We start from the raw sequence: 221,490 nt of genomic DNA, 5'->3' as shown, positions 1-221,490 counted from the left end.
AAGGCACTAATAAGTATTTGGAAAGACATGGCCAAAGTGCTTGAGTCGATACGCTCCAAGCTGGTGGGGGATGCTGTTTCTCATTGTTTTTTTTTAACCGAATGGTTGGAATCACATAACACATCACATTTATTATTTTTTTTAATTTTTCTTAATAAAACCAATCAACATACAACCCGAACATTCTTAATGTATCACACCACATTTATTAATCTTAAGCAACATTATTTCACACAGCTGTTTAAATGGTGTCTGTTAGCTAAAGGCTGTCTTACTCTGCTCATTGTCTTAAATACTTAGGGTTAAATAGGCTTTATATAATTCCTCTCTTCATAGCTGAGTTTGATCCTGCGCTTAAGTGGTTTTTCTTTATTGGGTTTTACATTACTATTTGAATGCCATGGAGGAATTAGAATAGGGTATTAATGAAAGACATCCTTGTAATCACAAACCTGCATTTGCACATTTTTCATTACGTGTGAAAAGGGTTTTTCCTCTAACGTGAAATTTGAAAACTATTAAAACTATTATTTCTTTTTCCTTTTATTGATAAAGCAATCTAAACCTGGAACATTTTAGCATGAAGTTAACAGTGAATACCACCAGATGATTTTGTATTGGAGAAAAGTAATAACTAAATTCTGAACTATAGTGCTTTAAAAATAAGGTGACTTTAGAGTCAACTTTTGCATTATAGGGGCTTGTTACAGTCCAGCTAAAATGACCACGTACAGTTTATACAGAACTCATATATATAAATTGATATTCTTAGGATATTATATATCCTTTGAATAAACCCCTGTGGAGTTTTCCTCCCCCTTAAAATGGTGCATAATATAAACATGGGATGTATAGTATGCAGACACCACTTATTAGGTCATTTGTAGTATATGAATTTAGAACATTTCTTTTTGGCAAGAGAAGAGCTGAATGCTAATTTACCATTTTATTTTATCAGGTACAGGCAAAACAAATTCTTATGTTGGATGGACGCAAAGCCATTTGATCTTAAGGCTGAAGTTAGGAATAATATAAATTGCTGTTGCAACCTTGACCAACAAAAAATATCTAAAAGTTAAATGAATTTTTGCACCTACCAATTTGAGACTCCAACGTTAACATGATATTTCTAGTGAGAACTTCCTGTTATAAGAAACTTGGGAGTGAAATAGCGTGCAATGTTCTTGAAAGCTTCTATCAGATTATTGTAGATACTTGGACTGGTATAAACTTTATTCCCTTTCATAATCTTGTTTAAGAACTGTTAAAATATTGCTGTTGGGGTGCAAGGGTAGTTCAGTGGTAGAATGCTCGCCTGCCATGCGGGAGACCCGGGTTTGATTCCCAGTCCCTGAACTTCCAAAAAAAAAATTACTGTTAAAAATAGAATACCCTTTTTTTGTTTCATGTAATGAGAAAAGAGCCAAATTCACTTTAAAGTTTCTCAACTATTTATGAAGAGCTCTCCTGTTTTTCTTGAAATTCACTAGAGTTGATTGTGGTATGAAACCACTTAGACTATGCCTTGGACAAAAATTTCAGTATCATGATAAAATTCCATTTAAGAGAAGGAGGCCTTTTAAAAAATCTTTTATTTTCAGTTAGGTTTAAGAAATATGTTATACAGGGAGGCAGATCACCTGAATGTGTTGTAGCAAACAAAATTTTAAACAGCACTAGACTTGAATTCATCCAGTTCTGTTTAAGTGAGCATGGGTAGACAGAAGCATAATAAAATTACTGTTAGTTTTTCTTTCTTTAAGGAAAAAGATGTGAATTCCAGATTTATTTCAGGGAAGCCTTTGAAACTATGATGGGCATAAATCTAAATTTATTATGTGTTTCATTATATTGCTCTTAAGACTACTGAGGTGGGAGTTTAATTCTTAAAAATGATAAAGTGGAAGCATAAATACTAAACACACATACACACACACAGGAAGACTGAATTATTTTTCTATTCTCTGTAAGAAAATATTTTCCCCTAAGTTACAAAATCTTTGTCCTAGGTACAGACCATCACATTCATCAGCCAGAAAATGTAGAGGAAAAAACTGTTACAGAAATGTCACCAAAACCATTATTTTTCTGGATTTTGTTTTATAGTATTTGTCAACTTTTTAAAATTTGTAAATTGTCTGATTTCTTTTCTCATTTTTATTCACCTGTTTCTATTTACGAATTCATAATCTTATATCCTTTTTCTACAAGGGGGACTGTACGACTGTGTAGGCCTCAGGCCCACTCAGTCTGGCTCTCCTGTGGAGAAGGAAGGGGCTCAGCCTTCACTCCACTGCCAGGGTCCTTGGAGCAAGGGTCGTCCAGGCTCCAGAGCATGTGGAGGCCTCCACAAGGATGGAGGCAGCTAGCTAGGGCTGTCTGCCTCGATCCAGGCTGGGGCTGCTGGACCTGGGCACGGTGAGGGGGGCTTGGGCAGGAGCCAAGCGCCCAGGGAGTGTTCACTTTTGGAGACTCAGTACATGACTCTCTGGGGGATTACCCTGAAGGGCCTGGGAAGAAAACCTGAGACAGCTGCATTTTGGTGACAGAACTGTTCTAGTTTGCTGGTGGCTAGAAGGCAATATACCTGAAACAGAATGGCTTTTAAAAAGGGGAATTTAATAAGTTGCTAGTTTACAGTTCTAAGGCTGAGAAAATGTCCCAACTAAAACAAGTCTATAGAAATGTCCGATCTAAGGCATCCATCCAGGGAAAGATACCTTGGTTTAAGAAGGCCGAAGAAGTTCAGGATTTCTCTCTCAAGTGAGAAGGCACATGGTGAACATAGTCAGGGCTTCTTTCTCAGCTGGAAGGGCACATGGCAAACACAGCGTCATCTGCTAGCTTTCTCTCCTGGCTGCCGGTTTCATGAAGCTCCCAGGAGGTGTTTTCCTTCTTCATCTCCAAAGGTCACTGGCTGGTGGACTCTCTGCTTTGTGGTGCTGCAGCATTCACTGCTCTCTCTGAATCTCTCATTCTCCAAAATATTTCCTCTTTTATAGGACTCCAATAAACCAATCAAGACCCACCCAGATGGGTGGAGACATGTCGTCCCCTAATCTAGTTTAACAACCACTCTTGACTAAATCACATCATCCAGGGAGAGGATATGATTACAGTTTCAAACATACAGTACTGAATAGAGATTATTCTACCTTTATGAAATGGGATTTTGATTAAAACATGGCTTTTCTAGGGGGCTTACATCCTTTCAAACCAGTACAAGAACCAAAGCTATAAAGACAGCTCCCGTGGCAGGCTCCCCAAGGTGGTGTTGGGGGTGGGTAAAGCAAAGGAGCTGGTGTGACCCCACAGTGTCTGGAGACCCAGGGCTGTCAGTTCACCATCAGGCACCACGGGTATGGTTTGACCCCCCTGTTGCCCCCTACTATCCTTAGCTAACCAGGTCCTGTCCTGGCTCCCCCTGCCCGTTAGAGAAACCCAACCCCTTGTCTGAGCCCTTTCATGACTGGGGGCTGCCCACCTCGCCCAAGTGCATAGAGAACCAAACCCAGCGCATGGCTGTGCTCAGACTGCAGCCTGTCTGGGGTACCCTGCCCCACTCACTCTTCTTCAGAACTCAGTAGTTACTTCCTCCAGGCAGCTTTTCCTGGACCACCCAAGTCTGTCCTGATGGTCACATCTTCTCACACCAGGTGCCAGTCAGGCTAGAGGAGCAGTTGTGACTGTTTGTGGGTGGTATCCTTAGTGAGGAGGGATCGGTTAATGGGGCGACGGAGCAGTATGACCCATCCTGGGCACCAAGGCCCAGTTCCTCATGCATACCTCAAAATGTCTGGTGGATGTGGCCTCTCTCCCTAAGCCAATTCAGCAGGTGAACTCACAGCCCTCCCCGCTATGTGGGACATGACTCCTAGGGTATAAATCTTCCTGGCAACATGGGACTTCACTTCTGGGGATGAGCCGGCATCCGGTATCATGGGATTGAGAAAGACTTCTTGTCCAAAGGAAGGAAGAGAGAAATGAGACAAAATAAAGTTTCAGTGACTGAGAGATTTCAGAGTCGAGAGGTTACTCTGGAGGTTATTCTTATGCGTTAAATAATTAGCCTCTTTTAGTTTATGCTGTATTGGAGTGGCTAGAGGGAAGTACCTGAAACAGTTAAACTGTGTTCCAGTAGCCTAGATTCTTGAAGATAATTGTATAAAGATACAACTTTTATAATGTGAACATGTGATTGGAAAAACCTTGTGGCTGATGTTCCCTTTATCCAGGGTGTGGACAGAGGAGTGAAAAAAATAAGGACAAAATATAAATAAATAACAGGGGTAGGATAAGGGGTAAAAAAAAATTGGGGTAGATTGCAATATTAGTGGTCAAAGAGAGGGAAGGTTAAAGGATATGGGATGTATGAGTTTTTTATTTTTCTTTCTTTTTCTGGAGTGATGCAAAAATCTTCGAAAAATTTTCATGGTAATGCATACACAACTAGGTGATGATATTGTGAGCCATTGACTGTATATACCTTGGTTATATTGTATGGTACATGAAGATGTCCCAATAAAAATATTTAGGAAAAAAAGAGTCTGCTGGTTGTAAGACAGGACCAGCAGACACAGGTTCTACACAGGCCTGTAAAGAACAGATACGGTGACCAGAGCCCTGGCCTGGGGCCTCAGGCCATTCCCACCCCAGCTGGCCATCAGTCAAAGAGAGGCACGGATTGGGTCACCCGCTCTGGGTGGGAGTTCCCTTTATTTGATGCTGGGTGGCTAGACGCTGCAGGTGGCTCTCAATATGGACCAAGAGGGCATCCAGCATGTGCAGGACCCCGAGGAGTAGGGCGCGGTCTGAGATCGGGTTCCGCCGCTTCCAGGGTCTACAGGGGTCAGTGGCCATCTGCAGATGCTGAGGACAGAATCAAGAGGAAGGAGTGAAAAGGAATGCAGGGATGGGAGGGGGAGCGCAGCTGTAATAAGATAGCAAAGGAGCTAGGGAGGAGGGGTTGAGGATGGGAGTAGTGCCTGATGGAGATGGGAACAGGGACTCAGGGCAATGGAGGGTCACCAAGGGTCTGTTTTAGGCTGGGGCTGGTCTTGAAGCCCATGAGTTCTGGATGGGGAGCAGAGGTACCAATAGGCAACAGATGGGTGCAGGGTACTGGCCATGGTGTAGGATCAGGGGTTGATGGATTGATAGACGTGGGCTCCATGTAGATGTGTGAATAGATATATAGGGAACTGGAATGGGGTGGGGTGGGGTGGGGGGTCCAGGAGGCCCACAAGACATGGGGTGGGGGAATGGGAAAGAGAGTTGGGGAGGAAGAAATGGTCCATTGTATATGAGTGGAGGTAGAGGCCTGTGGGGGACAGACCAGTGCTGTGCTCACCTCATTCTTGGTGGCCAGGGAACGCCGCCGCTGCAGCATCGCGCGGCTGATCACCAGCATCATGGTGGTGGTGAGTGTGACTCCAGCCACAGGGTAGATGCGGTCCCTCCCGCCCAGGCCCATCCAATAGTTAGGGCAGCCCAGGGCACTCCTGCAACCCTCCAGGCCATCTGGCTGGCACCCCCAAGGCTGCAAATCCAGCCCCACCTGGTACCAGAGGGGCCGCAACCAGGTTTGGGCAAGGGCAGGAACCGCCAGGAGGAGCAACAACAGCAGGAAGGATGGTGTCTGCAGCATGGCTGCGACTAGCACTAGGGGCCGGAACCTGGGTGCCTAGCAACGGGCAAACGCCCCTCCCCCAGGGGCAACCTTAGCTCTGAGGCAGTAGGTTCTAGCCGGGTATGTGGCTCTCACAGAGTGATATGGCCAGAAAATAGTAGTGGGAAGGAGCCAAGGGAAGCTGGGTTTCAGGCAAGGGGCGGGGGGCCAGACTTAGGGCCCTCCTTTCCCTCCTTCCCCCACATCTAGTATCTACCCGCTAAAGTCCATACACTGAAAGTGCTGTTCTCCACCGATGGCAGCAACACTGAAGGCCAAGTGCCACCAAGCTGCTCACCAGTCCCCTACCTCCAAGCCTCACCCTACTTGCGGCAGAGTGAGTGCTCAAAACTGGGGATCAAATCGTGTCAGGACCTTGTTCAAAACTCACCAGCAATCCTCAACAAATCCAACAGTATACTAAAAAGACAATACACCATCACCAAGTGGGATTTATTTCAGGAATACAAGGATGGCTCAACATTAAAATAATCAATGTAGTACATCACCTTAATTTATGCAGACAGGCATTTGACAAAATCAAACATCCTTTCATGATGAAAAAAATTTTTCAGAAAACTAGGAATAGAAGGGAGCTTTCCTAACATAATAAAGGTCATTTATGAAAGATCCACAGCAAATATCATACTCAATGGTGAAAGACTGAAAGCGTTTACCCTAAGATCAGGAACAAGACAAGGATGTCTGCTGTCATTACTGGTAATTCAACATTGTACTGGAAGTTCTAGCCAGCGCTATCAGGCAAAAGAAAGAAAGAAAAGGTATCCAAATTATAAGTAAGTCTATTCATAAATGACCTGATCCTACAAATAGAAAATCCCAAAAAAATTCACTTAAGAAAGATACTGAAACAAATAAACCAATTTGGCAAAGTTGTAGGATACAAGATAAACACACAGAAGGTAGCTGGGTTTCTATATACCACTAATGAACAATCTGAAAAGGAAATTTAAAAAAAAGATTCCATTTACAATCACATTTAAAATAACAAAACACCTAGGAATAAATTTAACCAAGGAGGTGAAAGATATACACTGAAAACTATAAAACACTTCTGAAAGAAATTAAAGACCTAAGTAAATGGAAAGGTTTGTGGATTGAAAGACTTAATGTTAAAACATCAATACAGCCTAAAGCTATTTACAAATTCAATGCAATCTCTATCAAAATTCCAGTAGCTGCAGCCGGGTCACATCCACCCCCAGCCCATGAAAGCATAACACCTACCCGCTGCCAGAGCTCTGCGCATGTGCACAAAGGGCCCCACGCCCTAGACCAATGCACTCCAGTGGTATGCCCCCCAGACATGTGCACCCACACAGCTACATCCTCCCTAGCTGCTGGGTGTTCACGTTCACAAGCACCAGCGTAACATCCCCAACCTGCACCTCTACCTGCGCTGCAACGCATCACCACACTGTTGTGCCCCATCCTGTACCCTGCATCCTGCTACACATCCACCCTGCAAACACAAGGCTTTAGACTACTGAAGGAAATCCACTCCCAAAGTAAATCAATCAAGATATTTACATGCAACAAAAACAACAGATGATCACCAAGCATATCACAATGCAGATAGATACAGCCCAGCCTAATGATCAAATTAAAACACCAGAGGAGACCCAGACGTTGGAATAAGTAATCAAAGATGTTCATATAACTCCACTTAATAAAGTAAGTGGGATGGCTAATGACATAAAGGAGATCAAGAAGACAGCAGAAGAGCATAAAGAGGAATGCGAAAGAATAAATAGAAAAATAGCAGATTATCACAGAGATTAAAGACTCTGTTGACCAAATAAAAAACATACTAGAGGCACACAACAGCAGATTTGAAGAGACAGAAGAAAGAATAAGCAATATAGAGGACAGGACAACTGCTTTCAAACACTCAAAACAGCAAATGGCAAAAAAAAAAATGTAAAAATTTGAATTGGATGTCAGAGAAATGATGGACAAAACAAAGTGCACAAATGTAGGAATCACTGGTGTCCCAGAAGGAGAAGAGAGGAGTAAAGGGTTAGAAAGAGAAGTTGAGGATATAATGGAGAGAAATTTCCAACCCTTATAAAGGATATAAACATACAACTCAAAGAAGCCCAACGAACTCCAAACAGAATAAATCCAATAGGCCTTCCCAAAGACACATACTAATTAGTCTGTCAAATATTGAAGAGAAGCAGAAAATTCTGAAAGCAGCAAGAGAAAATCCATCCACTACGTACAAGGGAAACCACATAAGACTGAGTTCAGACTACTTAACTGGCACCATGGAGGCAAGAAGGCAGTGGTATGATATATTTAAGATCCTGAAAGTGAAAGACTTCCAGCCAAGAATTCTGTACCCAGCCAAATTGTCCTTCAAAACTGAGGGGGAGATTAAAATTTTCACAGACAAACAAATCCTGAAAGAATGTGTCAACAAGAGACCAGCCCTACAAGAAATATTAAAGGGAGTTCTGCCAGTTAAAAAAAAAAGGAGAGAGAGGTCTGGAGGAGGGCACAGAGCTGAAGAGTACCAGTAAGGGTAACTCAAAGGATAAAAGGAGAAAGAGGGAAAAGAATATATAGATCTGACAAATAAAATAAAAAAGATAAGATGCTGGATTCAAGAAATGCCTTTTCAGTAATAACTTTGAATGTTAACGGACTAAACTTATCAATTAAAAGATACAGATTGGCAGAATGGATTGAGAAATAAAATCCAGCTATATGCTGCTTACAAGAGACTCATTTTAGATACAAGGATACAAATAGATTGAAAGTGAAAGGATGGAAAAAGATTTTCCATGCAAGTTGTAACCAAAAGAAATCAGGAGTAGCTATACTGATATCAGACAAAATAGACTTTAAATGTAAAGACATCATAAGAGACAAAGAAAGAAACTATCTATTAATAAAAGGGACAATTCACCAAGAAGAAATCACAATCATAAATGTTTATGCTCCCAATCAAGGAGCTCCAAAGTACATGAGGCAGACATTGGCAAAACTGAAGGGAGCAATAGATGTTTCAACAATAATAGTAGGAGCCTTCAATACACCACTCTCCTCTATAGATAGAACAACCAAACAGAAGATCAACAAGGAAATAGAGAAGTTATGCAACTTGATAAATGAATTAGACCATTTATTAATGGGTTATATAATTAAATGAATAACAGATATATATGGGTTATTGCACCCCAAGACACAAGGATATACATTCTTCTCTAGTGCAGATGGAACATTCTCCCGGATAGATCATATGCTGGGGCACAAAACAGGTATTTAGAGATGGCAGCTTAGCGAGGAGTGGGATTTAGTTCGTCCTCCAAAGCAGCAAGTAAACAGCCAGGAACAATACAGAACAACTGCTGGGGCCACGTCAGTGACCAGACACACAGCGTACTCCAGTCTGGACAAGCTGGGCCAGCTGTGAGCCCACCCAGAACCGTGAGTTCCCCAAGTAGTGGTGGCCGGCAACCCTCACTCACAGGCTGCTTCCCAAAGGGGATAGGAAAGAGACTTTGCTAGCAGCAGGGGCTGAGCTCAACCAAGCTCCAACTGTGGAATTAATTAACAACTTTTGATGACTAAAAATAGTCCCCGAGCTCAGCTGAACCTTGAGTAAAAGCTGAGATTGCTGGGTTTTGCCCCAGGGTAGAGGGTGCAGGGCTGACAGAAAAAGGAAAAACAAAAACAAAAACAGAGGTATTTTGGATCAGACAGCACAAAATACTTGAAAGGGTCTGGGCCCTGAAGGAAAGGAGGGGGTACACAGGACCTGGAGATACACAGAACAACGTACCAACTTAAGTTCTTGATTGGCAAACCCAAGGAATGGGGGTCCTGCTCCGAAAAGGATTTTTTTTTGTCTTTTCTTTTTTGTGGCTGTGTTGCTATGGCTTGACTGCTCTTTGGATACAGATGCATGGCTTCTCAGGCTCCAACTGCCCCAAGCATAGGCAGAATTAAGCTTGTTTGAGAGTTTGTCTGGGCTGTGCCTTCCCCAGGAGAGAAGGGGTGGGCCCAGCTCAGGTGGATTCCCTCCTTAAGGAATTCAGACCCCAGGGTCTGGAAAACTGAAGCAGTTAAAGCCAGCCTACAACCTCTCCTCTATCTCAATCACGCCCCCCCACAGGGAGAGTCTGCTGAAGTTAAAGGTACCATATCACTTTATGCTGGTGGGACCCGCAGGCAGAAAAGTGCTACATACCAGGCAGGATAGGAAAATACAGAGTACAGAGGTTTCATAGGAAAATCTTTCAACCTGCTGGGTCTCAACCTCAGGGAAAACTGACGCCAATGACTCTTTCCTCCTGAGAGGAAGCCAGTTTGGTTTGGGAAAATCTGACTGGGCTTAGGAATAAATTTAACTAAAGAGACAAAAGACCTATACAAAGAAAACTAGAAAAAACTGTTAAAAGAAATCACAGAAGACCTAAATAGATGGAAGGGCATACTGTGTTCATGGATTGGAAGACTAAATATAGTTAAGATGTCAATCCTACCTAAATTGATTTACAGATTCAATGCAATACCAATCAAAATCCCAACAACTTATTTTTCAGAAATAGAAAAACCAATAAGCAAATTTATCTGGAAGGGCAGGGTGCCCCGAATTGCTAAAAACATCTTGAGGAAAAAAAACGAAGCTGGAGGTCTCGCACTACCTGACTTTAAGGCATATTATGAAGCCATGCATGTCAAAACAGCATGGTATTGGCCTAAAGATAGATATATCGACCAATGGAATCGAATAGAGTGCTCAGATATAGATCTTCTCATCTATGGACATTTAATCTTTGATAAGGCAGTCAAGCCAACTCACCTGGGATAGAACAGTCTCTTCAATAAATGGTGCCTAGAGAACTGGATATCCATATGCAAAAGAATGAAAGAGGACCCGTATCTCACACCCTATACAAAAGTTAACTCAAAATGGATCAAAGATCTAAACATTAGGTCTAAGACCATAAAACAGTTAAAGGAAAATGTAGGGAGATATCTTATGAAACTTACAATTGGAGGCGGTTTTATGGACCTTAAACCTAAAGCAAGAGCACTGAAGAAAGAAAGAAATAAATGGGAACTCCTCAAGATTAAACACTTTTGTGCATCAAAGAACTTCATCAAGAAAGACAGCCTACACAATGGGAGACAATATTTGGAAATGACATATCAGATAAAGGTCTAGTATCCAGAATTTATAAAGAGATTGTTCAACTCAACAACAAAAAGACAGCCAACCCAATTACAAAATGGGAAAAAGACTTGAACAGACACCTACCAGAAGAGGAAATACAAATGGCCAAAAGGCACATGAAGAGATGCTCAATGTCCCTGGCCATTAGAGAAATGCAAATCAAAACCACAATGAGATATCATCTCACACCCACCAGAATGGCCATTTTCAACAAAACAGAAAATGACAAGTGCTGAAGAGGATGCGGAGAAAGAGGCACACTTATCCACTGTTGGTGGGAATGTCAAATGGTGCAACCACTGTGGAAGGCAGTTTGGCAGTTCCTCAAAAAACTGAATATAGAATTGCCATACAACCCAGCAATACCATTGCTAGGTATCTACTCAAAGGACTTAAGGGCAAAGACACAAACGGACATTTGCACACCAATGTTTATAGCAGCGTTATTTACAATTGCAAAGAGATGGAAACAGCCAAAATGTCCATCAACAGACGAGTGGCTAAACACACTGTGGTATATACATACAATGGAATATTATGCAGCTTTACAACAGAATAAACTTATGAAGCATGTAATAACATGGATGGACCTAGAGAACATTATGCTGAGTAAGACTAGCCAAAAACTAAAGGACAAATACTGTATGGTCCCACTGATGTGAAATGACATTAGAGAATAAACTTGGAATATGTCATTGGTAACACAGACCATCAGGAGTTAGAAACAGGGTAAGATAATGGGTAATTGGAGCTGAAGGGATACAGACTGTGCAACAGGACTAGATATAAAAACTCAAAAATGGACAGCACAATACTACCTAATTGTAACGTAATTATGTTAAAACACTGAATGAAGCTGCATCTGAGCTATAGTTTTTTGTTTGTTTGTTTGTTTTATATATATACATATTTTTTCTCTATATTATCATTTTATTTCTTTTTCTGTTGTCTTGCTATTTCTTTTTCTAAATCGATGCAAATGTACTAAGAAATGATGATCATACATCTATGTGATGATATTAAGAATTACTGATTGCATATGTAGAATGGAATGATTTCTAAATGTTGTGTTAGTTAATTTTTTTTTAATTAATAAAAAAAAATCTGACTGGGGTCTATAATACCTAAGAAGACCCTCCTAAGGTGGGGGTGGGGGGAAAGGCACCATCCAGGCAGGGCAAGAAACAAGAAAGCAAGAACTGAAAAATTCTGATCTGTTAAACAAAACCTAAGCTAGAGGGCTAGAATAAATTGAACTGAATGTCAAAGAACAGATAGAGAACAAAGTCATTCAGCAAGAAAATCCTAGTTAAAAAAAAAATGAAAGCAATCTCCAGAATAAACTATTTAAGGAAATCAAATGCCTAGATGCCAGAAAAAAATAAATCATACTAGGAAAATTGAAGATATGGCCCAGTCGAAAGAACAAACCACCAATTCAAATGAGATAAAGGAGTTGAAACAATTAATTCAGAATGTTCAAACAGACGTGGAAAACCTTATCAAGAAGCAAATCATGAACTGAGGGAGGATATAAAGAAGGCAAGGAACGAACAAAAAGAAGAAATTGAAAGTCTGAAAAAACAAATCACAGAACTTATGGGAATGAAAAGGGCAGTAGAAGAGACAAAAAAAAAAAAATGGAAATCTACAATGTTAGAGTTCAAGAGGCAGAAGATAGGATTAGTGAACTGGAGGACAGGACATCCAAAAGCCGACAAGCAAAAGAAAATATAGGGGAAAGAATGGGGAAAACATGAGGAGGGACTCAGGGAATTTAATGACAACATGAAGCACACGAATATACATGTTGTGGGTGTCCAAGAAGGAGAAGAGAAGGGAAAAGGAGGAGAAAAACTAATGGAGGAAATTATCACTGAAAAATTTCCCAACTTTAATGAAAGGACTTAAAATTACAGATCCAAGAAGTGCAGCGTACCCCAAACAGAATAGATCCAAATGGACATACTCCAAGACACTTACTAATGAGAATGTCAGATATCAAAGGGAAAGAGAAAATCTTGAAAACAACAACAGAAAAACAATCCATCACATACAAGGGAAGCCCAATAAGATTATGTGTAGATTTCTCAGCAGAAACCATGGAGGTGAGAAGACAGTGGGATGATAAATTTAAGATAATAAAAGAGAAAACCGGCCAACTAAGAATTCTATATCCAGCAAAATTGTCTTCCAAAAATGTGGGGGAAATTAAAACATTTTCAGACAAAAAATTACTGAGAGAATTTATGACCAAGAGACTGGCTCTGCAAGAAATATTAAATGGAGCACTACAGACAGACAAGAAAAGACAGGAGAGAGAGGTGTGGAGAAGAGTGTAGAAATGAAGACTACCAGTAAAAGGAAAAAGAAGAAAAATTAGATATGACATATAAAATCTAAAAGGTAAAATGGTAGAAGAAAGTACTGCTCTTACAGTAACACTAAATGTTAATGGATTAAACTCCCCAATCAAAAGACATAGGCTGGACCTTTTAAATGGGGTTAATAATAATAATAATGTTAAAAAATAAATGTAACAATATTTATAAAAAAAAAAAAGACATAGGCTGGCAGAATGGATTAAAAACAGGACCCATCTATATGCTGTCTACATGAGATGCATCTTAGACCCAAGGATAAACATAGGTTGAAAGCGAGGGGTTGGGAAAAGATATTTCATGCAAACAACAATCAGAAAAGAGCATAGGATATTAGTAGCTATACTAATACCCAACAAATTAGACTTCAAATGTAAAACAACTAAAAAAGACAAAGAAGGACACTCTGCATTAATAAAAGAAACAATTCAACAAGAAGACATAACAATCATAAATATTTACGCATCAAGCCAGAGCACTCCAAAATACATGAGGCAAACAATGAAAAGAGAAATAGACACATCTACCATGATAGTTGGAGACTTCAATTCTCCACTCTCATCAATGGACAGAATATCTAGACAGAGGATCAATTAAAAAAAAACAGAGAATTTGAATAATACAATAAATGAGTTAGACTTAACAGACACTTATAGACAATTACACCCCACAACAGCAGGATACACCTTTTTCTCAAGTGCTCATGGATCATTCTCAAGGATAAACCATAAACTGGGTCACAAAGCAAGCCTCAATAAACTTAAAAAAAGATTGAAATCATACAAAACACTTTCTCAGATCATAAAGTAAAGAAGTTGGAAATCAATAATAGGCAGAGGGTCAGAAAATTCACACATATATGGAGGCTCAACAACATACTCTTAAACAATCAGTGGGTCAAGGAAGAAATCACAAGAGAATTAAGTAAATATCTCAAGGCAAAAGAAAATGAAAACACAACATATCAAAATTTATGGGATGCAGCAAAGGCAGGGCTAAGAGGGAAATTTATTGCCCTAAATGCCTTCAAAAAAGAAGAATGAGCAAAAATCGAGGAATTAACTGTCCACTTGAAAGAACTAGAGAAGGAACAGCAAACTAACCCAAAGCAAGCAAAAGGAAAGAAATAATGAAGATTAGGGCAGAAATAAATGAAATTGAGAACATGAAAACAATCAAGAAAATCAACAAAACTTTGGTTCTATGAGAAAATCAATAAGATTGATGGACCCTTAGTGAGGCTGACAAAAAGAAGAAGAGAGAGGATGCAAATAAATGAGATCAGAAATGGAAGAGGAGACATAACCATTGACCCCGCAGAAATAAAGGAAGTAATGAGAGGATACTATGAACAACTTTATGCTAATAAACTCGACAATGTAGATGAAATGGACAACTTCCTAGAAAGGCATGGACAACCAACATTGACTCGAGAAGAAATAGATGTCCTCAACAAACCAATCACAAGTAAAGAAGAAATTGAATCAGTCATTAAGAAGCTCCCCAAAAAGAAAACTCCAGGACCAGATGGCTTCACATGTGAATTCTACCAAACATTCAAGAAAAAATTAGTACCAGCCCTGCTCAAACTCTTCAAAAATATTGAAGAGGAGGGAAGGCTACCTAACTCATTCTATGACACCAACATCATCCTCATAACAAAGCCAAAGATACTACAAGAAAAGAAAACTACAGACCAATCTCTCTAATGAATATAGATGCAAAAATCCTCAAAAACATTGCAAATTTAATCCAGCACACATTAAAAGAATCATACACCATGACCAAACAGAATTCATTCCAGGTATGCAAGGATGGTTCAACATAAGAAAATCAACTTAATACACCATATCAACAAATCAAAGCAGAAAAACCACATGATCATCTTGATTGATGCAGAAAATGCATTTGACCAAATTCAACATCCCTTCTTGTTGAAAACACTTCAAAGGACAGGAAAAAATAGAAGGGAATTTCTTCACCATGATAAAGGGAATATATGAAAACCCACAGCTAACATCATCCTCAATAGGGAAAACTTTCCCCCTAAGATCAGGAACAAGACAAGGATGTCCACTATCACCATTGTTATTCAACACTGTGTTGGAAGTTCTAGCCAGAGCAATTAGACAAGAAAAAGAAATACAAGGCATCAGAATTGGAAAGGAAGAAATAAAACTCTCACTGCTTGCAGATGATATGATACTATATGTCGAAAACCCTGAAAAATCCACAGCAAAACTACTAGAGCTAATAAATGAGTACAGCAAAGTATCAGGTTACAAGAGTAACACTCAAAAATCTGTAGTGTTATCCACTGTTGGTGGGAATGTCAAAGGGTGCAACCACTGTGGAAGGCAGTTTGGCGGTTCCTCAAAAAGCTGAATATAGAATTGCCATACGACCCAGCAATACCATTGCTAGGTATCTACTCAAAGGACTTAAGGGCAAAGACACAAACGGACATTTGCACACCAATGTTTATAGCAGCATTATTTACAATTGCAAAGAGATGGAAACAGCCAAAATCTCCATCAACAGAAGAGTGGCTAAACAAACTGTGGTATATACATACGATGGAATATTATGCAGCTTTAAGACAAGATAAACTTATGAACCATGTAATAACATGGATGGACCTAGAGAATATTATGCTGAGTGAGTCCAGCCAAAAACTAAAGGACAAATACTGTATGGTCCCACTGATGTGAACGGACATTCGAGAATAAACTTGAAATATGTCATTGGTAACAGAGTTCAGCAGGAGTTAGAAACAGGGTAAGACAATGGGTAATTGAAGCTGAAGGGATACAGACTGTGCAACAGGACTAGATACAAAAACTCAAAAATGGACAGCACAATAATACCTAATTGTAAAGTAATCATGTTAAAACACTGAATGAAGCTGCATCTGAGCTATAGGTTTTTGTTTTGTTTTGTTTTGTTTTGTTTTGATTTTACTATTATTACTTTTATTTTTTTCTCTATATTAACATTCTATATCTTTTTCGGTTATGTTGCTAGTTCTTCTAAACCAATGCAAATGTACTAAGAAATGATGATCATGCATCTATGTGATGATGTTAAGAATTAATGATTGCATGTGTAGAATGGTATGATCTCTAAATGTTGGGTTAATTTCTTTTTTTCCGTTAATTAAAAAAAAAAAAAAGAGAAGGGATAATTGGAGATGAAGGGATACAGACTGTACAACGGGACTGGATATAAAAACTCAGAAATGGACAGCACAATACTACCCAATTGTAATGCAATTATGTTAAAACACTGAATGAAGCTGCATGTGAGGTATAGGTTTTTTGTTTTTGTTTTTTTTGTTTTTTTTTCTTTCTATTATTGTTTTAATTCTTATTCTGTTGTCTTTTTATTTCTTTTTCTAAATCGATACAAATGTACTAAGAAATGATGAATATGCAACTATGTGATGTTATTAAGAATTACTGATTGTACATGTAGATTGGAATGATTTCTAATTGTTTTGTTAATTCTTTTTTTAATTAATAAAAAAAAAATCTGTAGTGTTTCTATACATTAGTAATGAACAATCAGAGGGGGAAATCAAGAAAAAAAATCCATTTACAATTGCAACCAAAAGAATAAAATATTTAGAAATAAATTTGACTATGGATACAAAAGACCTATACAAAGAAAACTACAAGAAATTGCTAAAAGAAATCACAGAAGACCCAAATAAATGGAGGGGTATACCATGTTCATGGATTAGAAGACTAAATATAGTTAAGATGATAATTCTACCTGAAGTGATTTACAGATTCAATGCAATACCAATTAAAATCCCAACAACTTACTTTGCAGAAATAGAAAAACCCATAACTAAATTTATCTGGAAGGGCAGGGTGCCCCAAATAGGTAAAAATATTATGAGAAAGAAAAATGAAGTCGGAGGTCTCACACTACCTGACTTTAAGGAATATTACAAAGCTACAGTGGTCAAAACAGCATGGTGCTGGCATAAAGATAGATATACTGACCAATGGAATCAAACAGATTGTTCAGATGTAGACCCTCTCATCTATGGACAATTGATCTTTGATAAGGCAGTCAAGCCAACCCACCTGGGACAGAACAGTCTCTTCAATAAATGGTGCCTAGAGAACTGGATATCCACATGCAGAAGAATGAGAGAGGATCCATATCTCACACCCTATATAAAAATTAACTCACAATGGTTATTGATTACATATCAGAATGGAATGATCATATGGTAAAAATGTTTGTGCTTGTATGTTGTTATGTTGAATAAATAAATAAATAAATAGCAAAAGAAAAAAAAATTAACTCACAATGTATCGAAGACCTAAACATTAGATCTAAGACCATAAAACTTTTAGAAGACAACATAGGGAAATATCTTATAAATCTTATGATAGGAGGCGGTTTCCGAGATCTTACACCTAAAGTACAAGCATTGGATAAAGAAATAGATAAATGGGAACTCCTCAGAATTAAACACTTTCATGTATCAAAGAATTCTGTCAAGAAATTAAAAAGACAGCCTACACAATGGGAGACAATATTTGGAAACAATATATCAGATAAAGGTCTAGTATCCAGAATATATAAAGAGATTGTTCAACTCAACAATAAAAGACAAACAACCCAATTACAAAATGGGCAAAAGACTTGAACAGACACTTCTCAGAAGAGGAAATACAAATGTCTAAAAGGTACATGAAAAGAGTCTCAACTTTCCTGGCTATTAGGGAAATGCAAATCAAAACCACAATGAGATATCGTCTCACACCCACCAGAATGGCCATTATCAATAAAACAGAAAACGACAAGTGCTGGAGAGGATGTGGAGAAAGAGGCACAATTAACCACTGTTGGTGGGAATGTAAAATGGTACAACCACCATGGAAGGCAGTTTGGCAGATCCTCAGGAATTGCCATATGATCCGGCAATACCATATTGCTAGGTATCTTCTTAGAGGACATGAGGGCAAGGACACAGACATTTGCACACCAATGTTTATATCAGCATTATTTACAATTGCCAAGAGATGGAAACAGCCCATATGTCCATCAATAGATGAGTGGCTGAACAAGTTGTGGTATATACATATGATGGAATATTATGCAGCTGTAAGACAGAATAAAGTTATAAAGTATGTAACAACATGGATGAATCTTGAGGACATTACGCTGAGTGAGATTAGCCAGAAACAAAAGGACAAATACTGTATGGTCTTACTGATGTGAACTAACAATTGTGAATGACTTGGAGAATTTCAGTTAAGAAAAGGGACCTAAAGACTGAGATGGCATAATCTAGGAATGCCTAGAGTGTATAATAATAGTGACTAAATGTACAAGTTTAAAAATGTTTTTTCATGAGGAAGAACAAAGGAATATCAATATTGCAGGGTGTTGAAAATAGATGGTAATTAATATTTTAAAATTTTAACTTATGTGTGAGAAATGTTTATTTGGTACAAAATTTATATTTTGACTAGTGCAGTTCCTAATATAACTTATGTAAGTAGCTTAATTGAATACCATACATACATGGAACGTTGAATAGGGCATGAGATTTTGTAGGTTTGTCCAGAGTGATGCCCAGATAAATCCCAGAGTGATCTGAACAGTGAATAAAAAAGTATTTGCAAAGTCCCCTTGGGGGAATGGTGAGAAAGGGGGAAAATTTAACTTCCCCATGTGGAGAATTCCTGATATTCTCACAAGCAGTAGGGACAACCAAAGCAATAGACTGAGCCCTCAATCTTGAGGTTTGTTCATATGAAATTTATTACTGCAAAGGATAGACTAAGCCTACTTAAAATTAGGCCTAAGAGTCACCCCCAAGAGACCCTCTTCAAGAAACATGTTCAGATGTGGCCTCTCTTTCTTGGCCAACACAATAAGCAAACTCACTACCCTCTCCCTCTCTACATGGGACATGACTCCCAGGGGTGTGGACCTTCCTGGCAATGTGGGACTAGAAATTCTAGAAATTCTAGAATGAGCTGAAACTCAGCATTAAGAGAATGAGAAAACGTTCTAGACCAAAAGGGGGAAGAGAGAAATGAGACAAAATAAATAGTCAATGGCTGAGAGATTTCAAACAGAGTCGAAAGGTTATCCTGCAGGTTATTCTTATGCATTATATAGACATCACCTTTTTATTTAAGGTATATTGGAGAGGCTGGAGGGAACTGCCTGAAAATGTAGAGCTGTGTTCCAGTAGCCATGTTTCTTGAAGATGACTGTATAATGACATAGGTTTTGCAATGTGACGGTGTGATTGTGAAAATCTTATGTCTGATGCTCCTTTTATCTACGATATGGACAGATGAGTAAAACATATGGATTAAAAATAAATAAATAATAGGGGGAACAAATGTTAAAATAGATTTAGTAGATTGAAACGCTAGTTATCAATAAAAGGGAATGATAAGTGGTATAGAAAAAAATAGGGGAAACAAAGGCTAAAATATATTGGGTAGATGGAAATACTAGCAATCATTAAGGGGGGGCAAGGAGTATTATGGTATGTATGAGTTTTTTTCTTTTTATTTCGTTTTCTGAATTGATGCAATTATTCTAAGATATGATCATGGTGATGAATATACAACTATGTGATGATATTGTGAGTTATTCATTATATACCAAGAATGGAATGATCATATGGTAATAATGTTCATATTTGTATATTGTTCTATTTTGTTTTAATTAAAAACATCAGGTATTTATAAATTTAAAAACATTGAAATTATTCAAAGCACTTTCTCTGATCACAATGGGATGAAGCTGGATCTCAATAACCACCAAAGAATGAGAACATTCACAAATGTATGGAGATTAAATAACACACTCTTAAACAACCAGTGGGTCGAAGAAGAAATTGCTAGAGAAATCAATAGCTATCTGGGGACGAATGAAAATGAGAATACAACTTATCAGAACTTGTGGGATGTGGCAAAGGGTGTGCTGAGAGGGAAATTTATTACCCTAAACGTTTATATTAAAAAACAAGAGAAAGCAAAAATCGAAGACTTAACTGCTCACCTGGAAGAACTTGAGAAAGAACAGCAACCAACCCTAAAACTCCAGCAGCCTTTTTTTTTTTTTTGTAAAACTGGAAAAGCTGATCCTCAAATTCATACAGAATTCCAAGAGGCTCTGAAGAGCAAAAACAATCTTGAAAAAGAACAAAAAATTGGAGGACATAGACTTCCTGCTTTTCCTGATTTCAAAACTTACTACAAAGCTACAATAATTAAAACAGTGGTGTACTTGCATAAGGATAGACATATAGACCAATGGAATAGAACTGAAAGTCAAGAGTAAATTCATACAGCTATGGTCAATTAATTTTTGACAAGGTAATTCAATGAGAAGAGAATAATCTCTTCAACAAATGATGCTGGGGAACTGGAAATCCACATGCAAAAGAATGAATTTACATCCCTTTCTTTCACCATGTACAAAAATTAATTCTAAATGGATTAATGACTTAAATATAAGAGCTAATACTATAAAACGCTTACAAGAAAACACAGGGGAATATCTTCAGGATTTTGTAGTAGGCAATGGATTTTTTAGATTTTACACCGAAAGCACAAGCAACAAAAGAAACAGATAAAATGGACTTCCTCAAAATTAAAAACTTTTGTGCATCAAAGGACACTATCAAGGAAGTAAAAACACAACCTACAAAAGAATGGGAGAAAATATTTGAAACCATATATTTAAAAAGGGTTAAATATCTAGGATATATAGAGAACTCCCACAACTCAACCACAAAAAAGACAAACAACCCAATTTAAAAATGGGCCCAGGATCTAAATAGTCATTTCTCCAAAGAGATACAAATACAATACAATAAGTGCATGAAAATATGCTCAACATCATTAGCCATTAGAGAAATGTAAACTAAAACTAAAGTGAGTTACTTCTTTATACCCACTAGCATGGCTATTGTTTAAAACAAACAAACAAAAACAGCAGAAATTAAGTGTTGAGATATGGAGATATAGGAACCTTGGTACATGGTTGGTGCGAATGTAAAATGGTGCAGCCGCTGTGGAAAGCAAAGTTATAAACATAGCATTACTATATGATCCAACAATTCCATTTCTAGGTGCATACCAAAAAGAACTGAAAGCAGGTTCTCGAACAGATATTTGTAGATCAACGTTTGCTTCGGCATTATTCACAACAGCCAAAAGTGAAAGCATCCCAGATGTCCATCAAGAGATGAATGGATAAACAAAACGTGATCTCGCCATATAAAAGAGTATTATTCAACCACAAATAGAAGTGGGTGCTCAATGTGGCTTTGTGATTGTGAAAACCTTGTGTCTGATGCTCCTTTTATCTACCTTGTCAAGAGATGAGTAGAACACATGGAATAAAAATAAATAATAGGGGGAACAAATGTTAAAATAAATTTAGTTTGAAATGCTAATGATCAATGAAAGGGAGGGGTAGGGAGTATGGTGTGTATAATTTTTTTTTGTTTTCATTTTATTTCTTTTTCTGAATAGATGCAAATGTTCCAAGAAATGATCATGATTATGAATATGCAACTATGTGATATTGTGAATTACTGATTATATATGTAGAGCGGAATGATCAAAATAGGAATGTTTGCGTTTGTTACATGTTTTTTGGTGTTTAAAGAAAATAAAATAAATTAAAAAAAAAAAAGAAGTGGGTGCTGGCACATGCTAATAGATGGATGAGCCTTGAAGACATCACGTTAAGTGAAATATGCCAGACATGAAAGAACAAATATTATATGCTTTCTCTTACAAGAAACACTCAGAATAAGCAAATTCATGAAGATAGTAGGACAATGGTGACCAGGGCTGGTGCGGGGACAGAGGTAGGGGAGTGTTGCTCAATAGATGAGTTTTTGTTTGCACTGGTGAGATAGTCTGGAAATAGTGGTAAAACTTACACAATATCGTCAACGTACTGAACACCATGGAACTGTCCACTTAAGTACAGTTAAAATAAATGTTACGTATATTTTACTGTAAGTTTAAAAGAAACCAAACTCACTAGCAGCGTTGGTAATAGTAGCATATTGTGAACGTAATCAATATCGCTGAATTGTACGTATGAAAGTGGTTAAGTTGGGAAATTTTGGGGATGAATGTAACCATAATAATTTAAGGGTGTGGAAATGGATAGAGGATAATTACACTCGTTATTGTGAGTGTAATTAACAGTGGTGAACGGCGTGTGAATGTGATCGCAAGGGGAAGTTGGAGTTAAGTATGTCACCAGAAGGAAACCAGAGGTTAAAAGATGGGGCTACGTAACTCAGTAAATCTTGTGGTGGACAAGGACTGTGATTAACTGCACAAATATAAAAAAATGCCTCCCAGGAACTAGAACAGATATACCACACTATTGCAAATAATAGAGGCATATGGGGAAAACTGCACCTATTGCAACTATGGACTATAATTAGCAATATCTTAATAGTCTTCTATCATCAGTAACAGATATACCACACCAATGCTAGGGATCAATGATAGGGGGAGATAAGGGCTACAGAATGTTTTGGGTTTTCCCTCTTTTTTTCCTTGGGGTATAAAATTGATTGTGGTGATAGATGGAGAACTATGTGACGACAGTGAGCCACTGACTGTACCCTTTAGATGGGTTGTATGGTGTGTGAATATATTTCAATAAAATTGTATTAAAAGGAAAAGAACACCAGCGGCTCCCCACATTGTGGAATAAATTCCAAGGGCCTCAGTCTGGCGTGTGAAGCCCTGCATGATTTGGTCTTTCTCTCCTGCAACTGGTGTTCTAGCAGCTCAGGGCAGGCAGGTTTTCCTAACGTGCCCTGAAGACACCTGCTGTTCCCTATGCCAAGACACTGTTCCCCACTCTCAGAAACACCTCCTCATTTTAGAGTTTCAGTTCAGCAGTCACCGCTTCCATGAGGCTCTACCCTGGGACCCCTTGGGTAACACAATCTTGTTGCTCTCATGTGACCGTTTTATTCTCTTCAAAGCATTTCTAACCACCTCTAACCAATTTCTCGTTAGAGGTGTGTTTCCTACTCTAGCATATATGCATCATTCAACCAATATTTACTGAGCATATACCACGTGCTCCAGTGCAAGGACACGGCTGAATCACGACAGACAAAAGCCCTGCCTTCCTGGGCTGAGGTTCTGGGCCAGGGGGAGGGGCTGATGATTCATAAATAAAGTGTCAGGCACTGCCACAGCCATGATAAAAATGGAGCTGGGCAAGGGGTACCTGAGCACTTTAGAGGGAGGGGAGCCTCTAGCCACTCTCAGGTCTGTGCCCAGGGCCTAGTTGAGACCTGATAGATGGCAAAACACACGTCGTCAGAGGAAGTGATGCAAGCCCAATGCTGTTCCAAGCTCTTTGTGGCACTGACTCATTTAATACTCCTCTAGCAGCCCCATGAAGCAGTTACTGCCATCCCACTCTCCTGACCAGGATACTGAAGTGCAGAAAGACTGTAGTGCCTCCCACAGGAAGTGGGTCAAGGCCTTGCTGCCCACTGTGCCCCGCGCTCACTTGTTAGCACTTCATGCCTGTGGCAGAAATTAGCACAGGCTTCTTGGCCAACAGTGATTTCAAAGCCAAGGTGATCTAGCTATACAAAGGACATTTTTCCCCAAGTAAATTGTGTTTATTTTTAAATGCAGAGAAGCAGCCCCTGTGAGCACCCGGGTGGCCTGAGCTGGTTGCTCAGGCGTTCATTCTGGACCCTTTAGTAGAACCTGCCCTGCCCCTCACCTTATCAAGTGTCCCTGAGGATGGACAATGCTCTGAGAAGCACCTCAGACTGCAACTATTTTACAGCTGAGAACACAGGCTCTGAGGGCTGGGCATGGCTGGGATGGGGCACTTGAACCTGGGATGCCTCTGCTTTGGGCCCGGCCCCACACTCTCCCTGTTGCTTTGTCGTCTCCCCAACTGAAACTGCCTTCCCTAAATATGCACCCCAATCTCTGACCTCAGTCCCCATTTTGGGGCAGAAGGGCCAAGAGCCAAGACAGAGGAACCCCAAACAGCCAAGCCCCCAGATTAAGCCATGGCAGAGCTTGGAACTGGGCAGATGAATCTTTATTACTGAGGTTGAAAACCTACATCAGCCCCTTCCTCTACCCAGTCAGTGCTGACCTGACCCCAGTAGCCCATCCCAGGGCTGAACTTGGAGTCCAAGGACCTCCAACTCTGAGTTGTGCTCAGGGGACTCCTGGGTGACACCTGGAAGAGACTCAGGGCTGGAGGGCATTTCAAGGGTCCCCAGGTCACACCCTCTAGAGGTAGGTAGTGTCAGGCAGGGTGGCAGCATGATCAGAGTTTGGTGTCCTGAGAAGGCAGAGAAGGGGAGGCTGCCATCAGTTTCCAAAGAATTCTTTCCCCACACATACCAATTCCCTCCCCAAGGAGAGCAACCCCTGCCCCCAGGGGCAGAAGGGAAGAGCTATGCTCACCGGGATGGGGTTCCTGGAGCCAGGGTCAGGGTGGGGACAAAGCAATAAGTAAAAAAGGGCTCAGCAGGTCAGCTCACCGAAACAGGATTGATGCTGCTGGCCCTCGAGGACTGGAGGGCAAAGATGACAGCATCATGGACAGAGGCGAAGAGATGTTGCTTAGTGATGGATGCATCGAAGAAGTGCCCAGCTTCCAGCTGGGTGATCACAGGGCCTGTAAGCAAGGAGTGGGTCTCCTCTGACTTTCGGAACCACCAGGAATACCCCAACCCCAGACACCAGCAGAAGGTCCTGACCCCAACCCGAGGCCATGGCTAACCCCCAGTAACTCCTGACCCCTTGACACCTGCCTCCCATGACACCTCTGACCTCCAGTTTCAGAGACTTTATCCTTATGCTGCCTGGCAGACCTGCTGCCTAGCAGAACCCCAGCCCCCTTTCCGACCAATGCTGCGGCGCCTACTCCACGCACTGTGGCAAGCGGCCATGTACACTTCCACCTCGATCTCCCGGAAGTCATGGAAAATCTGCAGCAGAAAAGCGGGGGGAGGCAGACTCAGAAGATGGCTCAGGGGGCTTGGAGAGTGGAGCTCATGCAGTCTTGGGGAAAAGGGTTGTGAGAAGGAGGTCGGGGGTCTTGGGGAATCGGATAACTCAAAGGATGCAGGCTTGAGAGGCCTTGTCCCGACCCCCTGGGCTCTTCTTCTGAAAAATCTGAGCGGCTCACATTCTTCAGTTTCTTGAGGCATACGGTGTCCACAAAGGAGAGGGCACTCATGTCCAGTATGAGGCTGTGGAAGTCCGGCTGAGGCAGACCCAGGGCGTTCAACGTGGCCATGACTGGGGCCTCAGCATCTTCCTGGTCGCTGGCCACTGTACCTTCCAGCTCATCATCCCCTGTGCTTTCCTGCTGGGAGACCAGATACGCTGCGAGTTCGAGGGCAGAGATCATGCACAAACAGGCAGGAAGACATAGGGTCAGACATGGGAGCATGAACACACCCACACAGACAGGGCCATGCAGGGCATGAAGACAGCCATGGGGGACCCACCTGCATGCACAGCCAGGAGGGACACACGGGGACATGCAGGAGAAGAGGCACAGGCACAGACACACACATGCTTCTCTGTTATCTCTCAGGCTTAACAGGGACACTTAGTAAGGGACGGTGCGGTCCCATCCTCAGCTGGTCAGGGTCTGGGGGCCCAGGAATAGACGAGAAGAGGCAGAGAGCTGAGCCCTACCCAGAGGCACATGCATACCCATACGGGTACACACAACACACACATACCTCAGCACCCCACCTGGGGCTCTAGTGGAGAGTGGCATCTCTTTGGCCCCCTAGATTTTTTTCCCACATACCCAATCCCTTCCCTCTACATGTGAGCACAAACTGTGGGGTCTTCTAGGCTGCAGATAGCAGAGTACCATAGCACATCACTAGAGATCTCCCTGCAGAGGGAGTCTGGTCATCACCCCATTCCTCTTGCCACTGGCAAAACAGCCCTGAACCCAGAGCTGGTGGGTCCACATGGGTACCTACAACTCTGCAGCTCATGATTGGCCCCTCCTCTCGCACCTCCAGCCTTACCTTGGCCTTGGCGCCCTCCACGTTGTTGATATCGACGTCCCTGAGGCTGGTATTGACACTGACAGAGACAGAGGTGTCCTTGGAGAAGGCAACCTAGGGCAGGGATTAGGAGGGACAGGTAAAAGCTGCCCCAGCTGCCACATGACAGCTATGCTGGACAGGACTGTTGCCACCCTCTGGCCTTGGGCTAGGATCCAAAGCTGTGGGACCCCAGGGTCTGCAGAACTGGCAGCCAAGCGGAAGGATGCAGGGTGCTGACCAGCTCCAGGAACAGCCACAGACATGGAAAAGGACTGAGGTGGTTCACACTGTCACTGGCTCAGGAGGTGGAGGTGAAAAACAAAAGACTACAGGAGGCCTGACCTGCTAGAGGAGTGGGATGGGGCCCCTGGGGGCACTGGGGAGAAAGGAAGGATGATGAATCAGGGTGAGAAGTCAGGAGCCCAGGAGCCTGAAGGAAAAGCTGGTGTGGGGTCAGTAGCAGGGCAGAGGTCAATAACAGGTCAGGGGATAGGGGTCAGGGAAAAGGTTAGGTGGACTTACAGTAAGGCAGAGGGTAGAGGCCAATAGTAGGTCAGGGGTCAGGGAAAAGGTTGGGTGAGGTCAGCAGCAGGGCAGGGGTCAGGAGTCACTGGCTGAAAGGGGCCCCTGCCTGTTTCTGGAGTTGCTTCTCTTTCTGCAGCCGCTTCAGCTTTAGCTCCTGCTTCTTGAGCAACTTCTTTTTCTGGGAGATTAGGTGGTCAACATCCACACCGCACTAGAGACAAATGTCAGAAAGGGGCCTGGTGCTGGTACTCTGTAGGGGCAGGGAACCCTCTGACACCCATCCTGGGAATCTGTGTCTCACCCTCTGCTTCAGAGTGTCGCTGTAGAGCTCAGCATTGGCAAAATACATGGTGGCTGAGGAGCGGAAGATCTTCACACCGGGGACCTCTCTGGCCTGGGGACAGGACAGGGTTGGGGGTGGCTTAGCCCTGCTTCTCTTGGCTACACCTTGTTCTCCCATCTTTCTTCTCCTAGAATGCCCCAGTGCCTGCCACCCACCAACCCTGGTCTGCTCCCTGGTCAACCTAGGCCTTCCCTCTGGCTCCAGGTTCTTGGGCCAGAGGCTTGATGAGGTCACCCTGATGGCCCATCTTGCTCCCTTCAGGGCACCTCTTGCACCTCTCCCACTTTTCTGCCACTCCCCAGGCCAGGCTTCAGCAGCTCTTACACCTCCTCTTGGAGGTATTGTGGTCTGTTCTGTGCACGAAGACTAAGAGACCTTCTAAGCTGCCATCTCAACCAGGCCTTCCCCAGCTCTCCACCCCATTCAGGACACAGTGCAGATCTCTGCGTGACATTCGAGCCCACTCAATGGGCCTTTCCCATTTCCCTCTCCCTCCAGTGGGGCTGTTCCCCTCATGTTGTCCCCGTATCTCTGGCCTCTTGGTTTATCTACTTGCTCTGCCCCATCACTGGGTGCCCAGCCTTCAAGGCTGCATGTCAGGAGGAATAGGCTTGTTTTATTGCAGAGCTGCCTACCCATGTCCCCAGCAGCTGGCATGTTATAGCAGATACCAAACGTGGGAAAACAACAACTCCACTGACCAGGTCAGCAGACAGTTCCCCTCACACCCCAGTGCCTCAGGATCCTTCTGTCTAGCATTCCTGATCCGGCCGCTTACATGGCTGGCTCTAAGGCTGTCCCCCCTCCATGGACCACTAGACCCACCTCTGCCCACTCTTCCTCTGTCCTCTCCTACCCCCTCATGCCCCAGGAGGAGGTCAGAGACCTACAGGACCAAAGCCAAGGTGCCCTCAACTCTCAGTTTTGCTGCCAGGTATGCAGGGGAATGACAAAGACCCATCCAGCCTCTGTCTCACCCACTCATGCCACCCTCTGGCTTAGCCCCTGCCATTCACCTCTGAGTACTCGGCCACATCTCTGTAAATATCCGTGTCTGGAACCTGCCCTAGGATAGAGTAGTGGGGCCTGCAGAGGAGAGAATAAGTTTAAGACAAAAGGGCATGAGAAAAGGGATCTGAGAAAGGAGGCAACGAAAGGGTACTTGGGAGCCTGTGTCCCCAAGAAATGTGGGAAAACAAGGGGGAGCCAGTGTGACCCTCACTTCCTCCATGAAATAAGAGGGAGCCAAAAAGGGTTGACTCAACTCACTGCCCTCCCCCTCTCTACGTGGGACATGACTCCCAGGGGTGTGGACCTTCCTGGCAACGTGGGACAAAAATCCTAGAATGAGCCGGGACTCAGCAGCAAGGGATTGAGAAAACCTTCTTGACCAATAGTGGGAAGAGAGAAATGAGACAAAATAAAGTGTCAATGGCTGAGAGAATGCAAACAGAGTCGAGAGGTTATCCTGGAGGTTATTCTTATGTATTAAATAGGTATAACCTTTTCAGTTAAGGCATAACAGAGAGGCTGGAGGGAACTGCCTGAAAATGTAGAGCTGTATTCCAGTGGCCATGTTTCTTGAAGATGATTGTGTAATGACATAGTTTTGACAATGACACTGTGTGACTGTGAAGACCTTGTGTCTGATGCTCCTTTTACCTACCTTTTCGACAGACAAGTAAAACATATGGATTAAAAATAAATAGGGGGAACAAACGTTGAAATAAATTTAGTAGACTGAAATGCTGTGATCAATGAAAGGGAGGGGTAAGGGGTATGGTATGTATGAATTTTTTTGTTTTCTTTTTATTTCTTTTTCTGAATTGATGCAAATGTTCTAAGAAATGATCATGATGAATATTCAACTATGTGATAAAAAAAGAATGTTCATATTGTATGTTGATTGGTTTTATTAATAAAAATTAAAAAAAAAAAAGGGTTGACTCACAGCTGCGTGCGGATCACCACCAGCAGCAATGAGAAGACCACCGCGACTGCCAGGCCCAGGTCCAGGTTTAACAGGATGGTGGCCACAAAGGTCACCAGCCAGATGAGCTGAGAACAGAAAGGCAGTGGTCCACCGGGCCCAGAGGGGCCTCTGGAACTGAAGACCCCCCTGCTCCCGGACCCACCTCTGGGCTCCCACGCCTCCTACCAGATCCACTCGATTCGCCTTCCAGAGGGAGCATATGTCGGTGAACTGCATCAACATGCCCTTCAGGTTCACGATAATGGTGGCTGCCAAGACTGCCTGCACGTGGGGGGTGTCACCAGGGGCTGCTGAGGTCACCCAGATGACGACACACCCAACCACTGGGGCCTGACCCAGGTTGATCCCAAGCACCTGGGCACAACAACCACCGCCTCCCCAACCCTAAACAACTTGAATCTAACTCTGAAAGCTTCTAACCTTTGAAGGTTGACACCAAGCCTCACTTCAGAAGGGCATGACCCTGTATCCTAACCCCTTACCGGGGGCTTGACTTGACTTGACTGATCTGAGTCCATGGTCAGACCAGGGCCCCAAAGCTTGGCTGGTTGGGGATGGGTAGGGGTGGAAGAAGGGACTCACCTTGGGCAGTTCTCGGAAGAGTCCCCCAAGTTTGAGAATGATGATGAGGATGAAGAAGGCGGAGATGGCTCCAGCAACCTGCAGGGTGGTGGGCGGGGGTGAGAGTGAGAATGGGCCAGGCCATGTTCAGGGGGGGACGGGAAGGGAGAATGAGCAGGGGAGGGGGTGGGCGGGAGAGCGGTAAGCAGGGGTGAGTGGGGGTGAGTCAGGGCAGTGTGCATGCACACTCACTGTCTACCTGTGTGTGGCTGCCGGCACTCTCCTGTACTAGGCTCCGTGACATGGAACAGCTCACAGGGAAGCACTGGAAGAGGCCTCCGATGAGGTTACTGAGGCCGAGGGCCACCAACTCCTGGAGGGGAGGGAATACAGGCATGAGGAGACTTCCCTCTTAGGGCCACTACCCCACAGTGTCTGGGATTATGCAATCCCTACCTCTACCCCCACCTGATGGCCCCAAGACTTGGGTATTGTTCCCCTTCATCCTGCTCCCCCTCCCTCAGCCTCCCTCCTGGCCCTGACACACCCCCTGGCCATTTCCCCATGTCCCACCTGGTCCTCGATCCCTGCCATCCCTGTAGCCCCCACAGAACCGCCTGCCCCCAACATGCTTCTCATGTCCCCCGGACCTGGTTGCTGTCCACCCGGTAGCCATGCCTCAGGGCGAAGATCTTTCCCAGCGAGATGGCAATGGCAAATCCAACCACAGCGATGGTGAAGGCATTTCCCATGAGCTCTGTGAACCGCTCGGGGCTGGGCGCCACGGGGGGCACCAGCCTGTGGGGAACATCTGTGAGGTCAAAGGTAGGGCCCTGCTGCCCCGACCCACCCTGCCCTGACAGGGGTCCAGAGCTCACCCTGCAGGGATGTTGCCCACAATGTCCACCCTAAATCTGTGCTTCAGGTCCAGGCTGTAGGAGATGCCTGTGGCCCCGATGAGCTGGGGGGAGAGGGCAGTCAGGGAGGGAGGCACTGACATCGCTGTCAGGAGGGTAGACCAACCACTTTGGGGGTGAGGAGAGAGACAAGACAAAAACTCCTTTAGAGGGGTGGGGAGAAGCCATTGAGAGGGTGAGAAACAGACCTGACTGTTTTGGGAAGGGGGACACGCTGTCAGAGGAGAGGGCCTTTCTGCTATGGTCCCCTCCTAGGAATCCTCCCCAGCGCACATTCCGTGTCCCTCAAATACCTGGGGGTTGCGCCCCAGCAGGGAAGTACTGTCACTTGCCCTTCTCCCCCTCTGCCACCCCCAGCCGACTCCCTGCCCCCCCCCAACCGAACCGTGATGAGTTCCCCGGGCAGAGGGAGGGGCAGGCGCCGCTGCAACTTGTCATTCAACAGCTTCACCGCCACCAGCACTGCCCCTGCCACGGCGGCAGTGACCATGGTGCCGACTGTGCTCTCAGGCAGCTTCCGGCAGACTTCTAGCACTGTCTGATGGGAGCCAGGGGTCACAGCCCACACTCAAGACCGCGGGGGGTGCACCCACCCATCCCGCCTTCTGCCCTCACTCACATAGATGAGAGACAGCGGCCCAGAGTGGCTGCTCAGGTGGAGGCCAAACACGTACTTAAGCTGCGACACGAAGACATGCACAGCGGCGGCCGTGGTGTAGCCGCGGACCAGCGGCTCAGACAGGTAGGTGACCACAAAGCCGAAGCGGACCAGGCCCAGCCCCACCTGCCGGGGGCGGGGGCCAGTCAGGGGAAGCGGGGGCGGGTGTGGGGGTGCTAGAGAAGGCTGGGGTAGAGCTCAGAACAGGTGGGATCAGGAGGGGAAGAGTGATGGTAAGGAAGATGGTGATGGTCAGACACTTGAGAGAACTGGCAGATGGGGCAGAGGGACAGAAAACATGGGTGGGCCCATTGCAGGGCATATATTCTCACACTCCAGGCTGCCCTATACCTGGAAGAGGCCGACCAGGACACTGAGCGTGGAGGCCAGCTGCACCCGGATGTCGGTGGTGTTCGAGGCCTGCAGGAAGGCCTCATCAGGAGCCAGGGATTCTGTTACACTGCCCACCATCACAGACATGACAGCAAAGGTTCCTGCAGGAACAGGACAGGGGATGTCTGAAGAAGAGGAGACACTGCCTATTCTGGACCCCTGGTCTTAAGGGAGAGACCAGGAGACAGGAAGGTTCTAGGACAAATACCCTCAGACTATGGCTGAGCAGATAGGAGCAGCGCTGACAGTCAGGCATAGCCAGAGCTGGGAGTGGATTCTGAGGACCAGGGCACTTGAGATTAGCAGGAATGCTGGCCCCACATTATCTGCCCATTTGTGCCCACTAGCCCTGGGCCCGTTTCCCTTGTGAAGGGAGGCAAGGGAAAGGGGATGTGGCATGCTTCAAGCTAGTCAGGCCTCTGCCAGGGTCCAGACCCCTCAAGTTGTCCCATCTGTCCACATCCTTCAAGAGCCAGGGCCTTGAGGTATAGCCTGAACCTGTGGCCCCACGGTCAGTGATACAGCCCTGCCTGGGGATGGACCAACCTCCCAGCACTGATACCACTCATTTCCCTAAGCTCCCTCACCCTGCTCAGTCCTCCCTCACCCTGTCCCCCAGGGTGGACAATCTCCTGCAGAGTCAGACCTGGCTCCACTCACCCACTGAGATGTGTCGGGAAGTGCCAAACAGGAAGTAGACAAAGACTGGGTAGACGGAGCTGTAGAGGCCAAACACGGGTGGCAGTCCAGCCAGGAGGGCATAGGCCAGGCCTGAAGGTCGAATGGTGGCAATGCAGGCCCTGAGGTCAGGGCCTCAAAAGATTGGGGGATCCCATCCCTGGGTCAGGGCCATAATTCTAGAAGCAAGGGTCACGGGGGTTCACAGACCACAAGGCTTCCAGGATAGAGTTCAAGGGTTGAGACTTATAGCCTCTAGGTCAGGGGTGGCTCACCCTGTGGGAGCTGCATGATGGCCACACTCAGACCAGAGAGCAGGTCACCCAGGAGCCAGTCACGCACAGGATACCGAGGCAGCCAGGCCAAAACCGGGAGGTGCTGGATGAGAAGGGTGCGAACCCGGGCACGGGAGCACCTGGGGACAGGAGGGGTAGGTATCAGGGACAGGAACTACCTGGGTCCTTTTTGTCAGTGCCCCCAGACTCCCACTCTCAGCCTTACTGCAACCAACTCCGCCACCGGTAGGTCCTCGGCACTGAGCCCAAGTGCCCCAGCTCCTCTAGCTGCTCCTGGTTCAACACAGGCCGCTCCATGTAGTAGTCTCTCCTCCGTCGCTCCATTGCCTGCGTCGTGGATAGCAGTGCCTGCGTGTTCTTCGGGCTGAGGGGCAGCAAGACCACAGAGACTCAGCAAAGACACCCCGGGCCCAAGCTCTCCACATACCTCCAGCCTGGGGCCAGGGAAGGGCCCAACGACTTCTGGAGGCCCTGGATTCTAAGCAGGTTCAGCCACAAGTGGGCCCTGGCAGGCATTGTGCCCATGCCCAGGCAGGGGCAGTGCCTGGACTTTGGCTGCTGAAAGCTTTTGCTGGGCCAAAGTCCCCTACGAAAAGGCAGTAGGATAAGCATGATCCACACCTCCAGCCGAGGGTGGGAGACCCAGCCCAGGCCAAAGTCAATCCTTATCCAGCAGCCCAACGAGCCCAGTGCTAGCTGTCTAAGAGCATGCACTCAGCGAAGGGATCTAGCACCCCTTGGGTTCAGTTCCTTAGGCAACCCCCTCTCCAAGTCTCAGACCTACAGATGAGAAGGGAAGAAAAGTGCTGGGGCCACAACCGACCATGGGCCTCTAGCTGGACAAGCTCAGGCCTAGTCAGGAAAAGCCAGGGAATGGTTCTCACCTTGGGGAGCTTTGAGGCAGGGAGGGGTCTCATCTAGGAGAGACCCCCATGTGGAGAGGGAGGAGATCTTACCCAAGAGGAAGACCTCATCTTCCTAGAAGGCTTTCACTTGCTAGGGAGGCTCCCTTCTGAAGCGGGAGAGAGTGAACTTATTAGGGGAGAAGTTCTCATCTGCCAGGAACGCGTTCACTTGCCAGGAAAATTCTGATCTGGGGGAAACTCTGACCTGGAGGGGAGGCTCCCAAGTGGGGGGGAAACTCTGACCTGGAGGGGAGGCTCCCAAGTGGGGGGGAAGGTGAGGGGCCCTACTTTGAGGGGGGAGGGAGTAGTTCTCGTCTGGAGTGAGGGAAATATCTCACCTAAGAATACAGAATCCTTAACTGGGAGGAAGCTCTCACAGGCTGGGAAAGCTCTGAGCGGAGGGGAGGCTACTACCTGAGGGACAGGGACTCACCTGGAAAGAACCTCTAATCTGAGGGTCCTGGTTAGAGGAGGGAATGGAAAGGGTGCAAGATCTTCAGAGACTCTAGACACGGCAATCTCACTGAGACCTTTGAGCTCCCTCGCCCCTCAAAGACTCAGGTCTTCTTAAAGTGCTCTCTCCCCCCACAGCAGGACCCAAGCTTGGAGAGCAGGGGTCTATATCCCTGGCCACACCCCCTGGGAGGGCACAAAGGCCAGAGCGGCCGGCGCATTTAGTCAATCGTACCGCTGGACGAAATCGGGCCACTGCACAAGGCAGTGAATTCGCTGGCCCCCAGGGGAACTCTGGCAGCGACCTCCTGGCCCCAGCCGCCACACCTTCCCGGCCGGGCCTCCTTCCCCAGCAGAAGCCTTCCTTCGGCCCCGCGCCAGCCCGTGGGCGGCGCTCGAATGGTTTTCCGCACAGCCTGCGGGAGCTGGGATCGCACCGGCTACCGCCCCATCCCTCGCCAAGGAGGGGCAGCCGCCCGCGGTGAGTCGACACAGCTGTAAACCGAGCTGCTGCAGAGGGAACGCCTGCTTCAGGGACTTGGCGGTCTCCTTTCCGAGCTGGCCCAAGCCGGATGCCCGCGCCTGGCGGACGCTTCAGACAGCCCCATGGCTGGCGAGAGTCCCGCGGGGTACACTCCCACGGCTAGATCAAGAGGCCGCTACAGGCCGGAAGGAGGGCCGGGGACGCGGCTGAGGCAAGCAGCGCGCTCCCGGCGGCCAATCCCCGGGGAGAACGGAAGAGACTTGGTCCAATAAACCTGCTGGGGCGGGGCCAAGTGACGCTTTCCAAGGGAGCTGTGCGGTCCGAAGAGGAAGGTTTAACCCTTTCTTCACCTGAAGCCTGCCTTGCGCTTCCCTCGCGCCTGGCGGAGTGGTGCGCCTCGAGCCCGGTAGGACCTCAGAGCTGGGACCGCGCCCCAGGCTTCTGAGTGGGACAAAGCTGATCATCAGCTTCTTCCTGAGGGTCTCCACGTGGTGGAGAGCAGAAACTCCCGAGTAGCCAGAAGACGTGGGGGACATGGCTGGTGACACGCGGCCATTGACCCGAGCCTGAGCTAACAGTGGGGGAATCTGGGTCCGTTCGTTGGGGGGGGTTGTCTCTCATGCCTCCAAATGAAGGCTTCACATCAGGCTTTCGCTCTGGGACCAAGCAAGTCTCTGAGTCTCTGAGACCCAACAAGAAGGATCCCTAAAGGCCTCCTAACTCTTGGCCACTCAGGCCAGATGAGGCTGTGATGTCCTGTCCTTGCATCTAGCACAGCCCAGGCATTGCACCTTGAAGGTTCCTGGCAGAGTCACCAGAGAAACATCTAGGTAGTGGGGACATCCCGCAACTCCAAGTCGGAAAGAATGGTGGGGTCAGTGCTGTCAGTGGGCATGTGCGCTGGTTTGAAAGGATGTATGTCCCCTAGAAAAGGCATGTTTTAATCAAACTCCCATTTCATAAAGGTAAAATAACCCCTATTCAATACTGTATGTTTGAAACTGTAACCAGAGGGTTTTTTTTAGTGTTTAGTGTTTAATCGAGAGTGGTTGTTAAACTGGATTAGGTGATGACATGTCTCCACCCATTTGGGTGGGTCTTGATAAGTTTCTGGAGTCATATAAAAGAGGAAGCATTTTGAAGAATGAAGGAGTTTCAGAGAGAGCAGAGAATGCTGTAGTGCCAAGAAGCAGAGTCTACAAACCAGTGACCTTTGGAGATAAAGAAGGAAAATGCTTCCCGGAAAGCTTCATGAAACAGGAAGCCAAGAGAAGCTAGCAGGTGATGCCGTGTTCACCAGGTGCCTTTCTAGATGAGAGAGAAACCCTGACTATGTTCGCCATGTGCCTTCTCACTTGAGAGAGAAACCCTGAACTTCATTGGCCTTCTTGATCCAAGGTATCTCTCCCTGGATGCCTTAGATTGGACATTTCTATAGAGTTGTTTTAATTGGGACATTTTCACGGCCTTAGAACTGTAAACTAGCAACTTATTAAATTCCCCTTGTTAAAAGCCGTTATGTTTCTGGTATATTGCATTCCGACAGCTAGCAAACTAGAACAGCATGTAATAGAGAAGTTAAGATTTAAGTAATGATTGTGATTACTGAATCATATTCCTTTTTGCTTTCTGGTATGGTAGACAAAGGGAAATACTTGAAATCTCTGAACAGTAATCCAGCTGCCTTGATCTCTGATAATGATTGTAGAGCCTTTATCTTGTGCCCTTGTGATCGTAAAACCTTGTAACTGACTGTGGTACTTAGATTCAGGTGTCAACTTGGCTAGGTGAAGGTGCCTAGTTCTGTTGCTGTGGACATGAGCCAGTGGCATGTGAACCTCATCTGTTCCTGATTACATCTGCAGTCATCTGGGAGGTGTGCCTGCTGCAGTGAATGATGTTTGATTTAATTGGCTGATGCTTAAATGAGAGAACTCAACATAGCACAGCCCAAGCAGCTCAGCATACCTCATCTTAGCACTCGCAGCTCAGCCCAGGCCTTTGGAGATGCAGAAAGGAATCACCCCAGGGAAAGTTGTTGGAACCCAGAGGCCTGGAGAGAAGACCAGCAGAGATAGCCCCGAGCCTTCCCACTGTAAGAAAGAACCACAGATGAAAGTTAGCTGCTGTGCTGGTTTGAAATGATGTATGTACCCCAGAAAAGCCATGTTTTAATCCTAATCCCATTTTGTAAAGGCAGCCGTTTCATCTAATCTCTATTTAGTATTGAATGTTTGAAACTAATCAGATCATCTCCCTGGAGATGTGATTTAATCAAGAGTGGTTGTTTAGTTGGATTAGCTGGAGGCATGTCTCTACCCATTTGGGTGGGTCTTGATTAGTTTCTGGAGTCCTGTAAAAGAGGAAACATTTTGGAGAAAGAAAAGGATTCAGAGAGAGCAGAGCAGAATGACATAGCCACGAGAAGCAGAGTCCACCAGCCAGCAAACTTTGGAGATGAAGAAGAAAAATGCCTTCCGGGGAGTGTCATGAAACAGGAAGCCAGGAGAAGAAGCTAGCAGATGACGCTGTGTTCGCCACGTGCCCTTCCACTTGAGAGAGAAACCCTGAACTTCATTGACCTTCTTGAATCAAGGTATCTTTCCCTGGATGCCTTAGATTGGACATTTGTATAGACTTGCTTTAACTGGGACTTTTCTCAGCCTTAGAACTGTAAACTAGCATCTGATTAAATTCCCCCTTTTAAAAGCCATTCCGTTTCCAGTATATTGCATTCCGGCAGTTAGCAAACTAGAACAGCTGCCTTTCCTCTAAAGAACTATATGTTAACTAAATAAATCCCCTTTTATTGAAAGCCAATCTGTCTCTGGTGTGTTGCTGTGGCAGCTAGCAAAGGAGAACACTGACCTTCACTTGTATCCATTTTATCTTGTTTTTCGACTTCAGAGTCTTGTGATCACTAAAGACAACCCCCAATGTTTATTTATAAAAGGCCTTGGGTCGGCTCAGGACTAACCCATCCCAATTCTAAAGTTACCTTGATAACCAAAGCTGGATCTAACCAAAATGGACCTGGCTGTCATGTGCAGTAGCTTATACTTTAACCTATAAGTGACTTATACCTCATAATGGTACTAAAAATCACACCCACCATCATATTAAGGCTGCCATTATCTTACATATGTTCTGTGACTAAGCATGTAATCAGTCTGCACATGATCAATAATTAGATCACTTCTAATTACATTATCTGGGACCACTGTGCTCATTTTTCTAAAACCTGCCCAACTTTTGATACTATAAAATTATCAGAATTACTGAAAGACCAATCTGCTTTGTGCCTAGCAATAAACTCTTTCTCTTTGAAATCCTGGTGTCTCAGGAATTGGTCATTTGAGCACATCGGACAGAAAACTCACCACTCTTGATTGGTATCAGGCTGAGGGTCAGCAGGGTAGTACCCAGGGTATTACTCCTGGCAAAGCAAATGTCAGGCCAGTGCTGCAGCTCTGAATGCAGAAAATTCTCATGCTTCTGCCTGGACCAGAGAGGGGGGGGGTTTCCCTTGGCACCCACCTCCCAGCACCTGTACTCATACTTCAGGCCCCATTACAAGGCAAGGGGCCAGAATTCAGTGTCAGCGAGAGGGAAAAAGGTCCAAATCTCCAAGGAAACGGACTAAAAATAGCTGGATATACTTGAGGAAAGGGGGCTCAGTTTCTTTCCAAAGGTCAGTCTGGTATGAATCATTACAGCCACCACCACCACCCCTTCCCCAAACAGAAAGAGGCAGTAACCATTTTCTATAGAAGTTTATTCCCAAAACAGAGCGCGGCTTCACGGAACAATTTACACAGACAGGGAAGGGAGCCACTGGGCTGGAGTGGGGGTGGGGAGACCCCAAGAGAGGGGCATCTATAAAACCTAGGACATAGCAAGGACACCCCACTCCCCACCCCCAGCAAGTCCTCAGCCCTTGGGCTGAGGTCATTCTGAGTAAGGAGAGCTGGGGTCATGGCTGGTGGGATTTGGCACCAGTCAGTGAAGTGGAATTTCTAATCTCCTTTGAAACTGCCTCCCAAGAGTATGCACAGAGCCTCCAACTCTGCACAACCCTTTCCAGAAGTAAGAGGACCCCCACTCTTGAGGCCTTCTAAGTCTGGTGTTCAAACAAGCAACTCAGGGCTGTCTTTTGGCCTGGGAGAGTTGGGGGTTAGAAAACCCCTTGAGATGACCAGTCCCAGGGTCCTCACAGGTGGCTCCCCCAAGTCCCTCTTCCACTTTCCCTACCTTTCACTTGTAGACAAAGGAAAAGAACATTCTCAACTGTAAACAAAGTACAAAAGTTCAAAGTTTTAAGTTGTAAACAAAGTAAAAAAAAAAAAAAACACTTTAATCTTGACCTGTAAACAACTTAACAGAATTTAAAAGTCCAAGTTCTGGCATCAAAGTAAAAAATGTGAGAATTTTGCAAACAGGGTGCTAACAGTCATTTCCCCCCTTTTAAGGAAATAAAAGAGGAGTGAAACTGAGTCACTTCCACCAGCCCAGGTGCCTGGGGCCAGGGAGGTTCCTGTAAACACGGGAGGCAGTGGCACCTACATTCTGGGTCTTGAATTCCCTTGTTTCTGCTCCCTTTGCTCATTCTCCTACCTCACCTCACAGAATAAATTCCAACAAGGGGGCAGTGTCAGGGAATCAAATGGCACCACTGATAATTTTTGCTCACGGCAGGGGCAGGAGTGGGAGAATGACCCCCTCCACCCACCAACTGCAGGAATGTCTGAATAGCGGCCTGAGCCCCTCCCCAGGGGAGGAAGGGAAGCCTTGCTCTGTAAACAAGACATCTGCTGCTCCACCAATGGCCCACAGCATCAGTCCTAGGTCATAAGGCAGTAAGTGGCAGGGACTCCACGTAATAAACATACAAATCCACTAGGAGGGGCAGCACAAATTAAGCCCCCTGAGGAGGTCAGGGAACCCCTGTCTCTAAGACCAACCCCCAATCCCAAAGTTTGACCCTTGGGACATTGGAGAAAAAGCAAAGATCAGTTCTGCACTTTGGACCCCAACAATATTTGGGTCGACCAGGGGTAGGGTAGGCATCTTCCCCTCCTGTCTGGCCCCATCCTAGAAAGATGAGAATAAAAGGGCTTTTGATGTTCCAGGGACCCAAATGGGTTCAAATTCTGTAACTTTTCCCCTCCGTCACTCTCCCCCACCCTAACCTCCCTCACCAGCCCAGCCTCAGACCCCTGGGAGACAGAAATGCTGAAAAATAACATAAACATATCTCTCTGGTTACAAAGGTACAAAATGTATAAAAGCCCTCCCTTCAGTTTCCCCGCCCCACACCCATCACACGCATGCTCACAGACGCGCAAGGACCCTCAGCACAGGCGCCATAGGGAGAGCTGAAGGGGCAAGAGACTGCCTTGGCATCGGCCCCTGACTCCTGAAGTTTCTCTGTTAGCCCAAATCCTCCATCGCCCGTGGCTCTTCCTTGTCTGCACCGTCGTCCCCTCAGGAGTGACCCTCACTTCTGGGAACTCTGCAGAGTTGAATGTAGAGATCAAAGGTCCTTGCTGAAAAAAACCCTGACTCGGATGCCTCTGGACCCCCTCCCAGGACCCGGCCTGGTCTGCCTCCCCTCACCACCCTCATCACCCTTGCCTCTGTCTCAGGGTGCCCCCATAACCCTTACGGCCATGCTTGGGTTCTCAGAGCCCCTCAACATTTTGGACCTTCAGACTCATCAGCAAGGCCCCTCAGCTGCCTAGGTCTTTTCTCTAAGCACTTAGCAAATACCTACTACATAGAGACACTATGTTAAACATTTGACATATATTGTCTCATAAATCTTCTCCATATCTCAAATGGGTCTTGTACTACAGACCCATTTTACAGATGAGAGAACTGAGGCCCAGAGAAGTAAAGAAATCTACCCAAGGACACACTGCTAGTATGGTGAGTGGCAGAACTCAAATTCAGACCTGTGTGATTCCAGAGCCTGAACCCCCGCTCAGAAAGCCCTCAGCCTTACATAGACCTCAAGGCAAGGCTGCAGGGAAACCCAGGGGGTGGGTCAGCTCCCTATTATCTCCACCCCCAGCATCCCTCCAGAGTCCTGGGCATCAGGCCCCAAAAGCCTCCTGTCCCTCCATCCTTTGTCTTTCCCCAATTCATGGTCCTGCTCTGGTTCTTTGGCACCCTGTTTCATCCTCTAGGGCCCCTTCTTCACAAAGCCTTCTCTCAACTTTACAGACCCCCACAGAGCCTGATCCAGCTGTCCCTCCTTCATGAAACTCAGCTCTGCTTCTGGCTTATCAAGGCCTGGCAACTCTTGGTTCCTCTCCCTTCTCCCACCACTTCTGTGACTTTTTCATGGGTCTCGCTCCCCAAACTCTTAAATTCCTGGCCTCCTTGGGGTGCTCTTGAAGACACTCTTTCCTGTACTCATGCCTGTGCATCCTGCTGCTTCCCAGGAATGTCTTCCACTTCCTATCCAACAGATGTCCTATAGGCACCTGAGTTGCACCAGGGTCCCAAATCAACTCCTGTGCACCCCACTCCACAGTACCCATAGGCAGAAAGAACTTAACATTGACTGAAAAAGCAAATGAATGAAGGATTTACTCTCTGAGAAAGTTGAGCTCTTCAGTCTCCATACAGGGCACCCATATCCTGGCAACTACCCTGGTTCCTCTCTGTCCTGTACTATCTGCCCCACCCCCCAAGGAAAGCATCTCAAACCAAAAACCAAGACTCCACCTCTGCTCCCTGTCCCTTGCACTTACCAGGCTACTTTTTACTTCTGGGCCTTGGCTCCTAACCTCCTCTGCAAGCCTTATGGAAAGTACCCATCTGTCCTTCTTAGTGAGGGACCAGGGTCTGCCCCCATATGTATAGTCAGTAAGTCCCTGCTAGCCATGTCCCCATTCTCTATCCGATTTCTACCCCCAGCCTCTGGCCCCCTGGCTGTGCTGAGCCTGGGATAGCCCTCACCAATCTGTTAACCCCCACCCTATTCTTGGACTTAGAGCAGAGTACACAGTGGAACTTAGGGCAGGCTACACGGGAGGTTGCCCTAAGCTGATAAGGGTGTGAGCAGGTAGCTGGACCCTGCTTACTCTGAGTCCGGTGACAGCTCCGAGATGCTATGGGATGTGGCAGAGCGTGGCGTGGAGGGTCCAAGCGCAGAGGCTGTGGCGGAAAGCGTGGCAGTGGTATGGGGGCCCGAGGGCGTGCTTGAGGACTGCACAGAGGAGAGGGCTGAGGAATTGAAGGAGGCAAGGATGGAAGAGAGGATGTCCAGCTGCTCTTCGGAGGGGCCATGACTGGGACCAGTGACTGGGTCTTCCCTGGCCCTGAGCAGCTGCGGAGGTGGCCCAAGGCCTTCCCGTGAAGGGTGCTGGCTAGGTGCCTGGTCCAGCTGCTCCCGTGAGTTCGATCTCCTGGACAGAGAGTCCAGGGGCCGGGATGGCAAGAGGGGGTCCCTTGAGAGTTGTCGCTGGGGAGAAAGGGGCAGAGGCAGGGGCTGTGAGTCAGGGTCCCGGGTACCACGGGGTTGGGGCAGTGTGCACAACCACTCACGGGGCGCCCCTAGGTCCAGTGCATCCCGTGACCTGAAGTGGCCAACCACGTCACCAGGGTAGTCCCGGGGTGGCTGCCTCCGTGGCAGGGTGCTGCCCCGATCCCTAGGCTCCAGGCAGCCTGGCGTGGTGTCCAGGCGTTCCTGGGAACCTGGCCGGCTCGTGGGATGCAAAATGGGGGCAGGGGCCTCCTCCAGTCGCTCCCGACTCAGCTGCCGCCGGAGGAGCAGGTCCAGCTGTTCTCGGGATGAGTAGCGGCTGGCTGGCTGTGAAAGGCTGCCTGTTCCCCCACCAGCATAGATGCGACCATAGGAAGCAGCTGGCACAGCACGGTGGCCCAAGGTAGCTGCACGGCACCAGGACAGCTCGGAGGCGCCTCGAGTCTGTGGCACTAGTGGGTACTGCAGCCGGTTCTTCAGAATGCCTGTGAAAAGAATAAGTTGGGACAGTGTGCTTGTGTCTGTGTGTAGGGAAGAGGGGACAAGAATTCCTTGACTCTAGGGAGCTGGCAGCCCCTGGGATCCTTGGGATAGAAGAGTGGGAGCAGAAACTTCTTGGACCCCCAGGGGTTCCAGAGAGGCAGCAGGACAGGCATTAGAATAGGAGGCAGGAACCCCTCAGGAGGAGAGACGGACACTCCCAGTAGTGCAGGGTAGAGGCAAACCTCCCCACTGAGGTTATAGCAGAGGCAGCCCCCAGGTCCCAGGAATGCAGACTGGGGTCACGAGGGGTACAAATTCTCTGGATCAGGGAGGTTGCAGTCCCTGGGGTCCTTGTGATGCAGGGGTGGAGGCAGAAACTCCTTGAGTTGAGGTAGGAACAACCCTTGGGGTCCCCATAAAGCAGCACAGGTGTACAGAAACCTTCCAGATCAGAGAAGGGGCTGTGGGGTCTGGGAAGAAGCAGCTCCCACGGTCTCTGGAAGCAGACTAGGGTCAGGATGGAGGTAGGAATCTCCTGGGTGGGGGAAGAAGCTGTCTCTAGAGTCCCCATGGTACAAGCCAGGTTAGGCCAGGGGCAGGCCCCAGGAACCTGTGCAGCAGGGTAGGGGAGGAGGACACACCTACCCACTCCTGCCCCAGATCGAAGCAGGAGCTGCTCCTGCTGGATGAGGAGACAGAAATTCCCTAGGTCAAGGCATGGGCTATCCCTAAGGTCCCTGTAGTGAGAGGCCCAAGGTCAGGGATCATACCTTTCCTTTGGCGCTGGGCCCGGCCCAGGGAGGTTTCATCCCCACTGGTCAGGGCCAGGTCCGGCTGGTTGTTGTTGGCTGCATCCTTGCTGGTGTCCAGTCCCAGGCGCCTCTCAGAGCCCCAGGTCTGCAGGGCACAGGGGGCTGCCTCACATTCCCCCAGAGCTGGCCAGTAGGACAGGAGGTCATTGCCATCCACATCTGGGGAACCAGAGCAGGTTACAGGAGCCTCTGTGATCATCCCAGTGAACCATGGTCCCTGTGGCCCAGGGTCAGTGATCCCTGACCCCAATGACCCCTGAAACCTGGGCTGTTCTCACTGCATAGAGGTGGAGATGGGAGAGGATCTCCTCAAAGATCAGTGGAATCAGCCAAGGAGGGAGTTACTGATAAGCCTCCCACCATGGACTAGAAAGGGACAGACACTGGGAGCGGAAGAACCTGTTGGCTGAGGGGTCAAGAAGACCAAGCTGATCCCCAACCCTCAGAACAGATGAGAGGCTGGAAGGATGACATGTCACTCAATAATATTCCTGGCCTCATTACTCTCTTGTCCAGGTAGTTCCTGGCTCTCTAGCCAGCAGAGTGCTGCTGGAAGACTGGATGGGAGAGAGGAGTGGGGGACCCAACAATGACCCTAGGATAGGAGCACCAGAGGATCCTAATGGGTCACTACCAGGCATCTTCACGGGTCCAGGAAGGTTCTTGGGTCACATCTAAGTGGACAATGAGGTGGCCCTTGGTCACTAATAGGGTCAGAGGGCCCCCATCACCTTTAGGGTGGGTGAGGAGCCGTTCACTCTGGGCTGCACGGCAGAGTGGACGCTGGAAATGCCCCCGCATCCGACCGTTGTCCTCGCTCTCTGAAGATGGGATAGACAGACTCCTTTCCTCCTCCAAGGACAGGTCACTGTCTGAGTCGGAGTCAGCACCTGAGGTTAGGAAGGGCAGAGGGATGAGGGCCCAGTAGTGGCTTGGGGAGGAGAGGCACTGGGGGAGGAAGAGCTTGGGGTTGAAGGGCCTTGGGGCTGGGGACCTGGGAAGAGTTTGGGCTGAGGCAGGAACAGAAGGATTGGGACTTAGGGAGTGAGCTGGGTTAGGAACGGATCTGGGAAACCAGGGTTGGGTGGGGGTTGGCTCCTGGGGCAATGACCTGGGGGCAGCTTGTCCTACCACAGTCAGCTGCTACTCCCAGACTAGGGCAGAAAAAAGGGGGATCAGAAATCGATCCCCTGCCTCCCTCATCCTCAGCCCAGGTCCCCACCTCCGCCAGCATCTCGATGGAACATGGCCACATCCAGGTCAGTGGGGCCAGTGTGGGCCTGGAGGCTGTGGTCGATGTGGTCAGCAGCCGAGCCATGTCGAGCCAGGATATTGTCCCTGGAAATGCAGGAGACCCCATCAGAGAGGGGGCCAGGGCGTCTGTGGGTGCACAGCCAGCTGCATGTGGAGTGGCTCTGAGGACATCACTGGGTGTGTGGCAGAAGGCATCTGGGGCCCAGGCCAGATGGGTGGTGCTACCACTCCTGAGACTTTGTGATGCCAGTCCCTCTAAAAGCAGGACTGGTGTGACGTGAGGGGGACAACCTGAGCCCAGGGCTGGCTAGTGGGTTCAGGCTTGACCTCCCCAGAGGAGAAAATGACCATGTCCTGGCCGAAAGGCTTGTCTCCCTTTGGAGTGGAAGCAACACAGTCATCAGGATAAAGCAGGAAACAATGCGCTAGCTTCATGAGGCTTCTCTATCCACACCCCATCCAGTCCTAGTCCAAACTTCAGCATTTTGCTGTCCTAGATGTGCCTCTCCCAAACACTGGGAGCTCCCAGCACAGCCCCTCAGACTCAAGTCCACCTGCCTCAAACCTCCTCCTTCTATATTCACTGCCTCAACAAGGGCTACTTCTACTCCCATCCTAGACCTACCCACCCCACTCTTAGCCCCATGGTCATCAATTCCCATTGGCCAGAGAGACGGCCCCATAAAGCCCTTCCCATTGCCCCATCCACTCTGCCCTGGTCCAGCATCCCCCTCACAAGAAGGCTCTCCTGCCCACCTGAGGTAGCCGCGGCCCTGCTGGCTGTCCTGGTCTTGGGCCCGGCCAGAGCGGGCACTGCTTACTGAGGAGACGGTGGAGGCACCGAGAGTGATGCGGATGAGGCCGCTCTCCTCGAAGAGGGCCGTATTGTTGTAGGCCCCAGGCCCCTAAGGGAGAGGGGTGGAAAAAGGAGTGTAAGTCAGCCCTGGAAAGACCTCCAACCCTGGCATCCCATGGCCCCCAGCCTATCCCCCAGCCCTGGCTGCCTCACCGTCCCAGGTGCTGGCCTCGCCTCCTCAGGCACTGCCTTCCTGCCCAGACAGGCTGGTGTCCAGGCAGCCCGAGCATCTGCATTCAGGACACAGAAAAGCAGCAGCACCACCAGGCCCTATGTGTCACCAAGGGGCAATGTGAAGTCAATGAGAGACCAGTGAAGGTCAGTGAGAGATCAGAAAAGGGTCAGAGAAGGTCGGGGTAGGGCCTCCTGGAGGGTCAGTTAGGGGTTGGCATAAGTTACTGTGAGACTACACTACAAAGAGGGCTCAAATGGAATCAGGGAAAGTCAGTAAGAGAGATCAGTGTGACATAGGTGACTGGAGTAGAGAAGATCAGTATAGAGGGGCAAAGAGCTCCAGTATTGCTGAAGGTCAATCCAGGGTCAGTGCCCAGCCTGGGGTCAATGGTCAGTTTAGGTCTGGGGTCAGCCCCAGCCTGACATCAGTCATCCAGTAGGGTTCTGCTCCAGACCTGGGGTCACTGCCCCAGCTAGGGTTAGACCCAGACTGCTAAAGCTCCATTTGGGTCTAGGGTGAGGGAGGAGTGCCAGAATTACCTGGAGGCCACAGAGTCCAGCGTGGAGGTAGTGAAAAGCCAGGATGCTGTGGTTGACTGCCAGAAGGCCAAAAAGCCAGGAGGCACTGACCAGCAGAAGGAGTAGAAAGGAGCTTCGAAGATTCCTGCTGTGGGTACAATGTAGGGGGGACATGGTAGGACACATAGGGGTCAAGCAGGGGACATGCAAGGAACATAGGAGAAGATGTGGGGGACACACAGGGGGCATGAACAAAAAGGAATTCACAAAGAAACATGGAGGGTCTCAGGAGGACTCTAGGAGAGATGGGAGGTAAGACAAGGAACCAGGAGAGCCTCTCCAAGGAGCCATGAGGAGACAGACATGGGGAAAATACATAGGAGTTTGGGGTTCATGAGAGATAACATGGAAGATAAATAGGAACACAAGGGACAGGGACAAGCTGAGCCTCCCAGGACATGGGAGACACTGGAAGGACTCAGGGACGAGGAGAGACAACAGGACAGAAGCACATTTGGGGGTCACAAAGTAGGATGAAGATGCCACAGAGGGACCACAGGCCAGATAAGTGTGACTTCACCCCCTACCCGGAATTTGGTTCAGTCTGCACCAAGTTTGCTCTGGGGACCCCAGGCCCCACCCAGGAAAGAGCCGCTATCCCGAGAATCCCATCAGCCAACTCACAGCACAGAGGTCTTCTTGGCCTCCCTCTGGCCAGTGGAACAGGATGTGCGGGCAGCAAGGAGAGACATAGTCCCATTCATCTGGATCCACGGCCGGATGTGTGGGGCCGAGGCAGGGTAGAGAGAGACAGAGACAGAGACACAGAGAGAGAGTGAGAGACAGAGACAGTGATGGGGACAGAGAGAGACCAAAATGCACAGAGAAAGAGAGAGCCAGTGAGAAACACACAGAAATGCACACACACACACACATACGCAAAGAGAGAGATTAGAAACAAAGAGACAGAGGGGCTTAGGGTCACAGAAAGAATCAGAAAGGGAACTCTGAGAGGATCTGATATACAGATTGATAGTGTCAGAGAAAAAGACCCAGAGAGACAGAGGTTTTCAAGTCTCTGACCCCATGCGGCCCATCTCCAGGCCATTTGAATTGGGAGCGGTTGCTCAGTGACCAGAAAACAGAAATGGAGGCTGAGCCCAGGAAGCCTGCAGACTGCCACCTGGCACTGCTCAGCCAGCACCACACAGCTACAGCAGGATGTGTGGGGGCAGCACGCAGGCAGTGCCGAGCGCAGGCTACTCACCAAGATAACGAGGACCATGGGGCCAGCGAAGCTCCAGACAAGGGGCTCATGGACTGATATCCAGCAGAAATCAGGGTTCCCGTAGCCCTCAGGATCCAGGCCAACAGCAAGGCCTGAGGGGGATGAGAAAGGGGAGGGCCAAGGGAGTATGTTCTAGAGCTGCTGTCATTCCCATTGCTGGGGGGAAGATGGAGGTGAGGATGGAGCAGGCTCCTACCCCGAGCAGATGGCGCAGGGGGTGGAGGTTGGGGGTCATGATCAGGACTGGGGGATGGGATCAGGGGTCTGCCCCATGGGTTGGATCGAGGTAGGGAGTCACAGCCATGGGTGATCCAGTGGGTGGGGCCCTCACCCAGCAGCACAGCAGGAACACCCCAGCCCAGGGCATGGTAGAAACGCATGGCGCCGCGGTCCACATTGCGTGGCTCAACCTGCATGCGGTAGAGGTGCAGCCCCTGCACAAGGAGCCACGCAAAGGTGCTGAGGAAGAAGTAGTGCAGGAGGATGGCGACGGCAGTGCACACCAGCTGGGGGTGGGGTTGGGTGGGAGGGCATCAGGACCTCTCCTTCCTGGCCCCACCTCTGACACCCCACCACCCCAACCACTTGCTTCCCACCTCTGACCCCTAAACCACAGCATCCTGCCCCCAACCTTGATCCCAATTTGAGCATCCCTGAATGTTGCCCCTGAGGCCAGGTGATTCATCAGGGCACAGGTCCCCGGCCCTGACCCTGCACCTGGTTGTGAGTCCTGTTGATCCCCAGCAGGAAGAGCAGCTCTGCCACCCCCAGGGCAGCCGCCACATTGGCATGGATCCCACGCATGTTGGATTTGAGGCTGCGCAGACTCAGCAGGATGGCTGCCGTCAGCAGCAGCGCAGCCACAGACACTGCCACCATCACGTGGGTGAACACAGCCAGTAGCTCCAGGTCACCCTCCAGCCGCTGTAGGGGCAGTGAGGGTCACTGGGACGCTAGGCAGAGTTCCCCTGCCCCCTGGGATTCCCACTCCCATGTAACTCTGAATATAGTCCTACCTCACGGGGAGAGGCATCCATGAGGATCCCGAAGGTGCCTGTTCGGCTACAGCGACACCGTGCGTGGGACCCATTCCTGTGCACCAGCTCGCAGTCCCGCGCTGTCCACATGCCATGTGCGTCCGCCCTGAGGACAAAGCAGTTAGACCTCCCAGCTCCTCTGGGGAGTGGCCCACTGCCAGCGGGGATTTGTGAGAGATTGTGGGAGGGGTTGAAGGTGCCTAAGGTAGGGACCAGCAGGGGCCTGGTTGTACAGGGGTACTGGAGGGAGCCCCAGGAGTGGGCTGGGACTATCAGCTGGCCTCCCAGGAGCTAACAGAGGAAACCGGGATTTCCAGAGTGGGGGTCCTCACGGGCCAGGTGGGTCCCACTGCACGCAGATCGCCTTGCTCCGATTCGTAGTCTGTAGCAGGCGGAACTCGAGGCTAATAGGGGACTCCAGGAGACCACTCAGGAAGTTCTGTCCATGGAACACAGCCACGCTCACGACCGGGGAGTTCATGACGGGGTTCTGGGGGAGCCTGAGGAGATACCCCACCCTGGCTGGAATCCTGCTAACTTCTCTAAGCTTCTGCCTTGTCCTTGCCATAACCACTTGTTATGTCTGACCCTGAGTCTAGGTTGCTCTCAGATTCACTTCTGAGAATCCCTTCAGTTTTTGCTGGATGAGGCTGCTCCAAGACCAAGGGCCCAGGGGCTAGAGTCCTACGGAAATGGTGGGTTTCCTGCCGGCAGCTGAGGGGCTCCTGGACCCACCATCCAGACAGATGGTCTGTGACTGTTTACCTTTCCCGCCCATCCCTATCAATTGGCCTATCTTTATCTGTCTCTATCAGTCCGTTTGCTTGTCTTTTCCTATACCTCTCTGCATTGACCATGCCTGGCTATGCCTCCATGTCTGTGTCACTTTACACAATTCAAGGGAACATGAATCATATGAGACCCTGGAACTTGGCACAGGAGCATCTCTGTATGTTTGTGCCCCTGCTCACCTGCCTACCAAAAGAGGGGGCGCTGGGCTGCGTAGAAGCTTGCAGGAAGCTCAGGGATGAGGGGTCTGGGGGTTGCCCCACTCTCATCGTACCTGGCATCCCGGCGTTCAGCCTGGAACTGGGCAGGGAGGAGCCCCCCCAAGGTACGGTAAACAAAGAGGATGACAATGGAGATCCCAGGCTCAGGCTCCAGGGGGGCTGATGAGGGGATCACACTTGAGGCTGTGGAATTCTCCAGGTTGCTGCTGCTCGTGGGCAGAACTGCCAGGGGATGGGGAGGAGCCACTGTCAGTGACCTCTGACCCCAACCACCCACCAATCCTGTCTCTGAACCCATCCTAGTATCAAGTCTCTTTCCTGAATGACCAGAACTGGGGAAGGGAAGGGAACAGGAGCTCCGAGAAGGGGCACGAGCTTCCCAGGGCTGGGCTTTGAATATTCAAGCCTTGGAAGGGGTCATCTGTGGTAATTGAAGAGGATGTGGCAAGGGGAGGCCTGTGAGAAGAGGTGCAGGGTAGAGTTGATGGAGGAGGGTCTCACATAGAGAATCTGATGGAGGAGGAGGTATGGCAAGGGAAGAGTTGTCAGGAGGACAATGTGGTGTCTGGCTTAAAGGGGCCAGAGCCTAGCCCAGGGGTCATCTCAGGACTCACCTTCAGGAGGGGATGGTCGAGGAGACTGGGAAGGCAACAGTACATGGGTGTGAGGGTCCCAAGCATCCTGGCCCCGGAAGAGGTTGCTGTGGTAGCGGGGGTAGCGACGGGATCCCCTGGCTGGACTGGGGTGCTCCATGCGGTCGATACTGAGCACTGCCAGAGGTGGATAAAGGATGAGACCCCTCAAGGATCCTCCTCCCTGTGTAAAGGTCACAATCACTCCCCCCTCTTGCAGTCAAAGTCCTACAACCCACAGGCTCCTTGCTATCAGTACTGAAAGTGGTGGCACAGCCTCCTGCCCACCCTGCCCATCAGGCACTAATGTTGGCATCAACAGCACCCAGCCCCTTGGCCCTTCAGGTCCCTGTCTTTCCACAGCCCCCTGCCCTCCCCACCCCACCTGCTACGCACTGATATTGGGTGTCACCAGCCCCACAGGATTCAGGTATGTGAGCTCCATGTTTCTTGCAAGCGTGGCCGCATACTCCTCCAGATGCTGAACCAACCCTGCGCTGCCTGAGGAGCCCCCAGGGGCACGATGACCCAGTGCCGCCCACAAGTCCCCGGTCTCTGGAGCAAGCAGTGCAGAGCCGGCCCACAACAGATTCTGATAAGAGGGAAACGGAGTTGGGCTCAGCCAGGGCACAGGGTTGGGGAATGGAGGAGGGAAAGCCCAGTGGCCCCCAGAGGCCAGCAGGGGGCTAAGCTGGGGACCAGGGCTGGAGGAGGGGTGGGTCCAGGGGGGCTGGGCCCAGGGGCTGGGGCTAGGTATCCACAGCTGGGGAAACGGATCAAAGGGCCTGGTGCACAGGGTGCAGCCCCACCTCGTTGAAGTGGGCGTCCTGCGTGGCTGTCAGCCCAAAGCCCTGCTGATGGCTCTCGAAGGCCAGCAGGTGGGCCAGTAGGTGAGCAGTGACTCGGACATCTTGGCTAAAGTAGTGCTCGGTATGGCCAGTCACCTCCCGCAGCCGCTGAGCCAGCTTCTTGGCCTCCACAGTATCCAGTACTGTTTTGTTTAGCTCTAGGCCATCCAGCTACCAAACAAAGGATGAGGTGGTCACCCTGTGGTCCCTCAGGCCATTCTTTTGAAGCCTCACAGGAGGAAGGGGTTGGACAGATTCAAGGGTAACTAGGAACAGCCTAGGAAGTCAAGGCTAGGGACAGGAAAGGTCTTGGGTGCAGGGGAAGTTCTGGGCGAGTCTCACCAGTAGGCTGAGTTCTCGGAAGGCAGGGGAGGTACAGTTGAAGAGGTCAGGCTCCAACCAGCCCTGGTCCTCGTCACACAGCCTCATGGCAGCACCTGGAGGCAGGCAACCCCGGTCAGGGCTGGGGTCTCCTTATCTTCACTGAGGAGGGGACCACAGTGCCCACCCTTGCACCAGGGGCAGCTGGGCAGAGGCCAGAGTAGTAGCATTTGTGGCTGGACCCTCGAATGTAGCAGTCCCAGCCCCTAGTCCAGGCAGTCCCCACCTGCTCGTCAGTTGATTTCTGAGGGGCCTGTAGACTATCTTGAACCACCAAACATATGAAGAGCACAAGGACAGGCCACAGATCACCCCCCACCCCACCCCACCCACACATGTGGCTCTGGGCCAAGCGTACAGGCACATGACTAACTCATACCTATACAGGCACAAATACATGAGCCAGGACAAACACACAGACACACAATGCTCTTTCACCCACACACATACACAGCAACATAGACAATATCTTCCATGAGTATTCTGGAACCAAAATGAGATAGCATTGGGGGGAGGGTTGGCTCACACAAGTTTTAACTGCCCCAGTGGTAAATATGCAACAATCTCTCTCCTTGTCTGGGGGATTGGGATGGAGGATTGAATAATAATTGACCTGGGTTTCAAGGGAGCTCATGGCCACCAGCAAGAAGAAGAACCCTGACTTGAACATAGAACCCTCCTCCCAAGAGAGACAGATGCGTGCAAAGGCACAGATAGACACACGTGAGCATGCATACACAGACAGTCTCTGTTCGGCCACATCAGGGACCTCAAGCAACACAGAGCATTCTGCAGGGAAGTCAAGCAATGGAGAAGGACGCTCAGCATGTGATATGACCTCAGGTTGTAGGGAAAGGCTTGTGGGGATCTCAGGAAGTAGGGAGAGATCTGTACATAACCCAGGAACTGGGAAGGACTCTGCAAGGATCTCAAGTAATAAGAAAGGGTTTGCGGGGTCCCAAGACAATGAGGAGGCATCTGTGAGAACCTCAAGTACCAGAGAAGGGCCTCTGGAGACCTCAGTTAACAGGAAGGGTCTCCAGGGACTTCAGGCAGTTAGTAGCTTGTAGAGACCTTGGGCTGCAGGGAGGGATTTGCAGGGACCTCAGGCAGCAGAAAAGGACATAGACACCTCAAGCAGTGGGAAGGGTCTGCAAAAGCTCTGGTAGTGGGAGGGGGCAGTGCACCTGGCAAACACGTACCCCTTACCTGTACCCCGCAATCCTGCCCAGAAGCCAAGAGAAACAGATGGAGGCTCAATGAGGGCATGGGGAGGGACCCAGATCTCCTAAGAAGTCAGAAAGGGCAAGGAACCCACATGGACTCCCACCCTACACCTGTCTCCTGGCCACCCAGCTCAGGAGAAGTGGTGGCTCCAGTAGTCAAAGGACAGGCCTACCCCACCCTTGGTGATGCCTCTGTCTCCCAAATACTTACCCAGAGCCCCCCGGGGACAGGGTACTGTGGCCAAGATGCCAAACTTGGTCTGGGGCCACCAAACACCAGCTCTCAGGGACTTGGGGCAGGCATCATAGAGCACTGGAGAGAGAAGAGGCACTGGGCCAGGTGGCCAGGGCAAACAGCAGCCAAACCCACAGCCCTCCATTACCCACCCTACCCTGCTGTCCATGGTTCCCCTGCTGGCCTTCTGCTAGGAGGTGAGGCCAGCCTAGATTCTGTGACAGGTAAAAGTATTGGGAGAAAATGTAGGGCTCCCTGGGCATAAGTGTTCTCCCTCAGAAGAAGCCTCCCCAAGTCCCTACCCAAGGAGCCAAGCACACCACTAATACTTGGTGGCAGCAGGCCAGAGCCAGCCCTCTATGTGTGGAACTTGGGGGACACTGCTCACCCCGGCAGCCACTGGCTGTCACTTCTGCAAAGGGACTGTCACAGCTGTTGCACTGGCGACCAAGGGCTCCTGGGCGACAGGGGCACTGCCCACTGTGGGGTGCACATGTGCGCGAGGTGGAGCCCACAGGGTAGCAATCACATGGAAGGCATGAGTCGCTGCCCCGCGGTCGGTAGTGAAACTCCTGTTTGAGGATGGGTCAGGAGCCTGAGGTCAGAAGTCAAGTCTTAAAGTAGGGGGTCTCAGGTTTGGGCTTGGGGAAAGAGTGGAGTCAAGGGAAAGGGTCAAAAAATAGTACTCACAGGCTAGAAGGAAGATTTGGGCCTTAAATAAAAGACAAGGGGAGGGTCAGCGATCGAGGGTGAGAGATTACACTTAGGTCACAGGACAGGGCTGAGTGGTCAGGGCCCAACTCATGTGGCAGAGGTCAGCAGGCTGGATAAGAATCACAGATCACTTCCAGGGAAGGGTTAAAAGGTCAGAGGTCATGAGCCAGGTGTACCTTGCAGCGACACTGCCCGTTTGTCTTGTTACAGTTGGGATCAAAGCCCTTGTGAATGTCACAGTTGCAGGGGCCACAGGTTGGGCTCCCCCACCAGCCCCGTGGGCACTGCTGGTCCATCCTGGGGGTGATAGCCAGTGAAATGTCTCCATGACATCTCAGTGACCCCCAAATCAGATCTCCCCATCATCTTCATACCCTCATACCCAGCCCTCACCTGTGCTCACAGTGATGCCCAAAATAGCCACCTACACAATCGCAGATATAGCCGTGGGGAGCTCCTTGGAGGTGCCGGCACGACCCCTGGTTCTGACAGGGGTTCAAGAGGCAGGCATCCACACAGCCTGGACCATAATAACCTGTGGGTGTGTTGGGTTATGTAATTCAGTACACTGGCCACAAAGCATGGAGAGCAGGAACCTGCTCTTCTCAGTCCTGAGACTGAGAAGACTCCCATGAGCTCTCCAGGTCCCCCAGTCCTCACCACAGACCTCTAGTTCTTGCCTGAACCACCCTTCCCCCAACTCTCTCAAGCCCCACCTGGCTGGCAGGTACAGGAGAAGGTCTGCCAGAGGTCTTGGCAATCGGCATGGGGTGGGCAGGGTCCAGATGCACAGGCATTGGTCACAACACAGCCAGGCTCCGCATTCACTCGGTGGCTGGGAGGAAGCAGAGCTGGAGAGCCCAAAGGTGTGGAGCCAATCCATACCCCCTATGGGCACAGCCAGCAAGGGGTGAGACTCATAGCAAGGCACCTCAGCCCCAAGTCCCAAAGAACTAGCCACTAGGTCTGATGACCCCTGACATAGTCTCTCCAGACCTCTCCCCCAAACACATAAAAAATCACCCCCAGGCCCTGATCCTGACAGCTCCAATTCAATCCTTCCATGGGACCCCTAATTATTCTATTCCTACACAGACCCTTAGTGACCCTTGATTGAGGGTCAACCTAGACTCTGACTGCTGACACCACAGAAAGATTTCAAACACCACATGAGCGCCAGGTCACCCTGCCTCGTGCCAATATCTCCCTGAATACAGGTTTTCAGTTCCAAAAAAGTTTTTGACGTCTAACCTCTGACTCTAATGCCCCCATAACAAGCACCCATGCTGACCCCTACCTGAATACAGCCAATCAGACCCTGAGGAACTTCCTCCTCACTGCTGGGGGGCAGTCCTCCCACAAGGAGTCGCTTTACCTTCAGGCCCTGCAGCTCACTTCCCACAGCCATGGTGTCCTAAAGGAGGACAGGTCGGCCTTAGAGGTGGGGAGAACTCTGAGTTCCCTCCCCTACCCCAGGGTCAATCTGGGCCTTGTCCTAGCCCTGTACAACCAGGCTCCATCCCCCTGCACCAGGGGAATGGTCTGGGAATGAGATGCTCCCAAGCATGGAGGACCTGCTGGGCATGGGATTGAGTGGCAGGACAGCGTCAGTCCAGAGATAGGCTCAGACAGGTACTCCCCTCCTGGACCAAGAATGACCTTGAAATTCTATGATTCTGACCTGGGGAGCAGAGATCAGAAGGGGCTTCCAGAAGTTGGGCAAAGTGACAGTGGTAGAGGTACCCCAAGACTAGATCAGAAATCTGGGTGACCTCCTTGATATAAGGGGGCCTAATGGTAGATGAGCTTGGTTGACACGTTAGGCTCAGTACAGGGATATGAGGAGGTGGCCTGAGGGAAGACCATCAGACTGGGTGCTGTGGAGGGAGCTGAAAGGAGCTGCGCTAGAGGTGGAGTCAACTGAGGTAAGCCTGGTTGGGAGCCTGAGAATGAGTCAGGGGTCAGACCTGGAAGAGGCTAAAGTCCAGTGAGACCACGAGGACATTGTGGCCTCGTCGGCCACCTGGCTCTTCCTGCAACTCCAGACGCAGATCATGCCACCGGCCATCACTGACAGTCACCTGGTCCAGCAGGAGGTGGGCAGCATGGCCCGAGCCCCTGGTCACCGTCACAGATAGCAACCCCTGATCCAGCTGTGGGTGCAGAAGCATAGCCCCAGGGTCAGAGCCCCAAGTTGGACTGGGGCTGGAAGTGTTAGGAGATGAGGCAGGGGTGCTCAGAGGTCAGGAATATCAGTGCTCAGACCAATGGAGCTGTGACTATACCCAGCAAGGAGAGCATTATGCCAGGGGACAGCATGCTGCTAATAACGCAGTAAGGGAACAGAGGTCAGGACAGGTGTTGTGAGTTGGTGCAGCTGGCACAGACGGAGATGTGCTGGTGCCCTGCACCTGCTGAAGATATCATGGTGGGGAAGAAGATCGAGGAATAGGTCCAGGATTGAGAATAAGGACAGGTGGGGTCAGCACACCTGGGAGAAAAAGTAGGCGAACAGGCCTGAACCCACAGGGATGCTGTTGGTGGGGTGAGAGACCAAGAGCTGAGGGCCCAGGGAGAGGTCCAGAAGGTAGACATACCTGGCAGAGAAGCATGCTGTGCGGCCCAGCCTGCACTTGCATCAGGACCCCCTGTGTCACCCGTGTCCGAAATGCCAGCCCCAGGTACCACGGCACAGACACAGTCATGTCACTTCCAAAGTCCCAGCTCAGCATGCCATTGCCACGGAAATGATGGGGATAGGCCATGGCTGAGGGGATAAGAGAAGCAAGGTCACAGTTCCCACCCAAAGAATATACCTTACGCTGTAGGCCCCTCCTGCCCCATGCTGCCCACTCACTGAGCCGACAGTCTTTGCCACCAAAGCCCACAGGGCAGTCACAGCTGAAGCCATCCCAGCGCTCTGAGCAGAAGCCATTGTTCTTGCAGGGGCCTGAGTCACAGAAGTGCATCTTGGCCTGGCAGCCTAGAGAGAAAGATGCATGGGTGATGTGAGACCAAGGGGATGGGGTGGGGGCAGGCATGAACATTGGACAGGCTGTAGGGATTCAGAGGGACTGAAAAAGGCCATGGTCTCAGCCCTGTATTCTCTGTGGGTGGAATAGGGCTGGTAGGAGTTGAGTCCTAAAGGCTGAGCTATGGCATACTTGTCATCAAATGAGACAAGGCTGCGATCAGATCTGAGGTCATGCCACGTGGCCTCCCAACCCTTCCCCAGGATGGGGACATGTCATGGGTGGGGCTAGTGAGAATGACAGGCCTACCTGCTGTGGTGCCATTGTTTGCGACGAAGGCCGCCATGTCCACCTGGCGGCCATCGATGTACAGGTCCCGCATGCAGCCGACAAAGTCCTTGTGGGACACGGGGAAGTTCTCGGGGAGATTGGGGACACCCCCCAGAAGCAGGGGACCAGTCAGGTCCAGGGACCTGGGGGTCAGGGGTCTGGGTCATTGGTAGGATTGGGGCTGGGGTGGGGCTGCTCCTGGGGGCCGTAGGAAGTGGGGGATAGGACTCAGAGAGTAGGGTGATTAGGTGGGTGAGGCCAAGCTCGGGAAGGGGTTGGGGGCATTACTTCATTCAATTTGAGAGCTGTTAGAGGATCTTATGATAGAAAGCTGCTCTGGAGAAAGGGAGGGGAGCCGAGGTTGAAGATTAGGATAAAGAAGTGGGGCATGGCAAGGTCTGGGTTAGGGGATGGAGAAATAGAGAGCCAGAGAATGGAGAAGTAGAGAGTCTGGGGATGTGGATGGGAATAAGCAGCTGGATGGGGTTATGGGACATCAGAGAGACTGGAGTAGGAATGGAGACTTTGGGGGACTGGAGTCCTGGGGAATGTGGACAGGAAAGGGGAATTTGGGGTAGACTACAGGGTTGGGGCTAAGATGAGGTTGATTGTGAAAGTATTAGAGAGAAGACGGAAATCTGGTGGTTTAGGGGAAAGGATGGGAAAATTTTCAGGCTAAGGTGAGGAGCAAGGTATGTGAAGGCTTGGAGTGGGCTTTGGCAGGCAGAGGGCATGGGGACCAGGGGTTGGGGGCCTCACTTCTTAGAGCTCGTCTGCATGCCAGCAGCTGCACAAGAGTAGTTGCCAATCTCAGCCCCAAACTGTAGGGCCACAGTCACGTCACAGTCATCCACGCTGAGCACAGCCACCTTGTCCTTGGAGGGGCCCTGAGCACCACCTAGGGCATCTGTCCAGGGCTAGGGACCCAGACACAGGAGTCAATAAGGTCCCCAGCGTGACCACTGAGGGGTAGAATTTGGCATCCCAGTGCCCCCTAAATTCCCATGCCAGTGGCAGTGCCTACCTTGTTGTAGTATCTCAGATGCACCGTGTGCCACTGTCCATCACTTAAGCCCGCTGGAACTGTGGGGCTGACCACTGTATTGGACTCACCTGTGGGGGAGATGTGCATAGAGGGTTTTCTGGATCTTCTGAGTCAGATCACCCCCAGTCATGTAGGCTCAGCCGCTCTCAGCATCAACCAGTCAGATCATTCCCTACCACTGGTCACCACAGTGGCAGGACCAGAGTGCTTTGGAAAGATAGAAGTAGCACACCCTTCTTGGAGAGATGACCCTTCTCACAGAGTGACTCAAGCCTCACTGTTGTTTGGCATAGAGGTATGCTCGGCTGTGCAATGAGGCAAATATGCAGGAATACAGGGCTTCCACCCCTCCTCCCAACCACACCACATACACATCCACCCACTGCCCACCCCCATACGTCCCGCGGGGGCACCCACCCGTGGAATACGTGAGCCGCACTTGCCCGGCCACAAGCTCCAGGGCCAGGAAGTCGTGCTTCTCGTTCAGGCGTCCGTTGTAGAAAAGCAGCCCGCTAGTCTGCACCGTCGCAAACCTGGGTGGGAAAGGCGGAAGGTGTCAGTAGCTGGGCACTTATTCACACCCACCATCCCAGCAACAGGAAGATTCACAGGGTGCCCGCCCCAGTTGGAGTGGGAATGAAAAGTGGAGCACGGGGTCGATGGGTTGACGCCAGAGCAGTGCAGTGACATCAGGGACGATGACGACATCGAGGCAGGGCGTCAGAAAAGGGGGTGGTGTCCTGTGGTGACGTCAGGAAGGGGCAGTTGGGAATTGGAGTCAGGGACTTTTACGTAGGAATAGTGTGGCGTCAGGATTAGGACGTGCAGAGATGCGGGGCCGGCACCTACGAGAGGGACAGTGTGAGGTGGAAGCGCTGCCGCAGGCCGCGGAACATGACAAAGGAACTGGGCGGGAAGAAGCGCGAAGCCACTTCGCAGCGTGGACCCTCGAAGGCGCCGCCCGCCGGGCACTGGCAGCGGAAGCCGCCGTCGGGTGCGTCGGTGCAGGTGCCCCCGTTGCGGCAGACACCCGGCACGCAGTGTCCGGCCTCCGTGTCCAGCTCGCAGTCTTCTCCTGGGGACAAAACCGTGTCAGAAACGGACTCGACCACGCCCCGCCCCTGCAAGAGCAGGCCCTGCATCTCCTAAAGCTGCCTCCTCCAAGGGCTAGCTCCAAGACCTCCAAGAGGCAGAACTCCCGGTGGACGCGCCCCCATAGGCCGGACGCCGCCACACCCTCCAGGCCCGGCTCTGGCCACGCCCTCCGTGGTTCCACCCTGTCCGAGATCGCGTACACAGTCCACAGTCGCGCCTCTTCGTAGCGTTCCGACTGCCCAAGGCCACTATTCTCGGTGGCTCTCGGCTCCCTCCAGCCAGGCTCTAACGCCTGCGGTCTAACCGCGTCCCACACCAGCCCCTCTTTACTCGCCTCCACCCTCCTGCTTTGGCTTAGGTATACCCAGCTCTGGCCCCGCGCCCAGCCCGCGCCCCGCCCCCAGCCCCGCGCCTGGCTCACCTGTGAAGCGCGGACGGCAGACGCAAGTATAGCCGCCCTCGCGCCGTGCGCAGGCGCCGCCGTTACGGCACGGGTTCGAGTAGCAGAGATCGAGCTCTGTCTCACAGAAGTCTCCCGTAAAGCCCGGTGGGCAGCGGCACCGCAAGCCGGCGATGGGCTGGATAGGTCGGAAGAGCGTGGAGGCCGAAGCCAGAAAGGGCGCGGACGAATCGAAGCGCAGCACGGACACGCATTTCATGTAGTTCTCACAGGGCTCGCGCAGGCACACGTTGTCGTCGAAGGGCAGCACTTCGAGCAATGAGCGGGCGGCGAGCGCGGCGCGGCGCACGTACAGCTGTTCCTGCAGCTCCTCGGAGCTGAACCAGGGTCCTGCCACACCCGCCCCGGCGCCACGCGGCGCCAGCGCTGAGAAACTCACGTTGAGCACGGCGCCCCCCACGTCCGTGTCGTTTTGGATGTTGAAGATGAAGACGTCCTCAGCAGGTGTGGCGAGTACTGCGGCCACACCTTCGAGGAAGTGGCCCAGCAGCGGCGACAAGAAGCGTTCCTGCCACATGTTCTCGAGGCGCACGGTCAGACTGTTGGCCAGCAGCTCCTCCGTGATGATGACCACACGCAGCACGCACTGCGCTGTCACGCTGTGCAGGCCATCTGTGGGAGGAACAGTGGCAGCAGTCAGCCTAGGATCGGTGGCAGTCTTTCCCTGGGACACAAGGGGGCTGGGGCTAGTGACTGACCAGTCCCCCAACACCTCTGAGTCAGTTGCTCACCCTACCCGGACACGAGAAGGAGTGACCACCAGCTTCCTCAGCATCAAGGTGTCAACAAGCTGTTGCTTCCACCCACACAAAGAGGGGTCTAGGCCAGGGATCAAGAAACCCCCACAGCACCCATGCCTCAGTTGGTTGCTACTCAGATAGTTGCTACCCCCGGCAGCACACAAGAGGGCTCCTTCCCCAAGTTATCATGGTCAACAGGCCACCCTCACTCACGATACAAAGAGGAGCCAGGGACACTGACCACTCATTCCCCACTCCCCAGCTAAACAACCAGCAAAACATCTCCACCAGGGACCTCTTTTATTGTTCAGATGTGGCCTCACTGTCTCTAAGCCCAACTCTGTAAGTGAAATCATTGCCCTCCCCCCTACATGGTACATGACATCCAGGGGTGAAAGTCTCCCTGGCAGTGTGGGAGATGACTCCCAGGGATGAGTCTAGCCCTGGCACTGTGGGATCACCAATTTCATCCTGCCCCAAAGGGGGGAAAGATGTGTAACAAAGTATCAGTGGCAGAGAGAGTTCAAATACAGTCTAGAGGCCACTCTGGAGTTCACTCTTACGCAAGCTTGGGTTAGACATTGCTACCTATCATGACTTGCTAAACCCCAAACAAAACCATTCCAGCCAGTCCTAAAGAACACCTAGGGCAATATATAAGATTCTACAAATGTTCCATGCACTAGGACAACTTTCCAGAAACCTAAAACCTCCAGATGGGTCCCTGGACCAGAAATGTCCCGAAACCTAGAGGGTCCAGCCTCTCCAGAACATCAGCTAGTTCCATCTCCCTACCCCGTACTATTGACAGCCCCTTCCAACATGAAAAAGTTAGAATGGCCATAGCCCAAATACCCCTAGAAAGTGGGACAGAAAGATTAAAGGTGATGATGGAGTTATAGAGAGAAGGTAGGGTTTAACAGGCGAATGATTGCTGAATCATTAAATTGATGTTTCTTTGAGTCTCCAGTATCTTAGAGCAGTTAGAAGTAAAAACCTAAAATTATGAAATTGTAACCCATACCAAAATCTGTTATACAACTAATTGTTGTGCTGTGCTTTGAAATTTTTTCTTTTGTATATATATGTTATTTTTCATACAAAAAAAGAAAAAGTCAATTGTGATGATAAAATATTTATTCCTTCTAGCTTCCTATATTCTGGAGCAGCTAGAAGGAAAAATCTGAGATGATGGTATGGTAGCCCATGACAAACTCTGGAATCTGTTCTGAAACTACTTGTTGAAGAGTGCTTTGAAAACTATTGCTTTTTTCTTTCTTTGCTTTGTATATGTTATATTATACAATATAAAAAGTTAAAAAAATGAAAATGGAAGAACTGAAATTTTACCACTTGAATCTTCCCTCAGTTAGTAGACTATAAATAATTTGTCTTTTTTAAAGTGTGGTTCTCATATGACTAGTTGTAACAGGATGATTTTAACTGATACATGATCAAAGATTTTTTAACGATTTTTTTATGATTAATTTAATGTGGATTAGAAAAAAATAAACATAACCAGAACATTAAAAGAATCCCCTCCAGGAAACAAGGAGGATCCAGGTCAGGGATCGCCCACCCTCTATCTCTCATGAGTCAGTAAATTACTCTCCCATTGCACTAGAGGGACATTGACTAGAGGGTTGAGGGACCACTCAACCCCTAGTGCCCAGAACCAGAACCCTGAGATGAGAACACAGGAGGGTCTTGCCTCACTGACTCTCTATGCCAGCATCATGGGTCAGTGAGTTGTCCTGGGATCTTAGTGGCCACCCCCAGGAATGCCTTATTCATCTTGTCCCCAGACCCTAGCACATAGTGAATGATCAGTAAGGGTCAGTTATTGGAGGAATTGAGGGACAAATGAAGGTTGTGCCTTCTCTGGCAATACCAATAGTTCCTGCTCCAGACTAAGGGAATGAGCACCAGTGAAATCTGCCCCCCCCCACCAACCTCTGCAGTCTGTAGTAGGCAGGACAGTAAGAGCCTCTCCCACCTTTATTCTCCCATTAGGGAGCGGCTTGTGAAAGCCTGGGGCAGTGAAGACAGGAAGGAGGCAGATGGACCTTTGGTTATTTTTCTGATCTACAGCCTTAGTCAGACCCTTGGAGAGCACCCAGGCCAATGTGGACCCACTGTCTGCTAGAAGCTGTCCGAGGAAGCTATGCTTTCTGACCACTAACCTATTGGCCTCTCCCTCCTGCACAGGTGGAGGTGAGGTTAGAGTGTAAGGGCGAGAATAGCCCCAGAGTGAGCCTTCATCTGAACAGGGGTATGGCGTGATTGACCCATGCTGGTTTTGTCTGAGACCTCCAAAGTATTACTCCAGGATTCCAGGGCTTTCTGGGGGTGGGCAGAGCCTGTCCTCAGGGTAGCAGATCTTTGCAGTCTTTATAGGGTCTGCTGGATATCCTGGAATCCTTGGGGTTCTATGGAGACTCACAAGAACCTATGCGGAGTCCCTGTGAGGTCTATGGAAGATCCTGTGGGAGACCCAGAGCTTGAGGGATTCTTGGAAGGACTGGAAATCCCTCTTTGGTTTGGGGTGCCTTGTAGAGCCTCTGCGGGAGGCCCTGACAAGATGGGGTCACTGGATCCCTTGGCTTTCTATTGCCTCTCACCTGTGACAGTGACCAACATGGAGGCCACCAGTGGGCGGTTGTTGTCCAACTTGCGGCTAAGTCGCAGCTCCCCACTGGTCTGGTTAACCACCAGCAGCTGCAGCTCATTGCCACGTTCAAAGGAGTAGAAGAGGTGATCAGAGACATCAGGGTCATAAGCCGGGATGCGCCCGATGATGCCCAAGGGGAAGGTGTCTGAGCGGTTAGATACATAGTTGTTGAAGAGGATCTGGAAGTTGTTGAGCACAGGACTATTGTCATTCTGGTCAATTAGGCGAACATGCACAGTGGCCCGGCTGACCAGAGGGGCAGATGTGGCCTGCACCACAATCACATATTCCTGGCGAGCCTCGTAGTCCAGGTCAATGAGTGCAGTCAGCTCTCCAGAGAAGATGTCCATTTGGAACAGCTCAGGAATGTTCCCCTCCACAATCTGGTACATGATATGGGCGTTGGGGCCTTCATCGGGGTCTATGGCGGTAATCTGGGCCACTACTGACCCCACAACGCTGTTCTCCTTCACCCGCACCTCAAACTCTTCAGCTGGGAAGACAGGTGCATTATCATTCACATCCTGTACTGTTACCTGGATGCTGACTGGAGTCCGCAGCGGGGGTACACCACGGTCCACTGCGTAGGCAGTCAGCTCATACACTGGCACTGCCTCCCGGTCCAGTCGCCGCACTGTGCGGACAATGCCAGATGTGGGCTCGATGGTAAAATCTCCATCTCCATCTTCCCCATTCTGAAAAGTGTACTGGACGCGGCCATTGGCATGAGCATCCCGGTCAGTGGCTGAGATCTGCAGGACACTGGTGAAAGGGGGGGCATCCTCAGAGACCAGCCCTGGGTAGTGGGAGGCCACAAACTGTGGAGCATTGTCATTTACATCATTGACCATCACCTCCACATAAGTGGTGTCTGCCTTCTGTGGGATGCCATTGTCCCGAGCTGTAATAGCCAGTGTGTAGGTCACCTGGTCCTCATAGTCCAGAGGGGCCTGTAGCGTAATGGCTCCCGAGTCTGCATCAATCCGGAACTGGGGCAGATTGTCTTCCAGGAGATAGGTGATACGTGCGTTCTCACCCACATCATCGTCAGAGGCACTGATGACCACCACAGTGCTACCCACTGGCCGATCCTCATTCACACTTACTGAGTAGTGGGCACTTTGAAAGACAGGTCTATGAGTGTTGGCATCTGTGATGTTGATGTGCACATAGCAGTGATCATGAAGGGCACGGTCTGATGCAGTTAGCACCAGCTTGAAGTAGCGTTCTTGCTTGTAGTCCAGTGGCAGAGCCAGTGTCACCAGACCCACACCCCCCTGCGTACTGATGGCAAAGCGGTTCCTAGTGTTGCCACCTGTGATTTGGTAGCTGATGGCACTATTGGCATCACGGTCTATGGCAGTCACACTGACTACACTGGTGCCCACAATCGCATCCTCATTCAACCGTAGGTGGTATTCCTTCATTGTGAACTCAGGCCGGTTGTCATTAACATCCAGCACAGTCACTGTGACGCTGGCTGAGGCAGAAAGTGGGGGTGAACCATGGTCTCGGGCCTCCACACCAAAGAAATAATGCTCCACAGACTCACGATCCAAAGGGCCACTCACAGAGACCCATCCAGTGGCACTGTTTATCACAAAAGGCGTATCAGCTGCCACACCAGTTAGGGAGTACTCCAATCGGGCGTTCTCTCCGTGGTCGGCATCCACTGCCTGAATGTGAATGACAGAGTGGCCCAGGGGTGCATTCTCCAGGACAGAGACTTGGAAGGGCGTGCTAACAAAGATAGGTGTATGGTCATTGATGTCCACCACCTGGATGCTGGCCAGACCCGTGTTGTTGGACAGTGGTGGCCGGCCAGCATCCTGCGCCCGGATGCGCAAGGCATACTCTCGCTCTGCCTCGAAGTCCAGAGGCGCCACCACTTGGATCTCTCCCGTGAGGCTGTCGATGGCGAAGTGACCACGGCTGTTGCCACTGATAATGTTATAGTGCACCAGTGCGTTGGCATCCTTGTCCCGGTCGGTGGCGGTGACGCGAAGCACCACCGTGTGAGGGCGCACATCCTCGCGCACCTGCGCCACGTAGCGTTTCTCGCTGAACTGGGGCGCGTTGTCGTTCTCGTCCAGCACGGTTATGTGCACGCGCACGGTAGCCGAGCGCGGACCAGGCTCCTGGCCCTGGTCGCTGGCTTCCACCACCAGCTCGTAGTTGTCCATATGTTCGCGGTCCACGCTCCCGCTGGTGCTGATGAGGCCTGAGCGCGGGTCGATCTCGAAAGCAGCAGCAGCGGCGGCGCGCGCGGCCGGCGACCCCACGAAGCGGTAGCGAAGGTTAGCGTTGGGGGGCGCGTCGCCATCCGTGGCACGCAACTGCAGGATGGGGTAGCCCTCCTCCACGTTCTCGCGAAGCGTCTCCCGGTACTGCGCCTGCTCAAACACTGGCGCGTGGTCGTTGCGGTCGGCCACAGTCACGGCCACCATGGTGGTGGCTGAGAGGCGCGGCGAGCCGTGGTCTTGCGCCGTTACGCGCAGATAGTGGCGCTCCATGCTCTCGCGGTCCAGCGCCGCAGCCGTGCGGATAAGGCCGCTTTGCGAGTCGATACTGAACAGCTCCAGTGAGCGACTGTTCATAAGCGCCGCCAGCGAGTAGACTAGTCGCCCGGCCTCGCCCGCGTCCGGGTCCTGCGCCACTACGCGTAGCACCGAGGTGCCCGCCGCCTCGTTCTCGGGCACCAACGCCTGGTAGTTATACTGTGGAAACTGCGGGTGGCGGTTCGCGGCGCGACGGGGGCGGGACCGAGTTGCTGGGGGGATTCTCCACGTCCCCGGCCCCGTGGGCACTCCCGGGGGGCGCGGCCCGGGGCGCTGCGGAAGGAAGCGGCGGCTTAGGAGACCCGGAGGACGCATGCGCTCCAGAGCCGGCTCAGGAGCTGTCCGAGACTTGAGCGGTGCTGAATCCGGAGTGGAAGCTGTCCTCGCTGTGCCCGGTGCTGAATCCAACCTGGGACTTGACCCCACAGCCTGAGGAGGACAGTCTGGACGGCGGGCTCTCCTCTCCCCCCGGGATATCGCAGTTCTCTCGCCCTGACCCTGGCGCCCCGGCACCCATAATTCTCCGAAGCAGCGCGTGGTTTCCACCCTTTTGTGGGAACCTCTCCTAGCATTCCTCTGGGAGTTCGCCAGCCTGGGGCCACGGGGTCGAGCCAGAAGGTCCGAAGGGAGGGGCAAATTGTCCCCAGGGCCTAAGAATCCTGGGAACAGAGCCTCTGGCGACAGCTCACCTCTCCGCAAGGGTCCCGTCCGCCCACAGGAAGAGACCTCCGGGCGCCAGCATAATAGAAACCCTGGTCCGGGTCCTGTCTCTTGCCCATGGCTGTTCAAAGTCTGAGCCCGCTGCTCAGCCCCCATCTCCTCATCTGGTTGCTCAGGGATGGCTTGGACGCTCTGGGCGCTTTGCCTTTCCCCTTGTAGCTCCAAGTAGACCGGCTTCCTGACTTCCAGGTCAGGCTCCCCATTCTCCCGGACACTGGGCGGTTCGGGACAAAGGACTAAGTCTCCGCCGCCGCTTCGGGTCCCCATAGCGGCAGCTGCCCCCCGGCCCCCGCCCTGGCCCCCGCCGCCCCCCAGCTCCTCCCGGCTGAGGGGGAACAAAGAGAGGAGGAGGAGGAGTGGGAGGACTGAGGTCGGCGGCCTCCAGAGACCCCGCCACAGCGGCCGCCTCGCCATCACCCCCTGCCTCTCGGCACGGCCTCCGCCGCCCCCCGCCCAGGCCCAGGCCTTAGGCCCGCCCAGCCGCTCGGGCCCCTTCCTGGGCCCCTGCCGCCGCCCTGGCCCTCCTCCCCTCGGCTTCTCGCTCCGCGCCGCCTCCACCCTCTGGGCACCATCTACTCCGCGGCCAGAGCCTCTTTGGCGTGCGGCCCCGGCTCCTGCCACCCCCACCACAGCATCCCTGCCGCTGCCGCCGCCTCCCGCCGCTCCAACATGGCTCCCGGCCGCCCCAATGGTTCAATCCACCTCCGCCCGGACACCCCAAACCCGGTGGTACAACCCGTAGCGCATGGCAGCTTTGTAAACTGAAGCTGTTACCGCCATATTTACTGAGGGTAGAGGTGCTGCCCACGGTGCTGAATAGAGTGCGGAGGTTCGCCGCCTCTGGGTCCGCCCTCCCGGTTCTGGGTCACCGCCCTTAACTCCCTCCCTCACCCTCTGGCGCTGTACCTTCGTCGTCTCCCAGCCTTCCTTCTGCTTGCGGGTCTCTTGTTCCCTCTTCCTGAGACCTAGTCCCGAACCCTGTCCTGAATTTTGGTCTGAAAACTTGGTGTCCAAGACGTGCAGAGAGAGAGTTCTCATGACCCTGGGCAGGTGAACCATGTGGGGACGGCGGGGACGATGGACGGGGACCTGGAGCGGTAGCAGCCCCAAAATAACTTTAACTGTTGGATCAGCGAGTTTTAACTAATTAAACATGTTGGGATCATTTACTCGTTTGGAGCGCCTCTGCGGAGCAGAGATGGGAGGTGACCAGCCTGAGACTTTGAGAGCAGGGACCAGACTCTTCCCTGCCCTGGGGGCCCTCAGCGAATTCCCGGGCTAGAGGTTCCTCCATTGAAGGCTACACCCCTCACCAGGCCTCAGGTCCCAAGCCTCTGGGACACCACGTGGAGCCCGACGTGGTCGCATGGCTGCGGGCCCAGCTACGCGGATCTCCACCCTTCGCCCGACAAGACCACGTCCCTTAACTCCTCGAAGGGACTAACGGAGTCCTCTTCCAGTGGTTCGGTCCAGCTCTCCCCGTGCGGTGCAGCTCCTGGTACACTCCGACCCTGGCTGACCAATCGTCGAGGCTGGCAGCGCACATTTTGCAGAAGATGAGCTGGGTGGGAGGAGGAGGGCGAAGCGTTCCAATCAGAGTCGTTGTTTCTATTGGCACAATGGGAGGCCCCGCCCCCCCTCTACGGCAGACTCATTGTTTAGAGGCCGGGGGCTCTGCTAGTTCCAGGCTAACTCGGAGATATATCCCAGGAGGCGCTCTACGGGCTGGTCCGTAGAGGGCCGCAGCGAAAACAGGCTGCAGCGCCACATGCAGGGGATGCGGGCGTCCCGGGACCGAAAAACAAAGCAGGGCCAAGACCCAGAACGCTCCATGGGGCGCAGCCCCCGGATGGGGCGGATCCTGCTCCAAACTAGCTGGAACTCCTGATCTAGGACTTTGGACCTCCCGGAACTACCTATGACATCATCACCAGCCAATCAAGAAGTAGATTCTCCGCCCCTCCCCGCCTTCGCTTCCTGGAGACACGGTTCCTGTGGGTCCCTCCTCCCGAGCGCTCCACGTGGCTGCGGGAGCTGTCCAGTGGGCACTGCTGCAGTTGTGCCCTTCGGCGTCTCTGAATCTAAAGAGTAGACCCACGCTCCGCCCGGGGTCGCAATCCTGCACCCGATACATGTTCTGGGTTGCTGCTGGTTTATGCGTGAGAGTGTGCCATCTGCAGAGACGCTAAAGGTGGCAACTCCGTTTGATGGTCCACTCAATGCCGGAACCGCGGGAACCCGACGAGAGAGGCCCTGAGAGTGGTTTTGATAGGACCTCTGCCTTCCGAATCTTGCGAATGGAAGGCACAGAACCTGACACCAACGACAGGGGGAGACCCATGCAGCGCTCCGGGGAGGGGAGGGTGGCTGAGAGCCCAAAGTAGGTGCCTGACCCAACTTCACGATCTGGAAAGGCTTCCTGGATTTGGAGAGGCCTGAGCAGAGCCTTGAATGACCAAAAGGAGCTCAGCCATCCACAAAGGCATAAAGAGCCATCCCAGGCTTTAGAGGCTGCACATTTGCCAAATGTGCAGAGGCATAAAGGAACAGTGGCTGAGAGAAATACAACCCCTGCCCCTTTTCCCCACCGTTAGGGTTAGCATTCGCCTCAGCTGCTACTCCCTCTGCAGAGCAGAGCTCCTCAACATGCCTGGGATACAATGTCAACTGCAGACAGCTCTCCATGATTCCCCTGCTGTACCAACTTCCACTGTTGTCCCTTCTTTGCTGCTGTTGTCCCATGGAACTCTCCCCCTCCCCACCTATATCTCCAAATTCCCCCCTTGGTGGCAGTTCCTAATGTCCTCTGTTAATAAAAACCAACTGTTGTTGATGGTTTCCCACTCTTCCTCAAAGTCCAGCCTAGGAATACAGCAAGACTTCCCACATGGTTCATCTTCATGTATTTCTCAACAGCTCCAAACTAAAGGGCCCACTTGGGGCTGGGAGTGTCCAAAGACCTGGATCTGATGCTGCCATGAGGCAGGTGGAGAGCAGGCCACAAGATCAGAGGGCAAAGGCCTGGGCAAATACCGCCCTCTGAGTATCTCAGCCTCTCACCTTCTGCCTTTTCCTCCACACCCCTTGTTTGCCCCCCTCTCCCTTCCCAGCCAGAGGTACCTTGAAGGAAAAGTAGACAAGAGCACCTGTCCAGCCTGGCTAGCTCAATTATATAACACCTCCAATCCACTGCCCACCAACCCTTTAGCTCTTCACTTTTACCACTAGCCATATGGAATTCAGTACTAAACTCCCCTATCCTACTTTCATTAGACAAACTTGCTGGACTAAATCTAACCCCACTTAGACTATAATCAGCTCCTTCTAGGACAGGGTGGTCAGAGCCCTGATGACCCTCCCTGCCTTGAGCACCCCAATGAGAAGTTGTGACTGGAAGTCAGTGTCAATGATTCTGGATATGTGGAACCATCTGATAGTCATCTCAGGTAAAAAATAAAAGGAACTGATGAAACCCCTTATGACTGGTGTCAAACTGTGGGTTCCTGATTCTCCTCCCCATTTATAGTTAGAACCTCTTTGTTAATTTCGGAGCCCACAAAAAGAAGTTTCTGCCAAACTTTGGCCTCTAACTGCTCTAAAACCGTAGGACAAATTTAACCCTACCATAATTACCAAATCCCTGCTGAAGTAGCAAAATGAGAGGATCTTGCTGGATCCAATGACACATTAGGAAAAGAACCAGTGCTGGTTAAGGCCCAGGCATTCAGGGAGACCAGGGCTGAATGTACAGCCTGCTTCATTTGAAAATAGCTATGAAAGATAGTTGTATCTCAACAGGGGATACAGGGGTAGCAATCAGGCAAAGAGAAAGATGTAAGTAAAGCCTGGAGGAGGAGCAGATTCCTGTAAATGGACTATAGGGCGCTCATTGGCTAAGGCCTGGAAGAAGAGGGAGATTAGGGAATAGAGGCTGGAACAGAGCTCAAAGGGCCTTGAAGTCCAGGCCTGTTAGTGGGTCATTGCCTCCTCAGGCTGAAGAGGTCAGAACAGCTACAGTGACAGGGTCCCAAAGCCATGCCTACCCTCCACGTCCTCTCCCACCCCCAACCAGGATCACGTGGAGAAGCCAACTTCCAGATGCCTACATTTATTTCCAAAGGTGAGCTGTAGCACATAGGAAAATACACATGGCTTTTCAATCTACATTTTTATAAAGAAAATAGAGTCTGTCATTGACTTTCTCAGGGCCATTACTCCATCTCATGAGGCTCCAGATGGATGGCCTATCCCCAAGATCTGGCTTTCAAAGTAGCAGGTTGGCCAAGGCCCTGGGGGTGGGAGTGAGAGGCAACAACCCCCAAGGTGGGGGGTGCAGAGCACATGAGCATCACTCACTGCAAAGCTAAGGCAAAGAAAAGAGTTGGTGGGAGATGCCTCCCCTCACCCCAAGGACATGGCTTGCTGAGGCCTAAGAAACAGACCAGGTGGGGTGGGGGTGTGGTGAGGGCTCTGGCCCAGCCTGGAGCAGCAGCAGGACTCTGAGTGTGCAGGTGTATACGGTGTGTGGGGGGGGCATGCTGAAGAGGCAGCCTATCAGGGGAAAGAGGGGCTTCAGCTTGCATACCCTCCCATGCCCCAACATAGCTTCCTGACTGTGGTTCCCAATCCAACATTTGGCCCCTTTAAATATTAGCTCTACTTTGGGTGGGGTGGGGGAGCCTCTTCAGGGACCTCCCACCATCTTCTCCCCTCGCAATATCAGTGCAAAACATTCTTGAGACCAAGCTCCAGAGTCCCCTGCACCCTACCCAGGGCTGCAGGGAAGGAAAGCAGGGAGGTGCTAGCTGGGGGCCTCACCCAGCACTGGGAATTCCTTGCACATCTCTCGTACAATCATGCGGTCCATCTGGCACTGGGGTGAGGCCTCCTCCTCAGTCAGGATGCGTCGCAGAGTAGCCTGCAGGTCAGGCAGCCGGTGGCGGTGCTGCAGGTAGGGTGTGGAGCGGACCACAGCATGCATCAGGGAGAGATATTCCATGCGCAGCTGTGGGAAGAGCAGGCCAGCTCAGGGACCCTAGGCAGGCACTGCACCTGCCACCAGATGGGGACAGGTCATCACTGCCACATGAACCCCAGGGCTGTGGACCAGGTCTCAATTGAACATCAGGGCTACATTCCCAGAATGTACCTGGTGCAGAACTGGCCTTCAATAGTTGTTGAATAAGTGAATGAATGAATGATCTTATCCACTGACAGTGCCAGAATGTGGCCAGTTCAGGGAAATCCTGACTCAGAGAAGTGGAAAGGGAAGCAGCAAGCCCCCTGACCATCCTTTAATGCTGGGGCCCTTAAGGTGCCACTGTCTGCCAGTCAGAGCTCTCAACTTCTCACTCTATCCTCTCATTCTGGGAGATCACATTCATATCCACACCTTCAAACACTGACCCACATTCAGACCTGTGGCTTAGAAGTCTCCTGGAGCTTTAGATGAGAAGATCCATCTGCCCACGAGTTATCTCCTGCGTATCTCAAAGAAACCTCAATCCCATATGTTCACCAACTCATGATGTTCTCCACCCTCCAAACCTGAGAGCAAGGTTTTCCATGCTCTCTCTTTATCTTAATAAAGAACACTCCTGTCCAAACAAATGCACAGGCCAGAAACACAGGTGTCCTCTTAGATTCCTCTCTTCCTCATATCCCATATCCAATCCATCTCTAAGATCTGGCTATTTCCTTTCTACACATACCTGGAATCCATCTCCAATACGACCTACCACGCAAACCCCAGCACCTCTGGCTTGAGCAGCTCCAATAGCTGTCCCTCATTTTTCTCTTTACCTTCAATTATAGGAACCAATATCAAAACCATTTTGAGGCGGCTGTTCGTCTAACCCAATCCTAGCCAGATAAAGACAACTGTGCATAAATGCCAGTGTCAAAGCAGTAGACAATGACAGAGCCATGCCACAGGCTTGAACTTCACTCACTGTCATGAACTTCAAATGGATACTCAGTGGTGCTTGGGACTCCCATGACATTTCTCTTCCTTAAAGGACCACTGCATACCTTGTCCCCATTTTCCAATCCTAAACTTCCTGGTTAACGGGCCTCCTGCTTGAAGAAGAAAACAGATGTAATGTCTCAGAAACACCCCCATCTTCTCTTCTCAGCACCCACATTTTACCTGTCCTCTCTGGCATGAACTGCCCCAGCTTCTGGCTGGGACCATCCTTCCTGACTTGCCTCCTGTAGCAGCCCACTCTCCCAACACAGTGTCCAGTTCTCCATGCCACTGGACCATTCCCACTGGCCCAGAGACAGGCATCAGTGTCTCCTACCTTTGAAACACTCTCTTTGATACCATGTCCCCTCCAGCAAGCCCCTGTTTTTCTGTTCCCCTTCACAGGAAAACTCCTCACAAGAGTTAAATTCACTTAATGCATCCACTCCCGACTCACTGCTACCCCCCATTTAAAAATTATTCTTAAGCTTTCCAATCAGACTCTCCTCCCTTCACTCCAGGACACAGCTTGTGAGTCACCACTAACCTCCATGGGGCCAATTCTCAGCTCTTGTCTTACTCAGACTCTTAACACAACAGCACAGAGACGGCTGTTCTCCCTCCTCCTCCAAGCACTTGGCCTTTGGGTTCCTGCCCTCTTTGCTTTCCTCCTGGGTCTCTCACTATTCATCCCCACTGTGCCCTAGACTCAGGTCCGAGTTTCCTGCTGACTGTTTTTCTTACTCCCTAAGCAAGGGCACCACCACAGACTTCCCATCATATCTACACACAGACAACCCCAAGATGTCCCTCTCCAGCCCCAATTCACGTCACACTGCCTCCCTGATGTCCCCCATACCTGAATATCTGACAGGCATCTTCTCAATCTTGACACATTCATAACAGAACACTTTCTCTCTCCCCGTATCCTTCCTCATCAGTAATCAGTAACTCGTCCATCCAGTTGTTCAAGACAAATGTTCTGTGTCCTCATTTCTCCCTTTCCCTCACCCCACAGCCTTGCGTCTGATCCAGCAGCAGCCCCTGTGGATCCATTTCCAATAAACCCAACATTTGATCTCTTCTCCCCTCTGGCATGGCCTCTCCCTGCCACACCCATGCCACCTGGACAGCTGCAGTAGCTTCCTCACTGGCCTCCTGGCTTCCACTCTGCTCTCATACAGTCTAAATTCCATTTGGGATGTAAATCAGGTCATGTCATACAGACACTTCCCCTCCTCTGAGAAGAGAATACAACTCCCTGTCCAGCCTCCAAGGTTTTGTGTAATTCCACTTACTCTTTCCTCTTCTCCACTCAAGCCACATCTGATTTCTGAAGACACCTGACCTCCAGATCACTTCACAGCCGGCTCCTACAGGTTCTCATACACCCATCATGATTTTTGAGCAGATTCCCACACCTACCCGGCTTGAGCAGTACCTCTGCGCCCTTCTCTGATCACTGCCACTGTCCCCTCATTTAATTTCATTTTCCATACGACTCCTATCCCCACTACAGCCATCTCCAGGCACCTTGTCTCCAGGGGACAGGTCTGCGATGTGCCGCACAGTGATGTCAATGAGTGCCATCATGTCTGTGTGGTAGAAGATGGCAGCCGTGGCAGGGCTGGCGAATACATCCTGCAGGAACTTGAGGATGGAGTGCGGAGGCTGTGGCTCATGTCTGAAGATTCGCACAGGGTCATCTAGGAGGTAGGGGTCACAGGGGTCAGGGCAGTCCTTGCAGGGGTCCTAGAGTCACCCCAGAGGATCATGGGGGTCAAGGAGTCACAGGACATCACAGTAGCACCCATGCAGGTTCCCAGGCCCCTCACCTCCTCTGTTCAGGAGCAACAGCAGCTTCTCGGAGAAGATCTTGACATTGGCATGTTTGCTCAGGGCAGCCATGATGACATTCTGGTCAGGGGCTGAGGAAGGAAATTGGTGTAGATAAGGGCACAGATGAGGAGCCTGGAGAGCCCTACAGCCGCCCCCCACCTCTACCTGGAAGGTGCAGGTTGAGAGCTAGAAGCAGGTTCACGCAGAGGTCTGGCAGCTGCTCTGTGGTGTCCAAGGGCAGACCATCCTCGACAATGTTCAGCAGGAACTGGGCAAAGGGTGTGCCCAGGTGCTCTGGGAGAGGGGCACACAGAGACCTGTAGGCCTGCCCCTCCTCCCCCAAACCACCCAGCCTCCCTGGCTTGCTGTGAGCCCTGGGGACTCCACATTTCTGTCAGGTTGTGGTCATTGAGTCCCCAGGCCATGGATCCTGGCTCCAACTGCTTGTCAGCGCCCTGTGGGCAGCTGGTCAGCAACCTGCCTTCTTACCATAGTGTGCGTAGGGCACTGCCTCTCCCATGGAGAAGACCATGGTCAGGATGAGGGCGGAGTAGCAGAGTTTCTGGTGGTCTGGCAGAGGAGTGAGGCAGGCAGTCAGAGTCCCTGCAGGTGGCAGGAACCTCCCGCAGGTGGTGGGAGAAACCCCCAGGCCTCACCCTGTGTGTCCGTCTGCATGTCCCGTGCCAGCTCCACAGGCAGCACAGACAGCACGAGCGTGGAGATGATGGCTGCATCTAGGGTGCACATGGCGCCAAAGCACTTGAGGAGCATCAGCCGCAGTGACACCCGGTGCTCCTGGTAGGGGACCTTGCATGCTCAGTGCCTGGTACCCCTATGCCCTCCCAGGTCCCTCCGTGACCTTCCCTCAATCTCATACACACCATTTGGTAATAGGCCACCAAGGCCAGTACAGATTCGAACCCATTTCTCTTGCACATTTTCTTGCAAACTTCAGGGTCTGCATCAGTCTGTGGAGAGGAGGAAGTGAGCACTGAGCAGCCACATTGACCGAGCCAAGCATGTAGGGGAGACTGCTGAGCATTGGAGAGGGATGGTACAGAGTGGAGGGTTACTGCCTCCCATGCTGGGGGATACATGTGGGCCCCCATGTCCCATTCCAAACCAGAATGTGCAGCAGCTCCTCCAGGTAGCAGCGGATGACGCCCTCGTCCTCATACAGGGCCCAGCTGCGCTGTTGGGCATCATCTTTCCTCCGAGCCAGGTCTGCAAAGATCACCTCCAGCCGCTGCTCGTCGTGGCAGACCTGCCCTGAGGGCAGGGCTGTGCTCAAGTCCTAGGGCAGGGGAAGATAGGGATCAGCACATTCCCTGCCCATCAACAGTTCCACGAGCCCCCAAGTGCTAGAGCATTCATCCCTGGGTCTATACCCTAGAGCTCAAATCCCTCACGGCTCAAAGCTGGGAGGGGGCTTGACCCAACCCCCACGGTCATGAACATGAGCTCCAGTCTGGTATCAGGCAAGGAAGAGGGGCTGGCCTCACCTACTGAGCTGTCCCTGGTCAGTGTCCTACACCTGTGAGGAGATAGACCCCAGTTCTCTTCCCTCTTCTCCACTGCACCCCCCTCCATTACACACATAAGAGCTACTCCCATGGCTCATCTCTCAACACCAGGACTCCCTGATCTTGATGACCTCCTGGGACAGTATCTTGCATGAGATGAACCTGGAATGTTTTCCAACAACTCACTTCCCACCCCAAACCTGGATAAACAACCCCAACGAGGATGACCATGAACTCGCCAACTTTGTCAACTGGTTGTGACTCTGAGACCCTACCCTTTGATTCTATACACAGTGGCCACCAGGCCTGCCGCCCCACCCTTACCCCCATACTTCCCTTGAACCCTGGTGGCTACCTGCCATGCCCAGCACAGGTGAGCCCACTGATCCACTGCCCCAAACCAGAGTTGTGGAAGAGGAGCTGTGGGAGGAGGAGCTGTGGGGCCCGGCCCTCAAGGAGAGCTCTGGCCCATGTGGCCCCATCAGTAGAATGGGCTCATTTTCCCCCAACCTCAGCAAAGGATCCCACCCACCCCATGACATCCCCACATCTTTTCCTCATGGCCAAGTCAGCACCGAGGCTTGCATTATAGCTCTCAAAGCATCCTTTTCTCTCCACTGCCAAGGCCAGTGGACACTACTCTCACCCTATGTCCATTCCTTCCCTACAGCCAGAGAGAACTTATGGCCAGCTGCATCTGGTCTCATCTGTCCCAGGTCTCACTTCTTCCTACACCACTTGCTCCCTCACTCTGCGCTCCAGCCATGCTGGCCTCATTCTACTTCCTCCATGAGCCAAACTCAGTCTTGCCCCCTAGCCCTTGTCTAAGCTGAGCCTTAGCCTGGAATGCCCTTCCTCCCTTTCCCCTCTAGGGAGGAGCTGAAAAGTCCCATCGCCCAGCACAATGAGGGCCCAGAACTAGAGCTCAATGAATACCTTTCAGGTAAAGGTTGGACAAATGGTGAGGGTGGCAAGGGCAGCCCGAGAGTGGGGAGGCTCCTGGCTGTGCTGCCCACCCTCACCTTGCCCTCTACCAGCGAGAGGAGGACCTGTTCCATAACAGGTGAGCTGGCTGGCACGGAGGCCTGGATGTGACCCACCACGATGCCGATGGCCACACGGCATAGTTCATGGCTCAGGCCAGTGTTTCTCCTCACGAGCTCCATCAGCTCTGCCCCAATGGTCTTTGGCACAGCTATCTCAGGCACCGTCTTCTCCTCCGGAGTCTCTAGGCTCAGTGCACCCAGGGTTTCCAGCTCATCAGGGGCTGAGGTTGGTCCAACTGCTGTATCCTCTGCAGGGGGTTGGATAACGGGTGCCTTGGAGGGAGGGGGCTGGGTTTGGGATATGGTGGTGTGGGTGCCGCGGCGGGGCACAGGTGGGGGTGTAGGTGAGCAGCTAGGGCCAGGCTCGGATGGGTTGGAGCCAGTATAGAGCGTGTCCAGTGAAGTGCTACTGATCAACGAGCCACTGGACACAGAACTGCCTCCAGAGGGAGTGGTGTTGTGGTTGCCTGTGGACAGAGAATAGACGCTGTGTTGGGGCAGCAACCCAGGGGCCTCTACCTCTCCAAGCCCAGAAAACCTGTTCTCCAATGCAGAGCCCAGATTCTCTGCTGGGTCCTGACTACCCACCAAGCCCAGAGCCCTTAATCACCCCAACATGAGGGCCCTGTTCTCCCCTGAAGCCTAGATCCCCCATTTCCCTAACACTGAGAGAAGAAATACTCCAAACACAGGTTCCCCCGATATCCCCTTCCCCTCCCCATCCCTGCCTCCTCACCACTCCCTGAGGCCACTAGGGCCTCGCGGTCTCGGCACTTCACAGGTGGGGGTGGTGTGGTGGGTGCAGCTCGGCGAGGCTGTGGTGGGATCTGAGAAGACAGAAGAGGGTCTGGGGTGACAGGCTCTGAGTTCTGAGTTTGGGCAGGGTTCTGGTTCTGGACCACATCACTGATCTGAGTGGACCCCTTGAGCCTCTGGATGAAGCCTTAAGCCCCATCCACCCCCCTTCCTCACCATGTACCTGATAGAGGCCTCCATCTGCCCCAAGATGCTCAGAACTGGGCAGGCTGTGCTGCCGCTCAAACCCAGCTCGATACAACCCACTGGGCTGCCTGGTGGCTGCAGCATCCAGGTAATGGTCACTGGTGGATGGGGTCATAGCTGTAGGGCTGAGGGTTGATAGGCCTCTGTGGGACAGGGTTTCTTTCCGGTGGTGGATTAGCTTCCTGTTGGAAGAAGGCAGAGAAACTTTGGAGGGTGGTACCTCACAACTCCCAAGGTTCCCACATGCATCCTGTGGTATATTTGAGGACCCCCCCACAGTCCCTGCAGTACCATGCACCACCCCAGTCATGCTCTCCACATATCCCCAGGATTCGCTGAAGGACATTAATTCCCCACCCCATGCTGTCTGGGAGGTGCCACCCCCCATCTCACCCCTGCACTCACTGGAGGACTCCACGCTGTTCCAGGCTGTACTTGCCACCCTCACGCATGGCTGCATTGTGCACAGCCTCAATGGCCCGGTCAATGGCCTGGAGGACATCCTGCTCCACACCCTGGAGGGTTGGGGGTGGGCAGTTAGACCTGGGTGCCAACTGAGGTACACAGCCCACATCCATTCTAGGATGGAACACTACAGCCAGCCACAACCTCGAAGGCTGGACATGAGCATGAAAAGTTGAACTACAGTAAGGAATAGGGCTCTCAAACCACTTCGCTCAGGGATAGGGTATCCTCCATGCTGCTGCTTTACATATTAGGGCCCTACTCAGGAATTTACACCACAGAAGACTCTCAGTGTCTCTGAAAACCTGGGGTCTAGAACAAAGCCGTAGTCCAGGGACTCCCAGCTCGGGGCCAGGAAGACATATCCCAGCTACCTCTGGACTTGGCTCAGCGCCCAGGTTGAGATGCCAAGCAGGATGCCTCCAGTGTGTGGAACCCTTAATCATTATCACTCTGAATCTTTCAGAAGGTCATACTCCAGAGAAGACCTACCTGCATGGAGCCCTCTGCAGACCCTGGGCGCCACGGATGGGCCAAAGGGACCTCACCTCCCCAACCCTGCTACAGGCCCTTATCTCCTCAAGTTGTCCCAGGTATCTTTCAGACCTTCCCTAGGAAGCAGCAGTTCTGTGTCTGTGGCAAAAGACATAAGAGGGACCTAATCCCTGTCCCAGGCTCTGTGCTGCCATGCTCCAGGATCCAGGGGTCCAATCTACCCAGCCTAGCTGGCTGGCATGGAGTGACAGAGTGTTAGCTGTGGAGTGTCAGCCACCTCCATCCCTCCCCCCATCCTTGGCACGTGCATGAGGCTACAGAGCTTGGGTAACCTCACTCCAGGGTTGGTATGAGAAACTCTTCTGATGGGGTCAGACAGATGGAAGAAGAAGTCAGCAAAGTCCTCCAAGTGTTATGGGGCATGCTGAGCTGCATGGTGACAGGACACAGAGAGATGGGGGAAAAAAGAGAGAGACCCACCTAAATATAGTCAGAAAGACAGAGTGAGCTCAGACAAACAGGGAAACTGAGGCAGAGGGAGACATGAAGAAAGAAATACACAGAGGAAGAGGGTCAGAAGACGAAAGATACACACACAGACAGAAAGTCAGAATGACACAGAAAGAGACAGGCAGAGACTAAGACAGTGGGAGATACACAGAAAGAAACTGAGAGACAGAAGATAGTAGCCTCTCTGCCCGCCCCACTGGCCCTGGCCAGGCATGGTCCTCACAGGCCCTTGCCCTTTGCCCAGAGGAGGAAGAGACAGGACAATCGTCAGAGACCTCTAACAAGTCTCTAGTCCCCAGAGAGGATGGGGCTGCTACTCAACCCAGATCCATCAGCCCTGGTGTCCAGGACCCCTACTCTCACCCCAGACACAACAAGATGGGAAAGGATGGAGGATCCATGAGTAAGCCCCCAGGGTCCGGGGCCTGCTCCCTTGCTCTGGTAAGACCAGATGACTTATCTCCAAATTTAACCTGTTATTTCTGTCCTGAACCCCTGGGCTAGGGCAGGATGTTTCCTAAAGGCTAGGGACAAGCACAGGACAGGAGGTGTTTGGGACAGGCCAAGTCTGGAGCCTCAAGATCCTCCTTCTCCCTGTCACCAGAATAGACAAGCTAGAGATATCTCATCCCATTTCTTGCAGCAGGGCTACTCTTGAGGAAACAGGAACCAGAGCTACAGCCTCTGCTGGAAGGAAATGGGACTGTGGCCAGACTAGGGGAAGCTGTGGAGAGACTCTCACTTCCTTAAAATGGAAGAAGCCCCCATTCCAGACGGGGAACAGGGATGGATGAAAGCCCCACATTCAGAGGAAATCAGTCTGAGAAGTTAAGGCATGAGGCTTGATGGTTGGAGTAGTGTCAGGAAGTGTCAGCAGTGGCTAGGGTCTTTGGTTCAAAGGAGTATGTGTGTGTGTGTGTGTATGTGTTGTTTTGGGAAGAGCTTAGGGGGTAGCTGAGTGCAGGGTAGTGAAAGTGCCCACAGTGGCCCAGGTCCCAGGGTGGAATAGGTGGCTCCAGTTGGGGGCCTGAAGGTGGAAGACAACAGCATGGGCTCCTGGGTAATCTAGTAAAGGGCATCTTAAGGGTCTGGGGAAATTGGGGAACTGGCTAGAATTAGGTTCCTTGGAGTCCTGGGGTTTGGCTCTTGAGTCCTATTGAGATGGGGGTTCGGATACTGGGTCCAATGGGTCTGAGGTCCCTCCCTAGGAGTCACAGAGTTAGGTTTTTGGTAGATCTGGAGTCCTCAGAATGGGCTGTCGAGGGCCTGGTATTTTGTGAGGTTCTTGCTCTTGGGGTCCCAGCCTCCAACTGTTTGGGGTCTCAGGGTCAAATTCTCAAACTCCCTGTCTGCTGAAAGTCCCGGTCACGGGTTCCGGTGAGCCTGGGGTTCTGCGGTCCTGTCATGAGGCCCAGTCCCATGGGCCGCAGAGGTCGGGCCGGGGAGGGGCACACTCACCTGCAAGCGGTGCAGGTAGGCAGGCGGCACGTATCCCGTCTCGCCACTGCGTGCTCGCGCCGCCAGCCACCAGTGCACGCTGCTGCGCTCCAGCACCAGGAAGGTTTCCCCCGCGGCAAACTCCAGCGCATTGGGCTCTGCCGAGCGGAACGCATACAACGCACGGTACATGGAGCCGGGCTAGGGTGAGCAGCAGCGGGTCTGATATCGAGACACCAGGCCAAGAGCGCCGCGTCGCGCTCGCCCCGCCCCGCCAAACCAAGCGTGCGCGCGCGCATCTGCGCCCGCCCGCCGCAGCCCCGCCCCAAGAGTGTGTCAGTCTACGCGCGTGGGTGCAGCACCCCCTGTCGGCCGCGAGCAGTGCGGCGGGGCGGGGCTCGAGAGTCCACCGCCCTTTTCCTCCCAGCCCCCCGGGATCCCAGGGTTCCGCCCTTCCCTCGCCCCAGCATCCGCCCCCGGAACCCTGACCTCGGCTTTTCCCAGACCCGCCCTAGTTCTACTCCTTTCTTCTGTTCTTTCCCGGGCGCTGTTGCCCGTCCCACCTTCCGGTAAAGGAGAATTTCGCATTCCCAACTTCGAGCCTGTGTCCTCGTCTGGTAGCCCTGCGCGCCCCGCCGCCTCGGGAAGCGGGTCCGACCCAATACCAGTTAAGATGGCTACCCTGAGAGGATGCCCCATTTTTGGATCCCGATGAATCGACCCTCAGGCCTTCCTCGTCCATAGCGGGCCGTGGGGAGCAAACGTGGGGAGGGTTGGCCGTAAAAACAGAAACCAGGGCCATTTCCCTATCCATAGTCTTCCAGGGCCACCGCCCTGCCCTCGAAGTCCTCTCCTCTCACTCTTCAGCCTTTGGCTTCTTTCTCTCCCTCTCCATCCTGGGGCCTTTCCACTTCACCCCCCTCTGCCTATACTGTCCCCTTCCTTCCTTCCCTCCCTCCCTCTCTGCGTTAAGGTCGTCCATTCTCCACTCCTATGAGTCATCATCACACTGCTGTTTTATTCTTTATAGGACTTAATACTCTATATTATCTTATCTGATGCCCCCTTCTAAAGGCAGACAGGAGGGCAGGTGGAGGGTGGGTGCGACGTTGGCGGGAGGACCATGTTTGACAGACCCACCTTTCTAGTCCAGTCTGATCTCAAGGTCTTTGGAGTCCTGGGAACAAGAGGGTCCCTGCTGGGCTGAGGGTCTTGGGGCTAGTCCAGCCACACACTCTCCACTGGAAGCCTGGGCCCAGGTACTTGGAGGTGCAGGCATGCCAGTTCTGTGTATGCAGTTGGCTTGTTTTGGGGCATAGAGGGCCTTAGGCAGGACACTGGAGGTTATGGGAGAGCAAGGACAGGAGGGGGATGAAGGTGCTAGAACCAGACTCCACTACCTTTGCACTGGGTTTGTGCTCCTCTCCCAAGGATGCTGGCTTTACAGTTCAAGAACTTCCTGCCACCCCTTCTCCTTCTGGAGACTTTCCTGGCCAGTCAAGGTAGCTCTCTTGGAGATTGCCTGGACTCAAACTGCATGAAAGTTGAGACTGGTATGGCTGCTGCTGGGCCTAGGACTGTATAGGAGTGGGGACAGGTAGTGTGGCCAAATGGGCACCCTTCCTAGAATGACTTCCTTCACCTTGAACCCCACCCTTGTGGGCCCCTCCACCACAGAGCCCAGGGCTGCCAATGGACAGGAGCTTTACAGGTACTTGAGACCCCAACATTGACTCCATGACATCTGATGTCACAATGTAGAGCTAATTAGCTGCTGCCAAGAAGCCATCAGTTTAGAGCACCCACTGCTACTGCTCAGCTCAGTGGGATTCTTTGGGATGGGGTGCTAGGACACTATGCCAGCAAAGAATCCAGAGGGGCCTGGCGATCGTTCATTTGTGTGTATATCCTTTTTGAGTGACTTTTGGGGGTTGGGTTGGGTAGGTGAGAACCAAGCCAAGAGGCTGTGGAGCCTTTGGGATCTGGGGGTGGGGTGGAGTGGCACAGAATAGCCAGAAGACTGTTGCTCTCAGCTGGGCAAGGATGGAGGTCACAGCAGGTGGTGAGGCTTCAGAGTTCTGGGGGTATGGGGGGAGTTTCCTGCCCCTATTAAGAATGACATCAGGACTGTGTACAATTAACAAAAAGATTTGTATTGGAACATTTACACTCAAGGAGGAAAGAGGTATCTGCATCATCAAATGTGGAATGTTGAAGAAATAGTTAAAATAAATAAAGACTCCGAGGGCAGATGGGGCTGGTTCAGGCCGGGGCTCACAGAGGCCTCTGCGGGTCAGCTCCAGGCTGCAGGGGCAACCTCCTGGCCATGCCAGCCTCCTCCCGGACACAGCACAACTGTGCCTGGGACAGAGAGTCTCTCAGGTGATGGTGCAGGCAGCAAGCTCACTCCCCACTTTCCTCGCTTATCTCTGTGATAATGTCTATTAGGCTCTGAAGCCCAAAGATATAGCCAGCATCCTGGCCCTCGTGCACCACGCTGTCCTCACCATACAGCCTGCATGTGGTATGTGCAAAGTCAATCATGCGCACATCCACTGAGCTGGTGCCGATGGGCTTGTAGGCATAGGCGCCAGCAGACTCATCAGCTGATTCCTCTGACAGGTCTTCCAAGTCCTCAGCATCTGAGTCCAGGGCCACCTCAGGCCACTCCTTCCCATCATAGATGACCAGCAGGGAGCTTGAGTAGAAGCGGTAGGATTCCTGTTGCTCCAATACCGCCTTGAGATCAGCCAGCTTCTTGAGCACAGGACCCAGGAGCTCACGGCGCAGATATCGCCCATTGTGGAAGAACTGGAAAAGTGCCTCCTTGAAGCCCTGCACTGACAGCTTCCGCCCATGATACTTGTTCATGAACATAAGCTGCCCACTGCCTGCCTGGTACACCTGTGGGAGGTAGGCCAGTAGGTCAGGGGCTGAGGTTGGTCTCAGAGCCTGGACCCGAGAGCGGTGGAGAGAGAGAGAGGGCAGTGAGGTAGACCTGGATCAAACCCTTTGTCAAGCACACCAGTCACACATGAGCCACTGTCCTTGCTAATCATTACCCACCCAATATGCGGCCCCCTCCCTCTTGCCCCCAACCAGGTCTCAACCACCGTGCTTCCATCTGGGTTGGTAGAGAGGGCCTAACACTTCAGCCTTCCTGTCTACTGCTGCTACAGACTGTGGACTCAGCCAGCCTGTGTAGCCCCAGATGGCATCACCCAGGAATGTGTGCTTTCTTTTCAAACCAGAAAATGAGAGACTCACAGAGGATCAAACCTGGAATCTTCTGAGAAAACAGGATTATGCCTAGAGTGAGGGAGTGGCAGCCACAGGTTGCCTGGCCAACCCACACCATGTGCCACCATGCCCCTCACCTGCATGCCACACACGCGAACCCCGATGACCGCAGATGTGCTCTGCTGGCACTTGCGGATCTGATTGGCTGCCTTCTCCTCTGAAGCATCGTCACCATGCTGACGGGTACCCATCTTGAGGTCCAGGACACAAGGCACCTCGTAGCGGGAGGTCAGGTTCTCCAATAAGATAAATTCTGAATGGTTAAGGACAACCCTCCCACAAGAGGTACCGCTGCACAGCACCTCATACCAGCCAGCCAGAGAGAGCCCCATCATTCCTGCTGTCTCCCATGTAGAGCTCAAGGTACCTTCATCTCTCATCATGGAACTGGCCTGAGAATAGCCTGGATGACACACCATTCCCTGAATTCAGCCAGGGGTGGAACCAGGGTCTTATAGCATACTGTTTCTCAATTACAAACAGAACATCAAATAAGTTCAGTAAATCCTGTAATCCAAAAATGTGAGCTGGAAATACCATCAGTATGAATTCATGAAAATATTTTTCTGCTCTATTTTGTATACTTCCCAGCCTTGTCCACTGAAAAGGCCTAGAAACAATGGCCAAAAGCAATGAGTATCCCAAGTCCCATATTATGGTCTCAACACTTCCCTTTAAAAAGCAAGGTTCCTAAGAATAGGGGTTGGCAAATCCACCACCTGTTGTTGTATAGCCTCATAAGCTAGGATTGGTTTTAACATTTTTAAATGATCGAAAATAATCATAAGAAAATATTCCACTACACATGAAAATTATGTGAAATTCAAGTTTTGGTGAGCATAAATAAGCTTATACTGAACACAGCCACACTTAGTCATTCACATTATTGTCTATGGCTGCTTTCACAATACCTGGCAGAGTTGTGACAGAGATTCAATGGCCTGTAAAGGCTAAAATATTAACTATTTGGCCCTTTACCAAAAAGGTTTGCCCACCATGCCTTAGAGCATTGGTTGAATCTACAAGTGGGATGGGACATGTACATGACCCTAGACTATCTTTTCATATCCTAGAAAGCAAGATAACCATCACAGACTACCATGATTATATAAAAATGACTCAAGTCTATTTGAAGAGGCTCCCTCTGGCTAAATATAGGACAATTTGAGGATAAGTAAAAATAACAACTGCAATGAACTGAAACACAGCAAATATACCTAAATCCCTGCATTTATAATAGTGCTTAAAAAACTCATCGATCATCTTTGGAGGGCGTAAGGGAACCTACTCGTTATTCTTAAGATTTAATAAAAATAAACATTTAACCTGTCTTTTCTATATAAAGTACACTAGGGTAACTACAGAGTTGATAAGGGAAAGATTGTCCATTTGAAGATTCCTGCTAATGAATGAAGAAATGGCAAAATAGATCACCTAATGAAAAATGGATCTAAGGCAATAATGATCCAAAAGAGAGAGATATCTATCTAAACACTGCTTCTTGAAGATGGACATGCACACTACCTTCTAAAGGGATTTTTGCCCCACCTCCTAAAAACTGAACCCGAATCTGGTCAAGCCTTTAGATCCAATATCAATGAATTAGAAACACAGGGACAGAATAACTTGTAAAAGGGATATAGCCATCAGCAAAATCCTGACTGTGGGAAACTCCAGAAGACCTAGTTTCTTTGATAAGACGTTTTCAAGGAGAAAAAACGGGAAGGAATATTTTAAAACACAAACATTTCAACCAAACACCACTTTTGGATCCCCATTCAAACAAGCTATCAATAAAAACATATTTATGGGACATTAAAAAATGGAGACACAAAAACCAGATACTTGATATTCAGGAATTACTGTTCATTTTTAAAGGAATGATAATGGTATTAATGTTTTAAAATACTTTATCTTTTAAAGATACATGCTGAGGTACATACAGATGAAATCATGTATCTGAGACTTACTTCAAAAATACAGTGGGACACTAGGTCTAAGGAAGGTGCTAGGATAGGAATAGGAATGACACAAGACTGACATGAGTAGGTTAAACTGCTGAAACTGCGTGATGGGTTAGGGATTCAACATGTCATTCTATTTTTAGCATTTAAAAAATTTCTAATAAAAAGTTTAAAAATATATATATAAAGCACCCTCAGTTCTATTTGAGAAAATTTTCTCCTATAAGGTAATTATCCAAAACAAAAAACCTATACTGATTAAGTATAGTTTAATATGTTAGAAGGAAAAAAGAAGGACCCTAGTGCTTTCCCCATGTATAGCTCCTGTCCCAGACTTGTGAATCTGGTGAACCAGGTTTGGAAGGTCGATCCCCAGCCCTGGTCCCTAGCCCTTGAGCACTGTGCAGGTCCTCTGCAGTAGTCTGAAAACAAGAACCAGCCCCTTACCCTCTTCCTCTAGACTTTCTCAGGTTAAAGCCCACCTGATGCAGGCACCTCTCACCCTCAGGTACCCATCACCCACCTGTATTCATACCATTGCCTGTATTCCCAAGCCAGCTCTCAGCCCTAAAGGAGGTGAGATTTGCCGACAGTTTTCCACAGGGTGTTCCGGCACAATTCTAGTAGAGGAGGAAAATTCAACCATGACTAAAAAATCCAACCTCTCTGTACACCCAAAGGCACTCCTTACTTATTCCCTCTCTCCCCACAGGAGAGATACCCTGTGAACAAAGGATACTGTACTGGTTCCGATGCTTCACATTCTCCTTCATTCGCTGTAACTGTTGCTGGTGACACTTCATACTCCAAGGGTTATAGTGTTTAAGCTGGGAACTCACATTCCCCTTTTTCTCTACACTGTAGTATAAAACTTCAGATTTCTTTAGCCACTCAAATTCTTCTTCCAACTTATGGCTACAAAGAGATAAGGATCCAATAATTTAGTGATTTGTTTAAGCATGAAGGAACTTTCTGGAGTGATGGGAAGTTTGGCATCTTGATGTTATGGTGGTGGTAGTTATAATGTATATATCCATCAAAGCTCATTGAACTGAACACTTCAAATGGATGTATTTTATTGATAAATTATACCTCAATAAAGTTGATTAAAAAAAAAAAGGAACCAGCCCACTGTTTTCCACAGCAAGGAGAACCTAGAATGCAAGAACAGCCTATGCCTCCCTTATCCCCTCAACCCACAATGAGCAGGCAGTCCCCACTGCTCTCTACTAACTAGCCAGCACCACATCAGTTTCTGGTATATCTAGGCTCCTCTGATTTTGAATGCTGGAGGATAGGGCAATGTGAATTGAAATTCTATGGGAATGAGTCAACCTGCTTAGCTACATCACATATACTTCAATTTAATTATTATTTCTATTTTTACAAGCTCTGCCAAGTATAGTACTTGGAAAGCCCTGCCTCGGTAGATCCCTGAGTTCAGGAATGCCCAACTGACCATTCCGTTCCTCACTATCTGTGAGCAACTTGTGGTGCAAGGATGGCTCCTGTCTTGGTCACTGCTACGTCCCCAGGATGCAGCACAGGGCCTGGCACAGAGCATACACAGAAGGAATGAGTGACAAAATTTTTTTTATTTCTGCTTTTTCATCTGTTACCCCAAAGGGCATAATCTAACCCAGGGTCAGAGTAGAAGACCTGGGCAGGCATGCCATGCAGAAACTAGCCACTGAGTGATGAGGCACCTGCTTAGGTCCATCACGTGAATCCTGAGTTTCAGGGGACCAGGCCCTGACCAGGATTCCTCCCACCCCATCCAACTTTCTCTCCCACACAGCCTAGGGTTCCTGTCTTAGTCTATACCCACCTCTTCATCTTCTCCTCTTTCCGATGCTGGCGCACCCAGTCCTTGGGAATCTTTTCTGTTTCTAGGACGTGATGTTTTTTGTTTGTCCACCTTAGGAGCTTACTTTTTGGTTCACAGTCTGAATTGTCTATACTGTCCACAGTTCCATGGTCCCCTTTCAATGGATACGCTATTAAACACAAATTCCTGTCTTCATCTTCTTCAAAGCACACGGACACCACACCTGGAAAGGGGTTGAGGAGCAGAGAGGACTTTTAATTCCACGGTAAGATGCATTCCAAGTAACATGATTGTAACATTTGTTTTTTTCTTACCCCGTTCCTTAGTCTCTATGTTGCCAGAGGCCCCAAACTCATCTGCAAACCTAACAAATATCAAAACAGCTAGAAAAGATGACACCATACAAGACAAGCAATTAGGGAGCAAACATGGCTGAGAGTCTTCCCCTCTGATGCACTCAACAAGGCAAGAGCCAAAGAATTACAAGACACATTTTTCCATCATTGAAAATGTTTATTAAGTTTTATGTAACTCTTCTAATCCTAACAGAGATGTAAAAACATTTGCGTTTTATATCTTGTAGAAATTTGTAATGCCTTAGACAGAAACAGCAAGGGCCTCAAAGCTTGCTTTAAAGCAGAGCCTGAAGCCCCCATGGGGAAACAGGTCTGCCTGAGGGATAAGAAGTGTCCAAGGATAAGGGAAGACGGGGCAAGCAAAGCAAAATAAAGGGGCAAACAAAACAAACCACACAGCACAACAGATACCCTACCAAAGGCTTCCCACCGTGCCCCGACATGGGCAGACACCCCCAAGCCTTTTGTCCTTCTCAAATGTTACTTTATTGGTTTTTGCAGTCTCATGTCACAAAAATACAAAATGAACACAGGTAGATAGGGTTAGGCGGGAAACACAGATGTGTGGTAGCCTCGAAAGCAGTTCTCCCCTGGAATCTCTAGAACCTGCCATGTATATATTAGACAGTCTTTGAGGAGGGGGCTGTCAGGTGGGAGCGTTTCAATTGGTGCTGAGGAGCGCCTGGTGAGCGCTTTACAAACGACTGGCTGAACGCCTTTCCTCCCAGGCCATTTGCCCTGGGTTCACTCAATCTGCTCAGTCCTTGCTGCCCACCCGCTCGCTGCAGGGGAATGTGTTCTCAGAAAGAGATGATACTTCTGAGGTGGTCCCCAATTCTGGGCACAGAGGAGCCAGTCTGGGGAACTCAGGGGACCACACTTCCCTGCGGCCACAGGGGTGTGGCATGGGAGAGGACGGGGTAAAAGGGGAGTAGGGTCGCCAGTTAACAAAAGGGACTTTGGCTTTGTCCTGGAAAAAATAACAGAGAAGGACCAAGTGAAGGCCCCCAACTCCCCACCCCCACCACAAACATATGCATATTCAGAGTACAGAGAGAGGTAACCAAAACATTCTGGCTTTAAAAAGCAATGTTTTAAAAGTCACAGAAGAAACCTAAGTTGTTCCAGAGTCTTTTGTAAAACTACTCATTGCAAATTTAAAATTAATATCCTTAATGGGTCTTTCTTGATTTACAAAGGATCCTCTCCCCCACCCCCCACCCCCGGAAAAACCATGGTGGCTGCTAATGTCTCCCAGAAAAATGTACTATGAAAAGGAAGAAAAAAAGAAGAAAAAGTCACCCTATGTAAATCAAAGGGCTGCCTTCAGATAGCAATTGCAGGGACATTCTGTAATAGCAAATGGTTTTAGCTAATCAGAACAAGCCTCCCACTCCTGCATTCCATCTGACAGCCCTGCTCCCAGCCTACCTAATCACCAGAGCTTCTGGCTTCCTGGAGGTCAAAAAGCAGGCGGCAAGTTTTCCAGGTAATATCCTCCCAAAGTCTTCCCCACTGTGCACCCTACCCCCTCCATGGGGGACTATGAGTTACTGTGATGGAGACATCAGAAAATAAAACACAACTGCACTTCCACCAAAAATAAACTAAAAACAAACCCATAAAACAAAACAATTGCACAGTCTTACCAGGGCTTGAAAACTGAGGGTGTGAGGTGCTGGGCTGAGGGCCAAGAGGAGGAGGAGGAGGAGCAGGGAAAACACCAAGTGAGTGGGAGGGGCAGGGCTCCCGGATGGCTGCTGGGACCCACAACCCATCGCATCTCCCCAGCATGGCACTGTGTGCCCTACTGCTGCTGGGGGCTCACCTTTGTATTGAGGAGTGAATTTGCGCATCTCTGCTGGGAGAGTTTCGTAGAATTGGTGCTCCCTTGGGACCAGGGGCTTGCACAGGGTTGTCTCATTGAAGTGGAGCACGCAGGAGTGCCCCCCAACCTGATGGACAAAGGGTTCCAGCAGGACGCCCTTGGCACGGGGCTCCACGTCCATGGCCCTGAAAGCTGGGCTCATCCTCTGGGAGCAGGCAGCACGGGGAAAATGAAGTCGGCGGGGTCCAGTGGCCAGTGCGTCCTCTGCCTGTCGTCTGTGCGTCAGTCTGTTTGGCCTTGGATCCTCAGCTTCTGTGGGCCAGGATGCTCTGCAAAAAACAAACACAATAACAAGGGGATGGTTGAAAGTCTGGGAACTGCCTTAGAGCTGCTGGCCCTCCCCCTCAGGCAGGAAATCAGTCTGAGCTCACGTGGGGCTGCACTCCGCCTCCTCCAGCAGAGAGACTAGCAGCGTGAGCTCACATGGGGCGGGGTCAGACTGAGATAGGTAGGGCCTGGGTTCCAGGGGACCCAAAACAGTCAGTGCCCCACCACGAAAGCTTTAGAAAGCTACCCTCCCTAGCAGGCAAATCACAAAGCAGCATCAAGTACAAATCACAATTTTAAACTTAATACTCAATTATTATCTTACCATTTCCTAATAAGACTGTCGTGCTTAACGTAAACGATGCCCAAGTCTCTCCCTTATGCTTAAAAAAAATGCATTTAAACATAGGAAAAATCTGTTTACCCATCATCTAGGGTATCTAAGGCCAAAGAAAAGCACCATTAACCTTATTAGCAATGGAGCTTGGGCCCAGCTTTAATGATTAACATCTGTATCTAAAAACTGATCGAGGCTGGCTAACAGTTTTAAAAGATACACCATGTTCTAGGTCACTGACTATTTTTAATCGGTTCTATCCTGATCTCCAAAAGCTGGGGAGATCAGCTTTAAAACCAAAGTTATGCTCCTGGGGTAATCAGGGTTCACTGACTCCCAGGTCTTAGATCTGATTGCCCATCATATTAGAGTCCCAAGTTGGACCTTGGCAAAGCAAACCTCTGCCCGCACATCTGTTAATCATTTCAAGACATGTTAAAGCTAATTCTATTTTCTGCTTATAATTTATAGGAATGGTTAGGTTACATAGTCTCTACTAACACTACTACAGGGCTTGTGCTACATTTTAATGGATTTACACAAGGTTCTTACTGAGGACTCCTCTAGTTTCCAAGACACCAACTGAGACAATGATGGTGATGGGTCTAGAGGCTGGAGATGCATTCACTGCCCTCTACTGTAGGAAAAGCATCTATTTAGGTGCCAGACTCCTTACAGGAATTTATCTCACTTGGTCCTCACCACACTTTCTATGAGGCAGACACTACTCTCCCTCCTGCAAACAATGAAGCTGAGATTTAAGGAAGTGAGGAAACTCGTCAGGGCAGAAACAATATGCTAACACCCCAGATCCCAAGTCACCCCAGTCTGTAAATGTCAAGCCCCCGCCCTGCTCCTGATCCTAGGGCCCCAACGTCTCTGGCACCTTGACCTTCTACAGCACACCTACTCTGCACACGGGACCAGTTAGCTTGTCCCACGAAAGTACTTTCATCACATACTTATGCTTCCTATTTAAAAGGTAGCCTCTTTTTTAAAGAGTTTAAACTGGTGTTAATCTCTTCTTTTCAAAGAGAATCTGATTAGGAGTCATTAAGTTTTCCTACATGCAAAGAACTGAGAGGACTAAAAGTCCTGATTACTTGCCTGGCACCATGTTCTCATCACCACAGAGGTCCTCAGGAGGGCATGTGCTGAGGAGACACCTCAAGACACAACACAGGCAATTAACTGGCTGTACGGACTACATTCCAGTCATTCTAGACCCTATCCAGAAGGTGGAGCTCCGAGATACTTAGCCACATTAGTCACTTCTGTAGCTCTATAGAGAAGAGTTGATTCTAGCCTACAGAAAAGACCTCCTGAGTAAGAGAAATACCAAAGAAAAGCTACCGATTCAGTCTGCCTACCAGTACCAAAGCACAAGTCAGGTAGAACAATTATTAAATTGTGAAAGCGCAAGAAGTTCCCCATGGGCCAGGTTTTAGAAACATATTCCAAAGCTTTCATAAAAGTATAAAACTGCTTTTGCTATCACAGCAATGCTAACAAAGATGTACATCCTTTTCCAATTTTGCTCAAGATTCCTCAAATGTATTCAAATTAAATGGAAAAATACCTCTCCAGGAATCTTTCTTATCGGTCCCCACAGCCAATGAAAACATCTAAAACAGAACAAAAACTAGTCCTTTATACCTAAATGGCAGCTCTCTTAAGTGTAGTTCATGGATTTGACTGGAGGCTGAATTGCCCCACAAGGGTTTCTGCCTCCTATTCCCAGGTCCCCACCTGTATTCATTAGATGCTTGGGTGTGTTGTGGCATCTTGCCATCCCAGCACCCAACTGTGGTAGTCCATAGGATGTTGCTCCCCAGGGAAGAACAATCATCTTGGGCATATGGATAGGAAAAATAAGGTTCATTCTTACCTGTGTCAAGACTGATGACAGAGGAAAACCCTCAAAGTGAGGAGAAATTAGAGAGACAACTGATTAGCCTGTAGTTAAGTGTAACAGGCAAGATGAATCAGATTCTAGCCCTAGTTCTGCTAGTTTTCTGTTTTTTAATATGGGAAAAGAGGCTTGGAGCAGACCTTTACTCTTTGGGTTGTATAACCAGATTAGCAAATGATAAGCAATAAGTCATTTTTAACCAACTAAGACAAAATAGAAAATCAGTGCACTGCACGTAAGTAAGGTAATATCTTGTTTTTTGATCTTTTTTGTTTAATTATGCTCAATCTCTCAGTATGAAGAAAAATATGACTTTACCATATAATATACTTCTCAGTTTTTAGGGTTGCAGGCAAAATACTGTGAAAGATTGTTCTAGGGTTTCTTTCAGACCCCATCCTTGTAGGAAAATGAAACATCACCTTCCCTAGGATTAAACAGCAGATCAGTTTACTCCCCAGGGGCCTTAACAAGAGCAGGAGGAAAAAAAGTCCAACCCCAAGGCACCTGCTGCCTCTGTTCTACCTGCCACTCTCTTTCTCTCTGTGGCACATGTATGCAGTGGGATTTCGGAATGACAGAGGTCTAAGGCCCAGTTCCTTAGGAATCCAGGAATATTAATGACTACTGTGGAGCCCATGCAATTTGCTGACCATGAACAGGGAGACAGGGAATAACTACAAAATAATGACTTCCGACTTATCATTTATTTTACCCTTCCACTTTGCCTCACATTTCTTCAAGAAACTGAGAACAACTGCTAAGAAATGTAGAACTTATATAGATCATCCATCCCAGGCCATAGCTTTCTTTAATAATTCATCCCCCCATATCAATTAAATTGGGTTAAGGATTTGCTGGAAACAAGGCTTCAGCATTCTTAACCTTTTAGGTACTACAATAAAACAGCCATGGCTCATGATAACCCCTGGACTTTTTAGCCTCGTTACTGAGAATTTAGTTGAGCCTTTAAGTTAGGCTACAAATTGGATCCCCTGGGGCCACTTACTCTGTCACAGGGGATGAGGCACACTAACCTGATGGTAGAAAAACAACTCCCACCACCTGTACCTCCTGAGAGCCACCACTCAGCACCTGAACACTTCTATACCTATGACCTATGGCCACACCACTGGGGTCAATCACCCAAGTTGTCAGGGCTCCTGTGGCCATCCACACAACTTCTCTGAGCAAGCTTTTCTTTCCAGTGAAATGCCCACACGCTTTCCTCTCCAGGGAGCTCTTCTGCCAGCACTGCCAATGGAGAAAGTGGCTAGCAACACCTCTGGCTTAGGAAGGGACAGATATGTGAGGAGAAGGGTGCATGCCGTGCCTGTTCTAGTTCTGGGTACCATAACGTTTCTCACCAACCAACAAAAGAAAAAACTTATGTGTACAAAAAGCCCTCATCTGGAAAACGCCTAAATGTCCAAAACTGGAGAAAAAAATAAATATAATATAGTACCTCTAGCTGATACAATTGTAAAGTGAAATTAAAGAAAAAATAAAAACATTTATAACACCAAAAATATTAAATACTTAGGGAAAAATTTAGCAAAATAAGTGCAAACCCACAAAACATTGCTGAGAGACATTACAGAAGACCTAAATAAATGGAGCAATAAGATAGACTGTGTTCACATATCAGAAGACTTAATATTAAGATGTCAATTCTCCCAAAACTAATCTATAAATCAAAATCCTAGCAGGTTTTTGGCACAAATTGACAAGCTGATTCTAAAATATATATAGAAATGCAAAGGACCCATCAGAACAATCAACCCAATTTTTTAAAAGAAGAACAAAAGTTGGAGGAGGCACCCTACTGATTCCAAGACTTAACAATGCTAAGTAATTAAGACAGTGCAGCTTAGCACAAGAATAGACAGATAATGAAGCAAAACAGAGTTCAAAAATAAACCCACACCTATTTGATCAATTAATTTTGGGGGTGGTGGTGGTGCAGAGTCTGGGAATGATCATTTATTTTTTGACTAAGGCTTTTAGTGGGTTGAACAGTGCCACCCAAAATTCATTTCTACTGGGAATCTAAGAATAAAGTCTTTGCAGATATAATCATCCTGGATTTATGGGAGGTCCTAAATCCAATGACTATACAAGAAGAGAGGACACAGAAAGAAGGCCATGTATAAATGCAAGCAGAGACGGGAGTTACGCTGCTTCCAGCCAAGGAACACAGGGCTACCACAAGCTGGAAGAGGTAAGGAGGAATTCTTCCTTAAGCCTTCAGAGGGAGTATGGCCCTATGACACTTCAATTTCAGACTTCTAGCCTCCAGAAATTTAAGACGATAAACTTCTGTTGTTTTAAGCCACCTAGTTTATAGTAATTTGTTCTCGCAGCCCTAATAAATTAATACAGGTGCCAAGGCAATTCAATGAGGAAACAGTTCTTTTTAACAAATGATATTGGAACAATTTATATCCATATAACAACAACAAAAGTTAATGCCGACTCTCACTTCATACCTGCTAGTAAAAGTAACTTGAATTGTAAGACCTAAATGTAAAAGTTCAAACTATAAAAAGCTTCTAAAAGAAAACAGAAAAAAAGTTTTATAACCCTGGTTTAGGCAAAGATTTCTTAAGACACAAAAAACAAAATCCATAAAAGATGGATTTCATCAAAAGTAAAGACTTGGCTCTTCAAAAGAAAATGTTAAAAAAAGGAAAATGTACACCAGAGACTGGGAGAAAATATTTGTTAAAATATCTGAGTGCCTGCCATGCAAAAAAAAAAAAATCTGACTGAGGGCTTGTATTAAGAGTATATAAAAATTCAACTCAATAAGAAGACAATCAAATCAACTCAATAAAAAAAAAATGGGCAAAAAACACACACAGACATCCGACCAAAGAAGGTATTTCAATGACCATGAAAAAGTAAAAAAGCAAATGAAAAGATGCTTAACACATTAGTCACTAGGGAACTGCAAATTAAAAGCATTTAAAATACCACTAAACACCCAGCAGGATAGATAAATTAAAAAGACTCACAATAGCAAGTGCTGATATGGAGAAACTGGAACACTCATTCACTGCTAGTAGAAAAACAAAAATGGATTCAGTCACTTTGGAAAACAGTTGGGAAATTTCTTACAAAGTTAAACATACATTTACTAATATGATCCAGTGTGCTAGATTGAAAGGATGTATGGACCCTACAAAAGCCATGTTTTAATCAAAATTCCATTTCATAAAGGCAGAATAATCCCTGTTCAATACTGTATGTTTGAAACTGTAATCAGATCATCTCCCTGGAGATGTGATTTAATCAAGAGTGGTCATTAAACTGGATTAGTTGATGACATGTCTCCACCCATTTGGGTAGGTCTTGATAAGTTTCTGGGGTCCAATAAAAGAAGAAACATTTTGCAGAATGAAGGAGATTCGGAAAGAGAATGCTGCAGTACCACAAAGCAGAGAGTCCAATCAGCCAGCGCTTTGGAGATGAAGACGAAAACACGTACCGAGGTGCTTCATGAAACAGGAAGCCAGGAGAGAAAGCTAGCAGATGATGCTGTGCTCGCCATGTGTCCTTCCAGCTGAGGGAGAAACCATGACTGTGTTCACCATGTGCCTTCTCAGATGAGAGAGAAACCCTGAACTTCATCAGCCTTCTTGAACCAAGGTATCTTTCCCTGGATGCCTTTGATTGGACACTTCTATAGACTTGTTTTTTTTTTAATTTTTTTAAATACAAAAAAACCACCATTAAATGCAAACATTCCTATTTTGATCATTCCGTTCTACATATATAATCAGCAATTCACAATATCATCATACAGTTGCATATTCATCATTATGATCATTTCTTAGAACATTTGCATCAATTCAGAAAAAGAAATAAAAAGACAACAGAAAAAGAAATAAAAAGAAAACAGAAAAAAAAATCATACATATCAACCCCTTACCCTTCCCCTTCACTGATCACGAGCATTTCAAACTAAATTTATTTTAACATTTGTTCCCCCTATTATCCATTTTTATTCCATATGTTCTACTCATCTGTTGACAAGGCACACAAAAGGAGCATCAGACACAAGGTTTTCACAATCACACAGTCACATTGTGAAAGCTGCATCATCATTCAATCATCAAGAAACATGGCTATGGAATACAGCTCTACATTTGCAGGCAGTTCCCTCCAGCCTCTCCATTACATCTTGAATAATAAGATATCTACTTAATGTGTAAGAATAACCTCCAGGACAACCTCCCGACTCTGGAATCTCTCAGCCATCGACACTTTGTCTCATTTCACTCTTTCCCCTTTTGGTCGAGAAGGTTTTCTCAATCCCTTGATGCTAAATCTCAGCCCATTCTAGGGTTTTTCTCAATCCCTTGATGCTGAGTCTCAGCTCATTCTAGGATTTCTGTCCCACGTTGCCAGGAAGGTCCACACCCCTGGAAGTCATATCCCACGCAGACGGAGGTAGGGAGGGTTTGTTTGTCGTGTTGGCTGGAGAGAGAGGCCACAACTGAACAACAAAAGAGACTCTCTTGGGGGTGACTCTTAGGTCTAAATTTTAAGTAGGCTTGACCTATCCTCTGTGGGGTTAAGTTTCATATGAACAAACCCCAAGACTGGGGGCTCAGCCTACAGCTTTGGTTGTCCACACTGCTTATGAGAATATCAAGAATTCAACTTGGAGAAGTTGAATTTCTCCCCGTTCTCACCATTCCCCGAAGGGGACTTTGCAAATACTTTTCCACTCACTGACCAAATCACTCTGGGATTCATCGGGGCATCACTCTGGACAAACCAACAAAATCTCATGTCCTACCCAAGATTCCAAGTACTTATGGTGTTCAATCAAGCTATCTACATAAGTTATATTAGGTCAAAATATAAATTTTGTACCAAATTAACATTTTTTGCTTTAGTCTCACACATAAGGTGAAATTTTAAAATATTAATTACCATCTGTTTTCAGCACCCTGCAGTAATGACATTCCTTTGTTCTTTCTCATGCAAAAACATTTTTCAAATTTGTACATTTAATCACTATCATTATACACTCTAGGCATTCCTAGATTATACCATCTCAATCTTTATCGTCTATTTTTCTTCCTGATTTCATTTATGCCCCCAGCCCTCCTCTCTCTATCATTCTCACATGCAGCTTCATTCAATGTTTTAACATAATTGTATTACAGTTAGGTAGTATTGTGCTGTCCATTTCTGAGTTTTTATATTCAGTCCTGTTGCACAATCTGTATCCCTTCAGCTCCAATTACCCAATATCTTACTCTATTTCTATCTCCTGATGGTCTTCTGTTACCAATGAAATATTCCAAGTTTATTCACTAATGTCAGTTCATATCAGTGAGACCATACAGTATTTGTCCTTTTGTTTTTGGCTAATCTCACTCAGCATAATGTCCTCAAGGTCCATTCATGTTGTTACATAGTTCATAACTATTCTGTCTTAAAGCTGCATAATATTCCATTGTATGTATATACCACAGTTTGTTTAGCCATTCATCTGTTGATGGACATTTTGGCTATTTCCATCTCTTAGCAATTGTAAATAATGCTGCTATAAACATTGGCGTGCAAATGTCTGTTTGTGTCTTTGCCCTTATGTCCTCTGAGTAGATACCTAGTAATGGTATTGCCGGGTCATATGGCAATTCTATATTCTGCTTTTTGAGGAACCGCCAAACTGCCTTCCACAGTGGTTGCACCATTTGACATTCCCACCAACAGTGGATAAGTGTGCCTCTTTCTCCACATCCTCTCCAGCACTTGTCATTTTCTGCTTTGTTGATCATGGCCATTCTGGTGGATGTGAGATGATATCTCATTGTAGTTTTGATTTGCATTTCTCTAATGGAACCTCATTTTTTGAGTGTGAAACTATGGTTGAGAAAGCCCTCTGGCGCTGGAGCAGCCCAAACTGAAAGCGGAACTCAGGGTTCGAAGCAAGGAACCGTGGTGGTGGACTCCTTTAACAGGAGGGGTTAAGGTAGAACAAGGCAGCTCAAGAGACTGGGGACACAGCATCCTAGGGCAAGCCTGAACAAGGCAGCAGCAGCCCACAAACCCAAACCTTTAAGAGTAAGCCCAGAAACCGAGTGGGCACATTCTTACAAATTATGTTTAGACACACCAACACTACAGCTTCCTGGTGTTCTGCTTCCTGGTCTTTAATGCATTCACTGAAAGAAAATTTTTACTCTTCCTGAGGCTTGGGATTGGACAACAAATTTTAAAAACACGTATAGTGTCCTAAGCAAGAGAATATGGAAAAAACAAATGACACTAAATGATCTTCCATTTTGACTAATTATGAATCTCAGTTAAGAACATTCGCAAGAAGACAAGAAAAACCCACGGTGCAAAGAAAGCTTTGAGTTCTCCAAGACAGACATAAGGGGCTCAGGCTGATTCTGGCTGCCCAGAGGGGCTTTTGACAGCAGGTACTAGGGCTCTGAACCTAGGTCACAGGGTTTCAAGAAAACCCAAAACCTTTCTTCTTCAGTCCAGAGTAGAATGAGATACTTTTGATCAACTCACAGAGCAGCTAGCAATGAAAAAGAAAACACAGGTGAAGGGCACAGGATTCCATGAACCACAGCTGTAGGTAATACCATTTTTACTTTTTGTGGGTAGGACACTGTAGGGGAGACCATATCACTTCCACAATAGCTACGTTTCACTAACATTTAAAATGAAGGCACTACATTTCTGTTGTGACCACATGTTATTCTCCTACCTGTTCTGACCCGAAGATCACATTCAGGAGGAACCTCTCTAGCATTCTGGCCTGAAGTAAGTGGCATTTTAGAAACATAAAAAATAAAAACTCTTGTTACTAGAATGCAACTTTTGGTCATCATATTCTGATAATGCTAGTAAAGTCAATGGGAGAGGTGTTATCTACTTGCCTTCTGTAGTTAATTCTTATAAGACCAAATTAACCTAACTTCAGTTAAAAGAGAATTTTATTAATGAAAATTTACATTAAAAAAAAATCTTGGAAAAGAGTAGAAAAAATATCTGAAAACAGAAACCTGAATCCAAGGTGCACCTAAGCAGGATGTGGGCCTTGGTCCAGGGTCCAGAAATTTGCTGAATTAGCAGACCCACTCCCCAACTGCCCATGTGGAAAATGGCAATCTCCTGTGGTCTCCCTGGCCACAGTGCAACCACCTGCAGAGTGTACCTCCACAAATGACAGCAGGGTCAGTTGGGCAGCACTGGCCTGCTCCCTTTCTCCACCCTGGGGGTTGGGTAACAGGGGGACTGGTTCCAAGTGGAAGCCATGTGTCTTGGTCCCCAGGCTCTGCTTTAAAACCTCTAACAGGGTGTGGTGGTATCCTTTAAAACATGCCAGGATGAAAGGACTTTTAGAAAGACCGATGAGGTAGTGTAGAGAGGGATAAAATGGGGACAGGAGGACCCTAGAAGCAGAGAGCAGTCAGAAGGATCGGGCATGAGGCAACAGCAAGACAGTGGTGATACAGTCCATATATTTAGAAAAGAGCCTCACTGATAATGCTAAACCCAATTGTTAAACCTTAAAACTTTGACAATTTGTAGCTACCTGGACATCTGCTGAATTAATATTTGTGCTTTTCCCTATATTTGAAAGATTAAAAATTACAAGGTAATAAAAATTAAAGGAACAAAAGTAGAAGGTTTTAAGGCATAGGGTAGCCTTCCCCTTGGCCACTACTGGGGATTGAATCATGCCCTCTACTAAAGGCATGTTCAGGTCCAGAATCCCCAGTTTGTGGGAGTGAACCCATTTGTATGTAGGATCATTAAAGATGTTATTAGTTAAGGTGTACCCAAAGTTATTGAGTGTGGGCCTTAATCTAATATGTCTGAAGTCCTTATGGGAAAAGGAAATGGACCCAGGAGAAGACACCATGGGGAGCAAGAACCTGAAAGTTAACGTGACCTGGAAGAGAAAGGAGAAAATGGGACCATGTGAAAGAAAAGCCAAGGACCAAGGACTGCCAGCACCTACCCCCCAAAACACCAGTCTTTGCAGAAAAGGCATCGCCCTACTGACACCTTGATTTTGGACTTCTCCTAGATTAAAAACTGGGAGCCAATAAATTCCTACTGTTTAAACCAATTTACTACATGGTACTTACTTTAGCAGCTAAGAAAATAAAATAGCCATCAACCTCCTCTTCAAAAAAAGAATTCATAAACATGAATCCCAAAAGAACAGTGGTAATGGCTCCTATTAAAGGTCAGGAAGATGTCAAACAAAGACCTTCAGCAAATACTGGGGCTGCCATCAAAGGAAAAGCAGCAACAGGAGCTTTTTTTTGTTTTGTTTTGTGTCAAATTCACCCCTCAGAACAAATGGAGGAACAGCTTAATGCGGACATTTACAAAATCTCTGATGTTTTTGGGGTACTCTTAATGACTTCATTGTGAACAGCAAAATAGACTCAGAGACACACCCAAGAGCCTATGACTAGTTTCAAGGCTAGTTTAAGATAGTCACAGTGATCACTTGATGAATCAGGTGTAGATAAGGAAATATTACACAGATTCTGAAATTATTCCTGGAAATACGACCGAACAACTTCAAATGAAGATGACTTCAAAAAGTAATGCAATTACAATAGCAACTAAAAGAATAAACTATCCAGGAATAAATATAACCATGAATGTAAGGAATTGCACACAGAAAACTAAAATATTGCTAGAAGAAATCAAAGAAGACCTAAATAAATGGAAGGACATCCTGTATTCACTGACTGGACCAAGGACTGCCAGCACCTACCTAATGGTAGTTCATCAGTGGGATTCGTGGTAGATGGGAAAAACTACCTTTATTCCTCCTCCTAAAAACACCTCCCTCCTGCCTTGTTTTGAACTTTAAAAAAAAATGAATCATACCATTAAAAAAAAGAAAGTAGATCCCTACCTTACGACATATACAGAAATTAATAAAAATGGACCAAAGACCTAAATATAAGAACTAAAACTATAAAAATCCTAGAAGAAAACATAAGGGAACATCTTTAGGTCCATGTATTAAACAATGGTTTCTTAGACTTCACACAGAAAAGCATAAGTAACAAAACAGAAAAACAGAAAAATAGGACTTCATCCAATTAAAAAGTTTTGTGTGTCAAAGAACATTGTCAAGAAAGTGAAAGAACAACCTAAACAATGGAACAAAATATCTGGAAACCACACAACTGATAAGGGTTTAATATTCAGAACTTCTATAATCCAACAATAAAAATACAAACAACTCAATTTAAAAATGGGCACCAATTATAAAATAGCAAAAGATATGAATAGACATTTTTCAAAAGAGGAAATACAAATGGCTAAAAAGCACATGAAAAGAGTTCATCTTCACGCAAATCAAAACCACAATGAAATCACATCTCATACCTATACAAACAGCTGTCATTAAACAAACAGGAAACTACAAATATTGGAGTGGATGTGGAGAAACTGGAACACTTATCCACTGCTGGTGGGAATGTATAATGGTATTGCCACTATGGAAGACAGTTTGGTAGCTCCTTACAAAACTAAATATTGAGCTGCTCCATGACCTGGCAATTTCATTACTCAGTATATACTCAGATCTAAACGCAATGACATGAACAGACATATGCACACTGATGTTCACAGTGGCATTATTTATAACTGCCAAAAGATGTAAACAATCCAAGTGTCCATCAACAGATGAGTGAATAAAAAAATGTGGTTTTTGGCTAGGTTGTTTCCACGGAGATGTGACCTTGCCCATTCAAGATGGGTCTTAATCCACTTACTGGACTCCTTTAAGAAGGAGACATTTTGGAGAAAGCAGAGATGCTTGGAGAAGGAGGACACCCCAGAAGATGCTAACCTCAGAGATGAAATCTGGAATTTGCCCTGAAAAAGCTAAAAGAGGACTCACAGACACTTAAAGAGAAAAATCCCTCAGAGATGTTATGAGAAGACCTGCAGGACACACAGAGCAAGCCACTGGAATCAGAAGCTGAAAACAATGAACCAGAAGCAAGGACCAGCAGATGTCAGCCATGTGCCTTTTCAGCTGCTGATGATGTTTCAGATGCTGGCAGCCTTTCCTCAGAGTCCAGGGATCATCTTGCTGATGTCTTAATTCAGATAGTTTTCTGGCCTTAAAGAACTATAAATTTGTAATCCAATAAATCCCATTTGTTTTAGCTCATCTGTTTCTTGTATATTGCATTCTGGGAGTTTTAGCAAACCAAAACACATGTTCCTTATCATCATATATATAAATATGATTCATTTTTGTTAGTTGTCTTTGTATCTTGTGACCTTGCTAAACTCATTTCTTAGTACTAGGAGACTTTTTCATAGATTATTTTTAGATCCTATGTAGACATTCATGCCATCTGCAAATAAAGATAGTTGAATTTATTCCTTTCCATTAAAAAAAAATGTGGTATATACATACAATGGAATATTATGCAGCAGTAAGAAGGAATGAAGTCCTGAAGCAACATGACAATATGTTTGAACCTTGAGGACACAATGCTGAGTGAGGTAAGCCAGATACAAAAGGATAGACACTGTATGACTTCACTAATACAAATCCCCTAGAAAATGTAAACTCAAGAGTCTTAAAATGTTGAATACAGGGGACCTAGAGATAGAAGCTAGAGAAGGGGGAGCAGTTACCTAATATGTGCAGACTTGTAAACCAGTTGAACTTAAGTCTACGGGAATGGGTAAAGGTGATGGTAGTTCAATAGCAGGATTATAAGAAATAGTGCCATATTGAAGGTGAATATGATTGAAAGGGGTTGCTTAAAATCTTGTATCTCACCAATTAGTGCCACAAATATTAAAAAGTTTTTGCATGAACTACTTCAAAGGTGTGACATTTGTACAAAAAGTTAATAGAGCGGTAGATGGGAAAAACTACCTATTGCATGCTATGGACTATATTTAACAAGAACACCTCACTAGTACCACAATACTAAGGGTAAACAACTGGGGTAAGGGGTAAGAGTTATGGGGTGTTTTGGGTTTTCTTTTGTGTGGGTGTGTCTGTTACTTTCCTCTTCGGAGCAATGAAAATAGTCTAAAATTGAGAGTGATGGTGATTGTACAATTAAGTGAAGATACCGTAAAACACTGTTTATTTTGGATAGAATGGATGTTATGTGAATGTATCTCAACAAAATCTTCAGATTCAAAATAAATAAATATATTTTTTTAAATGGGTAAAGGACTTCAGTAGACATTTCTCTGAAAAAGATACACAAATAGCTAATACGCACCTGAAAAGAAGCTCAACATCATTAGCCATTAGGGAAATGCAAATTAAAACTACAATGAAATACCACTTCACACCCAGTAGGATGGTTAATTTAAAAAATTAAAAATAAGTGATAAAAACCAAAAATACACACTCAATAATAATAATAAGTTTGGTGAAAATGTGAAGAAATAGGAACCTTTGTACATCACCAGTGGGTATGCAAAAAAGATGCAGTTGCTGTGGAAAACAGTTTGGTGGTTCCTCAGAAGGTTAAGTATATAATTATATGTCCCAACAATCCTATTTCTAGGCAGGGATTTGAACAGATATTTGCACACCAATGTTCACAGCAGCATTATTCACAATAGTCAAAAGGCAGAAGCAACTCAAGTGTCTAGCCACAGATGAATGAATAAACAAAATGTGATATATACATAAAATAGAATAATATTCACTCATAAAAAGAAAGGTCTAATACATGCAACAACATGGATAAACCTTGAAAACATTAGGCAGAGTGAAATAAGCCATACACAAGAAGACAGATATTGTATGATCTCACTTATATTAAGTAATTTGAATATGCAAATTCATAATGAGAAATTATAATACAGGTTATGAGGGGTAGGGGTAGGAGTGGGGAAAGGGCACTTAATGCTTAACTTGGTACAGAATTTCTGTTTGGGGTGTTGGAAAAGTCTTGATAAAAATGGCATTGTTGGTAGCACAACACTGTGAATGTAATTAAAACCACTGAAGTGTATATTTGAAAGTAGTTAAAATGGAAAATTTTAGGTTGTATGCATGTCAACACAATACAATTTTTTAAAAAGACTTATTAAACTGTACAACACATTGAAGGCAAGATGGCAGCTTAGCGAGGTGTAGGATTTAGCTCGTCCTCCAGAGCAGCTAGTAAATAGCCAGGAACAGTACAGAACAACTGTTGGGGCCACTTCAGTGACTGGACACACAACATACCCCAGTCTGGACTAGCTGGACCAGCTGCAAGCCTCCCCAGAACCGTGAGTTCCCCAAGCCATGGTGGCCGATGCCCCTCCTCCACAGGCTGCTTGCCAGAGAGGAAAGGAAAGGGACTTTACTAGCAGCAGGGGCTAAGCACAACAAAACTCCAAATGTGGGGCGGGCCACGGTGGCTCAGCAGGCAAGAATGCTCGCCTGCCATGCCAGAGGACCCCCCCGGTGCCTGCCCATGTAAAATAAAATAAAATAAAATAAAAAATGAAAAAAAAAAAAACAAAAAACTCCAAATGTGGAATTAATTAACAAATTCTGACTACTAAAAATAGGCCCCCAGCTCAGGTGAACCTCAAGTAGAAGCAGAGGTTGTTGGTTTTTGTCCCAGCGCCGAGGGTGTAGGGCTGACAGAAAAAGAAAAAAGAGGAGAAATAGAAAAATCAAAATAGACCTACAACAAATAAAAGAGATTGAGTTAGTAAAGCAAACACACACACACACACACACACACACACACAAAAGCCCAGGCCTGAATGGCTTCACTGGTAAATTCTATTGCATATTAAAAGAAGAATGAATACCAGTTCTTCACAAAGACTTCCGAAAAATAGAACAGGAAAGAATACTTCCTAATTCATTTATATGAGGGCAGTATTACCCTGATACCAAAACCAGTCAAAGGCATCATAAGAAAACTATAAATGGATATCCCTCCCAAACATGCAAAAATCCTTAAGAAAATATGAGGAAAGTGAATCCAGGTATTTCAAAAGGAATATATACCATGACAAATGGATTTATTGCAAGAATGCAAGGATGGTTTAACATCTGAAAATTGTTTAACACAATATACTACATGTGGTGGTTTAGAATTATGTATCCTCTAACCCAGAAAAAAACATGTTCTTAAATGTAATCCATTCCTGGGCATGTGGACCCTTGTAAATAGGACTTTTTGATGAGGTTACTAGTGCAACCCAGGATGGGTCTTTACCATTACTGAAGGCTTTATAAGGAAGGTAATAGAAAAAAGCCATAGAGGGAGCAGCCAAAAGCTGAAAAGTCAACAGAACCCAGAAGAGAAGCCAAGGACTAGGGGTCACTGGCAGCTAGTGCCAGAATGCCAGTCTTTGAGAAGAAAGTATTGCCTTGAGGACAATATTTTCTTCTCAAAGTATTCTCCTAGCCTTAAAAGCATGAGCCAATAAACTCCCATTGTTTAAGCTAACCCACTGCATTGTATTTGCTTCAACAATGAGGAAACTAAAACACCATATCAACAGAATAAAGGACAAAACCACAGGATCATCAATAGAGGCAGTTAAAACATTTTGACAAATTCAACACTCCTTCATGATAAAAAACACTCAACAAATTAAGAATAGAAAGGAACTTCCTCAACCTGATAAAGGCTATCTACCAAAAAGCATTACACTTAAAGATGAAAGACTGAATGGTTTCCCCCCACCATCAGGAACAAGGATGTGCATTTTCACCACCAATATTTAACACTGCAGGGTCTAGCCAGGGAAATTAGGCAGGAAAATGAAATAAAAGACAACCAGACTGGGAAGAAAGAAGTAAACTATCTCCACAGATAATATCTTGAATACAGGAAATCCTTAGGACTCCAATGTCCTAAAGTAGCTAGAAGGAAAAACTTGAAATTGTAGAACAGTAACCCATACCTAACTGTGAAATCTGTACTATAAGTACTTGTTACAATGTACTTTGAAATTTATTGTTTTTTTGTATATATGTTATATTTTGCAGTAAAAAATGCTTTAAAAAATAAAAAAAATAATACACATCTAACCTGAATCTGGTGTCAGGGAAGATCTGATTTGTGTTCCTCTGTTAGGATGCACTCTCCCTAAAGACTTCATGTTTACAGTATTTCTGCCTCAGTGAACTTAAGCGTAAAGAAAAAGTTAATATTAACTGGTGGAAAACCACTGTGGGAGTTGTCTTCAGCCTGGAGGATAAAACACAAAATCTCTACACAGTAGTATATTTATGTAAATGTAGTAAGAATAAAAGTGATGTTCAAGCAGAAAAATTAGGAAAATTATTAGAACTAAGAAACAAGTTCAGAAAGACTGCCACATACAATATCAATACAGAAAAACCAACTGTGTTTCTATACACATGTAATGAACAACCCAAAAATGAAATGAAGAAAAACAGTTCCATTTACAATAACATCAAAAAATGATAAAATACTTAGGACTAAATTTAACAACGTAAGTAAAGAGCTTATACTCTGAAAACTATAAAACACTTCTGAAAGAAATTAAAGAAGCCCTGAATAAATGCAGCCATCCCATCCATGTTCGTGGATCAGAATACTAAATATTGTTAAGATTGCAATACTCCCCAAATGGACTTAAAATTCAACACTATCCCTTATAAGAATACTAGCTTGACTTCTTTATTGAAATTAACTAGCTTGGAAAATAACAAATTTGGAGGACTCACACTTCCCAATTTCAAAACTTACTCAAAGCAGTAGTGTTCGAGATAGTATGGTCCTGGAATAAATACAGCCATGTAATTCAATGGAGCAGAATTGAGAATCCAGAAATAAATTCTCACATTTATGATCTATTGATTTTCAAAAAGAGAATCAAGTCAATATAATAGAGAAAGAAGAGTTTTTTCCAACAAATAGTGCTGGGACAACTTCACTGAAAGAAGCCAGCCACAAAGACTATACGATTCCATTTATATGAAGTGCCCAAAATAGGCAAATCTATAGAGAAAAAAAAAGTAAATTAGTGGTTGTTTAGAGCTGAAATTAACTAGCTTGGAAAAGAACAAATTTGGAGGGCTCACACATCCCAATTTCAAAACTTACTCAAAGCAGTAGTGTTCAAGATAGTATGGTCCTGGCATAAATACAGACATGTAATTCACCAAGGGGATCAAGGAGTGGGGAAAAATAATTACTAAAGCAGTAATGGGTTTCTTCTTGAGGTGATGAAATGTTTTCAAATTGTGATGGTGGTTGCACAAATCTGTAAATATATTTAAAAACCACTGGTATGGTTTAAATGGGTAAATTGTAATGGTATGTGAATTATAGCTCAATAAAGGTGTTAAATCAACAGAAAGACAACCCAGTTTAAAAATATTGGAATATTTAAATATTTAAAAGTATTTTTCCAAAGACAATATATAAATGGCCAATAAGCAAAGGAAAAGATGCTCAACATCATCAGTTGTCAGTGAAATGCAAATCAAAAACACAAGAGATTCTATTTCATACCCACTTGGATTGCTAGAATAAAAAAGATAAGCAATAAGGGTTAAGAGAATGTGGAGAAACCGGAATCCTCATACGCTTCTGGTGGGAATGTGAAGTGGTGCAGCTGCTTTGGAATAGTCTTCAGGCAGTTCCTCAGATGATTAATCATAGAATTACCAAACGACCCTGCAATTCCACTCCAAGACATATATTCCCCCAAATTAAAATATGTCCTTATAAAAACTTGTATATGAATCTTTATATCAACATTATTCATAACAGCCTAAAAGTGGAAACGACTCAAATGTCCACCAACTGACGTTTAAGTAAAATGTGGTAAATCCACACAATGGAATATTATTCAGCAATGAAAAAGAAAAGAATCACTGATACATGCTACAACATGAATAAACCTGAAACATTATACTAAATGAAAGAAGCCAGTCACAAAAGACTATATATTATGTGATTCCATTTATATGAAATGTCCATAATAGACAAAGAAGTGGTTGCCTTGGAGAGGGGGTACAGAAACTGATTGCTAATGGCTACAGGATTTGTTTTGGAGATAAAAATTTTTAAATTTAAAATTTTTGGTGATGGCTACATAACTTTGTGCATATGTTAAAAATCACTGAACTGTATAGTATGTGAATTATATCTCAATGAAGTCGTTACAGAAAAAAATTCAACATAGTAAAAGGATTACACTGCAGAATTCACCAACCAGCTTAAGGTAAGGGTCCAGTAACAGTATCACAGTTCCAATACTGTGAGGTAAGGATGATACACTCAAAAGAGTATCAGATGCCTCCAAATGTGGCTGCTATGGGGACAGCAAAGACACATGCAGGCAAGTTAGAATAAAACTAATTTGTGAAACATGGGAAAAAGCATAATTTTTAAGGAATACATTATTTTAGATAATATTTAAAGACAGTCAATCCTCATTATTCCCAGATTCTACATTTGCAAATTTGCCTACTTCCTAAAGTTTATTTGTAACCCCAAATTCTATACTTGCGGCTTCTTCGTAGCCATTTGTAATCTTGCGCAAAAATGGGAAAAAATTTGAGACACCCTATGCAGCAAGTTCCCAGATGAGTTAGAACAAAGTGACACTCTGTCTTCTTGTTTCAGCTCTTATACTTTTCATGGTATATTTAGTGCTGCATTTTTTTACATTTTTGTGCTTTTGTGTGTGTGTGTGTATGTGATCTCACCGTTGAAGATGGCTCCCAAGCATAGTGCTGAAATGCTGTGTAGTGTTAAGTGAAAGCAGGCAGAGATGTGCCTTATGAAAAATATACACAAACCAACTATATATAGGAAATAGTGTCTTTAAATAGAAAAACACAGCTATGTAAAGATTGGCTGATAAAAATGTTGTGACAAGAGGTTCTTAGGAACCTAATCCTGCAGTTTCCATAAGGGCTAATTCAGTATTATCTAACATAAAACCTAACCACCATGAATAACAAGAACTTACTATATGTATGTGCAATTAAAAATAATAAATATTATGAGAAATCTGACTTTCATCTATATCCCTTTTATTACTCAAGTTATAAAAAAAAATTTTTAAATCTTCTCCTTAGGAAACTGGGGACTGCCTTATTTTGGGCATAAATGGTACTTTACCTATGCTCAGTGCCTTTGTCTTCATCTGTAGATACAGAACAGTGTCATAGAGCTGCCATGACATAGAAACAAGATTAAATACTTAGCCTACTCCCTGGTTCACCTGCTAAGTATTCCCCAAATGTGAGCTGTCCTCCTCAGTCTGTTTCTCAGTTCTTCCAAGGAATCCAATAGGAGACAGGTCAGAGAGTAGACTTGACTGTATAAGGTGGGTCCCAGGGAGGAGGGCCTATTAAGCTTGTTCTTGTGGAAGAAGGATAAGGAAAAGACACTTCAATGCCAGGCAGAGGAAAGAAGTGCCATGGGATATGCTGCTTAGCCCTTAAAATTTGCGATTTTTTTTTTAATGATTACAAGTGTGATAAAATGGCCACCATTATTAATTTGAGGTCTCTTTAATCCTCCAGATTTTCTTCCATGCACTTTCCATGCTTTACATAAACAGGACTGGCCTGTAGATGTTGTTTTACCATTTTTCCAGTAAACTATATGTCTTGGACATCCTTCCACATCCTAAATATAATTCTTTTTAAAGTTTGCATAATATTCACACATAAACATAATGTATTTATCATGTTCCCTATTGACAGTCACTTGTGCTATTTGTCTTGCACAATTGCAGAAGTGTTTCTAAAAGAACAGTTTCTAGAATTGCTGGGACAAAACATATATGTATTAAAAAGGCCGTACCCATGTTCACTTTAACCTGTAATATATGTAAAGCCATTGAAGATTCTGAAGCAGGATGGTGATGTTTTATGTTAGGAAAATTAACCAGACACAAAGAAAAGAAAAAACCTGGTTTCATGAAGGTCCAGCAGGTCACTGCTGTAGTGACCTGGTGTAGGGACAGTGGAGGCTTCTGTGCCTGATTACTTTATATAAGGAGAAAACGAAGAAATATAATTCCTGCCCATATTAGAAGAACCTAACTTTACATTAGGTGAAAAAGGGAGCTGTGAGATATGACCATTTTTTTTAACTTTTTAAGAAAAACTGCAAGTGCTCTAGAAAGCTAACAAGCTTCTTTGTTGGTTTCATGCCCTAGAAATGTTTCAGGTAACTTAACTGGCTCATTAATTTATAATATAGGTTATTTGAAGATGTCAAAAACAAAGATGGAAGGGGAGAAGGCAACACTGTCCTCACTGCGAAGGAAGATGATCACAGGGGTGGGGATGTGTGCTCTTTGACAGTTGGCCTTCTAGTCCCAGAGCCAAGACACGGGGGCTACTGTTTCCAGATGTTTTTCCCATCTGCAATGACCTCTTTAACGTCAACTCCCCCACTAACTGGCACATCTGGCAGGATGCAGGGCTTCCTGCATTCTCCTCTGAGTTCAACCCACTGGGGGTACTCGTCCACACATGGAATTAAAGAAGGAAAAGGAGGAGGGCAGAGAAATAGGACTTGGTAGATGTCTAGATACAGGGCACTGTTCTTAACCTTTGAAGGGGAGTGACACTGACCCACTGGAGAATGTGAGACAGCTGTGGACCATTCCAGAAAAATATACATCCCAAAGGAACTCTGCATACTTCTCAAGTCACAACAAAAGTGTTTTGTTTGTAAAGTCATGAATAGCTTAGAAGAAGAGAGACTGAGTTGAGCTGAAGACAACAGGATGGTCAAGCACTCAAGAAGAAATGTTCAGCAAGACAGCAGGGAGCAGTGGGGCTGGGAGCAGTGGGACTGGAACTTGAGAGAACAGAAAATGAAAACAGATCTGGCAATCACCTACAAAAAAAAGACAAAAGACACCCCAAGAATAATGTCAAAGAATTCACAATTTGGGGCTCATGTCTGAATAAGCCTTGACAGTTCCTTTTCCACATTATCACTTAAAAGACAAAGAACACAGGATAGATCCCTTCAAATTTGACCACTGAAATCAAAAGGTCTCAAGCACAGGGAGTAATTAACAAAAGAAAAGAGATGGGAAACTACAGGACTGCCCTTCCCAAATGACCCGGAGAAATACGATCCCACAAAGACCGGAGAAATACGATCCCACAAAGACAAATAAATTACAAGAAAACAGAGTAAGCGAGCACATACAAATTGAAAAAGATAAAAGAGTGCAATGTGCACCACCTTATTTGGATCTTGATTTGAACATACTAACTGTTAAAAAAAATTATGATTAGACAATCAGGGACATTTGAAAATGCTTTAAGAAATTAAGGAATTATCATTGTTTTGTAGATAGAATAATAGTAATGCAGATATTGTCGTTAGCCTAGCTCCTTGTCTTTTACAGACATACACTGAAATATTTAGGATAAAATCACATTTCTGGAATATGCTTCAAAAAATAATACAACTTCTTTGGTTTTGATTTTGTTGTAAAGGGGGACTGGCCGGGAGTTAGTAACTGCTGATGCTGGTGACAGCGACCAGATGCAAACCAACTGTGCATCACCTTGGGAGACTATCTTTTCCTTCAAACCCTGAGGTGGAAACTAAATTTCAATTTGGGGGGAAAGTACTTTCCCTTGTCACAAGTATACTATAAAGTACTACTACTACTTGTTATTTTTATTACATGTGCATATAAGCAAAACATAATTTTTAAAAACAAAATCATTCTATAAAATATAATGACATAAGTCACCATCTGCTTACTTCCTACTACGCAAAAATGAGTTTGATTCGCTTCCTAGGATAAAATAAGTTCACTCAAAGGGAAAAATTATTCCCCAGTGTATCCTCTTTATGAGCCAAACAATGGAAAATTTTCACCTCAGCAAGCTGGCCTCAGGGAGGCTCAGGCTCATCCAGGTTGCCTGGATACCAGTGACATCTCCGGTGCATACAGAAGGCTCTAGCACCCCTTCTGTGAGAGACTGGCTGAGGTGCATCAGTCAGCGGTTGCTCCTTCCTGGCATATTCCACTGCTCAGACAGACACTGGGCTGGTATGTACCGTGTACCTGTCTGTCACCTATAAAGCCCCAAAGCACAAAAGAAATCTATTACATCTGCTAAACTGGTTTCTACAATTATTCTAGTCCTAGTTCTCATTCAATTGATTTCTATGTATTCTACTCTAAGACCACAAAGGAGATAAACCAATCAGAAAGAGAGCTAACAGTTCAACTAGCTTTATCTCCAAAGAAAAAGTTAACAAGCGATCACCTGGCTTACGTCAAATATGATAAAATATTCAATTTCTTCAGTTCATAATTCTGACTGTCGCTAAAGTTAAAACATTAACAACATCCGAAAAATTTTCAAAAATACTTAACACTAAGTTACAGGATGCAATTATGCAGAAGCCCACAACAACTTGCGTAAATAAGCATCTCAGATCACCTAAAATGTTAGCTAAAATTGTGCTAAAAATGCAAACGCAGCAAATATTTTAAATAATAAAACTCATCAAAATTACTGTAATCATGGGTCATTTAAAAAAATCATAGAACTGGTGATGTGCAACATTTTTGTTACCGCTCTTCAAAAGCTTCTGCATTTTTTCTTAAAACTTTATTATTCCAAATTATTTCATTTTATTCGTGTTCTACGTATCAAAGTATTTTTTCAGGCAGCGACCAGTTCTATTTCCACTGGTATTTAAGAGCACTAAATTTCACTGGTCTCTACATTTTATTTTCCCAACACTTTGACTCAATTTTCCGTAAGGGCAGCTTTTTAAATATATGAGACCGAATAAAATCTTAAAACGAAATAAAATTAGGATGCAAAAGATAAAAGTAGCCTGTAATCAGCTGTGAAAGAAACTAAAGTTCCAATCACGGTTGAAAACAGCACTATAAGGAAAGGATGCTCTGATCCATTTTAAGACGTCCTTTTCACAACAAGGCTTAGTGTGCGGATTTCCCCACCAAACATCAGCTGACTGGTCCAACTGGCGTTCAACATCCAAAATGGCTGCACACCTGCCGACTACCAGGTAACAGTGCCTGAGGCGCTGGGCCGACTCCACCACCTGAAGACCCACAGAGATATCCCTCTCGATAACCCGGAGATCGTGCCTGCCGATGACCTGGGAAGGCTCTCCAATGATCTAGGAGATCCTGCCCTCCCAAAACCGGGAGAGACCTCTTCAATGACTGGGGAAGACCCAGCCCCCCAAACCCGAAAGACCATTCCCAATGACCCAGAAAGTTTCTGTCCTTCAAAACCAGGGAAGATCACTTCTCTCCATTGACCTGAAGATATACTGCCCCTCCCAAATGACCCGGAGAAATACGATCCCACAAAGACCCGCGGAAACCCTCTTTCCCAAAAGACCTAGGGAGAGTCCCTACTGCCTAGAGACCCCGCCCCACCAACGGCCCGGAAAGACCTTCCCCCAAAGCCTCCGGGGCGGCAAGGCCAGTTAGCCCAGCGAGGCGGGCGTTACCTGCGGACCCTGCCCGGTCCCGCGGCGCTTCCGTCCTATTGTTTCTCTCTCACCAAGATGGCGGCGGCTGCGCCGAGTCCCGCCCCCCGCGCCTCGCTCCCAGCGCCCCTCTCTATTGGTTCGCAGCGGGAGCCGCGCTCGCGGACTGGTCGGCCCGAAAGGCGCTGTTGCTAGGGCGCCGAGATTCGCCGATGTTGCTTCCGGAAAGGGCGGGGTAAGGAGGCGGGGAAAAGGGGCCGGGAGGAGCCACCCCTCCCGCCCCACCCTAAAGTGCCCCGGGACAGGTGAGGGAGGCCCGGAGGTGAGATGTATATTACCAAATTACAAATTCCAGATGTACTGCGGGATTCCTGGTGGACAAATGGACCAACCAACCAACTGTCTCGGTTTACTTGGGAATAAGGTGTTTCATGGATGCGGAACTTTTAGTGCTAGTATCAAGACAGTCCTGGGCAAACCGTTGGTCACCCTAGCACATGGATGAACAGAGGCTTAGATGTGGATGGGAGGGAAGATGGACAGAAGCGGTTGTAGAGGGGTGGACAAAGGAGTGATTATACAGACAAGAGAACAGATGACTGGACGGAAACGGATGGATAGAGTGACTATAGATGAGTGGACATGTGACTGGATGAAGAGGGAGTGGACAAAGAAGTGGTTGTAAACTCCTCAGTCAATGAGTGGATGGCCCAGTGTCCTACTGGGGTCCCACCAAGCTCCAAACCATGTGACTTGATGAAGAGCCCATGTTCATTTGACATGGGGTCTGTGTTTGTCAGAAAGGCTCCCACCTGAGGGAATGTCAATGTGACCAGGAAAAGCAAAGGAGAGATGCCACAGAGAGTAAGGAGAGACTCCTACCTGATCTCCACTTTCTCTGCAAAGGAAGCCAACGTTTTAGCCTTGTGTTGGAGGTTTGCTTAGGTGTAGATTCACTCATGCACTCATTCATTCAACAAATATTTATTGAATACTTACACTCTGCTGGAAATACAGCAGCGAACAAAAACAGAAAGAAAAAAAACCCTGCCCTTATGGGGATTATGTTGGCAGGTGGAAGCTGATCTCTCCTTTTCTGGAAGCACCTTTTTGTGGTTTCCAGGGCTCCATGGTCCCCTGATTTCCTGAGATGTCACTCTGTCTTTTTCCTCTCTGTCGACATTCATCTCATGCAGACAGTGGCTTCAAATGCCACCTACAGGCCCATCACTCCCAAAGGTGTTTTGTCATTCAGACTCCTCTGGAATGCTAGGCTCAACATCCAGTCATCCTAAGCATCTCTACTTTGGTATCCAGTCAGTGTTTCAAACTAAACTTGTGCCATCTCAGCTCTGGCTCATCCCCTAAAGCTACTCCAGCCCCCTACCTCCTTCACCCCACTTTGAATGATGGCAATTCGGTCCTTTCTGTTGCTTAGACCAAACACTTCAAAGTACCCCTTAACTTCTTTCTTTCACACCCACATCCATTGCTCCCGGAAATCCTATCATTGGTGTCATCAGAGATAACTTCTTGCCATGAGACCACTTCTTACTACGCCCACAAATTCCACTCACCCAGGTCAAGCTGCCAGCATCTTTCCCTAGGGCTCATACTGCTGCCCTTGCATTTTCAATTTATTCTTCACACATTAGCCTGTGAATACGTAAGTCAATACTATCACTCCCTACACAGAACCCTGTGGTTTTCCCTCTCCAGGGAAAAGCAAGAGCTGGCATCGTCCTGTTATTTCCCATTACCTCTCTGCATCTTCTCTGCTTGTGGTTCATTTCTCTATAGCCCTATTGCTAGGCATCCTGGAAGTTTCATGACAAATAGTATATGGGTATACCACAAATAGTTGATCCATTCCACCTTTGGTGGTTATCTAGGTTGATTTCAGATTTTGGCTACCATAAATATAGCTGTTATGAATGTACTTTTACATGCCTCTCGTTGGACACAAACACTCATTTCTATTGGGGATAGCCCAGCTGTGGAATTACTGATCCATGCTCTTTGGACTTTTCTGCCACCATCCTTAGCATGTTAGCTTTTGTGTTAGTTAGATTCAGTTGTTAACTTGGCCAGGTGAGCATACCTCGTTCTGTTCCTGCGGACACAAGCCAATGAATGGTACTTGAACCTCATCTGTTGCTAATTACATCTGCAGTCAGCTAGGAAGTGTGTCTGCTGCAATGAGTGACGTTTGATTTAATTGGCTGGTGCTTAAATGAGAGAACGCAATGTAGCACAGTCTAGCAGCTCAGCATTCCTCATCTCAGCACTAGCAGCTCAGCCCAGGCCTTTGGAGATGCAGAAAGAAGTCACCCCGAGGAAAGTTGTTGGAACTCAGGGGCCTGGAGAGAAGACCAGCAGAGACCATCTTGTGCCTTCCACATAAGAAAGAACCTCAGTGGAAAGTTAGCTACCTTTCCTCTGAAGAACCAACAAAATAAATCCCCTTTTATTAAAAGCCAATCCATCTCTGGTGTGTTGCGTTCTGGCAGCTAGCAAACTAGAACAGCTTTATTCTCATGCTGTGGTCTAGCATTGCAAGATGGCTGCAGCCTCTCCAGACATCACATCAGTATTCAAAGCAAGAAGAAGTGGAAGCTCAGCACCAGCCACATTTACCCTTTTTTTTTTGTATGATAAACAAAAGCCTCTGCAGAACCCTCAGTAGATTTTACCTTATGTCTCCTTGACCAAAACTGGATCACCTGTGGCTCTCCCTAGGTACAAGAAGGCTGAGAAATTAAGAAATGGGCACTTACTACAGTGTACAAGATCAGTGTTTGTTAGCAAAGAAAAATATAAGGAGGTAATGAACAGAGCCTCACAACATGTAAAGATGTTCAAACTCCTCAGAAGACAAAGAATAAAAATGAAACCCTGGACTTCCTCACAACATTGTGACTAGGTTCCAAGGATGACTGTCCCAAGACAGAACAAGCCAGGTGGCAGATGTATCACCTTTTCTAATCTGTATTCAGAAGTCACACAGTGTCATTTCTGTTGCATTCTGTTCTTTAAAAGTAAGTTACTAAGTCTAGCCCATATTCAAAGAGAGGAATTAGATTCCACCTTTTTTGAGGAGGAGTATCAAAACATTTATTTGTGTACAGGTTTTATGCTACCATCAAAAAGAATGAGTTAACAGAATACCAGTTGGCCTGGAGGGCCTGCCTTGAAGTTGTGTTGAGTGAGAAAAGCAAGATGAAGAAAATTAAGTACAAAATTATCTAAATTCATACCACTCTGTGTGAATCTGTATATGTACTTATGTGATTAATACAAGCATGGAGAAAAGTAGGGAATATTTTGCTTATAAGCATGAATTATAAAAGAGTGAAGGTGATAGAGGAGAGAGGCAGAGGTAAACAAAAGAGGAAAAGAAAAAAGACCACTTAAAAATACCATGATGGTTTGCCCCTTGTGTATTTATTTTAATTATAGGTGTATATTAAGCGTATGAAAAGTTTTTAGAGAGGCATGCTTAGGTTATAAAACAATCAAGTCAAGGAAGTGATGTTCAGGATAGCACAGGGTGGGGTGACTGGTGGGCCATAAGGAGGTAGGTTTGAGGTGCTCTGGAAACGTTCTTCATAAGAATGGGTTTTTCTGGGATTTTGGGGTTATGATAAATTGTTGAGTTGAAATATTTGTTTTGTGCGCTTTTTTTGTATTTATGTTATATCCCACACTTTAAGAATAATTAAATTAAAAACAAACAAACAATAAGGTACATTTTTGTAGACAGTCCCAGTGGTTGGGGTGAAGGGATGGGGACTCAGCCCAGACCACCTGGCCTTTATAGGTCTGGGATGAGCTTGCAATAAGAAGCTAGCTACCTGAGGGTTTGACTTGGTAATAGGTAAGATTTATCACCTGCCTGGGCATTCTTGCTCAGTTCTCTGGCTGTTGATGGGAAGGGCAGAGGATTAAGGTTGGGGGAAGGGGAGAGCAGCAGATGGACTGCAAAGAAGAGCTGATGGGACTTGCTGGTGGACTGGATAGGGTTTGTAGGGGTGGTAGTGGGGAAGCTGGAGATACTCCTAAGGCAGGAAAGATTATGTAGTTGGGAGGATACTGACGGGAAACAAGAATACTCGCTTCAGCTTCTGGGCAGCCTAGTGGAAATGTCAGCTTAAGGGACAGTGCTCCATCCAGTTGGAGATACAAATCCTGAGTGGGCAGCATAGGGATGGCACCCCAACCACAACCACACTATTCTGGGAAAGTTCCCAAGGGAGGGAGAATATTTAACAGTACCCTCAGCAACAGGAGTGAGAATGACCACTACAGGCAAGAAGAACAGGAGACCTCCTCCTGAGAAGAAAGTCCTGGGAGGAGGAGGGAGTCAACCATGGTGAATTCTGAGACTAGAGAGAGCTAGCACATACGTGCGTTCTTTCCATGGAAGTTACTAGGGACTGGAGAGCCAGATTACTCTAGAATGAGAGGAACAGAAGCGGCATAACATCCACAGGCAAATCAGAGCTTTTCCCATGAAGGGAGCAGAACAATGATGTGACAGAAGCTAGAGGGAGAACAGGAGGTCATTGAGGCAGCCTGGGAGTTCCTACCCATTGCTTCTTTTTTCTCTTTTAAGTACAAGCTGAGGACTTTACTGAGGGTGTGGGTGCTAGACAGAGCCGAGGACAAGACGAATATAGGGCCGAAGGTTAGGCGGGAAGCACTGTCAGGGGCTTAGAGGTAACCAAAGGTGAAGAGAGGGAGTCCAACCAGAAGGTGGTCAAGAGGGATCTTTGGAGCTGGAAATGTTAGATGGAAGCCAGGGACGTGGGGAGAGGGGATAGCTGGTGCTTCCAACCCCTCAATCTGCCTCTCCACCTAGGCTGGCCCAGGATTGAGAGCAGCAGCTGTGCTCCTTTCCTCCAGGGCCTGGGTCTTGGGAGGGGAGTTGTTCTGGAATCAGATTTCGGTCCAAATCTCCTTCCCCCCTTGTTTCTTAAATTTAACTAGTCGGCCCCCTGGGGGGTTCTTGCTTAACCCCCCTACTCCACTCCAGCCTGGAGTCAGCTCCAGGCCCCAGAGGCCCAAGGGCTGTTGTGGAACCTAACAGAGGACATGGTTCATAAACCGAGGTGGGTGGGGCTGGTGCCGCATCCCCGACGACCCCGCCCCCCCCCCCCCCCCCCCCCCCCCCCGTCCTGGAACGTGCGCCCTGTAGGGAAGGGCAAATCGTTCGTAGGATTTTCTTCCAACTCTAAAGGCAGGGAAATTACTAAGAAAAGAATTCCGCAGGGACGGGGCGGAGGCGACTCCCAGCACGTCCTGGACATGCACACCCTGTCCCCTGCACATCCAGGTTGCAAAGAGGCTGGAGGGGCTGGTGGAGAAATTTCCCTTGTACTCGAAGCTCGCCTAGTCTCAGCCGGCCCCAGCCAGATTTTCCAAAATTTGTTTTTTCATTTTTATTGTAGTAACATACATACAACTCAACATTTTCCGTGTTAACCACTTTCAGGTGTACAATTCAGTGGTATTGATCACAGTCACAATCTTGTGCTACAATCACCAATATACATTACCTTAACTTTTCATCACCCCAAAGAGAAACTCTGCACTCATTAAGCAATAACACTCCCACCAAAAACTATAATCTACTATCGGTCTCTATGATATTGCTTTTTCTAGATATTTTATATATCAGCGAGATCAATGTTTTTTTCTGTCTGGTTTATTTCACTAAACATGTTGTCTTCATGGTTCATCCATGTTGTAGCATGTAGGACTACATTCCTTTTTATAGCTTAAAAATATTCTATTGTGCGAATACATTTTGTTCATCCATTCTTCTGTTGCCAGACATGGGTTATTTCCACCTTTTGGCTAGTGTGAATAGTGCTGCTATATACTTTGGTGTACAAATATGTGTTCAAGTCTCTGCTTTCAATTTTTTTGGGTATACACCTAGAAGTGGGATTGTTGGGTCAAAAGGGAATTCTATTTTCAACTTTCTGAGGAACCACCAAACAGCTTTCCACGGTGGCTTTACATTCCCACCAGCAATGGATAAGGGTTCCTGTTTGTCCACATCCTTACCAACATTTATTATTTTCTGTTTTCTTAACTGCCATGCTAGTGGGCATGAAGTGGTATCTCAATGTGTCTTTTTTTGTTTTGTTTTTACAATCCTCAAGTATTTTATTTTTTATATTTCTTATGCCATGAATTCATAAGGAATTGGCTCCAGAAGCTCGGGCTCCTTTCCATTGTTCTCACAAAGCGCGCATCTCTGGGTGCAGCAGGCTGCCGCTTCAGTTGAACCCAGGCACCTTTCTCTTTGGCTTCCTTTTTTACCCTGATCATTCTCCTTTTCACGCTTCAGGAAGCTATTTTGGCTCTTAGAGTGCATTCAATATGCACATTAATCCTCTTAGCAAGAATCTTGTCCTTCACTTGTTTGTTTACAACAATACCACAGCATGTTGGGTAACATTATAAACCCTTCCAATATTGCCATGGTAACATTTGTGGGGCATTCCTTTTTGAACAGTGCCTGTGCTGTTTTAAACCTGTTGTGTACCCCAGAAAAGCCAAGTTATTTAATCCTCATTCAGCGTTCCTGGGTGGGAGCTTTTTGATTGTTTCCATGGAGGTGTGATCCACCCAACTGTGGGTGGTAGCATTTGATTAGATGTTTTCCATGCAGATGTGTCTCCACCCATTCAAGGTGGGGTTTGCTTACTGGAGCCCTTTAAGAGGAAACCACTTTGGAAAAAGCTTTAGCGTCCAAGCAGCCAGGAAGGAAAATGCCCCAGGGGGAGCTTCATGAAACAAGAAGCCCTAAAAGAAAGCTAGCAGACTTCGCAGTATACCCTTCCAGGTGAAGGTGAAACCCCAAACTTCAATGGCATTTCTTGAGTAAAGGTAACCTCTTGTTGGTGCCTTAATTTGGCCATTTTCATGGCCTTAGAACTGTAAACTTGCAACTTAATAAACTCCCTTTTTAAAAAGCCATTCTGTTTCTGGTATATCGCATTCTGGCAGCTTGCAAACTAGAACCGTACCCATTCCCTTAATGTCTAAAATATTGCCTTTTTTTGTAGATTCGCATGTATGTGGCCAGAGGAACAACTCAAGTTTTCTGAAAGGCCTAGAAAACAGATAGTGGGTTATTCTCCTTTCTCTTTGTGGTCATCATTTTGGCAAATAACTGCACAATGGCGGTTCCGTTGAAACTCCCAAAAGGCCTCAGGGTGGTCTCAATTTGCATTTTCCTGATGACCAGTGATGTTGAGCATCTGTTCTTGAGCTTATTAGCTATTTGTGTATCTTTTGAGAAATGTCTATTATAATCTTTGGCTCATTTTTTTTTTTTTAACATGGGCAGGGACCGGGAATCGAACCCGGGTTCTCTGGCATGGCAGGCAAACATTCTTGCCTGCTGAGCCACCGTGGCCTGCCCATCTTTGGCCCATTTTTAAATTGGGTAGTTGAGTTGTAGGGGGTCTTTATATATTCTGGGTATTAAACCCTTATCAGATATACGCCTAGCAATTATTTTCTCCCATTCTATGGCTTGTCTTTTCACTTTCTTGATGGTGTTCTTAAACATACAAAAGTTTTTTAATTTTGATGAAGTAATTTTACTTATTATTATTATCATTTTACTTATTATTGTTATTTGCTCAGCTTTTGGTGTCATATCTAAGAAATCCCTGCCAAATCCAAGATTATGATGTTTTCTTCTAGAGATTTTTATGGTTTTAGCTTTTATTTTTTATTTTTTTATTTTTTTTATTAACGGAAAGAAAGAAAAAGAGAAAAAAAAAATAAAAAAGAAATTAACACAACATTTAGAAATCATACCGTTCTACATATGCACTCAGTAATTCTTAACATCATCACATAGATGCATGATCATCGTTTCTTAGTACATTTGCATCGGTTTAGAGGAACTAGCAACACAACAGAAAAAGATATAAAATGTTAATATAGAGAAAAGAAATAAAAGTAGTAATGATAGTAAAAAACAACAACAAAAAAACCCTATAGCTCAGATGCAGCTTCATTCAGTGTTTTAACATGATTACTTTACAATTAGGTATTATTGTGCTGTCCATTTTTGAGTTTTTGTATCTAGTCCTGTTGCACAGTCTGTATCCCTTCCACTCCAATTACCCATTATCTTACCCTGTTTCTAACTCCTGCTGGACTCTGTTACCAATGACATATTTCAAGTTTATTCTCAAATGTCCGTTCACATCAGTGGGACCATACAGTATTTGTCCTTTAGTTTTTGGCTAGTCTCACTCAGCATAATGTTCTCTAGGTCCATCCATGTTATTACATGCCTCATAAGTTTATCTTGTCTTAAAGCTGCATAATATTCCATCGTACGTATATACCACAGTTTATTTAGCCATTCTTCTGTTGATGGACATTTTGGCTGTTTCCATCTCTTTGCAATTGTAAATAACGCTGCTATAAACATTGGTGTGCAAATGTCCGTTTGTGTCTTTGCCCTTAAGTCCTTTGAGTAGATACCCAGCAATGGTATTGCTGGTCGTATGGCAATTCTATATTCAGCTTTTTGAGGAACCGCCAAACTGCCTTCCACAGTGGTTGCACCATTTGACATTCCCACCAACAGTGGATAAGTGTGCCTCTTTCTCCGCATCCTCTCCAGCACTTGTCATTTTCTGTTTTGTTGAAAATGGCCATTCTGGTGGGTGTGAGATGATATCTCATTGTGGTTTTGATTTGCATTTCTCTAATGGCCAGGGACATTGAGCATTTCTTCATGTGCCTCTTGGACATCCATATTTCCTCTTCTGGTAGGTGTCTGTTCAAGTCTTTTTCCCATTTTGTAATTGGGTTGGCTGTCTTTTTGTTGTTGAGTTGAACAATCTCTTTATATATTCTGGATACTAGACCTTTATCTGATATGTCATTTCCAAATATTGTCTTCCATTGTGTAGGCTGTCTTTCTACTTTCTTGATGAAGTTCTTTGATGCACAAAAGTGTTTAATTTTGAGGAGCTCCCATTTCTTTCTTTCTTTCTTCAGTGCTCTTGCTTTAGGTTTAAGGTCCATAAAACCACCTCCAGTTGTAAGATTCATAAGATATCTCCCTACATTTTCCTCTAACTGTTTTATGGTCTTAGATCTAATGTTTAGATCTTTGATCCATTTTGAGTTAACTTTTGTATAAGGTGTGAGATGCGGGTCTTCTTTCATTCTTTTACATATGGATATCCAGTTCTCTAGGCACCATTTATTGAAGAGACTGTTCTGTCCCAGGTGAGTTGGCTTGACTGCCTTATCAAAGATCAAATGTCCATAGATGAGAGGGTCTATATCTGAGCACTCTATTCGATTCCATTGGTCGATATATCTATCTTTATGCCAATACCATGCTGTTTTGACCACTGTGGCTTCATAATATGCCTTAAAGTCAGGCAGTGCGAGACCTCCAGCTTCATTTTTTTTCCTCAAGATGTTTTTAGCAATTCGGGGCACCCTGCCCTTCCAGATAAATTTGCTTATTGGTTTTTCTATTTCTGAAAAATAAGTTGTTGGGATTTTGATTGGTATTGCATTGAATCTGTAAATCAATTTAGGTAGGATTGACATCTTAATTATATTTAGTCTTCCAATCCATGAACACGGTATGCCCTTCCATCTATTTAGGTCTTCTGTGATTTCTTTTAACAGTTTTTTGTAGTTTTCTTTATATAGGTTTTTTGTCTCTTTAGTTAAATTTATTCCTAGGTATTTTATTCTTTTAGTTGCGATTGTAAATGGGATTCGTTTCTTGATTTCCCCCTCAGCTTGTTCATTACTAGTGTATAGAAATGCTACAGATTTTTGAATGTTGATCTTGTAACCTGCTACTTTGCTGTACTCATTTATTAGCTCTAGTAGTTTTGTTGTGGATTTTTCCGGATTTTCGACGTATAGTATCATATCGTCTGCAAACAGTAATAGTTTTACTTCTTCCTTTCCAATTTTGATGCCTTGTATTTCTTTTTCTTGTCTAATTGCTTTGGCTAGAACTTCTAACACAATGTTGAATAATAGTGGTGATAGTGGACATCCTTGTCTTGTTCCTGATCTTAGGGGGAAAGTTTTCAATTTTTCCCCATTGAGGATGATATTAGCTGTGGGTTTTTCATATATTCCCCCTATCATTTTAAGGAAGTTCCCTTGTATTCCTATCTTTTGAAGTGTTTTCAACAGGAAAGGATGTTGAATCTTGTCAAATGCCTTCTCTGCATCAATTGAGATGATCATGTGATTTTTCTGCTTTGATTTGTTGATGTGGTGTATTACATTAATTGATTTTCTTATGTTGAACCATCCTTGCATACCTGGGATGAATCCTACTTGGTCATGATGTATAATTCTTTTAATGTGTTGTTGGATACGATTTGCTAGAATTTTATTGAGGATTTTTGCATCTATATTCATTAGAGAGATTGGTCTGTAGTTTTCTTTTTTTGTAATATCTTTGCCTGGTTTTGGTATGAGGGTGATGTTGGCTTCATAGAATGAATTAGGTAGTTTTCCCTCCACTTCAATTATTTTGAAGAGTTTAAGGAGAGTTGGTACTAATTCCTTCTGGAATGTTTGATAGAATTCACATGTGAAGCCGTCTGTTCCTGGACTTTTCTTTTTGGGAAGCTTTTGAATGACTAATTCAATCTCTTTACTTGTGATTGGTTTGTTGAGGTCATCTATTTCTTCTTGAGTCAAAGTTGGTTGTTCATGTCTTTCCAGGAACCCGTCCATTTCCTCTAAATTGTTGTATTTATTAGCGTAAAGTTGTTCATAGTATCCTGTTATTACCTCCTTTATTTCTGTGAGGTCAGTAGTTATGTCTCCTCTTCCATTTCTGATCTTATTTATTTGCATCCTCTCTCTTCTTCTTTTTGTCAATCTTGCTAAGGGCCCATCAATCTTATTGATTTTCTCATAGAACCAACTTCTGGTCTTATTGATTTTCTCTATTGTTTTCATGTTTTCAATTTCATTTATTTCTGCTCTAATCTTTGTTATTTCTTTCCTTTTGCTTGCTTTGGAATTAGTTTACTGTTCTTTCTCCAGTTCTTCCAAGTGGACAGTTAATTCCTCAATTTTTGCCTTTTCTTATTTTCTGATAAAGGCATTTAGGGCAATAAATTTCCCTCTTAGCACTGCCTTTGCTGCGTCCCATAAGTTTTGATATGTTGTGTTTTCATTTTCATTCGCCTCTAGGTATTTACTAATTTCTCTTGCAATTTCTTCTTTGACCCACTTGTTGTTTAAGAGTGTGTTGTTGAGCCTCCATGTATTTGTGAATTTTCTGGCACTCCGCCTATTATTGATTTCCAACTTCATTCCTTTATGATCCGAGAAAGTGTTGTGTATGATTTCAATCTTTTTAAATTTGTTAAGACTTGCTTTGTGACCCAGCATATGGTCTATCTTTGAGAATGAACCATGAGCACTTGAAAAAAAGGTGTACCCTGCTGTTGTGGGATGTAATGTCCTATAGATGTCTGTTAAGTCTAGCTCATTTATAGTAATATTCAGATTCTCTATTTCTTTATTGATCCTCTGTCTAGATGTCCTGTCCATTGATGAGAGTGGTGAATTGAAGTCTCCAACTATTATGGTATATGTGTCTATTTCCCTTTTCAGTGTTTGCAGTGTATTCCTCACATATTTTGGGGCATTCTGGTTCGATGCATAAATATTTATGATTGTTATGTCTTCTTGTTTAATTGTTCCTTTTATTAGTATATAGTGTCCTTCTTTGTCTCTTTTAACTGTTTTACATTTGAAGTGCAATTTGTTGGATATTAGTATAGCCACTCCTGCTCTTTTCTGGTTGTTATTTGCATGAAATATCTTTTCCCAACCTCTCACTTTCAACCTATATTTATCTTTGGGTCTAAGATGCGTTTCCTGTAGACAGCATATGGAAGGATCCTGTTTTTTAATCCATTCTGCCAGTCTATGTCTTTTGATTGGGGAATTCAGTCCATTAACATTTAGAGTTATTACTGTTTGGATAATATTTTCCTCTACCATTTTGTCTTTTGTATTATATATATCATATCTGACTTTCCTTCTTTCTACACTCTTCTCCATATCTCTCTCTTCTGTCTTTTTGTATCTGACTCTAGTGCTCCCTTTAGTATTTCTTGCAGAGCTGGTCTCTTGGTCACAAATTCTCTCAGTGACTTTTTGTCTAAGAATGTTTTAATTTCTCCCTCATTTTTGAAGGACAATTTTGCTGGATATAGGAGTCTTGGTTGGCAGTTTTTCTCTTTTAGTAACTTAAATATATCATCCCACTGTCTTCTAGCTTCCATGGTTTCTGCTGAGAAATCTACACATAGTCTTATTGGGTTTCCCTTGTATGTGATGGATTGCTTCTCTCTCGCTGCTTTCAAGATCCTCTCTTTCTCTTTGACCTCTGACATTCTAACTAATAAGTGTCTTGGGGAATGCCTATTTGGGTCTAATCTCTTTGGGGTGCGCTGCACTTCTTGGATCTGTAATTTTAGGTTTTTCATAAGAGTTGGGAAATTTTCAGTGATAATTTCTTCCGTTAGTTTTTCTCCTCCTTTTCCCTTCTCTTCTCCTTCTGGGACACCCACAACACATATATTTGTGCGATTCATATTGTCCTTGAGTTCCCTGATACCCTCTTCGAATTTTTCCATTCTTTTCCGGATAGTTTCTGTTTCTTTTTGGAATTCAGATGTTGTATCCTCCAAATCACTAATTCTATCTTCTTTCTCTTTAAATCTATCATTGTAGGTATCCATTGTTTTTTTCCATCTTTTCTACTTTATCCTTCACTTTCATAAGCTCTGTGATTTGCTTTTTCAGTTTTTCTATTTCTTCTTTTTGTTCAGCCCATGTCTTCTTCATGTCCTCCCTCAATTTATCGATTTCATTTTTGAAGAGGTTTTCCATTTCTGTTCGTATATTCAGCATTAGTTGTTTCAGCTCCTGTATCTCATTTGAACTATTGGTTTGTTCTTTTGACTGGGCCATATTTTCAATTTTCTGAGCGTGATCCGTTATCTTCTGCTGGCGTCTGGGCATTTAGTCAGATTTCCCTGAGTGTTGGACCTCACAGGTTGTAAGATTTTTCTGTGAAATCTCTGGGTTCTGTTTTTCTTATCCTGCCCAGTAGGTGGTGCTCGTGGCACACGTTTGTCTACAGGATCCACCAGTAAAAGTTGCTGTGGGTCCTTTAACTCTGGAAAACTCTCGCCGTAGGGGAGGTTTGGCCGCTGAAGCATCTTGGAAGAGTGCCAGCCGGCCCAGGGGTCCGAACGCGGGGAGGGTCGCCGGCCGCCGCAGCACGTGAGAGCGCCCGACCAAATTTCCTAGTCGGCCCGGGGCGCCAAGCGTGGCGGAAGGGCGCCAGCTGTCGCAGCCCAGGAGAGTGCTCTGTTCCCAGGCGGACCGGGGAGTCACGTGTTTGGAGGGGACCCCCTGGTCACCGTTCTCCGCAGTCTGGGGATTTCTGACCCAACTCTTTCAGTTGGTCCAGGGGGCCTCGTGTGGTGGGGACGCCAGCCGCCACGGCCTGAGGGGACCGCCTGCCTAATTCTGCCAGCTGTCCTGGGAAGGAGGAAGGGAGGGACTCCGGCCGCTTGCCATCCCTCCCAGGAAAGCCCGCGTCCCTTGGTGTTCTCACCGGAGCTGGTTCTCCCAGACAGTCAGCCGTTCCAGGATGGGGTACGCCGTCCCTTTGATCTACGTCGTGGCTCCGGGAGCTGCTCTGTATTGTCTCCACTCCCCCAGTAGCTGTTCTGGAGGAGGAAAGGTGAGGGTGGCAAGGCTGTCAAGGCTGGTGGCGGAGGAGCCGGTGAAGGTGGGGGAAGAGGGCACCGTGAGAGAGGGGAGAAGGAGGGCGGGCAGGTCGGCTGCTGCGGGGCATGGGCGCCGCGCGGCGGGCTGGCGGAGAAAGAGAGGGGAGCTGGTTTTAGCTTTTATGTTTAGGTCCTGGATCCATTTAAAGTTAATTCTTGTATATGCTGTGAGGTTTGTCAAACTTCATTATTTTGCAAATGGTATCTATTTTCTCAAAACCGTTTATTACAGAGATTATTTCCCTAGTTAATGTACTTGATACCCTTGTCAAAATTCAGTTGGCTATAGATGTGTGAGTTTATTTCTGAATTCTCAATTGTATTCCATTAGCCTATCCTTATGTTATCTTTATGACAGTAACATGCTGTTTTGATTACTGTGGCTTTGTAGTAAATTTTGAAATCAAGAAGTGTGAATCCTCCAACTTTGTTCTTCCTTTGCAATTTTGATTTCACCAGAGCCCTGTGTGATTTCATATGAATTTGAGGATCAGCTTTTCATTTCTGTAAAAAAGACTGTTGGGATTTGATAGGCATTGTATTGAACATGTACATCATTTTGGGTAGTAGTAACATCTTAACAATATTGTCTTCTTATCCATGAACATGAGATGTCTTGCCGATTATTTAGGTCTTCTTCAATTTCTTTCAGCAATGTTTTGTAGTTTTCAGTGCACAAGGTCTTTACCTCCTTGGGTAACTTATTCCTGGGTATTTTATTCTTTAAGGAGCTGTTATGAATGTAATTCCTAGATATCTGATTATGTTTTTTGCTACTACAAATATGTATTTTTTTCTTGACTTCCTTCTCAGATTGCTCATTATTAGCATATAGAAACACTATTGAGTTTTGCATGTTGGTCTTGTTTGTTATCTTGCAACTTGGCTGAACTCATTTATTAGCTGTAGTAGTTTTGTCATAGATTTTAAAAAATTGTACTTTTCCCTTTCTGGTTTGGATGTCTCATTTATTTTTCTTGCCTCATAGCTCTAGACTGAATTTCAAGCATGCTGTTGATTAGGCATATTGACAATGGGCATTCTTGTCTTGTCTTGTTCCTGATCTTAGAGGGAAAGCTTCCAGGCTTTCACCATTGATTACAATGTTAGCTGCACCTTTTTTTTTTTTTTTTTACTTTTTTATTTATTTATTTATTTATTTAATTATTTTTTTTTATTAATTAACGGAAAAAAGAAAAAAAGAAATTAACCCAACATTTAGAAATCATACCATTCTACATATGCAATCAGTAATTCTTAACATCATCACATAAATGCATGATCATCGTTTCTTAGTACATTTGCATCAGTCTAGAAGAACTAGCAACACAACAGAAAAAGATATAGAATGTTAATATAGAGAAAAAAATAAAAGTAATAATAATAGTGAAAACAAAAACCAAAAAAAACAAAAAAAAACAACCAGACAGACAAAAACAAACAAAAAACAAAACAACAACAACAACAAAAAAAAACCTATAGCTCAGATGCAGCTTCATTCAGTGTTTTAACATAATTACTTTACAATTAGGTATTATTGTGTTGTCCATTTTAGAGTTTTTGTATCTAGTCCTGCTGCACAGTCTGTATCCCTTCAGCTCCAATTACCCATTATCTTACCCTGTTTCTAACTTCTGCTGGACTCTGTTACCAATGACATATTCCAAGTTTATTCTCAAATGTCCGTTCACATCAGTGGGACCATACAGTATTTGTCTTTTAGTTTTTGGCTAGACTCACTCAGCATAATGTTCTCTAGGTTCATCCATGTTATTACATGCTTCATAAGTTTATCCTGTCTTAAAGCTGCATAATATTCTATCGTATGTATATACCACAGTTTGTTTAGCCACTCGTCTGTTGATGGACATTTTGGCTGTTTCCATCTCTTTGCAATTGTAAATAACGCTGCTATAAACATTGGTGTGCAAATGTCCGTTTGTGTCTTTGCCCTTAAGTCCTTTGAGTAGATACCCAGCAATGGTATTGCTGGGTCGTATGGCAATTCTATATTCAGCTTTTTGAGGAACCGCCAAACTGCCTTCCACAGTGGTTGCACCATTTGACATTCCCACCAACAGTGGATAAGTGTGCCTCTTTCTCTGCATCCTCTCCAGCACTTGTCATTTTCTGTTTTGTTGAAAATGGCCATTCTGGTGGGTGTGAGATGATATCTCATTGTGGTTTTGATTTGCATTTCTCTAATGGCCAGGGACATTGAGCATCTCTTCATGTGCCTTTTGGCCATTTGTATTTCCTCTTCTGATAGGTGTCTGTTCAAGTCTTTTTTCCATTTTGTAATTGGGTTGGCTGTCTTTTTGTTGTTGAGTTGAACAATCTCTTTATAAATTCTGGATACTAGACCTTTATCTGATATGTCATTTCCAAATATTGTCTCCCATTGTGTAGGCTGTCTTTCTTGATGAAGTTCTTTGATGCACAAAAGTGTTCAATCTTGAGGAGTTCCCATTTATTTATTTCTTTCTTCAGTGCTCTTGCTTTAGGTTTAAGGTCCATAAAACCGCCTCCAATTATAAGTTTCATAAGATATCTCCCAACATTTTCCTCTAACTGTTTTATGGTCTTAGACCTAATGTTTAGATGTTTAATCCATTTTGAGTTAACTTTTGTATAGGGTGTGAGATACGGGTCCCCTTTCATTCTTTGCATATGGATATCCAGTTCTCTAGGTACCATTTATTGAAGAGACTGTTCTGTCCCAGGTGAGTTGGCTTGACTGCCTTATCAAAGATCAAATGTCCATAGATGAGAGGGTCTATATCTGAGCACTCTATTCGATTCCATTGGTCGATATATCTATCTTTATGCCAATACCATGCTGTTTTGACCACTGTGGCTTCATAATATGCCTTAAAGTCAGGCAGTGCGAGACCTCCAGCTTCATTTTTTTTCCTCAAGATGTTTTTAGCAATTCGGGGCACCCTGCCCTTCCAGATAAATTTGCTTATTGGTTTTTCTATTTCTGAAAAATAAGTTGTTGGGATTTTGATTGGTATTGCATTGAATCTGTAAATCAATTTAGGTAGGATTGACATCTTAACTATATTTAGTCTTCCAATCCATGAACACGGTATGCCCTTCCATCTATTTAGGTCTTCTGTGATTTCTTTTAACAGTTTTTTGTAGTTTTCTTTATATAGGTTTTTTGTCTCTTTAGTTAAATTTATTCCTAGGTATTTTATTCTTTTAATTGCAATTGTAAATGGGATTCGTTTCTTGATTTCCCCCTCAGCTTGTTCATTACTAGTGTATAGAAATGCTACAGATTTTTGAATGTTGATCTTGTAACCTGCTACTTTGCTGTACTCATTTATTAGCTCTAGTAGTTTTGTTGTGGATTTTTCCGGGTTTTCGACGTATAGTATCATATCGTCTGCAAACAGTGATAGTTTTACTTCTTCCTTTCCAATTTTGATGCCTTGTATTTCTTTTTCTTGTCTAATTGCTCTGGCTAGAACCTCCAACACAATGTTGAATAATAGTGGTGATAGTGGACATCCTTGTCTTGTTCCTGTTCTTAGGGGGAAAGTTTTCAATTTTTCCCCGTTGAGGATGATATTAGCTGTGGGTTTTTCATATATTCCCTCTATCATTTTAAGGAAGTTCCCTTGTATTTCTATCTTTTGAAGTGTTTTCAACAGGAAAGGATGTTGAATCTTGTCAAATGCCTTCTCTGCATCAATTGAGATGATCATGTGATTTTTCTGCTTTGATTTGTTGATATGGTGTATTACATTAATTGATTTTCTTATGTTGAACCATCCTTGCATACCTGGGATGAATTCTACTTGGTCATGATGTATAATTCTTTTAATGTGTTGTTGGATACGATTTGCTAAAATTTTATTGAGGATTTTTGCATCTATATTCATTAGAGAGATTGGTCTGTAGTTTTCTTTTTTTGTAATATCTTTGCCTGGTTTTGGTATGAGGGTGATGTTGGCTTCATAGAATGAATTAGGTAGTTTTCCCTCCACTTCAATTATTTTGAAGAGTTTGAGGAGAGTTGGTACTAATTCTTTGTGGAATGTTTGGTAGAATTCACATGTGAAGCCGTCTGGTCCTGGACTTTTCTTTTTAGGAAGCTTTTGGATGACTAATTCAATTTCTTTACTTGTGATTGGTTTGTTGAGGTCATCTATTTCTTCTTGAGTCAAAGTTGGTTAGCTGCACCTTTTGAAATGTGCCTTTTATCATTTTGAAGAAGTTTCCTTCTATTCCTATCTTTCAAAGTGTTTTTATTAGGAAAAGATGCTGGATTTTGTTAAATGCCCTTTCTGCATCAATGATATGACAGTGTCATTTTTTTCCCCCTCAATTTGTTGATGTGGTGTATTACATTAATTGATTTTCTTGTGTTGAACAATGCTCACACACATGGAATAAAACCCATTTGAACACGGTGTATAATTCTTTTAATGTACTGTTGGAATCAATTTGCAAATATTTTGTTGAGGACTTTTGTATCTATATTCATTAGAGAGACTGGTCTATAATATTCTTTTCTCTTGTAGTATCTTTATCTGGCTTTGGTATTAGCGTGTTGTTAGTGTCATAGAATGAGTCAGGCAGTGTTCCCTCCAGTTCAATTTTTTTTGGAAGAATTTCAGCAAGATCGTATGCTGGTTTGAATCTGTGGTGGGCCCCAGAAAAGCCATGTCCTTTAATCTTCATTCAATATTGCGGGGTGGGAGCATTTTGATGGTTCCCATGGAGATGTGACCCACCCAACTGTGGGTGGTAACTTTTGATTAGATGATTTCCAAGGAGGTGTGTCTCCACCTATTGAAGGTGGAGTTGCTTGCTGGAATCCTTTAAAAGAGGAAATATTTTGGAGACAGTCCCTTTGGTAGAGCCACGAGAAAGCCAGCAGATGCCACCATGTTCACCATGTTTCCTTCCAGCTGAGAGAGAAACATTGAATGTCATCTGCCTTCTTGAACCAGTATCTTTTATTGGATGCCTTAAATTGGACATTTCTATAGACTTGCTTTAACTGGGACATTTTCTCAGCCTTAGAACTGTAAACTTGTAACTTACTAAATTCCCTTTTTTAAAAGCCATTCTGTTTCTGGTATATTGCATTCTGGTAGCTAGCAAACTAGAACAATTGGTATTCATTCTTCTTGGAATGACTGTTAGAATTACCCTGTGAAGCCATCTGGTCCTGGGCTTTTTTTGTTTGGGGGAAGTTTTTGAAGACTGATTCAATCTCTTGTGATTGGTTTGTTGAAATCTTCTAGAGACAGTGTAGGTTGTTTATGTTTCTAGGAAACTGTCCATTTCATCTAAGTTTTCTAATTTGTTGGCATACAAATGTTCACAGTATCCCCTTATGATATTATTTTTGTGAGGTCAGTTGTAATGTTCCCCCAACCCTCATTTCATTTCTGATTTTATTTGCATCTTCTATCAGTCTAGCTAAGGGTTTGCCAATTTTATTGCTCATCTTAAAGAGCCAACTTTTGGTTTTGTTGATTCTATTGTTTTTTTATTCTCAATTTCATTTACTTCTGCTATAATTGTTATTTCTTACCATCTGCTTGCTTTGGCATTCGTTTGCTGTTCCTTTTCTAGCTCCTCCAGGTGTGTGTTATATACCATGTTTGGTATATCCACATTCTCATCTTCATTAGTGTTTTCTGGATTTTTATCTTCTTCATTTGATGGGCCATCATTTTCTGTTTCCTTGTTTCATATTCTTTTGTGGTACATTGTGCATTAATATTTTTTGTTTTCTCCCATTGTGTAGGTTGTTTTACTTTCATGGTATATTAGTCTGTTAAGCTCCCAGAATGTAATATACCAGAAATTGAATGGCTTTTATAAATGGAATTTAATAAGTTATAAGTTTATAGTTTTAAGCCTATGAAAATATCCAAACTAAGGCAGCCGGGGAAAAATACCTTATTTCAAGAAAGGCAGATGGGTCTGGAATAGCACTGTTATCTGGGAAGTCTATATGGCTGCATCTGTTGGTTCCTTGCTCTTGGGCTCTTAGTTGCTTTCAGCCTCTGTTCCTGTGGGAGTTCCTCACGTTGTTTCTCCAGGGCTGGCTTTAATCTCTTGGCTTACCTTGGCTCTCTCCAGGTTCTGGTTTACTTAACACCTCACGGGAAGGCACACAGCAATGTCTGCTGGGCCCCAAGCATCTTCAAACATCTATGTCTCTACTCAACCGGCTCTCTCTCTAAGATGTTTCCTCTTTTAAAGGATTCCAGTAAACTAATCAAGACCCACCTGGAATGGGTGGAGTAATTTCTTCAACTAACCAAAAGGCCACACCCACAATTGGGTGTGTCACATCTCCGTGGAGATGATCTAATCAAAAGTTTCCAAACTACAGTGTTGAATCAGAATTAAAAGAAACTGCTGCCCTCACATTTTGGGTCAGGATCAAAACATGGCTTTTCTGGGGGTACTTAATAGATTCAAATCAGCACACATGGTAAGTCCTTCGAGGAACAAAAGTTTTTTAATTTTGATGAATCCCATTTATGTATTTTTTTCTGTTGTTTCTTGTGCTTTGAGTTTATAGTCTAAGAAACCATTGCCCAACACAAGGTCCTGAAGATGCTTCCCTGTTTCCTTCTAGGAGTTTGATAATTCTGGCTGGTGTTTTAAGGTCTTTTTGAGTTGATCCTTTTTGAGTTGATTTTTGTATATGGTGTGAGAAAGGGGTGGACCTAGGGACAAGAAGCCACAGGGATTTGCTGATATCACCTGTTTCATCTGCCTTACTTAAGAGTTGACTGGAGAATGACCATTTTTCTGCCAGGATAGACTGACTAGTGAAAAGTCTGATCCTGCTGGTTTTCCTAGTGTTGGGATAGCTTTCCAGTTCCCTTTGGTTTCATGTTCCAGTATGGCTAGTCTCCTGCCTTTGGTCTCCAGATGGGCTGGTCACTCTTCTGACTTTGTTAACTAAAAAAAAAATTAGAAAACTGCTTTTCTAGAAAAGAAAGAAATGCCCATGGGACCAAGGATTCTGGTTGAGAAGTGAAAAAGAAGGAATAGAAATGTCACAGAAAAGAAACCTTCAGAAATATTTTGACTTTTAGCACTTGTCATCACAGAAGGCAGCTTAGGCCAAAATAGCATCTCTGGCCAGTCTGGATCATATTTAGGATGACTAGCATGAAAATGACTTTCTGAGGAGTCCCTATCTGAAGGGAGTGCTCCTTTCAAACCTTAAATCTTGCATTCCTTCTTCTACAGCTCCTCCAGGATGCCTTTGTGAGCAAGAGTAGTGAGAGACATTGCGTGCTGGTGTGTCCAGACCACTCACTTCAACAAGACAGCAGCATCCCAGAGAGGGAAAAGCACTGTGACCAAGGGCAACAAAAGGCATTTTGGGAGCATGGTCATGCTTGAAATGGGAATCTGGAGCTGGTGAGTCCAGAATTTTGGAAAATAAGCCCTGTTAACACTTGAGGAAAGGTCCAGGAATCCCCTGGCAGACCTCAGAATGATTACTATCATGAGGATCTTGGGGTTTAAACAGTGTCAGGAATTTTCTCAGATGGTCATCAGGATTTGTTCAATGAATAAATGAGTGGAGTCAGAGCTATAGAAATTCTGACTTTCTAATTTAGAACTTGGATAAAAATCATTTGAAATTACAATTGATTACTATGTTCCTGGTTGACATGCTGCAATTTATCTGCATACCCAAAGGCAATCAAGTAACAGAGGTACCATTGGTCATCATCAAGAATGAGGCATCTGCATATAGAAAGGATGGGTAAAGGAAGGCAAAATTCATACTTAATACAATGCTTTGTGAATTGACCCTTTTCTCCTTTACCACATTATCAGTCATTCTGTTTTAATTCTGTAGTTATAAAACTGAATGACTTCTCAAGATCACTGAGGATATGTTCAGGTAACTTTGATGAGATTAATTTATAGCTTCCTATTAGAACATACTTTCACAGAAAGCAAAATCCTCATGTAATGTCCCCTCTTCTTCAAGGTTGAAACTGTGGATTATATGATCTTGACACTGTCCTGGAGCTTCTTAAGTAACTTCATAGCCACATTACCACTCAAATCACAAAAACTGAATCATAGTTAATTTTTAAAACCTTGAAACAAGGCTGATTTGGCTTTGATTGGGTTCAACTACCAGTTTCTTGGGCCCCAGATGGGTATTTTGTATGGCCATCCACCACTTGGCCCTTTTGTAAAGGTAGGTGTCTCTGCTCAGAAAAAGCAAGATCACACTGGGACATGGTTTTGCAGTAGAAGTTTCCTTTTTCCCCACCAGAAAGAAACTGAGTAGACTGTCACAGCATTTCTGTTGGTTCTGATTATAACCATGTTACAGAGAAGGAAATAATGTAAGTCATACCATCAGACAGGAGATGTTTTCTACTGGGCCTTCTTGGTGAATAAAGCTTCCCCAGCAAGGGGGTATATTAGATGCCTGTGCATGTCATTCCAAAAAACTTGAGTACCATGCCCTTTCCTCCTCCCTAATTTTCAAGAGGTCATACTACAATCCCAATAGCTTTTCTGCCAGATGAGTGTTGGGATGGCCTGGAACTTTGAAATGAGAGGATAGACACATGAGGCAAGGCTGCTCTGGGGAGTCAGACATGATTTGTCAGCCTTTATTAACGAAGAATGAAGCCAAGCCCTAGAGTTTCCTTTTAAAAAAAACAACATTATTTATGGCAAACAATGATTCAATTCTTAATGACTTTTAATTATAAGTTCAATACTACAGAGCAAGAATTGATCACTTTCTAATCACTTATCATTTTGAGATTAAAATACAAGTGTAAAATGGGTTAAAATAAAAATTTCCCCAATGATTTAAAAAATAATTCCAATTGAAAAACATTTCAAACACTATGCATAGAACTCAGGACCAAAAAAGATCTTAAAACATTTTTACCTTTGAGGTAGCACAATAATGCTGAATTAGAATTTTTTTTATTACAATGAACTTAAGAAAACACAATGAAGAATCTACCCTTTGCTAAAGGTGTACTAAATGGTTTTCTGCAAACCCCCCATAAGGTTAGTGACAGCTTTCTCCTTTTTTTTTTATTTTTTTATTTATTTTTTAAAGTAAGTACAAAGATAGCCCTGCAGTGTGTAAAAGGAAACCCATGGGAAGGCTGCTGCCCATAAAATAGACATTAGAACCACTGAGGAACGTCAGCAGTCAAGACAGGAGGAATTAGAGGTAACTGTAGTGAAAAAACGGAACAACTTGTATCTTGGTAAGACTGGTCTACAAGTGCACGTCAAGAACAAAAACTCCAATATCAACCAACTGAAACAAAAGTTTAAAAAAAACGACATTCATGGGTCGTTTTCCTTTTTCTCTGTGCAAGTCTACCTTTCTATTTTGTGTGTGTGTGTGTGTGTGTGTGTGTGTGTGTGAATGAGAGAGGTCTTTTGTACAATGTGACAGGACATGAAAGTACTGTGTGCTCAGGGTGTCCTAGGTGCCAGTGGCACCTCTCACTGACTTTGCCACCATTGTGAACAGCTCACCTCTCTTGGCTGGAGAACAATTTCTTGCCCATTTTGCTGCTGATTTCACTCATTAAACTGCTCAAAAAGCTCTCCTGATTTCTGAGATTCCTTAGGAAATATATATAACCCAATCATATATAAGAGGACTACTGCTAAGAGGACTAAAGCAGGTGAATCCTTCCATCAGAGAACACAGCCAAGTTAAGAGTGTGAGTGGGATAAACTGGGGACCAGAAGGAAAGACAACACTGCAGGTTGGACCTCAAGACTCTCAGGAATATTCTCCACCATCTAAAATCAACAGCAAGGTCAGAAAAGACAGCATGAGGCTCTAGCCCACTGAGGAGAACAATATAAAACAACAAAGGGATCTGTTCCCAAGACATGTTCCTCCTCATGAGGCTCAACCATCAGTGCAGGGCTTGCCTGACACAATGCAGGGACCACAGTCCTGGGATGAACTTGTCTGCCACCTTTCATTGCCTATGCTACAAATAAATCTGGAACACTGTCAGGATTCTGGCACTCTGGTAATGGCTGTTCTATTTCACTCACACTGGTCCCTTTAAAGTCTCCCTCTTTCAAGCTGGAACCCTATAGGCACATGTAATAAGGGTCTTGATTGCTGATTCAGAGGTCAATCTGTACTTAGAGTAGAAGCATTCAAATTCAACAGATCCTACTCTGCAAAATAGCAACCATCAGTGAGTCAGGAGTGTCAAAGAGAACTCTGTAAAGGGGAAGATTAGACTGAGATGTGTGAGAGGGCAGGATGAGAAGCTTGAAGCCCAATGTATCTGTTACTTTTCCAAGAAACGGATATGGTTTGCCTGTTAAAAGTCTAAGACCTGCCCTTTAGATTTATTTAATAATAAAAGAACACTGTAGAAAAGATGAAACTTGGGAAAATATGTGATTGTCACACAGCCTTTCCCAGTGCTAACTGCCTGTTTTGGAGTATGAGTTATAACCTTTCACAGTTCTGAGTTGCAATGCAGGTTATCCAGAGCAGTCTGGAAAGAGTCCTTCTGCTTTCACTTCATGGAACACAATAAAAAGGGAGAATTTCCAAGAATTTTATGGTAGGTAACCAACTCTGGAAATCTCTTAGCCACACTGTCCAGGCCTAAAAGCAGAGCTTGTGGACACTGGAAGGAGACTATGTGGGCTCTATAATTTATCTACTAGAGGAATGACTCAAGCCCCAGTAAGTAATCTCTTAGGGATTTATTGAGTAATATACGTTGAAAAGAAAAAAAGTATATTGGAAAGGGCCTCTTAATATATAAACTTGACTATGACAGTCACATTATCTTTATGCCAAATATCACCCTGCTCCTAGGATCTCTTATAGTGACTAATTCTATGTCATTCTGATGAAAAATAATTTTCATTCCAAAATACAGCTAGTTAATTAAAATAATTTATCAGAATTATACCTGATAGTGGGTCAAAAAGTGTTTAATATAAGCTAAATTACCTTCCTCTGGGATCAACAACTAGGATATCCTAACATCTCAGAAAAAGCTTTTCATTTTAGAAAAACTTTTGCAGTAATTGTATGAAATTGAGAGTGTTGCAAATTTTTGAAAACTAAGAAACAGAGTTGATCTTGGGGATGAATGTTGAGTCAGCTGACACACTCCACATGTATGAACATGTCTGGCAGAATCTGGGGCAATTCCCTAAGTAGAGCTTTTCTTTTTTTCTTTTTTTTGTTTCCTAATGAAACAAAACCAGCTTCTTTCTCTTTAAAGAGCTTAAAAATTGATGGTGCCACAACAAAGCTATACAACAGCTCTGAAGTAGAAGAAAAGGGCTCTCTTTGTAGCACAATCCCTTGTCAGCACACTGCCATTAGCTGGTAGGGACAAGCAGAAGCAAGGGATGGCAAGAGTTTCCCTGGAAAGTATTTGGGTCAGATAAAGTGATAGTATCGTCAGACCTGGCTCCTTATAAAAGGGCAACAATTAATTCAGGTAAACTGCACAGAGGTTAAAAAACAAAATGAAACAAAACCTACTAAAAAATAAAATGCAAAATCCACAACCCAGGAAAACCTTCCCTGGCTCTCTGCTACTTGTAAAATATGCAGAATCCAAATTTTCTGCTCTGATATGGGTTCCACTGATGGGTCAGTTTGCTCTGGGTGTTGACCTGCTGGGCCCTGGGAAGGGCCTCTCCCTAAGCATCATCGTGGGTTTGGAGACAGCAGCAATGTTTGGAGCAGACAGCATAAAGCCACAGGATCACATCCCTCCATCACATCTGCCACCATTTCCCACTATAAAAAACCAAAGGCTACAATTGTGAACCAGATGGACTTTCTCAAAGGAGAAATGAGGAGTTTCCTCCCCTGAGAAAGGTTGGGGAAGGGTATCTACAATTACACAACAAATTTCTACAGATCTTGTGGTACCTTCCAAAAGCAACAGCAGCAGCAAGAGAGGGAAAGGAGAATGGTTACACTTTGGATTTTGTATCAGGCACTTAAACTGTTGGAGAGACATGCCACTGTGAACCAAAGATGTGGAAACTGGGGTGGAGTAATCATTACAAGTGGTCTAATAATGGACTTTCAGAGGCAAAGTGGGGGCGTGGATTGAACCTCTGCCCATCCTTCAGTGCTGACTTTCAAGTAATTTAAATGCCCACAGCCATAGCTGTGGCAGTGGTGGTGGCAACAGCAGGAACTGTTCTGTTGTATCTGTTTTCTGGGTGTGTTCTGTGGCTGACCAGAGGGTTTTGGTGTCACACTGAGAAGACTCTTTGGTGTGGCACACCTACTGCCCAGGGTCGATTAGATCCATGCTGGAGCCAAACAATTTCACCAGTTGTTCCTCGTAGTGAGAGATGTTCCTCTTCATAATGTCCATGCAGGGCCCCAGCAGCCTCTCAAATGCTTGTACATCCATAACTGCATTGTGAAAAAGAGGTGAGGGAGAGAATGAATTTTCTATACCAATACTCAAGTCATTTCCCTTGTGCAAAACTTTCCTAAATATATCTATTCACATCATAGGAAATTAGACTTTGGGATCCTGGGCACAAGAAAAAAAAGAAGGATGATTCTATCTGAATGCAGCAGTCTGTGACATTTAAATTTTCAAAGACGTGTGAGAATCTGCAGAGGCCAGCAGTACCTGTTCTCTCCCATTACCCTCACAGCTCTGGATACCTGTCCTGCTCTTTCCACACAGCCAGGGGTCTATGTGCTTGCCTGGCTTACAGGACGTAGTCAGTGCTCAGGAATGTTTGCTAAAAGAATACATTCACCCATTTCTGGTTGATCACACAAACTGTCCAGGTCTAGATGTGATAGCTGGCAGAATAAATCAAGGCTTGCAGACAGGAAAATCTACTGCACACTAGGGAAAAAAAGTATTAATACACTTACTAAGTTTTCTTACCTAAGCATTTCACATCTCCAACTGCATAAGCCGAAGCAGCTCTGGGTTTGTTGGTGACCAGTGCAAGCTCTCCAAAGTACTGCCCCTTATGGCAGCGGGCAATCTCAACCTCCTGATTCCCACCATCCTTGTTCGCTTTAGTCTAGAGCAGGCAGAGAAAGTGATCCAGTTGACTCCAGAATCACACACTTGTATTCCCTTCCAGGTACCTTCTCAGCACACTCAAACATTAGTGAGAAATTCACTTTGCAGAAACTCTGTACCTTTAAACTGCATGGGCTAATATCAGAGATTTGGTTTAATCAGAGGAGTTCGCACCACTTTTTATTATGGGCAGATAGATACTAATTACATTTTTTTAGACTAATTAAAAATAAAGTGGCACACTTGCTTACGTGGCTTCACCTTTCCTCCTTTTACACTTCTGTGCTGACCCTTTTGTGTTCTGTTCAGTGAAGCTGATCTGAACCAATGCACTCTTTATGATTTCAGTAGCATTTTCTGAGACTGCAGATATGTTTCTGCCCACTTAAGTTTCTTCTCTAGAGCAGCACTTATCACTCGCTCATATACAACAGCCCTAAGGGGTTTTGTTACAATGAGACTCTGACCCAACATGTGTACGGCATGGCCCAAGACTCTGTAATGCTGAGAAGCTCTAGAAATACTGAGATGCTTCTAGTCCTATCCACCCAGCACCATGCTGTGGTCATAGTAGGTATCAATGAATATTTGAAAAATGTATGAACATAGAAAAGTAGACCAAAAATTATGAGAAAAAGAAAACAGAAGTTTCAAACTATTGTTTTATTTGAAACAATGTCTATTTTTCATTAGGAATTAAGCTATCTTGCAAAGTAATCATCATATTTCTCTTTCTCCATACTTAGCAACTTTTACTACATATATTTTACAAAAGGTTTCATACTAAGTCAATTTAGTATTATATATGGCTCACTACTTTAACAAATTCTGTATTCTTCAAAATAATTTCAAACAGGAATATCTGATAATTGATTTACTGGCAAGAATCACTCTTCCCATCCCTATGATATCAGTCTTCTAGGTTCCCCTATCTAACAAATGGCCATAAAAATAAATGTCCCAGGACCGGCCACCGTGGCTCAGTAGGCAGAGTTCTTGCCTGCCATGCCGGAGACCCGGGTTTGATTCCCAGTGCCTGCCCATGCAAAAAAAAAAAAAGTCCTACATACCTCCCCTGGAAGTGATCTGAAAAGGAGGCTTTTTTTTGAGGTGGGGCATGGGCAGGCTCCAGGAATCAAACCCAGTCTCCAGAATGGCAGGCGAGAATTCTGTCAATGAGCTACCATTGTACTCCCCCAAGAAGGCTTCTTTTTATATTCACTGGCCATGGTATTTTTTTTTATTATTTAATTTCCCCATATTCTATTAGGTTGTTTATTTTTTTCTTATTGATTTAGGTCTCTGTCAGTAACATACTTCACATACCAATAATAGTTTTGGAACATCAAACAAATTATTTAATGTAAAAAGTTACTTTCTGTGTATACACCTGGTATCTGGATGTTTGCTGATGTAACTCATACCATTTACACATAAGCTTACCTTGCTTCTAATCAAGATGCTCACTACGCCGGACTCTATGATGTAAAAGCTATCAGCCTTTTCACCCTGAAAGGGGAGAAGAGGTGAGATGAGTGTCACAGGCATGGAATGAAGAGGAACCGAGAAAAACAGTATTTATTGCCTCAACTTTGATTTGAATATATATTTTAACTCTACAAATAAATAGACTGGCTAACAAATATAGAAGAAAATGAGAGGATCCTGATCACCAGGGATGTCAGTCCAATTATAACTGACATGCATTTCCCACTTCCTAACATGGAATATTCATATTTATCTCTATGAATGTGCCCAGGATGCAACTTCACAGGGTACCAGGATTTTTACTGCTTACCTTGTTCTGCTATTGTCACCTGATGGCAGGGGACCAGCAGCCAAGACTCTGCTGCAGACAATGTCCAGGTGACTTCTGGCTACCCCTGGGAAATGGGGACCAGGGCCAAACTTGACCATCAAATGCAGCCTTTGAGAGAACAGTATGGATCAGGAGAAGGCTCTGCTATAATGAGGGAGGTGCTCTGATATGGGTTCAAGTCACCTTTATGAGCCTCAAGATTTTTCTTTTGTTTGTTTTGATTTTAACTACCTGGTTTAGTAATGGGAATGAGAAAGTCTTCTTGACGAAAAGGGGGAAGAGAGAAAGGAGACAAAATGAAGCCTCAGTGGCTGAGAGATTCAGAGTTGAGAGGTTATCCTGGAGGCTATTCTTACACATTATATAGATATCCCTTTTTAGTTTATGCTGTATTGGAGTGGCTGGAGGGAAGTACCTGAAACTGTTGAGCTGTGTTCCAGTAACCTTGATTGTTGAGGACAATATTATAACAATACAGCTTTTACAACGTGACTGTGATTGTGAAAACTTTGTGTCTGATGTTCCTTTTATCAGGGTATGGACAGATGAGTAAAAAAATATGGATAATAAATAAATAATGGAGTGTTAAGGGGTAAAATAAACTGGGTTGCTTGAAATACTAATGGTCAATGAGAAGGAGTGGTGAGGGGTATAGGATATATGAGTTTTTTCTTTTTATTTCTTTTTCTGGAATGATGCAGCAAGTGTTCTAAAAATGGTAATGGTGATGAATACACAACTATGTGATGATACTGTAAGCCACTGATTGTACACCATATATGGACTGTATGTGTGTAAAGATTTCTCAATTGAAAAAAAAAAGCTGGCTGAACCAATCATTCAGGTAATTCAACAAATTTAACAGTGCCAGATGCAGTTCTAAGCATGTGAGATACAGCAGTGGACAAAACAAACATCCCTGTCCTCACAGAACTTAGCAGCCAGTAGGATAAATAAACTATAACAATCAACATAATGAGAAAGTAAATGATACTGTCATGTAAAAAGCTGATAAGTGCTATAGGGAGAAAAAATAGAGCAGAGAATGGACAATGTGGGATGTAGGGTTCTGAGGGAGGGGATGGCTAACTATACAACAGTGTTTCACTGAGAAGGTGAGATATGAGCAAAGGCTGAAAGGAAGTAAGAGAGCTAGGCAAGTAGATATGGGAGAAAGTTTTATGCATGTTTCAGTCTCTGATCCCTCACTCTTTTGAAGCAATGACCACCTACACTGAATAATTTAATACTAATCATGTGTTTTCATTCCATGTGGGTCTTGTGTTTCCAGTGAAAATCTAGTTTTTCTGAGCATGGATAAAATTTCATGACCTTCAACCACCACACATAGCTCTAAGTGGGCACCACATACAGCTAAAGATAATGATCCTGTATTAACCTTGTCCCAGGGATCATCACAAAATAATCACTGCCCCATGTGAGGAGAAGCCACAGCTTTAAGGAGGGCTGTCTATGCAATGTTGAGTAGGCACCCTAAACCCAGAAGAGCAATTACCAGGAAGTTCTAGCATTACACAAACAGCTGCATGGCAGGGGTTGATGAACAATAGGGAACCATAAAGGAAAGTAAGAAAGAGAAAGAGGAAGAATCACCAGGAGAAAGAAGTGTTTCTAAGTCTTAGGAGAAAGTTTTAGAAAGGAAAATGAGATCACCAATGCTCAGTGCCACTAGTAAGTCAAGAGTAATAAAGTCCCAAATGTGTGGAAATATACCAGTGACCAAGAAAAAGGATGTTTTAGGAGGGAGTGAGTGGTAGGAAAGATCTGAAACATGACAGTGGTGAAGGGCAGAATCTGGAGCTTTTTTTTGGTTTGTTTAGATAGATGTATAACATCCACAATTTAATGAGCTCAGATTTCAAGACTACAGCTTGATACACTTTTACATAAGCTTTCGCCACTTGTACCCAACACCTAGATCAAACAGGAAAACACTAACAGCTTAGAGAAGATTCCCTCTTGCTCTTTCTCAGACAAAAGCATCCCCCACCCCTAATTCTCTATGAGGTAACCACATTCTTTTTAATTTTTTTTTTTCTTTTCACATGGGCAGGCACTGGAATCGAACCTGGGTCCTCTGGCATGGCAGGCAAGCATTCTTGCCTGCTGAGCCACCGTGGCCCGGTAACCACATTCTTATTTCTGTTCTCACAGACTAGTTTTGGCTGTTCATTAACTTCTTATAAATGGAATCTTACAGTACATTCTCTTTTGTGTCTGGCTTCCTCAATCCACCTTATTAGACCATACTTTGAAAGTGTCTTGCTGTGAAAGGAAATAAAAGGGGTGATAACTAGAGCAGAATCAAAGTGAAGTGACGAGTGTGTATATGTTTGGAGGAGAGGAGAGACTCAGACACGTCTACTGGACAAAGAGAAAGGGCATGATGAACAGAGGAGAACAAATAGAACAGAAACTGCTAACATTGCTGTGCGCTCACTCCCAGCAGGCACTCTGGTAAGCATTTCGTGCGCATTGCTTCATTCAATCACTAAAGAAGTCTAATAAGGTTCATACTACTCCCTACTCCATTTTATGGAGGAATTTCCTCAGAAGCTCAAAGGATAAATAACTTTGCTGTAGGAAGTAAAGGGAATATCTGGTGGATTCAATGTTGAGAAGAGAGAGGTTTTGTTTCTAACAGCTAAAACCCAGAAAAACCTCTAATGTCCACCATCAGTGGTAAAGTAACTAGTTTATATTCATATACTGGAATACTATATAGCAACAAAAATGAGCAACATACTGCAGTACACAACAATGAGGAAAACTGCTGAGCAAAAGAAGCAAGACACAAATAAAAGAATACATGCACTATAATCCTATTATAGAAATAAAAAAAGCAAACGAGTTGGAATACCATTTAGGATGTTGATATAAGTGGTAAAAACTATAAAGAAAAGCAAATTCATGACTACTAAAAGTCAGGATAGTGATTAGCTCTAGGGAGGGAGAGGGGGTTGAAATTGTAAAGGAACTGATAAGAGGGTGGCTTCTGAAATGAAAATATTCTTGCATTTAATATTAATTAAATATTAAATAAATTAAAGTATTTCTTGACCTGCCTGGTAATCAAGAATAGATGCTTTCTTTATACTTATTTGTAAACCTGTGTCTTTATTACGCAGCTTTTTCTGTGTGCATTTCACAATTTAAAAAGGTTTTATAAAGGGGCTAAGCAGGTTACTAAATGTTATGTTTTTATTTGATATTCTGGCCTTCCAACTTTCAAACCCTCTGGCCTCTCTTGTTCTCCATCCTGATATGAGCTGTGTAGCATGAGAGATTGCTGCTACTGTCTTCACCTTCTCTTTCCAGAGGGATTTTTCTTTTCAGAGCCACCTGCCCCCATCTGCCACTTGCACCTGGAAGGTGTCTGGACCATGGGCTCTTGGAGTGCTTCCCTGGCACTCTTCCTATTGTGCAGCCATGAGGAACATTTCAACACTTATGTACCCAGGACCCAACATGTACCTAGAACACTGCAGGGGTTCAGTGTGGACCCATAGAGGGCTTCTCTAACTGCAATGTACCATTTTGATATTTATAATGAAATATTTTAGAAATTTTAAAATATTGAATGAAACAAACTCTATAAAACATTTTACCAAGTTTAAAGAATAAAATGTACAAATAAGTTGAAGCTACCCCTTATCATCATCCCTGGTCATATTCCCATCCTTCTCCCACCAGAGGAAATCAGTCTCCCGATCTTGGTATTTATTTTATTCCTATGCATTTCTTTATACTTTACAATTTATAAAAATAGCAGTTTTTGCATGTTTAAACTTTACAAATGCTCTCATACTGCCTGTATTCCTTACTACCTGATTTTGTTATGTTTTGAGATCCATCCAAGTTGCTCCTTCTTACTCTAATTCACTTACATTTACTGCTCCAAATATCACTATTTATCCATTTTCTGTTGATGAATTTTTAGTTTGTTTTTTTGCTATCACAAACAATATTTCTTTGAATATTTTTGCACAAGCCTTTTTGTATATATGTGTAAAGGTTTCACTGATAAATATAAAGGAAAGAAACTCCTGGGTTATAGAATAAATTCAACTTTACAGGATAAGGTCAAATTTCTCTCCAAAGTAGTTTAGCTAAATTATTCTCCTATTACATCACTTGAAATGGTCTGTGCTAGTTTGAAACTTAGGTATCCCAGAAAAGCCATGTTTTTGTTTTTTTTTTAAATCTTGAGCCAATCTTGTGGGGACAGCCATGTCTGCTAATCCTGATTCAATATTGTAAGGTGGGATCTCTTGATTAGGTTGTTTCCGTGGAGAGTGACACAAACAACTGTGGGTGGGGCCTGGCCTTTTGATTATATAGAGATGTGACTCTACTCTCCCACTCAAGGTGGGTCTTGATTAGTTTACTGGAGTCCCTAAAAGGGAAAGCATTTTGAAAAAAGCTGTAGCACTAACAGGAGAGAGAACTTTGGAGATGCAGACAGAAAATACTCCCAGGGGAAGCTGTTTGAAACCAGAAGCCAGAGAACCAGTAGACACCAGCCATGTTATGTGCCTTCCCAGATTAACCTTTCTTGAGTCAAGGTATCTTTGGATGCTTTAGTTTAACATTTTTATGGACAGTTTTAAAACTGTAAACTTAGAACTTAATAAATTCTCTTTTTAAAAGTTATTCCATTTCTGTTATATTGCATCTGGCAGGATTTAACAAACCAAAATGTCATCACCTTACTACTTTTTGCAAAGGTAATGGATATGAAAATGGTTCCTTATCTTGGATTTTAGTTTGCATTTTCCTGATGATTTGAAGCTGGAGCCAATTTATTTTCAATGATGGTAGAACTATGCTTTGAACATAAAGTTCCATCATGGTATTCTCCCTCCCAAAACTCTTTGAAAGAGCTTCTCAAATTTTTCTGTGAAGTATTCTTAAAGCAAGGGCAATACCACATCTTGAGATGGTCTAGAGCAGTGGTTCTTAAACCTTAGTGAATATCAAAATCACTTGGAGGTCTTGTTGATATTAAAACCAGACAAAGACACCACATGAGGAAAGAAAATTACAGACCAATATCTCTCAATGAACAGATGCAAAAATCTTCAATAAAATTTAGTAAATCAAATCCAGTAATACATAAAAAGGAGACTACTAGGTTCATGACCAAGTGGGGTTTACCCTAGGACAGTACCAGTTTAGCATTCGACAATAAGTGTAATTTACCATATTAACAAATTAAAAAAGGAAAACTATATGAACATCTCAATAGACGCAGAAAAAAAATGACAAAATTCAACACCCTTTGTTATAAAAGCTCTCAGCAAACTAAAAACAGAAGGGACCTTCCCAATCTAATAAAGAGTATTTGTAAACTACTTAAAGCTAATGTAATACTTAATGATGAAAGAATGTTTTCCTGTTAAGATTAAGAACAAGACAAGGATATCTGCTTTCATACTGTGTTGAAGTTTCTAGATAATGCAATAAGACAAAAAATAAAATTAAACAAAATTTAAAAAGGGGATACAGATTAGAAAAGAAGTGAAACTACAAAAAAAGCTACTAGAATAAATGAGGTTAGTAAGATTGTAGAATACCACAAGATCAATAGACAAAACTCAACTCATTTCTATACAACAGCAACAAACCATCAGAAATTGATGGAGGGGGAAAAAAACAGAAAACAATGCTATTTACAATAGTGTAAATAATAAGAAATATACAGTGATATTTTTAACAACGATGCACAAGATCTGAACACTACTCCCGAAAACCACAAAAAAAACACAGAGAGAAAGAAGATCTAAATAAACGGAGATATACCATGCTCATGAATCAGAAGACTCACTATTGTTAAAATGGCAATTCTTCCTAAATTGATCTACAGATTCAATACAATCCTAATAAAAAAATCTCAGCAGGCTTTTTTTGGTAGAAATTGATAAGCTGATTCTAAAATTTATGTAGAAATACAAAGGATATTGAATAGTCAAAATAATTATGAAAAAGAACAATTTGGAGGGTTTAATATCTGACTTCAAGACTTACTAACAGGCTATTATAATCAAGATAAAGTGGTATTGGCACAGAGACAGATACACAGATCAATGGAACAGAAAAGAGACCAGAAACAGATCCAAACACATATGGCTAACTGATTTTTCAATAAAGGTTTCAAGACAATGAGGAAGGATAATCTCTTCAGAAAATGGAGCTAGAACAACTGGGACATACATATGCAAAACGATAACCTCATATCATATGCAAAAAACTAACCTGAAATCGATCATAGACCTAAATGTAAGAGCTAAAATTATAAACCTTCAAAAACCACACTCCTCAATATGGGAGCCACTGAGCCACATGTGACTATAAAGCATCTGAAATGTGGCTAGAACAAATCGGGATGTTCTGTAAGTGTAAAATATGCACCAGATGTCGAAGACTTAGTGTGCACACACACATAAAAAGTAAAATATCTTGATAAAATTTATATCGCTACATATTGAAATCATATTTTAGATATATTAGGTTAAATAAAATATATTATTAAAATTAAGTTCACCTGTCTATTTTTCAGGGATTTTTTTAATTTGGCCTCTAAAAAAGTTAAAATTACATATGTGGTACACATGATACTCCAATTGAATAGAGCTGGTATGTAAATATAGGAGAACATCTTACTGACTTTGCAAGACTTCTTAAACTGGACACAAAAATGAAAAATTGGACTTCATCAAAATTAAAAACTTTTGCTCTTCAGAAGCTACCCTTAAGAAAACAAAGAGACAATCTACAAGCCACAGAACATATCTGCAAATCAATTACCTAATAAAAGATCTATATTGAGAATGCATAAAGAACTCTTCCAACTCAATAACAAAAATACAAACAATTCACTTTTTAAACGGGCAAAAGATTTGTACAGCTATTTGACTGGAGAAAACATACAGATGGCAAGCAATCACAGGAAAAGCTGTTTAACATCATTAAACATCAGAGAAATGCAAATTAAAACCAAAATGAGATAGTACTTTGTAACCACTAGAATGGCTAAAATTTAAAAGACTGTCGGGTGCATGGGTGGTTCAGTGGTAGAATGCTCACCTTTCATGCAGGAGGCCTGGGTTCGATTCCTGGACCATGCACCCCGCCCCCCCCTCCAAAAAAACCCCATCAACACTAAGTATTGGAGAGGGTGCAGAGCAATTGGAATGCTCAAACATTGCTAGTAAGAATACAAATGGTACAGTTATTTTTTTGTGTGGGTTTACAGAACAATCCTGCATAAAGTACAGAATTCCCATGTACCACTCCACCACTGACACCATGTACTGGTGGTGGAATATTTGTTTCAGTTTATGATAGCACATTTTTATAATTGTATTATTATAGTCCATGGTATAAATTAGGGTTCACTGTGTAGTGTAGTTCCATGGATTTTTTTAAACTTATATTCTGTTAACACATATACAACCTAACATTTCCTCATTTAATCATATTCACACATATATATTTTAGTGCTGTTAACCGTGTTCACACTATTGTGCTACAATCACCACCATCCATTACCAAAACATCTCAATCATTGCAGATAGGAATCCTGTTCATTTTAAGCCTTAACTTTCCATTCCCTATCCCTCACTGTCCCCTGGTAAACTATATTATAGATTCTGTCTCTGTGAGTTTGTTTATTCTAATTGCTTAAAATCAGTGAGATCATAGAATATTTGTCCTTTTGTTTCTGGCTTATTTCATTCAACACAATGTCTTCAAGGTTCACTCATGCTATTGCATGCATCAGGACTTCATTCCTTTTTTATGGCTGAATAATACTCCATTGTGTATATACTACACTTTATTTATCCATTCCTGTTGACAAACACTTGGGTTGCTTCCATCTTTTGGCAATTGGTTTTGATTTGTATTTTGCTTTTGGCTAATAATGTTGAGCATCTTTTCATGTGCTTTCTGCCTATGTGTTTATGTTCTAAACAGATGCCTATTCATGTCTTTTCCCCATTTTTAAATTGGGTTGTTTGCCTTTTTTGTTGGTTAAGTTGAAGAATTTCTTTATATATATTGGATATTAATCCTTTATTGGATATGTGGTTTCAAAATATTTTCTCCCATTGTATAGACTGTCTTTTACTTTCATGATAAAGTCTTTGAGGAACAAAAGTTTTTTTTTTTATTTTGACTAGGTCCCATTTACTACTTTTTCTTTTGTTGCTTGTTCTTTGGGTATAAAATCTAAGAACTTATTGCCTAACACAAGGTCCTGAAGATGTTTCCCTGTGCTTTCTTCTAGGACTCTGATAGTTTTAGCTCTTATATTTAGGTCTTTGATCCATTTTGACTTGGTTTTTGTATATGGTATGAGGTAGGGGTTCTCCCCCCCCCCCCCCATTTTTTTTAAGATGCAGTTTTCCCAGCCTGATTTGTGGAAAAGACTACCACCCTGTCAAAAATCAGTTGGCATACAAATATAAAAAAGTTATTTCATGAACTAGAACAAATGTATGACATGATTTCAAGGAGTTAATGAAAGAAGGGCATATAGTAAAAAAAGATACCTATTGTAAACTATGGACTATAGGCAACATTAATATTTTAATACTGTTTCATTAACAGTAACAAATGTACTACACTAATACTATGGGTCCACAATGAGGGTACGGGAAATATCTGAGTTTTCTTTTTCTTTTTATCTCTTTTCTGGAGTAATGAAAATGTTCTAAAATTGGTCATGGGGTCATATGCACAATTATGTGATGATATTGTAAGCCAGTGATTGTATACTTTGTATAGTGTGTTGGTTTGAAATGATGTATGCCCCCTAGAAAAGCCAAGTTTTAATCAAAATCCCATTTCATAAAGGTAGAATAATCCTTATTCACTACCGTATGTTTGAAACTGTAATCAGATCATCTCCCTGGATGATGTGATTTAGTCAAAAGTGGTTGTTAAACTGGATTAGGTGATGACATGTCTCCAGCCATTTAGGTGGGTCTTGATTGGTTTATTGGAGTCCTATAAAAGAGGAAACATTTTGGAGAATAGGAGATTCAGAGAGAGACTCAGAGAGAGCAGAGTAGAACAACATAACCACGAGAAGCAGAGTCCACCAGCCAGCAACCTTTGGAGATGAAGAACAAAAATACCTCCCGGAGAGCTTCATAAAACAGGAAGCCAGGAGAAGAAGCTAGCAGATGACGCCATGCTCATCATGTGCCCTTCCAGATGAGAGAGCAACCCTGTGTTCGCCATGTGCCTTTTCACTTGAGAAAGAGAAACCCTGAAATTCATCAGCCTTCTTGAACCAAGGTATCTTTTCCTGGGTGCCTTAGCTTGGACATTTCTATAAACTCGTTTTAACTGGGACATTTTCTTGGCCTTAGAACTGTAAATTAGCAACTCATTAAATTCTACTTTTTAAAAGCCATTCCATTTCTGATATATTGCCTTGTGGCAGCTAACAAACTAGAACAGATAGCATGTGAATATATCTCAATAAACTGCATTTTAAAAAGAATAAAAATTAAAAATTAGTTAGCCACGTGGGACAGAAATGCTAGAATGAGCTGAGACTCAGCACCAAGGGATTGAGAAAACCTTCTCGACCAAAAGGGGGAAGAGTGAAATGAGACAAAGTGTCAATGGCTGAGAGATTCCAAACAGAGTTGAGAGGTTATCCTGGAGGTTATTCTTACGCATTAAGTAGATATCACCTTGTTACCCAAGAGTAATGGAGAGGCTAGAGGGAACCGCCTGAAAAATGTGGAGCTGTGTTCCAGTAGTCATGTTTCTTGAAGATGATTGTATAATGATACAGCTTTCACAATGTGACTGTGTGATTGTGAAAACCTTGTGTCTGATGCTCCTTTTATCTAACTTGTCAACAGATGAGTAGAACATATGGAATAAAGATAAATAATAGGGGGAACAAATGTTAAAATAAATTTAGTTTGAAATGCTAGTGATCAATGAAAGGGAGGGGTAAGGGGTATGGTATGTAAATTTTTTTTTCTTTTTCTGTTTTTGTTTTATTTCTCTGTTGTCTAAAATTTTTATTTCTTTTCCTGAATAGATGCAAATGTTCTAAGAAATGATCATGATGATGAATATGCAACTATGTGATGATATTGTGAATTACTGATTATATATGTAGAACGGAATGAGCATATATATATATTAGGGATGTTTGCATTTCTTTCTTGCAATTTTTTTTAATTAATAAAAAATTATATTAAAAAAATCAGTTAGCCATAAATGTGAAGGTTTATTTCTGGGCTCCCAATTCTATTACATTGGTCTGTTATGTCTGTCCCTGTGACTGTACCATGCTACTTTGATTACTGTGGCTTTGTAATAAGTTTTAAGATTGGGAAGTGTTAGTCCTCCAACTTGATTCCTCTTTTCAAGATGGCTTTGGCCATTCGGTGCTCTTACTTTTCCATGTAAATCTGATGACTGGCTTTTCCATTTCTGAAAAGAAGATTAGTGGGATTTTGATTGATATTACATTGAATCTATAAATTGTTTTGGGTAGTACTGACATCAATGATATTTAGTCTTCTAATCCATGAACATAGATTCTTCCATTTATGTAGGTCTTCTTTAATTTCTTTTAGCAATGTTTTGTAGTTTTCTGTGTACAAGTCCTTTACATTCTTGGTTAGATTTAACTTCTAAAATTTGATTATTTTAGTTGCTGATGTGAATGGAAATTTTTCCTTGATTTCTTGTCCTGATTGTTCATTACTAGTATATAGGAACACTGATCCTGGGGGTGTTGATCATCTACTCTGTCACTTTGAGTTCATTATTTGTTCTAGGAGCTTTCTTGTAGATTTTTCAGAGGTTTCTGTATATAGGATCATATCATCTGCAAACAGGGAAAATATTACTTCTTCTTTTTCCAATTTGGATGCCTTTTTTTTTCTTGCCTAACTGCTCTTCTAGTACAATGTTGAAAAACAGTAGTTAAAGTGAGCATTCTTGCTGTGTTTCTGACCTTAGAGGAAAACCTTTCAGCCTTTCACCATTAGGTAGGATGTTGGCTGTAGGCTTTTCATACATGATCTTTATCATGTTAAGGAAGTTTCCTTCTATTCCTAGTGTTCTAAGTGTTTTTTTTTTTAATCGAGAAGAAAGGATGCTGTATTTTGTCACTTTTCTGCATCCACTGAAATAGTCATATGGTTAATTTTCCCTCTATTCTGTTAATGTGGTATACTACATTAATTGATTTTCTTATGTTGAACCAACTTGTATACCAGAGATAAATCCCACTTGATCATGGTGTACAATTCTTTCAATATGCTGTTGGATTTGGTTTGCCAGCAATTTGTTGAAGATTTCTGCATCTATATTCATATGACATATTGGTCTGTAGTCTTCTTTTCTTGTGTTATTTTTATCAGACTTTGATATGAGAGTGATGCTGGCCTCACAGAATGAGTTAGGGAGTGTTCCCTCTTCTTCAATTTTTTGGAAGAGTTTGAGCAAAACTGGAGTCAATTCTTTGTCCCAGACTGTTCACCTCTATAGATTTTTACACTCCTTTTATTGCCTCATGGTGCTTTTCTCTGGATGACTGTGCTGGTTTGAATCTATTGTGTATGCCAAAAAAGCCAAGTTCTTTAATCCTCATTCAATATTGCTGGGTGGGAGCTTTTAATTGTTTTCATGGAGATGTGACCCATACCCAATTGTGGGTGTTAACTTCTGATTAGATGGTTTCTATGGAGAAACCCCATTCAAGGTGGGATTGCTTACTGGAGCTCTTTAAGAGGGAACCATTTCAGAAAAAGCTTGAGAGTCCATGCAACCAGAGACCTTTGAAGATGAAGAAGGAAAATGCCTGCAGGGGAGCTTCATGAAATAAGCCAGGAGACAAAGCGAAAAGACTTCACCATGTGCGCTTCCAGTGGAGAGAGAAACCCTAAACTTCATTGGCCTTTCTTGAGTGAAAGTAAACTCTTGTTGACACCTTAATTTGGACATTTTCATAGCCCTGCCTTAATTTAGATATTTTCATAGCCTTTGAACTTTTAAAAGCCATTCTGTTTTAGTATATTGCATTCCGGCAGCTTGCAAACTAGAATAAGGACAAATTCTGGGAGGAGGATAGGACTTTCCCCAGTCAGTCTGTGCTGATTGGAAAGAATGTATGTACCCTAGAAAAGCCATGTTTTAATCCTAATCCCATTTAGTAAAGGCAGCTATTTCTTCTAATCCCTATTCAGTATTGTATGCTGGAAACTGTAATTAGATCACCCCCGCTGGAGATGTAATTTAATCAGGAGTGATTGTTAAACTGGATTAGATGGAGGCATGTCTTCACCCATTTGGGTAGGTCTTGACTAGTTTACTGGAATCCTACAAAAGAGGAAACATTTTGGAGAGAGGTTGTGAGAGAGCAGAACAACAGAACTATGAGAAGCAGAGAGCCCACCAGCCAGCAACCTCTGGAAACAAAGAAGGAAAACGCCTCCCAGGGAGCTTCATGAAAGGAAGCCAGGGAAGAAAGCTAGCAGATGACACCATGTTTGCCACATGCCTTTCCAGATGAGAGAGAAACCCTGACCCTATTCGCCATGTGCCTTCTCACTTGAGAGAGAGACCCTGAACTTCAGCAGCCTTCTTTAACCACGGTATCTTTCCATGGATGCCTTTGATTGGACATTTCTATAGACTTACTTTAATTGGGACATTCATCGGCCTTAGAATTGTAAACTAGCAACTTATTAAATTCCCCTTTTTAAAAGCTGTTCCGTTTCTGGTATATTGCATTCCAGCAGCTAGCAAACTAGAACACAGTCCTTCCCAGCCAAAACAGGGCCAGGAACCCAGGAAGGGAGCACAGACCAGCTCGAAGGTGCCCTGGGGAGGGAAACAGGAAGGGCTCCAAAAGCTCTGACAGCTCCCCAAATCTGAGCTTTCCTGACCTGCCCAGCAAATACAGCCTTTCAGCTGTCTCCCACAGCCCTGAGAAAGCCCCATACCTTTAAATCTCCACTGCCTCCACCCCTGTTTGGGGAGGTTTGAAACAATGGCTGCCCGGAGAGGCAGGAAACAACAATGTGAATTCGCTAAACAAAAGCCATAATCAGTGATCATCCATACCTATCCCTGTTTATGGGGAAGGGGATTTCTGTCAATTTAGCTATCCAGGGATTGGACCCCGTGATGGCTTACCACAAGAGTGGGGGAACAGTGTCAGTAGCTTCTGCACAGAGCAATTTACAGTTCTTTACCATAATTTAGCTGCCTCTTCCTCCCATTGTTCCCTAGATGCCATGCAGTGTTCTTCTGGCCCCTGCAGTTTCAAAACAGTTGTTTCAGACAGTTCCTGTCTGACAGTTTTAGTAGGAGGACTGTCATGGTCAGGTTCATGTGTCAACTTGGCCAGATGGTGGTACCTGGTTATCTGGTCAGGTAAGTGCTGACTTGTCTGTTGCTATGAGGACATTTCATGGACTTAAATCATGATCATGCTGGCTGCATCCACAGCTGATTGCATTTGTAATCAGCTAAGGGGAGTGTCTTCTGCAATGAGTGATGCTTAATCTAATCCTCAGAAGGCTTTAAAGGAGGATTCAGAAGAGACAGTCACTCTTCCTGCTTCAGTTAGCAAGTCTCTCCTGTGGAGTGTGTCTAGAATCTTCATTAGAGTAGCCAGTTTCATAGCCTGCCCCGAGGATTTTAGACTCTTTCATTCCCATGGTTGTCCAGCCAGCCGCTCCTGAGAGTTTGCTAAGGACCTTTATCGGAGTTTCCAGCTCACGGCCTGCCCTACGGACCTTGAACTCTACATTCCCATGGTAATATTATGTGAGATGCTTTATAAATTTTACGTCTGTGGGTATCTCCTGCTGATTCTGTTTCTCTGGAGAACCCCAGCTAATACAAGGACTGAGTTCTGGAGCGCCCTACTCTACTATCTTCCCCAGAAGTCCCCTGCTACAATCATTTTTTAAAACATACATTGATGACTATAAAGTTAACCATACATTTACCATACAATTTGGCAATTCTACTCCTAAAATATTGGTATTTACCCAATAGTAATAAAAGCATTTGTCCACACAAAGACATACGCAAATGTTCATAGTAATTTTAGTCATAATTGTCAAAAATTTTCCAGCCTTCTAAGACCTTTCTCTGACCTCAATTGCTCAAATAATACTTTTCCTTTATGCCCAGATCAAATGTCATTTCCTCTATGAAACCATGACATCCTAAAGGTGTCTTACTATGTTCCCACTGTCATTCATATGCACCAATTTAACACTTACCATATTTGGCCCTACTTGCCTATCTTACTAAATGTAGAATCAAAGTAATTTCTAATTAAAGGAATTATTAATAGTAAGGGCATCTAGAATGCAGATATTCAAATGCCACACAGACATACCTTTTTTCTTATTTCTTTATCTCTTCTGTCAGGGGTTTCCCTCTCCCCTTCTATAATAAGCCTTATGGTTTGGGGAGGGCCAACTCCATATACAGGCCCTAGAAGTGGGCCCTGAATTCAGAGCTGACCAATCTGAGTCTTTCTTCCTCCTACTCCTGGCATTAAGTTTCAAGAGTGGACACATCACGCAATCCAGAGCAACCAGATATCTTATCAATGCTCTTGCCAGAACCATAGGCAGAGAAGGTTACATCCAGAAAAGCCCCTAATATGCTATGCTTTACATATAATTCAAGATGTAAACATGATAGACGAAGAAAATGTTAACAGCATTCATTACAATGGTCCAGTTTACTATGTGATTATCTTTACTGTACACAAAAATAACATGAGAAAAAGGCATAAAGGAAATACTTGTCTTACAAATCTGGTCAATTATTGAGGACTAAGAACTTAGTTTGTGTTGGATTAGTTGAGAGGGTGCCTTTATGCCAAATGCAGAGAGACGACAGAGGGCACCACTCTCTGACCTTCTCCAGGTTTTAACAGTGAAGAATGAAGCTTACTCGGGATCAGAAGAAAATGACATTCTAGAAATAAAAGCTGGTATGTGTGAGTACATATATATGTATATATATTCACACAATGGAATACTGTTCAGCCATAAAAAGGAATGAAGTTCTGATATATTTTACAACATGGATAAACACTGAAGACTTCATGTTGAGTGAAATAAGCTGGTATGTGTGTGTATGTGTACATACATACATATATATTCACACATGGAATATTGTTCAGTCATAAAAAGGAAAGAAGTTCTGATATATTTTACAACATGGACGAACATTGAAGACCTCATGTTGAGTGAAATAAGCCGAAGACAAAAGAACAAATATTATATGATCTCATTAATATGAAATATCCAGAAAAAAAAAATAGAGTTTAGAAACTAGATTACAGGTTACAAGGGGTGGGGAGTTATTGTTTAATGGGTCAGAGTTTCTGCTTTTGATTATAAAAAAATCTTAATAATGGATTTGTGGTGTTGGTAGCACAACATTGTGACTGTAATCAATATCAATGAATTGTATATACAACTGTGGTTAAAATGGGAAATTTTGTGTTGCGTATATGTGTGTGTTATCACAAAAAGAAAGAAGAAAAAGAGGGGAGAAAGGGGTTGGGAGCAGCGGGGGGTGGCGGGGAGGAGAAAGGAAAGGAGGGAGGAAGGGATATCCTAACGAAAAAATATCAGAAGCCAAGGAAAGGTAAATGGCAGCAAGAGATGTACATACATCTCTTGACAGATATCAGTGGGCTTCAGAGGACTGCAGCAAGTGTGACCTAATACCTTCACAGCATGAGCACCCAACAGTGGGATAACCTGGAAGTTCTGAAACAAATGACAGCATTAGTCCTTCAGGCAGTGACTTTCAGTAAAGAGCTGTCAAGAACCCCACTCACCTGAGTGATGATGCGCTCTCCATCTTTATAGACCTTCTCTCCTATTACATCCACAATCTTCATTCTTTCTGACACCTGAAATAATGGACACACTCACAAATTATAAGGAAAAATCTCAAATCAAAGTCAGAATTATTATCTATACAACACTGAAATGGGTTACAATAGTATGATTTGAAAACCTAACAAGAGAATAATTTTAATAACTTTTCCTAAATCCCAGTAAACAGACTCTTATTTAAACAGACATTACCTCTAGTGACTTAAGGAGGGGCACAGATTCAATAAATGATTCAAACATTCTCCTCTTTTTTGCATTGTTTTTCACTATGATTCTTCTAAAAGTCACCCGATCCTATAAGAAAGAATATGAAATATCTGGTAAATACCTGTGTAAGAGAGCACAGAGAGATCTATGGCTTAATTAACTGGGTTCCAGCATATATCAGAAGGTTACAGAAGGCACTCTGGCAACTGAGTGTTTAAAATAATATTTCAATCCCTAGGTCATTGCTGGAAGAAAAAGACCTGTAACTTGAGACAGGCAGATGCCCCTCGCTCTGTCAAATGCTGTTTTGTGCTTAAAGGGTGCCACCTAAGGGTCATAAATAGAATATAAAATTTTAAAACAATGTTCTAATAAAAAAATTTGTACACTCAATGTCAAAAAATGCACCTTTAAAAAAGGGAAGAGATAAAATAATCATGTGATTTCTCCCCACGAGGAAGGAGTTAACAATCTCAAAGGGAAGACAAGACAAAATATTTAGGAAATTCAAGACAGTATATGACATGTGCTAGACGAACTGAAGAGATATTAAGTGCCACAAGAATTCTGAGGAGGGTAAGATAGATCACAGTAGGCTGAAGTGATCAATGGCAATTTTGTAGCAAAAGCAGAAATTTGTCTGGGATGTGAGGGAAGAGTAGGATTTAAATTAATGGAGAGAGGAAAGGCAGGAATGTGAAAAGTATCTCAACCCTGGCAAGTCACAGATTCTGAATCAGGAAATAGTTAAAACAGCTACTTCAAGAACCTCTAAGATATGAGTATGTTTGTGTGTGGGTGGACAAGTAGGCAATTGTTAATTGTTTAGTCATAGGTTCATAAGGTAAGCAGTTATTTGTACCTAAGTTAATTGTATCTTTTTTCTACCTGTCAGGAGTAGAAAGATTTTTTTGAGAGAATAATAAAACCCTAAAGGTTGGAAGAATGAAAAACAGCAAGGGGGTTTAGCTATAGGTTAGCTATTCTAGCATTCCTGATAATGCAGTAGGGTAGATAAATCATACAGAAGAGAACTGAGCTGAGATGTATAAATGGGTTTCATGAGCATATATTCCATTAGCTGCAGAATTCCCAGGCTCTATTCCATTCCACATTTCATCTACTTAACAAGAGAAGTCACCTATCGTACCCTACACTTTCAGTATGGGTATAGTGGATTCCTACCCTCCCTCGCTGAGCTGTTGTACAAATGACTGCACTCCAGCATTTAGCAAATTACCTCCTCCAGATTCTGCCCACTTTCTTCTCCATCCATCTGTTTAAAAAGAGTAACATGATCTCTGATTCACCTAATGGGCTGCATCATTTGTCACTGTATTTTTGAAGTCCATGGTTAAGGACACATCATTTAAAATATTACTTCCATACCTAGGGAATATTACTCTATTAACTTTAGAATTCAGTTTCTACGTATTTCCAGGTTCAAGCTGGGCTAAGAGTGCTATAGGTAAGGAGGACAATTAAGACTGAGAAAATGGGAATTATGAAGTTCCTTTCCTTGGGCTTGAATTGGCATTGTCAAAAAAGCAGCATTTTGTAAATCCAGCTGAGAAGGTTAAGTTCATGTGTCACCTTGGCCAGGTTTTGGTGTCCAGCTGTTTGGTAAAGCAAGAACTGGCCTGCCTATTACTGTCAGGCTATCGCATGGACTTCAATTGTCAGTAAGTTGACTGCATCTATGGCTGGTTATATCTACAATTAACTTGAAGGCTTTAATAAATTAAAGGCTTTAAAAGGAGAAATGATCATTTCAGTTGTCAGAAGAGAGAATTTTCATCTCTACTTCAGCCAATCAGCCTCTCCTGGGGAATTCACCAAAGACCATCATCAGAGTTCCCAGCTTAGCCTGCCTTACAGAATTTGGACTTGCCTACTCCCAAAGTCAGGTGAGGCAATATTTACCGATATCTCCTATTGGTTCTGTTTTGCCAGAGACGCCTGACTAATATGCCATTTTTAATGTTACAAAGAGTGTTACAACTGTATTTGCAAACTGCACTTCTAGCTAAAGAGAAAACAACTGATATGTCTTAAAGTAACTTCTCTATTTAGGTTCCAACCCCTTCTATGCAGGCTTTAACTCTCAGAACTCCCCTTTCATGCTGTACAAGGTTAGTTCTGTGACTGTGGAAGGTATAAAAAAGCATCAGACACCAACCCAGGGAGCTTCAGGGAGCTTCCAATGAAGCAACGATGAGGAAACCCCACCTGTGAAATGGCTGCTTGCAGAGTAGTAAGTATTCAAATTCAAGAAATAGCCCTGAAGCTTAAAGGAGAAAAGGAGTGTTACGGTCTCTAGTAGCTCAAGAGTTTCCAAGGGAAGTTTCTATATCTTTCCTCTCTCAGGCAAGAGAGAGCAGGAACAGAGACTAATACAGTGGCCATAGTGACAGCTGTCCCCTGTAAGGGCGGAATCTGGGATTCAACCTGAGAAACTCGGGACAATGGCAGGTCCTCCTTGCTACAGCCTCAGAAGGCATTTCCAAGGCCCTGGAAGGCCCCAGGTAAGAAGTCAGGCTGGAAAAGATCTTCTTGGGGTCATCTTCCTAGAGGAGGTACTAAAGTTCTGGGAAGGGTTAGGCTTGCAAAGCCAAGTGAACAAAGCAGGAGAAAAGTAGAGGTAAAAAACATATCTCAATTAAAACAGCAGGGGAGAAAAAGAAAAGACTGCAAAGGACAAAGCTAAGAAGTAGAAAGCCAGGGCAGAGATCCCTGGAGAGAGTAAAACTTTTGGAAGAGATGGGTAATAAGCAACACCATGATTATGGAGAATGGGTACCTCCATTCTGTGAGCACCCAGCTATGTCAGGCACCAAGGGAGCCACTTCTTTTATTCTCATCCATTTAACCCTTATGCCCTGGTCACGAAGAAAGTTTTACAATTCAGTGTATTTAATTTTTTAATTATTTCTCTTAAGACTTCCTCTTTTGACTTAGGGATTACTTAATTGTGTGTTACTTAATTCACAAGTATTTGGAGACTTTCCTGATAATTTTTGGTTATTGATTTCTAGTTTGATTCCATTATGATCAGAGAACACACTCTGATTTCAATTCTTTTAAATTTGTTAAATTTTATTTTATGACCCAGGATATGTTCTACCTTGGTGAATATTCTGTAGGCTTGAAAAGAATGTACATCACACTATTGTTGTATGCAGTGTTCTATAAATTACAATGAAATCCTATTGGTTGATGATGTTAAGGTTCTATATCCTTGCTTTTTTTTTTAATCTAGTAGTTCTATCAATTGTTGAGAGGGGTGTTGAGGTCTCCAACTACAATTATGGATTTATCTTCAATTTTTCCTTCAGTTTTATCAGTTTTTTTTGTTTGTTTGTTTGGTTTTTTTTACATATTTTGAAGCTCTGTTGTTTGGTGCATACATACTTAGGGAGCTATGTTTTCTTGATGGATTAACCCTATTTTTATTATATAATGGTTCCACTTTGTCTCTGATAATTTTCTTTGGTCTGCAGTCTAACTTATCTGATGTTAATAAAACTACTCTTGCTTTCTTTTGATTGATATTTGCAATATATAGTTATTTCCATCCTTTGACTTTCAACCTGCCTATATCATTATATTTGAGTGAGTTTCTTGTAGCCAATATACAGTTGAGTTAGTAAAAAAAAAATCCATTCCCATCAATCTCTGCACTTTAATTGGTATATTTAGATCATTTATTTTATTTATAGTAATTACTGATATATTAGGGCTTAAGTCCATCATTTTATTGTTTGTTTTTGTTGTACTTTTCCTGCCTTCTTGTGAATTACTTGAAAATTTTTTTAGAATTCCATTTTGATTTATAGAACTCCTGAGTGTATCTCTTTATGTGGATTTTCTAAATGGTTGCTCTAGGTATTAAATTATACATGTTTACTTATTACAGTCTACTAGTAACAACATTTCACTAGCTTGAATAAATAGGAGAAGTCTTACTCCATTTAGTCTCCTTTATAATATAACTGTCTTAGTTTCCTCTACATACACTGAGAAACACGTCAGGCATTATAATTCTTACTTCAACAGTCTGAACATAATTTAGAAAACTCAAGAGGAGGATAGTCTTTGACATTTTCCCATATGTTTACTCTTTCTATAATTTCTTCATTTCTGATGTTCTAAACATCCTTCTTCTATAATTCCATTTTTAAAAAGTTCCTTTAGTCATTCTTTTAGGATAGGTCTGCTAGTGACAAATCTTAGTTTTCTTTCATCTGAGAATATCTTGATTTCACCTTCATTCCTAAAGGATATATTCTCAGTGCAGAATTCTCGGTTGATAGTTCTTTTCTTTCAGATTTGAAATATACTGTGCCATTTTCTTCTAACCTCCATGGATGAGAAACCTTCTGTCATTTGATTCTTTGTTCCCTATGGGCAACACATCATTTTCTCTCTAGCTGCATTCAATATTTTTTTCTTTGTCTTTAGTTTTCTGAAGTTTGATAATGGTTATGCCTTGGCAGGGATTTCTTTGGGTTTATCCTGAGTTTCATTAAACTTCTTAAATCTGTAGGTTTATGTCTTTCATCAAATTTGGGAAGTTTTCAGCCTTTTATTTTCTCAAATACTTTTTCAGCCCCACATTCTTTTCCCTCTCTTACCAGAACTCTGATGATATGAATGTTTAGAGAGTCTGTTTTTGTCATACAGACTCTGTTTCTTTCATTTCAGTCCATTTTTCTCCTTGTTGTTCAGATTAGGTAATTTCTATTGCTCTATTTTCAAGTTCAATGATTCTTTCTTTTGCCAGAGTCATCCTGCTCTTGAGCCACCCAGTAAGTTTTTTTAATTATTGAATTTTTCAGTTCTAAAATTTCCATTTAGCTCTTCTTTATTTATATCTTGTATTTCTCTGCTGAGACTTAATTTTTCATTTGTTTCAAATATGTTCACAACTGCTGATTTAAGCACTTGTATGATGGCTGCTTTAATATTCTTTTTTTTTCTTCTTATAAATGTTAGCTTGATTTATAAGAGCTGCTCTGGGAAGTTATAGTCTGTTTATAATGAGGAATTATCTGTGAACATACTGTACATGGCAATTATAAGTTGTCATGGCAAGAGAAAAACCACAGTCTACTTGTTATAGCCAACACAAAAATAATCATAGAACAAGGAAGGAAAAATGTAGGGATTAAGGTAGGGTTTGTTTTTTTTTATTATAAAAGAACAACTCTTCAGAATTCTTAAAGGAAAGGAGTATCTTAAACTCACAGAAAAAAACACCAGAATACAAAATTACAATTGTGTGACCCCAGGCCTCCTCCATCTCCTCAAAGGGCCAAGATGGGAAGAAGACAGTTGAAGCCAACAAGCAATTCTTTAAAACAGAAAGACTTAGAAACCCTACAAATGATTAATATCTAAATTAAAAAAAATTTTTTAATATATCAAAACGCCTGCTTTAGTGATATGCTACTCCCACCAGAAAATAACCCCAATACCCCCTTGTCAGGAATATAAAGCATAAGTTGAACAGCCAATTCATATTGCTAACCCCTGTGTGTAAGTATGTAACCAGAACCAAGTGGGTCACTTCACTGCTACTGCTAGTAACCTGCTTTCACCTGTTACCAGACCAATTTCCACTCCCTTTGAAAAGGTGGGCAGGGCACAATGAAACTCCAAGTGGTAGGGAGTGAATAATGGCCCTAAATAGCCAACTTTTCATGCAATGCCTTACCCACCCCCACTCAAAAGGAGATCTTTATTTCTAACCTTACTACTTGCATCACATTTGCCTATCAGTGATTAGAATGGTTTTCTCTGCCAGAAAAACACACATATAAATAATTTTCTTGTTGTTTTTATATTTAAATATAAAAATACTACTCTGCTTTGTGTTATGAATGGAGGACCAAGCAACAGTAACTTTTTCTTCTTAAGGTAGGGCTATCCATCAGTTAATATTTTGGGCATTTAGCCTCAAGTGAAGGAAGAATCACAGCAAGAGATCAAGACCATTTTCCTCCTAATCTCCCTAATCTTCCTTTTCTACTAATTCCCACTTCAAAAGGGAAGTTGGTTATAATCTTTTTAAGAAAATGGAACATCCCCACCAAAAGTGGGGGAGGGTATATTCTCAGCTAACTAAAGAGTAAGTCAGGCCCCTCTCATCTTCAGCTAACCTCACGGAAAAAGTCCTGCTTTCCCTTCACAAACACAGATGCTCTCTGTCCACTGTGTGCCTACTGGACAAACACACCTGATTTAAATGGAAGCAGTGGTTATTGTTTTCCCTCACTCCCCTCCCAACTAATGCACTACTTCCTCAGTCTACCAAAGTTTCTGTGACAGGATCGAAAGGGGCATGGGTGGGTGTGAAGAGATTAAGGACTTGACTCCTTCTACCCTGGCCCAAAAAAGCAAGAGTTATTAACTGGGCATGAGGAATAAAAAAGACCTTGATATTCCGCCCTTTGAGTTACAGTTAGTAGGACAATTGGGAGAAAGGAAAGTGGGAGTGGGGTGAAGAACTGGGAGGGGTTTGATGGCTAGAAGTATAGTCCATTTAGTTCTTGTATGGGTAGGGTTCATCACTGGTTTCATTGAGCAAACACACACGTTTGATGGCTTCTGTCACCGTGAAGGGGTCACAATCGGTGGAGGGGTGGCAGTCTTCAAAATAACCCTTCTTATCCTGGCCAACAGTTTGGGGAATGTGGATGTTGGCACCATAGTTGGCCACACCAGCAGAGAAACTGGTGATGTTGGAGGTTTCATGAAATCCAATTAGGCACCGGCCATTGTCTAGGCCCTCTTTGGGATCGTAGGCACAGATGTGGTACTGGTGCCACTTGCTTAATTTCTCAATGGACTCCTCAATGTACTTCAGACCATGTTTTTTCTTGCATGGCCTTGGTGCCGAAGTTGGTAAGGCAGCCTGCACTATTTTAGTTTCCAGGAATGGGCTTAGGATCAAAGGTCACTATCAAGCCAAAGTCTTCACATATATGATACAAGATGAAATGGACCACCCAGAGATGTTCTCCCATGTCAATTCCTTCACAGGGTCCTACCTGGAATTCCCACTGGGCAGGCATGACCTTAGCATTTGTTTCCAGGATCTTGATGCAGGCGCACAGCAGGCCCAGTAGTGGGCCTCCACAACATCTCTGCCATAGGCTTTGTCTGCTCCCACACAACAGTAATACGGGTTTTGGGGCCCAGGGAAGCTCTTGGAAGGCCAGCTGAAGGGGTGTCCATCTGTCCCCATCAGGGTATAATCCTGCTCCATTCCAAACCGGGGTGCTGCTTGCTCACCATGTCCATTATCTATTTAAAGGAGTGCCTTAAATTGGTCTCTGTAGGCTTTTTGGTTGTACCTGAAAACGTCACAGAACACCAGCTTATTGGGATCCTTGAGGAAAGAGTCCCGAAACATGGCAATAGGGTTAAGATACATATCACTGTTGGAGCCGTCCCACTGAAAAGTACTAGAGCCATCAAAATGGCACTCAGGCAGCAATTCTGTTCACTTAGGATCACAGTCCAGGATGCAGGTCTTACAGTGCAGTCATTTTCCAGTGCCATCAATCGAGATATACATGGCTTGGACATTCTCACCCTGAGGCAGAGCCATGTATACCTGCTTGATGCCTTTGCTTACATGGGAACTTGCTGAGGTGGACATCGTGGAAGGTGTTCTGTGCAGCAAGCAGGGCAGAGGGAGGGAAGGCCATGAGAGCAAAGTGAGAGGAGGCCAGGTGTATAGGTCAGACACTTGACTCTTCTCTCATTCTTGGCTCTGCTCTAATATTGTTTTTAGTTAATTCTAACATCTGTATCATATTGGTGTTGGTATCTGTTGACTGTCTTTTCTCATTCAAGTTGAGAATTCCCTCATTCCTGATAAAAACAAATGATTTTCAGTTGTATCCTAGACATTTTGGGTATTATGTTGTGAAACTCTGGAGCATACTTAATCTTTCTTTTTGTAGACAGCCACCCTATTTAGGTGTAGTGGGTCCAGGTGGGAGTGTATGTCCAGCTTCCTAATTGGCCCCATTGCTACCACAGGGAGGTAGAGGTGGTTTTTTCTTCGGAATCTTGTGAGTAGACTAGTGTTATCTGCTAAGCTGTCCTTTTCCTGATCTCTTGGCTAGAGGGAACAGGCTTTTCTTGGTTTGCAGGCTTTTCCAGCACCTATCTGGGTTACATGGGAAGCAATAGAGACCCAGGGAACTCAATTCCATGTCCTTCTTCAAGTCCTGAGATCCCTGACTAGTCCACTTCTTTTCACCTTTCAGAGTCTTCCTATGCTTGGCTGAGGTATTATGTCCAGAGATTTTTAGCTGTAAGAGGGAGGACTAAAGAGGAATTCTTCATCAGCATATCACAGTAAAGTGTTCTTTCACATGTCTTTAAAATGTGATTTTCATGACTTTAGTATGTGATTTCATTTGAGGAAATTATGGATAATTCTATGGTATAATATTTAATTCTGTGTGTAAGGTAAAGGGTAACAGACTCCTACAGATGTCAAAATTTTCAAAGAAAGATTTGGAAATTGTACAAGAGGGTAATTATTTTATTTTATCAAGGAAGATAATGATATATTTTGAAGGTTTTATGCTGAAGAAAGCAAGGTAGGTCAGGTATAACAGATGAGGGACCACAGCAATGCTATGCATGGGACATTTTGGGAAAGTTCTTCCCAGAACATGCCCATTAGCTATTCTACTTCTCTAAATCAACTGAATATTGACATGAGCCAATGAACAACTGGATGACTAAACAGAGAGAAAAGTTAGTCCTGGAAGACCTAGAGATGGAAAACATTATTGGTACAGTTTTCAGTGACACTTTCTAGGGTTCTTCTCACATGAATATTATCCTCTCTCTCTCCACCTTTTTTATAAAAACATACACAGTAAAAGTAATAAGATCTGTATGAGACCACAATGTCCTAAGACCCAGTATTGTCCTTGTAATTTAAGAGTTAAAGATTTGTTGACAAATCATCTGAGAGAAATGGAAAAATACATTTGAACCAAACCTTCTTTCAGATAATTGGCTATAAAATATGGTGTCAACCAAGAGTCTAAGGACAGAGATCCATATGTAAGGAGAATAATACTGTGTCAAACAAGAGGAACCATTTCCCTCACTCACCAGTCCCCAAAGGGAGCCTTCTGAGGTGGCAACAATGGTAGCAGCTCTTGGGGTGTTGTACATCAAAGCTAGTTCTCCAAAACTGCCACGATTGTCATACTGACCAACAGAGCGGGTTTGATTATCTTTTGTTACTAAAATGTCATAAGTTCCCCTGGAAGAATGACAAGAAACAATTTCATTAATTATTTCTATTAGTAAATTTAAGAACTGCCAGGTGGTACATGAATAGAAGGCAAATATAATATAAAATGTTGGTATACACAATTTCCAACTGATTTTTTATAATATATAGAAATCCTTGTATTCTGTAACCTTGCTTAATTCACTTATTAGTTCTAGTTGCTTTTTTGTAGAATTCTTGCAATTTTTCGACACAGAGGATGACATCATTGCAAAGAAAGTCAATTTTATTTCTTCCTTTACAATCTGTATACTTTTTTTTTCTGCATGGGCAGGCACTGGGAATCAAATCTGGGTCTCCAGCACAGCAGGCGAGAATTCTGCCACTGAGCCACCATCACACCACCCATATAATTTCTATGCCTTTTATTTATTTATAAAAAAAAAAAAAATTTTTTTTTCCTTATTGCTTTGGCTAGGACTGCCAATACAATATGGAATACAAGTGATGAGGGCTGATATCTTTGTATTCTCACTCTTACGGGGAAAATATTCAGTCTTTCACCATTAAGTAAGATGTAAGCTATTCGTTTTATGAATGCCCCTAATCAGGCTGGAAAGGTTCCTGCTAGTCTAGCTTGCTGAGAGCTTTTATCATGAACCGATGTTGAATTTTGTCAGATGGTTTTTCTATATCTATTAAGATATTCCCATGATTTTTCTTTTTCAGTCTATCAAAAATTAGGATACAAAACTGATTAAAATGAAGATACCAAAAGAAACAATTTTCTACTTACTCACTGGTAATGAATATTAAATAAAGTAGTCAGAATTGGCAACAATTTGGAGAAACAGGCACACTCAACACACTACTGAGGCTAACATAAACTTCAGTTTTTGCAGGATAAAAAGCAACATATAGCAAATACCTTAAAGAAACCCTTTGACAAGCAATTCCATTTCAAGGTATTTCATGGGGGATAACCAAAGATATTTAAAATTTAACAGTAGGGATGCTCATTAGATAATATCTTTAACTATAAAGAATTAAAATTTAATCTATTAACAATAAACATGTAGTCACTAAACTGATGTGGTCACATGATGCAGTCACTAACAGAGATGACAGAATAATGCAGCCTATGGTAAAATGTTTAAAATAGATTTTAAAAGTTAGGACATACAACAATGTATGAAAAAATATATAATGTAAAAATATATATATAGATAAATGTAATAAAGAGTCTCATTTCATTTTGATGTTTGATTGAAATCAGCTTTCAAACCCTACCACTCACTCACCATTCCTCTTCTGCACTATTATCTGGGCAAGCTGAAAAGAAAGTCCAGGTGTTCCCTCCTTTGGAGCAGGTGGCAAATGCAAACAATGTAAGCCCCAGCCCATGCATAGAGAACCTTCACCCCAGCTCTACCTCAGAACTACCATAAAAACCCCAAGCCAGTCACACCTCCCTGCTCTCTCAAGTCATTTTTGGACCTGCTTGGGAGCCACTACTCTACCCAGAAAAACTCATTATGTGAGTAATATGCCTTTTCATACCCCTTTAGAATGGACTCATCAGTCTCAACATTCAAAACAAATTATGGGTGGGGAGTTCATCCTGTCTCTGCTGGATGATCACAAAAATAAAGCATGGGAAAAACAATGGAAGGATATAATCTGGTAATAAGATATAACTAAATTATTTTCTTTCCTGTTTCTTTTTAAATAGATTGCTTACAAAGGGGTTCCACTTGTCTGAAAAAATCATCAAGTATCATGTTATGCAAAAAGAAGAGAATAACATCAATCACTCAAGTATCAGTTATCTGGCATCAACTTTGCTCTCAAAAGGGAGCTCACAATTCACTAGGACCTGTTGGACTTCTACTAGGCCTGGTGGACAAGGCAGATAAGGCTCTGACTGAGAAATATGGAATTCAGAGTACTATGTTTTTGGATTCTCCTCCAGGAGACATTAGTTATTTAACTTTGGAATGACACAAACCATTTCAGGCAGCAGTACTATAGAGAGCCTCTCCTGACCTCTCTCACTCTGGCCATCATTCAGATAATGTGACACATTTTTATTATTGCTGTTACCACTATATTATACAAAAATTATCAACTTAAAAATTGGTTTCTTCCACTAGACAATGAGCTTTATAAAGTCAGGAACTATATCTTTTTACTTGAATGATAGCCTTTCTTATTTGTTAATCATCACTTCGGTTGCATAAAAGGGATATCCCCCTCAGTTCCTACATGTGTAACAAACTGCTCCCTTTGCAGACAGGCATTTCATTCTATAAACCGTGGACATGTACAAATGGATGGTTTATTTTCCAAACAGCAGGTGCCTGTTGGGACCCCTGTCTTGGTGGGGAAGTATACTGCAGGGCAAGAGGAAAAGGTGACTGCTGGAGGCAGTAATACAACAGCAAAAAATTGTCACTATTTATAGAATTTCTATATAAGATACACAGCATAACATTAGCATAAAAGATAGTTTTTGCTTTGAGAACATATTTGCATCATCTTTACTCTTTAAATAGAACATTTTTTTATTTGTAATAATTTTTCACAGGTATCAAGGGCCTAAAGGCTACCCAGGGTGTGAGAACATATCCTGTTCAAGAACCTGAACAAGCAAAGGCTCAACAAGAAAGGGGTCCAACTGAATCTAGAGCAGCTACTTGATGGAGTTGAAAAGAACCTCAAAACAAGGAAAACAACTGACAAAATCTGAATAAAGTCTGCACATTAGATAATAGTATTGTATCAATGTTAATTTTTAATTTTATAATTCTGTGTTTATGTAAGAGAATGATCTTATTTTTAGGAAATTCACACTAAAGGATTCAGAGATAAAGGGACATTATATCTATAATCTATTCTCAAACAGTCTGATAAAAAAATGTGGTATAATATCAACATATGGGGAACCTAGTAAAAAAATGTGGTAAAACGTCAGCATATAGGGAACCTAGGTGTACGAGAATTCCTTGTACTATCTGTGTAACTTTTCTCTAAGTCTGAAATTATTTCAAAAGAAAAAATTAAATTAACAGAAGATATTGGGTAAAACAGTATCTTATTGATCTTAAACTCTGGTGAGGGTGTTCTCCTTTCAGAACTGAGAAGGGTTCAGAAGGAGCTTCTAGAGGGTATGAACAGCTTAAGCAGTCAGGACACAGTAAGGTAAATAGGTCAAACTCAAATATTTCATTTCTCCCAACATGGTTTATACCTGGAAGAGAGCCAGAAGGGGCTAAGGGCATGAAGGTCAGGACAATGTATTCATGGGTAAAAACAGACTGGGACTGAAAGTTTCAGAAAATACAGATCATGGTTATTCTTTGGGAAATCAATTAACTTCAATACCAGCAAATAAACTTATGTTTTTATAGAGCAAACCCTGCATATCCCACTTGACTGTAGAGGAGATATTCTATTATAGATGGTGTTTCCCTAAGTATGGGATATATTGTGGACTCAGGACTGCAGCAGACAGAGTGGTAGGCTGTGAACTCTCACAAGGATTTGAGCAGCTTAATCACATGGCTCCAAGTCCTCTCTGGGTTGAACAGAACACAGGGTAAAGCACCAGCCCTGAATTCTGAAACTGATTAAGTGTGGCCACACAATTGCAAAGCTCCATCTCCTACCGTTCTATGACATAAAAGTTGTCTCCATCATCTCCTTGATCAATGACATGCTCATCAACTTTCACTATCCTTTCAAACATGGCATCGAGGACTTGAGAAAGCTGTTCCTGCAGGGTACACACAAAGAGCAAAGACAGCTTTTACAATTGCTAAATAAAGCAATGAATATGCTTATTAGCTTGTAATCAAGTGACAGGAGTTCCCACACCAAACTGTTCCCCACATTCAAATAGATCCAAAGGGCTATCTGAGACATATGCTTTCCTGGGATCATTCAGCTTTGTCCCTTCTATGTACCTCAGTACTCAACACAATTGGCAAGTGTTTTGAGGTAGTATTGTTTTGAAAAATCATCCAATAATTTACACAAAAATAGGTGATCTAAGTCATGGTCCCCATTTTCCCAGCTGCACTCACACAACTGTCTTCCACCTTGATGGCTCCACTGTCACATGTAACACCATATGATGCCACCTTGCTATAGGTGTTGACCTTAACAGGATCACCAAATCTAAAGGCCTTGAAGGTTACCTTATGAAGCACCATCGTTTCATATGAAAAAGAATCACCTCTGACCAGCCCAGCACATCACTTAATCTCTCAGAGCCTCAATTTCTCCATATGAAAAAGGGTATAATAGTTTATAACTCATGAATTTTATGCCTAAAAGAGAATCTAAGAAAAGTACTTCCCACATAATAGGCAAATGGATAAATAAATGGAACCAATTATCCATTATCATACCATTAATACTGCTTCAATGATTTATATATTTACTTACTTATTTACTACCAAAATTATCTGCCAAGACTAGAAGGGATATACCAGTAAGTATAATGAAAACAAACAAAACGATGCTATTAAATTCCAATGGATTAACTACAAGGTACAAACTTGGTAAAATAAAGTTGACAGCCTGGATTATCAGGGGCCTATTGTAAAGGGTCCTAAACTGTAAGCTTAGCAGTCACATATATTCAGGAATTGTAACTTTTATTTCTAAATTCTGAGATACTGAGCTGTTTGTATATAACCTGGTTGCTCCCAGAAACTTCGGGTATTTATGTGACACGTGAGATTCAGAGCTAAAGCTCTGAAGCTACGAACGTCAACACTACCCCATACAGCAACTGTTAAAAAAGTTGAAAAATGGATCAGAGTTTGACTGGAGATATGAATGAATGAAGCTGATCTGATCAGGACTAAGGTAAACCAGAATACAGGGTAAAGGATGATATGGTCCATATCTTAAAATTTCAACTTCTGTGTGAAACCAAAGGGAGAGATATTTGGTGCAAAATTTATATTGTGGCTAGTGCATAACCTAATTTAACTTGTATAGTCAGTTTAGATGAACACCATAAGTACATGGAATGCTGAACAGGGTGTGAGATCTTATTGGTTTGTCCAGGTTAGTATGATGCCATGATATATCCCAGAGTAATATGGGCAAAGAATAAAAAAATATTTGCAGTCCCCTTGGGGGACTAGGGAGAAAGGAGGAAATACTCAACGTCCCCATTTGGGGAATTCCTGATATTCTCACAAGCAATGGGGACAACCAATTCAATAGACCGAATCCCTGATCTTAGGGTTTACCCTTATGGAACTTATTCCTGCAAAGGAGAAGCTAAACCTACTTATAATTATGCCTAAGAGTCACCCCCAAAGAACCCATCTTGTTGGTCAGATGTGAGAATTATCACCTTCTTTCACTGAATCTCTGGGGAAAGGTTTTCAGTAGCTGTTTATGACACTATGTTGATGACATCACCTCCTAACCTTCGTTTTTTTAAAAATGTGTCTCCCTACATATATGTATTTTTCTATATCCATACATACACATACATGTGTTATATATATCATCTCTCCTTCATTTCTGAAAGATAATTTTGCCACATGAATTCGTAAATGTGAGGTTTTTTTTCTTTAAGGTCTTGAAATATGCCATCATTCTTTTCTGGCCTCTGTGGTTGCTGATGAAAAATTCACTGTTACTGTAAAAAGAGATTTCTTATATGTGATGAGTTGCTTCTCTCTCAGCTTTCAAAATCCTGTTTTTAGATTTTGACAATTTTGATATAATGTGCCTTGCTTTAGAACTCTTAGCATCTATTCTGCTTGGAGTTTGTTGAGCTTCCTGAATGTGTATATTCTTGTCTTTCAATAAGATTGGGGAAATTTTCAGCCAGTGTTTCTTCAAATACCTTTTTTGACCCTTTCTCTCTCCCTTGTATTACTGGAATGCCAATGACGTAAATGTTGTTATGTGTGATTGTGCCCCACTGTTCCCTTAGGCTCTGTTCATTTTTCTTTACTTTTTTCTTCTGCTCCTCATCCTGGATAATTTCAATTATCATGTTTTCAAGTTTACTCATCCTTTCTTCAAATCTGCTATTGATCCATCCACTTGTTCTGGTTTGGAGCTAAGTACCCCAGAAAAGCATTTTCTTAAACTTAATCCATTCCTGTATGAACACACTTTAAGGCCTCATCGCGATGTTAACTCAGGTAAGGTATGGCCCAACTCATTCAAGACAGGTCTTAATTCTTGTTCCCGTAGTTTGACAGCTGCCAGAATGCAACACACCAAAGATGGATTGGCTTTTAATAAAAGGGGATTTATTTTCTTAGTTCTTCAGAGGAAAGGCAGCTAACTTTCCACTGAGGTTCTTTCTTACGTGGAAGGCACAGGATGGTCTCTGCTGGTCTTCTCTCCAGGCCCCTGGGTTCCAACAACTTTCCTTGGGGTGACTTCTTTCTGCATCTCCAAAGGCCTGGGCTGAGCTGCTTAGCTGTGCTACATTGCAATCTCTCATTTAAGCACCAGCCAATTAAGTCAAACGTCACTCATTGCAGCAGACACGCCTCCTAGCCGACTGCAGATGTAATTAGCAACAGATGAAGTTCACGTACCATTGGCTCATGTCCGCAGCAACAAGACTAGGTATGCTCACCTGGCCAAGTTGACAACTGAATCCAACTATCACAATTCTATTACTGGAGTCCTTTATAAGCAGAATGAAATTCAGACAGAGAGAAAGCCACAGGAAGCAAGAACCTGAACATCAACAGAATCAAAAGAGAAAGGAGAGGCCAGGAGTGGTTGCCAGGTGCATTGCCATGTGATAGGGAAGCCCAGGACCAAAGATTACTGGCAGCCATTCCCAGAATGCCAGTCTTCAGGAAGAAAGCATTTTCTCGATGGTACCTTCATTTGGACTTCTCTTAGTCTCAAAACTATGAGCCAATGAACTTGACGGTATTGGCTTGAGTAGCAAAGAAAACTAAAATACTGAGTAAAGATTTTTCATGTTAATTACTATGCTTTGCAGCTCCAAAATTCCTGTTTGGTTCCTTTTTATAATTTCCATCTCTTTATTTTGTTCAGGCAACATTTTGTAATTTCCTTTAGTTCTTTATATATAGATTCCTTTAGCTCATTGAACATATACGAGATGGTGGATTTAAAGTTTTTGACTATTAAATCCAAAATATGAAATGCCTCAGGGATGGTTTCTGGAAAATTCTTTTTTTCTGTGAATGGACTATACTCTCCTGTATCTTGATGTGTTTTGTAATATTTTGTTGCGAACTGGACATTCTGAATATTATGTTGTTATAAGTGTGGAAATCTAGTTCTACCACTCCTCTAGGATTGGTGAGTGGTTTTTTGTTTGTTTGTTCTTACTGCTGTAGAGAGCTTGAGCTGCCTGTGACTTTTCCAAACTACTTTTGCTCCCACGTACAGAATGGAAAGAAAAAAAGAAAAGAAAGGTACTGCTCTTGCCTGAGGTAGGTTGGAACATTGGCCACTCTCAGAGCTGTCCCTCCAGAGATATGAAACAGCTGATCAAAAATAGTAAGCAATGATCAAACCACACTCAACCATGTGTTCTAAAAGACTAGGTCCTTATAGCTCACCCTGGCACTAGCAAATTGCACCAGGAGCCCAGGCTGCAGTCGCCACTGCTGCCTGCTATGCAGCTAGGGAATAGGGAATAGTAGCTCACGCAGGGAGGGTGAAACTCAAAACAATATAAAACAGCAATTTACGAGCCTCTTCTTATAGCTGTGTTTTGGATGTTGCACAGTGTTCCAATAGAATCCAAAGTTCCAAAAAAGTTGATTCAGACAGTTCCTACCAGTTCAATAGGAGTTTTGGTGGAGGGACTGATTCTGGGGACTTCCTATTCTGCTACCTTCCCATCTCCTTCTCAGACATCTTTTCTTGCAGAAGCTGGATAGTAGGGAAATTCTAGTCCCATCCTTCTTATCCCTGCAAATTCTAGAATTCCCCCAACAGGCCCAGAAGCTTAGTCACTCAAAAGGCTTCAGTCTGTGGCCCTCAAAATAGAGGGAAATAGGAAATCTTTAGGAAGTAGCCCTTGCTCTCTATCTCTACCACCAACAGAGGGAGGGCAGGTCCAGGCCATAGATTCTGTGCTAGGGCCCTGCAGACACCCATCACGTGCAAGAGATGCCTCATGCTTGAGGTCTTAGCTGAGAAACATTCATACACTTCCATAATTCACTAACTACCAATGAAGAGAATTGGCATACCAGAGAAATCAATCTCCTTGCAATGTAAATCCAGACCATCCAAACTAAGTGAGGGTATGTAAAACTTGCAGGACGTGATCAAATCACATGGCCCTCAAAGGCTATTTATTTTCATATGTCCTGGAGAAAATACCAAAACAGCTCAGAAAATTACTAAAAGTTATATGAAAGTATGATATATCTCAAGTTTTATGTTACATCTTACTGTGGCTAAGAAGCTAAAAACTGTTTAAATGACAAATGGGGGGAAGTTAAAAGACCACTGTAGCAAAAAAAAATTTTTTTAATTAATGTTACCTGATCAAGATTTTTGAAAAGGAGAATATCTTTGCAAGCTTCCTGAAGTCTGCATCTCTGTTCGTCAGTTTTGGGATGAATCACCTGCCAATCCAAATAAAACCAGGGAAATTTTTTTTGCTCCATTTTAAAATTGCCCATTTACAAATCAGAATATTTCTTTCTATTAAAAATTAGTAAAAGTAAGAGGATTTTTACTATAATTATAATTTCACACAAATCCCAAGCACTGCCCTGGATGTGGTAAGGCAAAGTATAGTGGGGTAAAGAGTGCCATCCTGGAGTAACCCTCGGCTGTGTGGCTGGCAACAAGTCAGATAACCCCTGGGAGTCTCAGGGTTCTCATCCATAAACAGATTCATTCATTCAACAAATATCGAGCACCTTCTTTCTAGGTGACAGACACTGTACTAGTGCTTGGTACACAGCAATAAACAGAGACAAAAACACCTGCTCTCATATTCAATAAACACATAAAATATGTTAGAGAGTGATAAGCCTAAGGAGAAAAATAAGGTAGGGGAGTTAAATATGCATAAGTATGGCCAGATGAGGCCTCACTGAAGTGACATTTGTGTAAGATTTAAAGATGTGAGGGCAACCTGAGGGAGCAAGTCATGTGAATATCTCTATGGAAACAACACGCCAAGCAGAGAAAATAGCAAGTGAAAAAAAGACCTTATGATCAAAGCATGGATAGCATGTTTGAGAAGCACCCAGGTGGCACGTATGGATAATGCAGAGTAAGAAGCAGAGATGAGCCATGATGAGGTTTGAATATTGTTATATTCAAACAAATAGCCGGTTTGAAGCTATTATGTACCCCAGAAAAGCCAAGTCCTTTTTCCTCATTCAATATTGCTAGGTGAAATCCTTATTGTTTCCATGGAGCTATGACCCACCCAATTGTGGGTGGTAATGTTTGATTAGATAATTTCTATGGAGAAGGGTCTCCACCCATTCAAGATGGGGTTGCTTACTGGAGCCCTTTAGGAGGGAACCATTTTGGAAAAAGCTTTAGAACCAACAGAGTCCACACCGCCAGAGACTTTTGGAGATGAAGAAGGAAAACACCCCTAGTGGAGCTTCATGAAACAAGAAGCTGGAAGCAAAAGCTAGCAGATGTCATCATGTGCCCTCCCAGCTGAGAGGGAAACCCCAAATTTCACTGGCCTTTCTTGAGTGAAGGTAACCTCTCGTTGGTGTCTTAATTTGGACATTTTCAAAGCCTTAGAACTGTAAACTTGCAACTTAATAAATTCACCTTTTTAAAAGCCATTCAGAAGTTTCTGGTATATCATATTCCGGCAGCATTTTCAAACTAGAACAGGTTGGGTAGGGATGGTAGCCAAATCACAGAGGGCATTGAAAGTCACAGAGGGACTGGAACTTTTCTCCACTGACATAGGGGTCATTTGAGGGTTCTGGGTGAGGATAGAAAGTGATCTAACTCACTGATGTTTTAAAAGAAGCACATTGTTTGCTGAGTAAAGAAAAGCCTGGAGGTAGGTAAGCATGAAATTAAGGTGGCTAATGCAATTATCCCAGTGACAGATGGTGGTGGTTTAGACTAGGGTGGTAGACATGGAGGTGTTGAAAAGTAGTGGAATTCTGGATATGTTATGAAGATAGAGCCTATCAGATTTGCTGAAAGACTAGACGTTGGTTTGAAAGGATGAGAAGAGTAGAAGATAACCCCAAAGTTTTGGTCTAAGTAACTGGAAAGATGGAACTGACATGAATTGAGCTGGGAAAGGCTGGGTGGAGAAGAATGTTTAAAAGGAAATAATCAGGAGCTCATGTGAGTTTGAATTTCCTATTGACATCTAAGTGGAGATAGTATACTGTTGATACATCAACCTAGAGTTCAAATCAACTTACTATTAGCAGAAGTACTGGTTGTAGTACCTACAGGTTAGAGTTGTCATGTGGATTAAATGAGTTAATACAAGCAGACTGCTTAGAACAGTTCCCAGCACTTAGTAGGTGTTCAAAAACTATTATAATTACTATAGTAATAGGCATCAATAAATGAGAAGAAAAAGTTATTATAAACGTTGATGCCATAATTGAAAGACATATCAAGCTCCTTCCTAAGTGCTGTCTTTACCTAAAAACAGGCACATCACATAAATCTGACAAGAAATAACTAAAGTAAAAAATGTTAAGTATTTTAACCTAATTGTAATAAAATTATGTCAAAACACTGAATGAAGCTGAATGTGAGAATAATAGAGGGAGGAGGGCTGGGGGCACAAATGAAATCAGAAAGAAAGATAGATGATAAAGACTGAGATGGTATAATCTAGGAATGCCTGGAGTGTATAATGATAGTGACTATACAAATTTTGAAAATTGTTTTTGCTTGAGGAAGATAATAGGGATGTCATTACTGCAGGGTGTTAAAAATCGATAGTAATTAATATTTAAAAATTTTAAGTTATATGTGAGACTAAAAGCAAAAAAATGTCTATTTGGTACAAAATTTATATTTTGACTACGCGTTTCCTAATATAACTTATGAGGACAGCTTAGTTGAGCAACATAAGTACATGGAACCTTGAGTAGGGGATGAGATTTTTTTGGTTTGTCCAGAGTGATGCCCCAATAAATCCCAGAGTGATTTGAACACTGAATAAAAAAGTATTTGCAAAGTCCCCTTGGGGGAATGGTGAGAAAAGGGGAAAATTCAACTTCCCCAAGTGGAGAATTCTTGATATTCTCACAAGCAGTGCAGACAACCAAAGCTACAGGCTGAGCCCCCAAGTCTTGGAGTTTGTTCATATGAAACTTAACCCTGCAAAGGATAGGCTAAGCCTACTTAAAATTAGGCCTAAGAGTCACCCCCAAGAGAACCTCTTTTGATGCTCAGATGTGGCCTCTCTCTCCAGCCAACACAACAAGCAAACTCACTGCCCTCCCCATGTCTATGTGAGACATGGCACACAGGGGTGTGGACCTTGCTGGCAAAGTAGGACAGAAATCCTAGAATGAGATGAGACTCAGCATCAAGGTATTGAGAAATCCTTCTTGACCAAAAAGGGGAAGAGTGAAATGAGACAAAATAAAGTGTCAATGGCTGAGAGATTCCAAACACAATGGAGAGGTTATCCTGGAGGTTATTCTTATACATTAAACAGATATCTCCTTGTTAGTCAAGATATAACGGAGAGGCTGGAGAGAACTGCCTGAAAATGTAGAGCTGTGCTCCAGTAGCCATGTTTCCTGAAGATGACTGTACAATGATATAGCTTTCACAGTGTGACTGTGTGATTGTGAAAACCTTGTGTCTGATGCTCCTTTTATCTACCTTATCAACAGACGAGTAAAATATATAGAATAAATATAAATAATAGGGGGAACAAACGTTAAAATAAATTTAGATTGAAATGCTAGTGATCAATGAAAGGGAGGGGTAAGGAGTATGGTATGTATAAATTTTTTTCTGTTGTCTTTTTATTTCTTTTTCTGAATTGATGCAAATGTTCTAAGAAATGATCATGATGATGAATATGCAACTATGTGATGATATTGTGAATTACTGATTATCTATGTAGCACAGAATGATCATACGTTAAGAATGTTTGTGTTTCTTTCTTGTCATTTTTTTAATTTAAAAATTAATAAAATTTTTTAAAAAATGTTAAGTATTTTAAATTTGTGATATAAAAAATTAGCAAAAGGCTTGGTGCCGGTGGAGGAGGGGAAGGGAAGGGAGGGGGAGGAGGAGCGGGAGCAGGCTGCTGTAGCGGTGAATTTTGGGGGGAGTAGGTGGGCGAACACCACTCAGCCCCAGGTACTGGTGGTGCTGGCTGTGAGCCGCAGGGTCTTATGGACACTGCTGGTTTAGTGGTTCGGAGTCACTGCAGCCAGACTCCAGGGTGGGGGAGGAAAGAAGCCGGAGCCGCCGCAAGCCACACGTGAAAGAAGAGCACAAGAAGTAAAGAAATTTACGGTTATTGTTCATAGGAGTATTACGCTAATTCCCCAAATCAATTTAAAGAAACTGAAGATACTGGAAAGCTAATCAAGTTGAAAGAAGAAGTAACCCGAGGAGGGAAAGGAATAGGCCACAGATCATGATATCGTCTATATCAGTACCTGTACTGGATCCAGTTTATGTACCTTCCTGGATTTGCTCATCTTCATCTACCACCAGAAGCCCCACCACTACAGCTAATGTTGCCTCATCTTCTAGCTCTTTTGGCTTCCTCTGAGTTGCTGAAACTCAGAAGCAGATTCTGTTACTTGGTATAAGATGCCTCTGGAAAATTATTGCAGTGCTCTAAGATGAATTCTTAGAATTTGTTTCTCCTCCAGGACAGCTACTAGGGGAGTAGAAACGATACAGAACAGCTCCCAAAGCCACAACAGAGATAAAAAAGACAGCGTACCCCATCCTGGAATGGCTGGCTGGCTGAGAGAACCCGCTCTGGTGAGATCGCTGAGGGGCGCGGGCTTCACCGGGCGGGGCGGCAAGCGGCCGGAGTCACTCCCTTCCCCCTTCCCGGGCCAGCTGGGAGAATTGGACAGGCGGTCCCCTCAAACTGCGGCGGCTGGCACCCACACCACGCAAGCCCCCCCCCCGGACCAACTGAGAGAATTGGATCGGAAATCCCCAGGCCGCGGAGAACGGTGACGGGGGGTGCCCCCTTCCAAACCCGTGACTCCCCGGGAACGTGCACTCTCCCGGGTGGGCCGCTGCGGCTGGCGCCCTCCCGCCACGCTTGGCGCCCCGGGCCGACTAGGAAATTCGGACGGGTGCTTTCCCGGGCTGCAGCGGCCAGCGACCCTCCCTGCATTCGGACCCTGGGCCGGCTGGCACTCTCCCAAGCCACTTCAGCTAGCGAACCTCCCGGACTGCGAGAGTTTTCCAAAGTTAAAGGACCCACAGCACCTTTTACTGGTGGGACCCGCAGACAAACGTGTGCCACGAGCGCCACCTACTGGGAAGGATAAGAAAAACAGAACCCAGAGATTTCACAGAAAAATCTTACAACCTTGTTGGGTCCGACACCCAGGGAAATCTGACTAAATGCCCAGACGCCAGCAGCAGAAGATAACTGTCCACGCTCAGAAGATTGAGAATATGGCCCAGTCAAAGGAACAAACCAATAGTTCAAATGAGATACAAGAGCTGAGACAACTAATGCTGAATATATGAACAGAAATGGAAAAACCTCTTCAAAAATGAAATCGATAAATTGAGGGAGGACATGAAGAGGACATGGGCTGAACATAAAGAAGAAATAGAAAAACTGAAAAAACAAATCACAGAACTTATGGAAGTGAAGGATAAAGTAGAAAAGATGGAAAAAACAATGGATACCTACAATGATAGATTTAAAGAGACAGAAGATAGAATTAGTGATTTGGAGGATGGAACATCTGAATTCCAAAAAGAAACAGAAACTATCGGGAAAAGAATGGAAAAATTTGAACAGGGTATCAGGGAACTCAAGGACAATATGAACCGCACAAATACACGTGTTGTGGGTGTCCCAGAAGGAGAAGAGAAGGGAAAAGGAGGAGAAAAACTAATGGAAGAAATTATCACTGAAAATTTCCCAACTCTTATGAAAAATTAGCAAAAATTTTTATTTTGACATTTAAAAATCACCAAGCATTTTTTAAAGTTCAGAATAAAAATTTTTTAATCTATCTGTCCATTATTGTAACATAATGGAAGTATTTTATTATTAGAATACTTCAGAAATCTTTCATAGGCTGCTTATTTTAAGTTATACAAGACATTCTTTTCTGATATCAATTTTTAAAAAAATGACTCATATTTGCTTTTATAAAAGTAATTTATGTTAATAATTATTATAAAAGTTCTAAAAAAACAGGACCTCTAAATCAACCATAGTCTTGTCACAACCATTGTTAATACCTGGGATATATTCTTACAGAAATAATTTTCTGTATGTACAAACATGTACAAATAAATAAATTTTTTATTTAAAAAAATGCTCTGTAAAATGCACCTCACACAAACATCATTCAATGTCATTAAATCAAGTTTTTGCTGCAGAATCTTGATTTGAATGTACCATAATTTAACACCTGGTCCCCTATTTTGGGTCATGTTAGTTGTGTGCATTTTTTACTATTACAATACTGCAACGATCCCTGTCTGCACATTCCTTGGGAAGGACCCAGTTGTTTGTTAGGAATGAATTCTCATTCAGGTAACTGCTAATTCAATTGGCTTGACTATGTATAAGGCTTCTGACAGCGATAGCTAGGTACCCCACCTTGCCATGCCCTCAACCAGTGCTGCCTTCATTCTTCTTAATATTTGTCAATCTGTTATATAAAAAATGGCATCTCTTTGAGATTTTAACTTGTAGTCATTTGATTATCTGTTGATAAACAGATTTGGGTGTGCATGGGAAGGGAAGTCAGTGGGGAATAAAACAATTTTACCCAACACCTTTGTTATGGTATTCTCACCCGTGGATCAGTATCTTCCTCTTCCTCATCAGGGTTGTAGGTTTCAGCACAGACTAAATCAAGAGAGAAACAATAAAGAGAAAAATTTATTAAACAGATGTGTTCTTTTACCAGAAAAACAGGAAGTGAACACAATTCCCTTCTAGTCACTGTTTTCTAAAGTTATATTGATTTTTTTAAATTTCTTCTTTCAATTAATAAGTGTATTAAGTACCAACTAGTATAAGGCACTCTATTAGGTGCCGAAAACCCAGGTCTCTAGGAAATAGTAGTCCCATATAGGAGAGAGACAATAAAACATATTACCTGTTAAATCCTCTGGCAGTATCAAGGAAAAACAAATAAGTATTGCCTTTGCTGAGTTATGAGTGCAAAGGTGAAAAACCGTGAACATATGCAATATAGGTACAGAGATAAAAGGTAATTACCAAAAGACACCTAAAACAGTTCAAAGTCATTACATATATGTATAACTTAAGAATGAATTTACGTGATATAAGTATTTGAGTAGCACAGCTATAAGAAAAATGAGGAACATCTCCACAGATTAACAGAGTAAGTTTTAAAGGAAAAAGTGAAAAAAGGTGCCAAAGGACTCCTGTGATAAAGCAGAGCTAAAAATGGGGAGAGATGGGAATAATGCATAAATAAAAATGCTTATTTTTCCAAAATAAAACAAAGAAAAAAAAAGAAAGTAACAAAATTATTTTCACAGAAGGTAGGCAGAAACAAGAAAGAGAGGATAGGAAGGGAATGAAACTTCTCTGAGTAAACTCCATATAGATTTGACATTTAAGCCATGTTAATGTTTTACATATTTAAAAAATAAATCCAATTGATAAAGATGAGGGGATACCCTAAAACGGAATACAAAGAGAATCACGTAACCATGTGTCAGGCTGATGACATAACCACAGGGAAAAAAAGAAGCATTTATTTCAAGTATCTTCTGAACACAGTAATCTGACTACCTACCCTCTCTGGCATATGTTCCAAGAACCAAAAATAATTGCTTGGATAGTGATACTGTAATTTTGATCCCTAAACTCGTGTGTGTGTATGTATTACAATAGTGAATAAGTAAGTAAAAAGGCACAAGTTTTTGGGAACCAGGTTTCTAATGGGAGAGAAGGGGATACAAATATGGAGTGGAGGAAAGATAATAACAGGAGGTGTCAGTACAAGTCATAATTTTTAAATCTTACCGTAGCTGTTAGTATTAAAGAGACAATGAATCATTAAGTGAATGAAAAAGGTTTTGTACCCACTAACAAAACTGTTCTTGCCAGGAACGATCCAGATATGCTGATCACTGGTGTTGCCCAGAGCCAGCAAATCTGTTCCTTCTTCACATTACAGGTCATTTCCATTTGGGAGTTTTTTTCTAATAAATCTTCAATTATCTACATTAGCTGTGTGACCTGGAGTGATCTACAAATCTCTACCTTCTCATCTACACAATGAGGCTAACAGCAGCAGTTCTCTGCTAAGGTCTCTCATAGGATTCAAGTAGACAGTGTACCTGGTGCATAATAAGCAGGCAATAAATTCCAAATTCTTGGACTGTTGCTAATATCACTTGTGTTCCATTTCTTATGGTTTTCAGGAATATCATCTTGGTCTTGTTCTCTCAACTCTTTCATAAATTACCATTTCTTCAAAGCTGCCCTCCATCACAAAGTTTGCCCTTAATAATTTTGCTTTTTAAGCAAAAAATATTTCTTTGGTACAAAATTTATATTTTGACTACTGTGTTTCCTAATATAACTTATGTGGATAGCTTAACCGAACACCCTAAGTACATGGGACCTTGAGTGGGACATGAGATTTTGTAGGTTTTTCTGGAGTGATGCTTTAATAAATCCCAGAAAGATTTGAACAGTGAATAAAAAAGTATTTGCAAAGTCCCCTTGGGGGAATGGTGAGAAAGGGGGAAAACTCAACTTCCCCAAGTGGAGAATTCTTGATATTCTCACAAGCAGTGGGGACAACCAAAGCAATAGGCTGAGCCCCCAATCTTGGGGTTTGTTCATATGAAAGTTAACCCTGCAAAGGATAGGCTAAGCCTACTTAAAATTAGGCCAAAGAGTCACCCCCAAGAGAACCTCTTTTGTTGCTCAGATGTGGCCTCTCTCTCTCAGCCAACATGACAAGAAAACTCACTGCCCTCCCTCTCTCTACATGGGACATGACCATTCCCAGGGGTGTGGACCTTGCTGGCAACGTGGGACAGAAATCCTAGAATGAGCTGGGACTCACACCAAGGAATTGAGAAAACCTTCTCAACCAAAAGGGGGTAGAGAGAAATGAGACAAAATAAAGTGTCAATGGCTGAGAGATTCCAAACAGAGTCGAGAGGTTATCCCGGAAGTTATTCTTATGCACTAAATAGATATCACCTGTTTAGTTAAGGTGATGGAGAGGCTGGAGGGAACTGCTTGAAAATGTAGAGCTGTGCTCCAGTAGCCATGTTTCTTGAAGATGATTGTATAATGATACAGCTTTCACAACGTGCCTGTGTGATTGTGAAAACCTTGTGTCTAATGCTCCTTCTATCTACCTTACTGACAGACAAGTAGAACATACAGAATAAAAATAAATAATAGGGGGAACAAATGCTAAAATAAATTTAGTAGATTGAAATGCTAGTGATCAATGAAAGGGAGGGTAAGGGGTATGGTATGTATGAATTTTTTTGTTTTCTTTTTATTTCTTTTTCTGACTTGATGCAAATGTTCTAAGAAATGATCATGATGATGAATATATAACTATATGATGATATTATGAGTTATTGATTATATAACAAGAATGGAATGATCATATGGTGTCTGTATGTTGTTATGTTGAATAAAAAGTTTAAAAAAGTAATTATAAATTGGGGGTAATTCTTGGGGGACATAAAAAACGTGAAGAATAAAAAAAAAAAGATGTGTAGAGTAGGGATGAACAGAAATAGGAAATAATAGTTCATAGATCACAAACTAACTTTAATCCCTACTCTGTTTCCTGCCTGTAAACTGACTCTCTACACATAAGACACACCCCTTCTTAAATCTTCTTTCAATAGACTTCGGTGTAGAACCTTACTAAAAGCTTTTTGAAAATATACAGAACTGATTTCCTCAGAGATTGAGAGGTAGAAAACAGATCCCTAACCTTACTGGAAGTTAGGTCATATTACAATTTAAAATCACAAAACCTTACCAAAATAAGGGGATATGAGAGAATACTATAATACATGTAGCTTGCATAACAATTTTGAAACACCATATAATTCCAACTGTATTCTTAAATAAACTCTAGATATATGAAAATGTTTCACTTTTTGATACAAGCAGAATTTTCAGAAAATATATTTATCAGCTCTATGAAAGAAGGGGAGAGGAAGAAGGGAGGAGGTGAAGGAGAAGAAGGAGGGAGAGTGGGAGGGAAAAGAAGAAGTATTTATTCAATAAATATTTATTGAGGGCCTGCTAAGTGCCAGGCAGTGTTTGATGTACAAGTTACATATTAACAATTTTTAATCGGGTGCACTGGTGGTACAGTGGTAGAATGCTCGCCTTTCATGCAGGAGACCCAGGTTCGATTCTCGGACTATGAACCCAAAAAAAAAAATTTTTTTTTGAGTCAGTTAAAAAAATACCTAAAATAAAATAAGTAGCACAATCGATCAGGAAAATTTTATATTAAAAATTTCAAAAAGTTTTAAAAATCACGATAGAGACTTTATACAAATTTACTATTTTTTAAAAATCTAGACTATAATAGATAAATGGGCAAAATACCACCAAATTAGTCCTATAGAAGAAAGTATAAGTTGACCATATTTGGAAAACATTTTTACTAATAATCAGAGAAATGCCAAATAAAACAATCTGAACTACTATCTTGCATCTAAATTAAAGGAGTGGCTGCCTTCTACATTGGTGAGATGATGGCAGAAAAGAGGCCTGTAAAGGGTGCCTTTCTCCCTGAGGCCTATTCTTAAGGCTGTCTCCAGAAAGCAAAGCATAGAAAAAGGCGAGGCAATGCTCAGTCTTTGACCAGAGAATGCCACTACCAGGGCTCTGAGGAAATAATTAAACAGGCTGAAAAAATGTATGTGAGAAGTTAATGGCAGCATAGTCTAGAATATAAAAAATGTGGGTCAGAGGAAGGAGAAGAGCTTAAATACCCATATCTGAGAAATAATAATGATATATAAAACTATTTTTAGAAGTTATAATTATGAACATGGAAAAATATTAATGTCATAAATGTAAAGAGACAAACCACACTAATTATAGCAATATAAAAATATGTACATATATACTCATTTCATATTAAATGAAAATAGAATGGAAGAACTACAGGTAATTTTACTTACAGCATAAAGTTCTATATTGCTGTTAATTTACCTTTTATTAAAAGGATCAGTTGATTTTTATTCTAAGATAGCCCTATCTTAAATTATATATATATTATATATGTTATCTTGTATATATTATTTTGTATATATATATATACACACAAAAAAAAAATCAGTAAATTTCTAAATACATTTTCAGATAGCCCTATCTTAAAACAGCATTTTAGGGCCACGGTGGCTCGGCAGGCAAGAATGCTTGCCTGCCATGCCAGAGGACCCAGGTTTGATTCCTGGTGCCTGCCCATGTAAAAAAAAAAACAAAACAAAAGCATTTTAACCATATATTATGGAAGAGAACACATACCTGATACTCGCCTATTGAATCTGCTAGGAATCGGAACTGTAAAACAAAGAAATAACATTTATTCATCACTTTGTCACATGACCAACACTATTTCCCCTCCTTTTTTTCCCTCTTCCAGTAACAATGGAAAGATCTTCAGCTTCCCATTACTTTTAATTTTTTTAGCATTTTTATTGTGCAAGATAATATATATTATATATATATTAAACATATATTATATATATTATATATGTTATCTTGTATATATTATTTTGTGTATATATATACACACAAAAAAAATCAGTAAATTTCTAAGTACATTTTAACAAGTAGTTTTACAACAAATGTCAATATATGGTATGGGTTACAGTTTCACAATTTCAGGTGTTTTCTTCTAGCTGCTCTGAGATACTGGAGACCAAAAAGAAATATCAACATAATGATTCAGCAGTCATACCTATTTTTTAAATCCTGTCTTCTCTACTACAACAACTCCTTCTTTTTCCAATTTTTAGGAATATTTGGGCAATGACCATTCTAACTTCTCATGTTGTAAAGGGGGGGTGGGTCAACATTATGGGGTAGGGAGATGCTATGGTTGATACTCTTGGAGAGAATGGTAACTCTGGGTTTCAGGGCTTATCTGGCCTAGGAATAATCTGGAGGTTTTAAGTTTCTAAGAAATAAACTTGGTGAGTGAAACTTTTATACAGTCTCAGAGTCCTGGGTATTCTTTTTTTTTTTAAATGTTTTTATTTTATTTTTTTAAATACCAAAAAAACACGAAACGCAAACATTCCTATATTGATCATTCCAGTCTACACATATAATCAGTAATTCACAATATCATCACATAGTTGCATATTCATCATGATCATTTCTTGGAACATTTGCATCTAATCAGAAAGGGAAATGAAATGAAAACAGAAAAAAAAGTTTATACATACCATACCCCTTACCCTTCCCTTTCATTGATCACTAGCATTTCAAACTAAATTTATTTTAACATTCGTTCCCCCTATTATTTATTTTTATTCCATATGTTCTCTCGTCTGTTGACATGGTAGATAAAACGAGCATCAGACACAAGGTTTTCACAATCACACAGTCACATTGTGAAAGCTGTATCATTACACAATCATCTTCAAGAAACACGGCTACTGGAACACAGCTCTACATTTTCAGGCAGTTCCCTCCAGCCTCCCCATTACATCTTGAATAACAAGGTGATGTCTACTTAATGTATAAGAATAACCTCCAGGATAACCTCTCAACTCTGTTTGGAATCTCTCAGCCACTGACACTTTCTCTCTTTTCACTCTTCCCCCTTTTGGTCGAGAATGTTTTCTCAATCTGGGTATTCTTTAGGGCTTACAGGGATACTGTTGGTTAGGGCTTGGCATACCATAGCAATTAGCAATATCTAGCTGAAGCTTGCATAATAAGACTAGCCTCTCCATTACAATTTTTAAAAATAATTTTATGATATTGTTTCACACCATGTAGTCCATCCAAAGCATACAGACAATGGTTCACAATATCATCATTTAGTAGTGTATTCATCACCATGATTGTTTTTAGAATATTTGCATCACTTCGGAAAAAAGAAAAAGTAAAAAGAAAAAACCCATACATCCCATACCCCTTACTCCTCCTTCTCACTGACCACTTTACTACGATCTACCCAATTTTTTTTATCCCTTAACCCTCTTTGTTGGTAGGACTAATAGTTTCTGACTGTACAGCTGGTTACAAAGCCACGGTAGTCAAAACAGCAAAGTACCGGCACAAAGCTAGAAGTACTGACCAATGGAATCAAATAAAGAATACAGAGATAGGCCAAATCTATGGTCAACCGAGCTTTGACAAGGCCCCCAAATCCATTGAATTGGGACAGAATAGTCTTTTTAATAAATGGGCATGGGAGAACTAGATATTCATAGCCCAAAGATCCTTACCTTACACCCTATACAAAAATTAACTTAAAATTAATCAAAGACCTAGATATAAGAGGCAGTACCATAAAACTCCTAGAACAAAATACAGGGAAAGATCTTAAAAACCTAGTAATAGGAGGTAGCTTCTTAAATTTTACACCCATAACACAAGCAATGAAAGAAAAAACAGACAAATGGGAACTCCTTAAAATCAAAAGCTTCTGTGCGTCAAAGGACTTTGTCAAAAAGGTGAAGACACAGCCAACTCAATGGAAGAAAATGTTTGGAAACTACATATCAGATAAAGGTTTGACATCCAGTATATACAGAGAAATCCTACAACTCAACAACAAAGGGACAAACAACCCAATTATAAAATGGGCAAAGGATATGAATCCAGATTTTTCCAAAGAGCAAATACAAATGGTTAAAAAGCACAAGAAGAGATACTCATCCGCATTAGCTAGAAGGGAAATGCAAATTAAGACTGCAAGGAGATATCACCCCATAAGAATAGCTGCTATTAATAAACAGAAAACTATCAATGTTGGAGATGATGTGGAGAAATCGGGACACTTATTCACTGTCAGTGGGAAGGTAAAATGGTGCAGCCACTGTGGAAGACAGTTTGGCGGTTCCTTAGAAAACTAAATATTGAACTGCCCTATGACCTGGCAATACCAATATCTGGTATATACCCAGAAGTGACACGAACAGACGTATGCACACTGATGTTCATAGCGGTACAACTGCCGAAAGATGGAAACAATCCAAGTGCCCATAAACAGATATGTGGATAAATAAAATGTGGTATATACAAATGTTAGAATAACATGCAGCAATAAGACAAAATGAGGTCCCAAAGCATATGAAAACGTGGATGAACCTTGAGGACATAACATGAGTGAAATAAGTCAGACACAAAAGGACAGATACTGTATGATTTCATTATGATGACTGTGGTAAAGGTAATCTCAGAGGTTTACACTATAGAATATAGGTGACCTAGAGGCACACAGAAGCAAGAGACAGGGGAAAGGTTACTCAATGAGGTTGAACTTCAATGTAAGGGAAAAGATAGAAGTGATGGTACCAAATTACTGGGGATATAAATAACATTGCCATATTCAAGGTGAATATGATTGAAAGGGGATATGTAGTGCCATGTATCCTACTGATTAACTCTACAATTATAATTAAGTTCCTGCATGAACTACTTTTAAAGGTTTGATCTTGCACAAAGAGTCAATAATAGAAGGGTATAAGGGGAAAACTAAAATAACATACTATGGCTTATAGTTAACAGGAAGCCACCAAAAGTACCATAGCAATACAATGGGTAAATAATAGAAGGGAGGGATAACAGATATGGGGAAGTTTTGATCTGATATTGGAAAGGTTGTGTTTATCAGTCCTTTGCCTCGTTGGACCAACGAAAACTGTCTAAAATTGAGTGTACTGCTGATGGTACAACCAAGTGAGGACAATGTAAAACACCTAGAGGTACCCAAAAGCTAGAGATAGGGGAAAGGCTACCCAAAGAGGTTGAACCTAAATGCAAGGGAGCATAAAGAAGTGATGATAACTAATTAGCAGGGCTATAAGCAACATTACCATATTAAAGGTAAATGTAACTGAAAGGGGCTGTATAGTGCCATGTACCCCATTGAATGAATCTACAATTATAAAAGTTCTCACATGAACTATTTCAAAGGTTCAATAGTGGAAGAAAGAGTCAACAGTAAAGGGGTAAAGGGGGAAACTAAAAATACATACTATGGCCAATAGTTAACAGGAAGACATCAACAGTACTCAGCAATACCAAGGGCAACTAATTGGGCAGGGAGGACAAGTGATAAGGGATATTTTTATTTGATAGTTGGTGATACTGTGTTTCTCAGTTTTTTGTCACTATAAACCAATGAAAATTGCCTAAAATTGAGTATGCTGCTGATTATACAACCAAGTGAGGATACTGTGACATGATTTGTTTATTTTGGACATTATCCACGATGCCCAACAGATAGAGGGAGCCAAAGGGTACAATGACCGAGAAGCAGAATGGCAAACTGTGATACAAGTATGATGGAATATGGTATTGCTACAAAAAGGAAGGACATAGAGAGGCATGTAACAAACTGCATAAACCTTGGGGACAATATGTTGTGCAAAATAACCCAGAAACAAAAGAACAAATATGCTAAGGTCTCTTTCAGAAAATATTTATAATAAAATTGGAGCTTAGATTTTAAGCCCTTATAGCAGCCACACTTATTCTGAAGTTGTAAAAGTGTTTCTGGAGACTGAAACACTTAGTTATATGTGTCTCAGCTGGTATTTCCCTGGGACTCTGAGTACCCTGTGACACGTGGGACCCAGAGATGGAGCGCTGCAGCCCTGAAGGTTAGCATATCTATGTACAATAACTGTTAAAAGTAACCAAAGGGGAGATCAGGTCTCAGTTAGAGTTAAAAATAAAGCCAATCTGTCTGGGCCTGAGGTAAATGAGATTACAGGGTAAAAGATGATAGTGCATGTACACCTACTATATGAAACCAAAGGCAGAAATGTTTATTATGTCTAGAATCTAAATTTTTGGTAACACATAATCTAAATCAACTTCTCTGGATAGCTCATTTAAACAACCCAAACTCCTGGAGTCCAGAACACGAACAAGGCCTTGTAATTCTGCATAGCTTAGTGTAATCCCAAGATACATCTTGGACTATGGTGGGCTGATAATTAAAAAATATAGTTAGAATCCCTTGAGGGCCCAAAGAGGAGGAAAATATATATGTATATGGAACTATTAAACTTTTCCATCTCGGAAATCCTGGATACTTTCTCAACCACTGGGGACTCCCAAGAAAATAGGCCAAGAACTTGATTATGAGGCTTACCCTCATGAAACTTATTTCTGTAGGCGAGAAGCTAAGACTACCCATAAAAAGGCCTAGAAAATCTTTTGTTGCTCAGACGTGGCCTCTCTCTCTCTAAGCCCAACTCTGCATAGAAAATCATTATCCTCCCCTCTATGTGGGATACAACATTCAGGGGTGAAAATCTCCCTGCAACGTGGGGCAAGACTTCTGGGAATGAGTCTGGCCTTGGCACTGTGGAATTGACAACGCCTTCAGGAAAAGAGGGGGAAGTGTAATAAAATAAGGCATGGAACACCTAGGCATTATATAAGATTCTGTCTACAAAGGTCCCATCCATTAAGGCAACTTTCTAGAACCCTACAATCTCCAGATGGGTCCCTGGGCCAGATAAGTCCTGAAATGCAGAGGGGCCAGCCTCTCTAGAACATCAACGAGTTCCAACCCCTTATCCCATATTATCAACAGCCCCTTCCAACATGAAAAATATAGAATGGGGCATAGCTCAAATACCCTAAAGAGTGGGAGAAAAATCAAAAGTGATGGTAGAGTTATACAGAGAAGGTAAGGTTTAACAAATGAACATGATTGCTGAATCATCATATTAATATTTTTTTTAGTTTCTTGTCTCTTAGAGCAGCTAGAAGTAAAAACCTAAAATTGTGGAATTGTAACCCATATCAAACTGTGAAATCTGTTCTACAAGTAATTATTGCGATGTGCTTTGAAAGTTATTGCTTTTTAGTATACATGTTATTTCTAACATACACACACAAAAATTCTTCTAGCCTCCAAAGTTTTGGAGCAGCTAGAAGGAAAAATCTGAAATAGTGGAATGGTAACCCACGACAAATTCTGAAATTTGTTCTGTAACTACTTGTTGAACTGTACTTTTTAAATCATTGCTTTTTTTGTTAACATTTGTTCCCATTATTTATTTATTTTTAATCCATATATTTTACTCGTCTGTTGATAAGGTAGATAAAAGGAGCATCAGACACAAGGTTTTCATAATCACAGTCACATTGCGAAAGCTATATCATTATACAATCATCTTCAAGAAACATGGCTACTGGAACACAGCTCTACATTTCCAGGCAGTTCCCTCCAGCCTCTCCATCATACCTTAACTAAACAGGTGATACCTATTCAATGTGTAAGACTAATCTCCAGGATAACCTCTCAACTCTGTTTGGAATCTCTCAGTCACTGACACTTTATTTTGTCTCATTTTGCTCTTCTTTCTTTTGGTCAGGTAGGTTTTCTCGATCCCTTGATGCTGAGTTCCAGCTCATTCTAGGATTTCTGTCCCACGTTGTCAGGAAGGTCCACACCCCTGGGAGTCATTTCCCATGTAGAGAGGGGGAGGGCAGTGAGTTTGCTTGCTGTGTTGGCTGAGAGAGAGAGGCCACATCTGAGCAACTTAAGAGGTCATGTGTAACTTTTTTTTTTCTTCTCTAAGAATTTATTTATTTATTAATTAAAAAAATAAAGAAACAAAATAAAACAACATAATCAGTAATTCACAATATCATCACTTAGTTGCATATTCATCATTTCTTAGAACATTTGCATTAATTCAGAAAAAGAAATAAAAAGACAATAGAAAAAGAAATAAAATGAACACAGGAAAGAAAAAAAAAGATTATACCTACCATACCCCTTACCCCTTGCTTTCATTGATCACTAGCATTTCAAACTAAATTTATTTTAGCATTTGTTCCCCCTATTATTTATTTTTATTCCATATGTTCTACTCCTTTGTTGACAAGGTAGATAAAAGGAGCATCAGACACAAGGTTTTCACAATCACACAGTCACACTGTGACAGCTGTATCATTATTCAATCATCATCAAGAAACATGGCTACTGGAACACAGCTCTACATTTTCAGGCAATTCCCTCCAGCCTCTCCATTACATCTTGAATAACAAGATGATATCTCCTTTATGCATAAGAATAACCTCCAGGATAACCTCTCGACTCTGTTTGGAATCTCTCAGCCATTGACACTTTGTCTCATTTCCCTCTTCCCCCTTTTGGTTGAGAAGGTTTTCTCAATCCCTTGATGCGAAGTCTCAGCTCATTCTAGGGTTTTTATCAATCCCTTGGTGCTGAGTCTCAGCTCATTCCAAAATCTCTGTCCCATGTTACCAGGAAGGTCCACACCCCTGGGAGTCATGTCCCACGTAGAGAGGGGTAGGGTGGTGAGATTGCTCGTTGTGTTGGCTCAAGAGAGGGGCCATCTGAGCAACAGAAGAGGCTCTCTTGGGGGTGATTCTTAGGCCTAAATTTTAAGTAGGCTTGACCTATCCTTTGCAGGGTTAAGTTTCATATGAACAAATCCCAAGACTGGGGGCTCTGCCTATAGCTTTGGTTGTCCACACCGCTTGTGAGAATATCAAGAATTCAACTTGGGGCAGTTGAATTTCTCCCCGTTCTCACCACTTCCTGAAGGGGGCTTTGCAGATACTTTTCCACTCACTGATCGAATCAGTCTGGGATTCATCGGGGCATCACTCTGGACAAACCAGCAAAATCTCATGTACTACCTGAGATTCCAAGTACTTATGGTGTTCAATCAAACTATCTACATAAGTTATATTAGGAAATGCACTAGTCAAAATATAATTTTTAACTAATAAACTAAATCATTGCTTTTTATTTCTTTTCTTTGTATATATTTTATAATAAAAATGTTAAAAAATTATTTTTTAAGAAAAAAATAAAATTACTAAGAATACAGAGAAAAGCATCTTTAAAAATTAACAGAGCTTACCACAGAGAGACTATCGCTAACAGAATTTCTAAATGATACCCTCAAAGAAAAATAAGTCTGGAAATAAGGTCTAAGATGCTAAAAAGAATGAGTAAAGAAATGGTAAATCAAATCAAAGCCATCTAATTTTGATCATGTCCCTATCTAGTCAACTCATCTGGAATGACCAAAACTTTGTTTTAATTATTATGTTGAATCTGGCTAAGATTGTCTATTGATTAAATTTAATAGACAAGAAAAGTCAGTGAAATTTAGTTAGAATCATAGTAAATCAGAGGGCTTAAATCTTGATCCTGGCAATTTCTGTCTGTAACCTGGCATTTTAATTCATATTCTAAAAATTTCTGTTGGTTCACTGATTTAATAGGGGTAACAACAGTCATAATCTCATTGAATAGTTTCAGCAATAAATAATGAATGTGCAACATTAGCCCAAATCTAGGCTCATGTTGAGTTTTTTGTTTTTTTTTTTAACATGGGCAGGCACCGGGAATCGAACCCGGGTCCTTGGGCATGGCAGGCAAGCACTCTTACCTGCTGAGCCACCGTGGCCCGCCCTCATGTTGAGTTTTAAATTAAAGATAATTAGTATTATTAATTAGAATTCAAAATTTGTATCATTTAAAAAGTCATGTTTGATGCCCAGATGAATCCCAGAGTGATTTGATCAGTGAGTGGAAAAGTATTTGTAAAGCCCCCTTCGGGGAATGGTGAGCACGGGGGAAAACTCAACTTCCCCAACTTGAATTCTTGATATTCTCACAAGCAGTGTGGACAACCAAAGCTATAGGCTGAGACCCCAGTCTTGGGGTTTGTTCATATGAAACTTAACCCCACAGGGGATAGGTCAAGCCTAAGAGTCACCCCCAAGAGAACCTCTTTTGTTGCTCAGATGTGGCCTCTCTCTCCAGTCAACACAGCAAGCAGACTCACCAACCTCCCCCTGTCTACATGGGACATGACTACCAGGAGTGTGGATCTTCCTGGCAGCGTGGGACAGAAATCCCAGAATGAGCTGAGATTCAACACCAAGGGATTGAGAAAAACTCTAGAATGAGCTGAGACCCAGCATCAAGGGATTGAGAAAACTTTCTTTCTTTCTTTTTTTTTTTTTAAATTCTCTAGAGATTTATTTTATTTTTATTTTTTACATGGGCAGACACCGGGAATCGAACCTGGGTCCTCAGGCATGGCAGGCAAGCATTCTTACCTGCTGAGCCACCGTGGCGCACCCGGGATTGAGAAAACTTTCTTGACCAAAAGGGGAAAGAGAGAAATGAGACAAAGTGTCAATGGCTGAGAGATTCCAAACAGAGTGGAGAGGTTATCCTGGAGGTTATTCTTACGCATTAAATAGATATCACCTGTTTAGTTAAGGTGTAATGGAGAGGCTGGAGGGAACTGCCTGAAAATGTAGAGCTGTGTTCCAGTAGCCATGTTTCTTGATGATGATTGAACAATGATATAGCTTTCACAATGTGACTCTGTGATTGTGAAAACCTTGTGTCTGATGCTCCTTTTATCTACCTTGTCAACAGATGAGTAGAACATATGGAATAAAAATTAAATAATAGGGGGAGCAAATGTTAAAATAGATTTAGTTTGAAATGCTAGTGATCAATGAAAGGGATCAGTAAGGGATATGGCATGTAAAATTTTTTTTTTCTTCTGTTTGTTATATTTTTCTGTTGTCTTTTTATTTCTTCTTCTGAATTGATGCTAATGTTCTGTGAAATGATCATGATGATGAATATGCAACTACATGATGATATTGTGAATTGCTGAGTGTATGTGTTGGGAATGTTTGTGTTTCTTGTAACTTTATTTAATTAATAAAAAATTAAAAAGAAAAAAAAAAGCTTAAAGCAAAACCACCACTAGGGTGTTTGCCTTCGAATGGTAGTTTCTGCTGATAGAACTGAATGTGTATTAACAATGAGGCCTATCTCATTAAGCCCTATCTCATGTCTGTCTAGCATTCGATATCCATCTTCCAACTAGCTACCTACAGACTTTTATCTGACCCTGTTAGGATCTCTAGCTGTTTGACTCACATAGCCACTTTCCTTCAAACCAGGTTTCTCCAATGATCTCTCCTGTGGGCTGACCATTTTTTTTTTTTTTTTGGCATGGGCAGGCACCAAGAATCAAACCCGGGTTTTCCATATGGCAGGCAAGAATTCTATCACAGAGCTATCCTCACACCACCCTGACCACTCCTTTTAAAGTAGCCTTCTCTAAAATCATGATTTTCTCCTATATTATTTCTTCTATTTTGATTAATTCCTCTAGCCTTGAATTAAATAAAAATCACTCAATACTGGGTGGTTCCAAATACATAACCAATCATTCAACAAATAGTTACTAACTCTATCCTCTCCACTGCACCCTATTCCATGACAAGCCCTGGTCTGTCCATTCAGGAATTACAGGTGATTCAGATATGGCCCCTACCCAGAAGGATCTTAGGCTGTAGTAGGAGAGAGAACAAATAAACTGAAAATCATAATAGTGTGACAGATACTACAATAAAGGCAAGAAAAGAGTGCTCTGGGAGCAAATAGGAAAAGCACCTAGAGAGAGGGAAGAAAAGTTTCTTGTCAGAGAAAGTGAGGTCTCAACATGGGTGGGCTGGAAGATGAGTAAGTTTGCAACTTCAGGAAATGAAATGAGTATGATACGGCAGAAGCACAAGCAGTGTGGAGAAAAAGCACAGAGATGAGGGTAGAAAGGTGAGCAAAGGCCATTTTGGAAGCCATCCAGGGGCAGAGCAATATTATAAATGTTAAACTGTTTTTCTCTATGTATTTTCTTCTGCTCCCAGCCACAACAGAGCAAGAACAAAACTTCTAAGGTTTTCTTGGGCATGCTTGCAGAGGAAGTCTGGAGAATGGTGACCCAGGCTTGAATGGCAGAGTCAGTATTAAATGGAGGGAGGTGAAAGAAGGAATCCTCTATCCCAGGAAAACGCGGCAAGAAAATTTTCAAGTGTAGGACATCTGCTCTTTTGCTCCACTGATTCTCTATCTGTGGGCTGCTTCTCCATAGTCCTGGGCAGATGTAAGACCACTGGAAAGAGGACAGGGCTCTTGAACACCCCAAACAAGGTGGAACTGAGCAGAACCAGTTGGAAATATTCCCTGGGACCGAAAGGCACAGCACTTTTGTTACAATATAAAGGAACAGGACTTTTTAAACCTGCATGTCCCGCATGATAGGTGAGCATCCTACCACCGAACCACTCACCCATGTACCCTAAGGAACTGGACTTGATCCTGAGAGCAAAGCAAGCCATCACAGAATGGGTTTTATAAAGATCATTCTGGCTGCAGGTGGCAAAGGAAGGTGGGCATAGTTGAGGACAGGAAAAAAACAATGAATTCTAGAGATGTACAGAAGACGAAAACTATAAGGTTTAGTGACAGACTCAATGTATGCGCCACAATTATAAAAATATTCAACACAGACAGCACTCAATCTGTGAATAAGGGTGCCGTCATGGATCCCAAAATCACAAAATGCCAGAGGTGCAAGGTATCTATGAAGTCATCTAGTCTGGCATGGTAAGTACGTTTCATTTCATAAGGCAGCTCTAATTGATGTTACTGGTCCACCTGAATCATCCTTCACTCCTTCCTCTACTCACATTTTAAATTGAACTGTCTTTGACCTAGTAATTTCTCTTCTAGAAATTTGTTCTAAACAAAAGTCATACATCAGTGTGTGTGTGTATATAGGTATACATATAAACACAATCACTACTGAATTTTGGGTAATAGCAAAATTGAAAACAAAAATTGTCTAGCACTAGAAACAGAAATTAAATACTGGTACAGCTAGAATACAGTTAGGTAGCCATTAGAATAGATGCAACACGCCTATAAGAACAGACCTGGAAAAATACTTTCAAGATATACAGCCATATGAAAAGAGTTGCACAACCACAGTACAATATAATCTTAGTTTTCCAAAAATTGTTTTAATCAAACTAAATACATGTCAGAGACTTAAAAGTCAAATAGTACTATAAAGCTTATAACCAAGAAAACAACAACAAAACACGGTAGTCCTCTAACCCAACTCTCTCTACTTCTAATCCCTGCTCCTGAGAAGCAACACATCAACTATTGTTATTGCTCCTGAGATTTACCTTACATTTCTAAATAATACAGTTGCACTGCTATTTCTCTCAGTTTCGGATATCTCTGACTTCCAAATCCTGAGGAAAGTAGGAATAATGCTGGCAAGCAGCAGGATAGGAAGATGTGGATCCCTGACAACTTCACGAAGCCGAATACAAAGAGCAGAGCAGATGTACACTCTTTACAGACTGCTCTATACATTTACAGACTTTTCTAACATTTCTTGCAAAATTTCATTACTATAACATTGTAAATGTAATTAATACCACCAAATTGTCAAGTTAAAAATGGTTAAAATAGCAAAATTTTTAAACCTTTTTACTGTAGCAATCAATGTAACGCACAAAACTTCCCATTTTAACTAAATTCAAGTATACGATTCAATATATTAATTATATCCACAATAGTATAACCAAAAAATCAGGATTTAAGGGCTGATTTTGATTACTGGAACATCATATAGATATCCTTTTTTGCTTTCTGGTATGTATATTGGAATAGAGAGAGGCAAATATCTGAAATCTCGAAATTGTAATCCAGTCGCCTTGATCTCTAATAATGAATGTATAGCCTTTATCTACTGTTCCTGTTATTGTAAAAACCTTGTGACTAACCTTCATTTGTACCAAGTTATAAATTTTTCAACTTTAGAGTTTGGTACTCACTAAAGATAGCCCCTAATGCTTACTAATGAGGGCTCTTGGGTCAGCCCAGAATTAACCCGCCCCAAGTCCAAAGTTATCTTGATAACAGAGACTGGATCTAACCCAAATGGCCCCGCCTGACATGCGCATTAGCTCAGACTTTAACCTACAACTCACCTATACCTCATTATAATATTCTGCCATTTGGTTCCTCGGGGAGCTAAGTATAGAATTGCCATATAATCCAGCAATACAATTGCTAGGTATCTATTCAGAGGACAGGACGGCAAGGACACAAATGGACATTTGCACAATGATGTTTATAGCAGTATTATTTACAATTGCCAAGATGGAAACAGCCCAAATGTCCATCAACAGATGAGTGGCTAAACAAGCTGTGGTATAAACATATGATGGAACATTATGCAGCTGTAAGATAGAATAAAGTCACAAAGAATATAACAACGTGGATGGACCTGGAGGACGTTATACTGAGTGAAATTAGCCAGAAACAAAAGGACAGATACTGTATGGTCTCACTGATATAAACATTAATGAGTGAACTTGCAGAATTTCAGTTAAGAACAGAAGTTATCAGGAGATAGAAAAGGGTAGAGCTTGGGTAATTGGAGCTGAAGGAATTGTGACTGCAGCACAATAATGAATGAAGCTGAATGTGAGACTGATAGAGGGAGGAGGAGGGCTGGGGGTACATGTGAAAGCCGAAGGAAAGATAGACGATAAAGACTGAGATGGTATAATCCAGGAATGCTTACAGTATTCAATGATAGTAACTAAATGCACAAATTAAAAAATGTTTTTGCACGAGGAAGAACAAAGGAATGTCAATATTGCAGGGTGTTGAAAATAGATGGTCATTCATATTTTAAAACTTCAACTTCTGTGCGAGTCTACAGCAAGAAATGTTTATTTGGTACAAAATTTATATTTCGACTAGTGCATTTCCTAATTTAACTTTTTGGACAGTTTAATTGAACACCATAAGTACATGGAACCTTGAACAGGTCATGAGATTTTGTAGGTTTGTCCAAGTTAGTGTGATGCCCTGATAAATTCCAGAGTATTTTGAACGTTGAATAAAGAAGCATTTGCAAAGTCCCCTTGGGGAAATAGGGAGAACAGGGGAAAATTTCAAATTCCCCATTTGGAGAATTCCTGGTATTCTCGTAAGCAGTAGGGACAACCAAATCAATAGGCTGAGCCCTCAATCTTGGGGTTTGTCCCTGCGCAACTTATCCCCGCAAAGGATAGACTAAGCCTACTTAAAATTCTACCTAAGAGTCTCCTCAGAGAACTTCTTTTGCTGCTCAGATGTGGCCTCTCTCTCTTAGCCAACACGGCAACCGAACTCACTGCCCACCCCCTCTCTACGTGGGACATGACTCCCAGGGGTATAAACCTCCCTGGCAACATGGGACAGAAATCCTTGAATGAGCTGGGACTCAGCATCAAGGGATTGAGAAAACCTTCTCAACCTGAAGGGGGAAGAGAGAAATAAGACAAAATAAAGTTTCAGTGGTTGAGAGATTTCAGAGTCGAGAGGTTATCCTGGAGGTTACTCTTATACACTATATAGCTATTCCCTTGTTAGTTTAGGGTATATCAGAGTGGCTAGGAGGAAGTACCTGAAGCTGTAGAACTGTGTTCCAGTAGCCATATTTCTTGAAGACGATATAGCTTTCACAATGTGACTGTGGGATTACGAAAATCTTGCGTCTTATGCTCCTTTTATCTACAGTATGGACAGATGAGTGAAAAATATGGATAAGAAATAAATAATAAGCAGAACAAAGGTTAAAATAAATTGAGCAGATTGAAATACTAGTGGTCAACGAAAGGGAGTGGTAAGGGGTTTGGGATGTACGGGTTTTTCTTTTTTTGTTTCTTTTGCTGGAGAGATGCAAATGTTCAAAAAAACTATTATGGTGATGAATACACAACTATGTGATGATATTGTGAGCCATTGATTGTAACCATGTCAAGAATGTTTATATGTTTGTTTGTTGTTTATAATATATATATTTTTAAATATTCAGCTATTTACTTACCTGTGATTAAGCATGTAATCAATCTGAGCACACTCAATAATTATATCATCTGGGGCCACTTGCTCATTATCCTAAACCCTGCCCATCTTTTCCACTACTAAAACTATCGGAATTACTGCAGTTCAGGGAGACAGATTTTGGGCCGCTAGGCCATCTGCTCTCCTATTACATACCTAGTAATAATTCTTTCTCTCTTTGAAACCCCAGTGTCTCAGGAATTGGGTATTGAACAGGCTGAGCAAAAGAAACCACTGCCTTTGTCCGGTAACAATAGTATGCTACCATCACTGACATTAATTACCTTTCCTTTTTCATTATCTCAAAAAGAAACTACTCGCCCATTAAACTCTAACTCCCTGTTCCCACTCCACCCACCACCTATCCCCCGCCCCTGGTAACCTAATAACCACCAATTTGTCTCTATGAAGTTTGCTGCATCCAGGTATTTCACATAAGTGAGATCATACAATATTTATCTCTGACATTTCAAGCAACATGATGTTTTCAGGGTTCATCCATGTTGTAGTATGCAACAGAATTTCATTTCTTTTACAACTGAATAATACTCCATTGTATGGATAGAACATAATCTGTTTTCCTGTTCATTTGTTAATGGGCACTTGAGTTACTTTCATTCCACCTTTTGGCATTGTGAATAATACTGCTATGTATAGCAGTTGTGTAAATATCTTTTTGAGAACCTGCTTTCAATTCTCTGGGGTATATACCAAGAAGTGGGATTGCCAGCTGATATGGTACTTTTATTTTCAATTTTCTAGGAATTTCCATTAGAAAATATTTAAATGGAACCAGATTTTTTAAAGTGTTAATTATTTTATTCCTCTGCTTTTATGGTTGATTTCATCTTACTTCTGAGGGATGAAACCATAACATATTTAATGACATTAAAGGAAGCAAAGGAGGAAAATTTGGAACATCTTCTTTTTCTCCATTGTGTGATCTATGAAAGCACATCCTGCAAAAATTTCTAAATCCAATCAACACACTGAATTATTCCAATAAATCCCTTCACCTGAAATTGACTTGCCTTTCCTATCTTGTATGCTAGCAGAGAAGTCTAAAAAGTATCAATGTTGACCACCTATATAAACTAAATAATACAAAAAAGACGGTAACTTTTTCACAGCAAGGCTTTATACTTTATGTAGGATATAAACTTAACAGAGATGTTCCCAAGTGTTTGAGGTTAGCAAATTCAAAAATAAATTTACTCAATAGCCCAGATGTGTGGTAAAGCATGTGGAACCCTCTATTAGATAATAAAGCTTCTTCTGAGTGGAACACAGCAGGAAGCAGCTGGACCCTGCTTCTGGCTCCATAGAAAGCTGGCAGCTCACCATCACCCTCTTGTCCTTCTCTTCTATTTGACCTCCCTATATCACCTGCCATCACTGAACAGCACTACTTTCTTGAAATTTTCCATTCCACTGGCTTAACCCCAATTCTGTACATTTCTCTTCCTACCTTTCTGGTTGCTTCTTGCTCCCTCTACCACTGCTGCCTTTTTCTTTGCTTTTTTTTATTGTATAATATAACATACATACAAAGAAAGAAAGAAAAAAGCAATAGTTCTCAAAGCACTCTTCAACAAGTAGTTATAGGACAGATCTCAAGAGTTTATCATGGGCTACCATACCACCATCTTAGATTTTTCCTTCTAGCTGCTCCAGAACACTGGAGGCTAAAAGGAACAAATACATATTTTTTAATCACCACAATCGACTTTTTCTTTACTTTTTATGTGAAAAACAACATATACACAAAAAAGCAATAAATTTCAAAAGCACATCACAACAATTAGTTGTAGAACAGATTTCAGAGTTTGACGTGGATTACAATTCCACAATTTTAGGTTTTTATTTCTAGCTACTCTAAGATACTGGAGACTAAAAGAAATACCAGTATGATTCAGCAGTCATACTCACTTGTTAAACTCTACCTTCTCTGTATAACTCCACCACCACTTTTGATCTTTCTCCCACTCCTTAGGGGTTTTGGGGCTTTTTTGTATTTTTCATCTTGGAAGGGGCTGTCAATAATAAGGGATAGGGAGATGGAATTAGCTGATGTTCTGGAAAGGCTGGCCTCTCTAGGTTTCAGGACTTACCTGGTCCAGGGACCCATCTGCAAGTTGGAGGTTTCCGGAAAGTCATCCTAGTGCATGGAAACTTTGTAAAAACTATATATTGCCCTAGGTGTTCTTTAGGATTAGCTGGAATGGTTTTGGTTGGGGTTTGGCAAGTTATGATAGGTAACAATGTCTAACTGAAGTTTGTGTAAGATTTGAACTCTCTCAGCCACTGATGCCTTATTTGTTACATTTCTTTACCCCATTTTGGTCAGGATGGCATTGTTGATCCCACAGTGCCAGGACCAGGTTCATCCCTGGGAATCATCTTCCATGCCTCCAGGGAGACTTTCACCCCTGGATGTCATGTCCCACATAAGGGGGAAGGCAATGGTTTCACTTGCAGATTTGGACTTAGAGAGGCCACATCTGAGCAACAAAAGAGGCCCTCCAGAAGTAACTCTCAGGCATATCTATAGGTAGGCTAAACTTCTCCACTACATCCATAAACTTACAAAAGCAAGCCTCAAGATCAAGGGCTTGGCCTACTGATTTGAGTACCCCTAATGTTTGACACAGTATCAGGAGGTTTCCCGGAGGTAAAGTGTAATAGTTCCATATTTTTCTCCCATCCCTCAAAAGGCTTTGTCAATACTTTTTGATTATCTGTTTTATATACTCTGTGATTTATCCAGGCATTACATTAAGTTACACAGGATTACAGGCCCTCATTCTTATTCTGGGGCTTTTTAAATAATGGGGAGAGGGGTGGTTTGAGTAGGAATGACTAATATGGTGTAGCCAGCTTACACCAGCTCAGAAGAAATGCTTCTGAGACTGTTTACCCAACTCTGTATTTAGTGAAATCATGTTGGTAATGTGAAACTAGCCACAGTGAGAGTATTTACCCCAGGGAAATCAGCAAATGGTATAAGTTGGAGCCATTTTGTTAAACATTTACGATCATATCATTGGCAATGAGTTAATAATTGAAGTTGGATGATCAGCAGGAGGAAGTTAATTATACTACACTTTTTATTATTGTCAATGTTTGACATTTTCCATCATAAAAAATGTAGAAAAGAAAACCAGCATGTCTATAAGTGGGGGATTACTGGACAGAATGATTCTGATACAATGGTTCAAGGATCCTGCAAAGCACTGCTCTAACAGATACATCCAGACAGTGAACAGCCACTTATTCTGAAACAATCAATGTCTCCTGCCACCCCTCCTACCCCCATATACACAATAATAGGTTTGATACCTCTCTGCACCTGAAGTTCCCTCTAAAGGCCCATCTCCACCCTAGCCCCTTAGTCCTCTAAGACTCAAAGAAAAGATAGCTCCATGAATACTCTGACCTTTTTTTTTTTTATTTCAAAGAGCTATACACTCAATTTTACAGTAGATGGGAAAAATTACGTTAGAAAACTTATGGTGAATATATGATATACAAGAGCAATCCCAGAAAGGCACATGTTTGAAAGACAGAAAACAGCTGTTCCAAATATGATATATACATATGATGAAATATTGCTCAGCAGTAAAAAGGAATGAAGTACTGAAAGCATGGATGAACCCTGAAAACATACTGCTGAGTGAAATAAGTCAGACACAAAAGAACAAACATTGTATGATTTCACTAATATGAGCTAATCAGAATATGTAACTCATACTCATAAAATTTAGAATACAGGTTAACAAGAGATAGAATGAGATTAGAAAATGAGGAGCGGTTGCCTAATAAGTACAGAATTTTTAACTAGGTTGAATCTAAACGTTTGGAAATGGATAGAGGTGACCACAGTACTTTATTTACTGAGAATATAATAGTGCTGAACTGCCTGTGAATGTTGTTGATAGGGATTTTTTAGTCATTTATGTCACCAAAAGGAAAGCTAGAGGTTAAAATATGGTAATGTATAACACTGTGAATCTTGTAAAAGACGATGTCTGTGATTAACACTACAAATATAAGTAAATTCTTTCATGAACCAGAGCAAATGTACAACACTTTTTTTACAAAGAGTTAATAACAGAGTGGTATATGGGGGAAAATGTACCTATTGCAAACTATAGTTAACAGCAATACCTTAATATCTTTCATTAACAATAACAAATGTACCATACCAATAACAGGGTCAACAATGGGAGGGGAGATAAAGGGTAGGAAGTATTTTGGGTTTTATTTTTTATATCTATTTGTTAATTTACTTTTTGGAATAATGAAGATGTTTTAAAATCAACTGTGGTGATGACTGCACAACTATGAGATGATACTGAGCACCAATTATTTGCTTTGATTAGATTATACGGTATATGAATGTCTAAAAATACTTTGCATTTTTAAAAAACCAGCTGTTCCAACTATTTTCATTCGTGTAACTACATCATTTAAAGTCATTACAAAAGAACTCTTAATGAGCAAAATATTTCTCTATTATGTATCTTCAAGTTGTTTTACTTGAGGCCTGATACATTTTCACTCTGTAACATAAGAAATGATTTCTCATTCTCCAAGAGAGGGTAAACTAAGGCCATTTTGTGCAAAAGGCAATGAAAACAAGTTCTTCGCACTGTTTCTCATACCTGCCTTGTCCTTGCCCAGATATTATGCATCTATGGCTTGTCCAGAGGCCCCAACTGCATCTGATCCTCAAATGAGATCACTTCAAAAGCTGTCTGCAAGTTGTTGTAAATGTATTTTACCTGAATTGTACACTCGAAAATGATAAAATGGGAAATTCTGAGTTATTTGTAAGTTACTTCAATAAAGTTTTTATAAGTATTAGTAGAGGTCAGATTTTGCATTAACATGAGAGTGATCTCTCTATATTTTCTAAATAAGAGTCCTCTAACTTTTTTTTTTTTTTTTTTAAAGGAAAGACAGAGAGAGAAGGAAGGAAGGATAGAAGGAAGGAAGGAAGGAAGAAAGGGAAACATTTTTAAACATTTTCTTGTTTTATTGTACTCTGTTTCTCCGTTTTTGTTACATGGGCTGGGGCCGGGAATCGAACCGAGGTCCTCCGGCATAGCAGGCAAGCACTTTGCCCGCTGAGCCACCGCGGCCCGCCCAAGAGTCCTCTAACTTTTAAAAAGTAATCTTCTTAAGAGGGGCCACCATGAAAACAGAGACAATCTTTTCTTTCATTTGGAAAATTATTTCTTCCATGCAACTCACTCTCACAACCACTCTCAAAAAGGGCAGGAGGGTTGTAAATTTCATTGCCATTGAGCATAAAAGCTTGGAAGTAGGGAGGAGAAGACCACAAACATTTTAGCTATACAAATGTAGAGCAAGGCCCATGGGGGGCAGCAACTCTATATTCTCACAGCCAGGAAACTGAAGAGTCCTGCAGAGAAAGACAGGATCCAGCATGCCAACATCACAGATGTGTTAATCACAATGTCATGAAAACAGGATTACAGCATCTCTTAGAGAGAAAAACTAGGGAGAAGGGAAGCAGTATGTGGCTCACAGTGCTGTATAACTCATTTTTCTGATAGGAGATTGTCTTGTTCTTTTCTATAGTAAAAACAATTTGTGAGCAGATCAATTAGGGACATCACTCTTTCTCACAAAATTGAAAATATTATTAACAGTAAATATCAGAATCAGAGCTAAAGAAATATCAGGAAATCTTCTGCATTCTCAAATAGGGTATCCATTCAAAAGGCCAATTTAAGGATAACTAAATAACTACTGATTTTAAACTTCTGGTTATCTCCAAAAATCCCAATATAAAAGTTAGCTATTCATATGGAGCACAGAATGGGAATGAGGGCTTATAATTCTATATATCTTAATGCAATACCCGGATACATCCCTGAGTATGTTGGGCAGATAATTAAAAATTATTGGCAAAATTCCTTGAGGAACAGGAAAAAAAGATACGGAATTATTAAGCTTTATCACCAGGGACACCCCTGACACTGTTTCAAACATTAGGGACTCCTAAGTCAAAAGGGCAAGGCCTTGCTCTTGGTAAGCTTATTTCTGCAGCAGAGAAGCTAAGCTAACCTAGAGCTTTGCCTAAGAGTTACTTCCAGAAAACCTCTTTTGTTGCTCAGATGTGGCCTCCCTCTCTCTAAGCCCAATTCTGCAAGGAAAATCATTACCCGCCCTGCTACATGGGACATGACATTCAGGGGTGAAAGTCTCCCTGGCAACATGGGATATGACTCCCAGGGATGAGCCTGGCCCTGGCACCATGGGACCAATAATGTCTTCCTACCAAAAGGGGGAAAAGAAATGCAACAAAATAAGGTATCAGTGGCAAAGAGAGTTTAAATAGAGTCAACAGGCTATTCTGGAGCTATCTTTTGCAAGTTTCAGCTAGATATGGCTGATTATCATGGTTTTCCAAAGCCCAACCAAAATCATTCCTGTCGACCCTAAAGAACACCTCTACCTGAGATTCTACAAAAGTTGCATGTACTATGAATACCTTCCAGAAACCTACAACTTCCAAATGGGTTCCTAGGCCAGATAAGTTCTAAAATCCAGACATCAACTAGTCCCATCCTCTTATCCCTTATTATCGATTCCCCTTTCCAACATGAAAAAGTTAGAATGGGCATAGTCCAAATACCCCTAAAGATTGGGAGAAAGATCAAAGGAAAAGGTGGAGTTATGATAGGTAAGATAGGATTTAACAAATCAAGGATGACTGCTGAATCATTATATTGATATTTTTTTTAGTCTCCAGTGTCTTGGTGTAGCTAGAAGGAAAAACCCAAGATTGTAGAACTATAACAATACCAAACTCTGAAATCTGTTCTATAACTACTTGTTACAATGTACTTTGAAATCCATTACTTTTTTGCATATATATTTCACAATAAAAAATGCTTTAAAAAAGTTAGTTATTGAAGCGAATAAATCACATCATAATGCGCTTGTAGTAAGTGATTCACTCATGATTACAATTATTTCCTGTAGTTTTCATCATATTGGTGACCTTGTAATTTCATTCACTCATTCAAGAAAGTAACTAAGTCGTTTTTAAGAAGTAGCAAATGAAATATTCCTACAAATGAAATCTATCCAGATACAACTGAGAGCTGTCATCAGGCACTGAAATGTTTTGAAACTTAAAAGAGGTTCCAGTAAATTGCCTTTTCCTTCATTCTAAATAAAAAACTTGAGATAAAGGAAGTTGATACTTTCAAAAAGAAAGAAAAAAAGCAAAGTTTATATTATGGAAACCTTTAAATGAATGTATTTGTTTCCCTTTCACATATTCATGGCATTCAAAATGACCAACAGATAGATGAGCTAGAAAAATCAATAACCTGTTTCAAGGAGATAATTTTCCCTTAGCTTACATATTCTCTTATATGAGATTCAAGGAAAATACAAGATCTTAAATCCACAGAACAGAGAAGTAAAACTTTGAATTTAGGTTAAATAACAAGCGAAGACAAGAAACACTTCTCTCTAGTCACTACATATGAGATGTTTCTGCTTTTGCCCTGTATTCTGATCTACTCTCTCAGTTGCTAGGACCTTACTCCATCAGTTGCTACCTCTCCTCTGGCTCCTTTTCTTCTGCACATGAACATGCTAAGGATGGTTCTTGCTGCTATGGAAAACAGTCTGGCAATTCCACAAATGGTTAAACACAAATTACATATGACCTGGCAATTCCACTCCTAAGTATATTCCTCAAAGAATTGAAAGCGGGGACTCAGACAAATAATTGTACACCAATGTTCATCACAACATTATTTAAAATAGTCAAAATAAGCAATCCATGTGTCCAACAACAGATAAATGGATTAAACAAAATGTAGTATACCTATACAATGCAATATTATCCAGCCATAAAAAGAAGTGTGGTACATGCTACTACATGGATGAACCTTGAAGACATCACATTGAGTGAAATAAACCAGACAAAAAAAGGAAAAATATTGTAAAATTTCTCTTATATGAAATACTAAAAATAAGCAAATTCATAGACACCGAAGGGAGAACAGTGGTTTAAAGGGGTAGGGGAAGGGGGAATGGAGAGTTATTGCTTAGTGGACATGAGTTTTGGTTCAGGATGATGCAGTCTGGAAAGAGTGGTGAAAGTTACACAGTATTGTCAATGCACTTAATGTACACCATCCATTTTTAAACAGTTAAATTTATTTTGTTAACTCCTGTTAACAGGAGTGATATTGGTGGGGTTTAGCAAACCTTAGCAATAAGCACTATCTAAGCGAAGCTTGCATAAGAATATTCTCCAGAAGCCAGAGTAAGAATATGGGCCTTTAATCCTGTACAGCTTAATGTAATGCCTGGATAAATCCCAGACTATATCAAGCAGATAATCAAAAAGTTTTGGAAAAATCCCTTGAGGGATGTGAGAAAAACTATGGAACTATAAAACTTTACTACCAGGAAAACCCCTGACACTGGGCCAAACATTAGGGACACCCAAATCAATAGTCCAAGCCCTTGATCTTGAGGCGCGCTCTTGTAAAGCTTGAGGATGTAGTGGAGAAGCTTCGCTTACCTACAGGAATGCCTAAGAGTTACTTCTGGAGGGCCTTTTTTGTTGCTCAGATGTGGCCTCACTCTCTCTAAGCACAACTTTGCAAGTGAAATCATTGCCCCCCCCCATGTGGAATGACATCCAGGGGTGAAAGTCTCCCTGGCCGTATGGGAGATGATTCCCAGGGATGAATCCAACCATGGCACTGTGGGATCAACAATGCCATCCTGACCAAAATGGTGGAAAGATGTGTAACAAGGTATCAGTGGCTGAGAGAGTTCAAATAGTCTAGAGGCTACTCTGGAAGTCACTCTTAAGCAGGCTTCATTTAGACATTACTACCTATCATAACTTGTCAAACCCCAACCAAAACCATTCCAGCCAATCCTAAAGAACACCTAGGGCAATATATACAATTCTACAAAGGTTCCATACACTAGGGTAACTTTCCAGAAACCTACAACCTCTAGATGGGTTCCTGGACAAGTCCTGAAACCTAGAGGAGCCAGCCTCCCCAGAATATCAACTAGTTCATCTTCCTACCCCTTATTATTGACAGCCCCTCCCAAGATGAAAAAGTTAGAATGGCCATAGCCCAAATACCCTGAGGTGATGAGAGTTATAGAGAAGGTAGGGTTTAACAAATGAATATGATCGTTGAATCGTTATATTGGTATTTCTTTTAGTCTCCAGTATCTTGGAGCAGCTAGGAGCAAAAACCTAAAATTGTGGAATTGTAACCCATGTCAAACTCTGAAATCTGTTCTGTAACTAATTGTTGTGATGTGCTTTGAAATTAATTAAAAAAAAACTTTTTGCATATACATTATTTTTCATAAAAAAAAGAAAAAGTCAATTGTGATGATAAAAAATATCTATTCCTTCTAGCCTCCAATGTTCTGGAGCAGCTAGAAGGAAAAATCTGAGATGACAGTATGGTAGCCCATGAAAAACTCCGGATCTGTTCTGTTAACTACTTGTTGAAGAGTGCTTTGAAAACTATTGCTTTTTTCTTTCTTTGCTTTGTATATATGCTATATTATACAACAAAGAAAAGTTAAAAAACAGATTCTACAAAGGTTCCATGCACTAGGGTAACATTCCAGAAATCTACAACCTCCAGATGGGTCACTGGATCAGAAAAGTCCTGAAATGCAGAGCGGTTAGCCTCTACAGAACATCAACTAGTTCCATCCCACTCCATATTTTGACAGCCCCTTCCAACATGAAAAAGTTAGAACGGCCATAGCCCAAATACCCCTAAAGAGTGGGAGAAAGATCAAAGGTGATGGTGGCATTATACAGAGAAGGTAGGGTTTAACAAACAAGTATGACTGCTGAATCATTATATTAATATTTCTTTTAGTCTCCAGCATCTTGGCACAGCTAGAAGTAAAAACCTAAAATTGTGGAATTGTAACCCATACCAAACTGTGAAATCTGATCTACGGCTAACTGTTGCGATGTGCTTTGAAATTTATTTCTTTTTAGTATGTATATTATTTTTCACAAAAAAGAAAAAAAAATCCTTCTAGCCTCGAGGGTTTTGGAGCAGCTAGAAGGAAAAATCTGAAATAGTAGAATGATAACCCATAACAAACTCTGAAATCTATTCTTTACCTACTTACTCAAGTGTACTTTGAAAATCATTCCTTTCTTTTCGTTTCTTTGTATATATGTTAACAATAAGAAACATTTTTAAAAAATAACAGCCTCCAGAATACCCTCCTGACATAATTTGATCTCTCTTAGCCACTGATGCCTCAAAAAATGGTTAAACTGATTTTTATGTTACATATATTTTACCACAACTAAAAATAATTTCCTTTTAAAAAGGCATGAACTCCCTCTCTACAGCCCAACTCTGCAAGTAAAATCATTACCCTTTCCCTATGTGGGACATGACATTCAGGGGTGAAAGTCTCTCTGACCACTTGGGATATGAATCACAGGGATGAGCCTGGCCTTTGGCACTGTGGGATCAACAATGCCTGCCTGACCAAACGAGGAAAAAGAACTGTAATAAATTAAGGTATCAGTGGCCGAGAGAGTTCAAATAGAGTCGAGAGGCTATTCTGGAGGCTACTCTTACGCAACCTTCAGCTAGATATGGCTATTTACCATGGTTTGCCAAACCCCAACCAAAACCATTCCTGCCTCCTAAAGAACACCTACGGCTCTGAGATTTTACCAACGTACCATTTACTTTTCAGAAATCTATACCCTCCAGATGGGTTCTTAGGCCAGGTAAGCCCTGAAATTCAGAGGAGCCAGCTTCTCCAAGACATTAAGTAGTTCTGTCACCCTATCCCATATTATCTTGTTATGTCACCCTATCTCCATAAAATACTTGTTACATTGTATTTTGAAATTTATTGCCCTTTTATATATGTTATATTTCACAGTTTAAAACAATGTTTAAAGAAATGGTTGGGAGGGAAATCATTATGGATTAAAAAAGGCTAGGATACAACAAACAAATATAATGTTTAGATCCAGAATCAAGCAAATTAACTAAAAAAAAAGAATAAGAAATTTGGGAAATTTAAACACTGCCTGGACATTAGATATATTAATGAATTATTGACAATTTTATTGAGTGTGTAAGTTTTTTAAAAAGTCCTTACATTGTAGAAATAAATACTAAGTATTTATAGTGAAATTATTTGATACCTGAGATTTGCTTCAAATTACTACACAGGAAAAAAAAAAGATGAGGAATGGTTATGTGTCCTTTTCTGGTTCTGCCAATTTTTATGTATGTCTGAAAATTTCCATAATAAACAAAAAAAAGGGCATGAATTCATTTTAATATTACAACATGAACATTGAAAACATCATGCAGAGTGAAAGAAGCCAGGTGCAAAAGACCACATGTTGTATGATTTCATTTATTTGAAATGTCTAGAAGAGCCAAACTATAGAGACAGAAAGTAGATTACTGATTGCCTAGAGCTGGGGGGAATGTGAGAGAGGATTGGAAGGTGATGGCTAGAAAGTATAGGGTTTCTTTCTGACATGATGAAAATGTTTCAAAATTGACTATGGTAATGGTTGCACAAATCTGAATATACTAAAAATCACCGAATTATTTCCTTTAAATGGGTGAACTCTATGGTATTTGAATTCTACCTCAATAAAGATGTTACCAATATAATGTTGGGGAGAACCACAAGTATAAAATATCTTATGGTAATACTGAAGTAAATCAACCCTGAATGCCAATTTATTGTTCTTATGAGGATGCAGTTTGAGTAACTTATTAATATAAGTCTGAACTCTTCAGGCTTTCCTATGAGTTAAATATCTATTATAATACTTCACACCTTGGTGTACTGTTTGACATCAAAGTTTTTATTAAAACAGCTAAAAATTATTTGCTTCCTATTTAGCACAGATTTTATAAACTGAAATGGTGGTTAGTCATGCCAGTACACAGGACTTTACTAAGCAAGGCCTCCTTATTAAATACAGTCTTATACCACATATCCTATTTTTAATATCGGGTAGTCTGAGTTTATTATTCTAATGTTGCCAATGGATATGCAATGTATTTTTAATAGTAGTTCATCTTGTGTTGATTTCTATTGCTATAGCAGGGTAACCACTTAGGAGGAAAAAACAAAAATAAATACCAATAAATTAGAACACAGTTACAAAGATTTTAAATCAACTCAATTTTGAAAAAGACACAAAAGATGACAAAGAATGAAGACGTGATACAAAAATCTTGAAACTGTTTTATTCATCAGGGATAATTTCTAAAATACTCCTCTAAACTGTTTTGTACAAATAAAATCTGGCAAAAAGGGTTACAGCTTTGTGATTAATAGAGAATAACAGTAGGGGAAAGAAACACAAAAACTGAGAAGTCACACCTGAGATACAGCTGTTTAAAAACACATTTATCCCTGGGAGATTGCCGTCCTGGTTCCCCGTTTAAAGATAAGTAAAATCTGAAGTAAAAACAGGTTTAACAACTTGTCTAAGACCACAAAAGCAAACCTGTGGCAGAAATTTGGCAAACAACAATTTCTGATTATCAGGTTTATGATTAAAAATCCATAACAGACTACGCAATAAGTGGAGGAAAACAGAGAAGAGCAATTCCACTCTTTCAGCATGAATAAACTGTGGTCCTGCACACAGAAGCTTAGAATCTCCCAAAGGAATGACCATTAATTAACTCCTAGCTAGCAGTAGCTGGAAAGTAAGACCAGGACAGAGTCAACTACGTAGTAGTTTTTTCAGTGTGATCTAATAATACTAAGTCTCTAACACTGCCTCTCAAATGTTTTCATACTTTCGTTAAATTTTGGCTGTGTAAAAGTAAAATGTTAAAACAACATTTATTGTTATATTGATAAAGCCTATGCTGAAACAACCAAGGAAAGTGGAATTGCTTCTTGACATTCTTGCTTAAAACATATGAAGAAAATGTTACTTTTCTTCTTTTCTGCAATCCACACACTAAACAAGATTCATACTGTTCACCTTCACCAAATTTGATTCAATTGTTTAAGCCAAATTTAAAATAAATAATAAAGGAGATTACCAGGATCCATATTTTAAGAAATACATATTCAACTACACAGGAGTGAAATGATCTGTCTGGGATTTGCTTTAAAACATTTCAGCAAAAGGAAAAAGGTATGGGTGAAACATTTGCGGCAAATACAATTGTTGAACGTGTGAGAGGTTCTCTTTTCTCTCTACTTTTGTCTATGTTGAAATATTTCATAACTCTTTAAAAAATGAATTAATACCAAAGTTACCGTCCTGAAAATTAAGTACGAGTCACTGAGTGTTAATACTCTTGTCTTCAGAACGAAACGAGGCAAAGGGCCTCAAAGAAAGGGCGAGGATCCTTCCACGAGGCCGACGTAGGCTCGGAACCTCAACGCCCCCAACCCCAGCTCCACGCGACCACCCAGACCGAAAGCGCGCACGTTTCGCTCGTGGCTGATTCTGGCAAATCATTCCGTGCGCTCTACGAATGGGAGAACAGCTGATTTGGAAGTGGCGCACGCGGGAATCACGCTGGAGGCTCCGGGAAATCCGAGAAACTCCGCTCGAGAACGCCCAGGTACCAGTCCAGGGCTATCGGCTCGGTCCCCGGCGCGACACACGGCCCCATGGCCCCCGGACCTCTAGCGACCCCGGACCAGTCTCCTCAGCCCCTCCACCGAGAACCCCCAGCCTCCAGTGAACCTCGGCCCCGCCCGCTGCCTACCGTCAAACTCCTCGTCGTCCTCAGTGTCGGCGTCCGCGGTGGCGTCGGCGACGGGGCAGGGCTCTTGCTCGTGGGGGCCGAGAGGAGGGGCGGTGGCGAGCGGCACAGAGGTCAAGGCGCGGGCCTCGCGCAGGCGGGTGAAATAGTCTACCGCGAAGTCGATAAGATCGGGCGGTTGCTGCCGTAGCACCTCCACCGTGTAGCCCTGCAGTAGCTCCGTGAGCCCTGGCGGGATCTGAATGTGGCTCATGCTGACCGCGGCGCGGAGACTGGCGGATACGGGCCGCCAGCGGCCACAGCCTCCCGTACTCCCTCCCGCCGGCCCCTAGCTCTGTTACGCGCGGCCCCAATCCGGCTTTCCTCACACAGCACTTAGGCCGGGTCTGCGTTTCCGGGCCGCCCGACCCTGCGTTACTTCGGCCGGCTGGCGCCGCCGCCGCTGTCACTGTACCGCCGCGGCTGCCGCGGGGACCGACGGGCGGGCGGGACGGGCAGGGCAGGCGCCCGGGTTGTGACGCAGGCGGCTGCGGGCGTGCGCGCCCCCGCCGAGCGCCAGCCCGCAGTGCGCGTGCGCCGCCCCCCTACTGAGCCGTCGGGGGGTCGCTGCGGGGGAAGGGCTCCGAGTGCGTCCTCACGGCGCGCGACCCTCGAATGAAGAAATGAATGGCCAACCGGCGAATCAGCTTCTGGTTAACGCCTCTCATCTGGTCGTAAGAGCTCGCATTTATTCTTTTTGTACACGCTGAGCGCCTTGTTTCCCGACACTTACTGGGAGCTAGGGATACAGCCAAGAGCCAAATGGTGACACACACAACCACCTCAGTGTGATTTCGGCTTTGGTGGAGAAGAAGGCCCTCATTAGGGGGTGACATTCAAGTTGACCCTGAGGCCTGGTAGGATCTGGTCAGAGGAAGACCTGGAGGAAAGCCATCTGAGTATAGAGGATAGACAGAGCAAAGGCCTGGCCAAGTCTGGACTATTTTGGCCACAGGAAGGAATGGTGAAATGACCATAGGACATTCGGGAAGCTAGCAGGAGGTCTGTGAGATGTCAGCTGGGGAAGGCTGTGTGTGTGGTGGTGGTGGTGGTGGTGATAGTGTTAGTAGTAGTAGTTTTCAGTGAGAGAGTAATTTTGGAGCCATAGGCAGAGAAATAAACCTGGAAGAGTTTATCTGACCAAACATGTAAAGACGAAAAGGAGAATAAGGCCCAGAGCAGAAGGAACCTCCATGGCTCTGTGCCTGCTCCTCTCCTTGAGTACTCCTACCAGGTTCTCAGATCTAGGTCTGCATGCACCTTCCCTTCCCATCCTGGGCCCTGGGCCAGCACTTCTTGATGGAGCTGAGCAGAATGTAAGGCACTGCTACCCTTGGCCCCTGGGGAGTGTGTATAGGCAAACCGGAGAATCCAGGCTATTTCTCAAAATGCATATCCCCCACCCCAGCCAAACTGGGAATAGAAAAAGATGGAGGCCTAGATGCTGACCAGAGGCCCAGATGGTATAGGACAGAGTCTTCCCTCTCCTTGATGGGCTTAGCCAGAAGTGACTAGCTGTAGGCTTGGGAAGCTGAAGGACGTTCAGGATGGTTAAGCGCCACCTGGTAATTACCCCTTATTAATTAAAACACGCACTAGCACCTCTCTTACTGGCTTGGCGCACACCCAGGAGCTGAATGCTACTGGGAACTAAGATTCTAGCAGCAGGAACACAATATCCCAACTGATGCAGAGATTTCTAGGCCAAGCAGGCTTGTGATTCCAAACAATGTCTTCCTAGATAAGTTCCTTGACCCCTGAGAGGGGTCTTGGACCATTAATTTTGTGAGGGAAGAGGTAGTGTCTGACTTGTTCCCTACTGAGTCCTCATTGCACATTTTGGAGTTTTCCTGAATAAACTGAATGATAAATTTCTATGCAGTAAGCAGAACCACTGAAACTGCTGTATTGACCTCTCATTCTCAGAACTGGGATCCTATAATGCAAAGCTGTGCTTCTTAGAATGTGAAAACCTCACTAAGGACAGACAGCAAGGGGTTAGAGGGGCAGGGCAGGGTCCCTCAACACTTCTCTGTTTTTGGGTCGACTGACCCTTCTGAGAGTTTTCTAGGGAAACGCAGTAACTTTGGGGGTCAACCCTTGGCCAACGATAACTAGGAAACTGGGTTGTGACTCTCACCATACCACCACACCTGGGGATCTGCTCCTGTTCAAGCAGTTCTACAGCCAACCCTTTGGAAAGGCAAGTTCACAACTCTACTCTATTAATTGTCCACGTTTTCAAGGTGTACAGGTACCTGTACAATTAGGACACTAATCTCAAAATAGGGGAAAAGGAGGCTGTGAATGAAAGCTGGAGAGAGAGGCTACACCAGGGCTAATGGCAGAGCTGGGTGCCAGCAGGTCCTCACAATTGCTCCAAAAAATTCCCACTAACCTCTGCCTGAAGAATGACCATCTTCAGGGTTTATCCTGTCTCTCCACAGCTGTCCATTCATTCAGCAGACATGGTATTCAAAAGGCATCACTGGTTTTGGAGTGAGTGGGGAACCCCTTGGCTGCTCCTCACCTGTCTCCACAGACCAGCCTTAGACTCAGAGGAAGGATGAACAGCCAGCCTCCAGGCCCAGCCTGACTCCTCTTCCCCAGCATCTCTGGTCCTTAGAGGGAACCATCTCCACACCTTCTGGGCAACCCTTCAGTAGCAAGTGGGGCCCCAAGGGACTTCATATATGCCCAACTGAGCTGCCAGAGAAGAGGACTCTGGAGCAGTATAGAACACCTGGGGCCTGAGTGCCACATCCTTCACACTTACCTTCCTAGGACAGCCTGCATTAAAGTCTGTCCAGCTGTGCTAAGGGTTACCGTGGAAACCAAACTGTAGTGATTCCAACAGCTTCCAACAGGAAGCACAGACCCTCAAGAGCAAAAGAAATACAGAGCCTGGGGTGCAAAGGAGGAGGCCCCAGAGTCCTGAGGGGAGCTTCACCCCAACTCACTACCTGATACGCAGTCAACATCTTGCAGAGACTGCCACATCACCAGTCACTGGCACAGATGTGGTCACAATGGGGACAGTTCTCAGACATGTTTACAACCATGGATACAGAGTTGCACAATGGAGGCCCGTATTATTTAGCCCAGCAGCAGTGGGTCTCGGTGAAAAGGAACGTGGGTAGGTACCAACTACTGTTTCCAGTGAAAGAACAGATATCATGTATTCTTGATAGGATTATTTTAAAAATGTTTTTACTCTTTCTGCAGGAAGAAAGGAGAGGCCCAAACTCCTCCCAGACTCCTCTGGACACCTACTCCAAGCCCAGATCCCCCCCACCTTACACCCTATGCCTTCTCTGATGCCCCAACTTTGCTGAGGGGACTCAGCCTCAGAAGGAACTCCCCTTTCTTGCCAAAGGGGTCCCTCCTCTCTGCCACTCATGCCCCCTACCCATCCTGGTCCAGTCTCAGTATCTAACACTACCAGTTTCTATTTCTCCTTAGAAGTGTTCATGAGCCTCCATGGATTGAAAGGATGGGGAAGGGGTCTGTGTTCCTTCTGCCCTCACCCTAACTATCCGTCATTCTCCACCAGCCCTTCCTCATGAGGCCACTGCCATTGGTCCAAGAGGTCTGGCTATTTTAACAAGCATCCATGCTCCAGAGTGAAGTCAGTACCCAGGCCACCTCTCTGTATACCTGTGAGTACCTCCCCTCCCCAGACACTGTATTCCAAGAGAGTGTCAAGTCTCTTCAATGGACCCAGGATCTGCCTCTGGAACACCTCAAGGTAAGGACAAACTCTAGAAAGTATAGGGGAGCTCAGTTGGGGAGCCATAGGTCTACATGCTACCACAGCAGAGAAACCAGAAAAAGGAGTCCTCAGGGAGCACCTGGCCTTGAAGCCTTCCCAGTGTTTGTCTGGACTCTATGTGTCATCCCTAGCATGCTTGACCTACAGGCCAGGTGTCCACACTTTGACCCTATAGTAAAACAGGCCTCCTAGAGCTTTAATCAAGCATCCCAGGACAGATTCTGATAGCACCTTGGCCCTTTTTCAGGCCTATGAATACCCAGAAACCAGTCCCCTCTCTATTACCAACTTGCCAATGACCTTGCCAAGTCAGTTTTCCCTGTCTGTTCTTGCTTCCACTTATGTAAAATGGGGTTAAAAATGCCCATCCACACAAATGAAATCAGAAGGAAAGATATACGATAAAGACTGAGATGGTATAATCTAGGAATGCCTAGAGTGTATAATGATAGTGACTAAATGTACAAATTTAAAAATGTTTTGCATGAGGAAGAACAAAGGAAGGTCAATAATGCAGGGTGTTGAAAATAGATAGTAATTAATATTTTAAAACTTTAACTTATGTGTGAGACTAAAGCAAAAAAATGTTTATTTGGTAAAATTTATATTTTGACTAGTGCATTTCCTAATATAACTTATGTGGACAGCTTAATTGAACACCGTAAGTACATGGAACCTTGAGTAGGGCATGAGATTTTGTAGGTTTGTCCAGATTGATGCCTTGATAAATCCCAGAGGGATTTGAACAGTGTCATGGTCAGCTTCATGTGTCAACTTGACCAAGTGGTGGTACCTGTTTGTCCAGTTGGGTAAGTGCTGGCCTGTCTGTTACAATGAGGACATTTCATAGAATTAGATCATTATCATGTCACCTGCATCCACAGCTGATTCCATTTGTAATCAGCCAAGGGGAGTGTCTTCTGCAATGAGTGATGCTCAGTCTAATCACTGGAAACCTTTTAAGGAGGATTCAGAAGAGATAGGCTCTCTTCCTACTTCGGCCAGCATGCCTCTCCTGTGGAATTCGTCCAGATCCTCCATCGGAATCATCAGCTTCACAGCCTGCCCTGCGGATTTTGGACTCTGTGTTCCCGCGGTCACGTGAGACACTGTTATAAATTTTATATTTACAAGTGTGGCCTGTTGATTCTGTTTCTCTAGAGAACCCTAACTAATACAAACAGTGAATAGAAAAGTATTTGCAAAGTCTCCTTGGGGGAATGGTGAGAAAGGAGGAAAATTCAACTTCCCCAAGTGGAGAATTCTTAATATTCCCACAAGTAGTGGGAACAACCAAAGCAATAGGCTGAGCCCCTAATCTTGAGGTTTGTTCATATGAAACTTAACCCCTCAAAGATAGGCTAAGCTTACTTGAAATTAGACCTAAGAGTCACCCCCAAGAGAACCTCTTTTGTTGTTCAGATGTGTCCTCTCTCTCTCAGCCAAAGTGGCAGGCAAACTCACTGCCCTCCCCCCTCTCTACGTGGGACATGACTCCCAGGGGTGTGGACCTTCCTGGCAATGTGGAACAGAAATCCTAGAATGAGCTGGGACTTAGAACCAAGGGATTGAGAAAACCTTCTCAACCAAAAGGGGGAAGAGTGAAATGAGACAAAATGAAGTGTCAATGGCTGAGAGATTCCAAACAGAGTTGAGAGGTTTTCCTGGAGATTATTCTTACACATTAAATAGATATCATCTTTTAAGTTAGAGCATAACAGAGAGGCTGGAGGGAACTGCCTGAAAATGTAGAGCTATGTTCGAGTAGCCATGTTTCTTGAAGATGATTGTATAATAATACAGCTTTTGCAGTGTGACTGTGATTGTGAAAACCTTGTGTCTGAAGCTTCTTTTATCTACTTTATGGACAGATGAG

At 43.5% G+C, this 221,490-nt stretch overlaps 5 protein-coding genes, 2 long non-coding RNA genes and 1 pseudogene across 29 annotated transcripts; 2 read left to right on the top strand and 6 right to left on the bottom strand.

The window, feature by feature from the left end:
• Positions 1-4,457: 4,457 nt before the first annotated feature.
• LOC143657237 (solute carrier family 26 member 6-like) lies at positions 4,458-34,665 on the bottom strand. Of its 8 annotated transcripts, none has more exons than XM_077129399.1 (21): positions 34,054-34,302; positions 32,921-33,079; positions 32,695-32,834; positions 32,402-32,512; positions 31,700-31,842; positions 31,310-31,474; positions 31,076-31,228; positions 30,652-30,734; positions 30,424-30,571; positions 30,033-30,146; positions 29,795-29,872; positions 29,378-29,473; positions 29,171-29,277; positions 28,236-28,305; positions 27,178-27,270; positions 26,983-27,087; positions 26,331-26,423; positions 25,466-25,648; positions 25,211-25,265; positions 24,816-24,952; positions 4,460-4,869 (listed from the first exon to the last, which is right to left on the bottom strand). In XM_077129399.1, the coding sequence occupies exons 2-21, from the start codon at positions 33,037-33,039 to the stop codon at positions 4,690-4,692; spliced, it is 2,373 nt and encodes a 790-aa protein (XP_076985514.1). In that variant the 5' UTR covers positions 33,040-33,079; positions 34,054-34,302; the 3' UTR covers positions 4,460-4,689. The 8 variants fall into 8 exon arrangements, with proteins under 8 accessions (XP_076985516.1, XP_076985514.1, XP_076985517.1 ...); XM_077129405.1 differs by lacking the exon at positions 34,054-34,302 and adding an exon at positions 34,309-34,665 and having other exon boundaries at positions 4,463-4,869; XM_077129400.1 differs by lacking the exon at positions 34,054-34,302 and adding an exon at positions 34,309-34,415 and having other exon boundaries at positions 4,465-4,869; positions 25,466-25,645.
• A 3,650-nt stretch (positions 34,666-38,315) lies between these two features.
• Positions 38,316-66,523, bottom strand: CELSR3 (cadherin EGF LAG seven-pass G-type receptor 3). Of its 2 annotated transcripts, none has more exons than XM_077129397.1 (35): positions 62,782-66,523; positions 59,382-60,032; positions 58,715-58,940; positions 58,283-58,398; positions 57,845-57,933; positions 57,580-57,737; positions 56,800-56,963; positions 56,376-56,501; positions 56,116-56,285; positions 55,486-55,671; positions 54,816-54,932; positions 54,235-54,406; positions 53,912-54,053; positions 53,695-53,815; positions 53,193-53,376; positions 52,781-52,882; positions 51,305-51,399; positions 50,924-51,133; positions 50,511-50,706; positions 50,097-50,252; positions 49,536-49,704; positions 48,805-48,972; positions 48,452-48,578; positions 48,153-48,359; positions 47,767-47,941; positions 47,415-47,527; positions 46,832-46,911; positions 46,169-46,295; positions 45,608-45,724; positions 45,355-45,503; positions 44,567-44,682; positions 44,076-44,234; positions 43,303-43,503; positions 41,649-42,534; positions 38,316-40,069 (listed from the first exon to the last, which is right to left on the bottom strand). In XM_077129397.1, the coding sequence occupies exons 1-35, from the start codon at positions 66,521-66,523 to the stop codon at positions 40,042-40,044; spliced, it is 9,945 nt and encodes a 3,314-aa protein (XP_076985512.1). In that variant the 3' UTR covers positions 38,316-40,041. The 2 variants fall into 2 exon arrangements, with proteins under 2 accessions (XP_076985512.1, XP_076985513.1); XM_077129398.1 differs by having other exon boundaries at positions 46,169-46,292.
• A 473-nt stretch (positions 66,524-66,996) lies between these two features.
• On the bottom strand, positions 66,997-82,409 carry NCKIPSD (NCK interacting protein with SH3 domain). Of its 5 annotated transcripts, XM_077129382.1 has the most exons (15): positions 81,532-82,409; positions 80,413-80,592; positions 77,890-77,999; positions 77,462-77,666; positions 77,219-77,309; positions 76,459-76,949; positions 75,037-75,207; positions 74,795-74,881; positions 74,570-74,708; positions 74,403-74,483; positions 74,079-74,207; positions 73,910-74,002; positions 73,608-73,780; positions 70,928-71,114; positions 66,997-67,670 (listed from the first exon to the last, which is right to left on the bottom strand). In XM_077129382.1, the coding sequence occupies exons 2-15, from the start codon at positions 80,581-80,583 to the stop codon at positions 67,492-67,494; spliced, it is 2,307 nt and encodes a 768-aa protein (XP_076985497.1). In that variant the 5' UTR covers positions 80,584-80,592; positions 81,532-82,409; the 3' UTR covers positions 66,997-67,491. The 5 variants fall into 5 exon arrangements, with proteins under 5 accessions (XP_076985497.1, XP_076985499.1, XP_076985496.1 ...); XM_077129384.1 differs by lacking the exon at positions 77,890-77,999; XM_077129381.1 differs by lacking the exon at positions 81,532-82,409 and having other exon boundaries at positions 80,413-80,656.
• On the top strand, positions 82,151-85,763 carry LOC143657233 (uncharacterized). The gene is made up of 3 exons (XR_013162776.1): positions 82,151-82,289; positions 83,014-83,304; positions 84,765-85,763. It is a non-coding gene; the product is annotated as an uncharacterized LOC143657233 (long non-coding RNA).
• On the bottom strand, positions 82,524-113,855 carry IP6K2 (inositol hexakisphosphate kinase 2). Of its 8 annotated transcripts, none has more exons than XM_077129387.1 (8): positions 113,729-113,822; positions 95,734-95,808; positions 95,261-95,304; positions 89,668-89,996; positions 87,484-87,706; positions 86,395-86,570; positions 83,769-83,944; positions 82,524-83,295 (listed from the first exon to the last, which is right to left on the bottom strand). In XM_077129387.1, the coding sequence occupies exons 3-8, from the start codon at positions 95,296-95,298 to the stop codon at positions 82,795-82,797; spliced, it is 1,443 nt and encodes a 480-aa protein (XP_076985502.1). In that variant the 5' UTR covers positions 95,299-95,304; positions 95,734-95,808; positions 113,729-113,822; the 3' UTR covers positions 82,524-82,794. The 8 variants fall into 8 exon arrangements, with proteins under 8 accessions (XP_076985502.1, XP_076985504.1, XP_076985503.1 ...); XM_077129389.1 differs by having other exon boundaries at positions 95,261-95,301; XM_077129388.1 differs by lacking the exon at positions 113,729-113,822 and adding an exon at positions 106,292-111,437.
• LOC143657234 (uncharacterized) lies at positions 113,822-170,627 on the top strand. Of its 3 annotated transcripts, XR_013162779.1 has the most exons (4): positions 113,822-113,942; positions 134,800-134,973; positions 160,410-160,507; positions 170,459-170,627. It is a non-coding gene; the product is annotated as an uncharacterized LOC143657234 (long non-coding RNA). The 3 variants fall into 3 exon arrangements; XR_013162777.1 differs by lacking the exon at positions 160,410-160,507 and having other exon boundaries at positions 113,827-113,942; XR_013162778.1 differs by lacking the exon at positions 160,410-160,507 and having other exon boundaries at positions 113,833-114,012.
• Positions 136,271-216,280, bottom strand: PRKAR2A (protein kinase cAMP-dependent type II regulatory subunit alpha). 2 transcript variants are annotated; one of them, XM_077129394.1, is made up of 11 exons: positions 215,807-216,280; positions 187,568-187,603; positions 182,856-182,908; positions 176,400-176,483; positions 171,540-171,646; positions 167,748-167,901; positions 158,586-158,687; positions 158,333-158,407; positions 142,071-142,136; positions 140,484-140,625; positions 136,271-139,990 (listed from the first exon to the last, which is right to left on the bottom strand). In XM_077129394.1, exons 1-11 carry the CDS (start codon positions 216,054-216,056, stop codon positions 139,857-139,859), a joined length of 1,203 nt encoding a protein of 400 aa, XP_076985509.1. In that variant the 5' UTR covers positions 216,057-216,280; the 3' UTR covers positions 136,271-139,856. The 2 variants fall into 2 exon arrangements, with proteins under 2 accessions (XP_076985509.1, XP_076985510.1); XM_077129395.1 differs by lacking the exons at positions 136,271-139,990; positions 140,484-140,625; positions 142,071-142,136 and adding exons at positions 142,164-142,554; positions 158,164-158,261.
• On the bottom strand, positions 158,716-167,732 carry LOC143657230 (glutamine synthetase pseudogene; annotated as a pseudogene).
• Positions 216,281-221,490: the final 5,210 nt, after the last annotated feature.

This window comes from Tamandua tetradactyla, chromosome 15, assembly GCF_023851605.1.
Source record: "Tamandua tetradactyla isolate mTamTet1 chromosome 15, mTamTet1.pri, whole genome shotgun sequence".
Lineage (NCBI taxonomy): Eukaryota > Metazoa > Chordata > Mammalia > Pilosa > Myrmecophagidae > Tamandua > Tamandua tetradactyla.
This window is presented reverse-complemented; position numbering and strand designations above follow the sequence as displayed.

Bases quoted from the DNA above. Each gene is read 5' to 3' on its own strand.
- NCKIPSD (XM_077129382.1), bottom strand. From the start codon at position 80,583: ATGTACCGTGCGTTGTATGCGTTCCGCTCGGCAGAGCCCAATGCGCTG. The intron at 77,310-77,461 runs GTACATGGTGAG...CTGTCTTCTCAG, and splicing joins CAGATGGAGGCCTCTATCAG to ATCCCACCACAGCCTCGCCG. The intron at 74,882-75,036 runs GTTTGGAATGGG...TCCTCTCCACAG, and splicing joins AGGAGCTGCTGCACATTCTG to ACTGATGCAGACCCTGAAGT.
- LOC143657237 (XM_077129405.1), bottom strand. From the start codon at position 33,039: ATGGAGCGACGGAGGAGAGACTACTACATGGAGCGGCCTGTGTTGAAC. The intron at 31,229-31,309 runs GTGAGTGAGGGC...GGCTCCCATCAG, and splicing joins GGCCGCTGTCTCTCATCTAT to ACAGTGCTAGAAGTCTGCCG. The intron at 30,735-31,075 runs GTTCGGTTGGGG...CTCTCCCCCCAG, and splicing joins TGCCCGGGGAACTCATCACG to CTCATCGGGGCCACAGGCAT.
- IP6K2 (XM_077129386.1), bottom strand. From the start codon at position 112,224: ATGCACCTCAGCCAGTCTCTCACAGAAGGGGTGCTAGAGCCTTCTGTA. The intron at 87,707-89,667 runs GTGAGCCCCCAG...ACCCCTTTCCAG, and splicing joins ATTCACTCCTCAATACAAAG to GTGTGGTGTCCGTGTGCTTT. The intron at 83,296-83,768 runs GTGAGGGGCATG...TACCTCCCACAG, and splicing joins TTCGCGTGTGTGGCATGCAG to GTGTACCAGGCAGGCAGTGG.
- PRKAR2A (XM_077129394.1), bottom strand. From the start codon at position 216,056: ATGAGCCACATTCAGATCCCGCCAGGGCTCACGGAGCTACTGCAGGGC. The intron at 187,604-215,806 runs GTAGGCAGCGGG...TTTGTTTTACAG, and splicing joins GGACGACGAGGAGTTTGACG to TTCCGATTCCTAGCAGATTC. The intron at 158,688-167,747 runs GTGAGTGAGGGA...TCTTTCTTATAG, and splicing joins AAGGCTCCCTTTGGGGACTG to GATCGGGTGACTTTTAGAAG.
- CELSR3 (XM_077129397.1), bottom strand. From the start codon at position 66,523: ATGGCGAGGCGGCCGCTGTGGCGGGGTCTCTGGAGGCCGCCGACCTCA. The intron at 45,504-45,607 runs GTGAGGCAGCCA...CCTCTCCCTTAG, and splicing joins CGAGGCCAGCACCTGGGACG to GGGCCTGGGGCCTACAACAA. The intron at 44,235-44,566 runs GTGGGGACCTGG...TCCTAACCTCAG, and splicing joins CCATCGAGATGCTGGCGGAG to GTGCTGACTCCGACTCAGAC.